This window comes from Dipteris shenzhenensis, chromosome 24 (genome assembly GCF_047967505.1).
Source record: "Dipteris shenzhenensis isolate YYH24624 ecotype China chromosome 24, Dip_SZ_1.0, whole genome shotgun sequence".
Classification (NCBI taxonomy): Eukaryota; Viridiplantae; Streptophyta; class Polypodiopsida; order Gleicheniales; family Dipteridaceae; genus Dipteris; species Dipteris shenzhenensis.
The window spans coordinates 18,324,980-18,607,982 of record NC_141619.1 but is presented as its reverse complement, the minus strand read 5'-3'; the positions used below and the strand labels follow the sequence as shown (position 1 = coordinate 18,607,982).

Here is a 283,003-nt window from a genome sequence, read left to right as displayed (position 1 = left end):
ATATCTCAACTTCAGTTTACTAGGACGATGGCCCAGTTTAGAATCAAACATCAATACCAGATCCCCCTTTCGAAACACCTTAAATTTGATATTCCTATTGACCCATGCTTGTCTCCACTTCTGGATCACATCTGAAATGTATGAGCTAACAACCTGATCCTCTTCCAACTTCAGCAACTGCTGGATCCTATGATGAACCGACTCTTCTGGAGACAATCTGCATTCAGCCAGCATTCAGCCACTATTCGAAGACTCGGTACAATGAACTCCATTGAAACCACAGCATCACACCCATATACCAGATGAAATGGTGTCATTCGAGTAGTCACTTTGTATGTTGTCCGGAATGCCCATAATGCTGAGTGTAACGTCTGGTCCCAATCAATTTGTTCTTTGAAACTGTTCTCCTGAGGATTTTCTTAAATGTCTTATTTGAATTTTCAACCTGACCATTAGCTTATGGTGCATAATAAGTAGTGGACTTCTTATGCACAATCATATGTAAACTTGTTAGCTTTTTCATTACTTTGTTCAGAAAATGAACTCCCTGATCTGAAATTATCTCAATTGGACACCCAAATCTAGTCACTATATTATAATATAGAAACTTAGCGATGCTTACAACTGTATTATCCCTCAATGCAATTGCTTCCACCCACTTTGTATAGTAATCTATAGCCACGAGAATATACTTGTTCTTAGTATACTTGGTAGGTGGTTTGATAGGACCCATAAAGTCAAGCCCCCATTTTTGGAAAGGACCTAGATGTAGCACAAGTTGGTGTGGCATTCTGTCTGCATTAGTTGGTCTTCCATCTCATTGACATGGTAAACAAGTCTTGGCAAATTTGTGAGCATCCGTCAAGACTGTGGGCCACCACAAACTAGCCTGAAGTATCTTTTTGCTAGTGATGTCCCCCGAATAGTGCCCTCCCAAACTTCTAGCATGTGCTTCCATCAACACAGCTTTTCTCTCATAATCGGGGACACACCTTCGGATCACCTGATCAATGCCTCTCCTATACAACACCCCAGCTTTGACCAAAAATGGTTTACTTTGTAGTACAAATTTCTTCCATTGATCTCAAGATATTGACTGAGGTAACACCCCATCTATCAGAAATAGCAACATCCAATCATACCAATCGTGCCCTTCCTCTGTATTGGCAGAAAATAAATGAGCATCAGGTAGATCATCTTGTACCCCCACAAGTTCTTCACCACTCAGCAATCTACTTAAATAATCTGCAACAACATGCTATTTTCCTAGTGTATGCACAATGTCATAATCATATTCTTGAAGCAAAAGTATCCACCTAACTAGTCGGCCAGACAATTGTGGTTTATTCACCATATAAATAAGTGCCTGATGATCCACATGTAGTACCACTTTATTTCCCAACAAATAATGTCAAAATGTTTGGAGAGCATACACCATCCCCAATGCTTCCCTCTGAGTCACACTATAATTTTGTTCTACTTTTGTCATTCTCATGCTTGCATAGTATATAGGTTGAAACCAACCTTCAACAAATTGTTGCATCAACACTGCTCCAATAGCCACATCTGAAGCAACCACAAAAATATGAAATGGCAACTTCTAGTTAGGTGGTTTGACGATGGGTGCTACCACTAACATTTTCTTTAATAGAATGAAAGACTTCTGTTGTGGTTCTTCCCATGTAAACAATTCCCCCTTCTTGGTAAGCTTTGTCAAAGGTACACAAACATGAGATAGATACCGTAAAAATTTGCTATGCCACTTAATTTTCCCAACAAAGCATGATAACTACTTTAAGGTTCTAGGTGTAGGAGCGTTTTGAATGACTTCCACTTTTCGTGGGTCTATGGTCATCCCTTCTTCGAAAATTTTATGTCCTAGCAAGACACCCCTTTTTACAGCAAATGCACATTTCTCTGGGTTTAAACTCAGTCGCACAATTCTACATCTCTCCAAACATAGTCTCAGATGCTGCAAATGCTCATTCTTTTTTCCAAACACCAAAAAATCATCCAGAAAAACTCTGATGAAAGTAGTCAAGTAAGGAGCAAAGACTTCCTAGATCCATTTTTGAAATGTGGGAGGTGCATTCTTTAGACCAAAAGTCATAACATTATTGGCAAAAGATCCCCACTCTGTGATGAAAGCTATCTTCTCTCTACCCTTTGGAGCCATCCTTATCTGATTGTAGCCACTAAAACCATCCAAGAAACTATACATTTCATGACCCGCTACAGCATCAAGCATTGTGTCACAAAAAGGTAATGGAAAAGGGTTGGTTATTGTTGCTGCATTTAATTTTCTGTAATCAATACATACTCTCAGCTTACCATTCTTCTTAGGTACTATGACTATAGGTGAAAGCCAAGTTAGCTTATCAACTGGATAAATGAGCCCCACCTTGAGTAGCTTCTCAATTTCCTACTTCACCCTCTGAGCATAGTTTGGATTCATTCTATATCTTTGTTAAACCACTGGGACAGCATCTTTCTTCAAGTTAATTCTATGTTGGCAAAAAGATGGATCAACTTCTTTTATGTCCGTGTAATGCCAAGCAAACACATCCTTGAATTCCAATAATAATGTATGCAAGGCTTCAAAAAAAGTTGCATCTAACAAAGCACTAACATGTACCAACTTTGGATCTTGTTCTGCTCCAAGGTTCATCTTAGTTAAATTATCCTCCCGGACTCTCGCACACTTCCTTAAGTGATCCTCAAATGTTGTTCTGGCTTCAATGATTGCTTGAATGTCGTTTTTAACATAAGCTTATTCCTTCTCCTCATTAACATCCCATTGTCTACTTAAACTGTCTACTTAAACTCCATCTGACTTCTTTTCTTTGCCTTCTTCTTGGGCGTCCTTCGAACTGAGACTGAGATCGGAACTGCAAACATCTCCATTGTTGGAAAACTGCACCTTGAAAGACTCTTGTACTGATCAAGAATACTCAGCACATCCACTTCAAAAATTGGCACAAGAGATGGATATCTTTTCATAAACCATTCCTCCTCATCATCCTCCACTTCAACCACTATGTTAATGCCTTCAGCTGTCAAGGGTTGAACGCTTTTCTGTACATTTCTTGTTGGAACCATTGCCATCTTGAATTTATTCTTTCCTTTTCTGATAGTCACCCTCAATGCCCCAATCCTACTTGATCTTGGCTACCCAAAACCATGGCCTGCCAAGCAACATCGAATAAGATTTCTCATCTTCTCCAATCTTAGAACCACAAAATTGACCATAAACATCAATCTACAAACTCCAATCTGCTGATTCCACAGAATTCCCAGAGGTTGGACCCTTCTTTGGTCTACCATCTTCACCTAAAAAAGGGCTGGTTCTAATTCAATGAGGCAAAATTTCCTGTAAAAGTCTTCAGACAATATGTTTACCCCCAACCCACCATCTAGCAGGACTTCTGGTATCATCTATGACTTATTTTTCACCTGAATAAGTGGGACACTATAATCCACCTCCTCTATATGAGTTGCATTCACAGCTGGGTCAATGTCAAAATACTCTCCCTCTTCCTTTTTTGCCTTATCCATTAGGCTCCCCATGTCAATTGACAACTTAGCCAACAACTGCGTTTTGAATGCCAGAGAAGCTGATCCAGTGTGATATTAATCTTCACCTTGAGCAGGATGTGAAACAATTCTTCTTGTTCCCCTGTAACCTCCTTTTTTGATTCCTTAAGCACGTCAATCCTCTGCTGAGCCTCTCTGTAAGCCCCTTTCTTTTTCAAAAATATCTATTTTTGGCTGTCGTCTGGCCTATCAAATACCTCAGGTTGTACTATGCTCCTTTTACTGTCAGCCTGATCTTCCTTTGGTTCCACCTCAATCACTGCTGGATTTGGACATTGAGGTTGGACCTTGTTTTCTGCTGGTTATACTGATACACCCATGTTCCCTTGGGCATGTATAGATTGTGTGGTATCCATCAATGCCCACTTAACCTTTTTCTCTGCATTCACCTTATCCAAGGCTTTAAGAACCTCATGTCAAACTTTCTTTTGCTCATCTGCCAATCAATTGAGTGTTTACATTTATCTGCCATTGGTATTTTTTCCTCCTTTGGGATTGGTCCTTTAGACCTTGTTACAGCCAGTGCTGCTGGATCATTTTGTCCTTCTAACATGTCACCTTCCTGCAAACATCTTGAGCAATCACATAAAACAGCCAATACTGGCTCTATACCCTTCTTCTTTTGTGCTTCTGTCTACTTGAATTTTCCCGGTCCTTCCCCTACTCCATTTTGCTCGAGCTATATTATCACAGCATTGGCCTAGGTTGGTGGTGGACGAGGTGCATTTTCATTTGTGATCGTATTTGGTATTGAACAATTAGGATGCCCCTCTCATTGCAATGTTTACACTAGAGTTGACATCTTGTACCTTGTTTGTGTCTAGCTTTTCCACAATATGTGCAATTCTGTGCATCAATACTTGTATTGGGATTGTTTCCCCAATTTTGATATGCCGGTCTTCTTATCTGGTTAGCATTCTCATTTACCCCTACTTGATTGGCTGCAGGTGGTTGTGCCATTGCTATAGCAGCTAGCATGTGAGGAGGTAACCGCCCCCTATAATTCCGATTGTACCAGCAATTGGCACTATCATGATTCCATTTGAGGCAAAACTCACATTGAGCTTTCTCAGATGAACCGGCTTCTGATAGTCCCATCGTTTTCAAATGCTTTTTTATCTTTTTCTCTAGCTTGTCATCCCCTGAGGAAGCTTTTGCTTTTTTCTTTGACTTGGAGCTCCCCTTGGACTTTCCCTCTTGGATTCCTTTTTCCTTTTTCTCTTGGACTTCATGTCCTCATCATCCAAAGCATCTAAATCATCTTCCTCGGACTCGGATTCCATATCATCATCCTCACTCTCGGTGTAAAAATCTTCATCTGAATCTGTGTCTGGAATCTAAATCCTCTGCCTCCTTCTTTTTCCCTTCTTTGATTTGCTTTTGGTCATACCAAATCTCTGTTCTGCACATTGTGCCACTGCGACCATGTTGTCAAAGTCATCAACTCCTTCCAACGTGTCCCTTCCCCACCACAGCATTTCTCAATTTCTTTTTTAACCCTTTGCAAAAGTAATCCCCCAATTGTTCCTTAGTCAATCTCTGCACACAATGGCTAGCCTCTAGTTTAGATTTCGAAACTTTTGGGCATAGTCTTCGACCAACAGATCCTTTTGTTTTAATTGTCGAAGTTTCTTGAGAATCACTTCTAGTGTTTTCTCTTGTCAGAATCTTGACAGAAAAGCTTGTTTCAAAGCATCATAGTCCGAAAAGTGATTCACAAGGTTGATGCCGATTGTTACTTCTTGACCGCATCACCAAGCTAACCTTCGAAACCACTTGCTACCCATCGGGTCTCAAATTTCCCAGTGTGACTATTAGGGTCTTCTTTTGTCTTGCCACTGAATTCAGTAGAGTGCGGACTCTGGGGTTCCACATATTGACTGCTAGAATAATTGGAACTATTGGTTTTGCTCTCCTTGGGCAGGGTTTGCTCGAGATTGGATCAAACAATTGCCTTTGTGCTCCTACATACAACCCAACTACTACATGGTATCCAAGAGTTGCCCGAATGAAGGTTTCTGATGGAGACCATGTGAGATTTTTTACATTAACTGCATCTTGGTATTCTAAACTTCCTCTCAAACTCGTGGAGGGATCCTCACCGGACGTTGTGCCCCCAGGAACCCAGTCTTCATCTTTCGAACTCAAACGGGTGGTTTCCTCCAATTCTGGCTGGATTATGGATGGTTCGCCTACCTCTCCCTGTGTTCCAACCATCTCACTAGATCCTTCCTCATTTGCATCAAGACGACCCCTTGCTCGGGCCCTTATAAAGTAGAGATGTCTGATACACTGGGGAGATGACTCAGTTTCCTTCATGTCTGACATCCGCTACCACTCTCTCCATGAACATTCTACAAGATTTCTTGACTCTTTCTCCCTTCGGTCTTTAGGTTAAATTATCTATGCCCGCCTCAATATTCCCTGATTCCCCAGCCAAGAATTCTCACCTCTTGTGCTACATATCACGGATTAATTCTCGCACATTGTTGATAATCTCTTGAAGTGCTTCACAATTCCGACCATTCACAATTTTTTGTTGGAGTCTCCTTCACAACTGGAGAGCACGATAGATGATATTGATTTCTGCCAGCAAGTGTTGAAGGTTCTCGTTCCACCGACTAGACTCTGCATGTGCTTTTTCTACCACATGCGGTCTGCTTCCATAGCATTTGCATGAAGGAGCCAGATGCTCTCTCCTCTCATGCTTGCAATTGAACAATGGCTAATTTCTTTGTAGCGTCGAATTGCTTGTAGTCGTAGATTGTGTTGACTTAATCTCTTTGATCACCAACTATTTCAAGATTTGATTAAGTCATTCTGATTGTCCATCCCCTTGGGGTAGAACACCTGCAGCTTCAGCATGTTGCCTATCTACTTCATCTTTCAACTCCTTTGCCGCATTCGATCAAAATGTCCAATTTATTTGCAAGATTGCCAGTGTAATAGGTAGAGATTAGATCCCAAAACCTACTTATTAGTAAACATACAGTATCTTCATGAATACATTCAGAGCTTTCAAAAGAGAATATACCAACTCAAGATTGAATACCATAAAGATGATCAATTAAAGTGAACAACTACATATTTCTTATATTGCAAATGCTTCTATAACAACAGCATATAAAGTAAGCATAGAACTAGGCAAAATAGAGTCCGATCAACAACACCATATCTGCATTATACTGCCTGATAGATTAATGAGTCAAAAACTAACTAACTACATATGGTAGTTGCTTGCTAGCTTGCAGACATGCCTCATCAATGGTTGCACAACTAACTCCCATTAAGGTAAATAGTTCTTATATATGTTTAGGCTACACTCGCCCACAATGCTTTAGCTAATAGGGCTCAGAAAATGGCACAGCAGAGAAGGAGAACTATGCTTTGCAAGCTTTGGAGAGAAAGGGGGGGAAATGAGGAAGAAAGTGGAGGGTGGAGAAGAAGGTGATGAGGTGGCATTTTGGAGCTAGAGTGAGCTAGAGGCTCGTGGTGGCTTTGATACCACGTGTTGGGGAGTGGGAGAGAAAAAATACATCATGGAAAGAGGAAGTGAGAATACAAATGAGCAAAAGAGTGTGTGTTCTATTAATTTGAGAGGGAAGCCCTCTTTTATAGAATGAGAGAGAGGGTGGCCTAAATCATAAGCACCTCTCCTACATCAAAGAAGACAAATCCTACATCATAGGGACTCCTACATCATAGGCACCTCCCCAAGTGAAGGCCTTGCATTACATCATCACATGTGTCATGGTCCATCTCACCAAGTGTGGTTCTCCACAGGCACACACACACATATGACTGTTATACTAGAGCAAGCCCTTGATCACACATATCCCAAGAGTCAGCATGATCTTAAAATGTCTTAAATTTCAAAAATAAGTCTCTCTCTCTTTGGCATCTCTGCATTGCTTCGCATAATGCAGTCTCTGGCCTACGTCGCCTCATCACTTATCATCGTGTAGCCTTTTTTCACAGCTTTACCACATGTCACTAGGCACACACCCATGTAGATCATTCAAATTGAAGGTTGGATTGGAGAGACCATTGCACTGGTTCTTGGCATAATAATAAGTCGCAATCTATCATTCTGAACACCATCGCAATGTAGTCTTTGGCCTGACCACCTGTCATCATACGGCCTTTTACTGCCTGTCATTGCCCAGAATTTAAGGTTTTTGGAGAGACCATCATGCTAGTTCTTGGAGTTATAGCTCCGTTACCTATTTTTACATATTACAGGAGGAGGTCTATGATGACCAACACGTTGGCAAACAGAAGGAGATCTATGAAAGCCATCACGTTGCTTCTTGGAGTTATATTTTTGTGTACCAAGGAAAATGTATTCCATTGTGCAAATCTCTCTCTCTCTCTCTCTTCACTTGCTCAACCACACGTTGATCACACCACAAAGGACAGTTAGGGAATGAAAGAAAAAAAGAAGCATTTTTTCTTGTAAGAGCAAAGGGTAGCACAAGAAGCACATGTCATGCTTCAACTCCGTGGGCAAGTAGTCACTCTTGTAGCTTAATAGGGTTGATAATAACACGCTCGATCATCAACATGTTGGGAAAGGTATTCAAGGAAATCGAGAGGATGTTGAAGGTGGATTGAGAGCTTGGACAGCCATGGGAGGAAAGGTTTGACAATGGTGATGGGCGAAAGATGCAAGCTTCTACTGTGCTAGGCAAGATGCCCTCAAAGAAGAGTCCAAAAGTCATCATGTATTTTGTAGTCTTCATCCTTAAATGTCAACAACATTAGGCGATTTGCATGAAGGAATGAAGGCGAGATGCCTCGATGCCTTGTGGACTTTGGCATTGTAGAGCAAGCTCAGGCTACCTTTAATAATCTCCTTATCCTTGAGATCTATATCAAACCATGCATTCCTTTCATGTTTTTCTACTGTCATTGCATGGTGGGCTCTTAACCTCGTTTCAATATGCTTCTTAAGCTAGAGTAGTCATGCTTTCATGGATTCTTTATCACCGAGGTGCTCATGTACTACCACTCATATACTGGGGATAATGAATTCTAATGGGGCTGCTGCATCCAATCGTATGTAGAACTTGCATGTTGGACTCCTAAGAGAGATTATTCCTCGCCTTATGCAAGTACAAGCAAAGCTTTGCTGCTACTCCATGCACACATTCTGTGCTACTTGATTCCATGTTGACACAGACTTAACATACCCTCGAATCCATTTTAATACCCGTTCTCGGGTTATGGCTCAAAATACAAAGGAGGATTCTAGATCAATAACTACCTTCCAAGATTTTTCCATTAATATGTAAATGAGTAGGGACTACACATGAAAACAAAGTCTAGAATATCATGCACTCCAACTAATTACAATTCCAAGGCCAATCGAGAAAATCCATAAGCCATCTAGTGTCAATCAAACAACAACATGCACAAAATCGGAACAAAACCATAAATAGAAAATAAACAGATGAAGTACAAACAACAAAAACCATTCAGTGAAATGAGATATCAAGGAATAAAAATTCCCATTCATTTAGAGCTGATGCACATCAAATACATTTAAACTAGAATATCATTAAGCATGGAACTCTCTCTCTCTCTCTCTCTCTCTCTCTCTCTCTCACACACACACACACACACACACACACACACACAAACACACAAACACACAAACTTGCCAGCTAAAAATCTTCAACTTCTAGAGCTAAAAATTTGGGATTTGTACTAAATTCAAAGTTAGAACTAGAATTGAAACATTGAGCTCGTCCCCTAGTGCCAAAGCTTGACTAGATGGTCAAATTTGTGGAGCTTCTATGTAAGGACTAGGCTTGGGTGTTATTGAAGAACCTAATCAAGCTGTTAAGAGATAAAATACTTGAAAGATTGTAGTTGCCCAAAACTTGTATTGGTGTTGGGGCAAAAGCATTGAGGAAGAGAGACTACAACCTTTAAATTAGCTAAGAAACCAAAAAACTCATCAATTGTGGGCCTCAATGTCATTTCTAATATGGCAATGATAGTGAGTGCAAATTCCACTAATGAGATAGACACAATGAAGATATTATAGCTCCCATTTGTGGAAATTCGTGCTTGATGTGTTATGGTGATATCTTGTACATGAATGCCCTTTATGACTATGAATCACCAATATGTAACTCACATGAACTTTTTAGTAATTTGCTAGCAAAGTGACCTCCATAGCTCAACTCATGGAACTCCTCAAGGGTAAGAGGAATCTTATTAAATGTGACACATCTTTCAAAGATTCCCTCCTATTTTTGTTAAATGATTCCACTTATGATGTTATTATTGTAGGGCTGTAGGACTAATTTCATTCTTTGATTTCATCAAATTCATCTGGAAGATTGTCAATTTGGATACAAGTCCCCATGATTATGTATCACTTATGTATTATATTAATCCAGCATATATCTCATCCATTATTGGGGTCTCTTCACTGACTACAATCATCATTTTGGTTCCACTTAACTTAGCTCTCTAGGCCATCATCTTCAATTGTTACCCATAGTACCGACTGCAATTGAGGAGGCCTTAGTTCTCAATTCATAATTAAAATCCCAAAGGATTGAATGATTCGTTTCATTGGTCGATAGAGTGATTTCAACTTGTTTAAAAATGAAGTGAAGTGTTGACCTCTCTATAAAAAATAAACCTTGTACCTTTGGATGTAATGTCGTTGTTTTTAGGTAGTACAACTATGGAGAGGACTAGATTCTCCACTTGACCATACAATATTTCATATAGAAGGATTTTTTAACTATGAACAAAGCTATTGGTGATGGAAATTGGCTTCTTATGTGATTAAATATGGTCGATAATACATAAAAGGTCCTCCCCATAATATGGGGGAACAAGGATGTGATCCTAATCATAATTCAAGGTGAAAAGGAGGGGATCCTTCTTTAACATACATGGCATCTCCTCATTAGTACACACATTTAAAGAAGTACACACATATAACTTGTAATGTAAAGAGCGTTCTATCTCATTCATTTGTTTGTAGAGCAATCATCTTTAGTTTCTACTTTACTTGCATTCATTTGCAACCATCCATTAGTACACACATTTAATAAATTAACCACTTTATTTGGTAGTCTATAAATGGCACCCTGCCTTGGAAGGCCCAAAACAAAGATAAAGATTGAATGCAAGATGACCTAACATACAAATCAACATGTCAAGTTGATCTTTTTAGTGATCCTCTTGGGGAATGGTATGGTATATGTTGGGTGAGCCAATGAGCTAGAATAGGCTCAAATAGTGTGAACTAGCTTACAATGAATCTCAGGACCAAAAATTTTTAACTTATTAATGAAAAATATATTGATAGAGGATAGAAAAATGGATAGTAGGATTCAGTGCTCTAATTAGTAGCTCTACATGTTGAATGAAGAGGAGACTCAAAGATGATGATAAAGACCAAAGAGAGGAAGGAGTGGAAGAAGACCTAAAAATTCAAGACTCCACCTCTAAATCAAGTGTAGATCCCCATCATACTCACCATTTGCAGATTTCTTTTCTCAAGGGTGCCACTATTTATAATCCCTCTATATCATGTGCATTCACAGCCTATTTGCAAAACCCCTTATCTGTAAATTTATCATGAATAAAATACACCCTTTTTCTATTCAATCAGTGAATACCCCCTTTATATGATACCCTTCTGTATGTAAAAAATCTGTAAAAAGGAGGTTTTAAAATCTCCTTTTGTTGAACCTGTGTGCTAGACTTACATATTTATGATTGAACCCCCCAAGTTTCTTTTTGAACAATGACATTGAATAATGACAATATTACAATGCATTATGGAGGAAGAGTACTTGTTTTACTTCCCTACCATATTCATTAGATAAGTTCATTGAATGATTCGGCTAGTATCTAGATGATAATTTCCCCAGATGGACAAGATAGATGAAGCATTCTTTTAACGATTTTGATATTATTTCATTAAGGAATGGATGTATGAGTTTGCAACATGAATGAGGGTGCTGTGACTAATTAATTGGACAATGATCAAGATCAAGTGATGTTGCATTTGTGTTGTTGCAACAATGGTATAGAGTTTCATAACATGGAGCCCACAAATCTAACAAGAATCTATGATGAAACACTTCACAAGGCAATTTCAATCGAGTAGGGGGTCACCACTTGACCCAAGGTAAGAAGAATAGATTGTGGTTGTTTTTAAAAAATCAAGGTGGATAAAGAGGAGCTGAAAAAGTTTCTTAAAAATGTGTCAATACGAGGCATTCCAACAAAAGGAGAAGTATGGTGCCACAATTGAAAAGTGGATGGCCATACAAAAAATGAGTTTTTGTTAGGAAAGTATTTCCATTATTTGGGCCATATGACCATAGAATTTTTGTTCAACAAACACAAGAGGACCACACAAGTCCACCAAGTGAAAAGGGAGGACAAAAGCCCCTATGGAGGAGATAGTCCAAGCACCAACTTTTCAAGTTTCTTTTTGAGAAGAAGGTTCATGACAAGATCAAATGTGATATATGGGAACAAACATTAGACGTGTTGCAAAGAGCATGTGAACAAGATCACTGTGCACCAATTGTAGGAGTGTTGTTGGTCAAAGTAGAAGGAAAGGTGATCACAAGGTCACAAGAGACACAAGGACTAGATGATTAAAAAGATTCCAAATGAGCCACGATTTCATAGGACCAGTTAAATCAAAGAAAGGATTTTCACTATAAAGAAGAAAAGAAGATGGCAAAGAAAATTAGCCATGCACTTAAGCAAAAATATCCCCTTGTTAAGATAAGGGAACCACCATGGAATTCAAGGTAGCCAGAGTGTAGCCAAGAAACTAACCAAAATGATAATGAGTCAAGGAGCAAAGATGAAAATGGTAGGCATTCTAGTGGAGAAAAATCAAAAGAAGGCAAATAAGCTAGGGTTTCACAGGAAGAAGAAAAGAAAATGGGGGGGATTCTATTTGGTGAGTTTTTTTCTAGCGAGTTTGTGAGTTTTTTTCTCCTAAAATCATAAAATCCAATAGTAAACTCACAAACTTGCTAGCAAAAGACTCATCAAAGCCTCTCTACCGGGAAGAGTTCTACTGATAGAAAACTAAGAGAAAAATCGCCAAATAGAGTCCCCCCTAAACGGTAAACATAATCCTCTTGTATCGCCACGCCCCTTCACCCCCCCTTCACCTACTTTCAACCAAGATCCTCCAACCCCCTCGTCCGCATTTGGTGCATCACCCCCATATGTGCACTTCTCTCTACTAGGCCTCACTTCACCTTCCCCCCCAAGATACTCTCTCTCTCTAGCCCCCCACCATCCCCCTAACCTCCACATTCTCACCCACTTCCACCCACCTCATCATCCATAACTCCTCCACTCCATGTTTTCCACATCCCACCCTAGCCCCTCACCCTTACCCTCCTCCCTATTTTGGCAACCTCACATTAATCTCTCCCTCATAACCTGTCGCATACACATTTTCCTACTTTGTTAGGGGCTTTCTGTCACCCCCTCATGGCCTCTCCTCCCGCGAGGTTGTAATAGTCTACCCCCTTTGCAACAACAACACCTAAGCTACCAGCCCCCATCAAGCCCACATCATTTGCTCAAGGTTGGTGTGTGCGATTGGACAGGTAGAGGGCTCTCTGCCCTTCTCTCCAACTTTCAATCTATTGCCCGCCTCACCCATATTGTTGATTGTGCCCCCCTATGTTGTTAACCTCACTCCTCCTTCTTCAAGCACCACTTGGCCCCATCTCCTCCTCCACAATCCTCCTCCAAAACAGCATCACCCGATAGGTTATTCAATTCCGTTCTCATTTGTATATCTTACAAAGGTATTGATTGGTTTGCAAATCCCTACCTCTTTCTTCATGTGATGAACCTTTCCACCCTCACTCACCTTAGATAGCCTCCAACTTCCCCTATGAAACCATCCCCCCACTTAGCCCACCACAAGATACCACTTCCATCTAACTCCACACCCCCACGACCTCCGTGACATGAACTCCCCACCCCCATGACCTTCACATCACAAAGGCCACCCCCTCTTCAATAGCTCTTCTCGATGCGATGACTCTGTACCACTTCTTTCCAACTAATCCCAAGACCCTACAACATTCCAATCCTCTTCTACAAATAATGTTTGTACTAAGAACATCCAGATTCTATGTATTCATAGGTTCCATGCAAACAGAAAACAAAAGGAACAAAAGACAAAAAAGGGCAAGCAAAAAAACACACCACATTTGTTGCATCCATTGCATAAACACATATAATAAATATAATAGCTAAATGAAAACTAACCCACCCAAAGTAACATGGCCAGTGATGTACATACGTTCAAGCCCTTCGACGAGCTACACTTCGACATCAACATGCTAGTGACCACAAAAGTGAAGAGTAGAATCGAAGAGCAAGATAGACACTCTTCAGGAGAAGTATATACATGACCTGGACACAACATCCTCTGAAAAATGATATAGAAACCTTCAAGGGAAACCCAAAAGAGGTATTTAATATAAGTTTTTCATTTATGTGCTCAATAATCATCATTAAATGAATAAACACATAGCAATGAGCCTATGGCTCTTTGTATTTCACATTCATTATTGAATAAATCAATGCAAAATTTATCTACTACTCTCAATGCTTGTTACTTAGTAGAAATCTTTAGCTCCTTTATTGAAGATTGTTTCATAATGCACTATAGCCCTGCTTATTCCATATTCATGATTGAAGATATGGATTTTTAACTTTTGTTTTTTAAAAAGGAACTCCTCTATCTTTTGTAAAATAAATAGCATGAACTAACCCTACCTCTAGTTTGGCCGTAGCTTATAATCCCTTGGCAATGTAGGGGTAAAGACCTATCTAACAAATTTATGAAAAGGAAACCCATTTAACCCAATACTAACACATGTTTATTTGCCTTATGTTAAGGGCATTCCACCCTACTCTCATGGCACAACATGAATAAAAAGAGTGACCATATTTCAAACATAGATTTTGGACAATAAGCACTGATATTTTATTTTCCATTCCCTCATCCCTAAGAGAGTATGCATATTTGACATATCAAGATTACATGTCTCTTGATGATTTTCCACACATATAGAGCATGAGTGGTTAAAAAAAGAATCTTAATGAAAATCTCCTCCGTCATTTGGTTGTGAAAAAAATTAGTTGAAATGCCCTTGGAATGCACGCTCAACAATGCACCATGCTATAGACAAGAAACATGGAGCAGTCCCCCGTGAAGACCATGTACGATAAGGCCTCCCAACCCTCTCAGCCTTGAAGAAGTTAATGAATTAGGATTGACCACATCACTGATTATCATGAGCTCTGACATGGGCAAGAACGAGGGTTCACCCTTCAGGGCAATGAGAGGTGTAGGGGGGATAAGCATGTTGAGAGTTGATGCTCAACATCATGTGATCATGTGTGCATAGCACCATCACGTGATCATATGTGCATAGCACTAACCTTATAGAGTGCTATAAAGGAAAGGGTTAGATCCCCTAACCCTAATCCTAAATGGGTTTGTATATATTCTATTTTTTCAACTAAATCTAGTGTACAGTTAGTCATTTGTGGTGTGCTCTCTAGCTGTGCCCTCTCTCCTCATCTCCACTTTTCTCCTCTCCCCTCTTCATATTTTGTCATGGTATCAGAGCTCTCTTGACTTCCGCTGAGGCATTGTCATTCTTGAGAGTGTGAGAGAGTGATCAAGAGATTGAGTGTTCTCTTCCACTGAGAGAACCTTCGCTTTCTTTGATAGAGAAAATTCCGTCCATTGAAAGAAATTTCCATCTTTGTTCTTGAGAGATCTGCTTTGTGAAATTTCCGTTTATTTCTTAAGTTCTTTGTGAGGATTTCCATTCATCCTTCTTGAGAGTTTTCTGAGAGAAAGAGAGGGAGAGTTTTCTGAGTTGAGTGCTTTGCAAAGAGATTCTCCTTACTTTGATTGTGTGAGAAGAGAGTTCTTTGGATGATTCTCTCTCTGAGTGGCAAGAGATAGAGAAGCCTCTTATGAGATAGAAACACCAAATGGTAGTAGCCTATCTACAACTCTCGGGAGACCTAGCTCAAACGCCCTATTATAACAACTGAAGGTGTCTAGGAGTCACTGCCTCCTACGGCCATAGCAGCTTCAAACAAGGTCCACAACCTCGCCAATGACTATGCAGCAATCAAGGCTCCAACAACATGTCTAAGGCTCATGGCCTTCTACAGCGTCTCCTAGTTGGTACCCGCGAGTAGACCTCGATAGCCTTCTACAACAACTGCTCTAGTCAACATTGCTTAGGCCTCCCTGCCTACCACTACCCAACGCAAAAAACTTCTTGGGGGAGTCACTATTTGTATACCACATCTATCACTATTCAAGGCCTACATTTTAAATCCTTAGTTGTGAGTTTTGTATGATTAAAAGACAAACTTTTCCAATATAAATTTGTAACCTTTTCCACACACAAAAAATGATACCCTTGTAAAAGCATGATTCAAAAATACCTATCTGTCGAACACACACAATAGTCATAGTACCCCCTACACAGCATAAAGTTTTCTAGGACTATTACTAGGGAATTGCAAGATGCCTTGATTTTGGGTATCTAGTAAGAACTTCACAAGAACCCTGTTAGTATCTTAATAATTCCCTCTTCTTACAAATCATCTAATAAGAGTATTCTAAGAGTCAAGGAGAAAATTATCAAAAGGACCAAACCAATAAACTTATCATGTTCCCCAATCTCCTTACTATGAATCTACTAAAGCCTTGGGATTCTCATAGTTCTTGATCATTCATATGATCAAAAGGACCAAGCCAGTATTGTGTTAATCAAATCTCCTTATTATGAATCTGCGCCTAAGCGATGGGATTCTTAGAGTTCTTGAGTACTCATATTCGGTAGATCTACAATCCGGTAGAGCATCTGATTCATAATCTGGTAGATCTACAATCTCCCCAACTACTTGGTCACCAATGGGAGGTTGAGGCTCTCCAAAAGCATAAAAAAACGTTGGATCTAATTCTCTAGTCCTCATTCCCACTTCTTGGTACTCATCTAGGAACTCTCTTATTGATGTCACTATCTGTTCAATAAATTGTATTTGCAAGGAGTCACACTCAACAACAACATTTCTCCCCTTCTTTAGAGCACTGACAATTGTGGTGCCTATTGTGACAAACAGTTTTATCATCCACTCTCCCTTAATTGAAAGAAGATCACTTAAATCCATCATCAAAAGTTGAGGCTTTTGATAAGGATTAATTATGCATATTAATTCACCACTTGTATGCCTAAACTTTTTGTTGGTCTCTCAAACACAAATTATTTGTACAAGTTGGTTTCATGGAAAACTTATATGTCCCTTGAGCTCTTAATCCAAATTGAGAGTGAAAACCAATCATTGCAAACTCAAATGCCCAAGAAAGTAGATCAAGTTTGTACCCATGGATGTTGGATTTAGCCCTACAAATAAGATTCTATTCAAAATTGCCACATAAATGTAACTAACAAAAAAAAAGGCTAAAGAAGAACAAAAATAGAAATAGTACCTTATGATCATCTGATTCACTATGTTAAGATCTATGAATGCTTTTAGAGCGATCGTGATTTGATCATGAGCATGAAAATATGTGCCCATGATTGACAAGTTGTCACTTTCTAAAAAAGTTGAATGACTCTTTTATAAGCACTTACTCCATACTACACATCATCATTGACTGATTTTGGAGGCTCATCCACATCATATGAAGTACATTTGTGTACACCAGGAACATTTTGAATTGTTTGTCCTTGCTCTCTTCTTTTCATCTCTATTCAACAACAAGACAAAATCTATTCAAAGGGTTGAGGAAATTCGCTCAACTTAGCACGAGAGTCTTGATTCTACATTCCATAGATATTAAGTAAGACCCAAGATACTTGAACCTTAAAATAAAATCAAAGTCTTCACATTTCAAATGTAGATCATAACATTTGACAAGAAATAAGGTTGTAAGCCTTCAAATGCAAACATAGATCTTAGAATCTCACATACAACCTTAAACTAGAACCTACAATGCAAAGTTAATCTTGATAAGACTAGAAAGTAGATTCCAGAATCAAAAGAGTATTCATGTGACCTTAAGATGAAAACTAGGAAAAGAAACTTACAAACATTGATCTAGGATTCTAGAATCCACTTACACATTTTTCAAAAAGAAACAAGAATCTCTCAATCTTCTTTGGGTTACTTGAGTCAGGATGGTGTTTCCGAAGTTCATCCCAATCACTACAGTTCAACTTTTATATCACAATTCTTTGCATGTGCAAATAAGATGTTTGCCTGCAAAGACAAAACTATGTTTATTAAAAAGCTCAAAGCAAGTTCTTGAGTGAAAAGGATTAAAATTTTTTAGTGAAAATGTGCAAAGTAAGAAAATATACCTTTCAAATTTTGCTCCCATCTCTTCTAAAGAGATGTTTATGGCATTCACAGGTGCTAAGACTCTTAATAGTAGAGATGTGTCACAAATTCCTTGCAAATATCTCCAAGGATTTATCTTCATGTCTTTAAGAAGAGGCTTTATGGCTTCATCTACCTTGGTTTTCTCACAAGAGATTAAGGAGCCTTCAACATCTTTTGACCTTTTAGCTTTCCTTGCTCCCATTAATCGAGAATATGTTCTTGTAGCTTCCAGACATCCCATCACAAAATGCCAAGTGAAAATAATCATCATAATTCTTGATGTCATGCTTTTGGTTAGCACCACATGCATTATTCTTGTGTACTTGTAGACCACATCTATTAGAAAGTGCAACTTGAATTTATCATCTCAACAATCCGGCCTTCACTTTGTTGCTTGACAAACTCATCATGAAAGAACCTAATTTTTTGAAATGAAAGTCATTTGTAAGCGATAATTTGTGTCAAAATTGTGATCTCTCTATGCATGCAACTACTGCTCATAGGCATTTCTCCATGAAGTACAACCTCAAACTGAGCTGCCATGTAGAAAAGGATAATACAGATGCCATTGGAGCTTAATGAACTCTCAAATCATGCTACATGTTACAAAATTCCACTTCAAAAGATGGTAATACAAGGTTTCATTTGAGATACAAAATGGCAAATTTGCCGAACTACAAAATTACAAAATCCTAAATACATGCTAAAGTACTACGACTCCTGCTCCTACAAACTCTCCTAATCCTTTGAACCCTCCTCCTTAGACTCCTTTTCCTCTTGCACGTCTGCAAGTGCTCTGTGTAGGGTCAAAATAGCCACCCTAAGAATGAAACAACTTAGAAAATGAGACAAGATCATCAATGGTAAGATCAATGGAAGGTATGTTTGTCAATGATGAGGACTAGAGTAGAATTAAGATTGCGGTTAGGGTTTATCCCATAACCCTTATGGTGCAAATTACACACCATTCTCAACACCCCCTCTTAAATTGCACTGGCATAAGAAGAGGGTGCTTTACAAAATACAATTTTTGGATTTTCTGAATGCTGCATAATGGCAACAAAAATAAAGATCAGAAAAGATGCATGAGTGCAAAAAGAGCACACCAAAAAAAGTATGTACAAAGATGTACAACTTAACCTTCACTTCCCCCTCTTAAGTTGCAATTGGCGAAGACCAAGCTGATGTTGAAAGTGTGCAAACTTATCAAGGGAAAGTGGCTTGGTGAAGATATTTGTGACCTGTTCTTGTGTCACACAATGTATTAAGTCGATTTCTTCACTAAGGACTTTCTCACGAATGAAGTGATAATGCACTTTATCTTATATAGTATTTCTGATGTAAAGAGATGGATTTGAATTTGATGGCTGAAAACTAGATGTCAAAAAGTGATGATGAATCCTTGCATTCCATGCACTAGTGATTTATGCAACTATTAGACCTTTTGTTCCATCTCAGTAATAGCATATCCTATAGGTTGTATCATGTAGATTTCCTCATCTAGAAAACCATTGAGGAAGGCATTCTTCACATCCATCTGGTGGTTGGCCAATCAAAGTGAGCTACAAGAGCTATGGTTGTCCTGACGATAGTCATTTTTGCAACTGGTGCAAAGGTCTCCTCATAATCTGTACCATACTCTTGGGCATATCCCTTGGCTACCAACCCGGCCTTGTATCTAACAACCTCTCTCTATGAGTTGAGTTTGAATTTGTAAACCCATTTACATCCTATGGGCTTCTTCTTTGTAGGAAGATCTATCAAGGTCTAAGTATAGATCTTGAGAAGAGCATTGTACTCTCCATCCATTGCATGTTACCTCTCAAGGACTTGCACTACATCTTGTTGGCTCATCAAATTCCATCACTTTAGGCATGAATGCATAGTTGCTCTTGTAGGTCCATCTCTCAGGTGTCTTTCAATCACGATCATATCTTTTCAGATTGGAAGTGGAACTTTCAAGAATCTTCATGATGACCGTGGTAGTTTCTATATCCACTATGTCAAGGACCTTCTCTTTGCCTTTACTCTGAGTGGTCACTGTGGACTACATATTATCTGACTCTATAGGTAAAGAAATTTGATGTATCACTAGCACTGCTAGCTGAGGTAGAGTAGAAACTCTAGCTGGATTGTCAAAGTATGATGAATCCTCATCACTGATAACATCCCTAGATTTAATCAACTTCTGCCTGTCTGGATCATAGATTTGGTCTCCCTTCGACTCTGCAACAATTCTCACTTGACCGTACCCGAGTTAAATTTGGTCCAAACCCCTTATCTTCAGGACTGCCATGTGTTGCAAGGGAGGACCACACTTGGCCTTGGTGGAATACTATAGAATCTCTTGAGATTTTGACGAAATCTCAAGATTCCATCGACGGGATTTCAAGAGGCATTGACGAGTTGCGGCATGGGAAGTTTTCTATGCTAAGCATGGAATCGATCCAACTGGATCTTACCAAGGTGACTTGAATACGCAACTGGAGCTTATCAATGTATATTACAACAAAGCAAGCGGTGGAACATATGTGCCTCGAGCAGTTCTTATGGATCTAGAACGAGGAACTATGGATAGTGTCCAATATGGTCCCTATGGTCTGATTTTCAGACCTGACAACTTCGCCTTCGGCCAGATCAGAGCTGGTAAAGGGCACTACATGGAAGGCATTGACCTATATCCAAGAAAAACACACCTGATTGATTTGACATTAAGTTTAGTCCCAAGTGTGTCGGGAACATGAGCATAAGAGAGAGAGCCAAATACTCTCAAGTGACCAATAAAGGGCTTAGTTTTTGTGAATGCCTCTTTTGGTGTCATGTTTTGTAATGAAGTAGTGGGACTCATGTTCATCAAGTACACAGTTGTGTCACATGCCTTGGCCCAATACTTGTCTTGGAACATTCTTCTCATCAAGCATGCATCTCGATGACTCTACAATCACCTTGTTCTTTTGTCGCCATAATGTCTGCAAAAGGCACTATACTCTATGGACTTGTATTCACCTCCATTTTCACAACGAAGAATCTTTAGGTACTTGCCAATAGAAATTAGCAACGTCTGTGTGCAAAAATAAGTAAAACTACTTATTTGTGAACATTGCTTGCCGATTCTAAATGAGGGTATTTTGCGAGTGGCTAGAGAAGTTAATCCAGAAAGTTAATATTGGGAATTTGAGACGTGAGTTCAATCTTTGTGAAGTGCAAGCACGACATGGATCAAGGAGACACAAGGGCAAGTACTCATAACTACGTCCGCTAGTTTAGAAAGTGCAACAAAGGCATGGAAGAGTAACTTATCCACCTCAAAACATCATTGCCGGATCTCAAAGAGAGAAATTCAATGATTGCATTAAATTCTTGAGAGTTTAGTACCGAATGAAGAATGACTTGTTACAATGTCCATGCTTAGATTACATTAGATTCCTTGATGAAGAAAAGAACTTCTTTAATGGAGATTGGGCTTCTTCACAGTAGATTCTTCACAATAGAGCTTTAGCTTCTTTACAAGGGCAACTAGGCAAATCATTTGAAAAGGCAATAGTAGATTAAAAGATTAAAAGCAATGACAATTGACAGCTATGAGCAGTGAGAGCAAAATGTGAGCATCAATTGGACAACTATGAGCAACAAGTTTCCTCAACCATTTAAATTACTTGCTTGAAATCTGATTCTTGACTAAATGCTATCTTCTCACATCATATTAAGAATTCCATCGCCCCAACCCCACCATTTGGTTTTGCTTTCCCCATAATTTTGTCTTGAGATCAGTTGCTTGTCCCTCATGCTACCGCCACAGTGCATCCCACCTCTTTTGGAGCAAGCATTCATTCTAGCAGCACTAATCTGATGTCTCACTACTAGAACAAATCTGTAAATCAAAGATTTGACTTGCAATTAGGTGAGAGATGGGGTTGGTGGATGGTGAGAGCGAGAGGGAGACGGAGGCCCAACTCCTTTCTTTTGAGACCCTCCCAAAAGATGATGGGGCCAAACAACACCTATGTTGTGGGTGTATTGTGTGATGGTTCCTATGTGTTATCTATGTGGTGTGTCTTGCATGCGCTATGTTGGGAGTCGGTGGGGCAGTAACCTAATTTCTAGCAAGCTCAAAATCTCCTCCATGGAGCTACAACGTGGAGAGGCTTCAAATCTGCCACCTCTGACAACCATCTCACCATCCTTTTGCGCTGCTTCTGGTTGCCCTCATTGCTTGTGCACTCGTTCCACATTGAAAGCACTCGTTGGAGAAAATAATTGGGACAACTCATGAAGGATGAGTAGAGGTGATGGACACATTTGTGACAATTCATCCTTATACTCTAGAAATTTTTGATGCTCCATATGGTTCAACGCTGAAGGCAGTGTCATCTTTCTTTGAATTTGTTTTGAGACCGTGTCTCAATTGCTATTGCATGAGCGTTTTTGACATGAGTTGAAATGTTGGTGGTGCATCTCGAGTGACTAATGCAGTCACAAGCTGCCCATAATAATCTGGTCGAAGTCCATTGATGGCAAGTTGGACTAGTCTCTCTTCTTTGACCTTGTGCCCAAGTGATGTGAGTTAATCGCCAAGATCCTTCAATTTGAGTAAGAAGTCAGGGCCCGATTCATTTGGAAGCATTGGATTGTTGTTCAACTAAGTCTCCAACAAGAGAATATGTGACGTTGTTGGCATTGTACCTTCTTGCCAAACTCTTCCAAGCAAGTACAGTTGAGGTCTGCCCACAAAGAAGAGGGATCATCTTATCCTTCACATTGAAGTTGATGATATTCAAGGCAAGTGAAGCCTTGGTATCCCCTATTTCTATTCCTTTGTGAGCTCTAACTGCTGATCTACAGTAAGAGGAGTTGTCAAGATAGGTTCGGGTCTCTTTTCATCTTCCATGTGACTATGTCCCACAAGTTCTTCAGCTGAAAAATGTTCACCATTTTGAGCTTTCAATTGCCATAGTTGTTATCCTCGAGCTTGCTCCTCTGATAAAGAAATATGACATCATCATGTGATTTTGCCATGGTGCACCAAGAATCAAAACCCTGTATACAAATAGCAACCAACTGTCGGTAATAGCCAGAGGCTCTATAAGGCTTAAAAAAGTAGTGCATGATGCCAAATAGTCAACTAATGACTTTACATGGCGGCATGTGAGTGTAAAGGTGCAACTATCATAAATCGATAACTCAAAGTGCGAAGTGACTCAACAAGACTGAAGCTTCCCTCTGTCAAAGAATGGAATAGGTATCGATATGTGTGAGATGAATACCAATGATAGGTTGCATAGGGACTGTGGGAACTAATCAGGAATTTTTGAGCAGGGCTTCAATTGGCTAGTTTTGGAGTTCTCTGCTCTATGGTAGTAGTCCTATAACTAGTCTACATGTCGATCGAGATAAAAAAGTAGCAAAATAAAATTTATCTTAATTTGGTTTGTGCTAGGTTCAGAGACGATGTGATATGATAAGGAGGGGTGTCAATGAAAAGGTTTCTACAAATGCTACAAAGTGGAAATCTCAAATGTGAAATATGATGTGACAGGTGCCTAGAGCGGGAGCTAACAAGCAATTTTTCTTTTTTGAGCGCCTCCAAATTCCACTTGGCCTAGAAGAATGGCCAAATTTTGAGCACAAGAGGGCCCAAAATGATGATGTGGATGCATTGATGATGTGGCACTGGGTGGTCACATGCAGTGTATGCTTGGCAAGGGGTGTGTCTCTGAAGCAAATGCTAAGGTGGCACTGTGAGCTGGCACTACGCCACATGTCAAGTGTGAGGGGTTGACTAAACCTGAGATCTAACCATGGTTAGATGTAACCGAGGTGATGTCAGAATCACCATGGTTGGGTGACTAGTGGTGATGTGGCACCACCATGTGGATAGATGATGTGGCAAGCGGATGAGTGCCGATGTGGCAGTATAGCCTGGTATGATGATGCAACAGGCGAGGCCACATGTCACAGATGACGTGGCATAATCATGGTGATGTGGCCAGATAAGGGTGACGTGGCACTAGATAGGCTACCGTGATGACATGGAATAAGGGGTGAGGTGCTAGGTGTTGGATTTACAACTGTGGTTTAGGGATTGCCACATGGTGATTCACCCAAACATGGATGAGGTGGTTTAGGGATTGCCACGTGGCAATTCACCCAAACATGGATGAGGCTAAAGTAGCTAAAATCGTGTGAGACTCTAGTGGAATAGAAGGAGATTCCGTCAAAGGGGGAGTCCGTCGATGAAGCGGCCATTTGGTTGTTTGAGCTCGTCCACATGGTCTTTGGATCTGCCAATCGTTCATCAGTAGGTCATGGAGATGGAGCGTCATTCTGGTCATTCGTCTTGTTGGTCTACCTTACAAGTCAATTGTGCGATGATGGCGTTGTGGACGTCACTCATTGCTTCTTGGGCTGGGTATTCGCTGGTTGTTAGTCGAAGAAGCCTGTGTGAGTTGTTTGTTGGAGCACTTGATTAGTCGTCCAAGCGTTGTGGATTCCAGTCATCAAGAAGGTCGTCTACTGTACCATGGCTGATCTTCCATTGTGAGGTTCGTGAGTTGTTTGGAGCTGTTGCCCGTTGAAGGCCCATGAGCGCACATTGTGCATCGTTGGCTTTTTGTGTAGCTGAGGTTGGCCATTTTGGTGTTTATCCCATCTAAGATGGCTTCCTTGGCATGGTCGTCTTATTGCGCCAAGGTTTCAGAATATCCTTGGGAAAGTGTGTGCTCATCAATCACCTCATGTAATTGATGTCACACGACCCTTTCTCACCCTCTATAATTTCTCTAAGGTCATTGACAGTGTAGAATAGGTCCTCGGGCAAAGCATAGTCCAAAGCATGTGCACTAGAAGGAGTAGTAGAGATAGAGCATGGGGTGGGAGCAGTGGAGCTAGAGCAAGGGTGGAGTGAGGGGTGCCAGAGCGCAGAGGGGTGGTGCGGGGGGGGTTGCAAGGGGTGGGAGGGGTGGCCAAGGGGCTAGACTTGTCTATATCTCTTGTCCCACCACAGTCGTAGCCATGAATTTACCTACTCTTCCTGGACTTATGTTGTCAACCCCTAGGTGATGATCCCTCAAAACCTACAACATGGGATGGTCGATGGGCCCGATGCACCCCTAAACGTTGCAGGAGAGGGACGAGTGGAGGTCCTTTGAGAGGAGATGAAAGAGAAGTATCGATCTAGCTCATCGGGGCTCATTGATGTGACAAAATCCTCTAGACTCACAAATCCATGGGCTCCTCGCAAATGGGGAGTCTATTGAGGAGTTTGTTGAGGGGCAGTAAACTCCTCTAGGTTGTAGAGTCCATGGTGTCTCCTTGCATGGGGAATCTACTCATGGGGAGTTTGGTCACTAAGAATTTGTTGTCCAGACTTGAAGATAGTATAAGATAAGAAGAGGAGAAATAAAAGAGCAGAAACAATGAGGTAGAAGAGCAGAGAAAGAGGCTAGAAAAGTAGAAGGGGAAGAGCGAGCAGAGATAAGAGAGTAGAAGAGAGGATAAGAAAGTAGAAGAGAGTAGCAAAGAGGATAAAGAGAGTATAAGAGGAGGAGGAGAAGAGGAGAAGAAAAGGGAGAAGAGGAGGAGGAGAAGAGAGTGAATAGGAGATAATGGTTTCTTACGCCCATTTGTATAGCTAGCACTTAAAGTGCTAGCTATAGCCCAATGTATAACATGAAAAGGGGGAAAATATAGAAACAAAGCGATGTTTCTTACCTAGATCTCAAGAAACAGACGACATGATCTCGGAGTCTCCTATGTAGAGTTTAGGGTTTTTGCCTACAAAAGGGAGCAAATATAGCCATTTTAAGAAAACTAGTGAGTTAAACCAAGAGTTGAAGGAGCAACAAAGTAAAGGAACAGAGAGGAGACCAAAGAAAAGCTTCCATACTAAAGAAAACAAGAGGTAAAGCATATCTTTCATTTCTTTCATGGTTCCCTTCTTTCATCGTTTTGAGAAAATTAGAGAAAAGGGAGAGGGAAACGTAAGCAAAAGGGGGAGGGAAGCATGAGAGAAGACCTAGTAAAGGTATAGAAACAACAAGAAAAGAAAGAAAACTCGAAATAGACAAAGGGAGATGAAAGAATGACTTACCTTGAGGGAAAAGGGAGAGAAGTTGCTGCAACTCTTGGAGGGATGTACACAAGCCCTCCAAACTATCCAAGTTACCAGACAAAAATTGACTGGCAGATCCTTGGTGTGTCACCATGGGCCACCCCACCATAGACCATGCCTCCAACTGAGTCCCCTAAGGAGCATGCTGAAGGACAAGCCATCCTTGCCACAACAGAAGAACTCATGCAACATGGATGGTTCCAAGCAACCACTTTGAAGAGGAAGTCTCCTCCTCATAAGCCACAATTTAAACACAGAGCCCCTCCTAGAAAAAGATGATGGCATACCTCTATTTGGCGATGTACTATTAGCGGCACACTCTCTTTCAAGATTCGGCTAGAGCATATCGCTTAGGATGAGCTATGATGACACGGCTCAAGATGAATTGAGGCAAGTGTTAACCTTTGGTTAACAAGAGGCTCAAGAATGGCTAACTCGATGGCATCGAATGCAGCTCGGTAAGCTTGTGTGGAAGCCAACAAGGAAGAAGCATGGATTTGAACGACGCTGATAGAGGAGAGAGTGAAGTCTCCATAGATTGAAGAGGAAAGAAGAAATCTAGCAGTACAAAACCAATGGTGAAATGTGTTCCACCATGTTAACTAGGAATAAATTTAGAAGTCGATGTGCTTGCCTTTGTGTGGTTGGCAAAGCTCCTACTTAGTGGTAAGCAAAACAGAGTTGAGGGTAGTTATGGTCAACGAAGCTCTATGTTAAGTACTTCGACGTCTATTTTTGTTTTTTTTTGTATTGATTGACAATCTTTGTTTATGAGTTAACACGCATTAAGCTCAACTAAGGGTGGTTAGTCAGTCACTAGGAAATGCTAACTGTCTAAACAACGCAAGGGAGGAAGGATAAAATGCAATGTAATGACAAGGAAAAAATGATGCATATAAGCAATATACATGATGATGAGGTGTGTGATTGAGCATGCTTTCAGGAGTTAATTTAGGAGCTAATTTAGGAGCAGTTCAAGAAGGCAAACTTTCGCTTGCATCATGGCCATGCAATAAGCACTAATCTATTTAAAACAAAGACGAATTTGAAAATAGATTAACAATGATTATAAGACAGTCTACTTCGTAAACAATCTATATAACAGATTGCAACGTGATTCAATATGTCTAGAACACCCACCATGTTTGGAGGGTTTTGTGCCTACACAGAAAGCCAGCTCTCAAAAACATATTTGTACCCCACTATGACTCAAACTCAATCGAGTCAAGCAACCAACCTGTCCACACTCGAGTATGAATAGTGACACTGGACTTCATCTCACTTATGCTAGCAGCTATAAATGAAGGCAAGTTTCTAATCACCTCACAAAGACATAATCATAATAAAAATGACTCCACTCTTGGAATCAGCAAACAGCACAAGATTAATCTGAAAAGGGAGCAAGTTGTAACTGAAAGACCAAGGCATCCCATCACAACCACATATACAAAACCAAGGTAATCAGCATCACAGTGCAAACACCTGAATCCCTTTATAAAGAAGTCTGTAAATAAAATATTCAATGAGGTCCAATAGTATTTCAATTTGGGATGATGAACTTACTGAAAGTGTAAACGAATTCCACCCTTCCAATAAACCATGCCCAGTGTAACTCTGACTCGTAAGTACCTTGTAAGACCACTCCCCATCTTCCTCATTATCCTTGAATCAAAATCCCCATCCTCCTAGCCATTTGGGCACTCTCACAATTTACATTATATACAAGGTAGGCTCTGCTCTCTATCCAACATGATTGCCTAGAACCTTCCTTCAAAACCTTGGCACAATTTGATGATAGGCAATCATCCCAAACTCAGGAATCAGCTTGTACAACTTCCAATGCCACTTCATTACGACGCAAAAACGGAGGAGTGAATGGTGGGTTGTACTGCATCCAATGTGCATATTCATCACATTATTTGACTACCCAAATTGTAGCAAGAACTTAGCTTGAACACTAATCTCCATTTATGACAGTAACTACAGATTTCCACAACCAAAAAATATACATGAGATGCCCAAGGAGTCTAAATCTTGCCTCAAAAGCATGACATCCAGTTTAGGGCTTAGGGCAGACACCAAAATAAAATCAAGGCCAGAAACTACTTAAGGAGAAAAAAATGTCTTACAATCTCATCAATGACCATCGAAACATAAGCGAGGAAATTGCAATTAGGAATGCATGAGTGGTCTAATGTAGTGTGTGCATGCCCATGATGCACGTGCATGTGGGCCTACATGCGTATGTGCATGCGAGAGAGAGAGAGAGAGAGAGAGAGAGAGAGAGATGGGAAGCAAAGGGGAGGGGATGTTTGTAACACTGAACACTACCTCAGACCAGAAATACATAGGCTTTAAAGCTCCCTAATTTGTTTTATCAATCGTGCGTTGATAATCCTAAGCACATCAAGATCTGATGCTTTAAGAGTATAACCAAGGTAAAACAAAGTGAATTGCTTCACCAGATGTAAAGAGTAACTGGCAGCTTATCATTGACAATGCTAATTTCTGAAGAAAAGTAAAGTTGCATTCTGGTTTGATGTAACTAGTAAGAGGTATATAGATGTAGATCTGGAATAGCCTTCATGCGTTGAAACCTTTGTTGGCTTTGGTTCAATAGGTTACAATGTTAAAAGAAATGGTCAAAGATTGTTTCTCGTTACGATTGGGATGCACGACTCCTCAGTATCCATAAGGTCAAATAACCTGCCTTGGAATACCCAAGGGCCTAAAATTGGAAAGTGCTATGGTGACCTAAAAAGAGCTGTGGATGCCAACTGGCATACAGTTCAAGGTTGATAAGGCATAATGCATCTGAAAGTGATGCCAAATGTATCACATCAGCAGTGGAGATTGCAGGAGGGCCAATGAATGTGTAAGAAGTCTCATCGCATGCAATGGGGTTCCAAAGGGGCTGCTTTCGTGCCATGAGTGCTACACGCTTACTGTCGTTCCCACCCTTGATCCTTCCAAAAGGCCCTAGGGACGGCCAGGTCAGGTCAGAGAACCACAGACCTGGTCGGGCAGGGCAGATCTATCCTGGTCAGCCAGGACAGCCGGCTGGCAGGACAAACACTTAGAGCAGTTTGCCAGATCAGGTCCTCCTGGCCTTTAATTGGAGGCCTTGGGCCTCATTCTTCGCATCAGCTTCCAGTGCCAAGTCCTCGGCAGTGCAGTCAACCATCTGCAGACTTGAAGGTCAGACCAACAGCAGCATTTGTCAGTTCCCAGCAGATCTACAGCAGATCAGTCATCCTAGTGGAAGCAGTTTGGGCTCACAAGGCGGGACACCATCTGACTCTTCCACAGCAGCCAATACAGAAGCAAATATATATCTAGATGAATCCAGGAACATGCCCAAACTCATAGTGCAGTTTCAATCTCATGATAGAAACTCATAACGTTGAAAACCATAAACTCCATCACGCATAGCAGGGACTAGCTACTATGACATCCTCACTAACTTCATTGGCGCCCAATAGTGGGTTTAGACCATAGTATAAACATACGCTCTCACACATACAAATCCACACACCCACACATACTTGAGCATCCATTTATACTAAGTCTTCATACTGAGTTTCTATCGGCACTGCGGAGGTGAAGGGCAGACTCAGCCATGACGAAGGCTAGCACTAAAGGAGAAGGCTAGCCAATACAGAAGCAACAGAGCTCAGTTTAAGAGATGTTTCAGATAAGAGCAATTTTCATAGGTCTTATACTTAATGCCTTAAAATTGAAGCTTTGGTGATGACTATCATGCAATGTGCATCATCCCAAAAGAACCGTGCATTATACTGCACATTCAAATTGATGTAATGGGATCTAGAGTCCTAAGGTCTAAGGTTGTGAGTGTGTGAACACATGGTGTGCCTTGGATAGGTGTCGGTAGGTGTGAATGAGTGAATCTAGGTGTGTGGTGTGCGATTGAGAGAATCATGGAACTGATTGAGAGATTTGTGGATCTAGATGCTCTACTAAGCTCACATGCGATGTCACTATTGGATGTAACTGGAGCCTATATATTGGGCCTGTCTCTCTTGAATAAACTCTCTTTTGCTTCACTTGCTCAATCCTTCTTGCAACTCCAACATGTGGTATCAGAGCCTTGGTTCACTCTCCTTGAGACCTCCTTGAGTGCCATGTCATCATCTTCTTCCTCACACTCTCTCCTTCTCCATTTTCTCCTCTTTTGAGCAGAATTTCCAAGCGCTTGTTCTCCCAATGTAGGCGACCATTGTCCAAACCCTTTCAGCCATAGATTCCCCTCATATAGGCGCACTTCCACTCCAGAGGGTTTCTGGAAATTGTCTTTCTACAGCCTGTGCTTACACTCGTCCTATCCCGTGCCATTTCCGATGATACAACTTGTTGGAGCCACCATTATGAGGTGCACTTAGGCGACCCTATGGGCTACCTGTTGGTGAATTTTGAGAGAAAATGGTCAAGGGAATGAGGAGAAACTAAGGAAAAACCAGTCGGGTTTTGAAAAAGACATGTTTTTGAGAAGATGATGCTGACCTTGGAGGTGTGAAGCTTCATTTGGTCTGAGACTTGCACTGAGTCCTCTACTTCCAAGTACCTTTGATTGCACAGCAAATGCCCTCTACTTGATACTTGCCTAAAAACATTTTTGGGGTTCTTGGTCTTTTGTAATGACAATGAATGACAGGAACTAGTGTGTCCAGAGGAGTATCGTTTTAAGAATCAAGACAAATTGGAAAGTTGTTTAACATAGCCTCATGTTGAGACCTTCATTTTAATTAGGAACTGGAAATAGGAAGGGAGCACACCTGTGACACCTCTACCTCTGCAGACTCCTTTATCCTAACTTTTGTGTCTCTTTCAAGTGCACTACGCAACTTAAGTTCGCGCTGTTTCACTTCTTCGTCTGTCACATACCCTGGTAGAAGAAAATATACATTGAGGTTAGATACCAACCAAAATAGGTGATACAATGGCACATTCCCCCTGTTCATAAGCTTCCTGTTGCTGTTGGTTTTCCAATATGTCTGCCGACGTAATGCCTCATTCGCATTCAATATCCTGATACTTTCAAGCTTTCAACATGTGATGAAGTTGGAACATAAATTTTTTGCATGCTCTGTGTAAAAGTATCACTAGAAAGCGACAACCCAGAGAACCGCAGCTAATAATGTCTTATTCCTGAAGGTCAGTTAAAGCTACCTGAGAACGCTGTCACTGCAATCAGTTTCGGTGGAACTCGTCTAATCTTGACCGAATTATCTACTGGTAGAGGCAAGTCATCCCCATATTTCGATGGCATTACAAAGGACATCTGCCATTGTCCACCGTTTTTCATCTACACGGAAGAACGTCATTGATTACATTACAAGACAACTCTAGAGTTACGTCGCGTTAACCCCTTATTGATTGCAACGTAAGGGACTTGGCAGCTGCTGGATTTACAAATTCTGTTGGTTAATAAGACGAAGAAACGCGCACCTGTCTTGAAATAACGGGGGTCGTCATATCCATTTTTTCCCCTTCAGGTTGGCTTCTTGACACTACTACAGGTGTAGTCATCTCCATCTCTTCTCTCTTCTTGTTCTGATGTCAGATAAGAGTGGAGGATATAACATTCTAAAGAAGTTAAAAAGCAATTCAACTATGACGAAATCTTCACTTGATCATACTTTGCCGAACAGGTATGCGGCCAGAGTGTTAAATCCCTGAGAGGATCCGTAGAAATCAAAACCCGACGTTCCAGGCATCACAGTCTCTGCCACAACGTAAGACTAGGTCGACAATTAAAAAGACCATCACGGTCGTTAGTGTGTGGCCAACCAATATCTTCACAATAGCCTACGAGAAAATCTGACCCCCAACAAAGCTTACATCAACTTCCCGAATTTCATAGTCGTCCTCTCTTCTCACGACTTTGTAGGGAATAGTTTCAAGGTCTGGAACTGGAAGACAACGTCAGATAATCGTCGTCAACAACACGAGGTGTACACAGAGACGAAGTAAAGTGTATCGGGACAGGAGTCAAAATTGCGATGTTACTGGGGATCACAGCGTAATGAAAGGCTCACCACTCATCAACGCCTCTTCTAAATTTCTCGCTTCTCCTCTTCTTGGATTTGCATACTTGATAGCTTCCGAAGCGAAACTCTGCAAATCTGAAGGAAAGTTTATGATGGTCCAAATTATGCAAGATCATAGACCTTCACGTGTTTTTCGGAAAGAAAAACGGACGCTTGAGCAAGAAAACTTGAATCTTTTACAGATTTGAAACACGTACTGCGCTGGGCCTGAAGGGCAGCTTGAGAGGAGAGAGCAAAGAGCAAGGAGAAGCGCGAGTTAGTCCCGGAGAATGAGCCGGACCTAGTGGTGCTGTTTCGGATGAGGAGTGGACGCCATGGAAGAGGACTGGTGCTGCAAACGAACATGGCGATGGCGATGAAGACGAAGAAGAAGAAGAAGAAGAAGATGAAGATGAATGAATGAAAACAAGAACCGATGACAATCTTTGGCCTCTCCCTCTGCCAAGTGGCATGCCCGCTCACCTGGCAACGCATGCCACGTGGCTCACCCTGCTGACGTGCCGAAGCATCACACAGGCTAATGGTGCTGACCCAACACCTTTGGCAAATAGTCTTGTGCAGGGCTAGGATTGCGTGAGGATTCAGGGCTCGCATTCCAGTAGCTCCAACCCAGCATCCAGAAATTGGATGATTCTAGCCCATCCTCGCAATGCCCCAGCATTGTCATTGGCCTAGACATTTTGACATTGGGTGCAACAGTCTGCAATCCCTGCATTCAGCTTGCAAAACCTGTAGTTGCAAGCCTTCATGGGCTTGCATTTTGCCAATGCTAGTTGGGTAGTGGACTGCTACACTTTCAGTGCGCAAGGAAGTGCTCCAAGGGTTTTTACAGACTATCCTACAGTAAGCATGCCCATGAATCATGGGTATGGAAGTTTGCCCATCCATATCTATCCATGGCCCAGATTTATTACATGCAGCATGGGCGAGCAACATGGGTGGGTGTCGTCTCTAAACACACTCATGGCCTAACCTGTTACCAATACCTCATGATGCTTCTAGCATGCATGCACTTCATGCTCTAAGTGCCGATCGATCATCGCCTTGAGAGGCTACTCCATCCAACACATGCTCTTAAAAGACTGCTCTACTCAACACGTGCTCTCACATTTATGCTACAACTAGCGACTACCCTTTTCGTGACTTAAGTAGTTATTTACAGTGTGTTCCATCGATGCTCCTTAGGCATTTTGCACATTGCAACTACACTTATGCATCTCGTGACACAAGTAGCTAGCTACACTTTGTTCCACTGATGCTTTACGGGCATTTTGCAAGCCTTTATATGGATCGCCAAGCTAGCCAAAAATGGATGGCCAAATCATGGCAGGATGGGTTTGCACCTTATAGAAAGCTATAGCACGAACTTGTAGGCTATACTTGTGCTACAAACCCACCTTCATGACCTCATCTGCTTTGGTGAAATGAACAAGCTTGGAAAAGGAAAGGTTGGATGCCTCACACTTTACATGCTCTCATGTGCAAAGCCTTTCCAATATTGTCACACATGCAGATAACATTCATGTTACCAGGAAAAGGGAAGGTTGGTTGTCTCAGACGTCATGTGCTTGGAAAGTTGGAGAAATGAACAAGCTTGGAAAAGGGAAGGTTGGATGCCTCACACTTCACATGCTCTCATGTGTGAAGCCTTTCCAATATTGTCACTCCTATAGATCGCACTCGTGTAACCAAGGTCAAGTCAAGTAAGACCAAGGTTAGCATCTGGCAAGGTAAGGCCATGTTTCAAGCCCAAGAACTTACTATTGACTATTTAGTCAACATGACATCAATAGGATTGAGCATGATGGTTGGTACTAACAACAGGTCAGGTCTTTTGTTAACAACTCGATTGACAACCATAAGGGACAGTTTCTTATATTAAACCCCAATTGATAGTGGATTAGTTAGTGGGTAAAAGAACTCTCCTTAAGTTTGTGAATGGCACTTCTTGATTCCAAGTTCTAGACTTAGATTCAGTGGCTCTTTCATTGCGCGTAATGTGTGTTGTTAGAGAGAGAGCCATGTCAGGTAGTTTTTGGTTATCAATTCTTTCTCTGACATTGCATTGTCAAAAAAATTCTAGCAACCTTCTGCAAGCATCACATCAAATCATTCACTATGCATTGTAACAATGTCACCTCTAGTCAATATGAGTTCACACATCACTTTGTTGACAAGACTTGTTTCCTTCAACGTGTACTCCCAAGCCTTAGGTGAGTAATCGATGAGCACATTGGTAGGTCGCAAAGGTGGGATTGAAGTAAGGAAACTCTAAGGGAAAGAACCATTGTCGGCATTTGAAGATCACAATGGGATATTAAGGAGGGTTGAAAGTGTATATGTGGTACTTCAATGCAAGAATTTTGCATGCTTAGCTAGACGCATAGCACTCTAGGTACTTAGCTAGATGCATAGCACTCTAGGGAATGGCTAAGCTAAGATAGAAGGTGACCACGAAAGTATTACCCAAGATGCATAGGATCATAGAGCAATTGATTTGGCAAGGAAAAGCTATGGCAGTGTGGAGTCCCAATAAGCCCCTATTGATCCTATTTATGATACATGACAAGGGAAACAAGCTCATGAAAGTTATATGCACCCTTGGAAGAGGGATTGAGAGGAATTGCTATAGAAATAACACCTGGAAGACAGTTTTGTAGAAGAAGTGAACAACCTAGTTATGAGAAGACCATGAGAAGGCTAAGGAATCATCCATGGTTTGATGAGATACCAATTTAACAAGGTGGCAAAACCACTATGGCCTTGCCTTTAATGAAAGTAGTAGTACTCAAGCTATGACTTAAATGCTTAAAGTTGATTAACACTTAACGTATCATTATTCATTAACCACTTTTTTAATTGAGTAAAATCAAAGGAAAAGAAGGCATCTGCCTAGATGAGTGAAAAAATCACGCACTTTCCATAGACCTTACCTGGGCCAAAAAGAAAAAACATACATAAAATCTAGCACTCACATTATATTTCATGAGATGTTAGAAAGTGTTAGAACATATGATAGATTTTGAGATACCCATTCAAAAAGAAAAACATGCAGGCAATCTAGCACTTACCTTAGGAGTTGATGAGATGTCAAAACATATGATAGATTTTGAACAATTCACACTAGTTGGCCAGTTCTAGCCATGTTATCTTTAGAAGAAATCAAAAGTCAGAGAAAAAACTTCAAGGATTTTTGAAGAATATTTGGATGAAAAATATGCATTAGAAAGCTACAGCTCAAGTACTGACAATATGGAGCAAAAAACAAACCCTAGAATGGATGTACTTCAAATCCAACAAAAGTTTTATAGGCATCCACACACTTTTTTTTGGGCAAAGAGAAGAACTTTCTATTAATGCTTGAAAAACCCCATACAAATGAGCTACTACCAAACCGTATTAGGGGAGGTTTGAGGTCTCAAAAGGGCCTCATAAGGAATAGATTAAAGAAGAGATTAAGTTAATCAAAAGTGACCTACTATGGTAACCCAAGGGTATGAGGGACCCTGGCATTTACTAAGCTGACATGGGTCATCTTGGCCCTTGGATGGAGGATGGATCAAGGGCCTGGGATGCCTTGGATGGGGCCAAGGTTGACTTTAGAGGCCTCCAAATCTGACAAGGGGAAGGCCTAATAAAGAGGGATAATGCGCTTCATTGTAGGCCATTAGATCTATTCAAGATCTATGGTGGAGATGGAGATCCTTCATGAAGGGCTGGGATTGAGAGGCTCTCCATGGAGGGTGGAGATCACAAGATCAAGATGGATGGACCGGATTGAAGCGCCATAATGGGTGGCCCGGATTGAAGCGCCTCTTTCTCTCACCTCCTCCCTTGGATCCATGCTTGATCTATGGCCCATATTGAAGCACATTTTGCATCCATCCCCTCCCTTGGATCCATCCCTTCATCTATGGCTTAGATTGAAGCGCTTTTTTCTCTCATCCCCTCCCTTGGATCCACCCCTTGATCTATGGCCTAGATTGAAGCACACTTTCCTCTCATCTATGGCTTAGATTGAAGCGCTTTTTTCTCTCATCCCCTCCCTTGGATCTACCCCTTGATCTTATGGCTGGGAGTGATCTACCATAAATTTGAATGTGACCCTTGGATTGGAGACTAGATCAATGGCTAGGAGTGAGGACCATGGGTGTATACCATGGGTGAGAGGTCTCCCCACCCATAATTGCACAACATGTCCTTTTGTACACCTCAATGTACCATTGTCCCACACAAAGGAGCACTCTCATTGGTACACCTCAAATCCCACTCTAATCCCTTGAAATTAGGAAACACTAATTGGAGGCCCTTTTGAGACCCCAAATCTCCCCTAATTAGTAGGGATGATGATGGTAAATACAAAGAGAAGACATGGCTATCCAATACCGGTCGATCGACAATCCTAGTCATTGCCTAGGGAGTGTCTGGAACAGGGGCTGACAGCTAAGCTGGTGGCCTATACATCCAGTGGATATCGCCCACCATGAAGATTATGTAGAATACGCCTGCAGGCCAAGCCTTACAGAAGCGTTCATGCCTCTCAGCGGTTCCTCATGAGTCTTAATTACCATGCTCCCAGCTGGCTCGCAGAGTGAAGATAATGTCCTACCAGATGGCTACCAATGTAGCTGCAGGTGGAACCTGCTACCCTCCCATCACTTGACTACAACGGGCGACCCAGATATTCCAGGTCGTGATGCTAGCCATTGTCTCCCAAACACTATCCCCCCTGCAAATGCTATGGGCAGGTGCAAAATGGCAATTCTGCCTCAAGAAACTCCATCTCAAAGACCTCACCATGAATCATGTACGCCAGTGAGATTGGATCAATAGACAAAGCATGGCGACCCTCTGTGAGCCACGCTACCATCCCCCATGTAAAGTCTCTCTGCATCCTTTGCATCCTAGACACAATCCGAAGAGCTGCTGTCTAAATGCTGTCTAAATGCTCTGTGCCACCGGACAACTCCATAAGCAATGTGGGATTGTCTCCAATGCTCCCTCGGTACAACAAGCGCAGATGTCGTCCACTCGCAAGCAGCCAAGGACCAATCAGAAGACCCCCATGAGCCACCATCCAGAAGAAGTACGATATCTTCCGTAGTCTCAGGCTAGTCCAAAGTCATGGCCAGATGCGGCTGACCACCTCCCTAGGAACCTTCCCTCAAGGGGGTCCAAGCTGTTGCCTCTAAGTGGATGCACTTGCCAATGTGTGTTGTGTAAGAAAACAAGGGCATCTCCTCTATCCTATCTGAGTGACCCTATCGTATTGGCCCCCTAGGTCCCACTGTATATCTCCAAGCAACTTGCCCTCCTAAAGCCAGAGACACCAAACCGCTCCCTCTAGGCTAGATAGGACCGTGCTCATATCAATATGCCACTCTTTGCCCAAGCGACCAACAACCCTGATCCTCTACCACTCTAAATCCTCCAAAGTTGCCAGCTCCTCCAAGTCCCTCTCTAACTTGCCATGTAGGAGCGACACCCTATAAACCTATGATGGATAAATCCTAGATGCTCTCTAAAGAACTGGACCTTGAGAGGCACCCCCGTCTGCAAGAATTGATCGTCCCAACAGTGGGGTGTCCACCCACGAGCTGCACCCCCTCCCACCATGACTCGGGGATCATTGAATCAATCTTTGCCACTAGTATACTTTCTCCTCACAAGTGAGAGAGTGCCATCATCCTGGCCTCTGGATCCTTGGGGAGCTCTCTCTAGGCCCAGAAAGATCTAACGGGAGCATTGTCCCACTGTGCCTATCCAATGCACATCCTCTGCCCTAGCATCCATCCATCTGTATCTCTGACCTCAGGGTGCCAAAGAATCAGCTCTCTCGAAATACTCCCTGTAAGAAGGACTGGCCCGAATGAGTCCTTGTGAGACCCTATGCCATACCCTGATCAAGCTCTTCATGAATGGGGAGCCCCTCCTTGTGAGCGCTGCCTCCGAGAATATCCACCTGTAAGACTCCTACCATTGGCCCCCGGTCCAAGGGCTATTCCTAAGAAGTCCCGTCTGAAGGAGGAGCTTCCAAGGATCTGTGCCTGATGTGATGACTTGAACCACCAGCTTGCTTAGGAGGGCCAGGACTTTGGGCCAGGACTTTGCATCTCTGGGTCTATGATGCCCATCCCATCCCTCGATTGTGGGAGGATCATTGTTTGCCACGCCACTCTAGCCCTGGTGTTCCGCGTGCCATCCAAGCCCTCCCAAAGAAAATTCCATAGCAATATTCTAAGTTGGCCCATGCATCCCCTATGAAAACACCAACATGATGCAATATACCAGGACGTTGTGAGTAAGACCTAGCTCTACCTGCAAGAGAGAGCTTGGCTGATCTCCAATAGAGAAGCTTGCACCTAATGCTCTCAAGAACTGGGGCGATCTACTGCTCTGCCAAGATACCCACCCCACCTGACATCCCAGGTATCTGGTTGTCCACCCACGTGGGATCCACGTGAAGTTAAGGGCTTCCTTCTAGTTGCTTGTCTCCTGGACCTCCTCCATGCCCGTGAAGAAGCCAATCGATTTGGTCTAGTTGTTCCATGCTCTAGAGGCCTCACAATAAATGGTCAAGGCCCCCCTGACCATCTTAAGGCTCTGCACTGAACCACCCTCCATAAATAGAGTTGTAGCATCCACAAACTCTAAGTTTAGCAACTCATCCTCCTAACAGATTGGGAGTCTAATGCTGAAGAGGCCAGCGACTTGAGAGGAGTGAAGAAAATAACCCATTGCCTCTGTCACAAAGAGGAAAAGGAAAGGGGCAAGAGGGAAACCCTGTCGAACTAAGCGGGACAAAAGAGAGGTCTCTCTCACATGGCCACCGATGGTCACCTGACAGGAGCTCCCTGCATAAAGGGCTGAAACCCCTCTTATCCATTTCTCTAAAAAATGTAATCTTTGGATCGTGCCCTCTAGGAAGGACCTCTCCACCCTATTGTATGCCTTCTCGAAATCCAAGAGGGATAGCAAGAGGCTGCAGCTCCTCCTTTGCCCAATCCACTGCCTCTCAGAATGTAAAGATGTTGTCCAGGATGCAGCATTCCCAAACAAAGCTAGTGTGTGTGTCGTGAATGATGTCTCGAAGGTGGGGCCTCAACCGTAAAATCAAGACCTTGGCTAGGATCTTATATGGGATGTCCAGGGTAATTGGCCTCCACTACCAAATGTCTGCTCTGTTCCCCCCTTTCGATAGTAAACAAATCTAGCCATGGCTCAGGGAGGGTGGGAGAGAACCTATATCAAAAATCTCCTGGTAGGCCCATTTGAGCGGAGTGTGAATCCTCTCCCAACAGAAGTGAAAGAAAGTCAGAGTTAGTCCATCCTCACTTGGGAACTTCTAAGGAGGAAGGTCCTTAAGAGCCTTCCAAAGCTCCTCCTCTGTGAAGAGGGCCTCTAAGCGTCTGCTCAGGCCCGGAGATACCACTGCTAAGACCTACTCCCACATTGCCTCCCTGGCCACAAGGCATGTGGGGGTCTCCTCCTCTGACTGAAATAGCTTCCTGTAAAAGTTCTGGTCATCTCCAAAATATCTTGGGGGGTCCATGTGCATCTAACCCTATGCATCTCTAAGATGTTATAGCTGTGTCCCTGCTAAACATGGCCCAGTGGCCAGGAAAAACTGTCGAGTCATCCTATCCCCTTGCTGCACCCATTTGGCATGGGATCAATGATAAGAGAACTCCGCCCTCTGCACCTCCATATCCTATAGGTTTAGCCTCGTAGCCTCATATCTCTCACTGAGCCACATGGAGCCTGGCTCCTACTCCCTTTGTTGCTCTATAGAAGCTAGATCCCTTCTCAAGTCTCTCTCCTTCTCCTGCAAAGCAAGTCTCCTCCTGAGTGCCTAGGACTAGAGCTCAATGCTGCTCCTCAGGATGGCCTCTGCTACCCAAGTTGCCCATCCCATTGATAGTACTCCCTCTAGCTGCTGCCAAATCTCCACTGTGGAGTGTTGGACCTCTACCTCCTGAAGCAAATTCTCTAGAACACGGATCTCTTTCTAGGGAAGATCTAGGCGAGACTACTCAAGGTGGAGTATACTCAGACATATACTCAAACATCATAGTACTTGCTAAGATGCATGTGGCTCTCCCTCTGTGCATAGCCCAGGTCCTCAACATAGAACTGGTCCAGATGCTCAAGTAATAAATCATGTCTCCTCTGCCCAAAAGAGAAGTGAAGACTTCCTAGGATCCTAGTAAACTCTTCCTCCCTCCATGTATCCCTACTACCGCTGTTGATTACAAAAACAAACTACTCCCAGGTGCTTCACTATGCTGCCAACATCTTTGAGAACGAAGTCCCCCCGTGCTTATCCTGTGCGAACTCTAGATTATTGAAGTCGGCTCCAAACAACAACCCATGAATCCACATTGGGGAAGCACGGGGGAGGAACTCTACCAAATGTCTCCAAAAGGTCGGCCGATGCTATTTGCAACCTTGTGCATATATGTTCAGGACCCCTATCCTAAGGCCCCCTACGTGAAGCCCCATCCATACTACCCTGCCTGCTATAAGCTTGCCCTAGTCGAAAACCTCGGAGGTCACTGTCTACGAGGCTAAGATACAAACCTCTCCGCTCCTGCCAACTGCGGGGGACCAAATCTTGGGCCTCCTACCTAGAAGGAGGTGATGGCTACATCCAATATTAGCCACAATGAACATATGCTCTTGGATCAGGAGGAGGTACACAAAACACCCAAAATTAACCCTTAATTCCCCCACATCCTAGAAAAGCAACACACCACCCCCCCTCTCACCTCTTTCCCCACACTTTTCCAAGCCACTTCCATCTCCAAATTCCACCAAGCCTCCATATTTTCCATCTGCCTCCATTTTCGGCCCTCCAACTTCCATCCACCATTTGCACCACCACCAACCCCACTTTTTTCATCCATCCCCCACCTCCACCACTCAAGGTAACTATCTCTCTACCCCCCTCCACCCTCCTTTTTCCCCCTCCACCCCACAATCTCTTAACCTCTCTCCACTCCCTTCCTCTCCTTACCCACCACCTCATCTTCTCCCCCACCCCTAATCTCTCTCCACCACCACCCCTCCTTTCCCTCCCCCACAAACCCCCTTCCCCTTTTCCAACCCCACCCCCTGTATCTCCCCTTCCCCCTCCCCCTCCCACCACCACCACCACCGTCTCCTACCATCTCCCCACCTCCCTCCTCCTTTCTCTCTCCACCTCCCACCTCCATCCACCCCTCCTCTCCCCCTCCCCCCACTTCTCTCCACCCCCTCTCTCCACCCTCTTTCCTCCACCCCCCACCTCTCTCCACCCCCTCTCTCCACCCTCTTCCCTCTACCCCCTCCACCCCTCTCCACCCCCCTCTTCACCCCACCACCCCTTCTCTCTCACACCCCCGTCCCATCCCTCTCCCACTTCGTATACACCCTTTGCACACAACCCCCTTGGTGGATGCACCACCTCGGGTGAGCAGTCCCTCGGCAATCATACCGCCTCGAGAGCACAAACTTGTCGACGACCATAGCACCCCTCAGCGACCATGCCATCACACCTTGTCATCGCGCCTTAGCGCTAGTGCTCGCCTTGCCCTCCACGCTTTGATGTGCCTTTGTTGCTTGCTACCCACCGTGCCGTGCATGCCTCATGTATTGTGTCCCCCCTCATGCACCGTGCCATAGCATTGCACCCCCCCTCATGCACCACACTGTGTGCCATGTGCCACCCTCCCTCGTGCCTTGCACTGTGCATTGTGTGCCGTGCCTCTGCCTCGTGTCGTGCACCGAACGCCTCCACCTCCACCTCGTATCATGTCATGCACCGCCATCGCCTTTGCCTCCCCTCGCATGTCGTGCCGATCTCGCCTCTATGCATGCGTGCCTCACACACCATGCCTCCACATGCACATCGTGCCCACCTCACGCCTAGTGCACCTTCTCGACTCCCTCAACTACACCCTCCGTCTGTTTGTCATGCCAAAACCACTTGTCGTCGCCACATTCCATGTCACTGTCACCGCCACCACATAGAGAGAGAGTGAGAGAATACAGAGAGAGTGAGAGGAGAGAGAGATTAAGGGTAAAACTAACCAGCCCTTGGGTTAGTCAAGCTAACCATAGGACTTTAGGTTAGGGTAGGCAAAAAGAAAAGAGAGGAAAAAAAGGGGGAGGAACAAACTCATATTTAGTTAGGGACAATAGATTAGGTTAAGTTATCCCTCCCTCTTAAACATACACCCCCACCTCCAAAAAAAAAAGGGTCTCTTTCTTAAAAGTGTGCATTTTTGCCCCTTCTTCAAGGACTCGTATCTTGAAGAATTTTGAAGGCCAAATTGCACCTGGTCTGAACCAAAATTTCACGCATGCAAAGTCCTATATTAAACCAAAAAAATTTAAGTCTTTTTACTATCGTTTTGAATTCTCGGTAGCGCCACTATGTAGGCACTGAATTCAACCTGTTAATTGCATATTTTTTGCCATTTTTGGGCTGGAAAAATAGAATCAATTGCGGATTTCAAAGTGAAGTGCACTCACTTGAAAGATACAATTAAGCATTATGTATGAACCTCAGATCTGGACAAAGATCTGGACAAAGACTAGTACCTGCATACTTTCGCAAACTTTCTTCTACCCTCGATGCTCTCCAAGAATTCAACCTCTCACCATCGACAAGCAGCATGGAGGACCTAAGGGTTGAAGAAGAAATAGATAATGATGATGATCTGCATCCCATAGATTACTTTGGTCCACAATGCAACCACAACAACAATAACAATGGTAGAAGACACTTTGGCAAATTGGAAATGGCAAAGTACAATGGACGTTGGGATCCCGTCAGATTCCTTCAAGTCTTCGATGCATCATGCTGTGGTGGGGGCGATCAATCAAATGAAACCAAAGCCATGTGGTTTTTCAATGGTCGTAACTGATGAGGCCATGGAATGGTACCTTGACCTTCTCGTAGACAGAAGAGCCACATCTGAGCAATTCAGAAGAAGGTTTCAAACAGAAAGGCTACAAGATGATCCCGCTTTGCAACTAGGAAATATAGAAATGTGCAAGAAAGAATAGGTCAGAACATACTTAGGAAGAATGAAAATATTAATAGCAAAGTGTGTTCCCCATCCGGATGACAAGTACCTCATAGCATGGTTTATCTTTGGACTGAAAAATCCATTTGCAAGGACATAAAAAAAGTTAGCAGCTATGCACATTTCAGCGACACTGATGAAGCTATAATTGACATTGAGGATGGCAGCCTGACTGATCTTGACAGCGACGACAGTGATGACTATAAATCAAGTCATTGCAATAAGAAATATTAAGATAAGAGAAGCACTTCCAACAAGGATCACACCACAAGCCATGGCCCTAAGAGTAAAAGATGAAATGATGCAGACCATAAAGCAAAAGTTGTGTGTCCCTTAGCCATCACAAAACAGACTCTCCTCATATACCATTCTCTTCTCCTCCTCCCTCCACCTCCTCCTTCCTCCCTTGATCCTCCTTCTCAACCCTTTACCCCTTGAAGTCGCGAAGGAGACTAGCTCTTTGCTCCTCCCCCCTAGGCTCCTCCTGAACCCTTCAACCCTTTGTGAACACTGGAACTTGTAGTAGTTAGCTGTCTCAACCTTATCCCCCTTCTAAACCCTATAACCCCCTTCCATGAAGGTGAGATTCTCCACCCATTGTTGTGATCTAGCCCTCTTTCTCACCTACGTGAGTACAAGAGCTACTTTCCATGCTTCAGCCTACACCTCTCATCGGAATACGACCCAATGACCTATGCTACACCTGTGAACACCTATGCTACAAAGAGAAATGGAAAAACTGTAGGTGGCCAACACCCTCTATACTTGGACTTGGGAGAAACAGAGACACCATTTTGGCACTATTGCTAGGGACAACAAGGTTTAGAAGTGCAGTCTAGAGCACTGAAGATGAGATCATTGTGTGTATAGAGTAATGGCAAAGCTCCGCTTATGTAATATATTGAGCTTGGAAGATGGTATGATGAATCTAAAAGGATGAGGATAACCAAAATCATCTCTAGAAAATCTCTAATCATACTTGCAAAATCAAGATCTAGAGAGAGAAATACTAAAGCTAGAGAGAGAAAGATTAAAATCCTACACTTTTTGAGGTCCCCCCACTTTGTGGAGGGACTCAAAAGGTCCTCCCACTTTGGGACTCATCAGGGTCCCCACTTTGTGGGGGGACTCATGAGGTTCCTCCACTTTGTGTAGGGACTCAAAAGGTCCCCCAACTTTGTGGAAGGACTCATGAGGTAGCCCCACTTTGTGTAGAGACCCAAGAGGTCCCCCCAAAAAAGTTGAGGGACTCTTGTCCAAGAGGTCCCCTAAGAAAAATGTTGCACCCTGGAGGTACCTATGAATTGTGTAGAGACCAACATGTATAAATCTCTCTCAATGGAATGAATCTCTCACTCTTTGGGGTTTAGTGTTCAAGTTCACTATAATTGTGTTCATGTGATTGATCTCCCTCCCTCAAGACTATCGTGTGATAGCTTGATCTAACCTTGCAATCTCCAATCCTCCCCCTTCTTCTCCTCTTCCTCCCTCCTCCTCCTCCTCCACCCTTCTCCTCCTCCCTCCACCTCCTCCTTCCTCCCTTGATCCTCCACGACACAACTGTAGGTAACCACCAACACCCTCGATACCTGGACTTGGGAGAAATAGAGACAACAACTATATGTGGAACTTTCATCCTCAGTACTAAGCTACGCTACAAGGTTTCTTGCATTTGCATCTTGTTAAAAGATGTCATTATGATACTATGGCAAAAAATTTCCATTGTCAAATATAGTAAATTCATATTGGTATTTTCCTCCCCAAATATGTATCATTAAAAAAAAAGGAGAGTAACATGATCATCTTGTTATATAGGATTTGCATATTGAAAAACATTTTTCATAAGGATTTAAACATAGGATTTGGAAAGCATTTTGTACATACTTCTTTTTGGATTTCCATGTTCGTAGATCATGGCGACTTTTTCTCGTCGCACCAATGTGTTGGTTTTGGTTTCTAAACTATCTTTTTGTATGTTGTCAACATACATGTTTGCATTCTTTGAACTATCATCGTGTACATGTTTGTATTCCTTGAAGTGAATTTTGAACTGTCTTCTTCTAGCTTGTTAATACGGTTGATGGAATTTCATATTATTCTCTTGTATAATCCAACATGCCTTTTCTAGGCTTCCATAACTACTCTTGCATTGTTCTTTCCATTTTTTCATGATCTTCTTTACATATTCTTCTAGTTCTTCTTCATTACAAGGTTTATCACACCAAACTTTAGAATGGACTAGGGAAAACTCATATGTTGTATATTCAATTGTTTCAAAACTTCAAGGAAAGGTGGGCTATTACATTAAACTATTCAAAGTTCTTTCCTTGTTGTTGGATTTCTTGAAATAGACCTATGATATTATGTTGCCGTCTAATGGAGCGATTTAAGTGTTAGAGATACGTTCATTACTCTCAAAAAAATGTTCATTATGTGTTGAACTTTCATCAATAATTAGACTTACATTTCTCATAGTTGCAGGTTCTTCTTCTTTTATAGACTTTTGCATAAATTGTGTTGTGTGCCCTATGCATTTCATTACCAGTAATATGCTTGCATTCGACTATGCTTTGGCAAAATTTTCACCTTGCATATTTCCCTTATATGCTTGCAAATTTTTATTCTTGCATATTTTGCTTATATGATGCTTGTATAGTATATATGCCTTCTCCTTCTGTCTAAAGGTTTGCATCATTGGATATTCATATCAATTGCATTGATAAGTCCATTATCTGCTTCCATAATCAGTATCATACTTGCATTTTATTAAGATTTTGTAATTTTTATGTTCTTGCATGTTTTCTTATATGTTAGTAGATTGTATGTGCCTTCCCTTTTTGTCTAAATGTTTGCATCACTGACATTCATATTAATTGCAATGCTAAGTACATTGTTTACTTCCATATTGATCTTGATGTCATTGTTGAATCTCATTTGAATTGTGCAATGCTTTTGGTGCTCACAAAATCCATGTTGATTGCATATCACACTTCATATCCAAGTATTTGAAAGAAAGTGAGCTTTTTTCTTAGTGCCATATCGTAGACTTAAGTGTGTGGATGTTTGCATCACTGACATTCATATTAATTGCAATGCTAAGTACATTGTTTACTTCCATATTGATCTTGATGTCATTGTTGAATCTCATTTGAATTGTGCAATGCTTTTGGTGCTCACAAAATCCATGTTGATTGCATATCACACTTCATATCCAAGTATTTGAAAGAAAGTGAGCTTTTTTCTTAGTGCCATATCGTAGACTTAAGTGTGTGGATGCCACTGTGTTGCTCCTGCTCGCTCCCTTAGCCCGCCTTCACTTTTGCTCCTCTCTCCCGCTACTCATCACCTTCCCCCTACCATTGCCATTGCCTCCCTTCATCATTGTTTCCCCTCTCTAGCATTCTCTTCACCCTACTCACTCCCCCTCTACTGCTTCCCACCTTGGCATCCCCCCTCCGTTGGCCTGGTGATTTCCCATCGGGGAACATTTGGCACCCGCTCATGAGTTGGATGGTGGTGAATGTGATTATGTAAATCAAAATTATCCTTTTGCATCACTTGGAAGCATTTTTTCACTCCTTTTCCTTGAGGGATGTGTCTTGAACGGTCTTTCAAAGGGGGTCCTTTTTCACACATGCAAACACGTGCTCTATTTTCACTTTAGGTGTTAACCTCCCAGGCAGCAACGATGCCAAAATGTTGTCACTATTTCTCCCAAGTGCAGGTTCTGAGGGTGTTGGTCACCTATAGTCGTGTCATTGCTCATTGTAGCATAAGTGTTCAGAAGTGTAGCATAGGTCCTCAGGTCATATTCCGAAGAGAGGCATAGGCTAAAGCATGGAAAGTAGATCTCATGCGTGCATGGATGAGAAAGAGTGCTGGGTCACAATGATTGATGGAGGCTCTCACGTCCACGTGAGTTCAAGGATTTAAAAGGGGATTGCAAGGTTCTAAAAGGAGACAAGGTTGAGAGAGCTATCTAGAAGTTCTAGGGTTCAGAGGGGGTTGCAGGGTTTAGTTGACAAAATATGAAGAGGGGAGAGGAGAAGAGTGGAGATGAGGAGAGAGGGCACAGCTAGAGAGCACACCCAAAATGACTAATTGTACACTAGATTTAGTTGAAAATGTAGAATATATACAGGACCCCTTTAGGGTTAGGGTTAGGGCATCTAACCCTTTCCTTTATAGCACTCTATTGCATTAGTGCTATGCACATATGATCACATGATGGTGCTATGCAAACGTGATCACATGATGTTGAGCGTGAACTCTCAACACCTTTTCTCAAGATCAACATCATGAAGTAGTCCTTCCCTCAAGATGATGATTCTGGGGAATCAAAGAAGAACTGAGCATTATATTCCATCACACCCCTTTAATGGGAATGTCCTTCCTCTACATCAACCAAGAGCTAGTCGGTGTTTCTCGGATAGCTCTTTACCGAGTGGTTTGGTAATGTTTGCAACATTCTCTTTGCTATCACAATGTTGTAGTGTGATGTCACCAAGTAACACTCTTTCTTTGATGAAGTGCTCTCTGACATCAATGTGCTTTGTTCTGGAGTGATATACTGGATTCTTGGCCAATGATTGAGCATTATCATAGTATATTGTTGTTGGCTTTGACTTATGAAAGCAATATGTTTCTGACAATAGTCTTTTGAGCCACATAGCCTCACATGCACCTGTAGTGAGTGCTCTATATTCTACTTCAGTCGAAGACAAAGAAACAGTTGGTTGTTTGTTTTTGACAACCATGATATAGCAGCTTGACCAAGGAAAAATGCATATCCCTGTGTCGATCTCCTGGTCTCATGATCTCCAGCATAGTCACTATCACAGTATCCATGCAACCATGGATAACTTCCTCTGTATTCTATCCCAAACTGTCTTGTACCTCTGATGTATCTCAAGACTCTTTTGGCTGCATTCTAGTGAGACTATTTTGGATTTGCCATAAACTGTGCTAGTGAGCTTACTACTTAACAAATATCTGGCTGTGTGATAGTTAGATATATAAGAGATCCGATGAGTTGCCTGTAGTACCTGCCATTGACTGTAGGCTTTTCTGAATCTTTTGTAAGTTTCAAACTCTGTTCCATGGGACTGGCTACAATCTTGCAATTTGCCATATGAAACTTCTTTAGGAGACTGTCAACATACTTGAGTTGACTCATGAATGTGCTATTTGAATCTCTCCAGAACTCAATACCAAGACAATTTTTTTTGCGCAAAAAGTACTGCTAGTTATATTACTTGAAAGCGAGAATACAAGAAGGCCTAAAGGCCAGCGGGCTGCAATCACAAAACGGATACAGCCCGAGGAGCCAAAATGCTAATTACAAGCCTCTTAGGGTATAATCATCGGAGAGTGGACAAACAGCCATGGTGGGGGGGCGTAATGCCACTGAAGACTCTGAGTAGAGTGCTGGAAGAACAACTCTCGATGGTCCCAGTCATGAAGGAAGCACCGTCTCTTGTCCTTTCCTGCCCGGGACTCCCCCTGAATCTGATCCCACTGACCCTCGAGCGTATGAATGATCGTGCTCCAAATGTCTGCTAGGGTCTGGGTAGTAGAAGAAGTCTGATCTCCTACGGTCTGCGTGCATCTGGAAGTCCATATATGCCAGCCTGCAATGCTCCCTATGATCTCCCAAACTGGGTGCCAAGTCATCGCTCCTGCATCTGTCTCTATTAGATGCCAAGGGAAGCTGTCCATGTATGCCCAGGTGGCCTATGTGATGAAGAAGATGGGATCCTGTCTAGAGAACTCATAAGCCACCTATGCTTGCACCTGCTACTTATTGCATGTACACCTCTCATATTTTTAGAGAGAATAAGCATAAGGATGGTCATATATTGCTTAGGGAGTGGGAAAGGAAGCACTGCCCTTGGTGGATCGAGATGAAGGCTGGAACATGTATCGAGGAAGAGAAGGAAGCTTATGATCGCCATTCAAAAGGTGAGTGCAAGTCAAACTCGGGTTCATCGGGCAACATGGATGAGGCACAAACGAAGAGGCTTGAAGAGGAGCAAAAAGCAATAGTAGAAAAGCAAAAGGCAAGTCATGTGACTCCAAATAACAAACGAGGTGGAAGACCTAAACCAAAGGGCACTTCTAACATAGGTCTATTTTCTTATAACTCTTTCTTTCATGTTTCAAAGTGATTAGAAGCTTCCTACAAATTTAATTTAGGGTTCTTTGTTATTGTAGACAATGATCCACGAAAGGAGGAGTCTCTTCTTAGCAAGAAAGTGTGTAATACGGATATGGTTTATGTTCCTTTGTCCACTTTCTCATCATTTGCAACTCGTATCTCACAAGAAAACTACAAAGTTTGGGAGTATGATTATGTATCACTTGGAAAAGAAGTTAAGCAATACAAGTACGATGGGGCTTTTCAAATCATAAGAAATTTTTACCATGAACTTGGTGGCATGAAGAAGTCACGCAATGGAAAAAATGCTACATGGAGTGTGGATTTTTGCTTGATTGACCTTCCTACAGGATCTATAGTGAGTGGAATCAAGGGTGGAATCCCTGGATGGAACATTCTAAATGAGGAGCATATCTCATGCTCACTTGCTATTGCTTCATCTATGATGGATGATTATGGATGGACATTGGTGATGTGTTCACCTGTATCCACTTCATTCGTTGAGCATTTGGCAAGACAAATGAGACTAGAGGTTTCTTGTAGGTGAGCAATATATCACAGTTGATAATGTCTGTTTATGTGAATTGCATTCAGCTATTGGTATCTTATAGTTAGTACATGTAGATGGATCGTGGAGACGGGAGATTGCATTGATGTTACGGATAAAGGTGCAGACGCAAGGCAAAAAATCTCTAGGGACAGTCTCACTCGCTCCAATGACTCGACATCATCCTACACATATAGGGCTGTGTCGTCTGCATACTCGGAGTCCAGAAGTTCTGCATCATCTCGAATAGGGAGACGCATCCCGCGAAGACTAATGGTACGGGCTCGAAGGAAGTGGGTCATGGCCTCCGTAAAAAATAGGAAGAGGTAGGGCGCTAGCAGGCAGCCCTGACGCACCGAGCACTCGAGTGTGAATCTCTCCCCCATCCTGCTGCTCATGATAACCCGACTGGAGGCCGCCGACCTGTAGAGGCTAGCAATACCTCTCATCCACTCGTCCAGGAAACCGAACCGAGAGAGTGTACCTTCCAAGAAGGACCAGTCTACCCTGTGGTATGCCTTCTCAAAGTCGAGAAGGAGTATGGCAAGGTGCTGGCCACTGTGCTGGGCCCATTCTGTCGCCTCTGAGAAAGTGAAAATGTTGTCCAAAATGCTGCAATTTTGGACAAAACCAGTCTGGGTGTCATGAATCAAGTCGTGTAGCAGGGGGCGGATGCGGCTACTGATCATCTTGGCGAGGATTTTGTAGGCGGTCAGGAGGAGGGTGATAGGGTGCCATTGTTTGATCTCCTGACGGTCCTCCCCTTTGGGGATGAGGCGAATCAAGCCTGTCGCAAGGCTCTCTGGCATCTGCCCACTGGAGAAGATATGCTGGAAGGCTGCGAGCAAGGGTCGGTGGATCTGCTCCCAAAAGGTGGTGAAGAAAGCTCTGGAGAGGCCATCCTCACCTAGGCATTTCTGCCCATCGATAGTGCTCACCGCATCCTGCATCTCCGCCACGGTAAAAGGGGCGAGAAGGGAGTCACTCATGCTAGGCTACACGAGCCGCGGTGTAGACCTCCACACCTCCTCCTTGCATAGGCGGCCACGAGGGTCAGGGGGCTCCTGCTGGAACAATGATCTATAGAAATCTGTCGCCAAGTCTCGGACCTCGTCTGGATCTATCCTGACACTACCATCCTATGCCCTAAGAGAACGGAACTATTCCCCTGCTGACCTCTATCCATGAGTCCTGAAGAACTCTCTGCACATCATGTCGCCTTTCCTAGCCTAGAAGGACTTGGAAGCATGAAATGAGAACTCTGAGCAACGCTGGGTGATCTCCTCTAGCATGGCTCGAGCCCGAAGCTCCTACTGTCTGAGCTCCTCAGAGCCTAGAGAAGACTGCTGCATCCGCTGAATCGAAGCGAGATCTCGTCTGAGACCCCTCTCCTTCGCCCAACACTACTGCCTGACCTGAATCGCCTCCTGCTGACAGATGAGGCTAGACTCAGCAAGCGCCTGAGCTACCTATACTGCCATATCCCCGGTGGGGTCCCAATCGTGCTCCCACAGGTCCACTATTCTGCTGTGAACCGCTGCTCTGGAGTAGATGGAGTCTAGGATCCGGCATGAGCGTGGAGGTGAGGAGTGAGATGCTGAGTCCAGGACTAGGATGACTAGGGCATGGTCTGAGAGTGTCATCCCTGGAACCACCACTCCTGACTCTCCACCTCTGCCAAGCGCCCAATCATTGACATAGAAACGGTCCAGCCGCTCCAAAAGTCTGCCTCCCTCTCTCCTGTAACCCCAAAAGAAGTCCAGACTCCCTGTCCATCTACGAAAGGTAGGCTCCCTCCAACTGTCCCGACCTCCCACTGCGAATAGGAAGGAGTCCCAGTCTGCCTGCTCTGCCTGAGCTATACCGAGGAGCTCTGGGCCCCGTCCCTGCTAATCCTCTAGGGTCTCAAGGTTGTTGAAGTCCCCTCCTACAATCCAAGAGTCCATCTCTAGCAACAAGTCTGTCAAGGATCTCTAAAAAGCGGCTCTCCATCTAAGATCGGTCCAGGCATAGATATTGAGGATGCCAATATGGGATCCCTCAATATTCAAGCCCACCCAAAGCGCACGTCCTGGGATCAAAGTGCCAAAACCACACACATGCTGAACGAGAGAAGCGTCGATGGAGGTATAGACACCCCCGCTCCTCCCCTGCTCGCCAATTGTTGGCTCTTTCCTACTACTTTCGTAGGAAGAGATGGGTATTCTATGTTTGCAGGGTTCCAAGGCTTTTTGTCACCTACAGATATATTGGGATTGTCGGTTGTAGTATATGTGTAGCTTAGGACCTCGAGTCGTGTTCCAGTGAGAGATGTAGGCTTAAGTGTGGTAAGCAAACAAAGTGCATGCATGTGTAAAAGGAACATAAATCATCTTTGTTGAGGTAATGAAGGCTTTTACCTTCATTGGGGGTTGTAGGGTTTAGGAGGAGTTTAAGGGTTAGAAGGAGGTTCCAAGGTTCAGAAGGAGGTTCCAGGGTTTAGAAGGAGGTTCGAGGGTTTAGAAGGAGTCTAGGGTTAGAAGGAGGTTCCAGGGTTCAAAAGGAGGTTCCAGGGTTTAGAAGGAGTCCAAGGTTAGAAGGAGGATCCAAGGTTCAGAGTAGAGTACATGGTGGAGAACTCGTCTCCCTCGTAGATCATGGAGTTTAAGGGTTGAGGAACAAAGGGTTTAGGGGAGCATAGGAGTGGGAGAGGAAGAAGATATAAGAGCATGGGGGAAAGAAGGGAGAGGAGGAAGGAGGGGGAGGGAGGAGGAGAAGAGAGGAGGAGAAGGAGGAGGGAGGAGGAGGGAGGAGGAGGAGAGAGGAGGAGGAGGAGGAGGGAGGAGGAAGAGGGAGGAGGAAGAGGGAGGAGGAGAGGGAGAGGATGGGTTGCAAGGTTGGAGGAGAGGGGAGGAGGAGTTGCAAGGTTAGGACATGCTTTTGGACATGCAGTGCAAGGAAGCATGGACACTTGAGACAAATGCTTGGAATACCAAAGTAGACTCAACACAATGCCCCAAAGAGTGTGGGCTTCATTCCATTATGGGGTATTTATACAAGTTGGAGAGCTTCTCTCTCTGCATGTAACACAAAGTCGTATCACAAAGTTGTAACACAAAGTTGTATCACAAAGTTGTAACACATTCTCTCTCTACATGTAGAAATTGTAACACAAAGTTGTTACACAAAGTTGTGTCACAAAGTCGTAACACATCCTCTCTCTACATGTAGTTGTAACACAAAGTTGTTACACAAAGTTGTAACACAAAGTTGTATCTAGAAGTTGTAACACAAAGTTGTATCACAAAGTTGTATCACCTTCCCTTTCTACATAAGTTCATGTTGGCGCAGAGTCAACATACTCCCAGATCCATTTTATTACCTGTCCTTGGGTTATGGCTTATTGCGATCACGTACCTGGGTTGCCATGTTTTTAGTCCAGTGGCTGTGGAACTTGTGTCGTGCCAGTCGATCCTACTGTAGAGCCTTAGCACCATACAATTTTTGCGCAGTTTCCAGGTAGCCTGTATCCACCATTTGCTCGAACAGAGATATGTGGCATGCCTTCAAGAAGATCACTCTTTGATAGAGTCGGCTTGTAATCTGAGCATCAATCCTTTCATTGGGATTAAAGCTGAGTGGAGGCAAATGGGAATCAAGGTAACATGGGACCTCCAGAATGAATTCTAATGTTTTATAGAATATGGCACTTTGGCGAAGGAAGCTATCAATGTTGCCGCGCATTATTTGTTCATGCTGCTGAAGTGCTCGGATCATGGTGCCTTGGATATTCCATTCTACACCAGAGTAGGGTTCGATCATTGGCCAATTAATGACTCGATCTTCAGCCAAAGTGTGTATGTTGGCTTCCCATTTTTTACACTGTGGAACTGCATAGAACTTGGGATGGGTTCTGAGACCTGTCCCTTGAACTGGATTCGGTGTATTATCTACTGTGTAGATGACATTTTTCTGACCTTCTAATGGTTTCATCTCTGTGAACCATTCCTAATGATTCATCATGTGAGATGATGCACCGATGTCTATATACCAAGGATCTTGTTTCGCTTGGTCGACTTGATACTGAAATCCTCTTTGGGATTAGTGTCTCGGTACACTGTATTAGGTTGCTGCATTTCCTCGTTTGCAAGAAACATATTCCCATGTTCATTTGCAAAATGATTGTTACTAGAATGTCCACCATGATGATTTCCTTTGCCACGAAAATTTCCTTGATTTCTATTGGATTGACCGCCTTGGTCGTACTGCTTCTTGTGGCAATCTCTTTCATAGTGTCCAAACTTGTGATAGTAGTTGCAGTGGATGTTTGACATGTTGGTGGATGCATTCCCTCGTCCTTGGAATCTTCCTCGATTAGAATGATTTCCTCTTTGATGATGTTGATGTTGCTGAGGATGATGCTGATGCTGATTCTGACTTTGCTGATGATGACCTTGTTGTTGTTTATGATTACAACTTTGTTGGAATGATCTACCTCTGCCTCTGCCTCTGCTTCTGCTTCTGTCTGAAGCTGTAAATGCTTGATCATTAGAATGACCTTTTTGTGCTTGAATGGCTTGTGTCTTGAGTTCTTCACCAAGTAGGACTAACTGAAGTTCCTCTAGTGTTCGAATTTGCCGTTGAATGGCAATACTCTAGACTGGATTCTCGTATCCCTCTCCTAGTCCATTCAGGATTACTTAAATCATATAAGTGGGGTTCATAGTCTCTCCTGCTGCTGCAAGTTTATTGTTGTAGTCTTTTATCCAGAGTACATAAGCATGACCGGTTTGGCTGTTGTTGCGAAAACTCTGGTTGATTTGGTTTCTCAGTGTGAGAATCCTAGAAGTGTTCTTTGACTCGTAGAGAGTTGCAAACATATCCCATGCTTCTTTCAATGTCTTGACTGTGTTGAGCTGTCCTAGCATGACATCTTGCACATTCTGCTTGATCAGATGGTATGCGTACTTGTCTTTCTTATGCCATTCTACCTATGAGCTTGGGCAATGGTAGGATCTGCTACAGGTGTGAAAACTATTTGTGTAGCTATAGATCCCATTGCTGGTGCTGTGACATTAGGTGGAGTAGAGCTATCGGTGGCTGGATCGTCCAATGGTCTAGGTGTAGATCCATCGACATACTAACATTTGTCCTAAAGTACAAGAATGATCTCCATTTGGTATTTCCATGTGCCATAATTGGAGTTGTCTAGCTTAGCAGATGCCTCCAGATTGAGGTTGCTAGTCGTAGACATGGTGAAAGAAATGTACTCAAAGCATCATGAAAATCTCTGTATGAATCAACTACAAAACACTAACTGTGCCAAGTGAAATCTAAAATGTCCATAAAGATAGAACTGCAATATATAAAATCCAATCTGTGCTACAAGGTTTGTGGCAAATGATGCCAAGAATAGCCAAGAGGCTTTACAAGGCTGAAATGATGTGCACAATGCTGTGAAAATAGCCGAATAGGATTTACAATGATGGCATGTGTGTGTGAAATCAAATCATGTGCTATCTACCCACTGAACAATTGACAATGCCTCTAAACAGTCTGAAGTCTGCTCACTGAACTGATGAACGTCAAGTTTCAAGTAATGTGATGATGTGAAACCGTATGTGAGCATATGGACTATAGGTACTGGTTAGGAATCTTGGGCATGGCGGCTTAGATTGCAACTTGGGGAGATTCAAAGCATAGTCTCACGGGGCTGTTGATGTGGCAGTTAGTTGAGGAGATGATGTGGCAGATAAGATATGCCATGTGGCAGATAGGTATGGATGGCCACGTGTGACTAGGATGTGGTGACCCTAGGGTAGGTGCCATGTGTCAATAAGAGAGCCCTTGGGTTGAGACAAGGTCTAATCTGCCACGTGTTGAGCTGTGGACTGCCGAAATCTTTAAAGATTTGGACAGAATCTTGAGGGATTCCATCTTCTCCGTTGAGTTTCGTTGAGCTCATTGGAGGCCTGGAGTTGCTATCATCCATCATTTGTCGTAAGCGAAGCCTTCTGGAGTGTAGATTGTGTTGGAAAACTGAAAGGAAAGCATGGAGTGAACACAAACTGAGAATTCTTGCTTATGGAATGAAGAAAGGTGAGGTCCTTAAGTAGGCGCCTCTTACATGATCATTGACATCACTGATGACCTTTGAGCTCCACAATCATCTCCTCAATCTGCTCCTAGATTCTCTCAATCATCCTATGTGGCTTCTACCACCACCTAATAGTGCTCATGCGCACCTAACTGTGCCTCTAGCACACACATAGAAACCAAGGTGTGCCTGGGGCATACACCTTGAGATATCCCATCATACCCCCCCTCAAGGGAATGTCTCAAGCTATGTCAAGGATACATCTAGTCTCATAGTTTCTCATGCCATCTCATGGTGGTCAAGGATAAATCTATGGCTAGGTTCTCATGCTAGCAAGGGGTTCCCAAGGGTGTGAAGTAAACAAAAGGATACAAAAGACCTTCCAATGGTTATCTCCCCTACATGTACATGCACACAATGTCTACAGGAGGTACCGTGGAGCAAAAACACATACACATGGCCTACATCATATGGTGACCAGAGGTGTTTACAAAACACACAATAGTTTATTTCATTCATTTTGGAGGACTATCCAGGTTGAGTACCTTGACTCAAAAAAGAGAGATCTGGAGCCTACATGGAGATGATTCAAAAAGCATAATCTTCATAGGATGCCTCATCTTGTGGACGCACATCAATTGAAAGTAGATTGCCAGTTTCTGACTTTGAAGTTGCTTCCTTGTTGGCTCTACAAAACTTTTCATGATGATTGTTTTTGCCACAGTGTTTGCATGGATAGTCTCTTGAGAGGTGATTAGTCTTCCCACAATGATTGCAAGGTGAAAACTTGCCCTTCTGGATTTTTATGGCATAGGCTGTGTCATTGCCTTTCCGGAGTTCCATGTGCCTTTCTTCTTCTTGAAGAGCAGAGATAAGACCTTCAAGATTAGGATTAGGAAGATTTTTCAAAGTGGTAACAACATGATCATAATCTTCAGGCATACTCTTGAGCAACACTACCATTGCATCATCTGTAGTGATAGGAGAGTTGATAGAAGCAAGTTGAGTCATGAGACTCCACATGTAATTGACATGGGTAGCCAAAGGAGTGCCACTAACCATCTTCAATTCAAAGAAAGAAATCTTAAGTGACAATTTTGAGATGTGAGAGCTAGCACCAAAAATAATGTCAAGCTTTTGCCAAGCTTCTGAAGGAGACTCCAAATCAGAGATGTGATGAATATAGTCATCTCCTAAGGCAAGAGCAATGATGCCATAGGCTTTCTCCTCTCTAGCAGGATCTCTTACTGGGCATGTCAGAGCTAAGGATTCTCCAGCATTGGAGGCTGTTGAAGAAGAAGTTGAAGCTGGTTTGACAAGCCCCCAGAGGTTTTCCCTCATCAATGTAAACTTAACCTTCATCTGCCATGTGTGAAAGCCCTTACCATTGAACTTATCCATATTCAAGATGGTAGCCATGAGAGGGTCTAACCCAAGAATTGGGCAGTGTCTTCTCTCTTACAAGGCTAGAAAAACAACTGAAAAGCTTCAAAGTATAAGCATTTAATGTAGTAAAGGCTTGTGACCAAATTTCATACTACAAATCAATGATGCTTTCACTTACATGCTTCACAGAGGTGGCTAAATGAAAGCTTTCCAAGCAAATCCAGGTATAGCAACTTAAAAGAAAGTTGTAGCCACAGTTGTACTGATGCTTTTCAAAACTTTAAAACTCAGAAATGCTAAAGTAGCATCTAATGTAGCATCACACTCACAACCTTGTCAAAACTATCCAAAACAGAGGCTTGAACTTGGAGGGCTTGTATCTCACTCTTCAAAGCAAAGAAAAGAGGGCTTTTTGAAGCAAAAGAAAGCTCATATACTTCGACCATCAATTACTTCAATGACATACATCTATTGATTTCCTTAATGGCTTATATCAATGGGGTAATAGGCAAATCTAGGTTAATTGCTTAAGGATTCTAATATATATGCGATATCAAAAATGTGTGCGCAAGGATGACACATCTTTATCATGGAAAAATTTAAGAATAAACTTTATTTGTGTTGGTTTTAAGAACAAAAGTGCGCAAAACTAATATATAAAAGGACAAAATAGAGACTGGTTCCTTTTATGCAATATATCAACTTGTGGAGAATAATATGTGCATATTTATTGAGGCCCCATGAATGCAAAGTAAAAGAGATTCACATGGATATCTATAAATCATGAGTAAAAATAAGATGTTAGCATAAAGAAATTGAAAAGCATGGATTAAAATTTGATAATTGAAACTAAATGGACTGGCAGTGAACATAGCAAAGAATACATTCCATACCTTACTAGGGTTTAGAAGGTGTTCTCATATGTGCTACACATGCATATAATGTAGCTTGATGTTTCAATTACCATGTATATGTACCACCTAAATAGACATATCATTTAAATATAATATTTAAACATATCTATAATATGTGTAACATATATAATAGATATGGCTGATGTTAAGACTTCGATAATATAAGTTATCAAACGTTTAAAGGATTTTAAATACGAGCTAAATACCCAATTATCATTTCTTACGTACCCTTCTCACTCCCATCACAATGGCATAAGAACTTAGTGTGCTTACTAGCACATACCACCCTTTTCCTTTTTTTTTTTCCTTTTTGGCCTATTGTTGTCTTCCATAGGTTCCAACTACACACCACAATAGTAGGTTGACCAATCTTGGATGTTTCCTACATTGTTGCAATGGGAGTGAGAAGATCCCAATTCTGGTAAAATTATATGAAATTTTGATTTTTTAAATTTGATACTTAATGGGCTTCACAAATTCTACACCATGTAGATAATATAAATACTTTCACAAAACCTTATTTCAAACAACTCAAACTATAGAGGATTGCATACTCATTGAAGAAAATATGACAAACAATAACATTGTTGAATATATTATCGAAAAGTTTATCAAGTGCCACTTATTAAACTTTTTCCAGGTACTTGCAAATTTTTTTGATTAATTCTTTATTTTTAAAATTTGAAGAGAGAGGAACTAGAGAGAGAAAGGTTGAGGGGAGGAGAAGAAGAGGATGGAGGGGCTGGAGGGAAGGGAGGAGGAAAGGAGGGAGAGGCGGGGGTGGAGTAGAGGGGGGAAAGAAGGAGGGAAGGGGGGCGGGGGGGACTGGGACAATCTCCCCTGGAGGGGGGGAAGGGGGGCGGTGGGGAAGGGGGGAGGGGGGGGGTTGGCGGAAGGGGGGGAGGGGGGGGGACTGGCGAGGGGGAAGGGGGGAGGGGGGGCTGGCGGCGGGGAGGGGGGGGAAGGGGGGAGTGGGGAAGGGGGGGCGGGGGTAAGGGGGGGAGGGGGAAGGGGGTGGGAGGGGCTGGCAGCCGTGGCCACCAGCCCGGGGGAAGGGGGGGAAGGGCGGGGGGGGAAGAGGGGGGGGGGAAGGGCTAAGAGGGGGGGGGGCTGGGGGGCTGGTGGCCGCGGCCGCTAGCTCGGGGGAAGGGGGGAGGGAGGGGGGAGAGGGGGCGGGGAGGGGGGGGTGGGCGTGAAGGGGGGGGAGGGGGAAGGGGGTGGGAGGGGCTAGCGGCCGCCAGCCCAGGGGAAGGGGGGGGAAGGGGGGTGGGGAAGAGGGGGGGAGGGCTGAGAGGGGGGGGCTGGGGGGCTGGCGGCCGGCCGCCAGCTCGAGGGAAGGGGGGAGGGGGGGGAGAGGGGGCGGGGAAGGGGGGGCAGGGGTGAGGGGGGGAGGGGGAAGGGGGTGGGAGGAAGGGGGGTTGCGAGAGGGTGCGAGAGGGGGGGGAAGGGGGTGGGAGGGAGGGGGGCGGGGGAAGGGGGTGGGAAAGGGGGGGTGCGAGAGGGGGGGTGTGAGGGGGTGCGAGAGGGGGGGGAAGGGTTGGCAGCCGCGGTCGCCAGCCCGTGGAGGGGGGGCAGGGGTGAAGGGGCGGGAGGGGGAAGGGGTGCGAGGGGGGTGGGGGAAGGGGGGGTGGAGGGGGAAGGGGGTCGGACGGGGGCGGGGAGTGGGTCAAACGGGGGCGGGGGGGAAAGGGGCGAGGGTGGAGGGGGAAGGGGGTCGGACGGGGGCGAGGAGTGGGTCGGACGGGGGCGGGGGGGAAGGGGAGGAGGAGGAGGAGGAGGAGGAGGGAGGAGGAAGGAGGAAGGAGGAGGAGGAGGAGGAGGAGGGAGTACAAGGGTAGGGAGTGCAAGGGTAAGGGCATGCTAGAACATGATAGTGTAAGAGAGCATGGATGCAATGGAGATCAATCACATGAACACAATAGTGAGCTTAAACACTGAATCCCAAAGAGTGGGAGCTTCATTCCATTGAAAGATATATATACATGTTGGTCTCTACTCTTAGTGGGGGGACCTCAAAAAATGTATGCTTTTAGTCTTTCTCTCTCTAGATTTAGTATTTCTCTCTTTAGATCCTGATTTTGCAAGTATGATTGGATCTTTTCTAGAGAGGATTTTTGGCTCTCCTCATCCTTTAAGATTTATCATACCATCTTTTAGGCTCAAGATATTACAAGTAGAGCTTTGACACTACTCTACACACACAATGCTCTCATCGTTGTTGCCCTAGACTACACTTCTGGCCCTTGTTGCCACAGGGTTTAACAACCAACGTGGAGACAAAGGAAGAGTATGTATAACAATGCTCTCCTACTACCAGGTTCAAAGGAGATTTTATTGCCTCTTCTGTGATGAATTAGGCCCTCTATGACATATGAAGATGAGAAATTCCTCGCTCTTTTCCACCTAAGAACAACCCACAAGGATTGCATGCTGCTCTATATAGGAATACATTATGTGGCTTAAGCCACATACACATATGAAGTAGACAATAAGATGAGGAAACCTTAGGAGAACTAAAAACTGATGCATCAAAGTGTGTACAAAGTCCACATCTAGATCATCCCTATTCAATAATTATTGATAGGCACAACCATGGGATTTGTGTAGACATTGGTAGGTGCATGGCTAAGAATAGGTGCTTTAGCCTACAGAGTATAGAGCCCCAAACACCAGACAAAGAAGGATGAGTGACATATGGTCAACATGACATGTTGTGTCTACATCCTACATGGAAGTAATGAGAGATATAAGGGGAGCGGCCCTTTCAACACAAAGAGTCATGTTGTATCTGATATTCAGCTCATATTGGGTTGGTTTATTTATATTTATTGTACTTGGAGAGGCCACAATGGCCACATTTTCTCATAATGCGTATCTATAACTTCCATGTGCCCATCCATCAAGCCCCCTTCACCTTAGCTCCTCAGTCTCCCTTTATATCGAGGGAAGCATGTGGCTCCTACATCCTATTCTTTTGTACATGCAAGGATCTTAGGCACTCCAGCACAATCCTTGGCTTGGAGATGCTCTTCTCTCCATTGGTTAACCTTAGAGAGACTGCTTCTATACCCTCTACTTTTTGAGATGTTGTTCTTGGTATTCCTATTAATATGGCATCTCCTTTCATAGGTGTGGGAGCTCTTTCCCCTGCGGATTTCCATCTTCTTCATTACTCCAAGAGATTCTCTACTCAGGAGGGAGTAGTTTCTGCCACTAGGTCAAGTAAGGTACCCCACCAGAGCCCCACCCTAGCTCCTTCGTCAATGAGGATTGTTAGCTAAAACATACAGAGCCTTGGTGGTGTACCTCATTGCTACCGTAGGTAGCTAATTTGGAATCAACTTCATCCAAGTGTTACTTGGAAGATCAATTGATATTCATTTTATTCAAGAACACAAAGTACATGCTAGAGCCTGCTCGAAGTTAGGTAAACTACTTTCAAGTCATACTCTTTTGTCTTCTACTTTGGGCACGAGGAGGGGAACATGTATTTCAATGTCAAATTTTTCTTTTCTTTCTCTTGTGATCAAACATGGTATCATTATACCCTCCGCACAACAATGCACTATTGTTTTGATAGGGGAGCTTACGGTTGATCTTCTCAACCTTCATGCCCCCAATAACAGAGGAGACCAGGTCGTTTTTTGGAAAAAGAACTTCTACCTTGGGACGCTATTGTAAACTTTTGGATTATTTGAGGTGATTGCAATATGGTGAAGTTGTCTTTAGACGAAAAGGGGGGAGAGAAGGTGGTACTCACTACAGAGAGCAGAGTGGAATGCCTTTTTTTTTTAGTACAATGGCAAAGATTCTTGGATAGATGATGCCTTTTACACTTTGTCACATTCACCTCCGATCCTCTTGGTCAAATAGGAGGTCACAGACATCCATTTATGTATGGATGCATAGATTCTATGTTGATGTTTGGGCAATGGACAGAGATGGTTGCACCAAGGGTCTCTATTTCAAATTACTTTTCAGTGGTGGTGATAATGATCTCTAAGACTCACTTGATATGCTGATTTTCTAGTTTGGGGTTTCATTTACAGGGTGAAGTGGATTTCCTTCACATGTGTCGATAGCCCTCTTTGGTATTAGAGACTTCCAAAGAGTTGAGATTCTCATATGGGAGATTGGTTTTAGACATTAGCCAGAAGCCCTATAAAGCAAATAGCAAAAATGGCCAACAGATGCTTGGATTTAGGAACGCCTTGCTACAGCAAGGGCTCATCATCATCAAATTTTGCTAAATCAGAGAGTAAAGTATGCCTTTCATGCTCATGAGTACCTTTGGACACCAATGGGGGGAAGATTCAATAAATGGGGGGAAGAGTCAATAAGCATTTTTTCTCAATGCATGGCTTGAGGCATGGTGGAGAGTGTTTCTCACCTTATTGACTTACACCATGCTACAATCAGATCATTCTGGTGCCATCATATGCATAGCTACAAATTTTTATGCATCCTTCCTTTCAACAAATCCTGACACAGTGCAAGAGATGATGCCTACAATAGTGTGGAAGTGTTTTTCATCATTGGTGAAAGCAGAGATGAGAGTTTCACTTGATGCACCCTTTACTCTACTTGCTCTCCCCACGGGCAAGTGCCCAAGCTTGATGGGTTGACATGCCTATTTTTTATTGCTTTTTGGGACATGATCAGGGACCAATTCTACCTCAGTCTTGCAGGGCCTTTGGGACTCTAGTTTTATGTTTTGACTCACTCATAGAGGGTCTTATTCCAAAAGGGGGTTGCAAAAATTTAATCTCTCAATGGAGGCCAATTAGTCTTTTGGGCACTTTTTATAAAATTTGGCCAAAGCTATCAATATGTGTTTGTGTCGCCTATCCTTCTTGACCTCATCCATCATACATAGACAAAATTGGTTTGGATAATATATTCTCATTTTGGGAGGCTTCACATTAGGCTATGCAAAGTGGCCAAAGGCTTGCCATTCTACTCTTGGATTTCAAGAAAGCTTACGACAGACTAGATACGTTGGGTTATGCAAAGTCACCAAATGCTTGCCATTCTACTCTTGGATTTTGAGAAAGCTTATGACATAGTAGATTGGGGTTTTTTGGAGTGTACTCTTCTATGATTTGTATTCTCACATGATTGGATTAGAGGGCTTTCCTCCTTATGCATTGTTCATTTTTGTAAGATGGTGCATACAACCCTCCATCTCCTTGTAGGTGATTAATTTCATACTGTTCCTAATTAATAGCCCTCCCAATCTTGCACTTCCACAATGATCACTTGGTTGATTGAAGTATTATGTAGTGATGGCGATTGTCGGTAATGGGATTTCATGGGTCTTGTATATGTAGGATTCATTGCTTGAGCACCCTACTCATTAAAAGCATCACGGGATGTTGGAAATGCTAGAATTTGCCTTGATAAGGACATTTATATCATTGGTATGGACATGTGGGCTAGTCTAGATTCATTTTAGTTATTTTATACTTGTCATGTTATGTGATACTATGGGTAATACATAAACCCAGTGGTCACTTGGTGTACTATCACTCATTCTATTCATTCCTCTTATCCACTCAATACACATTCTTGGTTCTCTCATGCTTTGCAGAAAAATCAGTCTTAGATGGGCAAAATCCACCCTCTAGGAAGCTAGTGGATCAGCCCCCACTCTTGGCAAGACACGCGATGCCACAAAGCAACTTAATGAAGTCAATTCAGCCTTGATGACTACAATGATGCAAACTCTAAGCCTACTAATTTTCAAGAGGCACAAGCCAATCCTCTATGGATGGAGGCCATGAAATCGGAAGTGTATTTAATTCAAAATAATTCTACATGGGACTAGTAGATCTACTAATGCGAACATCAGTTATTGGCATCACAAAATTTATATACAAAGTTAAGTATCATGCAAATGGTGAAGTGGAAAAATATAAGGCACACTTGGTTGCCCAGGGATATTTATAGGCACAAGGCATTAGCTATATGAGGAGACATTTGCTCACTTGTCACCTTCAATGTGACCCTTTCTAGACATCAGAGATCTTATCGCCTTCAGTGCGATCTGTCACCTTCAACGTGACCAGTCACCTTCAGCATGGCTCTCACTTTTGGTGTAATCTACCATCTTGAGTACAGTCTTAGTTCACCATCTCTAGCATGGCCTATGTTTACCATCTTTAGTATGCTCTTTTGTTATCATCTTTAGCAAAGTCTCTTGCTTTGCCATCTTTATCATGGCCATGGATCATTCCAGTGGACAGGATGTCGAAAGCTAGTGCATGGGGTGGACTTCACACCAATGAAGTTACGAGTCGAATGACTATCTTATCGGATCACCACCTGGTATTAAATTACCAAACAAGCCATACAAGATTGATGACGCTTCACACATCCACAAGGGTTCTCCATACCCCATTGTTAACATAAGCTGGAATTAAGAATACGAGAAGGTTTGTCGAAGGAGAATTCGAGATAATTCATCGCACCACCCTGAGCAAGTATATGAGGGGGAGGGAGGGGGAGAGTGGAGCAAGAATGGCACGGAGGGGAGGGATAGGGTAAGGGGGAGAGAGGGAAGAGAGAGTTTGGAGGAGGGGAGACTGAGGAAAGGGGAGGGGCTGAGCTGAGCAAGAGGAGAGGGGAGGGGGTTGAGTCAAGGAAGGGAAGGGGGGGGAGGGGGGGGAGGAGAGAAGAGAGAGATGCGGAGTTGGAAGTGATCTCAAACAACCCAGTCCATGAGTATCTAGTTTCCAGGGCTTTCCAAAAGCTAAAAGATGGTTCCAGTTTGGTAGAATTTTGAGTTGTTTAGAGCTAGATACAAGCCGTTTAAGTTCTAGGACTAGGCCCCAAATTAATAAATTGTGTGCATGGGTAGAGGGGTCATGTGGAAAAAAATTAAGAGACCTAATTAAAGTTTTCAAATAACTCCCAAAAACTATTCTAACATAAAATGACAAATAATTACGAAATAAAATATTAGAAATCATATTTTCAGCATTTTAGAGCTTTTTCAACCTATTTTTTGTGCTTTCTCAGCTTTTTTAGCTTTCTGCTTTCACCCAAGAACTGTATAAAGTTTGGGCTCAGTTATAAGCAGTCACAATTGCTCTCTTTGCAAATTTGCACCCTCTTTCTGCCGCTCTCTTTTGCAAATTTGCCCTCTTCCTAGCCATCCTCTTGCCGTCCCACTTGATGAATTGCTGAAATTTCTGCTTTAGCCTATTTTTCTTCCTTTCCAGCACCCAAGAGTAGTCATGGGGCAAGTATTCTTTGTGTATTTCACTTTTATCAACCACTACAGTTTCTTTTATGTGCTACTTTTCTCGCATTTAGTTCCATTTTTTGTCTTTCAGGCTACATAGGTTCTACCCTCATTTAGGTTGAAAACGCTAACCGCTTTTGTTGTGGGCTATGTGTTCCAGAGTCTATTAACACTATATTAGGGAATTTGGGAATTTTCAAATAGCTTGGGAATTCCAAATATGGCTAAGATTTGGCCACATGGTCAAATCTAAACCCATTTCTTGAAAGTGGAATCCATCCTAAACACCATATTAGGTAATCCTACCAAGTCCCACTTTCAAATTAGGGTCCAAGGTTTTACCACATGGTCAAATCTTAACCCCTTACTTGACAATGGGACTTGGGAGATTCCCAAATTCTCCGATATAGTGTTCTATGGTTTCTACACTAATGTTAACGAGTGAAATATGAGTTTCTTGTGTTTCAGGGATAAGTGGGACCAAGACCATTTATGCGTCTTTCTTCGCCTGGGCCAGGCACTTCCAATGGTTACTTTCTTGGATTATTCTCACTCATATATACATCTAAGTCTTAGTTTGAAAGGGAAGATCATTGTAATAGTCCTATATTTCAGTCTTGGTCTAAAACTTTGGATTTGCCAGAGGAGGTTTTGCCACCATTGTAGTGAGGCTAAGCATCATTGAATATAAAAAAATACAACTGAGTTTACCTAGTTGGGGGGAGCGGCCTCATTCTTACCCAATTGAGTGCCAGTGTACTTGTCTCTATCTTTTTTATTTTCTTGTTATCATGTGGTGTGAATGCATTTAAAGTTGTGTTACTTTTATATGCATTCTTTAAAAGTTCTATAATTCTAAGTTTATTAAGTTATTCGACTAAAAAATCACGCTTTTGTGTAAGCACGACTCTGACACAAAGAGCCTTGGTTGTGGGTCTTCCCATCCATGTGAGGAAGTGCTAGGGTCTTTGTTGTGGTTTTTCCACCCAAGAGAGGCAAAGAGGGTTCACCACAGTGGTCAGAGTGTACACGGACCTGATCAAAGATGTTCTCCCATGTTTTAGGATCTTGTAGGGGTGGTTATAGCCAAAAGGGTGTGTGGGTCTGCAATGCTTGTCTTGGACTATCTCGAGCCTATTTAGAGGCACCACCAGCCTGCTTTGGGATTGCCACCAAGCCACATGTGTGCACCTAGTGGTGACTAGGAGAGCGGGCCATTTGGCCCTCTACCAACCCTGTTATACTCAACCCACCTGGTCGGTTGTCTCCAAACTAGGGTTATAGTCAACAGCTACCGCTCCTAGTCAGTTGGCTTGGTGTGGGTGTGACCCTATAAATAGGGCCCCCTCCCTCCCATTTGAGGCATCTTAGCAGTAAGCAGTTCCACACTTGAGTAGAGGTTTTCTCCAATAGTTGAGTTCTCCCTGAGATCCTTGTGCAAGTCTCTTGGCTTCTCTTTTTCTTAGTTCTGCTCTGTGAGTGTTTGTTGTCTTCTCCACAGTTTCTTAGCACTGCTGCACTTGTCACATGGTATTAGAGCCAAAGGTTGGCTAAGAAGACCTGTGTGTGGAGAGGACCTAGAACTAGCAAGCTCCAAAGGCTTTTTGGGAGCTGTTCAAAGAGGAGATTGAGAACTTTTGAGATGGGATGTCTTTTGGAGTACAAAGAAGGGCATTTGCTTTAAAGGGTGTTTTCAGATCGAAGTAGTGGATTGTGTGATGGCCAATGTCTTGGAGGTCGAAGGAAGAATCCTTTTCAATCCTCTAAGCCTAGTAGGTGCCAAAAGGCCAAATCCCCTTGAAGAAAGTTTAGGTATTCTAGATCAGAAGGAAGCTGAGAATTCGACTAATCTGAGACTACTTCAACACAAGGGTACGCTCTTTCATCTTCTTGAATTGTACTCCTCCAATTATAGACTATGTAAAGCACATGACGGTAGCCAAGAGTATTTGGGAGCATTTGGCCTCCCTATATAACATGACTTTTCCTATGATAAGGGTTTCTCTTGAGGTTCAGATGAGGATATCAGATCCTAATAAGTCTTTCTCTATGCGAGACCATATCAATAAGCTTTAGGAATTCCAATAGGAGATCTTAAAGTCAAGAAGGAAATATTGTCTGAAGATATGGCCATTACTTTGCTTTGTCATCTCACTTCCTAGTACTCTTTCTTTTATTCTTTGTTGATCATTAGTGGTAAGATGAGCACTCTCAGTTGGGAAGAATTGGTGCCTACGATGCTGGATCAAGAGGAGTGGTTTCAGAGTTCCTCCCATAGTGGTGGCTCCGATGCTTTGGCAGCTCCGTAGTTAGGAAATGATCATCCAACCCCTGATACAAGGACCAAAGAAGAGAAGGAGGCACTTAAGGTAGAGCGATCTTGTAATCCTTGTGGTGAGAAAGGCCATTATTGGGTGAAAGTGCCCTCATCGGGTTAACACCAAGAGTATAGGTAAGAGTATAGGTTCTTCCTCTATTTCTATGACTCCTACTTTTGTTCCCATTTAAATTATTGACTCTCTCGCTTCCTCTATTGGAGAGGGGGTTATGTCTCTTCAAGCTAAAGATTTTCAGACCTGGATCATTGACAGTGGGGCATCCCGTAATATGAGTCCTTCTTTAGCTAGGGTCAAGGATTTTGTGGTTTCCCAAGGGATGTCTATATTGATGATAGCTCTGTCATCAAAGTTTGGGGTGAAGGCGATCCCGACATCATTCCAAATGGCAAAGGAGGGATGCACACTTCCTGAATACTATTTTTTCCCTCTCTTGAAATCAATTTGTTGTTTGTTTATGAGACTTGCCGTCTTGGTACCATAGTATTGCTTAATGAACACTTTGTGGAGGTCTAAGATAAAACTACCAGTCAGGTGGTTTAGATTGGTATAGTAAGTCATGGCATTTACACTCTGTCTGCGCTTTCCTTGATCACATATTCTATTCAAGGTGACCTGTGGCACTTTTATTGAAACCAAAAGGGGGACTCTTTCACAAAAATTAACCACTTAATTCAATTGGAGATGAGGAAGACAATCACAAATGATAGCGACAAGCAAACTGGGTACAATCTTCCCCCCCTAGATGAGTGGCTCACGCTTCCTCATCTAGAGTATTTATAATATTTCATTAAAACACAAGGAGCCAAAATGATCCCTTTCTTCCAAAAGAAGGGATTTGCTTTACATAGCCTCTTTGGGTCCAAAATTGATTGATGTCCTATCCAAAATATATTACTCAAACTTTGCAATATTAAAGAAATACAAAACTGGCCCATGGCCATAAAAGTTGCGCCATGTGACACCTCGATCGGTGCCCTCACACTAACTCCAATCCTCGCCATTAGTCCCATCACCTGTACTTAAGCCGCCAATTACATTAGTTATTATCAATCGATTGAACAAATCATCGAATCAACCGATTCCAACATAACCGCGCTTAAAGGACAATAATCAAGCACAACACCAATAACACTAGTGACATTAGTATTAACATGGAATCACCCACAATACCGACATTCTAGCATGGCAAAACATAGGCTAGTTAGGTGTCCCCAACAAAACCACACAAAGTATCCACTAGGACCCTTGCTGCATTCGATGCGCTTCTATGGAATACTTTGCCATATTCACACTTGACTTAAATAAAATAATTTCTGTAGCAAGAAATATCGAAAATAAATGTAGAAGAAAGGCATGGTTTGACAAAAACCTTAAAGCTAAAGACATCAAGGAAGGCAACTTAGTCCTATTATACAATGCCAAAGTACACAAGGGGAAACTAAAGTATCTAGGTCAAGGACCATACCGAGTATGAAAGATGAATCTTATTGGAGCTATGCTGCTAGAAACATTGGATGGAGTCTAATTCAACACAACAATAAATGGGAGCCGACTGAAGTGCTACTACCTCAACACACAAGCCATCCCCGACAAAAATGAAGATTTGGGAAACCAAGTCTTAGTTAGTATTAGATTTTATCATGAGCACTCACTTGCATATGTACGTCTTTGCACATATAGGTAGCATCAATCGATTTGTTCTAGGGCTCAGAAGTGATGAATGAGTTCTAGCTCCCCTATGAAAATCCCAGCAAAAAAAGCATATAGTTAGTCCCTACCTAGCTACTAGGTCACGTGCACTCACACGCTTTCGCTTAGACACATAAATGATTACATGAATAATTGTACCACACACTTTCATTCCACACTCTCAAAGCATGTATAAAAATAAGATCTCTCTCTCTCTCACACTCACAGAAAGGTCATACTGGCATGCCAATCAATTTAATGATCAATGGTACACTACATACACATGGATGCAGGTTCAGAAAATATGCCACCACTAAAGAGGATGTGCAAAAAGAGCCCACCGCCTCAACCACAAGACCCCCTCCAGAGTTCATAGCCATCTACATCCTCTCAATCACAGAGACCACAGGCATTCGTGGTCCAAAGCGATAGCTCTGAAGAAGATTCAATGCATGACCAAGAAAAACAAATGCCACCCTATCACAACCGGCCTACACAGCCATTGTCGACTCAAGGAAGCAGCACAATTCATATCCATAATCTTGGGTTTAAGTACGGCAAAGATCGCTCCCTTCCACTCCGCACATTTGTTTTGCTAAGTAGGAAGCTAAAACAAGAGTAGGTCCAGCACTTCGTCATCTTCTTTACCAAGAAACTCGATGGTTCTTCAGGCCAAAAATGTAAAATTCCACACTTATTGGCTATAATCATCAAAAAAGAACTACAAGAAAAAGAAATGACTCTGCCCTAGTCACAAACCCAATTGAGGAGTTGGACATACCCTTCTCACCAGTATGGGAGCTGTCACCAACTTCTCCAACTATCACATTGATAAGTGCAGATGCCTTAGTAGAAATACCTATTCTGGAGGTCGGGATTGCGGAATTGCCCAACGAGATGCTACAGCTCGGTGCACAACTGCAACCAATAAGTCTCCACCAACAGCAACAGCCAGAGCTCGAGACAAGATCGACACCCGAATCTGAGGAAAGATCAGCACCAAAGCCTGCGACTACATTAGCACTCGAACCGCCCATCGACGCCATGCCAGTCGATGAGCCACAAGGGGAGCTAGTGCTAGATCAATAGTATGACTATTGTACACAAGGGACTGAAATGCCATTGGAACAACCTCCCCCAAGTACTACAGAATCATCGGGATGGCTACATGGGCACCACTTGTATCAGCAATATTGCCAGACCTCATCACCATTTGTCATTCTCCAACATCAACCTAGCCAAATGATCCAAATGTCAGAACTATTCACTAGCTTGGCCAAGGAAGAATATGCAAGAGAATTGGAAAGCCAGACTGCATCAAAAATCGAAGACCAATTCCAGGCAATCGCCGTAGAGGTCAAGGCACTTCGGGCACAGATAGATGAGAAGGAGGTAGAAGAAGTGCGCATGAACCAAGCTCTCCAAGCTCAAGAGAAGGCAGTAAGGGATGTGACCTCCAACCTCCACCAAAATCAAACACAGCTGACTGTGACAGTAGAAGCAATGGCAATCCTACAGAGCTACTATAACTCCTTGACATCTGCACATGCGCAACAGATGGAGGTAATGGCACAAGCTCGACTCTCACTCTAATTCACAAAGAAGAAGAGCTCCAAGGTTGCAAAGACAAGCTTGAAGACATGAAACAATCTTTGGCAGTACGTCCCTTCAGCATTGACGAGCTTACAAGGGAATGCAAAATCTTAAAAGACCAAGTTGCTATAGTTCAAGAGGCCAGCACTTCACAAGCCCAAGTCTTGGACCAATGGTCCAATACCACTGAAGACATTCCTCAACAGGCAAAGGTCACCTTGCAAATGAGAAAGCTTAAGAAGGCATACACAACCATCTACCATCAATACAAAGAAAAAATGAATGAGGCACTCCCAAAAAATAATCATCTCCAAGCTTGAACTTCCAATTGCTAGTGCACAACAATCAGGCATTGGAAGACAACACCAATGATGCCCCACTACAATGCACAATAGTGGTGTACCAAGAGCTTATGGCTGCTCTACAAGTGGAAGATCACCTCAACGCACGCGTGCTTATCCAATGGAAGCAACTCAAAATCAGGATCATATCTGCTCATCCAACAATCAACTGGGAACGTTCCATCAGGACTAAAACCCTACGCATAATTTACAAAGGCCATCCCTATTATTTGCAAGGCATGACATAACCAACATCCCACCCATGCAGCTGATCATCCCATCGCACCAACAAAAAGAAGTGTCGGAAGATGACAAGGCCTATCTCACTGGCGAGGCGGGCGCCACTGGCGCGCCGCCGCGGTCAAAGCAAGGGCTTAGGCCCTTGCTTTAGGTAGGTAGGGTAGGAACGGCCGGCGAGGGGGGGGGACACACAGAGAGAGAGAGAGAGAGAGAGAGAGAGAGAGAGTACGGGGGGGAAGAGAGAGAGCGAGAGAGAGGAGATGGAGGAGGGTGGGGGAGTGGAGAAAGAGAAAGAGAGAGGGGGAGGGAAAGAAAGAGAGAGAGAGGGGGGGACAGGGGGAGGGGATGGTGGTGGGATGGGGGGGTGGAGAAAGAGGTGGTGGAAATGGGAGGGGGGGAGGGGGGAGGGGGAGGGGGAAAAAGAAAGAAGAAAAAAAAACTTGACGGAGGGAAAACTTTGATGGAAATCCAAAAGGGAGGAAGAGGTGGTCACCTAAATGCTCTCCAAGTCTTTCTCGATGTAACGGGATTGTCGAGGACCAATGGACGGTGGGTGAATGGCTAGGTTATCGTTGCCAGATGGGCTCAAAGTCACTTACCATGTGAGGATGGGAGTAGGGTGGTGGTCGATGGAGAGGGAGGAGTGTCTTGCATAGGGCTCGAAATGAGGAAGAGGATGGAGGCAAGATGTTAAAGATGAAGAATGAGGAAATGGAGTGGGTTTTTATAGGAAATGGTTTTAGGTTTAGGGTTAAACCCTAAACTCTTCTCGAGCCATAACTTTTTTGTTGGGGTAAAGGCACATTGCCACCCCTTTATTAAAGATATGACACCTATGACTGTCTTAAGACAGTCATAGGGTGAAAAACCTAATCCTAATAAAACCTATGAGTTTGTGGTGTGGCTCATCACTTCACACCCGCATGTTTGGAGTCTTCTCTCTCTCTCTCTCTCCCCCGTTGTTCTTCTTCTCCTTACCTTCCCCTTCAACTGGTATCAGAGCCTCTTCCCCTTCTACCCTTGCCTACCCACCCCCTCTACCTATCTTCAGCTCCAGCGGGATAGCAAGGGCAGCAGCCAGGGCATAGCGCGGGCAGCTGCAGCGGCAGCGTAGCGTGGGCCAGCGAGACAGCGCGGGCAGGAGCGCAGGGCGAGCTGCAGTAGGGCGGCGCCGAGCCGCGCCAGCAGCTGCACAACAACTGCTAGCTGCTACAGCCTTCAGGCTTCGAACAGGGCGGCGCACAGGCGCACACGTGTACGGCCGTCCGTACTGTCGTACGGACTCCGTACAGGCGTCCGTACTGTATGGACGTCGCCGTACTGTTCCTTGGAAACTGCGACAGGGATGTGTTTTTTTTTTTTCGGGGAGCAGCGTCAGGCATCTAGGCACGCAAGCCTAGGAAGCATTCGAAAAGGAAGAAGAAGAAAATCTCGAATTTCGAGAAAAGTACAGCAGGTCCAGCGAGGAGATTTGGACTTTTCCCGAGGTGCATTGTATTGCGTGAAGTACAGCAAGTACTTTTCTTTTATTTCCCTCCTGCTTGGAGGAGGACTTGTGCACAGATATCGGGATTTATGCATCTGACAGAGGATATATGCTTTTACTGGGTTTGAATCTCAGTTTACGGGTGAGCAGATCATAGGGCTTTTGCCCGGCAGTTGATGCTTTGTATGCCTTGAGGTAGTGTGGTGCCAGAGTGCACACATTTGTCTCGATTTCCGCAGTGTGGAGGTGACATTTTCTTGCAGGTCACATTTCTTGTGCAACACTCAGAGAACCTCAGTTCAGCCACGCTTGGCCAGGGCGCATCAAGTTTACTCGGTCCCTAACTGTCCATCGTTGACAGTGCTCAAAAGGTTCCTCATTGAGTGTTTGTACGTTGGGATCTGTGTATGTCATTTCTACACAGGGCAGTATTTGCATTACACTGTTAGTTGATTTTGTCAGAGAGATTTGCACATTGTATGCCTTATCCCTCATTGTTGAGGTTGTTTTCACTTGGTACAAGTGTCAGATCAAGGGGCTTTTGCCCAGATTTTGCTTCAGAGCACTTGGGTTACTGTCAGAGATCTTCAGATGCATTTTATTCCCTTGGCAGAAGGGTAATTGCTTGGGATTTATCCCATTTTCTGTTGCAGGTTTTGTGACAGGCTGAAGTGTCTGGAGCCCTTTTTTTTTTTTCGGTGAACAAAACAGTGTATGCCAAGTGGTTTATGCATATTAAATCAGTGCAATACCTCATCTGAGGTGGGAGAAGTGATCAGGACAGCAGTGCAGCAGTGTTTACAGCAGTGTTTTGTGCTTTGTCAGCTGTTGATGCACTGTTAAAGCGCTTGTGGAACAGCTACAGCATTCTGGAGTTACTGTTTTATGCCTATTTGAGCACGGTACAGTGTGTCAAAAGGTACAGTGACTGGAGGGACATTTACTGTTTTGCTGCAGATCCTTTTGACAGTTTTAAAAAAAAACAGCACTATTGTGAGTGCTCCTGGCTCTTGATAGAGCGGGTTTTTTCTGAGAAATCAGAATTTTATTCAGTCTTTCTTGACTTACAGGGAGTCAGGTACTTTCCTTATCTGATATGGCATCAGGGGGAAGTGAATCATCAATTCTGAACATAAAGAAGTTGGAAGGGGCACACAATTATGCATTATGGGCAGAACAGTGTTTGAATGTACTTCTGCTTAAGAAGATTTCTAAGCCCATAAGGGTGAAGGGTGTCAAACCATCTGGGATGTCAGATGATGAATGGGAGGAGCTAGATCTGTCCGCGAGGGCTGCTATCATGCTTACTCTCAGTGATTCTCTTGTGTACAATGTTCAGGCTGAAAAGACCTCTTATGGTGTATGGCAGAGGCTAGCAGAGTTGTATGCCCAAAAGAGTTCAGCCAGTAAGGTGTATTGGTTGAAGAAGCTGGTTGATCTTCGCATGAAGGAAGGTACAGCTATGACCTCACACTTGAGTGAGTTCAATGCCATCTTTACACAACTGATTGCACAGGGGTTGAACCTTGATGAGGAGTTCAAGGCTACTTTCTTGTTGTGTACCCTTCCTGAGAGTTGGGACACTTTCAAGACCACCTTGTCTAATTCGAATGTCACTCTTATATATGCTGATGTAGAGAGCTCTCTCCTCATGGAGGAGATGAGCAGGAAAAATAATGCGGGCAGCAAGTCTTCAAATGCTTTGCAGGTACAGGAAAGAGGCAGGACTCAGCAGAAGGGGAGATCTGCTAGTAAGTCCAAATCCCGCAGTCAGTCCCGTGGCAAAAAGGATATTGAATGCTTTTATTGTGGCAAGAAGGGACATGTGAAGTCTAAGTGCTTCAAGTTCATACGGGATCAGAAAGCCAAGAAGGCTGAAACAAAGGATGCAGGCAGTGGAAGCAAAGGCAAAGGCAAGGCCAAGGCAGATGACTTGGATGCAGTGAATGTTGCAGTAGAGGATAGTGACAGTGACATACATGATGTTTTATGCTCTTCTGCTGTAATTGCACATACTTTGGTTATTGATGGCCATGACATGCACACCTGGCTCTTGGATTCAGGTGCTTCTTTTCATGTTACTCCTCATGGGGAGTGGTTTACTTCCTACACAAGTACTCATGGAGTTGTTCGTCTTGGGAACAACTATGCATGTCAGATTGCAGGGATTGGCAGTATACAGATAGTATTCCCTGATGGACGGTCACTTATGCTTGATGGTGTTCGCCATGTGCCGCAAATCAAGAAAAATCTGATTAGCATTGGCTTGTTGGATGACAGTGGTTACCACACCACATTTGGGGATTCCAAATGGGTGATTACTGATGGCCAGGTTGTAGTAGCTGAGGGTTATAAGAGTGATACCTTGTACCTTCTTTATGTTTCCAGTGTGGGTAATCATGTTGTTGCCATAACCGAGCTGCCAAAGGTTTCATTGTGGCATAGCCGGTTAGGACACATGTCTGTTAAAGGAATGCAAGAACTGTCATGTTTGGGTTATCTGCCGTCTCTTTCTTTTTCAGATTTGCCTACTTGTGATCATTGCATATTTGGCAAGCATTCTGTGACTCCTCATAAGAGGAGAACTCCCCAGAATAGAGCACCGCTTGATCTAGTGCACACTGATTTGTGTGAGATGCCACAGTTATCACTAGGGGGTGCAAAGTATTTCATTACTTTTATTAATGATGCCACACGCAGAGTGTGGGTCTATTTCTTGAAGCATAAAAGCGATGCCTTAGATGCTTTCAAGAAGTTTGTCGCTCAGGTTGAGAATCGGACAGGTCGTAGGCTGAAATGCCTCAGATCCGATAATGGGGGTGAGTATGTGTCACATGCTTTTGTACAGTTTTGTGAAGCTAAGGGCATTAAACAGGAACTCACAGCCCCTCATAATGCATCTCAAAATGGTGTAAGTGAGCGGATGAATCGAACTATTCAGGAGAAGGTTCGATGTATGTTGTCTTATGCTGCATTACCCCATGGCTTTTGGGAAGAAGCCGTGCAAACAGCAATTCACATTATTAACAGGTCGCCAAACAAGGCTTTGGAGCTGAAAGTGCCAGAGGAGGTGTGGTCTAGCAAGCCACCTTCATATAAGCACTTACGTGTGTTTGGCTGCGAGTGCTTTGCTCATATACGCAAAAAACTGCGCACCAAACTGGAGCCAAAGTCTTCAGATGCATCTTTATGGGTTATGGTGACGAAGGTGAAATGGGGTACAGGTTATGGGATCCCGTTAAACGGAAGATTATACGTAGCAATGATGTCATCTTTAAAGAGGATAGTGTACACAAGGAACCCGTGCAAGCTGTGGAATACAGGAGGGTTGTTTATGATGATGTTGGACAGCAAAGAATGCCCATTTATATGCAGCAGCAGGCTGCTGCAGATAACCCTGTTCAAGAGGGTATACAGGCTGAAAATCAGCCAGATAATTTTGCCAATGATGCACCACTGGATATGCCAGCAGATGGGGCTGTAGAACAGCCAGATATGGTGGTACAGCCACCCATCATGCATGACAAACAGGCTAGACAGCAGCCTAATCCGGAACATTTTGTTAGGAGGAGCACCCGTGTACAACGGCCTCCTGCCAGGTTTGTTCCAGGAGCCAATAATGTGGTTGATTTTATCATGCTGACAGATTGTGGTGAGCCTTCCAGCTTCAAGGAAGCTATGGGAAGAACAGAGAAAAGGAAGTGGGAGAAAGCCATGCAGTCAGAAATGGACTCCCTACTTCAAAATGATACATGGGACTTGGTGCAGTTACCTGCAGGCATAAAAGTTTTACCATGCAAGTGGGTTTACAAAGTCAAAGTGGATTCAAATGCTTTACCGAGGTATAAGGCCAGATTGGTTGCCAAGGGATTTAAGCAGGAGAAGGGCATTGACTTTGATGAGATCTTTTCCCCTGTAGTCAAGATGACTACTTTGAGAGCAGTGTTAGCTCTTGTTGCTCATGAGGACATGGATTTATGTCAGATGGATGTGAAGACTGCTTTTCTTCACGGAGATCTCCATGATGAGATCTACATGAGTCAGCCAGAGGGATATGGTGTTAAAGGAAAAGAGAAGCTTGTGTGTAAGCTCAAGAGGAGCTTGTATGGACTCAAGCAGGCACCAAGGGAATGGTACAAGAAGTTTGATGCCTTCATGCAGTCCCAAGGGTATCATAGGTGTGAGACCGATCATTGCTTGTACACCAAACAGGCAAAGGATGGCAGTTTGATGCTACTCATTCTATATGTGGATGACATGCTGATTGCCAGTAAATCTCAGCATGAGATTAGTGCTTTGAAGAAACAACTGCATAAGTCTTTTGACATGAAAGACTTGGGTGATGCAAACCATATTCTTGGCATGAGGATTACTCGTGACAGGTCCAAGGGACTTTTGTTTCTGTCACAAAAGGAGTACATTGACAAGGTACTACAGAGGTTTAAAATGGAAGGGGGGAAGTCTATTAGTACCCCGTTGCCTCCACATTTAAAACTCAGCAGTAAGGACAGCCCCAGATCAGATGATGATAAGGCTGAGATGGCCAAGGTTCCGTATGCATCTGCAGTTGGTTCTTTGATGTATGCCATGGTTGCCACTCGTCCGGATATTGCTTTTGCGGTGGGAGTCATCAGCAGGTATATGGCAAATCCAGGCAAGCGGCACTGGGAAGCAGTGAAAGGTGTCTTGAGGTATCTCAAAGGTACCAAAGACTTGTGCATATGCTATGGTAGGCAAAATGCATTGGTGCATGGTTTTACAGATTCAGACTATGCAGGGAATGCAGATAACCGGAAGTCTACTACCGGTTATATTTTCACTTTTGCAGGAGGTGCTATATCATGGGTGTCTCGGTCGCAGAAATGCGTTGCATTGTCAACTACTAAAGCTGAATATGTTGCAGCCACTGAGGCTTGCAAGGAAGCAATATGGCTTACTCGGCTGGTGGGAGATTTGGGCATTACAGGAGATATGACAGTTTTGCATTGTGATAGTCAGAGTGCTATTATGTTGGCAAAGAATCCGGTCTTTCATCAAAAGACCAAGCACATAGATGTAAAATATCATTTCATCAGGGAGGTACTGGAAGACAAGTGACTTGAGCTTGTGAAAGTGCATACTGATGATAATCCTGCAGATTTGCTCACTAAGAGCTTGCCTACAGAGCGGTTTGCCCATTGCCGCCACATCATGGGATTAGGATGAGACCATTCTTATTTTATGGTCTTGTATACAGTAACTGTATATTGCTGTAATTTTTTATTCTTTTCTCCCCTTTAGGCACATTAGCCTTTAGGTGGGAGGTTGTTGGGGTAAAGGCACATTGCCACCCCTTTATTAAAGATATGACACCTATGACTATCTTAAGACAGTCATAGGGTGAAAAACCTAATCCTAATAAAACCTATGAGTTTGTGGTGTGGCTCATCACTTCACACCCGCATGTTTGGAGTCTTCTCTCTCTCTCTCTCTCTCCCCCGTTGTTCTTCTTCTCCTTACCTTCCCCTTCATTTTTATGGTTAGCTTGGTTTGCTCTTCTGCAAAAAGGTGAAATGATTGAAATTGCAAGCTCTACGCATTTGTGTCCACTACCTAGCCTGATTGTTTATCAAGTGGCTTCTTTTTAAGAAATAAAGAAAATTTATTAAGGTAGTAACCCAAGGTTGATGCTTGGGATTGATATGTTTGGCTAGAAATGGGAAAAAAAAATTTTACTCTCCTTACCCTTGAGTGCTATGTTTGTGAAAGTTTGAAGTAGTTTGTTTTTTACACATACCTGTGTATGTTTACTCGTTACTTGAGACGCTAGTCTCCCTGGCAGCGTCGCCAAATGTTGGCTCTTTCCTACAGCTTCCGTAGGAAGAGCAGGGTATTCTTAGTATATGCAGGTTTCCGAGGCTTTCTGTCACCTACAGATATATCGAGGTTCTCGTTTGTAGTATACGTGTAGCTTAGGATCTCGAGTCGTGTTCCGGTGAGAGACATAGGCTTAAGTGTGGTAAGCAAACATAGTGCATGCATGTGTAAAAGGAATGTGTATCATCATGGTTGAGGTAATGAAGGCTTTCGCCTTCATTGGGGGTTGCAGGGTTTAGGAAGGGTTTAAGGGTTAAAAGTAGGTTCCAGGGTTAGAAGGAGGTTCCAAGGTTTAAAAGGAGTTCCAGGGTTAGAAGTAGTTCCAGGGTTAGAAGGAGTTCCAAGGTTTAGAAGGAGGTTCCAAGGTTTAGAAAGAGGTTCCAGAGTTTATAATAGGTTCCAAGATTTAGAGTAGAGTACATGGTGGAGAACTCGTCTCCTTGTAGATCATGGAGATTAAGGGTTGAGGAACTAAGGGTTTAGGGGGAACATAGGAGTGGGAGAGGAAGAAGGTGTAAGAGCATGGGGGAAAGAAGAGAGAGGAGGGAGGAGGAGAAGAGAGGAGGAGAGAGGAGGAGGAGGAGGAAGAAGGAAGAGGGAGGAGGAGGAGAGAGGAGGAGAGGGAGAGGATGGGTTGCAAGGTTGGAGGAGAGGGGAGCAGGACTTGCAAGGTTAGGACATGCTTTTGGACGTGGAGTGCAAGAAAGCATGAACACTTGAGACAATTTCTTGGAATACCAAAGTAGAACTCAACACAATGCTCCAAAGAGTGTGGGCTTCATTCCATTATGGGGTATTTATACAAGTTGGAGAGCTTCTCTCTCTACATGTAGGAATTGTAACACATTCTCTCTCTACATGTAGAACTTGCATATAGAAGTTGCATGTAGGAGTTGCATGTAGAACTCGTATGTAGGAGTTGCATGTAGGAGTTGTATGTAGAACTCGCATGTAGAACTCGCATGTAGGAGTTGCATGTAAAACTCGCATGTAGAACTTGCATGTAGGAGTCGCATATAGAACTCGCATGTAGAACTCGCATGTAGAACTCGCATGTAGGAGTTGCATGTAGAACTCGCATGTAGAACTCGCATGTAGGAGTGGCATGTAGGAATCGTATGTAGAACTTGCATGTAGAACATGCAAGTTGGATTTCTAAGAGAGATTATTTCTAGCCTTATGCAAGTACAAGCGGAGCTTTGCCGCTACTCTACACACACATTCTGCTCTACCTAAGTCCATGTTGGCACAGAGACAACATTCACCCCAAAAAAAAAGTGTGTCGGGTTTATAAGCTATGTGTGCATGTTGTGTGCTTGAAAATTATGTGTTTTGTGTTGTTGATCGTGTGTGATGTGCGCTTGACAATGTCTACATGTATATGATGTGTGCTTGAGAGGGTGTGTGTTGAGAGTGCATTCTAAGATGCCTTCTCACTAAGTCACTCTTACATCTCATTAGAGGTGGCCATTTAAGCCCACTCAATTTACCTTGTTAATCCATATTCAACCTTTACTGTTTTCTTTTATTGAAAAAGTGATTGATACATGGTTTTTGTTACTTTCACATATGGGCTTTGACAATTTATGCTTACTCTATCTGTCTTACTCTTAGTGTGTTTTACTCTCTCATAAGGATTCTGACAATTTATGCTTACTATGTACGTTTTACCACAAGAAAAAAGTACAATATATTTTTTGGAAAAAAGTTTGCTTTACTGATGCAAGGAAATTTTTTACATGTAGTTATAGTTCGAAGGTACTTTAAACACTTTATATGAATACTGGTTTATAGCAATTCCTTGGTATTGGAACATTTGCATTTTATGTCTAGCTAGCATATATTAGACTACTAATTTTCAAAAGCCTTACTTGGATGCCTTGGATAGGGTTAAAGTTTCATAAATATATTCTTTGAATATGTTTGGTTCTTTTAATACACATAGTCTATTTTACATATGCTTCAATGGCCTTTAAAGGTTCCTTTGTAAAGTGGGATAGCTATCTTGCTCAAATCTAGCTTTAATTTATTAACTATTTGCTATCTCAAGAATTTTTAAAAGTTTGTTGATTTGTTAATGATAAAATAATTTGAGATGACATCTAAGTCTATATGGACTTAATGCTAATGTCTTTACTTGATGGACTATTAACCTAACTAGTATCAATTAACTTGTTCGGCTTGTTTGTGTAATTGAATATTGACTGAAATTTAACTAGAACTTTAACGAATGGTGAAATAGGCATGCTTGGTCATACTATTCTCTTCATTTTTAAGAGCAAGAGTTTAATTTAATCTATTGCACAGTGGACTTTTTCATTGACTTGTATTGGATCGACTTGATTAAATTTCACTTAATAATTAAAATATGGGTGATTTCAATAGTGTAGCTTGAGTGGATAGGATCATGGGCATCGAGAGAGGGGGATTCCCTTCTTTCATTTCACGGTTGGTAATGCCAGGAGATTTCAACTGAGTAGTAGGGGTTGGATTCCCTCCAAAGCCCCCCATTGGGACAGCCTCTTCATCACCGCAGATTTGCGTAGGAATTTCTGGAGGAGGCTCTGGAAATCCCTCAAAAATAGAAAGATCACTATTTTCTTTTGGCTTTCTATTCATGGAGGGATTGCAATGAACATGTGGAGATCACGATTTGGGGCTGATCCTACTTGCCCTCGCTGTCATTCTGCAAAGGAGTCAGTGCGACATTGCCTTTGGGACTGTAGTCAGGCGAGGACTGTTTGGAAAGTGATTGCTCGGATACTCAGCATTTTTCATACTTCCCCTTTCTTCATGACTTGGGGCTCGGTCGCATGGTTATCCCTTACTAGGCCCCAGGTGTTTTATGAGGGTGAGCCTTCTTCTTGGGCACTCTCGGTCTGCCGACAGGTGATAGAACCCTGCTCTCTTCCGGATGTACCACTTACTCCCTTCAGAGCTTCTCATGCTTCAGTGGATACCTCTTGGGAGATTTTGGCTAGCATTTCCTCTTGGCACATTTGGAGAGCCAGATGTACAGAGGCCTTGGATGGCACCCACATACACCATCACAAGTGTTCACGGGTATTTGGACCGACACAATTCACACTTTGATAGCCATACGGGCTAGCATGCAGGGCCCGTCACGGGCAGCCTCTTCTAGGAGGACTGTATTTCTTCGAGTTTGGAGGGGTTCTCCCTTTTTCTCGGAGGTTTCTACTGGATTGAGATGGCACTATCAGCCCCAATCCTTTCTTTTTGGCTCTTGAGATTTTCATGCATTGCATGGTGTATCCCGTATGGAGCTTGCTCTAACGGTTTTCTTTAATACTTAATAGAAGTCTCTTTTTGCAAAGAAAAAAATTGTAGCTTGCTTCTAGATTCTGGTGATCAGTATAACCACCACAGGTTAAAGGTCGTATTCCCCATTCAAGTATTGGAAGTTCTAACTTTTGTCTTGGCGTTATGGTGGCAAGTGCGTTGACCTACTTCTAGAATAGTAGACACATGCAAGAACCATGCAGAGCTTGCCACATATACAATTCGAGGGAATCTACCTTTTTGAATAAATTTAGTAAATTTAGTTAATTTGAGTATCTTACATGATGGATCTTATGAATGATGCCTTACCCCCTTACTCTTGGTTATAATAGCAACCTGTGGTAATCATTTGAATAAATATCTTTATGAAAGGACGTGTTTTATGATGTCTTGTATATGCTTGTAATTTATTATGGATTAACCTTGGTGAAGCTTTGAGCTTATTTGGATTAGCTTGTTTTAATCTTGCTATTTTCAGTACATTTTCAATCTTCAAAAGAAAATAGATAATTCAACAATATCCTAAGCTCTCTTTCGAGTTGAATGATCATATAGGACAACTTGTTGATATTCATTAGTTTCTATCTGCAATCAAATTAGAAAATATTAATTTGATGCAATGTATAGACATCTCTCTCTCTCTCTCTCTCACACACACACACACACAACACACACATTTTATTTTATTTTAGTGAAAACTTTTGATTGATTATATTACAAGAGTAGCAACCTCAAAACGAGGCAACCAAAAATACATCAACTGAAAATCTCAGTGTATGCTAGATATAAATCATGATCTATGCAATGTGTCCTGCAAACAATCAAAGAAGGATTACTGCAGAGAACGCTTAAAAAACACAACCAAGGAAAATATGGGATCACCTTTACAGTTCCTGTCTGTCCATAAAGTCTAGAGTGCCAAATAGCAAATCCAAACAAAGAAAAGATGAAACTCTGGTCTGGGTGGATAAAAACCAAAGAGCCAAAAAGACTTCCCAAAAAGACTAGTCGGGAATCTCACTTGCAGGCGCTGCCAAAGAAGATCGATGAACTCACAAGAACATGGACAAAACCAAAATAAATGAGGCACAGTCTCCTGAGGACTCAAGCTTCTGTGGCAACGAGCAGGAGCAATGTGCCTACGGGCCAACATCTGTCCAGATGGAAAAATGCCCAAAAGCACTCGCTAGAAGAAAACCTATTGTCAAAGAGGAGTTTTGTAAGCCCAAAGCTGCTTTAATCACTTTCTCCACCACTTGGCTGGGCGATGCATTCACCAAATAGAATTGCCTTTCTCTGAAACCCAAGGTTGAGGCAGAAGGATTTTATACAATGCAGGCACCGTAATCTGAGATAGCCTCAAAGGGCGAGAAGAGGACCCTGGTGAAGTCAAAGTCCAATCCTCCAACCTGTCCTGAAGTTCCAAAGGAGGAATCGGAACAAAAGGCGAAAGATTATAAGCAATTTGTTGCCACACACACACACACACACAATAGCCACATATCACGAGAAGACCCTTGCGTGCATTTAGAAGAGGATATAGCCAAGTTCTCTAAAGACCATGCAATTAGTTTGGTAGGGTAATTCAATGCACAAATGGGCTCAAAGTGAGGTATCATCACAATGGAGGAAAGAGACCCCATATGGATGGAAGAAATGGAAGAGGAGCTCAAAATTTTGAGATGTTTGCTCCTGAGAAATCTTCTTTTCTTGCTTCTTGCCACCCGTCTGTATGTTCTAGCTTTCCAAAATTTCCCGGCTGTGTCTACTGTTTTTCCAAGCATTATTTGTTGTTCTGCATTCCTGGTCGTACAGTTGTTGTAGCACATGCCTATCCTCCTCCCCTTGCTTTTTGTGAAGCATGAATGGGTTGTTTCTTACAGTATTGCTACCACACATTTATTCATTTGCTAGGCATGTAGAAGGCATCCAACAATATGATATTGTTGTTTCTAGGGGGTGCCATAGGTTTCTATTTTTCTGTAGCAAACCTTATTCCTTTAAGGCATAGTGACATTGCTTTGTGGTCAAATTCCAGGGTCTCCTTATCAATCTTGAGTTGTTCCATTGTGTGTTTTGCAGCCGGGGGCTTATGATCACATAATCAATCACGCTTGACCCTTAGGATCCCTAAGGGGTTTTTGCATGTACATTCTTCTGTGTCTTTGAAATAGGGGTGCCATTACATATCTGCAGCCCGTGTGAGGAGTTGTCTCCCCATGTTGGTGATTTTACATGTGTCCTTTGATGCCCTTCTTGCAGAAGATATTTTACAGATTTGGGTTTCTCACATACAGGGTGGAGCTGTCCGCCCATCTCAGGTAGCTGCAGCCTTATTCGGAATTAGTGACTATTATCATACAGTTGCTAATTCTAGGAGACGTGAGATTCTCAGACGTGAGATTGGTATACGCCAGCAGTTAGCGTCCCTTTAGAGGGAAGAGCAGAAGAGGCCCACAGATGCTTGGATTCAGAAGCGCCTTGCTGCAGCAAGGGCTCATTTGCAGACATTGTTGGATTAGAGAGCAGAATATACCTTTCATGCACGGGAATCCTTTTGGATACAGATGGGTGGTAGGGTCAACAAACACTTTTTCTCTACTCATGGGCCCAAACATAGTAGAGATAGTGTCTCGCAGCTTGTTGACTCAGACCGGGGTGTTACAGTCAGATCTTGATGCTGTCATGCATGTAGCTTCAGATTATTTTGCCTCCCTTCTTACTGCAGATCCGGGCACACAGGCTATATATGATGCTAGAGAGGTTATTTGGCAGTGTATCCCTGTACTGGTGAAGGATGAGATGTATGTTTCTCTGGATGCACCTTTCACCAATGCAGAATTCAAGACTGCACTACTTGCCCTTCACAAGGGCAAGTGCCCAGGTTCGGATGGACTTACCCCTTCATTTTTTATTACTTTTTGGGAGCAGATTGGTGATCACATTACATCAGCCCTGCAAGGCGTGTGGGACTCTTGTGAGATGCCGGACTCACTTACAGATGGTCTCATTCATCTCATCCCAAAGGGGGATAATAGGAATCTATTGTCTCAATGGAGACCCATCACTCTAATGGGCACTTTTTACAAGATTCTGGCGAAAGCCATCAGTCTGTGGCTACAAGTTTTTCTTCTAGATTTGATTCATGACACGCAAACAGGGTTTGTGCATGGCAGAAGTATATTTGATAATATTTTCTTATTTTGGGAGGCCTCAGAATGGGCCATGCAGAGCCGCTTGGCCATTCTACTCTTGGACTTTGAGAAAGCTTACGACAGAGTGGACTGGGACTTTTTAGAGGGTACTCTATCTCGCTTTGGTTTTTCAGTTGCATGGATTAGAGGAGTATCCTCTCTCTACAGATCAGCCCATAGCCAGGTGCTCATTGGGGGGGTAAGAGGGGACAGATTTCAGAGTTTCAGATCAGTCCGCCAGGGATGTCCTCTTGCCTCTTTTCTTTTTCTGTTTGTGGCGGAAGCTATGAGTATCTACCTTAGATCTCAAGCTGATATTTATGGGCTGAGGCTTCCTATCCATCGGGAAGAAGAGCTCCTGGATAGTGAGCTGGCAGATGACACAACTGTTTTTTTGGATGCCACCCCCAGGACACTCACTTCCTTCCGGACAGCCTTGGAGTTATTTTGCACGGCTGCAGGTGCACACATTAATTGGCATAAATCCAATGGTTTTTGGATTTGTGATGATGACACCCTAGATTGGGGTAATGATATTGCCGTCACTTGGGTACAAAGGGGCATCTTCGTCAGATATTTGTGCTGCTAAGTTGGGTGGGCATCTCTCCCTCACAACAGTTTGCTCCGGTGTTGGAGAGCATCTGAAGAAAGCTCCTTTTCTGGAGCTCCATCCAAACTTGACTTGGCTTCCAAGGTGGTGGTGGTTAACCAGGTTCTTCTAGCCACAGCATGGTTTGTATGCTCTTGTTGGCGCCACTCTAGGGATTGTATCACTCCCAAAATGATTCCCGTGCATGAAAGGCATACTCTGCTCTCTGATCCAACAATGTTTGCATATGAGCCCTTGCTACAGCAAGGCGCTCCTCAATCCAAGCATCAGTGGGTCTCTTCTGCTCTTCCCTCTAAAGGGACGCTAACTGCTGGCGTATACCAATCTCACATCTCCTAGAATCAGCGACTGTATGATAATAGTCACTAATTCCGTGAGATGGGCGGACAACTCTGCCCTGTATGTGAGAAACCCAAATCTGTAAAATATCCTCCGTGAGGCTCTCCTCTGCATAAAAAGCATCTGGAATCCTGACACTAGCAGAGCGTCCTCTTCGATGAGGCTCAAAAATCTGCAATACCACTGGAAAATGATCTGAGGTGGAAACCCTAGTAGAAATGCATACAGATCCGCCTCTGTCAAGTGCCCAATTGTCTACATAAAATCTATCAATACGTGCATGGATGGGCATAAGTAATCTCCTCTTCGACCAAGAGTACAGGAGTGACTGTGGCATAACATGAAAGGCATCATCAAACCAAGTGTCCCTGCCACTGTACTGAAAGAGAAAGGCATCCCAGGCTGCCCTCTCCAAAGAGTGAATTCCACCCTGTCTGCCTCCCTTTTTGTCTAATGGCAATTCAACCATGTTGAAATCACCACCAATGATCCAGGAATCTGCAATGGGGGCCCAAGAGAGTAGTTCCTTCCAAAAGGAGATCCTCTCCCCTCTATTGTTGGGGGCATAAAGATTGAGAAGACCAATCTTACGCCCTCCAACCAAAATAATGATCCATTGAGCTCTAGAGGGGGAGATAATACCACGACCAGCAACCAAGGGGAGAATAGAAGGAGAGACCGAAATGCAAGTACCTCCCCTTGTGCCCATAGCAGGTGACTAGAAGGTATGTCCTGAGAGCAGTTTGCCAAACTTAGCGCAATTGCTGGCATCCAACTTCTGTTCCTAGATAAAAAGAATATCAATATCACCTCCAGTGACACCTGGATGAAGCTGATTCCGGATCAGCTGCCTATGGCGACGGTGTAGAACTCCGCCTAGGCCCTGTATGTTCCGTTGACTATCCTCATCAATGGGAGGATGCTGGATGGAAAGGCTTACCCGACCTAGTAGAGGAGACCAGCTTCCCCTGGGTCGAAACACTCTTGCTGAGGGCAGGAAACTCAACAGGTGAAAGGATCCTCACACCTGCTAAGGGGGAGGCCCTATAAAAAGGAATCCCAATGACCGGGATGCCTAAGGTGGAGGGCACAAACTCCTCATCATCCATGAATGTCGCCGAATCTGCTAGTGTCGAAAAAGAATCCCTGAGAAGCAAGTCTGGCTGAGGAGTGCGAAGAAGACCTGCACTCGTGGAAGATGGATGAGAAGGACCTGCCAGGCCTCTATCAGCAGAATTGGTGGAGTTGGGGGCTAAGGAGGCCTATGGCGGGGCTGAAGAGGGATATGGAGTCCTCATCTGTGCATACACTCCCTTGATCGTCCTGACTGTGGCAGGAATAGTCTGTGGAGAAGAAGTATCGGAAGCCCCCTCATGATCCGAAACCAAAGTGACTGGGGCTGGTGCATCTGAAGGCCCTTCCTGATGTGGAGCTGTAGTGTCTGGGGCTGCAGCAACATCCATCTCTGGAGTCTGGATGGCATCTATCTGAACCTGATCAAAGGTCTCCTCCTGAGGTAAACAAGCCGCTCTGATTGCTATCCATCGTGGTACTGGGTGTGCTGCGAGCTTTGGGCACCCTGCTGCCCCTTGTGGTCCTGGGCTGCATGAAGCAGGGTGCCCTGCTACTGCTGGTGGTCCTGAAGTGCGTGGTATAGGGCACTGGGGAGGTGCAGTCGGGGTAGTACATGAAGGAGCCGCACCAGAAGACCTCTTGGGTTTTTTTCTCTTCCTTGGGCAGTCTCTAGCAAAGTGCCCAAGTGTCCTGCAGATCTTGCACTGGTCCTGTCTACCTGCGATCTCGACTCTCCGTCGAAAGAGAGAGCCATCTGAACACTGAAGCATAATGTGGTCATCTAAAATGGTAGGGTCAGAGACAATGACCCTAACTCAAGGCACCCCGTCCGCTCTGACTGTCTCTGCCGAAGAAGAAGGCATGTCAGGAAGGAGAGGGATCTCAATGACCACTCCGAAAGTGGCTCTGATAGTACCAAGAAGTCGATAGTAGACCTAAGAAAGACCAGGGAACCTGATGAACAGAGATGGGATCGAAGCCCAAGGTGTAGGGCAAAAGAAAAATCCTCCTCGAACCCAAGGCCAAAGGATTAGCTTTGAGAACAAGGGCTGTGGACTCATGGGAGTCAACCTGGAAAAATCCTCGTCCCAAAAGTCGAATATCCCTAAGGTGTGGGGCGAGATCTCCTGGTAACGCCGCCAGCATGCAGTCTCTAGCCTGTGATCTAGAAGGGTGTGACCCAAAGATGCGTGCGAAGAGCGATGTGGAGCCCTCGAGCTCTACATCTTTTTTGAGCTGCTGCAACTCGTCTTCTAAAAATATGACAGTTCTCGCGGCCGGTGGGGGTGGACGAAGATTGGCTAAATGGGGATCCGTTCGCCGATCGAAGTGAAAAGGCCGATTCAAACACTGTAATTACTCCGTCCGTGGAAATGCTGCCCAGGATGCCCTGGAACAAGGGCGCAAGAAAGTGGAGAGGGAAAAATAGAAGAGGGAGGTGGGTAGGCGTAGGAAGGGGGCGGACGAGAGGGAGGGAGGGGCACGGGGGAGGAAGGGGTGAAGGAGGGGGCGGGGGGCGAAGGGGGGGGCCGGGAGGGGAGGAAAAAGGCAAGGGCAAAAGGCCGGGGGGGAGGGGGGAGCGATCGGGGGCAAAGGAGGGGGCGGGGGAGAGGGAGGGAGGGGGCGGGGGGGGGGAGGAGAGGGGCAGGGGAAAGCAAGGGAAGCAGACGAGAGGGGAGGAGGGTGGTGCGAAGGGCAGGGGCAGGCGGGGGTGAAGGAGGGGGCGGGGGAGAGAGAGGGAGGAGCGAGGGGGGGCAGCAAGAGCGAGGGGGAGGAGGGGTAGAGGGCGGGTGGGTGAGGGGCAGCAAGAGAGGGCAGCAAGGGGAGAGGGAGAGGGCAGCGAGGGGGGGAAGGGAGGGGCAGCAAAGGAGGGCTGCGAGGGAGGGGAGAGGGAAGCGAGGGGGGGAAGGGAGAGGAGCTGTGAGGGAGGGGAGAGGGCAGCGAGGGGAGAGGGAGAGGGCAGCGAGGGGGGGGAAGGGAGGGGCAGCAAAGGAGGGCTGCGAGGGAGGGGAGAGGGCAGGGAGGGGGGGAGGGAGAGGGCAGCAAGGGGGGGAAGGGAGAGGGAGGGCTAGCGAGGAGGAGGGTGAGGGAGGGGCAGCAGCTTCACAGGGAGGAGCAGCAGCTCTCAAGTTCTTGCGCGTTTTTTTGACAATCCTCTCTGCTGGAAGTAGTCCTCAATATCTAGAAGACTTTTGAGTAAAGCTTGTGCACAAATACCTTTTCAAGTTGCACCCAAACTTCATGTGAAGTCTCACACCCATCAATGTGATGAATGTATGAGTCGCTAAGTCCCAATGCTATGATAGCAAGGGCCTCTTCAAATTGGACTATCCATTGTACTTCCCTTGGCTTCTTTTATTTACCATTTGCTACATTCCATATCCCTTTTTTCATGATGGTGAACTTCTTGTTCTCCATAATCTTCTTGAAGTGTCCAAACTTTATCTTGGTACCACTGTAGGAACAAGAATGGAGAAGAGTTGTGAACACAAGAAAACAAGAAGTTAACACAAGTGAACTCCAACTGAAATGTTCAAATGAAACAATACAAGTACTTGGTATATATAGTACCAAAGTACTGGTCAACCATATAGTTGACTTATGGCCTACAACACCATATCATTGTAGATATCTCTACAAATCCCCCCTCAATGATATGGCTGAAGTACTCTGGAATCTAGTCTCAGTAGTACCCGAAGTACCTAAAGTACCATGGTTGCACAAATCCATCCACATGGGGATATAGCAACCTATGGGAGTACAAAAGAAAACAATGTCATTTTACAACCCCCTTTGACATTGTTTGTATGTCTCCTATCCCCAAGCCATGTCGATGTCATGTGAAAAGAGGCGCTGACAGGCTTTTAGTGAAGATATTGGCCACACTGTTCTCAGTGGAACAATATGTGAGGTCGATGAAGCCATCTATAATACAATCCCACACATAATGATGTGTTTCATGCGAGCATGAAATACAGAATTGTTTCCAATAGCAATGCAACTCTGGCTGTCATAGAAGATCTGAGTTATGTCACCATCCTGAGCATGATGCAAGTGATGCAAAAGCTTCCTCAACCACATACATTCCATAGTGGCTGTGAACTCGCACCTTTGTACTCTACTTCACTACTGGAGAGAGACACTCAGTTTTGCTTCTTACTGAGCCATGAGATACATGTTGAGACCAATGAGAAGCAATAACCGGAAGTGGACTTGTGATCATATATGTCCCCTGACCAATTTGGGTCTGTAAAGCCACTCAGAGATATGTCACCATCTGGAGCATAATGCAGCCCATAGGTATCTTTGTTGCATTCCAATGCGTGACCGTGGGACAATGCATGAACAATAATAGAAGCCCTGTGGCATAGCAATGTCTGGCCACATAAAGTATTAGTAAATCAAACTACCAACCAACTTCCTATACAAAGTGCCATCAAACTTTTCAGCCTTAGCATGCTTACTCAACTTGAGTCCTTTTTTCAATGGAGTGGCCACAGGCTTACTATTCTCCATCTTAAATTTCTGCAACAACCCCTTGGCATATTTGGTCTGTGACATAGAAATACCCCCTTGGGTTTGCCAAAATTCAATGCCAAGACAGTAGTGTAAGAGTCCCTGATCTGTCATGTCAAATGTCTGACAAAGAACGGACTGCACTGCTGCAATTTGCTAAGAATTATTTCCAATGAGTATGATGTCATCAACATAAAGAACCAGCAAGACCAGATATGATTTCTGTTGCAGAACATATAAATTTGGCTCTGTGTGAGTGGTCACAAAGCCCTGGGACAGCAAGAAACGATGTATCTTATGATACCATGCATGAGGCGCTTGCTTTAGCCCATACAAGGCTTTCCTGAGCTTGCATACCTTGTGCACTTGTCCTTGAACAACAAAACCCTGGGGCTGATGCACATAGACCTCCTCCTTGAGATCCCCGTTGAGGAAGGCAGTCTTGACATCCATCTGGTACACAGACCAACCATAAAACGCAGCAAGAGAGATGACAGAGCCAATGGTTGTCATCTTGGCCATCGGAGCAAAAGTCTGCTCATAATCTATTCCCTCTTCTTGTGCATACCCCTTGGCAACTAAACGGGCTTTGTACTTCTCAACTGTACCATCTGCATGATACTTTATTTTGTAGATCCATTTTGTGCCAACCACATTCTTGCTAATGGGCGCATCAACCAAGTCCCATGTAGCATTCTTTTGAATGGATCGAAATCTCAGCTTCCATGGCTTTCTGCCATGCCGGATTGCCCTGAGCATCCTCAAAGCCTTGAGGCTCAATTTCAGCTTCCATTACTTGGGTCATGAGAGAAAAATTCACCTGTTGTTAGCATTCTGAGCGTGGCCCTTGTTCTCCCCAATATAGGCTGATCTTTAGCATCAACAATTGTTAACCTAGCCCATCTAGGAACTAAATTCTCAGCTATTCCACTGGGAATAAAATCTGGAAGTGCATCTGGAGTAACATCCTTTGCCCGATCCTATGGTTATGGTAAAGTGGCTGTCGGGCAATTTCCTCTCTGGAGGAGGGAACTGCTCTGATGAGGTGCTGTCAAAAATGATCCCATATCTGAATAAGCCTTTTCACAAGTGGTGAGGAAGGCTGAGAATGATGGTCCGTCAGGAAGATCCAACTGACTCTACCTGCCCACTGACCTGCTGCTCTGGGGGTGCACTGGTGAATCCCATGCAATAGGAACTGCTTCCATGGCTGATCTCTTGGAGTCAAACCTCTAACAAGAAGTTTGACTAAAAGGGCTCTGCTCTGCATCTCCGGATCAAGAACCCCAAGTCCTCCCTGCGAGAAAGGTAAAGTGATAGTATCCCATGAAACTCTGGCCCTAGTGTCCTCAGAACCATCACCACCGCTCCATAGAAAGTTCCGAAGCAATCTCCTCACCTGACGAATCGAGTCAGCATGAAAACACCACCATGACGCAACGTACCACATAGTCGCTAGTAGAACCTGGTTGAGTGTACCAATGCTCTTCCGGCCAAAGAGAGTCTAGCCATACTCCAGTAGGCTAGCTTTCTCCGGATACTCTCAAGAACTGGGGCAAACTGTTGCGTCGGGGACACCTCAATGCCAACCTGGAAGCCTAGATATCTCGGGGAGGTGCCTCTAGGTATCCATACAAAGCCTCTGTCTCCTCCCCATGCTGGGGTATCCTGCTGAGCTCCAGTCCAGATGCCTTTTGATTTGTTCCAATCGACATGTCCCCCTGAGGCTAGGCAGAACTTGTCAATTGAATCCACATCAGTAGCAAGACTATATGCATCTCCTCTGACTATCAGTGCCATATCATCAGCAAACTTAGTGTCAAGAAGCTCCTGCTCCTGCCGGATAGGTAGATGAAGGCCCAAAGTGCCATGACTGGTAGCCTGCATAAAGTATCCCATAGCCTCCGCTACGAAAAGGGAAAGGTAAGGTGCAAGCAGGCATCCCTGTCGTACCGATCTGGATAGCTGAAAAGCCAGTCCTCTTCCTCCATAGACCACCATCCTGCTAGAAGAGTGAGAGTAAAGTGAGGAGACCCATAAAATCCATCTATCACTGAAGCCTAGCCTCCTCATAGTGCCTTCCAAGAAACCCCAGTCCACCCTGTCATAAGCCTTCTCCAAATCGAGAAGGAGAACTGCAATCTCCTGCTGACTCTCCTTCGCCCAGTGAGTGGCCTCCCAAAAAGTGAAAATATTATCCAAGATACTTCGATCTTGGACAAATCCTGTCTGAGTAGCTGTGATGATATTTGGAAGCATAGGCTTTAAACGACGGGCCAAGGTCTTCGCTAGGATCTCCCTAGAAGTGTAATGGGTCTCCAATTACGTAGGACTGTCTTGTCTCCCCCTTTCAGGATGAGACAAATCATACATGTGCATAATGTCTCGCCCAAAGATCCTGCATCGAGAGCCTCTGAAAAGGCAAAAAGTAGATGTGGCCCAATCGTATCCCAGAGAGCTCTAAAAAGAAATGGCGACAAACCATCCTCCCCTGGGCATCTGTCTTTGGGCAGTTCATGTAACGCATCCGTGATCTCCCCAGGAGTGATAGTGGGCTATCCAAAACATGACTCATCCTGTCTGAGACCATTTGGGGGACATGACTCCAAATCTCCTCTTTGGCTCTGATCATCTCCTCGGTGACTGGATCTGCGGTGTAAAGAGTGGAATAGAAATCAGAAGTGATCTCAACAAGACGATGAGGATCCGTCTGAAGAGACCCAGCCTCATCCACAAGTCTACGAAGACTGTCCGAAGAGTATCTCTAACCCAGTGCCCTGAAGAACTCTCTAGAGCATCTATCCCCCTTCTAGATCCAGAAGGTCTGCTGGGAGTAAAACCTGAACTGGGCCCTTCTGCCCTAAATCTCCTCTAGTCTCTCCTGAGCCTCTAAAAGCTGCCCTCTGATGAAAAGAGAATGAGGAAAGCTCTGAATCAATCTCTGAAGTATGGATACCTCCGCTCTTGCGTTCCGATCTCTGATTCTGAGCTTTTCCTTCTCCTCTTTTGCCCTCAACTGGCAGGCCATGCTGACTCTAGCCAAAGCCCCCTCTACCCACATCAACCAGCCCTGATCCACAGGAGTGTCTTCTGACAACCAAGCCTCTCTCAACCGTTCCACGAACTCTGTGTCCTGAAAAACAAAGTCCGGAACTCTCACAAAGCCTGTGCTCTCCAATCGAGAGGTAGGGAGAATCTGTAATAGGACTGGAGCATGGTCAGATAAAACATAACCCGGGCGGATCCCAATCTGTCCTCTCTGGCCCCATTGGCCAATATAGAACCCATCAAGTCTGACCAAAGAGAGAGAGCCATGGAAAACCCCGGACCAAGAGAACTGAAGACTGTCAGCCAAGTGACGAAAGTCATCCAATCGAGCTGCATCATGAAGTCCAGCATGCAAAACAAAACTATCCCACTCCACTCTCTCCCTATCAGAAAGGCCACCCTCTGTCTGGCCCGACTTGTCTTCAGAGAATTCAACCATGTTGAAATCTCCTCCAACAATCCAGGTGTCTACCTGAGGATGGGACTCTCTGAGCTATCTCCAAAAAGCACGTCTGCGGGCTGGATCCGTGGGAGCATACACATTGAGAACAGCAACTGTTGTGCTCTCAATCTGAAGAATAACATAGCATGCCCTGCTCTCCACTAGAGTACCCTCTTGGGTGATCTCTGGGGCCCACCTGGCTGAAATTGAAATGCAAACCCCTCCCCTCGTACCATCCGTTGGGCTCCAATATGTCCGGCTTTGTCCTCTGAGTAAGGATCTGCATCTGTCAATCATGTCCTGGGAGAGCTTATGCTCCTGGATAAGCACAATGTCTGGAGGGGACCCTGAGGAAACAAACCGAAGGGAGTCCCTGAGCAACTGCAATCTAGGAACTCCCGATCTACGACCATCTGCATCTGAGATAAATCTACGGCCGTTCAGTCCTCTCACATTCCAAGAAATGATGGACAGCCTAGACATCGGATGGAAGTGAGGGGATGCCAGTGGCAGCGGCACAAATGACTCTCTCTGACGGCGCAATCCAAAGTCGGTCTCTGATCAAGCTCCAAATCTGCCCCAACTCATGTAAAATGGCTCCATCCAAGGGAATAATACTTTGGCGTGAACTAAGGAGCTGAAAGTCAAACCAACCAGCACTCCTGGGCAAATCAAAGTCTCCCTGAACCTCAAAGAACAGAAACAGAAAGGCCCTGCCACCAAAGCTAGGTCGAAGAGTCCTAGGGCAAGAATGAATCCGCGAGCCGACAATGCGGTGAACCGATGAAAATTGAGTCATGCTCAAAAGCTGTCTAGCAATCTCGCTGTCAAGTAGCTCAGCTGACCAGCTTTCGCTCCCTCGAGAACGAAAGCTGCCTGCAGAGAAACAAAGAATGTGCCCCTCTCTGGATAGAGTAACAGATCCCAAGTACTCCTCTACCGCCTCTGACCGTTCGACAAAATACCGGGAGAAGTTTCAATCTAGTGAGGGAGTCTGTGGAAACCCCTCAAGCCAAAAAGGACCAAAACTCAATAGGCAGATCTCTGTCAACCATCCTGAGGTCAGGTCTAGGAGTCAGAAGAGCTGAAAAGGGCTGAGCCATCCTAACTCTGCACCTGGAATAGGTGAGAGGGAGAGGAAGAATCTGCGAGGAGGTGCCTGTAAGCATGGGTGACTGAAAATCTCGCTCAATCTCATCTGCTAGGATCTCCCAACCCTCACGCCTGTCTGGGTACTGAGCAAAATCTGTGACCGCACTTGCAAAAGATCTGGATAAACCAGGAGTGAAAAGCTGCGAGGACGAGGCTGTACTGGGAGTGGTGTCTAAGAGGACGCTCCGCATAGCAACAAAAGAAGGTACTGTGCGACGGGGAAGAAAAAGAGGTCTCGAGGGAACCTCATACAGGCGCATGAGATCCTGGGACGGGCTCTGACTCTGACCTGTGTCGTGAAATACCTCTCTCTCAATGGACTGCTTGGAAGATGCATCCATCACCGTAATTGCAGCCTGAGCAATCTCCTGCTGGATAATTGTCTCAGAAACCAATATCTGAACCTCCGGGGTAGAAGTGTCAAGAATCATCAAATCCTGAGCTACTGTCTCCTGCACAGTGTGAGGACCTGCTTGCGGATGGTCCTCTGCATCTCCCCTTTCCGGGGTCTCCTGCACGTGTGTCTCAACTCCCTGAGCTACCAGCTCCTGCACAGTGTCAAGACCTGCCTACGGATGGTCCTCTGTATCTCCCCTTTCTGGGGTCTCCTGCACATGTGTCTCAACTCTCTTCCATCTGTGAGCTCGTACCTGGGGCTGCTCGTACTGCTGACTCTCCCTCTGTCTCCGTCTCCTCCGAGCTCTCCGTGAAAGCTGTTCCACTGGAGGCACCTCCAAATCCTCTGAGTTCACTGGAGGCTCCCCCAGAGGAGTCTCCTCTCACTCTGCTGAATGAGTCAAAGCAGGCTCAGAGACCCTTGGAGGCTGAGCTGTAGGTTTTGGGTCACTCGTAGGATGAGATGTATCCGGAGTCTCTGCGACGACTGGGGCAATCCCTAATAAAGTGACCTCTCTTCCGACAGAAAAGACACTGATCAGGAAGACCCTCGTACAAAACCCTCTGCTGCATCTGGACCCCATCTCCGGGAGTACGAAATCAAATAGGCAAAGGTCGAGGAGGGGGGAACTCTGAAGTGAGTCTAACCCTCGTAACACTTGTACCAGTAAGTGACTGAGCATAGGAAAGTCTAGCACCTGAAGGGATGACTGTACCTGCCACACTAGCCATATGCTCCACAGCTCTGCGACAAGAGCTGACCTCATCAGGAAGTCCAAGGAAAAGCATCCAAAAGGAGACTTGTCGCAGTCCCGGGGAAGTAGAACTGAAGTGCTTCCACCAAGGCCACAAATGGATGACTCTGCTCTGAAACTGAATCGGTGAGCTCATAAGTACTCTTTGAGCCTGCTTTGCAGACTGAAGGCCAAAAGAAAAGTACCCTCTGCCAAGCAATCGAAAAATCGTAACTGAGACACCCAATGAGGCCATGTTGGTGTACACCCAATCACATAACTGTTGGCCTCTACCAGGTAGAAAGCCAATGATGTGTGTCGAATGAAAACCCTCCTCTGCTACCTCAATCATCTGCACAATGTCGGGAGGAAAAGAAACTGTGACTTCAATCTCCTCAGGTTCGGCGACGGGAGTGGCATTAGTGTCCTCCATTGTCTCAGCTTACGTTGTCCTGAGGGGAGGAGCTACCTCTGCTGAAAATACCCACCAAGAACTCGCAACCAACCACAAGTAAATCACCAAAAAACCTGTATAATGAAGCTCCGATCTTCAGCCTGCGTGGGATGCAAACAGGTCGCTCAAAGCTGAAGCAGACAGCTCCGCCAATGCCTGGAAACAGCCCAGGATCTCAACTCCCTGGAACACGAGTCGAACAGTCCCGGAGAGGGCCCTGAAACAGCCCAACTTGAAGCAAGGGAGGGGCGGGCAATCAGCAAGGGAGGGGGCTGCAAGGTGGCCTGGTGCGGCCAGACAGCAAGCTGAAGGGGGGGCGCGATGCGCGGGCAGACAGGCTGAAGTGGGGGGGCGACCTGAGCAGGACGCTGCCAAGGGGGCCTGCGTGGCCAAGGCAGCAGGGCGACCTGAGCAGGGCGCTGCCAAGGGGCGTGCGCGGCCAAGGGAGCGAAGCGCTGCCAAGGGGGCTGGGTGATGGCGATGGGCGGTGGCGGGCAGCTGCAGACGGGAGCTCCTCCAATGTTGCCTGGCATTGAATTTTGGCAAACCCTCTCTAAGGAATTTTTGACAAAAGCTTCATCATACTCTAGGAAGTTTATGCTCTCCTGTGTTTGCAATGACATATGATGCTACAAATCAGCTCGAGGTGCACCTGCTAGCATGTGCATGATCTGTGCCAGGTATAAGGATTTTGGTTTACTAAGATTTCCACATATCTCTAAGAGAAGAATGTAAACAGGGCTCAATGAGCATGTTTGTTAACAAAAGGTGTTTGAATTTCTGAGTTACGTTTACGCAGAATCATGCCACTTTACCTAATGACCTAGAAAATATAGGACTAACTGAGAAAATGTATCCAATTGTGTTCTTTGTATCTGATACCACACTTCATATAACTTTTGAGTAAAAACACAATAACATCATGCAACATCTGATTATGATAATTTATTTCATCCAAAAAATAAGGTTGATGTAGGTCAGAAGAGTGGTTAAGAAACAATCTCACCATACCATAGTACGTGTAGAGTTATCACCAGGTTCTCTGTTTGGATCCACCTGTTGCAACGGACATAGCGATGATCAATGCATACACCAACCAAAAGTATGATACATAAAAACCTATGACTAATGCATGTATTTGATGCTTTAAAATCACAAAAATATAAATCGCCAAGATTATCAAATCATAGGGCTTGCTTTACGATGTGAAAGCAAAATATTTAGCAAAACTCCCTAATTTTCTTCCTTCAACCAATAGGATGATTGACACCTTTAGATCAAGCACTCTCAAGCCAAAGCAATGCAATATTTTACAAGAAGATACGAAGTGTTTTACATTTAATGTTTTCCTGTCCTTCTTGTTTTTGAACAATAACCCTTCAGCACTATCTGCTACAACCTACGAGAAGTTTGGAATAAAAGCAAATAATACAATAAGAATAACAAAAGAAGTCAGAGAGATGATGTTTATTCCTTCAAGAAATATTGTAGTTTGTAACAGAAAATAGCAAACACGTTACTAGGGCTATGACTGGGGCTACTTACAAGAATAAGGGAAATGATTAAAGCAGCATACACTTTAATGACAACGTACTACCAAAAATCGAAAGAGTTTAAGTGTCATTTGTTTTCAAAACAAGGTACAATTCTCAAAGTGACCTGATAGTTAGACGAAGAATTTGAATATGAGTTCAATGTCACCCTGTCAGCAAAGTTATAGAGCAATTAATTTCATAGATCCTAGATTTTTTGGCTAAGTAATGAGATGATGGTAACATCATTGACAATACTCTCTCTCTCTCTCTCTCTCTCTCTCACTTTGACATTATGTACTTTCACTTGCATCTAGTTTACTTTGTATTTAGGCTCAGATTTGACATTATGTACTTTCACTTGCATTGTATTGCGTAGCACTTAGATGATATTCGACGATGCCTCTTCTTTGTGGCACGTTGATTTTGTGCTATCTTGTATGCAGAGTTCTTGATGTCCCATGGGCCCATTTTGGCCTTTAGTGGACAATAATACACTTTCTTTCTTTCTTCTTTCTCTCTCTCTCTCTCTCTAATGGAGCACAAATATCATAGATTGAACCAATCATGGAGTTTTTTCAAAAGGGGCAAAAAAAGAAATAAAATCATCATTGAATGGACTCAGTGGCTATTTGTTCACCCTTCAGTGCCCAGCCAGCGGGATATCCTTGTATTTTTATATTGTACCCTTCATGGGAGAGTTGTTTTTTACGTGGTATCCATATCATTAAGGAGTTTATTAATAGAATCTTCTTCTCTTTGGAAAAAATAAAATGAAACATTCCAATACATCACTGCATGGGCTGAGGAAAATGAGAAAAGAGAAAAAGGACACAGGTTTGGCAATGCACACAATACCTCGAATCACTTAGAGAGAACCAAATGGTTCTAAGGGAAGATTCTTCTATAGATGCCATCTGATATTTTTTTCTTCATACTGGAAAATTATCAACGATGAATTCAAAGGATATCAGGAGAGAAATTCATTGCAAAACATTGCAAAAGTGATTCGTTTATGACTGTTTTTTTGCTCAGACAGACAGTCCTTTATGGGGTGTAGTGGAAAGTATTGTATAGGGGGTGTAATGTTACTAGGATAGTGGAGACGCCTTTATGAGGAATTGAGGATAAGGAAATCGAGGAGAAGAATGCCACATGGCATAGGAGGAGCTATCCCACGTTGTGACTTGGGAGAGTGGCCATGCATTGTCTTTAAGAAGATCTTGCATTTTGGAATGGACATCTTCCTTTAGTGTTCTTTTCAATTTAGTCTTCTTCCCCATTTGGTGTTCCATATTTGTAGGCGAATTTACCCTTGCCCCAGGATACCTTTGGCAATCCTGTTGGGACAAGTAACCCCCCCTCCCCTGGATGTATCTAGTCCCCCTAATTCCTTGTCTTTGGACATTCCTCGTACATGTTAGAATATGAACCCAAATTGAGTCAGTTTGGTGTGTTCTAGTGTGAGTTCTAGTCTAGTGTGTCCTATGGATGCCACATGTCACATTGGGAGCTATCCCATATGCATAGGTGTTCATATGTGTGTGTGTGCTCTTATATAAGAGCTGTACTTTTCTAGTGTCAAATCAATCATCATTTCCAGTTCATTATGTCTCTCTTTGAGTATCACTATGTCTCTCCCTAGCCTACCCTTTCTCTCTCCCTTCTCCACCATGTGCCTTCATGTGGTATCAGAGCTTTGTTTCCACTTTCCCCTTCTTCTCACTCTACCTAGAGGATGAGAGAATCCCACAAATGGAAGCTCCCCTCTCCTCAAAGGTAGAGCTCCCTTCCAAATGACTTGCCAAAAGCAGTGCCATTAGCCCGTACAACAAGCCGTACTGCCTCGGGACTGCTGCATGCTCCTGCTGCGCCATACCAGACCGCCATACAAGCTGTACGTACAGCCAGCTCAACTACCTGTACAGTCCTGCCCAACTATCCATACCAGACAGCCTTGAAGTGCGTGCCCAAACTTGCCTGCTCATGAATCCACCATAACTTGCATTCTCTGCTACCTTTGCCCTCTTTGTCGCATCATTTGCAACTTCCCTTTTGCCCTCAAAACCATTTGCAGCTGCCTACGTGCCATTGCTCCTACTCATTGCCTTTCCAATTACGTGAGCTATTGCAATTTGGTTATCCTTTTTAGCCTGCTTAATTAGCTACTTCAAGGTTGATACCATGGAGCCTCGTCCTCCTGCAAAAGTCACATTATCCAGGGAGAAAGCACTTGCCCGTATCGGTGTGAGGTTGGCCAATAGATTGCTCCATCACTTTGACCTCACTGCTTCCACCACGGAGATCAAAGCCAAGTTCGAGAAGCTTCACGATACATCTACTGGACCTGACCGACGAGCTTTATCTATTGTTTTGCATGATCTATCTGAAGTGATAGATAATGGTTAGGAATATTTGGGTACTCTGCCCGGGGATGTTTCCCAAAAATGAATGCAATAAATAATGTGTGTTGAGTCAATAAAGGTCCTCTGCCTTGGATTGTCCTCCTAAATGATGTATTTCCTTTATGGTGTGTGACTCCATGTTTCTAGTTAGTCCCTGGAGTCAAGAGGGGGATGTACTGTGGGAGCCATGTATTGGCATTGATAGGGTCTAGTTATCAGGCCTGCATATGAGTTCCAGGATGTTGGTGCATTGGTCTTCTAGACCTCTGAGTTGTTCATGCATCCATGCTGAGACATGAACCTCTGAGTCATGTTTGGGACGTAAATCTATGTGAGTGCTCAATCTAACCTCTGAACCATGCTCAGAATTCAGCCTCTGAGTTGGCACGGGAGCCATGTCTATTTCAAACATTGCACAGTTTAGTATTCCTGTCACTGTCATGTTCTGTCCTTGGTTTCCAATAGTGTCTCACCTTGCCTTCATGGAAGGGTGTTAGAATATGAAGCCAAGTTGAGTCAGTTTGGTGTGTTCTAGTGTGATTTCTAGTTTAGTGTGTCCTATGGATGCCGTGTCACATTGGGAGTTATCCCATATGCATAGGTGTTCATATGTGTGTGTGTGCTCTTATATAAGAACTGTACTTTTATAGTGTCAAATCAATCAAGTATCGAGATACAAGCTCTTTGGTCTACATGTGAGTACTCTTATTTTGTTCATTGCTTAGTCATTTCATTTCTAGTTCATTATGTATCTCTTTGAGTATCACTATCTCTCTCCCTAGCCTACCCTTTCTCTCTCCTTTCTCCACCATGTGCCTTCACTACATTAGTAGGTTAGATTGGCTTCTATCGGTAGGGTAGTATTACCATACTATCCTCCTCTTGCCTCATCCTTCTCTCTCATGCACCTCGTCCATGGGGGTGATTGCTTCTCTTTCATAGCTTAGATTGCCTTCTATTGGTAGGACAACATGGCCATCTTATCCTCATCTTACCTTATCTCTCATGCTCCTTATTCATGAGGGCAAGTGCCTCGATACCTAATCCTCTTGTTTCATCATGATATTTATTATCATCTGCATTGGTTCCTTATCATAGCTTCAGATTATCTTATTGAGCAGCCTGTGCTTGAAAGAGTAGTCCATCAACATGAATTGATCCACTGAGGGGTATGGCTGGTTGCTATATCTCGCTGCCCTCTCAATTATGAGCTCATATTGTAGTAACAAAGTCTCAAAATCTTGACCATCTTGGGTCACTGCCCTTGCAAACCTTGAAGGCCACATATATACTTAGAGATAGAGGCTGTTCTTTTCTTCCTTGAAGATAGCGCTCGACTTTATGGATGGTTTGAAGGTATTCATATTTTGTAATGGTTACTGCATAGATATGTTTTTTTGTTTGAGACATGTACTTCTCATGATGCTAGATAAATTGCATGTCCCAGGATTTTTATGTGTCTATGCTATATGGAGGCAAGCATGTTTCCTCAACTTCCTATTTTGCATTCACTAGACCTTGAAAAGTTTAGTGGCCGGGAAATAGTAAACGTGTCTAGTTTTTAAGAATAGACGAGGAGCCTTTAAGTGGAATTGAGTGTCATAGGAGGAATTGTCCCATGTATGATGGGTTGCAAAGAGGCCTTGCAAGGGTGGCCATGTTGGAACAAAGTGGAGACACGTTGTGAACACAAGTGAGAAAGAGCGCACACACAAGAAAGCTCCAATAGAACTGTTCAAATGAAACAATACAAGTACTTGGTATATATAGTACCCAAGTTCTATTGGTCAACCATAGGGTTGACTTTATGCCTACAACACCATATCTTTGTAATGTCTTACAAATCCCCCCTCAAAGATATGGCCGAAAGTACCCTAGAAATGTCTCAGGTGTACCCTGCAGTACCTAAAGTATCATGGTTGCACAAATTCATCCAGATGGATATGCAACCTATGGGAGTACATGAAAACAATGTCATCCTGAATCACTTCACAACCCCCCTTGACATTGTGAGAATGTCTCTGATCCCCAAGCCATGTTGATGTCGTAAGAAAAGATCTATTGACAGGGCTTTGGTGAAGATATTCACCACATTGTCCTCAGATGGACAATAGATGAGATCAATGAAGCCATCAGAAATACGATTCCGTACATAATGATAATGATTTTCAATGTGTTTCATGCGAGCATGAAAGACAGGATTGTTGGCTATGGCAATGCAACTCTGGCTGTCACAGAAGATAGAGTTTGCTTTGCCATCTTGTGCATGATGCACGTCATGCAAAAGCTTCCTTAACCACATTAACTCCGTAGTGGCTGAATTTGCAGCTTTGTACTCTGCTTCACTGGAGGAAAGAGAGACTCGCTCTTGCTTCTTACTGAGCCATGAGATACAAGCTGAACCCAATGAGAAGCAATAGCCAGTAGTGGACCGTCTATCGTCAATGTCCCCTGACCCCAATCTGAGTCGGTGAAACCACGCAGCTCTAGATCACAATCTGAAGCATAATGCAAGCCAAGAGAGATAGTGCCATGGACATATCTGAGAACCCTCTTTGTTGCATTCCAATGTGTGATCGTGGGACAATGCATGAACTAGCTCAAAAGCCTTGTGGCGTAGGCAATATCAGGCCGTGTCGAGCATAGATATATCAAACTGCCAACCAACTGCCTGTACAAAGTGCCATCAAACTTTTCAGCAGCATCATGCTTACTCAGCTTGAGTCCCTTTTCCAATGAAGTAGCCACAGGCTTATAGTTCTCCATCTTAAATTTCTGCAACAACCCCTTCAAATACTTTGTCTGTGACATAGAAATCCCATCATGGGTCTGCCAAAACTCAATGCCAAGACAATAATGCAATAGGCCCAAATCTGTCATCTCAAACTTGTGACATAAAGTGGACTGCACTGCTGTAATTTGCTGCAAATCACTGCCAATGAATATGGTGTCATCCACATATAGTACCAACATGACCAATTCTGATTTTTGCTGCAGAACATACAGATTTGGTTTTGTATGAGTGTTTACAAAGCCCTGGGACATCAAAAACTGATATATCTTCTGATACCATGCACCAACCAAGTACCATGTGGCATTCTTCTCAATGGATTTAATCTCAGCTTCCATATCTTTCTGCCATGCTGGATTATGCTCAGCATCCTTGAAGCTCTGAGGCTCATTTTCAGCTTCCATCACTGAGGTCATCAAAGCAAAATTGACCTTTTTCTGATTATTCTAAGTGTTGGACCTGGTTTTCCCCAAAGTAGGCTGATCCTTAGCATCTTGAATGGTCAACCTTGCCCAACGTGGAATAGATTTCTCTGTTGTACCACTCGGAGCTGCATCAACATCTTTAGTGGCCTCATGACCTTGATAATGCCTTCAAACATAATCTATCCCCTCCTCTTGTGCATACCCCTTGGCAACCAAACGGGCTTTGTATTTCTCAACTGTGCCATCTGAATGGTATTTCACCTTATAAATCAATTTCGTGCCAATCACATTTTCCCCAATGGGTGCATCAACCAAGTCCCATGTGGCATTCTTCTCAATGGATTTAATCTCAGCTTCCATAGCTCTCTGCAATGCTGGATTATGCTGAGCATCCTTGAAGCTCTGAGGCTCATTTTCAGCTTCCATCACTGAGGTCATCAAAGCAAAATTGACCTTTTTCTGATTATTCTAAGTGCTGGACCTGGTTTACCCCAAAGTAGGCTGATCCTTAGCATCTTGAATGGTCAACCTTGCCCAACGTGGAATAGATTTCTCTGATGTATCACTCGGAGCTGCATCAACATCTTTAGTGGCCTCACGACCTGATAATGCCTTCAAACATGAGGCTGTCTATTCTCATTAATTGGCTGCAAATCTGAAACATTTAAGGGAGAGCCATCCTCAACATGTGGCAAGCCATCTATGAGAAGTAGAAGGGAAACCATCAAGAGACTCCGTCTCATCATCCTCAAACTGGATGATGTCCAGAGGGGTGTCATCGTATGGTGGCAAGTATGCACTAGCAGGTTGCCTGCACTCATTCTCAGCAAAGAGAACATCTTTCTTGATTATTACCTTCCTGGTAGGGGGATTATAAAGCCCAAATCCCCTGCTTTCAATGCTATACCCCACAAAAATGCATTTGACACTCTTGTCATCAAGCTTTGTCCGATGTGCATCTGGAACCAAAGCATATGCCATTGAGCCAAAAACTCTGAAATGACTAACCTTTGGCTTAAAGCCATACAAAGCCTCAAATGGAGTCACATTAACCAAAGCTTTGGTAGGGCATCTATTCTGAATATAAGTGGCTGTCACAACTGCTTCTCCCCAAAAATCCTTTGAGACTCTCTTGAATTTCAGCATGCATCTCGTCATCTCCATGAGAGTACAATTCTTCCTCTCAGGGAGTGGATTATGCTGTGGTGTGTAAGGGCATGTCAAGTGATGTTTAATCCCATGCTGCTTCAAAAATCCTTGGAATGCATGTGACATGTACTCTCCCCCTCTATCTGAGTTGAGTGTTTCAATTCTAGAATTGATTTGGTTCTCAGCCATAGCTTTGAACTTCTGAAACCAAGAGAACACCTCAGATTTTTCCTTCATGAGAAAAAGCCATGTGAACCTGGAGAAGTCCTCTATAAAGGTCACAAAGTACCTTGCTCCTCTATGCGTGGGAATAGTCATGGGGCCACATACATCATTGTGCACTATCTGCAACACTCTGGTTGCCTTGATCCAATTCTTGCCCTGTTTACTGAATGGCAAGTGATGCAATTTGCCAAGTGCACACCCCTCAGACACTTCATTTGCTGGTTGCTGCAATTTTGGCATTCCCTGAGTCATATTATTGTTGTACAAGTAGGACAATGCCCTGTGATGGACATGTCCAAACTTGGCATGCCATAAATCAGCCTGGGAAGTGTTTGCTACAGCCAATACCTTCTGATCATAAGGTTGAGCATCAAGCTTGTATAAGCCTCTGTCATATGTGCTTGTTGCTACAACCTCATACCCTTTCTTTCGATCCTTGATCTTGCATTGGTTATCCTGAAATTCGACCAACATATGTTGATCATGGGCAGTGTTTGAAACTGAAATCAGATTTTGCCTCAAATCTGGAACATTCCAAACATCTCGGATATACTTAACTTTCCCATTATCAAGCTGAATGGGAATGTACTAAACTCCGATGATGTCTTGAGAAGCATCATTGGCACATGTAACCTATCTGCCATGAACAGGTGTGATACTCTTAGACCACTCCTGGCGAGGAGTCATGTGTTTATAGTAGCACCATTTTCGATATACCATGTATAACTTGCAACAAGGGAAGCATCCGTTGATTGATTTTCAGCATTCAAATCCCCCCTGGCATCCATCTTTTCACTAAATGCAGCAAACACAAAATCTCTATCACCTTAGGCAAGATGAGCTTCACCATGTGCATCTGAAGCACGAGTTTCAGTGGGGGCAACAAAATTACTGCTAGAGCTGTCTCTTTGCCTTTTCTTTTCATTGGCAATCCTTTTCTGACACTCTGCGATGTAATGTTCTGGCTTCTTGCAATAGTTGTATTTGTCCTTTTTCTGATTTTTGCTTGAATTGCTTGCATTCCCCTCCTTGGGCTGAGTTGTATGGCTGTGTTTTGGCTCAAACTTTTCTTGAAATTTGGCCTTTCCACCCATGGCACGCGCTTGCTCACCCTGACGAGAGACTTTGGCAAAATTTGAGCATCTCCCCTCTTCGTGCAACAAAAGCCCAACTAACTCATCGAACGAGAGTGGGACTGCCCTGAGAACAATGGTCAATGAAGTGACGAATGTGCCATATGAGGACGCTAAGCTATTGAGAGTAATAGAGACGATCTTCTTGTCTTCTATTTCCTCATCAATACTTGTGAGTTGATCACGTAGATCAGTGACCCTGGCAATATGATCAGTGATAGCCTGGCCTTCTTGCATCTCGAGATCCTTGAGCTGATTTGTCAAGGCAATGGTCCTTGCCTCATTCTTAACATGATACATGTTTGCCAATCTTTCCCATGCTGCCTTTGCATCCTTGCACGACTTGATAGTCGTCATAATGTGCCTCTTCACATTTGTGGCAATCAAAAACATTGCTTGGGCACTACGACGGTCAAACTTCTTCTGCTCCTCCGCCGATGCTATGGGAGTAGCAGGAGGGGCTGTAGTAGTCTGCTGTCTGCCTCTGACCCGAAGAAGTTGTGCTGGATGTAGATGGAACCTGCTGTCCTCACCTCATCCCTACTAACAATATCCAACAAGCCCTTACCAACCAAGATGTTCTTAAGCATGAATGACCACAAGACATAGTTTGGTCCATCCAGCTTGTCACCCTCGGACAAATTGCCAAAACTATCGAAAAGAGTCGACATGATGCAAAATGGAATACCCACAAGCTGCAAATGTACCTGCAAAAAGAACTGCAAGTCCCAAAAGTGCAATTGGCTGGAAATGTGCCTGCAAATCCAAAACAAATGCTTGCTGCAAATGCAAAGTACGACTGGCTGCTCTAAAATGCCATTGACTGGACAATTCAATCATTGCAAAAATGGCATAAACCAATCACCGCACTCTGCTGCAATCTCAAGTGCAATCCCAAACTGAAAATGCACAACCCAAATCTGAAATAGCGCACCCACGAGTGCTTAAATGCATCCAACAGAGCTCAAAGGCATCCACAACTGTAAAGTAACTGCAAATGCAGCCAACAACGTAGAGTATCTGCAAATTCACCTGAGAGTGCAGAGTATGGGCTGCAAAAACAGTCTTGAAGCGAAATACAGAGCTCAAAACACTTACTGAAAGTGCACCTTGGCCGAAACCACCTGCAAAACAATCCATTGACAGTGTGGGCAAGCTGGAGATGACAAAGGACCTGAAGTGAGTTGTTTGGAGCTGAATGAAGCTGTCGGGAGGACTTCTGAATACAATACACTTGTAGGGAAGAGGCTGGAGAAGTATGGATACACTTGGAGCTGCTGGAACACACTTGGGAGAGGCTAGATCTGAAAAGAGTCCAGATCCAAGCAACAAACGTCAAAAAACAGCTGGAAACTACTCGAAATCACCTTCCGACAAGTCGTACGGACTCCTAGCACTGTCGCGCAAATGTACTAAGGATATGTACGGACACCCGTACAATTGTACGGACAATAAAGCAAAAAAAAAACGTTTTGCCTGAAATTGTATGGGACATGATTGTTTGTATGCGGACAGCTCAAAAATTTTGAAAAACGTCGAAATCGGACCTCAAAAGGTCAAAAAACAGCCGCTGGACTGTGGAGCTACGTCAAACGAAAGTTGGAGAGCTGAATGTGAGATTCAAGAACGCGCATTGGAGCACCAAGCTTGCGGGTGTCTGGAAGCAAGCGCGGGAATGGGCTCTAGAGACGGAAGCGCTCTGATACCAAATGTTGGAACAAAGTGGAGATAGGTTGTGAACACTAGTGAGCAAGAGTGCACACACAAGAAAGCTCCAATAGAAATGTTCAAATGAAACAATACAAGTACTTGGTATATGTAGTATCCAAGTACTACTGGTCAACCATAGGGTTGACTTTATGCCTACAACACCATATCTTTGTAATGTCTTATAGGCCATGCATCGTATTTAAGGGGATCTTACAGTTTTGAATGGATGTGTTCTTGCTTTATTCTTCTTTCTGATTAGTCATCTTTCCCTCTTTTTTTTTGTGCAAAAAAGTACTTCTATTCAGTATGAAAGAAAACTGCAAGAGCAAGCTCAATGCGGGAGTACATCTGGCATGCATGAGAAAAATCGAAACTCAAAAAGAGCTAGTAAATAACTAGGGTTGAGATCGAAAATGCCGCCTGAACCCTGAAGCAGAATCAGAGAAGAAATGTGATCTTCTCAAAACTCTGAAAAATATATCCCTCCTAGCAAGAGGGTGCTCTCAACAATGATCCCTGCATGCTCACCCAAATGGCCATCAAAATATGTATAGTATCAATCCATATATGTATGAGAAGGGTGAACCTAGATTCCATCCAATTCCTCTGTACATCTAGCTCTCTAAATATGCCATGCTACAATACTAGCCAGAATCTCCCATGAGGTGTCTACGGAAGCATGTGCAGCTTTGAAAGAAGTGAATAAAACATCTTGGAGAAAACATGACTCTACTACGTGTCATCAAACACAAAAATCCCCATCTGAGTCATGTCCCTCAAAGAAGACCTGAGCCCCGTAAGAGATACCCAAGCAATTGAGCCCCAGGTCATGCAGAAGGGTGATCTATGAGAAGTGCATAAGATCTTGGCAACACCCTTCCTCTGATCGTCCTCGCCTATCTGCACTCCCAAAGGCAATATTGAACTGACTCAACTACAAAATGGCATCGAGGACATGTAGGATCAGCCCCAAACCTGGATCTCCACAGATTCATTGCAATCCCTCCATGAATAGAAAGCCAAAAGAATATAGTGAATTTTATATTCCTGAGGGATTTCTTGCCAAAATTGTTGCGATTAAAGAAATTGTTCCCCTCTGCATCGAGGTCAATATCCCCATCATTGCGACAACACCTGGCCATGTGTGTTGTGGAGGAGTCAAAGGGATTTCTTAAATTTCAGGAGGGGAATCGGGATAGAGGATTGTCAGAGACGTTGGCCACAGTGGAGGTGTATGCGGATTTGGCAAGCGTTGGTGTCGGAGGCATTAGACAGAGCGTAGCTGCATGCAGATTTGGTGAGAGTTGCAAAGGGTGTCTCTGCCACAAGTGCGGGTGTTAATGTAGTTGTGTTAGGGGGGTTAGAGATGTCTTAGTGTTATAGGTACCGTCGTGTTAATAATGTGCCTAGGATTGTCCCATGTGTGTAGGGAAATGTGCCGGTGCAGACGGATTGTCAATCGGAGGTCACAGCAAAAATATACAAGCAAATTAGTGCCAAAAAAGGCCCACACTGGGGCGCGAATTAATGAGTGCTAGGGATGCCGACATGGTGTACAATGGGCTGGAAAAATGCCTCGTAGCGTGGTGTTTTTGTGTGTGAAACCGTGGTTTAAACGGGGTCCAGTTTGGGTCCCAGACGGGCGAGATACGAAGTATTGAAGTAGGGGTAAGATGGGGTCTTTTTGGCTTGGGGAGGGGGGGGGGGGTTCCCTTGGTCCAAAGTGTGGTGTGAATGGTCTTTAGACTTTAAGTCTATGTGTGAAGGTGCCTTAGGTGGACTAACCCCAACTGAGTTGGGGTAACTGCTAGTTAGTGCAACTGAGTCAGTTTGATGGATCAATAACTACAATTAATTCACTAACTACAATTAGTTACCCTAACTAATTTGAGGGGGAGGGGGTTCCCTTGGTCCAAAGTGTGGTGTGAATGGAGAGGGGGGGGGGGGTTCCCTTGGTCCAAAGTGTGGTGTGAATGGTCTTTAGACTTTAAGTCTATGTGTGAAGGTGCCTTAGGTGGACTAACCCCAACTGAGTTGGGGTAACTGCTGCTAGTTAGTGCAACTGAGTCAGTTTGATGGATCAATAACTACAATTAATTCACTAACTACAATTAGTTACCCTAACTAATTTGAGTCTAAACTAAACAAATAGGGGGTCAACTAGCTTAAAGTTAGCTGACTTAAGTTAAGACTAACCTAACCTAACTAGTTAGTTTAACTGTTAGTTAAAGAAACCTAACTATAACTAATAACCCTAGGTTAACCTAACCTAAAGTAATAATAACCTAGGTTAGAACTAACCTAACGTGGGTTAAAGTAACCTAACTAAGATTAGTTTACTTTAGTGTTAGATTTTATTTTATTTTTGGTTAAGGAAAAAAAGGAAGCAAGGGGGGGGGGGGGGCGCGACGGGCGACATCCACCGGGAGGGGGGTCTGTGAGGGAGTCGAAAAGGGGGGGGGGGGGGGAGATGGGAGGTGTGGTGGAGTAGGGAGGGTGGAGGGGGGGTTGCAGTAGATGGAGGATGGAGGGAGGAGATGGAGCGACGGGAGGAGAGGCGCAGTTGACGAAGGTAGTCCGAGCAGCGTCGCGGGCGCGTAGTAGAGGAGGGAGAGTAGGGGCGGCGGGGCGAGGCGGGCACCGCTACGTGGCGGGTGCCGCCGCTTGGTTGTGGACGGAGGGTGGGTTGCATCGCCCAAATAGGCGTGCCTCGTCGGCACGCTGTCGTTGGCGAGCGCTACGTGGGCCGTTGGGCCGCTGGACTGCCTTGCAAGGGCTTAAGCCCTTTTACTTATAGTAAGGGCTATAGGCCCTTAAGTTAGAGTAGGGAGAGGAGCAATCGGCGAGGGGGAGGGGGGGAGGAGAGAAGAGAGAGAGAGAGAGAGAGAGAGAGAGAGAGAGAGAGAGAGAGAGGGGAGGGGGGACGAGAAGAGAGAGAGAGAGAGAGAGAAAGAGAGGGGGGGGGGGGGGGGAAGGGCATGGAGGGGATGGAGGGGTTGGTGGAGAAGGGTAGGGGGGGGGTGGGAGGAGTTGGGGGGGGGGGGGGGGATGGCCCTGGGTGGTGGGAAAACGGGGGGGGGGGGAGGGGGGGGGTGGGAGAGGGGTGGTGGAGAAAGGGGGGGGGGAGTTGGGGGGGGGGGGGGAATGGAGGGGATGGTGGAGAAAGGGGGGTGGGGTGGAGAAGGGGAGGGTGGGGTGGGGTGGAGGGGGGCGGAGGGGGAGGGCGAGGAAACTTGACGGACCGAAAACTCTGACAGAAATCCAAAGGGAGGAAGAGATGGTCACCTTAACACTGTCCAGGTCTTTCTCGATGTAACAGGATTGTTGATGGCGAATGGACGGTGGGTGGATGGCTAGGTTATCGCTGCAAGAAGGGCTCGAAATAACTCACTGTGTGAGGATGGGAGTAGGGTGGTGGTCGATGGAGAGGGAGGAGTGTCTTACGTAGGGCTTGAAATCGGGGAGAGGATGGAGACTAGATGTGGAAGAAGAAGAATGAGGGGGTGGAGTGGGTTTTTATAGGAATGGGTGTAGGGTTAGGGTGAAACCCTAAACTCTTTCCGGACCATAACTTTTCATGGTTAGCTCGGATCACTTTTCTGTAAAAAGGTGAAATGATAAAAAATGCAAGCTCTACACATTCATGTCCATTACCTAGCCTGACTTGTTTTTCAAGTGGCTTATTTATAAGAAATAAGAAAAATTTCTTAAGGTAGTAACCCAAGGTTGATGCTTGGGGTTGATATGTTTGGCTAGAGTTGGAAAAAAATTTACTCTCCTTGTCCTTGAGTGTTATGTTCGTGAAAGTTCGTAGTAGTCCATTTTTTACACATACTTGCGTATGTTTACTTGTTACTTGAGAGGCTAGTCTCTCTGGCAATGGCGCCAAATGTTGGCTCTTTCCCACGGCTTCCGCAAGAAGAACAGGGTATTCTCAGTATGCAGGGTTCCGAGGCTTTTTGTCACCTATAGATATATCGGTGTTGTTGTTTGTAGTACAACTATAGCTTAGGACCTCGAGTCGTATTCTGGTGAGAGACGTAGGCTTAAGTGGGGTAAGCAAACATAGTGCATGCATGTCTAAAAGGAACGTGCATCATCATGGTTGGGGTAATGAAGGCTTTCTGTTGGAGCAAGCATGGAAGCATGATGGAGGTAGACAAGAGGTAGAGACAATGGCACAAGTATGAAGGCAATGAGCAATTGATTCATTCATAGAATGGAGTACATATAAGCAACTACCCATGAGTAGGTGGAATCTAGATCCACAATTATCTCAATCAGGAAGACCACCAATGTCTCCTAGAATCTCTCAATCACACACCACACTCCCATCTTCACTCAATCACACCTACTGACTGACACATCATCAGTCACACCTACACACACACATGTGTTCACACAATCACTCACATGATCACTCACAACCATAGACCTTGTAACCCTTGGTATGATCCATTACATCAATTTGCCCTTCTCTACCCTAGCAGTAGTCCATGGGAAACTTCATGGCTTGCCCACCAACACACATGACCCACAACCTGGAATCACTCTAGTTGCATCAACAGTAGACTCATTTGGGCATCCTCACCCCAACATGATCTCACTCTGACTTTGGTCTTTGGTTTACAATTGGGAGATAGACAATGACTATGCATGGGAATACCCTTAGATCCAACAAGGTAAAACATAATACTAACAATCATTTGAGGGCGACATCCCAAGGCAGAGAACCCTTATTGACCACACACAAACCCTAAACCTAATGTGAAATGTCTTCATTAATTTATTGAAGTTGAAAAGTATCCTTTGGGGATGCCTCTCTTATCCTTTTGAAGAGAACCTGGAGTATCAAACTTAATCATCATCATGTCTTCAACATGTCCTTTGATCACCAGACCTTCTGATGTATTGTCCTTCATAATCTTCTTGTCATGCATCCAAGAACATATCTCCATAAAAGAATCACTAGCTAGTATAGCTAGTATATCACCATTGAGGCACATAATGTCTTCCTTGATCTTTAGATCTGATCTTCAGATCTATGCTCATCAAATCACTACTCAAGTGAAGCACATAACCTTCCACCATTACATGCATTTTAGGCAAGAACCTATGAAGAGTATCCATCATAAGATATATTGAATAGACCATTAAGTCATCTCCATGATGCAAAGTACAATGACACCCATGAGTTCCATAACTAAGTTCTATTTCTCAAGAAGAGTCAATATACTGAAAACTTCTAGTCAAGGTCAAAAGCCCCAATTTTGTGTTGACTTGGTTAACCTTTTCAAAGCTAAAACTGTCCAAAATAGCAACCAGAGATAGTAGCAACTTGGAGGATGAAATTCGCCCAGCAGCAAGCAGCTTTGAGAGGGCTTTCTAGGTAGAAAGAAAGGTCTTGTACCAGAGATAATCCACTAGCAAGGAAATGCGCAATGCCACGTCCGTTTGTCTGTGAGAAGTGCGCCATTCTTGGCTGGGTTTTCCCCGATTTCTCCTCGAATACTAAAGCATTTGGGCTCAAATTTGAACTGCATCTAGCTCATAGGGTCTCCAAGCTGTTGCTAGGAGGAATTGACAAAATATGACTCCAGCACGTAGAATTATGCAAAAGTTCTTTGATTGAAGAAGTTGTCGGCACGGGCGACTGGAGCAATATTTCACTAATTTCTTGGATGTGGAGGTTTGCCCTACTGAGAGTATTCTAAAGCATTCTGGAAATGGTCGCCTACAGAGGGAGAACAAGCGCTTGGAGATTTTGCTCAAAAGAGAAAAAAATGGAGAAGAAATGTGTGAGGAAGAAGATGATGACGTGGCTAGAAATGGCTCAAGGAGGCTCATGGAGGCTGAGTGGCTCTGATACCACATGTTGGAGCAAGCATGGAAGCATGATGGAGGTAGACAAGAGGTAGAGACAATGGCACAAGTATGAAGGCAATGAGCAATCGATTCATTCATAGAATGGAGTACATATCAGCAACTACCCATGAGTAGGTGGAATCTAGATCCACAATTATCTCAATCAAGAAGACCACCAATGTCTCCTAGAATCTCTCAATCACACACTACACTCCTATATTCACTCAATCACACCTTCTGACTGACACATCATCAGTCACACCTAACTCAGCACACCTATACACACACATGTTCACACACTCACTCACAACCAAAGACCTTGTAACCCTTGGTATGATCCATTACATCAATTTGTCCTTCACTTTTGCCTTCATTGGGGGTTAAAGGGTTTAGAAGGAGATTCCAAGGTTCAGAGAGAGGTTCCAGAGTTTAGAAGAGGTTCCAGAGTTTAGAAGAGGTGGTTCAAGGGTTAGAAGCAGGATCCAAGGTTCAGGATAGAGTACATGGTGGAGAACTCGTCTCCCTCGTAGTTCATGGAGGTTGAGGGTTGAGGAACTAAGGGTTTAGGGGGAGCATAGAAGTGGGAGAGGAAGAAGATGTAAGAGCATGGAGGGAAAGGAGAGAGAGAAGAGGGAGGAGGAGGAGGAGGAGAGGGAGAGGATGGGTTGCAAGGTTGGAGGAGAGGGGAGGAGTTGCAAGGTTAGGAGATGCTTTTGGACGTGGAGTGCAAGGAAGCATGGACACTTGAGACAATTTCTTGGAATACCAAAGTAAAACTCAACACAATGCTCCAAAGAGTGTGGGCTTCATTCCATTATGGGGTATTTATACAAGTTGGAGAGCTTCTTTCTCTGCATGTAGGAATTGTAAGACATTCTCTCTCTACATGTAGAACTTGCATATAGAAGTTGCATGTAGGAGTTGCATGTAGAACTCACATGTTGCATGTAGGAGTTGCATGTAGAACTCGAACATGCATGTAGGAGTTGCATGTAGAACTCGCATGTAGAACATGCATGTAGGAGTTGCATGTTGCATGTAGGAGGTGGATGTAGAACTCACATGTTGCATGTAGGAGTTGCATGTAGAACTCGCATGTTGCATGTAGGAATCGTATGTAGAACTTGCATGTAGAACATGCAAGTTGGATTCCTAAGAGGGATTATTGCTAGCCTTATACAAGTACAAGCGGAGCTTTGCCACTACTCTACACACACATTCTGTGCTACCTAAGTCCATGTTGGCACAGAGACAACAACATCCCCTTCTTTCGCTACACAATTAGAAATTCCAAGAGATTTCAGTTTAGTGGTAGAGGTTGGAGGCCCTCCAGAGCTCCTCATTGGGATAGTTTTCATATTTCTGCAGAGGTGCAGAAAAACTTTTGGAGGAGGCTCTGGAAATCCCTTAGAAATAGAAAGATCACTCTCTTCTTTTGGCTTTCTATTCATGGAGGGATTGCAATGAACCTGTGGAGATCTAGGTTCAGGGTTGACCCTACTTGTCCTCGATGCCACGCAGCAGTCGAGTCAGTTCAGCATTGCCTTTGGGAGTGCAGACAGGCGAGGATGATCTAGAAGGGCCAAGATTCTTTGCATATTTCATAGAGCACCCTTCATGACTTGTGGATCAGTAGCATGGTTATCTCTTACTGGACCTCAGGTGTTTTTTAAGGGACAATACTCAGAGTCATCCTTCTTTATACGATGACACTCTGTGGAGTCATGCTCTCTCTAGGATGTTCCTTTCACTCCTTTCAGAGTTGCTCATGCCTCGGTAGACACATCTTGGGAGATTCTGGCTAGCATTGCATCTTGGCATATTTGGAGGGCTAGATGTACAGAGGCAATGGAGGGTTCACAAGTTCATACATCCCAGTCGATGGTGGCCAGCTGATACTATACACACACTGATGGCCATCTGGGCAAGCATGCGGGGATTCTCCAAAGAAGCTACAGCCATGAGAGAGAACTTTTTTTGAGTTTGGGGAGGATCTCCATTCTTCTCACATACTATTTCAGGGTTGAGGGCATTTTCAGCCTCCACCTTGGATTTTTGTTAGCTCTTTTTGAGCTGTTTTTTCTTTCATGCATGTCATGATGTACTCCTGTAGGAACAAAGTGGAGACAGGTTGTGAACACAAGTGAGCAAGAGTGCACACACAAGAAAGCTCCAATAGAAATGTTCAAATGAAATAATACAAGTACTTGGTATATATAGTACCCAAGTACTACTGGTCAACCATAGGGTTGACTTTATGCCTACAACAACATATCTTTGTAATCTCTTACAAACCCCCCCTCAAAGATATGGCTGAAAGTACCCTGGAAACATCTCAGGTGTACCCTGCAGTACCTAAAGTACCATGGTTGCACAAATTCATCCAGATGGATATGCAACCTATTGAAAACACAATATGAATTGCTTCTATGTTGTATGTTTCTCTCTTGTGTGTGTGGATGTATTTCAGTGTTGCAAAGTTATACTCCAATGGTTAATTAGAGCAGCATAAACAACTCCCCCATGAAAAACTACTAAAAATCTATATGATATGATACACAATGTGAGTAGGAGAACAAAAAAATCTGCACAAAGATGAGAACATAATTTATGACAATTGGAAGCTAGTAGTTAAATGACTTGTAGCTATTGGATTACATAGTCACCAGAGGGATGTATTAAAAAGTCATTGCAAAAAGTATCAACAAAATATAACATGAAAACAATGTCATTGTGAATCACTTCACAACCCCCCTTGACATTGTGAGAATGTCTCTGATCCCCAAGCCATGTCGATGTCGTAAGAAAAGATCTGTTGACAGGGCTTTGGTGAAGATATCCACCACATTGTCCTCAATAGATGAGATCAATGAAGCCATCAAAAATACAACCCCGTACATAATGATAATGGTTTTCAATGTGTTTTATGCGAGCATGAAAGACAAGATTGTTGACTATGGCAATGCAACTCTGGTTGTCACAGAAGATAGAGTTTGCTTCGCCATCTTGTGCATGATGCAAGTCATGCAAAAGCTTCCTTAACCACATTAACTTTGTAGTGGCTGAATTTGCAGCTTTGTACTCTGCATCACTAGAGGAAAGAGAGACTCGCTCTTGCTTCTTACTGAGCCATGAGATACAAGCTGAACCCAATGAGAAGCAATAGCCAGTAGTGGACCGTCTGTCGTCAATGTCCACGACCAATCTGAGTCAGTGAAACCACTCAGCTTTAGATCACAATCTAAAGCATAATGCAAGCCAAGAGAGAGAGTGCCATGGACATATCTGAGAACCCTCTTTGCTGCATTCCAATGTGTGATCGTGGGACAATGCATGAACTAGCTCAAAAGCCTTGTGGCGTAGGCAATATCAGGCCGTGTGGAGCATAGATATACCAAACTGCCAACCAACTGCCTGTACAAAGTGCCATCAAACTTTTCAGCAGTATCATGCTTACTCAGCTTGAGTCCCTTTTCCAATGGAGTAGCCACAAGCTTACAGTTCTCCATTTTAAATTTCTGCAACAACCCCTTTGAATACTTCGCCTGTGACATAGAAATCCCATCATGGGTCTGCCAAAATTCGATGCCAAGACAATGGTGCAACAGGCCCAAATCTGTCATGTCAAAGTTGTGACATAAAGCGGACTGCACTGCTGTAATTTGCTGCAAATCACTGCCAGTGAGTATGATGTCATCCACATATAGTACCAACATGACCAATTCTGATTTTTGCTGCAGAACATACAGATTTGGGTCTGTATGAGTGTTTACAAAGCCCTGGGACATCAAAACTGATGTATCTTCTGATACCATGCATGAGGTGCTTGCTTCAGCCCATATAGAGCCTTCCTGAGCTTCCATACCTTGTGCTCTTGTCCCTTCACCTCAAAACCTTGGGGCTGATGTACATAGACCTCCTCATTAACATCTCCATTGAGGAAAGCGGTCTTGACATCCATCTGGTACACTGACCAACCATAAAACGCAGCAAGAGAGATGATAGAACGAATGGTGGTTATCTTGGCCACTGGAGCAAATGTCTCCTCATAATCTATCCCCTCCTCTTGTGCATATCCCTTGGCAACCAAATGGGCTTTGTATTTCTCAATTGTGCCATTTGAATGGTATTTCACCTTAGAAATCAATTTCGTGCCAATCACATTTTCCCCAATGGGCGCATCAACCAAGTCCCATGTGGCATTCTTCTCAATGGATTTAATCTCAGCTTCCATAGCTTTCTGCCATGCCGGATTATGCTCAGCATCCTTGAAGCTCTGAGGCTCATTTTCAGCTTCCATCACTGAGGTCATCAAAGCAAAATTGACCTTTTTCTGATTATTCTAAGTGCTGGACCTGGTTTACCCCAAAGTAGGCTGATCCTTAGCATCTTGAATGGTCAACCTTGCCCAACGTGGAATAGATTTCTCTGCTGTACCACTCGGAGCTGCATCAACATCTTTAGTGGCCTCACCACCTTGATAATGCCTTCAAACATGAGGCTGTCTATTCTCATTAATTGGCTGCAAATCTGAAACATTTAAGGGAGAGCCATCCTCAACATGTGGCAAGCCATCTCAACTATGAGAAGTAGAAGGGGAAGCATCAAGAGACTCCGTCTCATCATCCTCAAACTGGATGAGGTCCAGAGGGGTGTCATCGTATGGTGGCAAGTATGCACTAGCAGGTTGCATGCACTCATTCTCAGCAAAGAGAACATCTTTCTTGATTATTACCTTCCTGGTAGGGGGATTATAAAGCCCAAATCCCCTGCTTTCAATGCTATACCCCACAAAAATGCATTTGACACTCTTGTCATCAAGCTTTGTCCGCTGGAACCAAAGCATATGCCATTGAGCCAAAAACTCTGAAATGACTAACCTTTGGCTTAAAGCCATACAAAGCCTCAAATGGAGTCACATTAACCAAAGCTTTAGTAGGGCATCTGTTCTGAATATAAGTGACTGTGACAACTGCTTCTCCCCAAAAATCCTTTGAGACTCTCTTGAATTTCAGCATGCATCTTGTCATCTCCATGAGAGTACAATTCTTCCTCTCAGGGAGTGGATTATGCTGTGGTGTGTAAGGGCATGTCAAGTGATGTTTAATCCCATGCTGCTTCAAAAATCCTTGGAATGCATGTGACATGTACTATCCCCCTCTATCTGAGTTGAGTGTTCCAATTCTAGAATTGGTTTGGTTCTCAGCCATAGCTTTGAACTTCTGAAACCAAGAGAACACCTCAGATTTTTCCTTCATGAGAAAAAGCCATGTGAACCTGGAGAAGTCCTCTATAAAGGTCACAAAGTACCTTGCTCCTCTATGCGTGGGAATAGTCATGGGGCCACATACATCATTGTGCACTATCTGCAACACTCTGGTTGCTTGATCCAATTCTTGCCTTGTTTACTGAATGGCAAGCGATGCAATTTGCCAAGTGCACACCCCTCACACACTTCATTTGCTGGTTGCTGCAATTTTGGCATTCCCTGAGTCATATTATTGTTGTACAAGTAGGACAATGCCCTGTGATGGACATGTCCAAACTTGGCATGCCATAAATCAGCCTGGGAAGTGTTTGCTACAGCCAGTACCTTCTGATCATAAGGCTGAGCATCAAGCTTGTATAAGCCTCTGTCATATGTGCCTGTTGCTGCAACCTCATACCCTTTCTTTGGATCCTTGATCCTGCATTGGTTATCCTGAAATTCGACCAACATATGTGGATCATGGGCAATGTTTGAAACTGAAATCAGATTTTGCCTCAAATCCGGAACATACCAAACATCTCAGATATACTTAACTTCCCATTATCAAGCTGAATAGGAATGTGCCCAACTCCGATGATGCCTTGAGAAGCATCATTGGCACACGTAACCTGTCTGCCATGAACAAGTGTGATGCTCTCAAACCACTCCTGGCGAGGAGTAATGTGCTTAGTAGCACCACTGTCGATATACCATGTATCACTTGCAACAAGGGAAGCATCCGTTGATTGATTTTCAGCATTCAAATCCCCCTTGGCATCCATATTCTCATTAAATGCAGCAAACACAAAATCTCTATCGCCTTGGGCAAGATGAGCTTCACCATGTGCATCTGAAGCACGAGTTTCAGTGGAGGCAACAAAATTACTGCTAGAGCTGTCCCTTTGCCTTTTCTTTTCATTGGCAATCCTTTTCTGACACTCTGCGATGTAATGCCCTGGCTTCTTGCAATAATTGCATTTGCCTTTTTTCTGATTTTTGCTTGAACTGCTTGCATTGCCCTTCTTGGGCTGAGTTGTATGGCTGTGTTTGGGCTCAAACTTTTTTTGAAATTTGGTCTTTCCACCCATGGCAAGCGCTTGCTCACCTTGACGAGAGGCTTTGGCAAAATTTGAGCATCTCTCCTCTTCCTACAACAAAAACCCAACTAACTCATCGAACGAGTGTGGGCCTACCCTGAGAACAATGGTCAATGAAGTGACGAATGTGCCATATGAGGGCGCTAAGCTACTGAGAGTAATAGAGACGAGCTTCTTGTCTTCTATTTCCTCATCAATACTTGCGAGCTGATCACGTAGACCAGTGACCCTGGCAATATGATCAGTGATAGCCTGGCCTTCCTGCATCTCGAGATCCTTGAGCTGATTTGTCAAGGCAATGGCCCTTGCGTCATTCTTAAGATGATACATGTTTGCCAATCTTTCCCATGCTGCCTTTGCATCCTTGCACGACTTGATAGTCGTCATAATGTGCCTCTTCACATTTGGGGCAATCAAAAACATCGCTTGGGCACTCCGGCGGTCAAACTTCTTCTGCTCCTCCGTCGATGCTATGTGACTAGTAGGAGGGATTGTAGCAGTCTGTTGTCTGCCTGTAGTCTAACATGAAGAAGCTGTGCTAGATGTAGATGAGCCTGCTGGCCTCACCTCATCCCCACTAACAATATCCCACAAGCCCTTACCAACCAAGATGTTCTTAAGCATGAATGACCACAAGGCATAGTTTGGTCCATCCAGCTTGTCACCCTCAGACAAATTGCCAAAACTGTCGGAAAGAGTCGACATGATGCAAAATGGGATACCCACAAGCTGCAAATGTACCTGCAAAAAGAACTGCAAGTCCCAAAAGTGCAACTGGCTGCAAATGTGCCTGCAAATCTCAAACTAATACTGGCTGCAAATGCAATGTACGACTGGCTGCTCTGAAATGCCATTGACTGGACAATGCAATCACTGCAAAAATGGCATCAACCAATCACTACACTCTGCTGCAATCTGAAGTGCAATCCCAAACTGAAAATTCACAACCCAAATCTGAAAGAGCGCACCCACGAGTGCTCAAATGCATCCAACGGAGCTCAAAAGCATCCACAACTGTAAAGTAACTGCAAATGCGTCCAACAATGTAGAGTATCTGCAAATGCACCTGAGAGTGCAAGAGTATGGGCTGCAAAAACAGTCCCGAAGCGACATACACAGCTTAAAACACTTACTGAAAGTGCACCTTGGCCCGAAACACCTGCAAAATAGTCCACTGACTGTGGAGATGACAAAGGAGGTGAAGTGAGCTGTTTGGAGCTGAATGAAGCTGTCAAGAGTACTTCTGGACAATACACATATAGAGAAGAGCTTGGAGAAGTAATGAGATGCCTGGAGCTGCTGGAACACACCCGGGAGAGACTGGAGCTGAAAAAGGTCCATATCTTAGCAGAAACGCCCAAAAACAGCTGAAAACTGCTCAAATCACCTTCTAACAAGTCACACGGGCTCGAAATTAGGTTTCGACAAGTCGTATGGACTCGCGGCACTATCGCGCAACTGTATGGACAGATCCATACGGACGAAAAAAAAAAACAATTTTTATTTTTATTTTTTTGGAGCTTGAAATGCTGCAGGACAGATTTGTTTGTATGCGGGCAGCTCCAAAATTTCAAAAAACGTCGAAATAGGACCTTAAAAGGTCAAAAAACAGCCGCTAGACTATTGGAGCTACCTCAAGCAAAAGTTGGAGAGCTAAATGTGAGAACTAGAAACGTGCACTGGAGCACCCAGCTTGCGGGAGTCTGGATGCAAGCGCGGGAATGGGCTCTAGAGACGGAAGCGCTCTGATACCAAATATAGGAACAAAGTGGAGACAGGTTGTGAACACAAGTGAGCAAGAGTGCACACACAAGAAAGCTCCAATAGAAATGTTCAAATGAAACAATACTTGGTATATATAGTACCCAAGTACTACTGGTCAATCATAGGGTTGACTTTATGCCTACAACACCATATCTTTGTAATCTCTTACAAAATATAGTACCCAAGTACTACTGGTCAGCCATAGGGTTGACTTTATGCTTACAACACCATATCTTTGTAATCTCTTACAACTCCTGCATTTGCTTGCGGCTTTCATTCATACTTAATGAAGTAATATTTTTTGAAAAAAAAAAAGAACTAGACATCACTCCCATGAAGACTCAGAGGATGTATGGTTCAGAGGTCGGACTGAGTAATACATGGCTTTACGTCCCAAACATGACTCAGAGGCTCATGCCTTAGCATGGATGGATGACCAACTCAGAGTCCTAGTAAAACCATGCACCCACATCTGGAACTCACATGCCAGATCTGATAATAAGACCCTATCAAAGCCAGGGGTCACGAAATGGAAGAGGCAGCACAAATCCTCCCTTCCGCTCCTCTGTTTTGGTGAAGAGTTAGATGCAAATAGAAAAAGAAGAAAGGGGTCACGAAATGGAAGAGGAAGAACAAACCATCCCTTCCGCTCCTCCGTTTTGGTGAAAGGGAGGCATTTCCAGTGCTTGATCACCATCGCCAAGAGAGAGGGGAGGCAACTCCTGCCCCCACAGCCCTGCTACGAGCACAACACCAAGGGAAGGGATGCCCCTACCAACCCCTCCACTCCAACACCATCACCACAAAAGGAAGGGGGGCTCCTTTATTAGAATATGAAGCCAAGTTGAGTCAATTTGGTGTGTTCTAGTGTGTTCTAGTGTGAGTTCTGGTCTAGTGTGTCCTATGGATGCCACGTGTCACATTGGGAGTTATCCCATGTCCATAGGTGTTCATATGTGTGTGTGTGCTCTCATATAAGAGCTGTACTTGTCCAGTGTCAAATCAATCAAGTATCAAGCTACAAGCTCTTTGGTCTACATGTGAGTACTTTCGTTTGTTCATTGCTTAGTCATTTCATTTCCATTTCATTATGTCTTTCTTTGAGTATCATTATCTCTCTCCCTAGCCTATTCTATCTCTCTCCTTCTCCACCATGTGTCTTCATGTGGTATCAAAGCCTCCTTTCCACTTTCCCCTTCTTCTTGCTCCACCTAGAGGATGAGAGAAGCCCGCAAATGGAAGCTCTGCTCTCCTCCAAGGTAGAGCCTCCCTTCCCTTAGCCTCACCTTCGAGAGATGTTGGAGCTACATCAGCCGTTCCATTAAGCCTCGCCATCAACTACACCTTCAGCTCCAAATGCCTTGCCAAGAGCTGCTTCCTTAGCCTCGCTGTCAGCTGCAAATCAGGCCATACACAGTCCGTACAATTTGTACAGACTGTTTCAGCCCGTACTATCTGCCCGCCAAGCCTCCGTACTGCTCTCGGGACTGTTGCCCTTACTTGCTGTGCGCCACTCCAGCTCGTATACCTGCCATTGCTGCTCATTGCCTTCAAGCTGTGTGCCATTGCTGCTCTTTGCCTCTTCTCCTTCAAATGAGCTGAACTATCCTCACTTTTTGCTGCTCCATCTCTCTCACGATGACGTCTCTTCCCTCCACCTCTTTGCTCGTGGAGAAGTTCAAGGGCCAAGACTTTCCTAGTTGGCAGACGAAGCTGCAGTTGCTTCTCATGAAGGAAAGAATATGGGACGTCATTGCAAATTATGTCATTCCAACGGATGATCAACAACTCAAACTTTGGAAGCAACAGAATGATAAAGCTATTGCTCTCATTGGGCTATGCTTGGCAGATTCTCTCATTCATCACATCAACTTCAAATCCAAAGCTAAGGAGATCTGGCACCAATTGGAGAGCCTATTTGGTAACAAGGTTACTAAATCCAAAGTTTTTTTGGAATTAAAGTTTTATAATGCAAGAAAATGAAGAGCTAGGTGATCATCTCTCCAACTTTCACTCTCTTGCTCAACAATTGTCAAGTTTGAAGTGCTCTCTAGATGATAAGGACAAGATGGTTGTCCTAATCAAAAGTATGCAACGTATTTCTTGCTTTGAGAAAACCATTGAGGTTCTACAACTTGCAGCTACCACATTTGAGGATCTGGTTGCTCTTCTTATTGAGAAAGACCGCTGGAACAAGGAAAATGAATCTACTCCTACATTCGGCGCTGAAGACGCTGTTATTTCTACAAGCAAATGGCAAGCCAATAAGAATATCATATGCAGGTATTGCAAACGGAAGGGTCATATTGAAGCATACTGCTTCAAGAAGAAGGAGAAAGAACAAGAATGAAACAATGCTAATCTTGTTTCTGCTGATACACCAGAGGAGATTCCAGATCTTTACCACGCACTCATTGCCCATGTCATCCTCGTTGAGGATGGTGTTCCATATGTATTCTGATTTCTCTTATGTAATAAAGGTTCTCTGCCTTGAGTAGCCTAAAATGAATGTTTGAAGAGTCGATAAAGGTCCTCTGCCTTGGATAGTCCTCCTAAAATGATGTATTTATTTTATATTTATGGTGTGTGGCTCCATGTTTGTAGTTAGTCCCTGATGTCAAGAGGGGGATGAACTGTGGGAGCCATGTATTGGCATTGAAAGGGTTTGGATATTAGGCCTGGCATATGAGTTCTAGGATGTTGGTACAATTGATTTCTAGACCAATGAGTTGGCATCCATGCTGAGACATGAGCCTCTGAATCACGTTTTGGATATAAAGCCATGTGAGTGCTCAGTCCGACCTCTGAACCATGCTCAGACTTCAGCCTCTCAGCTAACATGAGAGCCATGTCTAGTTCAGACATTGCACAGAGTAGTAGATACCATCATTCACATGTTTTGTCCTTGGCTCCATTCCAGTAGTCTATCACCTTGCCTTCATGGGGGGGTGTTAGAATATGAAGCCAAGTTGAGTCAGTTTGGTGTATTCTAGTGTGTTCTAGTGTAAGTTCTAGTCTAGTGTGTCCTATGGATGCCACGTGTCACGTTGGGAGTTATCCCATATGCATAGGTGTTCATATGTGTGTGTGTGCTCTTATATAAGAGCTGTACTTGTCTACTGTCAAATCAATCAAGTATCAAGCTACAAGCTCTTTGGTCTACATGTGAGTAATTTCGTTTGTTCATTGCTTAGTCATTTCGTTTTCATTTCATTATGTATTTCATTGAGTATCATTATCTCTCTCCCTAGCCTATTATCCCTCTCTCTCCTTCTCCACCGTGTGCCTCCATCCTTCTCCCATAGCACCTCTGCATCAACCAAACCAAGGGGGCTGCTCCATTCCACCCCTCTGTAGCATCCCGACAAGGCTAGCCGCCATTGCTAGCCTTCAAGAAGTAGGAAGAAAGAGCAAGAAGGAAGAGAGGGGAAGGGATAGGAGAGGAAGGAGGATAAGCACCAAGCGGTGGGAATAGAGAGATCTGGTAAAGAGGGAGGGGAGGAGGATAAGGTCAACAAATTGGGAAAGAATATTATAAGATAGAGATGCATGAAGAGGCCTACTGAGATCTGGGGAGAAGGAGTAAAAACTCAACCCCACCTTAGCAGGATTGCCAAATATCCTAGGCCCTAGGGTAAGGCATCCTGAAATCATGAATGACTTAAAGAAAAGAATGACAACTAATGAAACGAGATAAGGCTCAAATGAAGATCTCCTTATCCAAGACACGTCTCCTTCAAATACAAGTATGGCCAATTCCCCCAAACTCTTCACAACCCATAATATGTGGGATATTCTTTCTATGCCACATGACACTCTTCTACTTAGTCTGCATTTAGGCCTCTCCTACTCCATTCTACACAAGGCCTAAAACACATATGAACAGATGTACCTTTTCTCTCGAGTACACTGCCATATCCTTAACTGTTTTCACCTCCTATGCTACATGGATTGCTTCCAGAGACTCATGAACAGAAGTATCTTTTCTCTCGAATACACTGCTATACTATTTCACCTCCTATGATATCGAATTGATAGATTGGCTTCTCTATCCTGGCATATCACACTCATCTCATGCATGTATATATCAGACAAGAGAAGCAATCAAGATCTCCATGACTCATGATTCTTGATAACTTGTATTCATTAAAAAATCACTTCTGAATGTAGCAAGCATTCTAGTAAAAGAGATTGTGTAAGGCACACCAATTATAGTAAGAAAGATCATAGGGCATTGGCAGCAAGCGTTTCTTGTGTTCAAACACAGGCTCAAGGTCTTCAAGCTTCAATCGATCTCCATAGTCAATGTATCCAGAAATCTGTTTTCATTAAAATGATTCAAAGAATTTAAATATTAGTGTTTGAATATTGATCTGTGTAATGATCAATTTTATTGCACGTTAGTGCAAGAATTACACATAATTTCAAGGGTCACATAGAAATGTGAAATACAATCAGCCTTCGTCCCCACCTTTACTAAATAACATTAACATTTAGTATCAGACAATGTTTCTCCCACCATTCATTCCCAATTATAAAAAGCTAGCCAAAAGTTTTAAATGTGCAAAGACTTTTATGAACTTACTTCTTACCATTATCAACGACCTTCACCTTTTCCAACCTAGGGAAGTTGAGGGTAGTGTTGAAACATGTTGTGATTGGAGACTTTCCAGTGGATTGCATTATGTAGACTAACTCCGATGATGATCTTAGTATAGTCATCCAAAGAGACAGTCGACATGCTTCCTCCTACCTTCTCCACTACTCAATCTGCCTTCGATTGCTGGTTGTGCTCTGTCACACTGAAACTACACGGATCAGTTGAGAAGTGCCAACAGGTTCATGGCTGCAAGCGAGCTCAAGGTCTCACATTCTAATGACAGCTTTCTTTTGTCTCAAACAAGCAAATAGGGAGATTGAAGATGCTTGCTGGCTAACTTTTAGGGCTGCAAGGCATCCAAAGCTTTAGCATGCTTTCAATGTGTGTCGTCCGGCTGGCCATAAGGTCTACCTCTCCAACAAGGGTAGTCAACCCTCTAAGCTTCTAAGGTGGGCTGGCTTCAAATCTTGAAGTCACCTTTCACGAGCTCTCCTCCAAGCCTATTGTGAGTCCTCTGCGAGCTTCTCTCAAGCTTGGCCTACAATAGCCATCCTAGTAAGTAACTTGGCCACTCCTCACCTTAGATCCACTACAATCATTGGCAACTTCTCAATAGGATTGTGTGCCCCTATGTTTTGGCCTCTTCAAAGTTGTGAGCCACCACCACGATTTCTCTATGACAACGGTGCACATTAACGATAGTGACCAAGGAACACCGTTCCATTCACCAAAGTGGCGTAGCCTCACGTGGAACGCCTACCTGCAGAACGTCTACAAAATGGCTATGAAATGTTATATGGAATGCCTATGAAACTTTCCATAGGCCAATCCACATAACATCTTCCCGTTGAACGTCTATTGCATAGGAACACAAGGCAGCCAGTTTTTTTTTTCATGAAAGAGACTTCTATTTAGTATGAAAAAAGCCTGCGAGAGCAAGCTCAATGCAAAAATACATCATGCTCGACATGAGAAAAAACACTCTAGAAGAGTAAGCAAAAACTCAAAAAGAGCTGGAGAGAAGCCAAGGTTGAGGCTGAAAATGCCACCTCAACCCTGATGTAGTCTCTGAACAAGGCAGCTAGTTTAGAACTCCCTTTTAGAGAAAAGCTGCATTCTTTTTAGGTAAACCACTCTCTTGCACACCCCCCCTCCCCTCCTCCAAACTAGTCCTTTATATAATACAGACACTAACATGCCCCTCTCATCCATCCAAAAATTGAAGCCCTTACGAGCATATATAAGGATCATGAGCATGATTTGTAGTAGATCTTGTGTAGGAACAAGAATGGAGATGGATTGTGAACACAAGAGAACAAGAAGTGAACACAAGTGAACTCCAACTAAAATGTTCAAACTGAATGAAGTACAAGTACTTGGTATATATAGTCCAAGTACTAACACACAAAATAGACTAAGTCCTAGTCTATCCTACACCACCATATAATTGTATATCTCTACAAATTCCTTAACCACATATATTCAATAGCGGGGCTGCATTTTTTGCTTCATATTCAGCTTCACTGGAGGAGAAAGACACACGGGTTTGCTTCTTACTGAGCCATGATATGCATGCGGAGCCTAATGAGAAGCAATAACCTGAAGTGGACTTGTGGTCATCAATGTCCCCTGACCAATCTGAGTCTGAAAAACAACTCAGCAATAAGTCACCATCTGGAGCATAATGCAGCCCATAAGAGAGTGTACCATATACATATCTGAGAAACCCTTTTTGTTGTGTTCCAATGTGTGACTGTGGGACAATGCATGAACTGACTGAGTAACCCTGTGGCATAGGCAATGTCTGGTCTAGTGAAACATAAGTAGATAAGACTACCCACCATCTGCTTGTAGAGTGTGGCATCAAACTTTTCAGCCTCATCATGCTTAATCAGCTTGATTCCCTTTTCCAATGGAGCAACCACAGGTTTAGAATTCTCCATTTTAAATTTATGCAAGAGGCCCTTGGAATACTTTGTATGTGACATGCTGATCCCTTCTTGGGTCTGCCAAAACTCTATCCCAAGACAATAGTGAAGTAACCCCGGATCTGTCATGTCAAATGTCTGACATAAGACGGCCTTCATTGCTGCAATTTTCTGCAAATTAGTGCCAGTGAGTATAATGCCATCCACATATAGCACAAGAATGACCAAATCTGAGTTTTCTTGCAGAGCATGGAGATTGGGATCCGTATGTGTATTCACAAAGCCCTGGGACAACAGAAACTGATGTATCTTGTGATGCGATGCACGAGGTGCTTGCTTGAACCCATATAATGCCTTATTCAACTTGCATACGTTGTGCTTTTGTCCCTGACAAAATATGAAGAGGGGAGAGGAGAAGAGTGGAGATGAGGAGAGAGGGCACAGCTAGAGAGCACACCACAAATGACTAACTGTACACTAGAATTAGTTAAAAAAATAGAATATATACAAACCCTTTTAGGGTTAGGGTTAGGGGATCTAACCCTTTCCTTTATAGCACTCTATAAGGTTAGTGCTATGCATGACAATAGTCTTCTGAGCCATATAGCCTCACATGCACCTGTAGTGAGTGCTCTATATTCTGCTTCAGTTGAAGACAAAGAAACAGTTGGCTGTTTGTTTGACAACCATGATATAGCACCTTGACCAAGGAAAAATGCATATCCCTGTGTCGATCTCCTGGTCTCATGATCTCCAGCATAGTCACTGTCACAGTATCCATGCAACCGTGGATGACTTCCTCTGTATTCTATCCCAAACTGTCTTGTACCTCTGATGTATCTCAAGACTCTTTTGGCTGCATTCCAGTGAGACTGTTTTGGATTTGCCATAAACTGTGCTAGTGAGCTTACTGCATAACAAATATCTGGCCGTGTGATTGTCAGATATATAAGAGATCCAATGAGTTGCCTGTAGTATCTGTCATTGACTGTAGGCTTTTCTGAATCTTTAGTAAGTTTCAAACTCTGTTCCATGGGAGTGGCTGCAATCTTGCAATCTGCCATATGAAACTTCTTCAGGAGACTGTCAACATACTTGAGCTGACTCATGAATGTGCTATCTGAATCTCTCCAGAACTCAATTCCAAGACAATAGTGCATAAGTCCAAGATCTTTCATGTCGAACTCTACAGATAAGTCTTGTTTTAATTTTCTGATGAAGCTATCCTTGCTTCCTGTCACAATCAGATCATCTACGTACAAAAGTGCAATAGTGATGTCGTCCCCTTGAACTTTGTAGTAGAGAGTATGATCTGCATTGGACTTCATGTATCCCAGATCAGCAAAATACTTATCAATTCTGCTGTACCAACTTCTGGGTGCTTGCTTTAAGCCATAGAGACTTTTCTTGAGATGGCAAACCTTGTTCTCCTTTCCTGGTTCAACATAACCAGCTGGTTGTTGCATGTAGACTTCCTCGTCTAGATAACCATTGAGAAATGCATTCTTCACATCGAGCTGATACACATTCCATTTACTGAGTGTCGCTTGTGATATCAAGAACCGTATGGAATCCATCTTTGCTACTGGAGCATAAGTCTCATCATAATCTTGGCCATATTGTTGTGCAAATCCTTTTGCAACTAATCTGGCTTTGTATCTCTGAATACTGCCATCTGGATTGTACTTCACTTTGTATACCCATTTGTTGGCTATGGCCTTCTTTCCTGGTGGAAGGTCGCATAATTCCCAAGTGTTATTTTTATACAAAGCATCCATTTCTTCATTCATAGCAGTTTGCCATTCGGGCTTGTCTACTGCGTCTTCGAAGTACACTGGCTCTTCTGTAGCCATGATGGTAGTCATAAGAGCATAGTTGGTGGTTTCCACCTGAATTGCTTTGCCTATCTGAGCATATGTTAATCTAGCTGGTGGTCTGCTTTCCCTAGTAGACCGTCTGAGCTGCTGTGGCGCTACTTGGGGTGTTGCTGGCAATTCTTGCTCTTCTTCATCAACCTGTTCTGTAGATGACTGTGAAGTCGATGCTTCTATCTCCTGTGTAGGTGAGGTTTTCCATTCTGATTCCTCATCGAAGATTACATCTCTGGAGATAATGACTTTGCGGTTGATGGGATCATACAATTTGTATGCTTTGCTGTCTTCACTGTAGCCAACCATGATGCATTTGCGTGACTTCGCATCCAATTTCCTGCGATGATCATCATGTATGTGGGCATATGCTATGCAACCAAATATGCGGAGATGCCCAATGCGTGGCTTGTGTCCAGTGAATGCTTCATAAGGAGTCATACCTTGTATCGGTTCGGTAGGAAGCCGATTAAGCAAGTAGTTAGCTGTAGCTATTGCTTCTGCCCAATACTGATTCGGAATATGCTTTTCACTAAGCATTGCTCTAGCACTGTCTGCTAAAGTCCCATTCTTCCTTTCAGCTCTTGCATTTTGCTGAGGAGTATCTGCACATGTGAATTGTCTTCGAATGCCATGATTTTTGCAAAAGTTCATGAATGCTGAAGACATGTATTCACCTCCTCTGTCGGATCTCATGACCTTGATCTTTCTGCCTGTCTGGTTTTCTACCATGGCTTTGAATTCTTGAAATCTGGCAAACACTTCAGATTTCTCTTTCAGAAAGTAGACCCAACAATATCTGCTGTAGTCGTCGATGAAGGTCAAGTAATAAAGTGAACCATTGATGCTGCGGGTCTGGGCATAACCCCATACATCTGTATGAATCAAATCAAGAATACCTCGTGCACGAGAGGTACTTCTGACAAAGTTGGTTCGCTTTTGTTTGCCGAAGCAGCATGCTTCACAAACTTTTCCAAGAAACTGTAGCTTCGGAATCCCAATTGCCATATTCTGATTCCTGAGATCTAACAAGTACTTGAAGTTGACATGACCATATCTCTTGTGCCATTTTGCAGATAGTGGCATCTGTTGCATTTGAGCTGACATGGCATGCTTATCTGGTACTGTAGCTAGCATCCTGTATAAGCATCCTTCCTTGACACCTTTTGCTACTAGGTGACCTCTTTTGGATTTGTCTCTGATAGTGCATTCATCACCGTCGAAGATGACTTTGTAGTTGTGTTCCGTCATTTGACCTACTGACAAAAGGTTCTTGCTGAGCTTCGGAACATAGAGCACATCTTTGACTAATCCTTTTGTACCAGTGAAATTGTTCATAGGGATAACACCTGTCCCTTGAACCGGATTCGGTGTATTGTCTGCTGTGTAGATGACATTCTTTTGACCTTCTAATGGCTTCATTTCTGTGAACCATTCCTGGTGATTTGTCATATGAGATGATGCACCGCTGTCGATGTACCAAGGATCCTGCTCCACTTGGTCGACTTGATAGCTGAAATCCTCTTTGGGATTGAAATCAGTGTCTAGGTGCATTTTGTCTAGGTGCATTGTATCAGTCTGATGCAATTCCTCACTTGCAAGAAACATATTTCCATGTTCATTTGCAAAATGACTGTGACTAGAATGTCCACCACGATGATTTCCTCTTCCTCGGGAATTCCCTCGATTACTGCTGGATTGACCACCTTGGTCATACTGCTTCTTGCGGCAATCTCTTTCATAGTGTCCAAACTTGTGACAATAGTTGCACTGGATGTTTGACACATTGGTGGATGCATTCCCTCGTCCTTGGAATCTTCCTCGGTTGGAATGATTTCCTCTTTGCTGATTTTGATGTTGCTGAGGATGATGCTGATGCCGATGCTGATTCTGACTTTGATTTTGTTGATGATGACCACTTTTCTGATATGATCTTCCTCTGTTTCTGCCTTTGCCTCTGCTTCTGTCTGAAGCTGTGAATGCTTGATCATTAGAATGATCTTTACGTGCTTGAATGGCCTGAGTCCTGAGTTCTTCACCAAGTAGAGCTGACTGAAGTTCTTCCAATGTTGGAATTTGCCGTTGGATGGCAATACTCTGAACTAGATTCTCATATCCTTCTCCTAGTCCATTCAGGATTACTTGAACCATTTCTGCGGGATTCATAGTCTCTCCTGCTGCTACAAGTTGATTGTTATAGTCTTTGATGCGGAGTACATAAGCATGACCGGTTTCATTGCTATTGCGGAAACTCTGGTTGATCTAGTTTCTCAGGGTGAGAATCCTGGATGTGTTCTTGGACTCGTAGACAGCTGCGAACATATCCCATGCTTCTTTTGATGTCTTAACTGTGTTGAGCTGTCCTAGCATGACATCTTGCACATTCTGCTTGATCAGGTGATAGGCATACTTGTCTTTCTTATCCCATTCTGCTTGAGCTCGGGCAATGGCAGGATCTGCTACTGGTACGGAAACTGTTTGTGTAGATGTAGATCCCGTTGCTGGTACTGTGACAACAGATGGAGTAGAGCTACTGGTGGCTGGATCGGCCAATGGTCTAGGTATAGATCCATCGACATACTCCCCTTTGTCCTGAAGCACAAGAATGGTCTCCATTCGGTATTTCCATGTACCGTAATTGGAGTTGTCTAACTTAGCAGATGCCTCCAGATTGAGGTTGCTAGTCGACATGGTGCAAACAATGTACTCAAAAGTGTCCTGAAAAACTCTGTATGAATCAACTGCAAATACACTGAAGATGCCAAGTGAAATCTATGTACCGTCGGTGAAGATAGAACTGCAGTATATAAGATCTGATCTGTGTTACAAGGCTTGTGGCAATGATGCCGGGAATAGCCAAGAGGCTTTACAAGGCTAAAAAATGATGTGCACGATGCCGTGAGATAGCCAAATAGGCTTTACAATGGTGGCATGTGTGTGTGAAATCAAGTGCTATCTGCCCACTGAATCAATCTGCAATGCCTCTGAACTCTGAAGTCTGCTCACTGAACTGATGAACGTAAGGTTTCAGGTAATGTAATGATGTGAAATCGGATGTGAGCGTATGGACTGACTCCGAGTAGGTACTAGTCGGGAATTTCGAGCATGGCTTAGATTGGCAACTTGGGGAATTCAAAGCGTCCCCTCTATGGCGATCTAGTCTACTCTGATCTAGATCTAAACCAACCGTCGATCGATGAAAGAGCAGCAAATAATTCCTTTTCTTTTGTTCTTTTTAAGTGCTGGGTCAGATGCGTTGATGTAGAGGCAAATGTGCGTGAAGGAAGTGGTTTTGTCGGCGAGGCTTAAATGTGAGTGTAACTTGCACCAAAATGTGCGCGTGATGTGACGAGCGCGTAGAGCATGAAAAAACGAGCGACTTTCCATTTTGGAGCACCCTCAAATTCTTCCTGGATCAAGAGATACGACTTGATCTAGGTGGAGGGGCAAAAGGAGTGCAAATGGTGCTCAATGATGATGTGTCACTGTGAGTCACATGCAGTGATGATGTGGCACTGTGCTTAGCAAGAGGTGTGCCAGTGAAGCTCTGTGCTGAGGTGGCAGGAGTGTGCACAGTGTGCCTGGCAAGGGATTGTGCCTTCAGGGGTCAGTGCTGAGGTGGCACTGCTGATGTGGCAGAGGTGACGTGGCCTAGTGACGTGGCACTGATGATGTGGCCTGGTGGCGTGGCTGATGACGTGGTTGGTGACATGGCTGGTGACGTGTCACTGATGACGTGGCTGATGACGTGTCACTGATGACATGGCAGGTGACGTGGCTGATGACGTGTCACTGATGATGTGGCAAGTGACGTGGCTGATGACGTGTCACTGATGACGCGTCTGCTGACGTGGCAGATAAGATGAGGTTGCCACGTGGCACAATTGTGATCAAACCACCTAACTATGGTTGACTGAACCTAACCCTGGGTAGATCAAATCTGCCATGTGTCAAGTGACTGACCACTGGTGGGTAACCAAACCTAGGGTTGCTGACCAACCCTATCTGCCACGTGTTGGAACGCGAGGCACCGGAATCGATCAAAGATTCTGACGAAGATTCCGATTCCGTCGCGGAGGCACACGTTGGAGTCTATGTGCGTAGCTTTTATGGCTTGCGAGGGCTATGGAGCCGCAGATGGAGCAGCCTAGCACGTTGCTATGTAGCTGCAGATGTAGCCGGAGAAGAGGAACCGCGTCGATGGAGCCGTTTGGACCTTCACTACCATGTGCCGTCGCTGGAGGAGCGGATGTCGAAGCTAGTCGAGATGCAGCCCGTGGCTGCTGGAGGAGCTGTGCTAGCTAGGAAATGGACCGCGACGCTGGTTGCTTGCATCTCATCCCGGTGGAGCTAGCATTGAAGATCGCGAGCAAAAAATCGAGGCCGGGGAGCGCTTCTGCGTGTACGTTGTGGTGCCAATGTGGCCGTCTGTCGATGCTTTGGCTCGTAGGCGAGCAGTCGTGGAGGCTTGCTTTATCCTTCGGTTTGTAGGCCTATGGAGTGGAGTCACAGGGTTGAAGTAGTCACAATACATCGAAGACTAAGAGCTGCTGTAGGTCACGTGAGCTCTAGGTTGATGAAGGAGCATCGGTCTACAGAAGGTCGTTGGCGTGGCTCACTGGCTCATTAATTGAGGAGCTTCGTAGTTGTTGTTGCCGTGGGCGTTGGGAGCTAGGAAGGAGTAGCGTAGGTCGATGCTCGTGAAGGTCGAGCAATTGGCAGCAATCAGTAGCAGCGCTGGAGATAGAAGCAAGTCGAGGCCTTGGCTAACTCAGACTCTCTGTCATAAGCATATCTCTCTCACGAAGAGCTCTCACAAAATCTCAATAGTCTCTGAAAACTCTCTTTTCTCTCAAATGAACTCTCCCTATATCCGAGCTTTGTAAGCTCTCTCACTCTTCTCTCAATAATGAAGAACATAAGCTCTCAATCAGAATTCTCTCAAGAACAATGACGGAAATTTCTTTCAATGGACGGAAATTCTCTCAACGGAAGTAAAGGGAAAAAATCTCACAATCACTCAAGAGAACTCTCAATCTCACAATCTCTCTCACACTCTCAAGAATCTCAATGTCTCAGCGGAAGATAAGGAAGCTCTGATACCATGACAAAATATGAAGAGGGGAGAGGAGAAGAGTGGAGATGAGGAGAGAGGGCACAGCTAGAGAGCACACCAGAAATGACTAACTGTACACTAGAATTAGTTGAAAAAATAGAATATATACAAACCCTTTTAGGGTTAGGGTTAGGGGATCCAACCCTTTCCTTTATAGCACTCTATAAAGTTAGTGCTATGCACATATGATCACGTGATGGTGCTATGCACACATGATCACATGATGTTGAGCGTGAACTCTCAACAGTCCCTTCAACACAAAACCTTGGGGCTGCTGAACATAGACCTCCTCTTTGAGATCCCCATTCAGAAAGGCAGTCTTAACATCCACCTGAAAGACTAGCCAATCATAATTTGCAGCTAAGGAAATGACACAATGAATGGTAGTAATTTTGTCTACCGGAGCAAAGGTCTTCTCATAGTCAATTCCCTCTTCCTAAGCATACTCCTTGGCAACAAGACGGGCCTTGTGTTTCTAACAGTACCATCTGCATGATACTTGACCTTGTAGACCCCAAAGATGTCCATAAGGAGTAGGCATAATATTCAGAGGGTTAAAAGCTGTTCAAACCTTCCAAATGTATGTACTGTAAGAAGCTTGGCCATACAGAGGACCATTGTTTTTAGAAGCTTGCCAAACAACAATCCAAGGAGCATGCTAACTTGGTTGGAAGAAGAAGAAGATGACACTCCGACACACTCCGACACCAACTTTTTCTCTTGTATGAGGGGAGGGGTTCCTATCCTTCCGGAGGTGTTACCGGAGGCCAAGGCCAAAGGCCGCTGGCGTGAGAAGCATGAGTGTTGCAATTCTCTAATGCAATGGATCGCACAGAGTGCACTGTGCAGTGGTGTGCGAGTGTCGTATGCTATACTGCAGTGAACAACGATGTACACGAGTGCACTATGCTAAATGCCAATCATCTGAGAACTCCACAACATAAGCAGAATAAGAAATCTCGTCATACACTAGTGAACGATCCCCATATCGGGAAGAGACAAGAAAAATGAGAAAGTGACCAAGATGGCCAAAGTACATATCACTGGACCAGTGTCTCCAGGTCACAAGTCGCAAGTCACAAGAACACACAGGTCTATCCCCATAGTAGACAGAGGGTACACACAAGTCTCTCCACACTCTCTCCTTGGCGAGCTCGTAGCTCCAACCTCTATCTCTCCTCACACTCTCCTTTCTCCCGCTCCAGTGCCGTATGCTGAATGCCCCCTACTGAATGTCCCTCTCCCCCTTCGCCTTCATCCTCATCCCCACCTTGGAGGGCCCCTTCTTCACTGAGAATCCTCCCCTTTCTTCCCATTGGTCATCCTCTTATCTCCTTAGCTGTTGAGGATAGCCGTTGTGCCGTTGGCTCTCTTGATAGCTATGGCGACTTCCTGACTCCCTGACTCGCCAGCCTCTTCTAGTCAGGATGGTGTAAATTCTCCATGTGCAGGTGAGGTGGATCACTGCACCAGTGAACCACTAAACCACTGTGTAACTGTAAATACTCCTGACTGCTCCATGTGCTAAGCTCATTCTCCCATGTGCGCAGCTCTCGATGAGATCACCTTGGGCATGATACTCCTCGTTGACCTGTGGTTGACATGTGTCGACGCATGGTTCCCTCGGATAGTACTCCTGGATGATCCTGTGTGATCCACTCCTCGTGTCGTGTGGTTGACCTTTGTTGACACATGGTCAACATGTGGTCAACCCATGTCGTCATGTGGTCAACGCCTATCGTCGTGTGGTCAAGGGTGTTTCTATTGTAACAGTTTCCCCCGCCACTATCATTCACCATCCCGGTGAATAGAAATGGAGGAGGAACCCATCAAAGAAAAAAGAACTTACAAACCATTGAGATGGTGATGGAGTAGGTAAAGAAAATGGTACAGACCATGTGGTTGGCTATGCGAGTAATTCCAAAATTTGTATTAAATTGAAACTAGGAAAATAAACAACTGCTAGATAAGGGACAGCATGGAAAATTGCAAAAAAAACTGAGTACATCCTGAGATAAAACACCCTGATATTTACATTGAGAGCCAAGCAGCTTGGCAAAAATCTAACAGTGCAAAAAAAAAAAAAAAAAGGAACCCCAAAATTCCATGTATTAAATTACTGAGGGAGGTCATCAGTAGCCTTCTCCTCTGCCTTCTCCTCTTCTGCCTTCATATGTGGCTCTGTGGCCTTTTGCTCATCCCTTTGCTCTGCCCCAGTCATATGTAGCTGTGGATGGGATGTTTCCTCCTCACCCTCAAGCGTGTCCATCACATTTCTCAGATTTTCATACTTGGCTTTATACCGGTGGTATCGTCGGTAGTAGTGATCCTTTTGCCCTTGCAAGGTGGACTGGGAAGTCTGGAGGGTGGCCAACTGTGTCTGAAGATTTGTGAATTCTTCTTCCATGGATGAACGCTTCTTTTCCAATTCAACCACTCTAGATTCTGATTTTCCTTGGCAATCTCTGAGGAAGACAACGACTCCTTTAATTGTGTGATCTCCTTGTGAAATCTGGTCACCTCTGTGACATGCTGGCTTTGCAAAGTTGCCAGATCTACTGCATACTGGCTTCGTAGTGTTGTCATTTCAGCTTTCCATTCTTGCTTGTGATTGTGGAGGCGATCCTCAAGGGCAGCCCGCTGAATGTTCCAAGCGATGTCACGCTCGTGAATAGCTGAGTCCTTCTCTTTCTGCCACCTTTCCTCCTGTTGCCAAAGTGTCACCTCTGTGGCGCGCTGCTGGGCTGCCTGAGCTCTCTCGAATTCTAACTTCAAATGTTGCTGTTGGGAGAGGAGCTTATGAGCATAACCTGTGGAATTGAAGATCGCTGTCCCTAGCTGCGTGAAAGTGTCATCCATGATACGCTGAGCAAGATGCAAGGACCTCTTCATCCAAGCGTACCTATTGCTGTAATTCATCCTGTCTGCCAAATTAATCACGTCCCTCAATTCCTCGAACATGTCAGGGAGAGCTCCCTCTTCCTCCGTTGACAGGTTTTTTGTAGGTGCCAATTTATTTAAGTGCACAAAACATGTCGGGGCCCTGAAGGTCTTTCTGTTCTGTGCGAGGCATTCCTGCAAGGGAATGGTGAAGATTTGATTTAGATCCTCCTCTTCCCCATAGACTGGTGAGCGTTTCCTGTGAAGAACAGATAGTAGTTGGCTGTAATCTTCATTCTATTTTTCCACCAGGGAAACATTTGAAAGCGGTGGGCTTGATGAAGCAGCTATGTAAGCTGTGAACATATCATTCTCATGAAGGGGTGGGCAATCCACAGATTGGGGCAAACTCCCTCCCTCAAATACCTCCTCTGATGGTGAAGTGGCTGATGGAGGATCTCCTGGGGAGGGGTTCCCACTCCGGGTCTCTGCTCCTGTCTCAGCCATGTGGTGCTCATGGTGGGGAGGCTGAAATGTGAAGTACTCCTTGAGATGATAGCCCTTGAGAAAGCCCATGGGAGTCAAGGCCCAGGGTAAGATTCAGGACCAACACATGGTCAGTGTGGTCGCCTGAACTGTGGTGATGACTGCATCGGTGAAAGTGGTGGGGAGGGAAGATGAACAGCTGCAATCCTTCGCAAAAATACACTTTTCGAGGAAGTCACTGGTACAACAATTGTCCCTGGTACAACAGGCATCGTCACTGGTACAACAGGGGGTGTACCTGGTGCAATCCGTCCCACTGAAAGTCTGGAGATCCTTGGAGAAGCCTGGACAAGTGTCGAAGTGACTGATGGAGATACGAGACCTGTCACTGATGGGGAACCTGTAACACTTGTAGCAAAATATACTGAAGAAGCTTCGAGGCAGACTGCATCAGGTTGCACTCGCCGAGGTGCCCTTTTGGTCGAAAGAGGAGAGGAGGCAGTTCCTGGGGAAGTGACAGAGGAAGTGAAAGTGAAAGAGATGGAAGAGGGGGTGACAGGAGGGGAGAGGGATGATGAAGGGAGGTGACCTGTGACAATGGAAGGAGGTTTGGCCTTCCATTGGTGAAGTAAGAAGGTGAGGTGGGGCCCATAAGTACATGTTCCCCGACGCTTGCGGACTGTGTTACGGAAGGCACAGTAGAAGAGTGAGGCGAAATCGTAGGGAGTGACGGAGAGAATGGAGTCTAGGGCAGAATGGATCACCTTGGTGATGAAGAAGTGGCCCGCGGGGCAGAGACTAGAAGTGCATGAACAAATACCTCACTAAAAGCGCCTCTCTGCTGTTTCCCTCGAGAACCTTCTTGCACTCATGTCCCCGGCGATGAGGTTTACACGTAGACAAGAAGGATAGGAATGTGAGTGAGTCGGTGTGAGGTGGCAAAAAGGGAAGTGTGGGAAGACGGAGATATGTGGATACAAGACTAGGAGTGAACATATGACGGGAATTCAAGAATCCAAATGTGTCCGTTGCAAAGTCATATGACTGAATAAACGCAATACACATTTGGACGTCCACCTGGGGAAGTGTGATAGCATCAAACTCCATGAGAGACATGCGGGTTATCTCATTAGGTGACAAGATGCTGGATAGCTTGAGTGTGGGATCAAAGAAAGGTTTGAAAACCACCCGAATTATCAAGGAAGATGAAGCAGGGGGTGGAAGATTGCAAGCTGTACTTTGTGGGTACAAATCACCGCCACCGGTACTGTGCCCACTAGATGCCTTGGATTGTGTTTTGATGTGTGGGGGGCAGATAGTCAAAGCCTCCATGATTTGAATCAGAGGAACTCGAAAAAGGGGATAGCTCCTCATCTGTAATGATAGTGATCCTATTGGAGGAAGGTGAATCTGCAGCTGCTCGAGGTCGTTTGGAAGTAATCTCTGGTGTAGACCCGGCAGCCAGGTCATCTGTGGTGCATTTGCCAGGTGATGCCATGGAGGGTGGTCCTGATCCTGTTGTGTGGCCTCCTTGAGCCCTATGGAAGTCAACGAATAGAGTATCGCAGGGTAATCTGGGTTTGTACTTGTGGCAAGGGGCACGGGTAGGCATGAACGATGACATCGTATGGAGAGGAAACGAGTGAGGAGGGGTGTCGATGTCAAGGTCTGGAGAGGCAAAGAGGGAGGAGGAGGTGTTGATGTCGAGGTTAACAAGATAAGAGCCCGGAATCTACTACAAGAGAATTCCTTAGCAGAGCCACCAGCAAGTTCAATTGCATCATATGGAGAGGGAAACAGTGAGGAGGGGGTGTCGATGTCAAGGTCTGGAGAGGGAAAGAGGGAGGAGGGGGTGTTGATGTCGAGGTTAACAAGATAGGAGCCCAGAATCTGCTACGAGAGAATTCTTTAGCAGAGCCACCAATGCAGGCCCAGTTGCGTCGTATGGAGAGGAAAAGAGTGAGGAGGGGGTGTTGATGTTGAGGTCTGGAGAGGCAAAGAGGGAGGAGGAGGTGTTGATGTCGAGGTTAACAAGATAGGAGCCCGGAATCTGCTACAAGAGAATTCTTTAGCAGAGCCACCAATGCAGGCCCAGTTGCGCCGTATGGAGAGGAAAAGAGTGAGGAGGGGGTGGCGATGTTGAGGTCTGGAGATGCAAAGAGGGAGCAGGAGGTGTTGATGTCGGTTAACAAGATAGGAGCCCAGAATCTGCTACGAGAGAATTCTTTAGCAGAGCCACCAATGCAGGCCTAGTTGCCAGAAGGACATGTTGAGACGTGAGAGAGGATGTTGATAGGATGGCCGTAGAGCTGAGCCGTGTAGAGAGAGAGAGAGGGTGGAGTCGGTAACTAGGAGGGGGGCTGGTGGAGAGGTAGAGGGAGAGGGCGGATGTAGAGGTTAGGGAGGGAAGGGGGGGGGGGGTTGTGTAGGAGAGGGGGTAGAGGGAGAGGGAGGGGGGGGGGGTTTGCACAGGAGAGGGGGGAAGGGGGGGGGGGGGGAGAGGGGGAAGGGGGGGAGAGAGGGGGGGGGGGGGGGGGGGCATAGAGGGTGGGGAGGGTGGCGGGGGTAGAGGGAGAGGGAGGGGGGGGGGGGGGGGGGTTGGGGGTTGTGCAAAAGAGGGGGAGAAGGGGGGAGGGGTCGCGCAGGAGAGGGGGGAGGGAGGGGGGAGAGGGGGGGGGGGGGGACGTAGAGGGTGGGGAGGGTGGCAAGTAGAGGGAGAGGGGGGGGGGTTGCGCAGGAGAGGGGGGGAGGGTGTTGCGCAGGAGAGGGGGGAGGGGGTTGCGCAAGAGAGGGGGGGCGTAGAGGGTGGGGAGGGTGGCGGGTAGAGGGAGAGGGAGGGGGGGAGGTTGCACAAGAGAGGGGCGAAGGGGCGGGGAGGGGGGGGGCGTAGAGGGTAGGGAGGGTGGCAGGTAGAGGGAGAAGGGGGGGTTGCGCTGAGGAGAGGGAGTTGCGTGGAGAGGGAGAGAGCTGGCCGCCAAGGAGGGGAGAGCTGATGAGGGAGGGAGGGAGCTGACAGGGAGGAGGATAGTTGGCCGCCAAGGCGCTTAAAATAGCGCTTTTGAGTGTGATGTGTAAGGGGGTGGAGAGAACTGATGGAGGGGAGAGAGAGCCAAAAAGCGAATCCACCAAACTTAACCTAATCCACCAAAAATAGCATATCCACCAAATCTAGCATATTCGTCAAATTTAGCATATTCGCCAAATTTAGCAAAGTGCTAAAAATAGGTTGGAAGTGCATCGCCAAGATGATGGAAGATGGAAAGAGTAGGTTTTGGTAAGAGAAAGAGATGAGTGTGACAAAGGGTGGAGAGAGAAAGTATTAGTAGGAGAGAGGTGGGAGAGTGACATAGGATGGAGAGAGAAGGTGTTTCTAAGAGGGAGGTAGAGGTGGTCAAGAGGGTGGAAAGGGAATGAGTTTGGAAGAGAGAGGTAGCGGTGGACATACAGTGGAAAGAGAAGGATTTTGTAAGAGAGAGGTAGGGGATGGACATAGGGTGGAAAAGAAAGGATTTTGTAAGAGAGAGGTAGGGGGTTGACAGAGGGTGGAAAGAGAAGGTGTTTGTAAGAGAGAGGTGGGCGTTAGACAGAGGGTGGAAAGAAAAGGTGTTTGTAAGAGAGAGGGGGGAGGTTGGACAGAGGGTGGAAAGAGAAGGTGTTTGTAACAGAGAGGTGGGAGGTGGACATAGGGTGGAAAGAGAAGGAATTTGTAAAAGAGAGGTAGGCGGTTGGATAGAGGGTGGAAAGAGAAGGTGTTTGTAAGAGAGAGGTGGGAGGTGGACATAGGGTGGAAAGAGAAGGAATTTGTAAGAGAGAGGTAGGGGGTTGGACAGAGGGTGGAAAGAGAAGGTGTTTGTAACAGAGAGTTGGGGGTTCGACATAGGGTGGAAAGAGAAGGAATTTATAAGAGAGAGGCCCGGGGTTGGACAGAGGATGGAGAGAGAAGTTGTTTGGAAGAGAGAGGTAGGGGGCTGGACAGAGGGTGGAAAGAGAAGGTGTTTGTAAGAGAGAGGTGGGGATTGGACAGAGGGTAGAAAGAGAAGGTGTTTGTAAGAGAGCGGTGGGGCTTGGACAGAGGGTAGAAAGAGAAGGAATTTGTAAGAGAGAGGTAGGGGACTGGACAGAGGGTGGAAAGAGAAGGTGTTTGTAAGAGAGAGGTGGGGGTTGGACAGAGGGTGGAAAGAGAAGGTGTTTGTAAGAGAGAGGTGGAGGGTTGGACAGAGGATGGAAAGAGAAGGTGTTTGTAAGAGAGAGGTGGGGGTTGGACAGAGGGTGGAAAGAGAAGGTAATTGTAAGAGAGAGGTGGGGGTTGGACAGAGGGTGGAAAGAGAAGGAATTTGTAAGAGATAGGTAGGGGAGGATTGGACACAGGGTGGAAAGAGAAAGTGTTTGTAAGAGAGAGGTGGGGGTTGGACATAGGGTAGAAAGAGAAGGTGTTTGTAAGAGAGACATGGGGGTTGGACAGAGGGTGGAAAGAGAAGGTTTTTGTAAGAGAGAGGTGGGGGGTGGACAGAGGGTGGAAAGAGAAGGTGTTTGTAAGAGAGAGGTGGGGGGTTGGACAGAGGGTGGAAAGAGAAGGTGTTTGTAAGAGAGAGGTGGGGGTTGGACAGAGGGTGGAAAGAGAAGGTGTTTGTAAGAGAGAGGTGGGGGTTGGACAGAGGGTGGAAAGAGAAGGTGTTTGTAACAGAGAGATGGCGGTTGGACAGAGGGTGGAAAGAGAAGGTGTTTGTAAGAGAGAGGTGGGGGTTGGAAAGAGGGTGGAAAGAGAAGGTGTTTGTAAGAGAGACGTGGGGGTTGGACAGAGGGTGGAAAGAGGTGTTTGTAAGAGAGAGGTGGGGGTTGGACAGAGGCTAGAAAGAGAAGGTATTTGTAAGAGAGTGGTGGGGGTTGAACATAGGGTGGAAAGAGAAGGTGTTTGTAAGAGAGAGGTGGGGGTTGGAAAGAGGGTGGACAGAGAAGGTGTTTGTAAGAGAGACGTGGGGGTTGGACAGAGGGTGGAAAGAGGTGTTTGTAAGAGAGAGGTGGGGCTTGGACAGAGGGTGGAAAGAGAAGGTATTTGTAAGAGAGTGGTGGGGGTTGAACATAGGGTGGAAAGAGAAGGAATTTGTAAGAGAGACGTAGGGGGTTGGAAAGAGGGTGGAAAGAGAAGGTGTTTGTAAAAGAGAGGTGGGGGTTGGACATAGGGTGGAAAGAGAAGCAATTTGTAAGAGAGAGGTAGGGGGTTAGACAGAGGGTGGAAAGAGAAGGTGTTTGTAAGAGAGAGCTGGGGGTTGGACAGAGAGTGGAAAGACAAGGTGTTTCTAAGAGAGAGGTCGGGGTTGGGACGCAGGGTGGAAAGAGAAGGTGTTTGTAACGGAGAGGTGGAGGGTTGGACAGAGGGTGGAAAGAGAAGGTGTTTGTAAGAGAGAGGTGGGGGTTGGACTTAGGGTGGGAAGAGAAGGAATTTATAAGAGAGAGATAGGGGGTTGGATAGAGGGTAGAAAGAGAAGGTGTTTGTAAGAGAGAGGTGGGGGTTGGAGAGAGGGTGGAAAGAGAAGGTGTTTGTAAGAGAGAGGTGGGGGCCGGTGGAAAGAGAAGGTGTTTGTAAGAGAGAGGTGGGGGTGGGACAGAGGGTGGAAAGAGAAGGTGTTTGTAAGAGAGAGGTGGGGGTCGGACAGAGGGTGGAAAGAGAAGGTGTTTGTAAGAGAGAGGTGGGGGTCGGATAGAGGGTGGAAAGAGAAGGTGTTTGTAAGAGAGAGATGGGGGTTGGAGAGAGGGTGGAAAGAGAAGGTGGAAAGAGAAGGTGTTTGTAAGAGAGAGGTGGGGGTTGGACATAGCGTGGAAAGAGAAGGACTTTGTAAGAGAGAGGTAGGGGGTTGGTGGAAAGAGAAGGTGTTTGTAAGAGAGAGGTGGGGGTTGGACAGAGGGTGGAAAGAGAAGGTGTTTGTAAGAGAGAGGTGGGGGTTGGACAAAGGGTGGACAGAGAAGGTGTTTGTAAGAGAGAGGTAGGGGTTGGACATAGGGTGGAAAGAGAAGGTGTTTGTAAGAGAGAGGTGGGGGTTGGACAGAGGGTGGGAAGAGAAGGTGTTTGTAAGAGAGAGGTGGGGGTTGGACAGAGGGTGGAAAGAGAAGGTGTTTGTAAGAGAGAGGTGGGGGTTGGACATAGGGTGGAAACAGAAGGTGTTTATAAGAGAGACGTGGGGGTTGGATAGAGGGTGGAAAGAGAAGGTGTTTGTAAGATAGAGGTGGGGAGTGGACAGAGGGTGGAAAGAGAAGGTGTTTGTAAGAGAGAGGTGGGGGTTGGACAGAAGGTGGAAAGAGAAGGAATTTGTAAGAGAGAGGTAGGGGGTTGGATAGAGGGTGGAAAGAGAAGGTGTTTGTAAGAGAGAGGTAGGGGGTTGGACAGACGGTGGAAAGAGAAGGTGTTTGTAAGAGAGAGGTGGGCGTTGGACAGAGGGTGGAAAGAGAAGGTGTTTGTAAGAGAGAGGTGGGGGTTGGACATAGGGTGGAAAGAGAAGGAATTTGTAAGAGAGAGGTAGGGGGTTGGACAGAGGGTGGAAAGAGAAGGTGTTTGTAAGAGAGAGGTGGGGGTTGGACAGAGGGTGGAAAGAGAAGGTGTTTGTAAGAGAGAGGTGGGGGTTGGACAGAGGGTGGAAAGAGAAGGTGTTTCTAAGAGAGAGGTGGGGGGTTGGACAGAGGGTGGAAAGATAAGGTGTTTGTAAGAGAGAGGTGGGGGGTTGGACAGAGGGTGGAAAGATAAGGTGTTTGTAAGAGAGAGGTGGGGGTTGGACAGAGGGATGAAAGAGAAGGTGTTTGTAAGAGAGAGGTGGGGGTTGGACAAAGGGTGGAAAGAGAAGGAATTTGTAAGAGAGAGGTGGGGGGTTGGACAAAGGGTGGAAAGAGAAGGTGTTTGTAAGAGAGAGGTGGGAGTTGGATATAGGGTGGAAAGAGAAGGAATTTGTAAGAGAGAGGTAGGGGGTTGGACAGAGGGTGGAAAGAGAAGGTGTTTGTAAGAGAGAGGTGGGAGTTGGAGAGAGGGTGGAAAGAGAAGGTTTTTGTAAGAGAGAGGGGGGGGTTGGACAGAGGGTGGAAAGAGAAGGTGTTTGGAAGAGAGAGGTGGGGGGTTGGAAAGAGGGTGGAAAGAGAAGGTGTTTGTAAGAGAGAGGTGGGGGTTGGACAAAGGGTGGAAAGAGAAGGTGTTTGTAAGAGAGAGGTGGGGGTTGGACAAAGGGTGGAAAGAGAAGGTGTTTGTAAGAGAGTGGTGGGGGTTGGACATAAGGTGGAAAGAGAAGGAATTTGTAAGAGAGACGTAGGGGGTTGGTGGAAAGAGAAGGTGTTTATAAGAGAGAGGTGGGGGTTGGACAGAGGGTGGAAAGAGAACGTGTTTGTAAGAGAGAGGTGGGGGTTGGATAGAGGGTGGAAAGAGAACATGTTTGTAAGAGAGAGGTGGGGGGTTGGACAAAGGGTAGAAAGAGAAGGTGTTTGTAAGAGAGAGGTGGGGGTTGGAGAGAGGGTGGAAAGAGAAGGTGTTTGTAAGAGAGAGGTGGGGGGTTGGACAGACGGTGGAAAGAGAAGTTGTTTGTAAGAGAGAGGTGGGGGTTGGACATAGGGTGGAAAGAGAAGGAATTTGTAAGAGAGAGGTGGGGGTTGGGCAGAGGGTGGAAAGAGAAGGTTTGTGACACAGGATGCAAAGGGGAGGTCGTAGTTAGAGAGAGAAAGTGACACAGAGTGAAAAAAAAGGGGGTCGCATTTAGAGGGTGGCCTCACTTAGAGAGAAAAAGTGGCACGGGATGAAAAGGGGAGGTCGCACTTAGAGAGAGAAAGTGGCACGGGGTGAAAAGGGAGGCCTTGCTTAGAGAGAGAGAGTGGCAAGGGGTGAAAAAGGGAGGCCTCACTTAGAGAGAGAGAGAGAGAGAGAGAGAGAGAGAGAGAGAGTGGCACAGGGTGAAAAAGGAAGCCCTCACTTAGAGAGAGAAAGTGGCATGGGGTGAAAAAGGGAGGCCTCACTTAGAGAGAGAAAGTGGTAAGTGGTGAAAAAGGGAGGCCTCACTTAGAGAGAGAAAGTGGCATGGGGTGAAAAAGGGAGGCCTCACTTAGAGAGAGAAAGTGACACTCGGGTGGAAAGAGAAGGACCCATGTAGAGAGAGAAAGTGACACTCAGAGGGAGAAGATGTCAACAGGGAAGGAGAAGGCAAGAGTGTATATAGAAGGACTAGGAGGGTGTTTCGTCATTGATCATGGTACCTCTTGATGCGTGACGCATTCACTGGTGTAGGTAGGGCTCTGCCTTCCAAAGTGGCCAAGTAGACTCCGCCACTTGGGATAAGCTTGGCAATGAAAAATGGGCCTGTCCAACCACTTACAAACTTAGGTTTGTGTTTGAGAAACTTACTCGGATACAAGAGTACTAAATCACCAACTTTGAAATTTCTTTTTCTGAGGTTTTGGTCATGCCAAGCTGTATGTCATTTCTGCCACACTTCTTGAGCGAAAACTGCTTCACGTCGATGCTCTGTTAGTGCCTCCAAATCCCACAAACGTTCCATTGTGCAAGCTTCAAAGTTGTCATTTTTGTCTGAAAGAACCCTATGGGTGTCAAGACGAAATTCATAATGCATGACGGCCTCCAGTCCATAAACCAGCTCGAAGGGTGAATACCTAGTACTCGCCTTGTAAGTAGTTCGACAAGCAAATAAAGCAGTTGGAAGTATGTCATCCCAATCGGCTAAAGAACTTAGGCAAAGACGATGCATGATCCTGCACATTGTGCGATTTGAGCTCTCAGCTAGACCATTGGCACGTGAGTAATAGGGAGATGAAAATTTGTGAACTATTTGTAGCAGGTGAACCAGTGCAACAATGGTGTCATTTAGGAAGTGAGACCCTCTATCACTCATCAGCTCAACAGGACAGCCAAACTGAGAGATGATCTGGTCATATAGAAATGTGGCTACTACCTGGGCTGTATAGTTCTTGACTACCTTGGCTTCGACCCATTTGGTTCCATAGTCGGTGGCAAAAAATAGAGCATACTTGTTCCCTTGGCGTGTGGCAAGAGAGATGGGTCCAATGAAATCCAATCCCCAGCGATAGAAGGGGGGCACCGGAGTGAATGGTTTGAGAGGGAGGTACTCACACCTTGTAGGCTTGGGGCCTGCTTGTTGACATGAATCACATTTGGTCACATGAGCATGGTAGTCGCGAAAGATCTTGGGCCACCAGAACCCCGCACGCATGATCTTCCAAGCAGTAGCATCTGAGGCCCTATGCCCTCCACTTATGCCAGCATGTGCCTCTTCAAGAATGGATTGTGTCTCGTGGGGAAGCACACACCGTCTCAAGATATGGTCCTTCTCGAGCTTGTACAATTGACCTGCAGTCAACTTAAAAGGAGCAGCTTGAAGGATCCGCTTGCCTTTCTCTGTTGGAGTCAGACCAGGAGGAAAGCCACCTATAGACAAGAGGTGTACTATGTTGGCATACCATGGTGGGAAGCAGTCCACCACAAACAGGCATTCATCAGGTAGTGCGTCACCCCGAACAAGCCCGCATCGGGTAATTCATCCGTGATACCACTGGCTGGTTCTCCAGAATGTAACCTGGACAAGTGGTCTGCAGGTTGATGCAGTCTCCCAGCCCTCACCACAATGTCGAATTTAAATTATTGAAAAAGAAGAATCCATCTACTTAACCGGCCACCAAGAGTAGGCTTATTCAATAAATACTTAAGAGCTTGATGATCAGTGATGATCACAAACTTGTTGCCCAAGAGGTAGTGACGATACTTGGTCATGGCATAAACCATGCCGAGGCCCTCCCTTTCTGTGGTACTGTAATTGCGTTCTGCTCCATTGAGTTGTCGACTGGCAAAGTAGATAGGCAAATCAATCTTGGTATCCTGGTTAGGTTGAGCCAGTATAGCACCTACTGCCCACGCACTAGCATCCACATGGACATGAAAAATTACATCCCAATCGGGCTGCCTGAGGATGGGGGCCTTCACGAGGTGATGCTTCAGATCATCAAAGGCTAGTTGGTGCGGGGTGGCCCAAACAAAAGATCAGTCTTGATGTAGGAGTTCTGTCAGTGCAACAGCAATGTCCGCATAGAAACATATGAACCTTCGGTAATATCCTACATGCCCTAAGAAGGACTTCACCTCTTTGGGTGTACGAGGGATAGGCAATGAGATGATCACCTCTACCTTTGCGGGGTCCATAGTCATGCCCTCACAGCAGAAACAATATGACCAAGGAGAACACCTCGGAGTGCGAGAAAGAAACATTTGTCAGGGTTCAAACACAAGTGCACTTCTCTGCACTTATCAAAGACCCATCTCAACTTAGGTAGATGATCATTTTGTATGGCCGGATCAAGATGGGAGGCCGATTTACCATTAAAAACAGAGAAGTCATCTGGAAATACCTCAAGAAACTTGCTGATATTCTCCTGAAAGAGTTTGGTTACAAGTTGTTGAAATGTTGCCAGGGCATTACATAATCCAAAGGGCATCATTCGATAGGCGTATGTTCCCCATTGAGTGACAAAGGTAGTCTTGGGTTGAATCCTGTTCTTTCACTCGGACTTGGTTGTACCTGCTATATCCATCCATGAATGAGTATAAAGCATGTCCTGCCACTGTCTCCAACACTCTATCTGTGAAGGGAAGGGGGAACCTATCACGTTGTGTTGCAGCATTCAAACTCCAATAGTCAACACATATTCTAAGTTTGCCGGTCTCTCTTTTGGGTACAATGACAATTCCGCTAACCCAATCAGAGTAATCCACTGGGTAGATTAATCCTGGTTGCTCCATTTTTTGTATATCTATTTGGACTGCCTTGCCATAGTTGGGATTCATGCGGTATAGACCTTTAATCACAGGGTCTGCATCCGGATATAAGTCAATGCGATGTTCCATGAAATCGGCGGGGGGACCCCCTTCAAATCCTTGTAGGACCAGGCAAAGACATCCATTTTTTCTTTAAAGAGGTCAGTGACTGCAACTAGAAGATAGTCATGTTCCCAGACCCAAGTGGCTAACTTCAAATGCTGGGGTTGGTCCTCAGTCCCAATGTTGAGATACCGCCAGTTCCGTGCCTCATCAACAGGGGCGATGCATTGGGATGTTGAGGTACTTGGTTCACCCATTCTCAGTCCTGTATGTGCTGGAGTATCTTCAAGGGGAAAGTCCCCCTCCACTTCTCTCAACCAAGATGGGGGTAAGTAACTGGGGGGTTCTCGGGCACTGACTGAGATGTAGAATCATTAGATGTTGCAGATGTTGCATGCCTTTGACGCCTCGGTGGTTGTTTCAGCATGCCCCGATAAGGTAATCCTTCCACCTCATAAGTGGTTTTCGAAAGATCTTGAACTGAGGGGTCATTGGCTTCTGATAAGAAAAGGTCGAGCAAGGTGAGATCATCCATGTCCTCATCTCCGTATCCTGCATACACCCTGGGTCCCCCCAAGACCTCAAGCTGTTGGTGGTGATTCTCCTCAAGTTCAGCAATGTCTATGTCACTTTCTTCTAAATCACTATCACCATCAGTTTCTTCTTCATTAGTGTTACTGTCTTCTATATGACCATCATTGCACTCAGCAGTACCATGGTTGTACACCGGAGTACCATCATTGTACTTTGGAGTACCATTGGTGGGTTGGGCAATGCTGGCCTCGTATACAGTAGATCCATCATTGTATCCTAGAGTACTATCAACATCATTTTGACCAATGTCCTCCATGTTGGCCACTGCCATTGGACAATCCTCAATGTTCACTGCAATACCATCATTGTCCTTAGTACGATCAATGGTGTCCATTGTAGTACCCCTAGTGACCATTCTCTTATACATGTGTGGACTATTGCAAAGTCCAAAGGGCATCCTTTCGTAAACTAGTTCAGCTAGACCCTGTGCATGTGGTTTTGGGTGGATTTATGATACTGCAAGTAGGTCTTCTTCCGGATCTTCTTGCTGGCATAGTTCCACCATGTTGATGGCTAAGGAGCCCAGGGCTCCCATCCAATCCAAAATGACAACTTCCTCGTCTTCTTGATCAGCCCGATCCAACAAGTAGGTCAAACTTTCGAATCCTTCTAGGGTTGTCTCCTCATTGATATCTTGGTCACCACCCATGGGCCAGTCCCCACAAGCCCAATGCTCCTCTTCGGCTCCGGCTTGTTCTTCAAAATCCTCCTCTCCCAGTTCTATTGGTATGTGCCTTGCCTATCTTGTGACCATATCTATTTTGAGGGATGTGGATCCCAGGGGCAATCGAACTTCATGAGTTGATCAATCTTGAATGGACTTTGTGGACCGCAACCATGGCCTACCAAGAAGTAGAGGGTAAGTCTGTTCATTTTCGGTCATATCAAGGACAACAAAATTGGAGAGAAAAGTTACTCCCCCAATCTTCATGTGAACACCTTTGACTGCAGCCATTGGTTTTACTCTGCGTTGATCAGCTATGCATACTTGAAAGTGAACATCACCTGTCAAGTTCTCAACCCCAGTTTTTGGAGTGTACCTTTCGGCATAATGTTCACAGCCGCCCCACCATCAAGGAAGACGTCCTTCAGCTCCACTCCATGGATCTCCACAGTGAGCTTGGGACATTGTTCACAAGTGAGGGAGCGTAGGCAGAGAAGTGGTCCGGTGTAGACCCATGCTGAGCTGGTAATGTCTCTGGTGTTGGCTCACTCGGAGTAGATCCCTTCTGTCGACCTCCTGGGAGGCAGTTAAGAAATGTGATGGTCTGATGCTTATTTGGGGGGACAATAGACAAAGTTGTCATAGAGTGAGGTTGGGCTTGAAACTCATAAGATCTTCAAACAGGGAGTAGTGGTGGACACTAGCATTAGCCTTCTGCAACCTCATCCTCCTAGCCTCTGGCCGAGGGTCGTGCCGAGGGTCGAAGCTTACACAAGGATGCGGATGTACGTCTGAACTGTGAGTCATTCTCTCCCATGGTTTCTCTTCCATCACTCCTTTCCCTTTTGCCTGGGCAAGACTAGTTCTTGTCCCCATAGCCCCTTCTCTGTTGAGTGATGTTGGGGACAAAGTGGAAGGACCTACTTGTGCCTCATTATCCCGGTGCTGTCCAAGGGTTGTCACTTCTGTTGCAAACCTCACACTAGACTTGCGGGATGGAAACTGTGGTGTGCTACCTTCATCTTCAAAACTTGTTTGAAGATCTCTCATGACACTCTTTACCACCTCTTGATACCTCAAAGGCATAGAGTGATCACCTGAGGATGAGGCACTTCCAGAGTTAGTGGTTGACCTTAATGGCTGTGTGCCCTTCGAGTTTGTTTCTGAATCACTATGAGAAGCAAGCATGGGTGGTCTATTCCTAGGCTTACTGTGTACCTTGGAGGGGGAGAATGACCTTGGTGGGGGAACACTTGTGGAACTGATTGGTGCTGAGGTCTCCGGTGCTGCTGACTCTGAGTTGTCCTTACATTTGTCACCTTTTGTTTGTGACAGTGTCACAGTGCCCAACACAGCGCCAATCAAATGGGGGTTGTTGCCTTACCCCGCCACTACTACATCAACCATATTCACTTGGGATGCGGGTTCCACTCTTCCATTGGGACAATCTGTGGTGTAGTGGTCGTTTGTGTTGCACTGTGTACAAGAGGGTCCCCCGAACGGCTATGTACAATCATCTTGGTAGTGGCCATACTCGCCACATATGTAACACATAATGGGTCTTCTAAAGTTTGTACCTCTACCTGCACCTCCACGTCCACCTCAGAAACCACCCCTTCGACCACGTTGATAAGGGGTTCCATAGCCACCTCCTGACATAGGTGGTTGATACGGTGCATAGTAAGGCTGAGGATAGAAATAAGGGGAACCAATTGAATTGGGCGCAAGAGCTTGGAGCAAAGGGGGAGTCAGAAGCAATGGAGGCGGCATGACAGGAGGAGGAGGTGGCTCAGATGCTCGTGCAAGAGGGGGAGCAGGAGTACCTCCTGCTAGGCCAGAAGTTATGGGTACCGTTCTGTTGACTGCAGCAACTAGAGGTTCCCCTGATGTATACTCCAGAAGAAGCTTCCTTAATCCTTTAAGGTACCTACACTCAGAGGCATCATGTCCATGGATCTCATAAAATGTACAAAATGAGGTAGAAGTAGGTACCTTACGCTTGGAGGGGCACTCCCAGTAACCATGGTTAGAACCCTTGTATTCTGTGCACCAAAGACCACTTCGAATCTGGGCCTTCTTTGATTTCTTCTAACTCCTTCTTGAGTTGCTGCCATGCGGATGATCCCTCCTCTCTTGGGAGTTTGGTGGTTGTAGTCATTGGTGAGGCAAAACTTAGCTGGCGACCGTTCCATCTTGACAGCTTCTTTTAGGAAGTCTTGAAGTGAGGCATGTTCAGGGAGTTTATCAACCAACCTTATAGTAATGGTAGGGGGTAATGCTTTCAAAAACCATCCCTTCATGACAACATCATTAGGTGGCACATACATCTTTGCCGCCAAGACCCTCATCCTTGAGTACATCTCAAAGATGCTTTCTCCAAGCTTCATGGTGTCAGTGGATAACTCTTGGACAATCATGTGTTCGAATTTTTCCAACTTGAAAGTGCTTAAGAATTCCTCCCTTAGGTTTGCTGTCCACGTCTCAAAGTGGTCAGGGGGAAATTGATTGTACCATATATCCGCAGCATCCTCCAATGACGGGGGAAGATGTGAAGGAACGCATGCTCATTCTGCACACCTTTAGCTCTACATGCTGTGAGGAATTTCCTCACATGAGCCTCCGCATCCTCATGGAGGTGGACTTTGAACTTTTGAGTCTTCACATGGACCTTGTTGAGAGTAGCTCGAGAAGTCTAGCTCTGTCTGCAGGACTGAGAATGGCCATCCCCACCCAAAAGGCTAGAGAAGATGCAAGAGTTGGAGGGAGTCTCGATGGGGCTGTAATGAGTGTTGGTGCTCCAGAGGAGGAGACCACACCGACGACACCTCCTGTGGAGGACCACAATGGGGAAGTCACTACTGATGTAGCCATAGAGGAAGTGTACCAAGGTAGCGCATACCCAGAGGGTCTCGGTGTTGCAGAGGGAAAGGGTGAGAACATAGAAGATGTGGGGGTTAAAGAGGATGGGAGATCATTTGGGAAGGAGAGGGACGAAGTTGAAGTCATGGATGAGTAGGCAGTATATAAGGAAGGAGGTGGTGGAAAAGGCAGCATCGGTGTGGATGGAAAGGGAGATGAAACCATCATGGCAGGTAAAGGCATGGCCGGAGCAAAAGTACCCCCCAATGGGATAGATGTAGAAGAAAGACTAGCTAGCAGCCCGAAGCTATGCATAATAGATGAGGTAGCAGCTTGTCTAGCAGAGGTCGAGGCGGAAGCAGATGGAGTTACCACTCCGACAGAAGAGGTGGTTGATGAAGACATCATTGCAAGAGGAGGAGAGGGGCTGCCTTGACCTTGATGAGTCCCTGATGAGCCCTCATCCTTAGTACCCTCTTCTTTCACCTGTTCTCCGTTTTGCACTTCTTCTCGAGAGGCTGGATTTGACTACCAGAGTTCCTGTTGATCCAAGTCAATGAGAGTGTCGATGAAGTTACTTGCTCTGGCTACTGCTCCAATGGGCTCACTTTGTGCTCGGGTTGAGGACTTCGCAAACTTACGTCGCACGTAATGCTTCTTGTACCGAGTTTGGTCTGCTGGAAGTCTTTTCTCCACTCTCCTCAAGTACCTCCTAGTTCTCTCACTAGCTCTTTCAAATGTTTCAGAACTACTCGGCATAAGACCTCTCTCTAGGACCCTAGATCACCACTTCACTTGTGCTACTCAACACCAGCAGTGTCCCATTGTGATTGCCATAAACTGTCTGAGGGGAGGGGTTCCTATCCTTCCGGAGGTGTTACCAGAGGCCAAAGGCTGCTGGCGTGAGAAGCATGAGTGTTGCAATGCTCTAATGCAATGGATCGCGCAGAGTGCACCGCGCAATAGTGTGCGAGTGTCGTATGCTATACTGCAATGAACAACGACGTACACGAGTGCACTATGCTAAATGACAATCACTTGAGAACTCAACATAAGCAGAATAAGAAAATCTCGTCATACACTAGTGAACGATACCCATATCGGGAAGAGACAAGAAAAATGAGAAAGTGACCAAGATGGCCAAAGTACAATCACTGGACCAGTGTCTCCAAGTCACAAGTCGCAAGTCACAAGAACACACAGGTCTATCCCCATAGTAGACAGAGGGTACACACAAGTCTCTCCACACTCTCTCCTTGGCGATCTCGTAGCTCCAGCCTCTATCTCTCCTCACACTCTCCTTTCTCCCACTTCAGTGCCGTACGCTAAATGCCCCCTGCTGAATATCCCTCTCCCCTCTCCCCCTTCGTCGCCTTCATCCTCATCCCCGCCTTGGAGGGCCCCTTCTTCGCTAAGAATTCCCCCCTTTCTTCCCATTGGTCATCCTCTTATCTCCTTAGCTGTTGAGGATAGCTGTTGTGCCGCTGGCTCTCTTGATGGCTACAACGACTTCCTGACTCCCTCACTCGCCAGCCTCTTTTTTTTTTTAAATACAAAAAAGAGACTTCTATTAAGTAAGAAAGAAACTTGCTAGAGCAAGCTCTGAGCGGAAATACAACATCATGAAATCATGAGGATAAATAAAACCCCCTCAAAGTGAGGTGGAGAACAACCAAGGCTCGCTAGCCTCTTCTAGTCAGGATGGTGTAAATTCTCCATGGATCACCGCACCCCACTGAACCAATGAACCACTGTGTAACTGTAAATACTCCTGACTGCTCCATGTGCTAAGCTCACTCTCCATGTGCGCAGCTCTCGATGAAATCACCTTGGGCATGATACTCCTGGTTGACTTGTGGTTGACATGTGTCGATGCATGGTTGCCTCGGATAGTACTCCTGAATGAACCCGTGTGATCCACTCCTCGTGTCGTGTGGTTGACCTTTGTTGACACATGGTCAACATGTGATCAACCCATGTCATCATATGGTCAACGCCTGTCGTCGTGTGGTTAGGGGTGTTTCTATTGTAACATCTCTCACTACTCATGCCCGAAATCTATCCTTCCCTCACGATGATGAATATGTCTTCTAAAATATATTCATGAGCTTGATGTATATGGATACTCTGCCCTGGGGTAGTCCCCTAAGAATAGAATGTAATAATCTCTTTGAGTCAATAAATGTTCTCAACCTTGGATAGTCCTCCTAAAATGATGTTTTTCTATCTATGGTGTGTGGCTCCATGTCACCTTGTTTTGGAGCCAGGAGGGGGATGTATTGTGGGAGCCATATATTGGCTTTGATAGGGTCTCTTTGTCAGGCCTGGCTGAGTTCTAGGATGTTGGTGTATTCCTAGACCTATGAGCTGGTCATGTAGCCATGCTAAGACATGAGTCTCTGAGTCATGTTGAGTCTTAGGCCATGAGAGTGCTTGGATCAACCTTTGAGCATGCTCAGAGCCTCTGAGTTACTTGGGGTGCATAGATTAGTAGTCATTGTAATGTTTTGTCCTTGGTTGCATTCCAGTAGTCCCTCACCTTTCCTTCATGGTTGGGTGTTAAAAAATGAAGTCAAGTTGAGTGTGTTTTAGTGTGTTCTACTAGGAGTTCTAGTAGAGTCTTATGTGTGAGTGCCACGTGTCATATTGGGAGATATCCCATATACACTTTGGTATTCTAGTGTGTGTCTATCCTATATATGATTGTACTTGTGTGTCACATCAACACACATCAAGGACTCTACATCAAGCTTTATCAATGTGAGTCTTTCTTTTTGCAAAAAAGAGACTTCTATTAACTATTAAAGAAAACCGTTAGAGCAAGCTCCATATGGGAATACGGGATACACCATGCAATGCATGAAAAGCTCAAGAGCCAAAAAGAAAGGATTGGGGCTGGGGGAACGGGGGGGGAGGCGGGGGAGAGGGAGCAAAAGGGGATGGAGGAGGGTGCGGGGGAGAGGGCTGAGAGGGGCGGGAAAGACAATTGAGGGGGGTGGAGGAGGGGGCTTCCACTGTTACTACTTCTTCTTCGTCTTCATGGGGGAAAGAGCTGAGGGGGGTGGGGGAGGGGCGGTGGAAGAGGGATGGGGGAGGCAGGAGAAACGAGTGGGGGAGGGGTTGTGGAGGAGAGCCGGGAGGGGAGAGGGAGATGGCGGGGGAACAGAGCCGAGAGGAGAGAGGGAGATGCCGCGGGAGGGGGGCAACAAGAGAGGTCGATGAAGGGGCTCTAGCTGAGAGGGGAGGAGCAGGCTGAGAGGGTAGAGGGAGGCTGAAGGTAGCTAGCTAGAGTGGGGAGGAGCAGCAGCTCCACATACTCCCATGTGTTAATTCTTTGGCCGATTGGAATATTTAAATCCCCACAGCTCTTTTTGCTTACATAACAACATACAAGGCCAGTATTGGGTATTCACCATTTCAATTGGTTACGGTCTGGAGGCAGTTATGCCTTATGAATTTCATATGGAGACTACTAGGGTCATCGCTACAATGGATGATAACTTGGAGGCCTGCACCCTTGAACGAATTTGGGATCTTGAAGCCTTAGACCAGCATCAACGGGAGGCCAAGGAAGTGTGGTAAAATAGGCAACGGGCGTGGCATGATAGGAACCTCCGCCGTCATGTGAGTTTAAAGTTAGTGATTTGGTTCTCTTGTATGCAAACAAGTTTTTAAAGCATAAACCTAAATTTGTTAGCGGATGGACTAGACCTTACTTCATCTCCAAGCTTCTTCCTAGTGGTGGTGCGTATTTGGCCACTTTGAATGGTATGGTGCTTCCAGGCCCATTGAATGGTTCTAGAGTGAAGAGATATTAGATTGAGTAAACAAAAGTGTGTCTTTTCAAGTAGTTGGCTTCCATTGGGTTTCACTGTCTCCTAATACATTCTTCGGGAATTTATCCCCTTAATGGTATCAGTTTCATGTGGTGTGAGTGGATCACCCTCAAGGCTTCACATCACCAGTCTTTCTTGGTCTGCGACACACAAGAGGAAGCATGACCTACTTATTCCATACTTCCATGGCTTGGGACATATGTCATATCATTACTCAATCACTCTGGGTGACACAAGACATAACGTGACGCAATCACCCAACCAACTTGGGACATAAGTCATATCATGACTCATTCACTACTTGGGACATATGTCATATCATGTGACTAAATCACTTTGGGACACGGGATACAAAAGGACGCAGTCACCCCCTAACTAGTACAATGTGTTATATCCTGACTTAGTCCATTGGTGCAATTTTGTTTTTAGATTACTAACATGAAAAACTGGATGTACTCTACATCCCTCAGGTAAGGCTAATTTGTAAGCGAGTTCTCCAATCCTCTTAAGTATTGTGAATGGTCCACAATATCTAGGAGACAACTTTGGACATTTTCCTATCTTTAGAGATTCTGAAGATTCAGGTGAAATGAACCTTTGCTAATTCTCTACCTCGATTTCATCAATCACGGGCCTATCGTTCGCTATCTAGTGAACTCTCGTCGAAGACCTCCCTCACAACGAACTCAGCCACCACGCTATCATCAGGCTTTGTTGTTTGTCATCACGGGCAACCAAATTATCACGCTCTCCCTTTTCATCCCGTTCATCCAGCTCTTGATCTCTACCATAGGCTCTGATACCAAAATGAAACGAACCTTTGCTAATTCTCTACCTCGATTTCGTCAATCACGGGCGATGGCATCTCGTATGTCCACCCAGCCAACTTCGTGGATCGCATGTTTCATCTGATACGTAATTTTTTTGTCTCTCATGCCTATCCATGAAACCCACAACTCCCTAGATGGTTCCCTCTGCCACATGTCATCATTTTAGCCCTTTTTACTTGGTACACCATTTACCCCTCTTGGGGCACAATTAAACCATTTTCCCCTTGGCATTATTACACATTTAGGTGCACCTAGGCCTTAGCACTCAGAACCACCTAGTCAATGCCATTACACCCTCACCTAGGACCTTGGTAGTTACTTCTCTTGACCATTTTATTTACGCACATTAAATATTACAGAAGTCAGTCATCTAAGAGAAAATGCCCACCGATCTTTCCGAGGTCATGCTATCTCGGCTAGAGCATAACATTCCTTCCCTCTTCAAGCATCAGCGTCCTCGATGATGAAATCTGGGAACACTCTCCGCAACTGGTATACGGATTCCCAGGTAGCTTCGAATAGAGGCTGACCATGCCATGCAACCAACACCGTGGGTATCTTCCGATTTCGTATTTGCATTGTTCCTCGGTCCAGGATTCTTGTTGGTTTGCGCCTTATCCTCTATCTCCTGAAACAAAACCACACCTTCGATTAGTGAGTCACCAGTATGCAAAAATTTATTTAAACGAGAAACATGAAACACTGGGTGCACCTTACACCCCGGTGGTAATTCTAATTTATAGGCTACCTTGCCTATTCTTTTTAGAATTAACCATGGCCCACAGTATCGAGGTGATAACTTAGCACACTCTCCTGAAGTCAACGACTTCGAGTGCGAAGAAACTATGAGAAAAACTTTTTCTCCTTTCTTAAATACTCTTATAGACCGGTTTTCATCCGCATACACCTTGGCTCTATCCATAGCGTGGCGGATATTAGCTCTCGCAAGTGCTAGCATCTCTCGCATCTGAACCACAAAGTTTGCGGCACTAGGCACTTTCTAAGGTACTCCAACTATAGTTGGATTTGCTGGTCTATAACCATAGTTCAGCTCAAACGGACTGAACCCCGTAGAGGAATGTTTTCTATCATTGTAGGCAAACTCTAACAATGGCAACCACTTGTCCCATGTATGTTGCCTCAATGACACATATGCCCTCAACATATCCTCTAAAGTCTGGTTGACTCTCTCCGTCTGACCATCCGTCTCAGGATGATCCCCACTTGCGGGGCACTAACAGACTCTCTAGTCAGAATGAAGTGAGCCATCTTGGTTAGACGATCAACCACCACAAGGATAGAATCATACCCTCCTTGTGTCGTAGGCAGCCCTACAATAAAGTCCATGGAAATGCTCTCCCACTTACTTAGTGGTATTTCCAAGGGCTGTAAAAGTCCGGGTGGCTTCACCCACTCGGCCTTGCTTACCTGACACGAAAAACACCGTGTCACATATTCATGAATATGGTTTTTCATCTTTGGCCAAAAGAAATCTCGCTTCACGAGATCATAGGTCTTCTCGACCCCTGGATGTCCCGCACATGGGCTATCATGGCACTGTCGAATGACTCTCTGCCGGAGATCATTCTGACCAGGTACTACAACCTTGCCATTTCTTTTCAGCATACCACCCCTTATGGTATATCTTGCATAAGTTTGGCCTTTTCTGGATGCTAGGCCATCCTTTTCATTTTCCCCGGGTTTAAACTCATGAGCTTTAGGCCATAGGCTCTGGACAAACTCGTCCACCTTTTGAGTTTCTCTAATCTCAGTCATTAGAGCACTCTCTAATACCGTGAAACTCATATGGTGCATAATGTAAGACAACGCATCAGCAACCTTATTATCTTTTCCTCTTCGGTACCGAATCATCAAATTAAACTCCTGCATGAGCTCTGCCCACCTAGCTTGGCGGCCCCTCAAGTCAGGCTGTTTACAAAAATGTTTCAGAGTATCATGATCCACATCCACATAAAACTCTGAACCATACAAATAATGTCTCCATGTTTTCAAAGCATGGATAACAACATACAACTCCAGTTCATGAGTTGGCCAATTCCTTTGAGAGGGAGAAAGCTTCTTGCTTTCAAAGACTACCAGCCTTCCCTCTTGAAGGAGAACTGCTCCTACCGCAATGCCACTTGCATCGGTTTCCAGGAACAACGGTTTCTGGGGATCACAACTATTTTTAACACCGGTCCTGTGACCACAGCTTGTTTTATGGTGTTAAAACTTTCTTGTTGATTCTGTCCCCATATAAAAGGTACTTTATCTGAGGTCAGATCAGTCAATGGCGATACTATTTCGGAATATCCTTTGATATACCTTCTATAAAACTGGACAAATCCCAACAATGAGTGCAACGCGGTCAGACTCTGAGGGATTGGCCAAGTTAGTATCGCAGCCACTTTCTTCGGATCCATTTCTACCCCCTGTGGAGTAATTATGAATCCTAAATATTCTAGCCTAACCATACACAGTATAGTTTTCTTTTTATTTACATAAAGACTGGCTTTCCTCAAAGTACTGAACACTATTCTTAAGTGTTCACGATGCTCAGTAATACTTTTACTGAACACTAGAATATCGTCAATAAAATGTACTACAAACTTTTCGATATACGGACGTAGTAAATCGTTCATAAGCATGACGAATGTCGCTAGAGCATTGGTAAGTCCAAAGGGCATTACCAAAAACTCGTAATGACCAAACCTGCTCTGAAAGCGGTTTTATGCACATCCTTGGCTCTAGTCCGGATCTGATGGTAGCGACACTTAAGATCTATCTTGCTGAAAATCATGGCTCCATGTAATGCATCTAGCAAATCATCAATCCGAGCCATTGGATACCTGTGCTTAACAGTTATATTATTCAATGCTCTGTAATCTATACAGAGGCGAAACGTATCATCCTTCTTCTTCTTTAATATCACTGGCGAAGCAAAAGGTGAGAAACTTGGTTGAATCTGCCCCAACTTGAGGTATTCTTCCAGTTGTCTACGCACCTCTGCCTCTTCAGTAAAGCTCATTCTATAGGGAGGTCTATTTACAAGTTATGCCCCCGGGATCAGTTCAATCTTATGCTGAACCTTCCGCTCTAGAGGTAACCCATAAGGTAGTTCATCCCTAAAACATTCAGAGAACTTCTCTGATATTTCTTTAGCCAAATCGGCCATTTTTCCATCTTGGGTAGCTTCAGTGCTAGTCGATGCATCATCAATCGACTCTACCAATGCTATACACAGACACAAAAACTCTTTCAGAGTCTTCCGAATTTCCATGGCTGAAATCAATGGTCCTCGAGGTAAATCTTTTTCACCTCGCAAGACATATTCTACCCCGTTCATCTTGAATTGATAAATATGCTTTTTCCAATCAATGGCTGGATTTTTCCAAAAATGCCAAGCCATGCCTAGGGCTATATCTGCGTGAGCAAGTCTGGTCACAGCTTCTCAACATAGTCTTGAATTTGGAGTTCCAACTGGGTAACCCTTTGGTCCCATACTTCAGTTGAACTTCCGTCCGCCATCCTGACCGTATAAGCATAGTCAGACGGACTAGTTTTCAACTTGAGCCTCTTAATAAGCTTCGAGTTGATTACATTATGTGTTGACGCTGAGTCAAACAGCACAATCACATCATGACTGGCTACTTGCCCTTTCATTTTAATCAACTCAGGCTCATCGAAAACTGTATACCCCGTTGCTGCGGGCTTTGAAAGGATGTTATCAGGTGCACCGCTTACTAACTTAGTAACAGACACACTTAACAACATAGGTACTAACCTCTGAGAAGGTCTCGCCAATTGCATCTGCATATGTTCCGCATTGGGACTCTCCTGCATTTCCGTGTCGCATTCAGATATTATCATATTGGCCGTGCGATGGTCTTTATTCAGTGGACAATCTTTCCACTGATGTCGCTGAAGGCAGCCAAAGCACAATCCTTCTTTTCTAGCTTTCTCTTTTTGTTCAGGGGTCAATGAGGACTTTGACCAGCTGCCATTGGAGTTATTTTTCTTTTCACGCCAACGGTGGTACTTGTTTTTGCTGGTCCCTCAACCGGCTTCACCTACTTGGTTTGGCCACTTGGCTGGGAGACACTTGTCTTTGAAATCCATTTCCTCTGAAATCCCCCTTTCCTCGGGTACTCATACTGAGTCCCTGCCTGCATAAATCCACTAGATCTGCCTCTGGCATCCTCATAGTTCAGGGCTACTGCAATAGATTCATCTAATGTAGTCACATATTTAGCCCGAACTTCCATTTTAATTTTGTCGTTTAGTCCATAGATATAGTCTTTTAACTGAACCGACATAGGGAGAGGGTCTGTTATCTTCATAACACATTCCCTGAACTTGTCAGTGTACTCTGCCATCGACAGATTCCTCTGACGAAGGTTTCTATAAGCATCCCAAGCTCGGGACTCTTCGTCGGGTGGAAGAAAGTGTTTCTTAAATTCAGCTTTAAACCCTTCCCAGGTGGTAGGGGCAACCTGATCTTTCTGTTGCTTTATCCACCATCTATCCGCTGCCTCAATAAACAGGTGAGTGGCCTCACGGATTTTCTTTAGATCAGATCTGATTTCACAAATGGCGAAGGCTTCTTCCCACTTGTGTAACCAAACCTCGATCACATCAGAACTGCGCTGTCATCCAACCAGCATACTTCTCCGGTCTATAGTTGGCAATAATAGGCACCTTGACCTTCGCACGCTCTGATGAGTGTATACTGGGCTCTGGCTCTGCTGGAGCTTTGCCCTTATCAATTCTAGATGGCCTAGCCGACAAGGTTTGCACCATCTCCCTAATCTCATTCTGACCAGTGTTCACTTGAAGCTGCTGGTTCATGATTTGCTGTAAAGCATCTTCTAATACTGAAATCCTACCCACCAGAGTAGGTGTTGTGTGATGGGACATTTGTTGTGTAGACCGTGCTCTAGATTCACTAGGATTCACCCTGGAATCTTGTCCTTCTGCCTCCATAGTTTCAAAAGGGAAAATAGTTTTTTTTTTTTCAGATTCCCCTTTTGTTATACAGGAATAATAAACGGCAACCTCTGCTGTACAGAATGAATTGACTGCAAACTCAGAATTTGTATAAAAGAGAAAAGAACTGCTCCCTGGAAGCTCCACGCAGGCTTTAAAAGGAATCCGGGACAAGGTTCCGCTCGCCACTGTTCGGGGTCTGATTTGAGGAAAGCAGCCTGAAATTGGCTGGCCAGCGTCGCGCTTCCCAGAGACCTTTCTACGTGTGCCTCTCGCTTTTACGCGGTTCTGGCTCTGCCAAGCCCAAGTTTCTGTGTTGTTGCATCGCCATGGCTGCCACATCAACCACTACCACGCAAAGCTCGTCCGTGAAAGGTACGCCATGCCATCACAACACAATGCCAATGTGCTCTGCTACTTTCCCCCTCGTCAAACTTGCACTCTACGCCTATCGTTCGCTATCTAGTGAACTCTCGTTGAAGACCTCCCTCACAACGAACTCAGCCACCACGCTATCATCAAGCTTTGCTATTCGTCGTCATGGGCAACCGAATTATCATGCTCTCCCTTTTCATCCCGTTCTTGATCTCTACCATAGGCTCTGATACCAAAGTGAAATGAACCTTTGCTAATTCTCTACCTCGATTTCGTCAATCACGGACGATGGCATCTCGTATGTCCACCCAGCCAACTTCGTGGATCGCATGTTTCATCTGATACGTAATTTTTTTGTCTCTCATGCCTATCCACAAAACCCACAACTCCCTAGATGGTTCCCTCTGCCACATGTCATCATTTTAGCCCTTTTTACTTGGTACACCATTTACCCCTCTCTTGGGGCACAATTAAACCATTTGCCCCTTGGCATTATTACACATTTAGGTGCACCTAGGCCTTAGCACTCAGAACCACCTAGTCAATGCCATTACACCCTCACCTAGGACCTTGGCAGTTACTTCTCTTGACCATTTTATTTACACACATTAAATATTACAGAAGTCGGTCATCTAAGAGAAAATGCCTACCGATCTTTCCGAGGTCATGCTATCTCGGCTAGAGCATAACATCAGGTACCTTGAGGTAGACTTTCTCATTTACTTCAAATTCCAACCTTCTACGATGGGGGTTTGCATAACTTCGTGCCCTATCCTGAGCTCTTCTTATGCTATCTTTAGCTAACTTAAGCCTTTGATTCATATATTCAAGAAAGTATTTGGCCGCCTGAACCTTCTCTTTTTCGAGTCCCACTGCCATTGGGGCTCTTGGTTGAAATTCATACATCATCATGAATGGACTAAAACCTATAGCTGAATGTTTGGCACTATTATATGCAATTTCTAATATGGGAAGATACTGTTCCCAATTAGTTTTCCGTTTACTTACATATGCTTGAAGCATATCCTCAATGATATGATTGACCCCTTCAGTTTGACCATCACTCTGTGGATGATCCGCGGTGCTCATATTCAATGCAGTTTCTAACCTCTTAAACACAGCCCTCCAAAAATGGCTGTTTTTTTTTTCCCCCAAGAAAATTACTTCATTAAGTATGAATGAAAACCGCGAGAGCAAACTCAAATGCAAAAGTACATCATGCAATGCATGAAAAAAAAAACAGCTCAAAGTGAGCTAATACAAAACCAAGGTGGAGGCTGAAGATGCCATCTCAACCCTGAAGGCAACTCAGAGAAGAAAGGTGATCCCCTCCAAACTCTGAAAAAAGTAACTCTCCTAGCAATGGCTACTCTGGAGGATCCTTGCATGCTCGCCTAAATGGCCATCAGAGTGTAATGTGTCAGTCCAAATACTGGCCATAGTCTAGGAAGGGTGAACTTGGATAACCTCCATCGCCTCTGTACACCTGGCTCTCCAAATATGGCAAGCTGCAATGCTAGCCAAAATCTCCCAAGACGTGTCTATTGAGGCATGAGCAGCTCTGAAAGGAGTGTGGGGAACATCCTGGAGGGAACAAGACTCCACTAAATGTCGTCTAACAATACCGGTTGGTAGCCCATACAGTCTATAGATATGCTATCCCGGTCACTAACAATACCGGCTGGTAGCCCATACAGTCTCCACAAATAGCCTGGCTAATTCTGGAGTTTTAACATCTTCATTAACATGAATAAAATGAGCCATCTTGGTCAACGGATCCACAATTACCCACACAGAGTTGTGCCCCCTCTGTGTCCTAGGTAATCCCACAATGAAATCCATGGAGATGCTTTCTCATTTGCCAGATGGAATCTCCAATGGGTGTAGGAGACCCCCTACCTTAAGGCGTTCAGCCTTATTGACCTGGCATTTTTGGCACTTCAATACATAATCTTGGACATCCTTACCTATTCCAGGCCAAAAGAATTGTCTTTTCAGAAGCACGTCTTTTGAATTCCCGGGTGTCCAGCACTCAGACTTGTTACCTTATCACACGACCACCTGTCGACAGGCGTTGACCACATGACGACATCTGTTGACCACATGTTGACCATGTGTCAACACAAGTTAGCCACGCGATCACACGGGCTCATCCAGGAGTACTGTCCGAGGCTGTCAACCACAGGTCGACACATGTCAACCACAGGTCGACACAGGTCAACCAGGAGTACCGTGTCCAAAGTGATCTCATCAAGAGCTGCGCACATGGAGAGTGAGCTTAGCACATGGAGCAGTCAGGAGTATTTATATTCCACAGTGGTTCAGTGATACAGTGGTGCAGTGGTGTGGTGAACCAGCTCACCTGCACATGGAGAATTTACACCATCGAGCTGGCGACTCAGGGAGTCAGAAAGTCGCCGAAGCCATCAAGAGGTGCGGTGAACCAGCTCACCTGCACATGGAGAATTTATACCATCAGGCTGGCGAGTCAGGGGGTCAGGAAGTCGCCGAAGCCATCAAGAGAGCCAGCGGCGCAACGGCTATCCTCAACAGCTAAGGCGATAAGAGGATGACCAATGGGAAGAAAGGGGGGGATTCTCAGCGAAGAAGGGACCCTCCAAGGCGGGGGATGAGGATGAAGAGAAGGGAGAGAGAAAAGGAGGCATTCGGCATTCGACAGGGGAGCGAAAGAGAGGAGAGTGAGGAGAGATAGAGGCTAGAGCTACGAGCTCGCCAAGGAGAGAATGTGGAGAGACTTGTGTGCACCTTTTGTCTACTATGGGGATAGACCTGTGTATTCTGGTGATTTGCGACTTGTGTATTCTTGTGACTTGCGACTTGTGACCTGGGGACACGTCCAGTGATATGTACATTGGCCAACTCGGTCACTTTCGCATCTCTCTTGTCTCTTTCGGATATGGGGATTGTTCACCAGTGTAGGATTTTCTTACTTTGCTTATGTTGTGGAGTTCATTGGTGATTGTCATTTAGCATAGTGCACTCGTACACGTCGTCGTTCACTGCAGTATAGCATACGACACTCGCACACTACTGCACGGTGCACTCTGCACGATCCATTGCATTAGAGCATTGCAAAACTTATGCTTCTCACGCCAGTGGCCTTTGGCCTCCGGTAACACCTCCGGAAGGATAGGAACCCCTCCCCTCAAACAGTTTATGGCGATCACGGTGGGACACTGCTGGTATTGAGTAGCACGAGTGAAGTGGTGATCTAGGTTCCTAGAGAGAGGTCTTATGCCGAGTAGTTCTGAAACCTTTGAAGGAGCTAGTGAGAGAACTAGGAGGTACTTGAGGAGAGTGGAGAAAAGACTTCCGGCAGACCAAACTAGGTACAAGAAGTATTACGTGCGACGTAAGTTTGCAAAGCCCTCAACTCGAGCACAAAGTGAGCCCACTGGAGCAGTAGCCCGAGCAAGTAACTTAATCGACACTCTCATTGACTTGGATCAACAGGAACCCTGGTGGTCTGATCCAGACTCCGGAGAAGAAGAAGTGCAAAGCGGAGAACAGGTGAAAGAAGAGGGTACTAAGGACGAGGGCTCCTCAAGGACTCATCAAGGTCAAGGCAGCTCCTCTCCTCCTCCTGCAACGATGTCTTCATCAACCACCTCTTCTACCGGAGTGGTGACTCCATCTGCTCCCGCCTCAACCTCTTGTGGACAAGCTGCTACCTCATCTGGTATGCATAGCTCCGGGCTCCTAGCTAATCCTTCTTCTACATCTATTCCATTGGGGGATACTTTTGCTCCGGCCATGCCTTTACCTGCTACGATGGTTTCATCTCCCTTTCCATCCACACCGGTGTTGCCTTTTCCACCACCTCCTTCCTTCCCTTCTGCCTACTCATCCATGACTTCAGCTCCGTCCCTCTCTTTCCCAAATGCTCTCCCATCCTCTTTCACCCCCACATCTTCCATGTTCTCACCCTTTCTCTCTGCAACACCGAGACCCCCCACTTACGCGCTACCATCTGGGTACACTCCCTCTATGACTACATCAGTAGTGACTTCCCCATTGTGGTCCTCCACAGGAGGAGTTGTCGGGGTGGTCTCCTCCTTGGGAACACCAACACTCATTACAGCCCCATCGGGACTCCCTCCAACTCTTGCATCTTCTCCAACCTCTCAGGTGGGGATGGACGTTCTCAGTCCCCCAGACAGAGCTAGACTTCTTGAGCTACTCAACAAGGTCCACGTGAAGACTCAAAAGTTCAAAGGCCACCTCCATGAGGATGCGGAAGCTCATGTGAGGAAGTTCCTCACAGCATGTAAAGCTAAAGGTGTGGAGAATGAGCATGCGTTCCTTCACATCTTTCCTTCGTCGTTGGAGGATGCAACGGATGTATGGTACAGTCAATTTCCTCTGGACCACTTCCAGACGTGGACAGACCTAAGGGAGGAATTCTTACGTACTTTCAAGTTGGAAAAATTCGAACACATGATTGTCCAAGAGTTATCCACTGACACCATGAAGCCTGGAGAAAGCATCTCTGAGATGTACACAAGGATGAGGGTCTTGGCGGCAAAGATGTCTATGCCACCTAATGATGCTGTCATGAGGGGATGGTTTTTGAAAGCATTACCCCCTTCCATTGCTATAAGGTTGGTGGATAAACTCCCTGAACATGCCTCACTTCAAGACTTCCTAAAAGAAGCTGTCAAGATGGAACGGTCACAATTAAGCTTTGCCTCATCAACGAATACGACCACCCAACTCCCAAGAGAGGAGGGATCATCCGCATGGCAGCAACTCAAGAAGGAGTTAGAAGAAATCAAAGAAGGCCTGAAAGATAGAATAAAGGTGGATGGCCAATCGTCCTTTGAGGCCCAAATTCGAAGTGGCCTTTGGTGCACCGAATGCAAGGGTTCTAACCATGGTTACTGGGAGTGCCCCTCCAAGCGAAAGGTACCTACTTGTACCTCATTTTGTACATTTTGTGAGATCCATGGACATGATGCCTCTGAGTGTAGGTACCTCAAAGGATTAAGGAAGCTTCTTCCAGAGTATACCTCGGGGGAACCTCTAGTTGCTGCAGTCAACAGAACGGTACCCATAACGTCTGATCTAGCAGAAGTATCTTCTGCTCCCCCTCTTGCACGAGCATCTGAGCCACCTCCTCCTCCTGTCATGCCACCTCCATTGCTTCCGACTCCCCCTTTGCTCCAAGCTCCTTCCCCCAATTCAATTGGTTCCCCTTATTTCTATCCTCAGCCATACTATGCCCCATACCAACCACCTATGTCAGGAGGTGGCTATGGACCCTCTTATCAACGCGGTCGAAGGGGTGGTTTCAGAGGTGGACGCGGAGGTGCAGGCAGAGGTACAAACTTTAGAAGACCCATCATGTGTTACAGATGTGGCGAGTACGGCCACTACCAAGATGATTGTACACAGTCATTCGGGGGACCCTCTTGTACACAGTGCAACACAAACGACCACTACACCAGAGATTGTCCCAATAGAAGAGTGGAACCCGCATCCCAAGTGAATATGGTTGATGTAGTAGTGGCGGGGGAGGGCAACAATCCCCATTTGATTGGCGCAGTGTTGGGCGCTGTGACACGGTCACATACAAAAGGTGACAAATGTAAGGGTGACTCAGAGTCAGCACCGGAGACCTCAGCACCAATGAGTTCGACAAGTGTTCCCCCACGGAGGTCATTCTCCTCCTCCAAGGTACACAGTATGCCCAGGAATAGACCACCCATGCTGGCTTCTGATAGTGATTCAGAAACAAACTCGAAGGGCCCACAGCCATTAAGGTCAACCACTAACTCTAGGAGTGCCTCATCCTCGGGGGATCACTCTATGCCTTCGAGGTATCAAGAGGTAGTAAAGGGTGTCACGAGAGATCTTCAAACAAGTTCTGAAGATGAAGGTAGCACACCTCAGCTTCCATCCCGCAAGTCCAGAACTGTGAGGTTTGCAACAAAAGTGACAACCCTCGGACAGTACCGGGATAAGGAGGCACGAGTAGGTCCTCCCACTTTGTCCCCAACAGCACTCAACAGAGAAGAGGCTATGGGGACAAGACCTAGTTCTGCCCAGGAAAAAGGGAAAGGAGTAATGGAAGAGAAACCACTGGAGACAATGACTCACAGTTCAGACCTACATCCACATCCTCGTGTAAGCTTCGACCCTCGGCCAGAGGCTAGGAGGATGAAGTTGCAAAAGGCTAATGCTAGTGTCCACCACTACTCCTTGTTTGAAGATCTTATGAGTTTCAAACCCAACCTCACTCTACGACAACTTTGTCTATTGTCCCCCCAAATCAAGCTTCAGACTATTACATTTCTGAATCGCCTCCCAGGAGGTCGACACAAGGGATCTACTCCGAGTGGGCCACCACCAGAGACATTACCGGCTCGGCATGGGTCTACACCGGCGGACCACTTCTCTGCCTACGCTGCCCTCACTTGTGAACAAAGTCCCAAGCTCACCGTGGAGATCCATGGAGTGGAGCTGAAGGACGTCTTCCTCGATGGTGGGGCGGCTGTGAACATTATACCAAAAGGTACACTCCAAAAACTAGGGTTGAAGTTGACAAGTGATGTTCACTTTCAGGTACGCATGGCTGATCAACGCAGAGTAAAACCAATGGGTGCAGTCAAAGGTGTTCACATGAAGATTGGCAGAGTAACTTTTCTCTCCAATTTTGTTGTCCTTAATATGACCGAAAATGAACAAACTTACCCTCTACTTCTTGGTCGGCCATGGTTGCGGTCTTCAAAAGCCATTCAGGATTGGTCAACTGATGAAGTTCGATTGCCCCTGGGATCGACATCCCTCGAAATAGATATGGTCACAGGGCAGGCAAGGCACATACCAATAGAACTAGGAGAGGAGGATTTTGAAGAACAAGCCGGAGTCGAAGAGGAGCATTGGGCCTGTGGGGACTGGCCCAGGGGTGGTGACCAAGGTATCAATGAGGAGACAACCCTAGAAGGATTTGAAAGTTTGACCTACTTGTTGGATCGGGCTGATCAAGAAGACGAGGAGGCTGTCATTTTGGATTGGATGGGAGCCCTGGGCTCATTAGCGGTCAACATGGTGGAACTATGCCAACAAGAAGATCAAGAAGAACACCTACTTGCAGTATCAGAAATCCACCCAGAACAACAGGGTCTAGCTGAACTAGTTTACAAAAGGATGCCCTTTGGACTTTGCAATAGTCCACACATGTATAAGAGAATGGTCACTAGGGGTACTACAGTGGACACCACAGATCGTACTGAGGACAATGATGGTACTGCAGTAAACATTGAGGATCGTCCAGTGGCCGACATGGAGGACATTGGTCAAAATGATGCTGACAATACTATAGGATACAATGAAGGATCTACTAGGGACGAGGCTAGTAGGGCACAACCCACCAATGGTACTTCAGAGTACAATCATGGTATTACGGTGCACAACCATGGTACTACGGTGTACAACCATGGTACTGCTAAGTGCAATGATGGTGATAGAGAAAACAGGAACACTAATGAAGACGAGACTAATGATGATAGTGATTTAGAAGAAAGTGACATAGACATTGCTGAACTTGAGGAGAATCACCACCAACAGCTTGAGGTCTTGGGCGGACCCAAGGTGCATACTGGGGATACAAAGATGAGGACATGGCCGATCTCACATTGCTTGACCTTTTCTTATCAGAAGCCGACCACCCCTCAATTCAAGACCTTCCGGAAACCACTTATGAGGTGGAAGGCTTACCTTACCGGGGCATGCTGAAACAGTCACCGAGGCATCGAAGGCACACAACATCTGCGACATCTACTGATTCTACATCTCAGTCAATGCCTGAGAACCCCCCAGTTACTTACCCCTCATCTTGGTTGAGAGAAGTGGAGGGGGACTTTCGCCTTGAAGATACTCCAGCACATACAGGACCGAGAATGGGTGAACCAAGTACCTCAACATCCCAATGCATTGCCCCTGTTGATGAGGCACGGAACTGGCGGTATCTCAACATTGGAAGTGAGGACCAACCCAGGCATTTGAAGTTAGCCACTTGGGTCTGGGAACATGACTATCTTCTAGCTGCAGTCACCGACCTTTTTAAAGAATTTGTGGATGTCTTTACTTGGTCCTACAAGGATCTGAAGGGGGTGCCCGCTGATTTCATGGAGCATAGCATCGACTTATATCCCAATGCAGACCCTGTGATTAAAGGTCCATACTGCATGAATCCCAACTACGGCAAGGCAGTCCAAACAGATATACAGAAAATGGAGCAAGTAGGATGAATCTACCCAGTGGATTACTCCGATTGGGTCAGTGGAATTGTCATTGTACCCAAAAGAGAGACCGGCAAACTTAGAATATGTGTTGACTATCGGAGTTTGAATGCTGCAACACAACGTGATAGGTTCCCCCTTCCCTTCACAGATAGAGTGTTGGAGACAGTGGCAGGACATGCTTTATACTCATTCATGGATGGATATAGCGGGTACAACCAAGTTCGAGTGAAAGAACAGGATCAGCCCAAGACTACCTTTGTCACTCAATGGGGAACATACGCCTACCGAATGATGCCCTTTGGACTATGTAATGCCCCGGAAACCTTTCAACGACTTGTAACCAAACTCTTTCAAGAGAATATCGGCAAGTTTCTTGAGGTATTTCTAGATGACTTCCCTGTTTTTAATGGCAAATCGGCCTCCCATCTTGATCCGGCCATACAAAATGATCATCTACATAAGTTGAGATGGGTCTTTGATAAGTGTAGAGAAGTGCGCTTGTGTTTGAACCCTGACAAATGTTTCTTTCTCGCACTCTGAGGTGTTCTCCTTGGTCATATTGTTTCTGCTGAGGGCATGACCACGGATCCCGCAAAGGTAGAGGTGATCATCTCATAGCCCATTCCTCGTACACCCAAAGAGAAGAAGTCCTTCTTAGGGCATGTAGGATATTATCGAAGGTTCATACGTTTCTATGCCGACATTGCTATTGCACTGACAGAACTCCTACATCAAGACCGATCGTCTGGGCCACCCCACAACAACTAGCCTTTGATGATCTGAAGCATCGCCTCGTGAAGGCCCCCATCCTCAGGCAGCCCGATTGGGATGTAATTTTTCATGTCCATGTGGATGCTAGTGGGTGGGCAGTAGGTGCTATACTGGCTCAACCTAACCAGGATACTAAGATTGATTTGCCCATCTACTTTGCGAGTCGACAACTCAATGGAGCAGAACGCAATTACAATACCACAGAAAGGGAGGGCCTCGGCATGGTTTATGCCATGACCAAGTATCGTCACTACCTCTTGGGCAACAAGTTTGTGATCATCACTGATCATCAAGCTCTTAAGTATTTATTGAATAAGCCTACTCTTGGTGGCCGGATAAGCAAATGGATTCTTCTTTTTCAAGAATTTGAATTCGGCATTGTGGTGAGGGCTGGGAGACTGCATCAACCTGCAGACCACTTGTCCAGGTTACATTCCGGGGAACCAGCCAGTGGTATCACCGATGACTTACCCGATGCGGGCTTGTTCGGAATTACAGCACTACCTGATGAATGCCTATTTGCGGTGGACTGCTTCCCACCATGGTATGCCAACATAGTACACCTCTTGTCTACAGGTGGCTTTCCTCCAGGATTAACTCCAACAGAGAAACGCAAACGGATCCTTCAAGCTGCTCCTTTTAAGTTGATTGCAGGTCAATTGTACAAGCTTGGGAAGGATCAGATCTTGAGACAGTGTGTGCTTCCGCACGAGACACAATCCATTCTTAAAGAGGCACATGCTGGTATAGGTGGAGGGCATATGGCCTCAGATGCTACTGCTCGTAAGATCATGCGAGCAGGGTTCTGGTGGCCCAAGCTCTTCCGCGACTGCCATGTTCATGTGACCACATGTGATTCATGTCAACGAGCGGGCCCCAAGCCTACGAGGCGTGAGTACCTCCCTCTCAAACCATTCACTCCGGTGCCTCCCTTCTATCGCTGGGGATTGGATTTCATTGGACCCATCTCTTCTGCCACACGCCGAGGGAACAAGTATGCTCTGCTTGCCACCGACTATGGAACCAAATGGGTCGAAGCCAAGGCAGTCAAGAACCGTACAGCCCAGGTAGTAGCCACATTTCTATATGACCAGATCATCTCTCGGTTTGGTTGTCCTGTTGAGTTGATAAGTGATAGAGGGTCTCACTTCCTAAATGACACCATTACTGCACTAGTTCACCTGCTTCAAATAGTTCACAAATTTTCACCTCCCTATTACCCACGTGCCAATGGTCTAGCTGAGAGCTCAAATCGCACAATGTGCGGGATCGTGCATCGACTTTGCTAAATTCTCTAGCCGATTGGGACGACGTACTTCCAGCTGCTTTATTCGCCTATCGAACGGCTTATAAGGCGAGTACTGGGTATTCACCCTTCGAGCTGGTATGGATTGGAGGCCGTTATGCCTTATGAATTTCATCTTGACACTCACAGGATTCTTCCAGACAAAAATGACAACCTTGAAGCCTGCACAATGGAACGCTTGTGGGATTTGGAAGCACTGGCAGAGCATCGACGTGAAGCAGTTTTCGCTCAAGAAGTTTGGCAGAAGCGACAAAAAGCTTGGCATGACCGGAACCTCAGAAAAAGGAATTTCAAAGTCGGAGATTTAGTACTCTTGTATTCCAGTAAGTTTCTCAAACACAAACCTAAGTTTGTGAGTGGTTGGACAGGTCCATTTCTCATTGCCAAGCTTATCCCAAGTGGCGGAGTCTATTTGGCCACTTTAGAAGGCAGACTTCTACCTGCCCCAGTGAATGGGTCACGCATCAAGAGGTACCATGATCAATGAGAAAACACCCTCCTATTCCTTCTCCTTCCTGGTGACATCTTCTCCCTCTGAGTGAGGGCCACTTTCTCTTTCTACAAGGGTCCTCCTCTCTGCCCCTAGTGCCACTTTCTCTCTCTACATGGCTCCTCCTCTCTCCCCTTGGTGCCAATTTTTCTCTCTAAATGGGTCCTTCTCTTTCCACCCGAGTGTCACTTTCTCTCTCTAAGTGAGCCCTCCATTTTTCACCCCGAGCCACTTTCTCTCTCTAAGTGTGACCACCTTTTTTCATCCCGTGCCACTATCTCTCTCTAAATGACCACCCTTAAAATGCGGCCTCCCTTTTTCACTCTGTGTCACTTTCTCTCTCTAACTACGGCCTCCCCTTTTCATCCTGTTTTACAAACTCCTTCTCCTTCTACCTTCTCTCCAACTTCCACCTCTTTCTTACAAAAATCTTCTCTTTCCACCCTCTGTCCAACTCCCTACCTCTCTCTTACCAAAACCTTCTCTTTCCACCCTCTGTCCAACTCCTACCTCTCTCTTACAAAAACCTTCTCTTTCCACCCTATGTCCAACTCCTACCTCTCTCTTACAAAAACCTTCTCTTTCCACCCTATGTCCAACTTCTACCTCTCTCTTACAAAAACCTTCTCTTTCCACCCTCTGTCCAACTTCTACCTCTCTCTTACAAAAACCTTCTCTTTCCACCCTATGTCCAACTCCTACCTCTCTCTTACAAAAACCTTCTCTTTCCACCCTCTGTCCAACTTCTACCTCTCTCTTACAAAAACCTTCTCTTTCCACCCTCTGTCCAACTCCCTACCTCTCTCTTACAAACACCTTCTCTTTCCACCCTCTGTCCAACTTCCACCTCTTTCCACCCTCTGTCCAACTCCCTACCTCTCTCTTACAAACACCTTCTCTTTCCACCCTCTGTCCAACTTCCACCTCCCTCTTACAGACATCTTCTCTTTCCACCCTCTGTCCAACTCCTACCTCTCTCTTACAAACACCTCTCTTTCCACCCTTTGAACAGCCCCCCTCTCCCCCTTTACCACCACCCTTCCCCCCTTCTCCTCTCCTGCACAACAGCCCCCCCCTCTCCCCCTTTACCACCACCCTTCCCCCCTCCTCCTCTCCTACACAACAGCCCCCCCCCTCTCCCCCTTTACCACCACCCTTCCCCCCTCCTCCTCTCCTGCACACCAGCCCCCCCCCTCTCCCCCTGTACCACCACCCTCCCCCCCTGCTCCTCTCCTGCACAACAGCCCCCCCCTCTCCCCCTTTACCACCACCCTTCCCCCCTCCTCCTCTCCTGCACACCAGCCCCCCCCTCTCCCCCTTTACCCACCACTCTCCCCCCTCCTCCTCTCCTGCACAACAGCCCCCCTCTCCTCCTTTACCACCACTCTCCCCCCCTCCTCCTCTCCTACACAACAGCCCCCCTCTCCCCCTTTACCACCACCCTCCCCCCCTCCTCCTCTCCTGCACACCAGCCCCCCCCTTCTCCCCCTTTACCCCCCTCCCTTCCCCCCCTCCTCTCTCCTACGCCACAGCCCCCCCCTCTCCCCCTTTACCCACCACCTGTCCCCCCCTCTCCTCTTCTACGCCACAGCCCCCCCCCCTCTCCCCCTTTACTCCCCTCCCTTCCCCTCTCCTCTCACCTATGCCACAGCCCCCCCCCCTCTCCCCCTTTACCCACCACCTGTCCCCCCCTCTCCTCTTCTACGCCACAGCCCCCCCCCCTCCCCCTTTACCCCCCTCCCTTCCCCTCTCCTCTCTCCTATGCCACAGCCCCCCCCCCTCTCCCCCTTTACCCCCCTCCCTTCCCCTCTCCTCTCTCCTACGCCACAGCCCCCCCCCCCTCTCCCCCTTTACCCACCACCTGTCCCCCCCTCTCCTCTTCTACGCCACAGCCCCCCCCCCTCTCCCCCTTTACCCCCCTCCCTTCCCCTCTCCTCTCGCCTACGCCACAGCCCCCCCCCCTCTCCCCCTTTACCCACCACCTGTCCCCCCCTCTCCTCTTCTACGCCACAGCCCCCCCCCTCTCCCCCTTTACCCCCCTCCCTTCCCCTCTCCTCTCTCCTACGCCACAGCCCCCCCCCCCTCTCCCCCTTTACCCCCCTCCCTTCCCCTCTCCTCTCTCCTACGCCACAGCCCCCCCCCCCTCTCCCCCTTTACCCACCACCTGTCCCCCCCTCTCCTCTTCTACGCCACAGCCCCCCCCCCTCTCCCCCTTTACCCCCCTCCCTTCCCCTCTCCTCTTCTACGCCACAGCCCCCCCCCTCTCCCCCTTTACCCCCCTCCCTTCCCCTCTCCTCTCTCCTACGCCACAGCCCCCCCCCTCTCCCCCTTTACCCCCCTCCCTTCCCCTCTCCTCTCTCCTACGCCACAGCCCCCCCCCTCTCCCCCTTTACCCCCCTCCCTTCCCCTCTCCTCTCTCCTACGCCACAGTCCCCCCCTCTCCCCCTTTACCCCCCTCCCTTCCCCTCTCCTCTCTCCTACGCCACAGCCCCCCCCTCTCCCCCTTTACCCCCCCTCCCTTCCCCTCTCCTCTCTCCTACGCCACAGCCCTCTCCCCCTCTCCTGCGCTACAGTCCCCTCCCCCTCTCCTGCGCAACAGCCCCCTCCCCCTCTCCTGCGCAACAGTCCCCTCCCCCTCTCCTGCGCAACAGGCCCCCCCCCCCCCCCCCTCTCCCCCTTTACCCACCACCCTTCCCCTCTCCCCCTCTCCTGCGCAACAGTCCCCTCCCCCTCTCCTGCACAACAGGCCCCCCCCCCCCCCCCTCTTCCCCTTTCCCCACCACCTTTCCCCTCTCCCCCTCTCCTGCACAACAGTCCCCTCCCCCTCTCTTGCGCAACAGCCCCTCCCCGCTCTCCCTTTACCCACCACCCTGCCCCTCCCCCTCTCTCCTGCACAGCCCCCCTCTATCTGCCTATGTCCCCCTCTCTGGAGCAACTCTCCCCCCTTCTCCTCCCTACACCCTCTGCATCACCTCCCCTCCTAGCTCCAGCCCCCCGCTCCTCCCCCCTTGTCTACATCCGTCCTTTTACTCTCCCTCTCCACCGACACCCCTTCCTCACTCTTTTCCTCTCCATCGAAGCAATGCATCCCAAGCTACCCTCTCTAAGGAGTGGAGGACACCCTCTCTACCTACTTTTTTGTCTGAAGGCAAATCCACCATGTTGAAGTCTCCCCCAACGACCCACGAATCAGCAATGGGGGCCAAGGAGAGCAACTCCTTCCAGAACAAGACACGATCCCCTCTATTATTAGGGACATAGAGGTTAAGGAATTCAACCTTATGTCCCCCAATCAAAAAAAGAATCCACTGGGATCTAGAGGGGAAGATAACTCCATGTCCAATAACCAAGGGGAGAAAAGGGTTCAACACCGAAACGCATGTGCCTCCACTGGTGCCCAAAGCAGGTGACCAAAAAGTGTGGCCTGAAAGCAATTTACCTGATTTTGAGCAATCTCTGTCATCCAGATTGTGTTCTTGAATGAATAAGACATCAATGGAGCTACTAGAAACACTTGGATGAAGCTCATTCCTGATCAGCTTTCTACGGCGGCGATGAGGGATGCCACCAAGTCCCTGTATGTTTCAACTAATAATCTTCATCGACGGGAGGAAGTAGCACGGAACATCTTACCCGACCTAGTGGCGGAAACAAACCCCTCAAGGGGGGAAGACCTCCTGCTCAATGAGCGAGGGAGGGAGCCAAGTGGAGGAAATCCACAGGGGACAAGACTCGTCCATCTGACACTGTGTCAACGGGAACCCCAACCACTGTCTCACCAAAAGTATAAGGCACAAAATCCTCCTCCTGGAAGTCCGTGAGATCTGCCAAGGCTGCGAAAGAGTTCCTATGAACCAAACTTGTCACAAAAGTGCGAAGAATCCCTTCAAAGGGAAAAGGATCAATAGTGTAAATAACCCCTTTCCCTCTGTCCAAGAGGGAAGCTGAGGGAAGGGACTGCTATGAAATGCCAAGATCTTGGAAAGCTGTGGGGGCCTCTCTAGCCGAAGAGATACCATCAAGAGGAGGGGCTAAGCTAACACTGAGTCAATGGGAGAAGCTACTACCAAGGTTGCATCTGGAGCACTAGCGCCCTGAACCACGTGATGTGCAACATCAATAGGAGCAACCAGAACGGGAATATCCAAGGCTCTAGACAGGATGTCGTCCTAGACGGCGACATCCTGATCTAGAGGGTGTGAGGGCCGCACACAAATCGGAACCCATCAGGGGATAGTAGGGGCCATGAAAGCAGGCGAAGATATCGAGGGAGCACTCTGTCAAGGAAGAGCACTCTGACGTGGAGGAGCTGTACCAACACCCGGTTGGGGTCGAGGAGGAGGTGTTGGAATTGCTATAAAACCCCACTGCTGAGGTGTAGGGAGAGATGTTGTACCTGAATTTTTGGGCCTCTTCCTTCTTTTTTTGGGCATTCCCTGTGGAAATGCCCAGCGGTCCTGCAGATCTTGCATTGGTCCTCTTTGCCCGTGATCTCCACTCTCTGCCGAAAGAAAGAACCATCCAACGCTGAAGCATGATATGATCATCTGATAAATTAGGTCCAATGTAAGGACCCTAACTCTAGAAACCCCATCAGACCTGATCGCCTCTACAGCTGTCGAGGGCAAACCAGAGAGGGGGAGATCTTAGTGACAATACCAAAGTACTCTCAAAACCGAGAGTAAGAAATGGTGGTAAACTTGTGGGAGATCGAGAAAATGGACGAAAAAGGAAAACCTTGCTTGGCCTTCTCCATAGGGTCAATGCCCAGCATGAAAGGGTCCAAATATATATTTCTATGTCCCAAGTGCAAATACTCGACTTTGTGCACAGCGCTCGTAGCCTCCGATGAATTCAAAAACAACTTGGAAGAAACCTCGCCCTAATAAGCGAACATCTTTGAGTCGAGGGGTGAGGTCTTAAGGTAGCGCCGCAAGCATCCAGTCTCTGGCTTGTGATCTGGAAGGGTGAGACCCGTAGATGCGTGCGATCAACATGGTAGAACTTTCAAGCTCTACATCTTTCTTGAGCTGCTACAACTCGTCTTCCTAAAATGTAATTGCTTTCGTGGCCAGTGAAAGTGGAGTAGGATTGGCTGAATGGAAATCCTTCACCAATCAAGGTGAATAGGCTGACTCGAACAAAAAATATGTTCCGTCCGACCCCAAAGTACTGCAGGAAGAAGAGGCCAGGCGGAGAAGACCCAGGAGGAAGGGAAAGGAGGAGAGAGTAGGTGTTGAGAGAGGGAGGCGGAAAGGGGGAGAGATAGAGAGGGAGGGGCTGAGAGAGAGGCTGAAGAGAGAGGCGGAAAGGGGGAGAGATAAAGAGGGAGGGGCTGAGAGAGAGGCTGAGAGAGAGGCGGAAGGAGGGGCTGAGGGGCGAAGGAGGGGCTGGGAAGGGAGGCGGAGTAGGGAGGGGCATAGGAGGGGTGGAGGGAGGAGGGGCGAAGGAGGGGTGTAGGGAGCGGGAGAGGGGGGCAAAGGGAAGAGCGTAGGGAGGGGGAGGGGCGTAGGGAGCAGGGGAGAGTGTGGGGAGGAGGGGCGGGCTGACAGGGCGAAAGAGGGGGAGTGGTCTGAGAGGGACAAGCATCGGGAGAGGGCAGGTGGGGAAGAGGGGGGACAGCAAGAGAGGGCGAGTGGAGGAGGAGGGGGGGCAGCGGGAGAGGGAGGGTGAGGAGGAGGGGGGGCAGCGGGAGAGGGCGGGTGAGGAGGAGGGGTGGGAGTGGGTGGGAGAAGAGAGGCGGGGCTGAGAGGGAAGGGGGAGAGGGAGGGGTTGAGGGACAGGGAGAGGGAGGGGAGGCGCTGGGGGGAGAGGGAGGGGCTGAGGGAGGGAGGGAATGAGGAAGAGGGGGGGCAGCAAGGGTCAGGGAGGAGAAGAAGCTATACCTAGCCATGTACTTGCTAGCTCTATCACTAGACTTTGTCAAGAAAAAGACTTCTATGAAAGACCCACCTTGAAAAAACTCAAGGGAGAAAAAACATCAAGGCAGTACATGAAATACACCCTAAATGGGCCAAAAAACGCCTAAACAGAGCCATGAAGAAACCAAGGTTGAGACTGAAATTCCATCTCAGCCCTTTAGGTGACTCTGAGACAAAGGGGAGCCACTCCATTCCTTGAGAAGTATAGCCCTCCTAGTAGAGGCAGCTTGCAAAGACCCTTGCATCCTCACCCATATGGCCATTAAAGTATGTACTATATCTATCCATGTATTGGCCAAGGTGTGAGCGGGATGAACCTAGGAGCCATCCAAGGTCTCTTTTCATCTAGAACTTCAAATATGCCAAGCTGATGTGCTTGCTAGAATCTCCCAAGATGTATCAATTTGATGTGTGCGTAGGTATGTGTGGAAGTATTGGAACATCATCCAAGGAACATGACTCACCTACATGTCGTTGAATAAATAGAGCCCAAGAGAAGTCATGTCTCTTGTATAGAACTTGAGGCCTGGAAAGGGAAAGCCAAGCTACCAATCCCCAAGTCACATAGAAAGGAGGGTGTGTAAAGGTGCTCAATAGCTTAGCAATCCCTTTCCAAATAATTCACGGCAGTCTGTAGTCCCAAAAACAATGCTGGATGATGTTCATGCCTCACCTTTTAAAGATCTGTATGCCTCTATGGACTCTTCTTGGGAGATACTTGCGAGTATTGCAGCATGGCATATGCACAGAGGCATTGGATCGATCCCAAGTTCACCCTTCTCACACTTCGGCTAGTGTATGAATCCTCTCCGACAGGAGGGCTACATTTTTTAGAGAATGGAGGGGATCCCCCTTCTTCTCTGAGTCTACTGCAGGGTTGAGATGACCCTTTCAGCCTCAACTTGGGTTGTTTTCCACCTCTTTTTAGGAGTTTTTTTTCTCATACATTGCATGATATATTTCTTCTTTGAGCTTGCTCTCGCGGGTTTTGTTCATACTTAATGAAAGTCATTTTTTTGCAAAGACAATGCTAGATGGACTCCTCAGCAGAAAGGTGGCAAAAGTATTCTCTCCTGTTGTTAAAATAACTTTAATCAAAAGTCTTTTTTTTTTCCGAGAAAAAACCCGCGAGAGCAAGCTCAAAGCGGAATACATCATGAAATCATGAGGATAAATAAAACCCCCTCAAAGTGAGGTGGAAAACAACCAAAGTTGAGGCTGAAAGTATTTTGAGTCTTGTGGCTATAGAAGACTTGCATTTTTACAACTATATGTGAAGACAACTTTCCTTCATAGGAATCTAGAGGAAGAGATTCATATGCAGTAGCAACCGGGATATGAGGTTAAGGAAAAAGAGGAATTGGTATGCAGTTTGAAGAAAAGTCTAGACAGTTTAAAGCAACCTGCAGGGCAATGGTATTTGAAGATAGATAGCTTTATGGCAGAACAAGGTTTTGGTGGATGTCATTCATACCACTGTGTTCAAGGGCAGAGAACCCATGAGCCCGAAGTAGCTACCGCACAAGAGTGTGCACATACTGATGCAAAGAGGTATGTCGGTGAAGAACCAGGCGAGGATTCCCTCGAATGATGTGTCAATGAAGGCCATAGGAGCAGCTACCAAGGATCACGTCATGACTCTCATGTGCCGATCGGAGAGTCACCAAATGATACCGAGATCAAAGAAATGATATTTGACTGTTCGGGACAGTCAAACATCGCAATATCGCAATGTCAAAGATGACGAGGTGTGAAAAGAGTATTCCTCGCTGTGAAAAGAGCATGGCACATTTGGAGAGCCAGATGCACTGAGGCTTTGGAGGGTTCTCAAGTTCACCCTTCTCAGACCTTGGCTAGTACTTGGACAGATACAGTACACACTCTGATGGCCATTTGGGCAACCATGCAGGGATCATCTCGAGCAGCCTCCTCTAGGAGAGTTACTTTTCTCAGAGATTGTAGAGACTCTCCCTTCTTTGCTGAAACTTCTACAGGGTTGAGTTGGCATTTTCAGCCTCAGCCTTGGTTTCTTTCTACCTCATTCCTCTGAGGTGTTTTTTATTACATGCTTAGCATGTTGTATTTCCGCATAGAGCTTGCTCTAGCGAGTTTCTTTCTTACTTAATAGAAATCTCTTTTTTGCCCAAAAAAAAAAAAAAGGGTATTCCCCACTGTCGGAAGCCTCAAGTCAATGTACCGGAGTGTCGGTACAGTCAAAATGACTTGTGGGTAAGCTCGAGAAGCCAAACCACTGGTGAAGGTCACGGGAGTCCTAATCTGAGCAAAAAATGCCAAAAAGTAGCCTAAAACAGCTCGGAATCGCCTTCTGACAAATTGTGTGGACTCCTGGCACTGTCGCGCATCGGCCTGCAAAGGTCCTTACGGAAGTTTGTACAGCTGTACGGACAAAAAAAAACGATTTTTTCTTCTCGAAATGGTGCAAGATAGGGTCATTTATGTTTGAGCAGTGCCAAAATGTCAAAAAACGTCAAAATCGGACCTCAAAAGATCAAAAAACAGCCCGTTGGACTGCTCCAAAACAAGTTTTTGGCGACCAACTGATGAGGAATGTCCGCCAATGCTGAGGGAGAACCACGAGCTGATGCGGGAGTGAGCTGAACTCACAAACGAGGACTAGGAGCAATCACTAGGACACCAAGTACTTGATGGCGAGGAACCATGGCGAGGCTAAGGGAAGGGAGGCTCTACCTTAGAGGAGAGGGGAGCTTCCATTTGCGGTCTTCTCTCATCCTCTAGATAGAGCAAGAAGAAGGGGAAGGTATGAAGGGAGGCTCTTCTACCACATGAAGGAACATGGTGGAAAGAGGGAGAGAGAGAGGGTAGGCTAGGGAGAGAGGAAGTGATACTCAAAAGGAGACATAATGAAATGGAAATGAAATGACTAGAGCAATGAACAAAAATGAGAGTACTCACATGTAGACCAAAGAGCTTGTAGCTTGATACTTGATTGATTTGACACTAGACAAGTACAGCTCTTATATAAGAGCGCACACACACATATGAACACCTATGCATATGGGATAACTCCTAATATGACACGTGGCATCCATAGGACACACTAGACTAGAACTCACACTAGAACACACATTTTTGACTCACTTTGGCTTCATATTCCAACGGGTTGAGCCATCGTCAATCGAGGTGGAAGGCCGACTCGAACACTGTTGAGCTCTGTCCGATTGAAAATGCTGTTGGTAGAGAGAGAAGGGAGAGAGGGGGATGAAGAAGGCTAAAGGAGGGGGTGAGAGGATAGGACTAGGGGTAGGAGTAGAGAGGTGGAGGGGGGAGACCTAGGATAGAGGGAAGGAGTAGAGAGAGGATGAGTAGAGGGGTAGGAGTAGAGAGGAGGAGGGGGGGAGGGCTAGGCAAGGAGGTAGGAGTAGAGAGGAGGAGGGGGGGAGGGGCTAGGAGAGGAGGGAGAGGAGGAGACAGCCCGAGGGGGGTGGAGAGAAGTCCCACGAGGGGGGCAGAAGTGATGCACAGGGGAGGAGGAGACCCGGGGGGGGGGGGGGGCAGAAGTGCCGCGGGGGGGTAAGGAGGTGCCGCAAGAGAGGGGAGGCCTGCGAGGGAGGGAGGTGCTGGCCGGTGGGAAGGAGAAGGCTAGCGGGGGAGGGAGGAGCAGGACGACGAGGGGGAGGCCGGCGGGGAGGAGAAGGGCAGCAGGAGAAGGAGGGGCATGCTAGCGGAGAGAGAGGCTGATGGAGGGGGAAGGTAGCGGAGAGGGAAGGTCTGAGGGCGGAGGCTAGAGGAAGGGGAGGGCTAGGGGGAGCAGCATGGAGTAGCCGGGGAGGAGCAGCAGCTCCCTGGGGATTGATGATTTGATTGCTCTAGTCATTTCATTTCCATTTCATTATGTCTCTCTTTGAGTGTCACTTCCTCTCTCCCTAGTCTACCCTCTCTCTCTCTCCCTCTCCAAGGACAGTGAAGGGAGTTTTGGGGCAATCAGAATTGGAACTTAGATGAAGCTATTGTGCTCATTGGTGAAGGAGTAAAGTGATTGTGCAGGCTACATTTTCCAAAATTAAAGAAGGGAGGGGCCATTGGCCTTGCCAGACGGTGGCCATGAGCACACAATCACCCACACTATGAGCTTGCCATCTTCTTGGGCACAACAACTATGTCATGATTTATCCTGTATAGCCAGCCATTGGGATGAATTAGCTTGCCTAATTTGGATGAGGTTGGCCGAGACAACACTTGCATAATTGGAATTCATCATGTAAGACACTTCAATCACTGTTTTGCAGTTTGGAATGACACCATTGTTGGAATATGAAGCCAAAGTGAGTCTAAAATGAGTGTTCTAGGTGTGTTTTATAGTCTAGTAAGGTCCTAGACATGCCACGTGTCATATTGGGAGTTATCCCATATACACTATGGCTTCTAGAGTCTAGTGTCACACTATATAGTGTTGTACTTGTCTATTGTCTAAGATATCAGTCAACATCAAGCTTTATATCATGTGAGTATTTTGGTTATCATTGCCTAGCACTTGTTCTTTCATTTTCCTTTCCATTTTGCTTTTCATTATGCTTTCCACATTTCCATTCCGTTCCTAGCTAGCTACTAGATCTCTTCAACCATTGCCATGTTTGGCCAATTCCTTCCACACTCCTGGAGGTCTTTGATGTGGGACCAATTACAGACTCTCATCCGAGCAGGACATTCTAGGTATTATCACCCTCATATGGCCACATGGAAACATCTGGGATCATCTTGAGTGCACAAACTATAGATCTTATCATCTTCTTCAAGAGGGCGAAGGTAGAGGCACCAAAGGACGCTGGAGACACTTGGGAATCATATTATAAGGTGGTGGAGGGGCAGTTTGGGTATAGATAGGACTTTGGAGAAGGTGGCAAACCAAGAGTTGAGGTTAGAGGTCCTCCTAGAGCCCGAGGTAGGATCAATAAAATGGTGGCATGAGGAGGAAGAGCCAAAGAGGTGGGATTTTCAAGGTTAAATGGCTCGTGGGGTTCGGAGCTAGATGGAGAGGAAGGGCATTTAAGAGACAGAGGAAGAGTAGGATGCCAAGAAAGTGTGGGAACTAGAAGAAGTATATGCATAGTAGGGGCCAAGGAAGTATGAGCCCAAAGAAGCTAAAGGAGACTTGGATGGGACTTAGCAAATCATCTATAGTGCACAAATTGTAGTAATAAAAATTGTAGGGAATCATAGTGTAAGGTGGAAAACAAGTTTGGGTATAGGAGGGACTCCCAAGGAGGCCATGAACCAAGCTCACCCATCAACAAATGCAGCTTTTAAGAAAACCGAGAAATAGAAAACCCATGCAAAAATTCATGAATAGATGCAAGCATAAAGTTGCTTGAAAGAGCTTTAAGAATCATATTTTGAATTGCAACAAGCAAGGATAGATGAATAATTTACCATTAGAATTCTCTTTTCTTATATTTCTTTAAGGTTTGAAGAGTTTACTCTTTCACATTATCAAATGTATATTTTTTTATTTGACATTTTTAACATGTATAGCCAACTCAAACAAAGTTCACTACAAACAACCAAAATGAGCTCATCTAGTTATGAATGTACATAGGAATTTATGGGGATGCAAAAACAATAAGTAAGGAATTATCTTACCTCATGGCCCTTCCGGTTGAAATCTCGTATGAATATTATTGTCTACTTCCTTATGTCAAGGGGAAAACATTCACCACAATAGTGAAAGAGTTAGTTGATACCAGTGTTTAGAGAAGCATACATGATAGAATATCCCATACATTGAAAAAGCAACGCCACTCTTAATAGAAATGAGCACACATTCAAGCCATCACATTCATTTTGCACCTTGAACTTGAATTAAAAAAGAAAAATATTAAAAGATCGAGATTCAAAGAAGTTATATCTACATTTTGACAGGCATTAGAATTTTAAATTCTCAATAAGGTTAACATTCATTAAAATTTAAAAGGATACAGCCAAGTTCCCATGTCGTACTCCATGTTCCCTGTCTGCAAGAGCCTACACAAATAATCTCTAAAGCTAATAGTCAAAAAGTAGAGCTAGAGAAGTCCATTTGCATCTCTCTCTCTCTCTCTCTCTCTCTCTCTCAAATTTACTGCAAAAAGCAAGAAGATAGGTTTAGATCCAATGGTGCAAATTTACTACTTGCAGAAAGAAGGAAGAGAGATTATGATTCAGCATGAAGCCCTTGGAAGAAAAGTGAAGGATATGAGAGTAATGGAAAGCAGGAAATCACTGCAGAGGTCATACACAAATCCAACATCTCCACCCGCACCAATGCTTTTCTCCATGGTCAAAGAGATGATACCCATCAAGTACATTCAGTCAAGCAAGAAATGGCTATTGACATGAAAAGTGTTAGGACATGGAGTCAATTTGAGTGACTTTTAGTGTGTTTCTATTGAGTTCTAGAGTGGTACTATACTACTTTATATCCTAGAGTGCCATGTGTCACTATGGGACTTATCCCATATACACTTAGAGTGTGTGTGCCTATCCTATAAAGGCATTGTACTTTCTCATGTCAAATCAATCAAGCCTCAAGCCTTTCTTGATCATGTAAGGACTTTGCTTGGTTGTACATTTCTTTCTAGCATTATTTCATTTCCATTATGTTTGCCTAGTCTTGCTTTTCTACTTTCCTTTCCATTCCATGTCTTGCATCTTCATATGGCATTAGAGCTAGGCTATCTTCCAAGATGTTGAGGTAAGAGATTGAGGACATTGAAGCCTCTCTCGCTCATTCCCTTTGGAGGAATGCCTTCTCCAAATCCATCTTGAGCTCAATCTTCTCTTCCACCCTGAGTCTCACCATTGGATAGCTTCACCAACAAGAGATCGTCACGTCAGCTCGTGCTTCAGCTCATGCCATTCAGCTCGGGATCTCGCCATTCAGCTTGTGGCAAGCAGCAAACAGTCCGCCACTTCTGCTTGCCTCTTTGCCCGCAAACAGCCCGCCATTTCTGCCCCGTCAACACAAGTTAGCCACGCGATCACACGGGTTCATCCCGGAGTACTATCCGAGGCAACCATGTATCACACGGGAACATCCAAGAGTACTATCCGAGGCAACCATGTATCGACACATGTCAACCACAGGTCAACCAGGAGTATCATGTCCAAAGTGATCTCATCAAGAGCTGCGCACATGGAGAGTGAGCTTAGCACATGGAGCAGTCAGGAGTATTTACATTTACACAGTGGTTCAGTGATACAGTGGTGCAGTGGTGCGGTGATCCAGCTCACCTGCACATGGAGAATTTACACCATCCTAACTAGAAGAGGCTGGCGAGTCAGGGAGTCAGGAAGTCGCCGTAGCCATCAAGAGAGCCAGCAGCGCAACGGCTATCCTCAACAGCTAAGGAGATAAGAGGATGACCAATGGGAAGAAAGGGGGGGGATTCTCAGCGAAGAAGGGACCCTCCAAGGCGGGGGATGAGGATGAAGGAGAAGGTGGAGAGAGGGAAAGGCATTCAGCATTCGGCACTGCAGCGGAAGAGAGGAGAGTGAGGAGAGATAGAGGCTAGAGCTACGAGCTTGCCAAGGAGAGAGTGTGGAGAGACTTGTGTGTACCCTCTGTCTACTATGGGGATAGACCTGTGTATTCTTGTGACTTGCGACTTGTGACCTGGAGACTCTAGTCCAGTGATATGTACTTTGGCCAACTTGGTCACTTTCTCACCTCTCTTGTCTCTTCCCGATATGGGGATTGTTCACCAGTGTAGGACGAGATTTTCTTATTCTGCTTATGTTGTGGAGTTCGCCGGTGATTGTCATTTAGCATAGTGCACTCGTACGTTGTCATTCACTGCAGTATAGCATAACGACACTCGCACACCACTGCACGGTGCACTCACAAGTGCCCAATAGAGTGATGGGTCTCCACTGAGACACTAGATTCCTATTACCCCCTTTTGGGATGAGATGAATGAGACCATCTGTAAGTGAATCAGGCATCTCACCAGAGTCCCACATGCCCTGCAGGGCTGATGTAATGTGATCACCAATCTACTCCCAAAAAGTAATAAAAAAGGAAGGGGTAAGTCCATCCGAACTTGGGCACTTGCCCTTGTGAAGGGCAAGCAATGCCGTCTTAAATTCTGCATTGGTGAAAGGTGCATCCAGAGAACCATACATCTCATCCTTCACCAATACATGGATACACTGCCAAATAACCTCTCTGGCATCATCTTTGGCCTGTGTGCCCGGATCTGCAGTAAGAAGGGATGCAAAAACTTCTGAGGCTATACGCATGACGGCATCCGGATCTGACTGTAAAACCCCGTCTGAGTCAACAAGCTGCAAGACACTACCTCTATTATGTCTGGGCCCATGAGTAGAGAAGAAGTGTTTGTTGACCCTGCCACCCATCTGAATCCAAAATGATTTCCGTGCATGAAAGGCATACTCTGCTCTCTGATCCAACAATGTCTGCATATGCTGCAGCATGGCGCTCCTGAATCCAAGCATCAGTGGGCCTCTTCTGCTCTTCCCTCTGAAGGGACGCTAACTGCTGGCGTATACCAATCTCACATCTGAGAATCTCACGTCTCCTGGACTCAGCGACTGTATGGTAATAGTCACTTATTCCGGATATGGCTGCAGCTACCTGAGATGGGCGGACAACTCCACCCTGTATGTGAGAAACCCAAGTCTTTAAAATATCCTCCGTGAGGCTCTCCTTTGCATAAAAAGCATCTGGAATCCTAACACTGGCAGAGCGTCCTCTCCGATGAGGCTCAAAAATCTGCAATACCACTGGAAAATGATATGAGGTGGAAACCCTAGTAGAAATGCATACAGATCCGCCTCTGTCAAGTGCCCAATCGTCTACATAAAATCTATCAATACCTGCATGGATGGGCATATGTAATCTCCTGTTCGACCAAGAGTACAGAAGTGACTATGGCATAACATGAAAGGCATCATCAAACCAAGTGTCCCTGCCACTGTACTGAAAGAGAAAGGCATCCCAGGCTGCCCTTTCCAAAGAGTGAATTCCACCCTGTCTGCCTCCCTTTTTGTCTGATGGCAATTCAACCATGTTGAAATCACCACCAATGATCTAGGAATCTGCAATGGGGGCCCAAGAGAGTAGTTCCTTCCAAAAGGAGATCCTCTCCCCTCTGTTGTTGGCGGCATAAAGATTGAGCAGACCAATCTTACGCCCTCCAACCAAAATAATGATCCATTGAGCTCTAGAAGGGGAGATAATACCATGACCAGCAACCAAGGGGAGAATAGAAGGAGAGACCGAAATGCAAGTACCTCCCCTTGTGCCCATAGCAGGTGACCAGAAGGTATGTCCTGAGAGCAGTTTGCCAGACTTAGCATAATCACTGGCATCCAACTTGTGTTCCTGGATAAAAAGGATATCAATAGCACCTCCAGTGACACCACCTGGATGAAGCTGACAGCTGCCTACGGCGACGGTGTGGAACTCCGCCTAGGCCATGTATGCTCCAGCTGACTATCCTCATCGATGAGAGGATGCTGGATGGAAAGGCTTACCCAACCTAGTAGAGGAGACCAGCTTCCCCTGGGCCGAAACACTCTTGCTGAGGCAGGAAACTCAACAGGTGAAAGGATCCCCACACCTGCTGAGGGGGAGGCCAGAACCCCTAAGGTGGAGGGCACAAACTCCTCATCATCCATGAAAGTCGCCGAATTTGCCAGTGTCGAAAAAGAATTCCTGAGAAGCAAGTCTGGCCGAGGAGTGCGAAGAAGACCTGCACTCGCGAAAGATGGATGAGAAGGACCTGCCAAGCCTCTATCAGCAGAACTGGAGCTGGGGGTTGAGGAGGCCTGTGGCGGGGCTGAAGAGGGATTTGGAATCCTCATCTGTGCATGCACTCCCTCGATCGTACTGACTGTGGTAGGAACAGTTTGTGGGGAAGAAGTATCGGAAGCCCCCTCGTGATCTGAAACCAAAGTGACTGGGGCATCTGAAGGCCCCTCTTCATGTGGAACTGTAGTGTCTAGGGCTGCAGCAACTTCCATCTCTGGAGTGTGGATGGCGTCTGTCTGAACTTGATCAAAGGTCTCCTCCTGAGGTAAAGAAGCTGCTCTGATCGCTCTCCATCTTGGTACTAGGTATGCTGCGGGCTTTAGGCGCCCTGCTGCCCCTTGTGGTCCTGGGGTGCATGAAGCAGGGCACCCTGTTGCTCCTGGTGGTCCTGAAGTGCGAGGTATAGGACACTACGGAGGTGCAGTCGGGGTAGTATGTGAAGGAGCCGCACCAGAAGACCTCTTGGGTCTTTTTCTCTTCCTTGGGCAGTCTCTAGCAAAGTGCCCAAGTGTCCTGCAGATCCTGCACTGGTCCTGTCTACCTGCGATCTCGACTCTCTGTCAAAAGAGAGAGCCATCTGGACGCTGAAGCATAATGTGGTCATTTGAAATGTTAGGGTTAGAGACAATGACCTTAACTCGAGGCACCCCGTCCGCTCTGATTGCCTCTGCCAAGGAGGAAGGCATGTCGGGAAGGGGAGGGATCTCAGTGACCACTCCGAAAGTGGCTTCGATAGTACCAAGAAGTCGATAGTAGACCTGAGGAAGACCAGGGAACCTGATGAACAGAGATGTGACCTGACTGTCCTCCTCTACTGGATCAAAGTCCAAGGTGTAGGGCAAAAGAAAAATCCTCCTCGAACCCAAGGCCAAAGGATTAGCTTTGAGAACAAGGGCTGTGGACTCATGGGAGTCAAAAATAAGTTGGAAAAATCCTTGTCCCAAAAATCGAATATCCTTGAGGTGTGGGGCGAGATCTCCTAGTAACGCCACCAACATCCAGTCTCTAGCCTGTGATCTGCAAGGGTGTGACCCAAAGATGCGTGCGAAAAGCGATGTGGAGCCCTCGAGCTCTACATCTTTTTTGAGCTGCTGCAACTCATCTTCTGAAAATATGACGGTTCTCGCAGCCGGTGGGGGTGGACGAAGATTGGCTGAATGGGGATCCATTCGCCGATCGAAGTGAAAAGGCCGATTCAAACATTGTAATTAATCCATCTGTGGAAATGCTACCTAGGACGCCTTGGAACAAGGGCGCAAGAAGGGGAGGAAAAGTGGAGAGGAGAAAATAGAAGAGAGAGGCGAGTTGTTGCGAGTAGGCAAGAGAGGGTTAGGAAGGGGGCGGAGGAGAGGGAGGGAGGGGCGCGGGATAGGAAGGGGTGAAGGAGGGGGCGGGGGGCGAAGGGGGGGGCCGGAAGGGGAGGAAAAAGGCAAGGGCAGAAGGCGGGGGGAGCGATCAGGGGCAAAGAAGGAGGCGGGGGAGCTTTAGTTCAACAACTCTCCAAATTGAAGTGTTGCCCGGATGATGAGGACAAAATGGCTGTCCTCATGACAAGTATGGAAGGGATTTCTCGCTTTGAGAATGCCCTTGAAGTACTTCGCATTGCGTCGACTACATTCGAAGATATGGTGTCTCTTCTGCTTGAAAAGGATCGCCGCAACAATGAATCTCCATCCTACTCAGATATTACACATGCTCTTTCCTCCACCAGCAAATGGAGACCTAGGCCATTGACTCCACCAGCACGAGGAAAGACATTCAAGCCGTTCAAGTGCACTTATTGCAACAAGCTCGGTCATACTGAGGACAGGTGCTACCAGAAGCTTGCTCAATAACAATCGAAGGATCATGCTAGTTGGGTGGCATCCACCACTAGTGATGATGCAGACAAAGATGACCATCTGACACATGATCATGCTCTCACTGTCTGTCTCCAACATCTAGAGGATGATGGAGATCATGATTTTGCTTTCTGAGCATGATATATTTGGGTACTTTGCCCTAGGGGTATTTCCAAAAAATGAATGCAATAAATCATATGTGTGTAGTTAATAAAGGTACTTTGCCTTGGATAGTCCTCCAAAAATGATGTATTTCTTTTCTATTTTTTGGTATGTGGCTCCATGTTCCTTATTAGTCTTTGGAGCCAGGAGGGGATGTATTGTGGGAGCCATGTGTTTTTGGCTTTGATAGGTCTATTTGTTGGTGCATTGGTCTCCTAGACCTCTGAGTTGATCATGCATCCATGCATAATGAGCCTCTAAGCCATGCTAGATGAGATTTCTATGTTATGCTCACTAGCCTCTGAGCCATGCTCACTTGCCTCTGAGATTGTGTGGGAGCCATGTCTAGTTCTAGACCGGCATGCACAGTTTTGATGACCATCATTGTCATGTTCTGTTCTTGGTTCCGTTCCAGTTGTCCCTCACCTTTCCTCCATAGGGGGGTGTTAGGAAATGGAGTCAATTTGAGTGACTTTTAGTGTCTTTCTATTAAGTTCTAGAGGAGTACTATACTACTTTATATCCTAGAGTGCCACGTGTCACTATGGGACTTATCCCATATACATTTGACACTTAGAGTTTGTGTGACTATCCTATAAAGGCATTGTACTTTCTCATGTCAAATCAATGAAGCCTCAAGCCTTTCTTGATCATGTAAGTACTTTGCTTGGTTGTACATTTCTTTCTAGCATTATTTCATTTCCATTATGTTTGCCTAGTCTTGCTTTTCTACTTTTCTTTCCATTGCATGTCTTGCATCTTCAAAAAGTAAAGTCAATAGAGCAGATCTGTATGTGGAAGTAAAAGAGCAGGAAGCCATAGAGCAAATTAAGAGAATCCTATGCATTGGGGGACTGCCAGATAGCTACCTTGGTGACGAGGAAGGATATACAAAAGATGAAAAAATTACATGCCTCAAGAAGGAAGTAACCACAAGTCGAGTGGGATGAGAATGATGTAAGTTGTATCACTCAAAAAGGAAAACAAGTGCAGGTTTATTTCAGAGAAAGGGTAGCAAAAGTTAAGATTCTTAGACCAAACAAATAAGTGGAAGGGTATGATGCCAGACATAGGACCCGTGAGAATATGATTTACTCGAGGCAACGTCAGCTCTGTTCGTGATGTCCTAGAGTGAGGCCCACAGAGCGGGCTAGGGTGCAATAGATATAGATTTCAGACATGCTCTAGAGACATTAGGACCATGGCAGAGACCCCGGTTAGGATGGTTCATAGCCTTAGGTACCCATTGTTAGAGCATGAAGCCAAGTTGAGTTAGTTTGGTGTGTTCTAGTAAGTTCTAGTCTAGTGTGTCCTATGGATGCCACGTGTCACATCGAGAGTTATCCCATATGAATTGTTGTTTATATGTGTGTGTGTGCTCTATATAAGAGTTGTACTTGTTTAGTGTCACATCAATCAAATATCAGGCTACAAGCTGTTTGGTCTACATGTGAGTACTTTCATTTGTTCATTGCTTAGTCATTTCTTTTCCACTCTCTCTCTCTCTCTCTCTCTCTCTCTGTCTCTCTCCTTCTCGACCATGTGCCTTCATGTGGTATCAGAGCCTCCCTTCCTATTTTTCCCTTCTCCTTGCTTTAGCTAGAGGATGAGAGAAGCCGGAAAATGGAAGCTCTCCTCTCCTCCAAGATAGAGCTCCCTTCCACTCCTTTCTTCCCATCTTGCTTCCCTTAGCCTCACCTTCGGAGCCGTTGGAGCTGATCTACCTCGCCATTAACTACCCCTTCTTCAGCCCGAAATGCCTCGTCAACAGTGCTTCTTTTGCCTCGCCATCAGCCGCCTTATCAGCCTCACCACCAGCTGCTTCATCGACCTTGCAAACATGCCGTACAGCCCGCTGCAAGCAGGCCATACAGGCCATGCAATCCGTACGGACAGAACGGACAGTTCCAATTGTTGCAGGTACTATGAGGGGCTAAAGAGTATTTCGGAGGCCACCCACGTGACCAAGTGCTACGAAGACCCCAGAAATTGCCCTTAGAGGCATGTAATAGGATTTAGTCTAGATTTTTGACAAGTGGCATGTTGCCATTTTGAAATGAGCTTGAAACTCTTGTAAAATGAATTCACGTTTGAAATTCAGAACAGACAGCTCTACGCTGAACTATATACTCAAATTCTCTCTTCATGAATAAAAACCTTCGGGGGAGTCCAGCCCGACGTTTGTCCTAGGCCCTAGTGTGTTTGTAGAGAGAGGGAGAGAGGGAGAGAGAGAGAGAGAGAGCAAAGGACTCCAGCCTGTCAGTACTGTCGGCCCACTGCTGCTGCACCTGCTGCGACTGCTATTGTCCGCACCAGCCCTCTTGTGCCCTCGGGATGCATGCCATTGCTGATATTCAATGCCTTTCCCATTCTGCATGAGCTAGTGAGCTGAGCTGTCCTCATTTTGCTCACAAATTGCTGCTCCATCTCTCTCATGATGACATCTCGATCCTCACCTCTCTGCTCGTGGAGAAGTTCAAGGGCCAAGGCTTTCCTACTTGGCAGACGAAGCTGTAGTTGCTTCTCATGAAGGAAAGAGTATGGGACATCATTGCAACTGATGCCACTTCAACGGATCAACAACAACTCAAACTTTGGAAGCAACAGAATGACAAAGCTATTGATCTTATTGGGCTATGCTTGGCAGATTCTCTCATTCATCATGTCGACTTCAAATCCAAGGCTAAGGAGATCTGGCACCGATTGGAGAGCTTATTTGGTAACAAGGTTACTAACTCCAAAGTTTTTCTGAAATTAAAGTTTTATGAGCTGAAAATGCAAGAAAATGAAGAGCTAGGTGATCATTCCACACTTGACCATGTCTTCACTCTAGGGGGCCGTCATCGAGGAGGTGAAGTCTACGCTTGCTTTGTAGACTTTCGGAAATCTTTTGACATAGTCCCACGATCCTTTATGATTAGGCGACTTAAGGAGATGCAGATTCCAGGAGATATGAACAGGGGGTTTGACGAGTCTGTATGAGTCAGCCAGAGGAAGAGTATGTGCCCCGAGAGGCCTATTAGATTGGATTGAGAGCATAATCGGAGTGAATTAAGGATGTCCCCTCTCATTGTTGACACTCTTTGGGCTCTACATAGATGAGATCACAATCTTCATTGATCGCTTGGGAGGTGAGGGATCATACCTGGCTGAGTTGATGATACAGATACTGCTGTATGCAGATGACATGGTCCTCCTATTCTCCTCAATAGCAGGTCTACAGAAGCATTTAGAGGTGTTTTGCAAGAAGAGAGACTTGATAGTCAAACTTGGCAAGACCAAGGTTGTGATTTTCACCACCTCATGGGGAGTGGTTTACTTACCGAGGAGAGCTAGTGGAGATCATGTAGTCATACATGTGTCTTGGGAAAGTCTTCACTGGACTAGTTTTCACGATGGTTCATGCAGCTAGAGCCCCGCTTATATCAGAATGGAGATCCTGCTGTATTATAAAAAAGATATTTTTCCAGCAGAGGGAGATTTCATAAAGGAATCCTAAGTTTTCGTGTATTCTACATGGTAATAAAGTGCAGTATTGATTTTTATCAAAAGATCAATATTAGAGGAGGTTAACACTACCTTCAAAAATGGAAAACCTTGAAAATCCTTCCCCGCACTAAATATTTTTTTGGGAATTTTCTGCAAAGCCTGAAACAATTGAGATAAAGGAAAGAAATGTCAAATCGATGAAAGTCATTTACATAAACAGTAAGAGTAGTAAACTGCACAAATCTGTTACATTATACAAGAGAACTCGCTATTGATAAGGGTAGTTCTAATAGGGAAAACCTAAAGACCAAAGTTTGTCTGTAAGACAGATCGATCAATCATATATACTTCAGAGGTATACGTAATTTACAAGCAGGCATGACTGCACATGCCCACATGCTTGCATTTAACTGCAGTTATGGTAAATCAACCGTTAACGTTATAGAGGTGAGCCACCATGCATCATTTTGATAGTCACCACCAAGTAGACGACAAGCGGTGGAAGGATCAACAAAAATAAAAGCTTTCCAAAACCACTATTTATTTGAGTCTACAAGCCTATAATGGCACCTGTAGACGAGCTTGTTCTGCTGCTTCTTTTTGAGATGTGAATTGCTCTCTTGTCATTATTTCTGCATTGCTCCGATAGCTGTTCTAGTTAAAAGTACCAAATAAGTTGTCACAGTACAACTAGAAAGTTGATCCCCCCTTAGGAAAGCACAATGAAAAACAAAACACGTACTGCTACTGTTTCCTTTGATGCATGATCTGCCCTTAGGCGTTTAGCTGAGTAGGAAACGAAAAAACATAATTCATTCTTTAAACCATGTGTACACAGATTCAAGGTGAGGTGTGAGTGTATTCAGCAGACAGTGCACCCATGTTTCGTTTTACACTGCCATTTCCCCATTCCTTACTTCCTCCATTCTTTCTTTTCCATTAACCCTTATATCTAGATGAATCCAGAAATATGCCAAAACTATACGCTGCAGTTTTATTAACTTCATGACAGTCACCCGCTCTCTCTCTTCCATTAAACCCTGTCTCTTTTATTTTTCTCGGCGTTTCTTCCTCCAGCACATGGTTTCATGCTTCAGCAGATTTGGTTGAGCACACTTGCAGAAAGTAAATATAAAACAGTGATACCATGAAGGATACAAGAGAGAAGTAGTAAGACAAAAAGAAGAACGTGATAACATAGTGGGATTAAGACGGTTGAGGATGGGTGGGCACACTAGCTAGTCGTAGCATTCCTACTGGAACTGTCATACATATTGTGAAAAAGCTCTTTGAACAACATACAAAGCAAGAACTACCTTGGGAACAGAAACGTGCTCTAGTGGGCATAAAAATCATTTGCGATGCCTAAGCAAGGAAAAGGGGCCAGGGCTGGATCATTCAAAAGAGAAAGAAAATAGATGCTGTGAGTTGCGCTGGGGAGCAAAACAAATGTCGTCCGTCATCTCATATTGTACAATTGATTTGTATTATCCTCCGATCTTTCAAGAAGCATGTCTTCATTTTTCCAGATCAGTATAACGAATGCGTTTGAACACATTTATAAGGCATGCGATTTTATCCAATCACGTATGTCCAAAGTTTGCAATGAAAATAAACCTATGAGCAATATACTCATCTCGTTCATATTGTGTTAACGAAAAAATCGTCAGAAGTTCAAGGAAAAAAAAGATCGTCAGAAGTCCAGAAGACAAATTCACACCCGAGTTCTACCAACTGCCTCGCAAGGTCAATATCTTCGAGATAGAAAAGATCCGTGGAAGTGATCTGGCTATCTAGATAGTCCTCGTACCTGCCAGTGCAAGCACATAGTATAAACAACAACGTTGTGCGGGCACTAAGCTTTGACAAGAACGATCCATATGGAAGAAATGTGGGCGAATTTTGTACGTTTCGAATGAATGGATGATGGTCTCGCCGAAGGAGCCGGCGAACACGGGGAGAGAGACAGTTGCTCGTCGTCTGATGCTGGTGGCCATACTCGATGTGAGAACGAAACCACAAAAACGTCGAACTGGATGTTATTAAGCAAATTCATGTGCTTGGGCGAATTCTCGTCGCCACGAGGCCGCGTGAAGAAACTTTCATCGCCATGTGTGTGCTTGAGTCACGGTCACTTGAGTCACGGTCACAGGAAACTTTGGTAGGTAAGTTAGTTGATGTGCATTGAGCCAATGACTTTGGCCCATAGGCTTGCATGTATTTGCTGTCATTGCTTGCACAAATTCGGAGAGCCAGGCGGCATCTCCGTGGATGCCATCACACATGGATGAAGACCTCTCAGTTGGATTTCGGGATCACACGAAACTTTGGTAGGTAAGTTGGTTGATGTGCACTGAACCAATTACTTGGCCTAGAGGCTTGCATGTTTGTGCTTGAGCAAATGTTATCATTGCTTGGACAAATTCGCATAGCCAACCATGGATACCCATCACACATGAATTAAGGTCTCTCAATTGGATTTCAGATCATAGGAAACTTGGTAGGGTAAGTTAGTTGATGTGCGTAGTGAAATAATGACTTGGCCCAGAAAGCAAGTAAAAGCCAAGCTTAGACTAGCTCATCCAGGTATGATTCATCTACACGATTAATTGTAGCGATTGGTGATCTCTGATTGTAAGAGAAATGGCAAGCTCTGCATTTGCGGGGATTACAGGAAGCTGAATGCTCAAATAGATAGTGTCAAATTCTTTTTAGATTCCTTTTATAGATGGAATACTTGACCAGGTTGCAGGCCACGAGATGTACTCGTTTAAGACGGCTACAGTAGATATAATCAGATCTCTATAGCACTTGAGGATCAATCCAAAACTGCTTTCATAACAGAGTCGGGTGTGTATGCTACTAAAGTCATGCCATTTGGTTTCATAATGCACCATCTACTTTTTAGAGATTCATGGTTGAGGACTTTCGGGATTATCTCACAGAGCTCATTGCCATTTATTTGGATGATTTTTGTAGCTTGCATTATCTGCTAGAGGCCTATCAAGGACCTTTTCTTTGAGCAAAGTGAGGGACTCTATCACTATCGATGGTGGATAGGTCCCTCTCACATGCCATTTAAGGGCCTTTCCTTATTAGAGGAAGAGTCAAATTCAGTGAAAGGGCTTAAGGGGTGCTCCTAGGATCTTAGCGTAAAAGTATTCGTATGAGATTTCAATGCCAATGCTAATGCCTTCAAGTGTTGAGAGCACAACTAGGGCCTAGTACGAACCCATGGGCGTTCTTAAGGGTCAATATGAGCAGATGGGCGGGAATCTCCACCACATGCCTAGATTACCCTCTCAAGAGGATCTTGGACTCGCAATCTATGTGTGTGCGAGGATGGTGGTAAAGCTTCTGGATATATTTACAGGTAAGATAATAAAACATCATGTGCATTCATGCATATGTTTGTAAAACATGGAATCTTACACATGAAGTTTGAGTTTGGAGGTGGGTTAGTGATTGGAGACCTTTCAATACATAATGAAGCTACATCTTGTGTAGGATTGAGTTTTTGTTTTTTTAAAATCCAAAAGGTGTTAATGCCCTTGCCCATTATGTTCATGAAATTTTGGAGAGAGAGAGAGAGAGAGAGAGAGAGAGAGAGAGAGATCACCACCCTTGAGCATAGATTCATATGGAGAGGGGAGCTCATGAAAATTGAGGACTCCAAGGTTTGCAAGATGTAACAAGTGTTAATCACACTCACACATAAGTGATTGTAAGATGCGTTGGTGTGTGCATGGATAGATGTAACTTTCGTTAAATTTGAGACTGCCATCTAGAGGGCCTCTCATCTAATAAAGAATTTACGATGGGGCTAAGGAATTACATTGCATGCAAGCTATAGTAAGAACTTGTGTGTGCAAACATTTTAAAAACATATGTAGTTCCAACGAAATGTGTGCATGTATGTTATATGCATATCTTCTTGCAATGTAATTTAGGGAGGAATCCATTCTAGCATAGTTTCATTTTCTCATGAAAGGCACACATTCATCAAAGGAGAGGGAGTGTAAGATCTAGCAATGATTGGGGTCTATAGGCTTTTGATCAATTCAAGGATTATTTGCTCGAAAGATAAAATCAATGCCATTAAAAGCAAAACGCAACTATCAAAACATAATTGCTAGCTTTAACCCTATATATTGGAAGGGTACTCCATGTCATAAAATGTATAATGGGTCAAGGCATAGGTAGACTCAATAAATATAGACTTAGCATTTCATTAGAAGAACATATTTTGGGCAATTTCTAGTCTTTAAGATTGATATCGATATAAAGAAAACTTCAAGTTCACGAGGTTCTCAGAAACAAGGACACGAAGATGTGTGACAAATTGAAATACCTAATAGAAACAATCCTTCCTTTTGTTATTGAAAACATGATGCTTTGTAGCTATTGATAAGATCAATCTCATAAGCAAGGCAATCCATATGTGGTACATCCTTTAGGATGAAAGAGAACTTCTCCCATTGTTTTTGCTAGATAATCTATGTTATAATTTACCAAGCCAATTTTTAGTGTATGAGACTCTACTTTTGCATCGGTGTATGACTTTGTAATATTTTGACAGTGCCTTTTAAAAACTTTGAAAACAATACAAGAGTTCAACAATTTGTAAAGTGTTGAAAATGATGTGATGGTTCCCCTCTTGGGGTCCAAGTTCATTGCCCGAGGTGCCTCAGAAGGTAGCATCTATAACCTAGTCTAGAGGATTGTATAACCAAGGGATACCTTGATCTATGAAAATATAGAATACTTGTAGGCAAAGGTGCTCACACCTTTCGACAATCTTCCTAGTCCCCCCCTCTATATGCTCTCCCAGGTGTCTTGTAGGGTGTAGATGATATTGTGCCATATATTGTGATAAGGTTAGTCACAAGTCTCGTTTGTTGCCCACTCATCATGATATTACCTAGAGATTCCACTATATGAAGCTTGCAATTGTGTTTGATACGTTGTCCTTCAAGGATGGCTTATAGGTATATATGATATTCCATATATTGTAAGGATAGTCTCACAGTCACATTTATTTCTTGTCCATCAAGAGACTGCATCATGCTACCTAGATATTCCAAGCTAGGAAGGTGGTATCCATCACATTGTCCTCCAAGGAAATATTTGGGTGCTAACATATCGAAGGTGAAGGAGTCTTGAAGATGCTATGACAAGGAGATAGTATTTATGAAGAAATGCATGTTTCGCCTCTCCTCCTCAATCCATCAAAAATCTTAAAATAGCATACAAGAGTCCTCTATGCCAAATTATAACTCCTTTAAAAATGGAAGATCATCTTCAAGTCTTTAGCCTTGCAACAATGGTAGGTCTCATCTCTCTCATCTACTACAAACACGGATCAATTAGTAGGCCTCCATGGGCCACCAACTAAAAGAAATATGAAATTGTGAGACCAAAATTTGGTAACAACCTCAACGGGCACATATTGCTCCTACCAATGCCACTCTCATGAGGGGATCTAGGATGAGGCGTGCACCTATCGACGTCTACCAATATATGTAGTGTAAAGAAGAAGGCATCCAATTGTAGACACCTACCAATGTGCATAGTGTATACATCTCTTGATCTATACATTGTAGACATCCCCCAACTATAGACATCTTCTAATGTGTGTAGTATAAGAGAAGAAGGCATCCAATTGTAGACATTTGCCAATGTGCATAGTGTAGACATCTCCCAATGTGTATAGTGTAGACATCTCCCAACTATAGACATCTTCCAATGTGTGTAGTGTAAGAGATGAAGGCATCCAATTGTAGAAATCTACTAATGTATATAGTGTAGACATCTCTCACTATGTGTGGTGTAAGAGAAGAAGGCCACCTCCTTTTGCTCTTTGACAAGTCATCTCCTTTACCCTCTCTGACTAGCCTATCCTACATGGCCAAAACTATTTTACACGGTCCCAGTGCATGGCCAAAAAATGACACTGTCCCCTATGAAAGGGGTGCTCTCTAGGAGCCAAAAAATTCCAAGGCTCTATGCCTAAAGTGAGTTCTTTGACTATGAGCTTACTCAAGAGGGCTCTACCTTGCATCTTTGGGTTAATCATTCTTAAGCCACGCTCTACCCATGGCATGATAATCATCTGCCATCAAGCTCGAGCATCTCACACACAATCTAACCCTACCCAAATAAAATTTATGCAATAATCAAAGTTGCCCCATAAATGCCTTATGAAAGCACTAGCATGATGTGATGTATCAAGCCATCACTAAAAGGAATTTGTTTAATCCTAAATCTGAAATAAAGAACTTGCAATGGGTACTCTTTTGAATGGGGGAATATCTTACTCTATGGGAATATCCAATCCCACACAGTAGCACATATATCTCACCATTTGACCTCGAGGTATCCATGTGAAGCCAAGATTCCCCTAGCTTAGCACTTCCTCTAACACTGTGAGGAAGCCAACTAATGATTGATCTTGGATCTTGTTGAAAAGGTTTTTTTCAAATGAAGCGCAATTTCAACTGGGAGAAGGGTGCACAAACACTTTTAAAATCAATAGTGCACAATACTATTAAAATCATAGATTACCATGTGTTTGCTTTTGAAAAGCATGAAGAAATACATCCACGGGTCAAATGAAATCTAATGAGGGATATTTGCTAGTTGGGATTTGTGGTATCTTTGATCCGAGGATTGCAATAGTGGTAAAACCTTGGATGCTCCTAACTTCATTAATCGACTTTGATCAAAGTAAAGGTTAAATGTTGGTCTTGCATTGTTACTTTGATCAAAGTAAAAGTTAAATGTTGGTCTTGCATGAGTGGAAGGAGTGCATTGGCATGAAAAGATGTCACTAGTTGTGATACTCTCGACTATCCTAATAGTTCACTTTGAGTGGGAACTATAAGAAGAGATAAGGACAAACATTTGATCTTCCAAGATATCAAAAACTCTACCAAAATTCCCTCATTATCCTAAAGCTTTGCACAATCTTGTTGACTTGAAAGCATGCGTCTTAATCATAGAATCAAAGATGGTGAAGACTTAGTACGTTTCTCCTTTAATGGGGAATCATTTGAATCGTTTCCTCATTCGACCACTAAAGTTAAGGGATGACTGAGTGGTTTGAACCTCGACTACTTCCTTAACTTTGATTGTCTTGAATGAGATCCTATGCAAAGAAGCAAGCTTGCCTCACATTACACGTGGAGAGAGAGTTGTTGAGAGAGTCATAATAGCTTGTCTCTTGCATCCTCATTGCCTACATGGTAGGAATCAAATTATAGGGTGTTGTTATGTCCCTTCTTAATAGGTCTTTAGCAAAGATGGCAACAATGTTCTCATCAAGACTATTTGTAGCCCATTGTGATATTGATAACTAAGGAGTATTATAGTAACCATATAAGATGATGGAAGCTGAATTTAGACACTATTCTAGATACCTTTTGATCACAAGATCTTATAGGATTCATCAACCATAAGGTGTTTTTGGTACAGATAGAGATGAGTAAAGGTGCCTTTCTTGTCGAGCATCAAGGATGTTCCAATCAAAGTACACATAGCAATTACAAAAGAGTGCTATGTGAAACTTCATGCAATCACAAAAGAGTACACATAGCAATTACAAAAGAGGGCTATGTGAAACTTCATGCAATCAAATCAAGAAATTTGATTTTGGTATAGATAGAGATGAGTAAAGGTGCCTTTCTTATTGAGCATTAGGGATGTTCCAATCAAAGTCCACACATCAATTACAAAAGAGTGCTATGTGAAACTTCATGCAATCAAATCAAGAAATTTGGCCTCAATATACAAGCTCCTTCAAATGATATACGCCATCAAGGTATCTCAAAACACATGGTTTGAACACTCAAAGAGATTGGAACCTTTCTATTGAAAAGAAGTGGCTCCAAGGTCTCAACAATAAGGGACCAAAGTAAGTTGATAGAAGAGGATGAGGATGAACACCCAAAACCAAAGAAGAAGAGGCTTGAGTGAAGAAAGTCCTCTTGAGGAAGCACATCTTGATAGTTGGAATAGGGAAAATGGAGACTAATATAAATATCTCCTTCATTATTTCAAAAGAATAAGAGCGGCCCCCAATATCCTCCTCCACATAAACAAAATTACCTTCTTGCCAAAAGCCAAAATCATCTCCACAACAATTAAAGTTGCTTCTCTTGGTCCCTTGCAATAGTATTCTTCTTACAATCACGAGTTTGGCTTGGTCCTTACCCCTCTCTTGATGCCTTAGCCTAAGTGCCATACGATGTCATAACACCAATCTTTTATTGAGAAGCCAATAGCTTGGGCCCTCATTCAAGCAGCCATTTTTTGAAGCTTGTGTAGGAGCTTACACTAAATCAAAAAAATCTTAATAACAAGAAACATATGCAATCAAACATTTGGAAGCTAAGAGACATTAGTGTTTAAATGCTTGTCCAAAAAAGGGAAAGTTTCTAGGAAACAAGTGAGCAATATTTGAGCCAAGCATAGTAAGTAGCCACAACAATGAGCCAAAAGGCTGGATTTTTCAAAGAGGATACCTTTTTCTCAAAATATTTGACAACCCATCCCAATTACTAGCTTTTAAGGAAAATGGGGGTAATAGAGGATAGTCACAACTTGACTATTTTTCCCTATTTTTCATTTTCATCACACGTATTCTCAATGTTTGGTCCCCATCTCTCTCTCTCTCTCTCTCTATATATATATATATATGTATATGTATGTATGTATGTATGTATGTATGTATGCATGTATGTATGTATGTATGTGCGTGTGTATGTACGTGCGTATGTATGTATGTATGTATATACGTACATACGGACATCTGTGTGTGTGTGTGTGTGTGTGGTGTGTGTGACACACTGAGAGCTATAGAGTTTTCGACCTTTGCCAACCCCATTTAGGGGTTCTAGGACTCTTGGGAACCCTTCAAGATCTTCTTCTCTACATCCTCTTCACCCTTCATCTTTTTTGCATCATCTTGCAGGCTATTCAGTTCTTTCATAGGCCGTAAAGCTTTGTTGTTAGTCCAAACACCATCCCCCCCCCACACACACACATACACATACATATACATATACATATACGTATACATATACATACACGTATATGTATACATACATGTATATGTATACATACACGTATACGTATACGTACACACACATACACACGCACACACACACACACATCCCCTTGGAGATCATGTTGTCCTCCAGCTCGTGGTTGGGTGATGATGTGTATGCTTGAACACTAGAAGCATTTATACTTAATGGGAGAATTTTGCATTTATTAGACATTTATTGTAGACTAGCCCACATATGCTATTTGTAATGTAAGTTTTTTACCCCTTAGCATTTATTAATATGGGAACTTGATATATCCCTTGGGGCCCTTGCAACCTTTAGGAGGGCATAAGGGAGGTACTCCTATAAACATTGGACTGACCAATGGATTGCAAATTTTTGCAATTACTATTGCTAGACAACATTGGCATATAGACACTCTATACATTAGTAGTTATATATAAAGATATAAAGGATTACTAATAGCTTTTCCCTATAGAATCCCAAGGAAGGGGACTTGTTCTCTAAATATATAGGGAGGTATGGATATATGTATATTCATATGCGATTGGAGGAGATTTGACTATAATAGACCTTGAACCCCACACCATAGGAATCATCATGAATTTGGCCTCCTTTACGACTAAATACATGTACTATGGTTGGATTTACTGGCCTGAAAAATGTTATCATGGTTTGGTACTAGAAGTGGGAAGTAGATTGTATTACGTAACAAGTACAAGAAATCTTTGAAAAGAGATCTCATGGGCGACGGTTATAGAGGAAGTGCCTGTCACGCTGAGTCCACTCAAGCAAGAAGACACAAGGCTTTGGAATCGACAATAGGATCAGTCTCTACAGATTGAGTGCTTATTGTTCCTTGCGATCGAAGCTATACTCATTACAAGGGCTCCTAATCTCAACACTACAGTAAGCTCTATCCCCTTAAGGATAGAGCTTTGTTGGTAATAACTATTGGAATATGAAGCCAAAGTGAGTCTAAAATGAGTGTTATAGGTGTATTTTATAGTCTAGTGAGTCCTAAACATGCCACGTGTCATATTGGAGCTATCCCATATACACTATGGCTTTCTAGAGCCTAGAGTCACACTATATAGTGTTGTACTTGTCTATTGTCTAATATATCAGTCAACATCAAGCTCTTTGGTATCATGTGAGTACTTGTCCATTGCTTTCATTTTCTTTCCATTTCATTTCCATTACGCTTGTTATCTTTCCTTCCCATTCCTAGTGTTAGCTTGCTTCTCTCCCTACCACTATGATCTTTCATGTGGTATCAGAGCCATGTTCCTAGCCCTGCTCTCTCTTACCCTTTCCCTTCTAAGAGGTTGAGGTGAGGGAGGCCAATGAAGCTACTCTCCCTCCTCCTCCTTGGAAGGCTGCCCTCTTCTCTCCTTCCTTGAGCTCTCTTCTCCATGCCATGATTTGCCACCTCTCTTCTCCTTCCTTCAACTACATCTTTCTGTGACCTACAGATGATGTGATGCTTCTATCTGGATCTAGAAGAAAAATTATGGCTTTGTGTCTCAAAAAAGTTGAAGAGGACCTTAAGTACTACAAATTTTGTTTTTACATCATTGCAATCCGAGTTTTCTGTGAAAAGTTACAGCCCTTGCAAGAAGTGACGAAATTTGTTTCTGTGCACGAATTTTGTTCTGGAGCTCAATGATTTGATAGCCCAAGCATGATGCAACCAGCTCAACGTGGACTGTCCATCCTCATCATTGTTGACCTCTGCTCCAGCCCGCCATTTGCTCCTTCTGCCTGACATTCTCTTAGAGCTGCTGCCCACAAGTTGGTGCCCGTATTCTACCCATCATTCTCTTGGAGCTGCTGTCCTTCTACTTCTGTCTGCCATGAAGAAGTTTCAAACTTGCTCCAGCTCATGAAGAACTTATCAAGGTGAATCTCCACTTTATACTATTGCATTGGAAGTGAAGATGCTTCCAGTGTGATGTAAGCACTCCGACACTACTTCGACACACTACACTATAGTGCCTTCTCTGATTGGTGCATTGCTTCAAGCTTGATGTGAGTCCCGCGGTTACACCTTGACTTCTTCGATCACTTCTCCGAGTGCTCGTGGTGCCCGTGGTACACATTGGTTGGCTCCTCGAAGTGCTCGTGACACCTCCAGCCTCTACTTTGACACATTGGTGATGCTCCCTTAGCCATTTTGAGAGTCACTATGTGAGTGCTCCATTTAGCTAACCCATGGACTTCAACGACACATATCTTGGGGAATTCCTACTAGCGCTTCATCGACATCGTCATTGTCTCATAGGGATGTGCACACATGTGCATTAGCTACTTGGAGGACATCTCTTACTCCTAAGAGATCTATTTTCATTATTCCTACAGCTTGATGTATTTTGGGGTCCTCTGCCCTACCCCTAAAATGATATGTAATGAGTGTTTGGTTTTCATTGAGTCTAAAGGTCCTCTGCCTTGGATAGTCCTCCTAAAAAGATGTTTTGGTTTTCCTATTTTGGTGCGTGGCTTCCTAACATGTCCTATTATGAAGCCAAGGGGGGATGTACTATGGGAGCCATGTATTGGCTTTGATAGATTTAGAGGGGGGTGTATTGTGGGAGCCATGTATTGGCTTTGATAGGTCTATTTGTTTATTAGGCCTAGCAGAGTTCTAGGATGTTGGTGTTTTCCTAGACCTATGAGCTGGTCATGTAGCCATGCTATAATATGAGCCTCTGAGCATGTTGAGTCTCAAGCCATGAGAGTGCTTGGATCAACCTCTGAACATGCTTAGACTTTAGCCTCTGAGTTACATAGGGTGCACAGTTTGATGACCGTCATCATCATGTTTTGTTCTTGGTTTCATTCCAATAGTCCCTCACCTTAGACCATCATTGTCATGTTCTATTCTTGGTTCCATTCCACTAGTCTCTCACCTTGACTTCATGGGGGGGTGTTGGAATATGAAGCCAAAGTGAGTCTAAAATGAGTGTTCTAGGTGTATTTAATAGTCTAGTGAGTCCTAGACATGCCACGTGTCATATTGGGAGTTATCCCATATACACTATGGCTTTCTAGAGTCTAATGTTGCACTATATAGTGTTGTACTTGTCTATTGTCTAATATATCAGTCAACGTCAAGCTCTTTGGTATCATGTGAGTACTTGTCCATTGCTTTCATTTTCTTTCCATTTCATTTCCATTATGCTTGTTATCTTTCCTTTCCATTCCTAGTGTTAGCTTGCTTCTCTCCCTACCGCTATGATCTTTCAATAACACACACACACACACACACACACACACACACACACACGTGTGTGTATACTCTTTTAGAAGTAGTAAATCCTGGACTTACCATAAAAGCTAGACCATGACCTTTTTTGTTCAAACATGTGCTAATCCGTGAGGAATTGCTATTAAGGGATATTGTTTTTTAATTACCCATGGGACTTTGCATGGAAATGCACATATAAGGTGAAACGTTGCATGAATATAGACCGACTAGGTTGGCCTGAATACGTTGATGGCTATATAAGGCCTCCCACTCAAACCATTGCGATTCAAAATGCAGCTTCGATTCCCAGGGTTAATGCATGGTGCTTTGTCGTTTCTCTTTCTCTTTCTTTTCCTCTCGCTCATACGATAGCTTCTGAACTATGCTACCGCTGATACTCTTGTCCATCCCTTTGCAAGATTGATAGCGGGAGAGGCAAGCTGTGTGGACTCCTTGTAAAGGAAAGAAGCTGCTGGTATAGACGTCCACAAGACATCGTAGCTCTTATGACCATAAGGAGACTCTAATCAATGCTCAGTCCAGGGATGAAACACGGCTCTTATACACTCGTTGATATCAGTCAGTAGTTATATTGCCTGTAGACTTATTTGGTATTGAGCGTAACTTGCCTTGAACCATGCATGTAGAAATCGTGCTATTCTCCTTTGCATGGAGATAGGATAACAAAGTGGCTGAACGATCGAATTTTGCACCAGTTTATTTCAAAGGCAAGGAAGGACCTCGTGGCATAGCTAAAGGCCTGAAGACCACTCACTATTGACAGAAAGTTTCTACAACGGAAGCAAGCCAGGTATGCATTGATTGACACCCAAATAAAGCCATACCACGAACAAGTATTAGTAGTGGTGGTCTAACTTGTAAAGCTATGCATGATCGCTTAATCTTGATAGCTACACAGATACTTCATGTATTGGCCAACGGAGTCTTCTACGTGAAAGGTGGGTGCGCAAAGATACTCCAAACATCTACATAGTTATGCTTTAGAGTCACGGGGAGTACGCAATCACAACCAACTACTTTGTGCCCAATCAATGCTCCAGCATATGACGATCTGCGCTACCAAGGCCAGTCATCACGATCTGGGATCCAGGATATGACGATCTACGCATGCTTATCAACACAACTGTTGACTATAAGAGGTAATCTAGAGACCGGTAGGATCTCCTTTTCAAATCTATATGTTACTCTTTTATGGTTGTATATGATCCCATAATCTAATAACCCACCATCGATTATCATTACTATTTGGGCCCTTGTGAAGCTTTATAAGGGTTAGATGGTGGTCAAAATTTTTGAACTTTAGTTGGAGCACTCGAGCCAGTAAGAGGTAACTACTATCTCAAATAACATTAATTTTAACACTAATGATAGGGTGGAGCACTCAGTACTTTACACCATTTATAGCATGGTAATAGTGAGTATAATGCCAATATACCTCTTAAACATATACCATTTTTTCGTGGGTATATACATAAATGAAATTTTCTTATTCTGAAAATCGAAAATAATTACGGATTCACTTGGATCTTAGACGTGATTTGGTGGAGACTCAGGAAAATCATACTCTACTTCCTTGTTGTCTCTTATTCTAAAGGTATGATGATTTTTTCACTAAGCATATTATTGTCATATTCCTATAGACATGAATCGGGACCACTGGATGTCTATTTCTAAATTTCAGTAAATGGTAATCTATATGATTAAATCCTTGGTCTCTATAGGAATCTTGTTTATAGCTTCAATGGAGATAAAACTTTCTCCATATTAGACTAGACTAAAGTCTCTTTTGTCCTCCGTCCTGGGGTAATTTGTAAAAATATGTTTTAGAAAGTGTGAAGAGCTTACACCGTAAACATGGAGCATCTGGATGCTTGTGACTCAAATATTGAGGTGCCACACAGTGTACCACCATCTAAGGTCGATTCAATTTTGCTATATTAGAATAACCTATGATATTGTGACATCGATAACAAGTGGAGCTACACATTGAAGCCTGTAGTCCCACAAATAAGGGGTCTTGTTCTAACTTGTCCTTGTTGTGGATGGATACAGGTGAGTGGAGCTCCTTCAATATCATCCAGTATTTTTTTGAGCAAAATTATTTGATCTTTTCGTAAGCTTTCTTGGTAGAGAATATCCTAGCACAAATTGTCTTGATTGATAAGTCTAAGATGGATAATGTTTGTCTTGTAATTGCACACACACACACACACACACATGGCTCTACCCATAGCAACTATTATCCCAACAAGCTAACACAATGGCTTTAGGAGCCTTAGTACCATGTAACTTGATAGTTTGTCCCATGGCTAGACCAACACTATAGAGGTTTTTGGTTTTCCCATTCAATATTTTTCATGGCATAAGTACAGAACATCCTCAACATAACTTAAACTATTTTGAATACATACATGTGCTATTGGGTATTGTTGAGGACGTGCATAAAATGGTGTATCTAGCACATACATTCAAAGGCAAGGCTTGAATATGGTACATACAATGCCAACTAACTTGATTTCCAATTGGTAGGCATTTGAATTCAGTGCTCTTATCGTTTTCAAGGGTTCATTTTTGCATTGGCACTCTTTGGAACAAGGACCAATGGAAACTATGTGGAAAATTACTCACCCAAGGTCAAAGAATTGGTTTGTCAAGGTAACAAAAAGATAACCTTTGAAGTAGCGATGATCACATAGCTATTCATTAGAGGGTATGCTTGTTAGAAGATAGGACCCTATTGTGAGTGCCACTGTGGACTAAAGACATTATATCTCAAAATTGGAGTGGGTTTACAATCAAATTTGAATGGACCATAGGCTCCAACTCTCACTCCCATGCCTTAGGTATGCCTCTCACAATTGTTAATCCTCCCACATAGCATATTCACCTTTATAACCTTTGGAGACCTTGGCAACTCTCTTAATGAAGTTGAGCACATGATCACAAATTTTCATTTGACAATGGATGAAAAATTTAAGCTCCTTATTGTACATGTAAATATCCTAAAAGAAGAACACAATATACTATTGAAAGAAAAAAACATAAAAAAGTACACAACATATTATTGAAGATGAGTACCGAACATCCCAAATGTAGGCATAGATTTTAGAGGGTATAAAGGAACAAACCATATGGTCTTCAAGTGCCCTAATGTCAATTATGGATATTATATGAGGAAGGGCCATAAGGAATAAAATATACTATCAAAAGAAAAAAACTAACCCCAAATGTAGGCATAGTTTTTAGAGGCTATAAGGAACAAACCATATGTCCTTCAATTGCGCGAATGTCAATTGTGGATATTGTATGAGGAAAGGGCATAAGGAAGAGACTTGTAGGAGAAAGCTCTACAATGCCAAAAAAGTAGAAGCAAGCCTAAGAAATCGTTGAAGGAAGCTCAAAAAGTCTAAAATGAGTAACCAAGTCAGATTCAAAGGGTAAAGTGGTTGAGAGCCCTTTGTTTAATTTTGAGACCTAGCCAACCCCTGGATGTATCACATAAATTCAACACCAAGGGCCTTGATCTTTATAGGACTTCTTGACCTTTATTCAACATTAAGGTCCTTGATCTTTATAGGACTTCTTTCTAGTCTACCACTTGGTTGGTGTCACAACTAGATTCTCAAACATTATGCACACACATTAATAAACAAATGCAAGATCCAAACTCTAGCACATGAAACCATTCCTTAATTACACAAAGTTGTGAGTGCTTCACACAATTTCAACCTAGTTGTAAACAATCCTTGGACTAAAGTAGGAAGAGATGGTTTTAGGGAAGCCATGTGCCTCCTTATAGGTTTTTAGTAGAATCCCATGTGTGCTAATTCATGCTCACTTGTGTTGCTTTAGTAGTGCAACAAATAGCATGTTGCTCCTCCTCAACTCCTTGGGCTCATTGATCCTAGGAGATGGACTTGAAACTTCTCCATGATGGGTCCACATTATTAACTCATGACATCTCCAAGAAAATTCAATGATGCCTTATTAAGTCAACCACCCTTCATAATTGAGCTAGCTCTCTTGCCCACAATCATGAAGATGATAGTAGTAGTAATTCCTCATTGACCCTTGGAACATGTCTATCATTGCCGTTTAGCACCTACCACAATGCTTACAAAGATTACCTCTAGATCTCTAGCATGCCCTTGAATCAATACTCTGACTCATCTCAGGGCTATGAGCCAAATTTTATATCATTTTTTGGGTCCCACCCAAGAACCTACTATCTTCAAACCCATTTCAAGAGAGGATTACCTATCACCCAGTTTGAACTTGTGACTCTTGCCTTTTGAATTCCATTGTAGAGTCACTTATCAGAACCTAGTTTGGGTTTTATATCCAAAATCCAATCTGGACATCTTGATCCTTGCCTAGGATACATATGTCGGATCCTTGTTTAGTCAACCTCTAGTATGTTTCCTTCACCATGAAGCCCAAATCTAGATTGTTTCATCACTTGCCACCTTGTCCTCCTCCTATGGTGGCTCACATGTGCCAACATGCCCTATCACTTTTCAATGCGCTCCTATGCCCAATGATAGCATAAGGTGCTCCATCTATTCTCTTAATAGAGCCTTTATTAAAATACTGCAATTGTCTCCTCCATCAAGAAGTAGAAAAGTCCAATTAACCCATCCTCAATCATCTCTCAAACAAAGTGGAGTGATTCTTGATGTGGTTAATCCTTGCATAGAATGCCAAGTTCTCGGTGATTTCGATGTAGCTTTGGTGTCCCAGTAGTTCTTCACTACTAGAACAACTTCATGTCTTCCAAGATCCCACTCATTCGTAATGACTTGTAGCATACTAGTATTACACCTTCATTGGAGTACTACACCTTCATTGAGGATAGAGCCACTATGAGCTACTTCTTGCTAAGCCACAAGAGGCCCTTGAATAGGGTTGAACATTATAGGTTTCTATGGTGTTCTCTCTTCCTCCCTCTCTCCCTCTCGCTTCACTCTCACATTGTATTAAAGCCTTCGATTTCATATCTATGTCCTATACTCTTGATGAATGTTGGGAGGTGTAGCGGAGAATGTTGAGTTTGTGTATGTATATTATCTTTTGGATTATATCTGAGGCTAGTTTGCACTCCATTATGGATATGTTTACCTTCTAGATTATATTTGAGGCTATTTTGCAATCCATATTTTTATGTAAAGCTCTCAATCTTCATATGAGGGATTGCATTTATATGATTCCCCATTGTTGTATGTCTTTGCCTACATGATCCATGTTGGATTTATTTCTAGTCACATGATATTTTCAAATTTGACCCAATGTAGGGGGGGATTTGGCCTAGGACTCTTGACAATTTAAATAGGCTAAGCTCCGTAGACTTGAATTGACTCTATACAAAGGACTGGATTGAGGCCTCATTCAAGGGAGCCTCAGCTTGAAAATTGCCTTCCAAAACTTTGTTTAATGCTTGTAATAGATAGAAAGGATTTTGGGTTACTCCATCAAGGCATCTTGGATACATGAAAAGGGGCAGTACTTCTTGTATACAAATTTGGTTTTTCTTCAAGATACTACATTTGGATGTGAGGTCTACAATCAACTCTCAATAGAGTGAATGGGAATTTTTTTGAAGGAAACATTAGTGCCAACTTATGAATGGTCACTACACCAGTGGTGCCCTTTCTCCCCTCCCCTTGCCCTTCTCCCCTCCCCCCTTGCCTCCCACCCTCTCTCACCTACCTCATCCTTATCCCTTTCCCCCTCACCCTCACCCTCCCTTCTCCTCATCCCTCTCCCTCCCTTAGCGCCGCTCAACCATTCTCTTCCCCTCGCCCTCCCCTTCACAGTGCTATGTTGGGTTATGTCATACATTAGGATGTGCTAGTTTAGATTACATTGGGCTTGTTTATGTGAAGTTATGTTAGGTGGTTGGGATAGCTAGATTGGTTAGTTCAGTTGGGTTAGATTAGGTTGCTCTAGGTTAGGCTAGTTTAGGCTAATCAATTATAACCCTTACCTTATATAAGGAAGGTCTACTCAATTAATGTAAAATTATGAAATGCAATGTGAATCAATTTGTTGGCATGGGAATCTTAAACAAAAAGTTTACAAAACCTTGGCTTTGGTATCATGTTCATTGACTTTCTAAATTGAAAGCTATACATTTTACAAGATCAAAAATCCATTATGTGAATACAATTGATATCATAGTAGCTTGCCTTTGGATGAGTTAATGAAGGAAATCACAAATGAGTCTGCAATGAAATGCATGAAACCCAATGAAGACTAGATATGAAAACATAACATAGAGCCATGCAGTTAAATACATAAAGCACAACGAGGCAATCAAATGGAAAGGGGAACTATGGGATGAAACAAAGGTAGTTTGAATGCTAGACCTATTAGTCTGTGCAAAGTACTAGCAAATATGGATCAACATGCATACACTACTCTCTCTTGACTGAATATAGTAAAATTGACAAGGTAAATTGAATAGACATGATGAATCACCAAAATTCAAGGTGAAAGGAGAGACTAAAATTGATAGAATCACCAATCAATCAAAATTCAAGGTCAAATGAGAAACTAAAGGTGCTAGAATCCCATTTCGGTAAGCCATAATGAGTGTGATTAAAGTAGGGGTGTTTTACTTGAGTGCAGAAGCTTTGGTTCTCTTGGTTGAGGCAGAAAAGATGTGGATTTGCCACCTCCACCCTTGTTGTTTTTTTATTGGGGTGCAGACATAGAGGATGCCCTAGATTGTCTTAGGCCTAGGACACCTGGCTCTAAGAGGGATGGGTGGCTATGTGACTCACGCATGATAGGGCTAAAAGAAGGGGTGTTGATGAAGAGGCTATGTGAGTCAATTAGAAGCTCTCACTTTGAAATGGATGGAGACTACCATCATGTAAGGGTGTCAATGGGTGATGCTATTGTTAAAGAACTTGGGCAGTAGGCACCATTGATGTGACACAATTATCAAAGTACTTGGACCGTAGGTGCCATTGACATGTTGTGGTTGAAAGAACTACTACAATTGTTGGAGAAAGATCTTGCTTATACCTCTTGGCATTGGAAATTTTCTTGAGTGTTAAGAGGATCAAGTTCAATGGTGTTAACCCTGTGGCAACAAGGGCCAGAAGTGCAGTCTAGGACAACAACTATGAGAGCATTGTGTGTGTAGAGTAGCAGCAAAGCTCCGCCTGTAATATCTTGATCCTGAAAGATGGTATGATAAATCTTAAAGGATGAGGATAGCCAAAATCCTCTATAGAAAAGATCCAATCATACTTGCAAAATCAGGATCTAGAGAGAGAAAGACTAAATCTAGAGAGAGAAAGACTAAAAGCCTACACTTTCGGAGGTCCCTTCACGTTGTGTAGAGACCCAAAAGGTCCCCCCACTTTGTGTAGAGACCCAAAAAGTCCCTCCACTTTGTGTAGAGACCCAAAAGATCCCCCGCAAAAGTGGAGGGACTCCTGTCCAAAAGATCTCCTACAAAAGAGGTCCCACCACGGAGGTACCTACGGATTGTGTAGAGACCAACATGTATAAATATCTCTCAATGGAATGAAGCTCCCACACTTTGGGGTTAAGTGTTCACGCTCACTATTGTGTTCATGCGATTGATCTCCATTGCATCCATGCTCTCTTACACTATCGTGTTCTAGCATGCCCTTACCCTTGCACTCTCTATCCTTGTACTCCCTCCTCCTCCTCCTTCCTCCCTCTTCCCCCCTTCTCCTCCTCCTCCTCCCTCATCCTTCTCCCCCATCTCCTCCTCTCCCCTCCCATCTCCTTCTCCTTCGTCCTCCTTCCTCCCTGTTCCTCCTCCTCCTCCCTTCTCCTCCTCCTCCCTTCTCCTCCACCTCCTTCCTCCCTCCTTCTCCTCCCTCCTCCTCCTCCTCCCTTCTCCTCCTCCTCCCTCCTACCTCCTTCTCCTCCCTCCTCCTCCTCCTCCCTTCTCCTCCTCCTCCCTCCTCCTCCTCCTCAACCCTTACCCCTCAAATCCGCAAAGAAGACTAGCTCTCCACTCCTCAACATTGGACTCCTCCTAAACCCTACAACCCCCTCGGAACCCTGGAACTCCTAGTTAGCTCTCTCAACCCTGTCCCCCTTTCGAACCTTGAAATCCCCTTCTAAACCCTTGAACTCCCGTGGAGGCGAGAGCCTCCATCAATCGTTATAATCAAGCCCTCTTTCTCATTCACGCGTGCATGAGATCTACTTTCCATACTTTAGCCTACACCTCTCACCGAGACATGACCCGAGGACCTATGCTACGCTTGTGAACACCTATGCTACAATGAGCAATGACATGACTGTAGGTGACCAACACCCTTGAAACTTGCACTTGGGTAAAATAGAGACAACATTTAGCACCATTGTCAGGGAGGTTAGCGCCTAAAGTGAAAGCAGAGCACGTGCTTGCATGTGTGAAAAAGAACCCCCTTTGGACATCCCTCAAAGCAAAGGAGTGAAAAAATGCTTCCAAATAATGCAAAAGGATAATGTTGACTTACAAAATCACATTAATACACTAAACACCCAAAATTAACCCTTAATCCCCCCACATCCTATAAAAGCAACACCAACCCCCCTCATTTCTTTCCCCACACTTTTACTAGCCACTCCCTTCTCCAAATTCCGTTAAGCCTCCATAATTTCTGTCTATCTCTATTTTCCGTCCTCCAACTTTCGTCCACCATTTCCACCACCACCACCACCACTTTTTCCGTCAACCCCCCTCCACCACCACTTTTTCCATCACCCCCTCTTCTATCTCCATCTCCACCTCCCATCATCTTCCTCCCCACCACCTCCACCTCCCATCTCCCCCACTCAAGGTAACCATCCTTTTCCCCTCCACCATCTCTCTACCTCTCTCTACACCTCCGCCTCCACCTCCCATCTCCTCCACCACCCCCCATCTCCTCCACCCCCCATCTCCATCACCCTCCACTCCACCATATCTCTACCTCTCCTATCATCCCCCACCCCCTCCAGTCCACCATCTCTCTACCTCTCTCTATCCCCCACCTCCTCCACCCCCCATTTCCTCCTCCCCCTCCACCTCCACCTCTACCCCCCATCTCCACCATCTCTCTACCTCTCTCTACCCCCATCTCCACTCTACTATCTCTCTACCTCTCTCTACCCCCCATCTCCACCATCTCTCTACCTCTCTCTACACCTCTGTTGAGATATCAAGCTCTATCCCCGACATATCTCCTGGATGACTATCATTTATGTCACCGCCTATGTTAGTTGTACTCGTGGTGTAGTTAGACTACCACGTATGTTTTTGGTTTGGGTTCACATATGAACCACGTATTCTAGGTTTTGACATATAGGGTATTTCCCTCTTCTATTGTATTGTTGTTGTGTGCAAAAGTGAAGAAAGGCTTCACCCTCCAACCTTGTGTCCTCTCTCTTTTGTGTGTTGTGAAGAAAGCTGAGCTTGAGTCTCCTATCTCTCTCCCTTATTCTTTACATGGTATCAGAGCCTTGTTCGTGGTAAGGAGCTCAAGAAAGCTAGCCAAGTTTGTGGTGTCCTGGTAAGAGGACCAGTGTAGCTTTCCTATTTCGAGTTTGGGAGCAAATCTCTGCAGCTAGCACAGCCAGAAGTGCAGGAGTGCACTGCTTCAGATTGAGAGGCCCTTCGCGGTGCGGCGAGAGTGCAGTATATGCTGCGGGAGTGGGCAAAGCCCTTAGTAACTTTGTTTTTCTGATTTGAGGCCGTTTCGGGGCCCGTTTTGAAGGCGGAAGTTCTTCGCAGGCACTCAGAAAAAGGCCCTGTTTTTGCTGTACGACCACCGCGCGGCTAGTCGGTGGAAAGGTGCCACAGAAATTGCATCGTATGCCTATGTGCAGAGATATTGGGAGTTGCAGATTCATGCCTGTTGCCTGTTGATGCAAAATCGTCACGAGGAAGTGACTGTGTGGTGAAATACCACTTTCGTCAGTGTTGCAGATCTGCCCCTGTGAGGCTTTTCGCAGAAGCTTTGCTATTTGCCCTTGTGAGGCATTTGCTGTGTTTACAGGTTGCTGTTGCAATTCGTGATTTGTAAAATGTCTGAGAATCTGTCTACCATTGTCAGTGAGAAGCTTGACAAGAACAACTTCCAAGCATGGAAGTTCAGGATGACAAACTTCCTTATGGGAAAGGGAGTTTGGGATTACATCAGTGGTGAAACTGCAGAACCAGTTTTGGGTACTGCTCCCACTCCTGCTGAATTGAAGGCCTTTAAAGAATGGCATGAAAAAGCCAGAAAATGCTTGTATTGGCTGTCCGTTAGCATTTCAGATTCTATGATTGTGCATATACAGGATCTAGAGACGCCTAAGGAGGCATGGGATACATTGGTGAAGCTGTATAGCACAAATACCAAAGCACGAAAGATGCAGCTAAAGCAGGAGTTGCACAATGTGCAAAGGAAAAATCTGAATATAAATGAGTATTCCTTGAAGGTGAAAGGCCTTGCAGATTCTCTTGCCTCCATTGGAGCACCTGTTGATGATGAGGACTTAGTGTCCGTGACCTTGAATGGTCTTGGGAAAGATTATGCACAATTTCGGACATCCATTGGAGTCCGTGAAACATTTCCTGATTTTCAGGAACTTATTGCTCTCTTGCTGAGTGAAGAGCAAAGGAATGGTGGTTCAGCCACCTCAACTTCTCAAGAGACTGCTTTCTACTCGAATACAGGTAGAGGCAGGGGTAGAGGAAGAGGCCGTTCTGGTGGCCGTGCAGGAAATCAGAACCAACAGCAACAACAGGAAAACCAGTCCTATGGAGGAGGACGTGGTAGTTCTAGAGGCAGGGGGAGCCAAAGAGGCCGTGGTTCATGGCAAAGGAACCAGCAAGTAAATAGCAGCACAGAATGCTATTATTGTGGAAAGCCTGGACACAAGGAGAATACATGCTATAAAAAGCAGAATGACATCAAAAGTGGAAAGTTGCAGCAAAGCAACTATGCATCATCAAGTGGGCATGGTGACGACAGAAATGAGCACCTTTTTGTGATGCAGCATATGGTTAACTCCATGTCAGGAGATGCTGCAGCTTGCAATGATGTTTGGTATGTTGATTCAGGTGCCTCTAACCACATGACCAGTCATGGTGAGTGGTTTCATGATGTCAGAAATTTGGATAAGCCAGGTTATGTTGAAACAGGTGATGATACTGCGCACCCAATTACGCAGGTTGGTAAAGTGCCATTGGCTATGCAGGATGGCAAAACAAAGTACTTGGCAGATGTACTTCATGTTCCAAAAATCACTAAGAACCTGGTTTCAGTTGGCCAGATGGTTGAGCAAGGTCTGCAGGTTAGATTTAACCCTGATGGATGCTTCGTTGAGGACTTGAAAAATAAGTGCCGCTTGGTTGCGAAAGGCCACAAAAATGGCAGAATGTTCACCTTGGATGTTGATATGCCTGAGGTGAAAGCTGCTATGTTTGCGCATGGGAGAGGTGTCATTGCAGATATTGAGATATGGCACAAGCGCATTGGGCACGTGAATATACAAAGGCTGAAATCTATGCAAACGAAAAACATTGTTGCAGGTTTGCCTAAATTCAGAGTTGAGGGAATGCAAAAGGTATGTGAAGCATGCCAAATGGGTAAGCAGGCCAGACATGCATTTCCTAAAAATGCTAAGGTGAGCAGAAGACCTTTGGAAGTGATCCATTCAGATGTTTGGACAACCAAAGCTGCTTCTATTGGTGGATGCCATTATTATGTGACGTTTATTGATGACTACACAAGGAAGGTGTGGATTTATTTTATGAAGCACAAAAGTGAAGTGTTCAGCCATTTCAAGGCTTTTAAGGCCCTGGTTGAAAAAGAGAAAGGTGTGCATATTAAAGTGCTAAGATCTGATGGTGGGGGAGAGTACTTTTTAGAAGAATTTTGTGAATATCTGAAAGAACAGGGAATTCAAAGGAAGTACTCATGCAGGTCTACCCCTCAGCAGAATGGGGTTGCAGAAAGGAAGAACAGGCATATTGCAGAAGTAGGACGGGCGATCCTAAATGAGAAAAACATGCCTGATTATTTTTGGGCTGAAGCAGTAGCAACTACTGTTTATATTATGAACAGAACCCCCACTGCAGCTATCCATGGCATGACGCCTGAAGAAATGTATACAGGCCAAAAACCAGATATTTCTCAATTTGGTTGCATAGCTTATGTTCATGTTCCTGATGAGAAGAGAACAAAGCTGGATCCAAAGGCAGAAAAATGCATCTTTATTGGATATGCTCAGCACCAGAAAGGGTATCGCTGTTATAACCCTTCCACTCGCAAAATGCAAGTGAGCAGAGATGTTGTTTTTGATGAAATGAGCAGCTGGTATGCACCAACTGTTATGGTAGAAGATGCAGATGCAGGAAATGGGAGTGCTGCAATAAATGCAGAGCAGCAATCTCAAGCCTTGAGTGGACCCAGAGAGTCCTCTACTAGTGGATCTAATGCATGGACAGGGAGATTGAGATCTAGTGAATCGTCACATGGCAGTCCTGATAGTGTTGTGCAGGTATCACATAAGGGAAAAGAAAAAGTGGACCATACTCCAGTGTTTGATGTGTCTGCTGGTAGCTCTCATGTTGATGGAGAGTCAAGCGGCTCTGAAATGAGCCTTGATGAGGAACTTGGGATTCCTTCTGTTGTTACACCTGGTGCAAGGAAAAGCAGGCATGATTTAAAAACTCCTGCAACTGATCCAGTTGTACGGAGGTCCACTCGTATTAAGTATCCAGTTGACAGGCTGAGATATGATGGGTATACAGCACATCACTATGCTTATATGGTCAAGGTTCTAGAGGAGCCAGAGCCCACATGTTTTGAGGATGCAGCAGGGCATAAAAATTGGGAAGCAGCTATGGATGAAGAGATGGCTGCCTTGGATGCAAACCACACTTGGGATTTGATGCCTTTGCCTCATGATAAGAAGGCTATTGGCTGTAAGTGGGTTTACAAAGTAAAGCACAATGCTGATGGGTCTGTTAGCAGGTACAAGGCAAGATTGGTTGCCAAAGGTTTTGCACAGACATATGGAATTGACTATGAGGAAACTTTCAGCCCAGTTGCAAGGATGGCAACCGTGAGAGCAGTAATTGCTATGGCTGCTGCAAAGGGATGGTCTTTGCATCAGATGGATGTGAAAAATGCCTTCCTGCATGGTGATTTGCAGGAAGAGGTTTATATGATGCAGCCAGAAGGTTATGAGGATAAGTCACACCCCAATTTTGTATGCAGGTTGCGCAAAGCCTTGTATGGCTTAAAACAGGCGCCGAGGGCATGGTCAGACAAGATAGGGCAATATCTTGTCACTATTGGATTTCAGATTTCCAATTCAGATTTTTCACTTTATGTGAAAAGGACAAACAGAGGGATTGTGCTTATAGTCATCTATGTTGATGACTTGATTATTACAGGTGATAGTGATGCAGACATTAATGAAGTGAAGCTGCTGTTGAAGCAGAAATTTGAGATGAAGGATTTGGGAGAGCTGCGTTACTTCTTGGGCATTGAGGTTATTAGATCCCCGAGTGGATATGGCTGTTGCAAAGGCAATACGGTTTGGACATGCTGTCCAAATATGGGATGACAGGCTGTAAGCCTATCTCTGTTCCATTGGAGCAGAATGTGAAGCTCAATGCAGAGTCAGGTGAGCTTCTTGAAGAAATTACTATGTACAGGCGCATAGTAGGTAGCTTGATTTACATGACTATAACCCGACCAGATTTGAGCTATGCTGTGGGGCTGGTGAGTCAGTTTATGCAGGCACCGAGGAAGCCACATTTGGATGCGGCTAGGCACATACTGCGGTATGTGAAGTCCACATTGCATTATGGACTGTTTTATGAAGCTGGGTGTGCATTACAGGTACATGGATACACAGATGCTGACTGGGCTGGTAGTGTCTCAGACAGGAGATCTACTAGTGGTTTTATGTTTTCCCTTGGGAGTGGTGCCATCAGTTGGAGCAGCAAGAAGCAGCCAACAGTTGCCTTGTCGAGCACAGAGGCTGAGTACAGGGGTGCAGCAATGGCTGCATGTGAGGTAGCTTGGTTACGGAAGCTACTTGCAGATATGGGACAGTCAGTTCATGCAGCAGTTGTCATTCATTGTGACAACATTAGCAGCATCATGCTTGCTAATAACCCAGTTTATCATGCTAGAACGAAGCACATTGAGGTGCATTATCACTTTGTGAGAGAGAAGGTTCTAGCTGGTGAGATTGATCTTGTCTATGTCAGCACTGAGGAGCAGGTGGCTGATATCTTTACGAAGGCATTGGGTACCGAGAAGCTTCGCAGATTTAGGAGCTTGCTTGGTGTACGTGAGATGGATTTGAGCTTGAGGGGGAGTGTTGAGATATCAAGCTCTATCCCCGACATATCTCCTGGATGACTATCATTTATGTCACCGCCTATGTTAGTTGTACTCGTGGTGTAGTTAGACTACCACGTATGTTTTTGGTTTGGGTTCACATATGAACCACGTATTCTAGGTTTTGACATATAGGGTATTTCCCTCTTCTATTGTATTGTTGTTGTGTGCAAAAGTGAAGAAAGGCTTCACCCTCCAACCTTGTGTCCTCTCTCTTTTGTGTGTTGTGAAGAAAGCTGAACTTGAGTCTCCTATCTCTCTCCCTTATTCTTTACAACCTCCACCTCCACCTCCCATCTCCTCCACCACCCCCCATCTCCTCCACCACCCATCTCCATCAACCTCCACTCTACTATCTCTCTACCTCTCTCTACACCCCATCCCCCTCCACCTCCACAACCACCCCCTTTTTCCTTTGCATCCCCATCCCCATCTCCACCTCTACCTCCCACTCATCCCCACCTCCACCCCTTCTCTGTCACCCCCATTCCCTCTTCCCCCCCCATCTCCACCTCCACCACCCCCCCCCTTTTTCTTGTCACCCCCCCATGTTCCTAAGGGGCTTTAGCCCCCGTCCCTAATAACTAAGGGCTTTAGCCCTTAGTAAGGGCCTAATAAGCCCTTGCTTATTGCAAGGCAAGGCCCGGGCTCCACATGTAGCGCTCGCCTCTCATGGCAACGCAGTCGCCAGCCCAGCAGTAGAGCTACCAATGGCACCACGCACCACCCCACCTCCTCTCGCCTACGACCCTCCTCTCACCTCTGCGACAACGGTGCCCGTCCGATGCCCGCCAACTTGGCCACCCTCTGCTACCACCAGGCCTCTAAGGCCTTAGCCCTCTCTCCCTCCCTCCAAAACCTCCTATCCTCCAACCCCCCTCTCCGTTCGCAACCCCCCTCTCTGTTTGCATCCTCCTCTCCCTTCGGCATCTCCAAATCCACCGATGCCGATGTCGACGCCGCTGCCCCCCCAATAAAAGGGGGTTAAACTAACCCTAAAAAATAATCGTAGTTAGGTTAGTTAGGCTAATTGACCACCAGTTAGGTTAGTTGCCCATAGGTTAGGTTAACTGATCATAAGGGTTAGATTAAGTTAACTATGTATCAGTTAGTAACTAACTTTAGTTAGTTGGGTTAACTACGGTCACACTAACTGATATAGTTAGATAACTAGGTGAGATAGAAACATCGACTTCACAGTCATCTACAGAACAGGTTGATGAAGAAGAGCAAGAATTGCCAGCAACACCCTAAGCAGAGCCACAGCAGCTCAGACGGTCTACTAGGGAAAGCAAACCACCAGCCCGATTGACATATGCTCAGAAAGGCAAAGCAATTCAGGTGGAAACCACCAACTATGCTCTTATGACTACCATCATGGCTACAGAAGAGCCAGTGTACTTCGAAAACGCAGTAGACAAGCCAGAATGGCAAACTGCTATGAATGAAGAAATGGATGCTTTGTATAAAAATAACACTTGGGAATTATGCGACCTTCCACCAGGAAAGAAGGCCATAGCAAACAAATGGGTATACAAAGTGAAGTACAATCTAGATGGCAGTATTCAGAGATACAAAGCCAGATTAGTTGCAAAAGGATTTGCACAACAATATGGTCAAGATTATGATGAGACTTATGCTCCAGTAGCAAAGATGGATTCCATACGGTTCTTGATATCACTAGCGACACTCAGCAAATGGAATGTGTATCAGCTCAATGTCAAGAATGCATTTCTCAATGGTTATCTAGATGAGGAAGTCTACATGCAACAACCAGCAGGTTATGTTGAACCAGGAAAGGAGAAAAAGGTTTGCCATCCCAAGAAAAGTCTTTACGGCTTAAAGCAAGCACCCAGAAGTTGGTACAGCAGAATTGACTAGTATTTTGCTGATCTGGGATACATCAAGTCCAATGCAAATCATACTCTCTACTACAAAGCTCAAGGGGAAGACATTACTATTGCACTCTTGTACGTAGATGATCTGATTGTGACAGGAAGCAAGGATAGCTTCATCAGAAAATTAAAACAAGACTTATCTATAGAGTTCGACATGAAAGATCTTGGACTTATGCACTATTGTCTTGGAATTGAGTTCTGGAGAGATTCAGATAGCACATTCATGAGTCAGCTCAAATATTTTGATAGTCTCCTGAAGAAGTTTCATATGGCAGATTGCAAGATTGCAGCCACTCCCATGGAATAGAGTTTGAAACTTACTAAAGATTCAGAAAAGCCTACAGTCAATGACAGATACTACAGGCAACTCATTGGATCTCTTATATATCTGACAATCACACGGCCAGATATTTGTTATGCAGTAAGCTCACTAGCACAGTTTATGGCAAATCCAAAACAGTCTCACTGGAATGCAGCCAAAAGAGTCTTGAGATACATCAGAGGTACAAGACAGTTTGGGATAGAATGCAAAGGAAGTCATCCACGGTTGCATGGATACTGTGACAGTGACTATGCCGGAGATCATGAGACCAGGAGATTGACACAGGGATATGCATTTTTCCTTGGTCAAGGTGCTATATCATGGTTGTCAAACAAACAGCCAACTGTTTCTTTGTCTTCGACTGAAGCAGAATATAGGGCACTCACTACAGGTGCATGTGAGGCTATATGGCTCAGAAGACTATTGTCAGAAACATATTACTTTGATGAGTCAAAGCCAACAACAATATACTATGATAATCAATCGGCTCAAGCATTGGCCAAAAATCCAGTATATCACTCCAGGACAAAGCACATTGATGTCAGAGTGCACTTCATCAGAGAAAGAGTGTTACCTGGTGACATCACACTGCAGCATTGTGAAAGCAAAGAGAATGTTGCAGACATCTTTACCAAACCACTCGGTAAAGAGCTATTCGAGAAACACCGACTAGCTCTTGGTTTGACGCAAAGGAAGGACATTCCCATTAAAGGGGTGTGATGGAATGTAATGCTCAGTCCTTCGATTCCCCAGAATCATCATCTTGAGGGAAGGCCTACTTCATGATGTTGATCTTGAGGGAAGGTGTTGAGAGTTCACGCTCAACATCATGTGATCATTTGTGCATAGCACCATCACGTGATCATATGTGCATAGCACTAACCTTATAGAGTGCTATAAAGGAAAGGGTTAGATTCCTAACCCTAACCCTAAAAGGGTTTGTATATATTCTATTCTTTCAACTAAATCTAGTGTACAGTTAGTCATTTGTGGTGTGCTCTCTAGCTGTGCCCTCTCTCCTCATCTCCACCCTTCTCCTCTCCCCTCTTCATATTTTGCCACAGTTGTGACTTCGACCATCTAAAGCATATCCGATGGGCAAGATACTTGCCATGCATTACAACATAGGTGACAACTTTTACCTTCCAAAGCATATTCTATGGGGATGATACTTTGCATGCACCTCAACATAGGTGGGATTGATGTACATATAAGTACCATTCCCATCGAGAGTGTGTGCATTCAAATAACACACCTCAATGCATGTTTTTTTATGATTGTGCATAACACGATGAAAAACAAGGTTTATGGCGACTTCAACCATCCAAACCATATTTTATGGGCACAATACTTGGCACATGCCTCAACATAGGTGTGATCGATGCATGTGCAATGTATCTTTTCCATTGGGTATGTGTGTGTTCGAATAACATATCTCATAGCGCATTTTATTACGTGTGCATAAGACTTATCATTCCCATCGAGTATGTGCGCATATGAATAACACACCTCAGAGCGTCTTTTTGTATGGGCATGCATAATACTTGGTGAGAAACAAGGTTTGTGGTGACTTTAACCATCGAAAGCATACCTGATGGACATGATACGTTTCCCACATCTCAAAACAGGTGGTATTCATGCATGTGCAAAGTATCTTTCCCATTGGGTATGTTCGTGTTCGAATAAACCATCATAGAGCATCCCTCAGAGCATGTTTTTGGGATGGCTATGCATAAGACCTGGTGAAAAATGGTGATATCTGACCATCCAAAGCATATCTAATGGGCAAGATACTTAGCACGTGCCTCAACACAGGTGGGATTAATGAGGATGCATAGGATTGCTCCCATCGGGTATGTGTGTGTTTGAATAACACATATTTGAGCGTGTTTTTTGTGGTGACTTTAACCATTCAAACCATATCCGATGGGCACAAAACCTTGGATGTGCCTCAAACTGGTGGGATTGGAAATATTTACAGAGTATTGTGCCCATTGATTATGTGTGCATTTGAACAACACACCGCAGAGCTTGTTTTTTGATGGGTGTGCATATCACTTGATGAAAGACGTGGTTTGTGGCGACTTTGACCATCCAAAGCATATCAGATGGGAGCTATATTTGGCACACATTAACCATGGATAGGATTTATGCATGTGGAAAGTATCATGCCCATTGGGTGACAAAATATGAAGAGGGGAGAGGAGAAGAGTGGAGATGAGGAGAGAGGGTGCAACTAGAGAGCACACCACAAATGACTAACTGTACACTAGATTTAGTTGAAAATATAGAATATATAAAAACCCATTTCGGATTAGGGTTAGGTCATCTAACCCTTTCCTTTATAGCACTCTATATGTATTAGTGCTATGCACATGTAATCACATGATGTTGAGCATGGTCTCTCAACATCTTCCCTCATCATGAAGTAGGCCTTCCCTCAAGATGATGATTTTGGGGAATCAAAGAAGGACTGAGCATTACATTCCATCACACCCCTTTAATGGGAATGTCCTTCCTCTACGTCAAACCAAGAGCTTGTCGGTATTTCTCAAAAAGCTCTTTAGCGAGTGGTTTGGTAAAGATGTCTGCAACATTCTCTTTGCTATCACAATGCTGCAGTGTGATGTCACCAAGTAACACTCTTTCTCTGATGAAGTGCACTTTGACATCAATGTGCTTTGTCCTAGAGTGATACACTGGATTCTTGGCCAATGCTTGAGCCAATTGATTATCACAATATATTGTTGTTGGCTTTGATTCATCAATGTAATCTATTTTTGACAATACTCTTTTGAGCCATATAGCCTCACATGCACCTGTAGTGAGTGCTCTATATTTTGCTTCAGTAGATACAAAGAAACAGTTGGCTATTTGTTTGACAACCATGATATAGCACCTTGACCAAGGAAAAATGCATGTCCCTGTGTGGATCTCCTGGTCTCATGATCTCCGCCATAGTCACTGTCACAGTATCCATGCAACTGTGGATGACTTCCTTTGTATTCTATTCCAAACTATCTTGTACCTCTGATGTATCTCAAGACTCTTTTGGATGCATTCCAGTGAGACTATTATGGATTTGCCATAAACTGTACTAGTGAACTTACTTCATAACAAATATCTAGCCGTGTGATAGTCAGGTATATAAGAGATCCGATGAGCTACATGTAGTACTCGTCATTGACTGTAGGCTTTTCTAAATCTTTTGTAAGTTTCAAACAATGTTCCATGGGAGTGGTTGCAATCTACCATATAAAGCTTCTTTAGGAGACTGTCAACATATTTTAGCTGACTCATAAAGGTGCTATCTAAATATCTCCAGAACTCAATTTCAAAACAATAGTGCATAAGTCCAAGATCTTTCATGCCGAACTCTGCAAATAAGTCTTGTTTCAATTTCTTAATGAAGCTATCCTTGCTTTTGGTAACAATTAGATCACCTACATACAAAAGTGCAATAGTAATGTCTTCCCCTTGAACTTTGTAGTAGAGAGTATGATCTGCATTGGACTTCATGTATCCCAGATCAGTAAAATACTTGTTGATTATGTTGTACTAACTTCTGGGTGCTTGCTTTAAGCTATAGAGACTCTTCTTGAGATGGCAAACTTGATTCTCCTTTCCTAGTTCAACATAAGCTACTGTTTGTTTCATGTAGACTTCCTCGTCTGGGTAACCACCATTGAGAAATGCATTCTTGACATCGAGCTGGTACACATTCCATCTACTGAGTGTCACTAGTGATATCAAGAACCATATGGAATCCATCTTTGCTACTGGAGCATAAGTCTCATCATAATCCTAACCATATTGCTATGCAAAATCCTGGTGGAAGGTCGTATAATTCCCAAGTATTATTCTTGTACAAAGCATCCATTTCTTCATTCATAATAGTTTGCCATTCTGGCTTGTCTACTACATCTACGAAGTACACTGGCTTTTGTAGCCATGATGGTAGTCATAAGAGCATAGTTGTTGGTTTCAACCTGAATTGCTTTGCCTTTCTGAGCATATGACAATCTGCCTGGAGGTCTGCTTTCCCTAGTAGACCATCGGAGTTGCTATGGTTCTTCTCAGGGTGTTTCTAGCATTTCTTTCTCTTCTTCATCAATCTTTTCTGTAGATGACTGAGTAATTGGTGCATGTATCTCCTCTGTATGTGAGGTTTTCCATTCTGATTCCTCATCAAAGACTACATCTCTGGAGATAATTACCTTGCAGTTAATGGGATCATACAACTTGTATGATTTGTTTTCTTCACTGTAGCCAACCATAATGCATTTGCATGACTTTGCATCCAATTTCCTGTGATGGTCATTATGTATGTGTGCATATGCTATGCAACCGAATATGCAGAGATGCCCAATGTGTGGCTTGTGTCCAGTGAATGCTTCATAAGGTGTCATACCCTGAATCGGTTCGATAGGAAGCCGATTAAGCAAGTAGTTTGTAGTGGCTATTGCTTCTACCCAATACTAATTTAGAAGATGCTTTTCACTAAGCATTGCTCTAGCAATGTCTACTAAAGTACCATTCTTACTTTCAGCTCTTGCATTCTGCTAAGGAGTATCTACACAAGTGAATGGTCTTTGAATGTCGTGAGTTCTGCAAAAGTTCATGAATGCTGAAGACATGTATTCACCTCCTTTATCTGATCTCATGCCTTTGATCTTTCTGCCTGTCTAGTTTTCTACCATGGCTATCACCACTTACAGAGTAAACCAAGGGAGGGCACTTATTAACAACGGACACTGGGCAACCACCTTCTCGCCCAGGAGGAAGAAAAACAGAGGAGGTCGATGGGGAGTTTCAATGGAAATTGGAGCAGCGACGTTGGGGAGAGTAGAAAGGGTCAAAATGTGAGCAACAACCTTCATCCTGTCACCACTTACAGAGTAAACCAAGGGAGGGCACTTATTAATAACAGACACTGGGCAACCACCTTCTCACTCAGGAGGAAGAAAAACGGAGGAGGTCAATGAAGAGTTTCAATGGAAATTGAAGCAGCGATGTTGGGGAGAGCAGAAAAGGTCGGAATGTGAGCAACGATCGAAGAGGCGAGGAGCAAATTTCTGGTTCCATTCGAACTCCTTTCTATCCTCCTCCTAGTGGCTTCAGTAGGGGCGATTACAATGGCTCGTGGTGAAGGAATAACCAGACCCGATGAAGAACCTGCTTCGTCGTCTGGAGATGACTCCCCATCTTTCTAATTAATTACAACTTCTCGTAAACTCATCTCGTAGGTTAAGACGAATGGATCTGAAGAATGAGGAGAGGGTGGCGATCACAAGGGAGCTAAGAAATGGAGAAGAAAGGGTGGGGAAAACGTGTGGCACGGCTATGGCAGAGATGGCATCAGCTAGAAAACACTTCAAATTTCTCTTTTAGAAAGTAGACCCAACAATATCTACTGTAGTCGTAGATGAAATTCAAGTAGTAAAGTGAACCATTGATGGTGTGGGTCTAGGCATAACCCCATACATCTGTATGTATCAAATTAAGAATACCTCGTTCTCAAGAGGTGCTTCTACCAAAGTTGGTTTGCTTTTGTGCCGAATCATCATGCTTCGCAAACTTTTCCAAGAAACTATAGCTTAGGAATCCCAATTGCCATATTCTGATTCTTGAGATCTAGCAAGCTCTTGAAATTGACATGACCATATCTCTTGTTCCATTTTGCAGATAGTGGCATCTGTTGTGGTTGAGCTGACATGGCATGCAACTCTGGTATTGTAGCTAGCATTCTATACAAGTGCCCTTCCTTGACTCCTTTTCCTACTAGCTAAAATCCTTTGGATTTGTCTCCGATAGTGCATTCATCTCCATTGTAGATGACTCGATAGTTGTGTTCCATCATTTAACCTACTGATAAGAGGTTCTTGTTGAGCTTTGGAACATAGAGTACATCTTTCACCAATCCTTTCGTATGAGTGAAATTGTTCATAGGGATAATGCATGTCCCTTGGACTAGATTCGGTGTATTATATATCTGCTATGTAGATGACATTCTTTTGACCTTCTAATGGTTTCATCTCTATGAACCACTCCTGATGATTTGTCATATGAGATGATGCACTGCTGCCGATGTACCAAGGATCCTGATCTGCTTGGTCGACTTGATTAGCTGAAATCCTCTTTTGAATTGCAATCAATGTTTGAATACATTGTATCAATCTTTTGCATTTCCTCGTTTGCAAGAAATATAAACCCATGTTCATTTGCATAATGACTGTGACTAGAATGTCCACCATGATAGATTTCCCCTTTAGCGGAAATTCCCTCGATTGCTACTGGATTGACTGCCTTGGTTGTACTGCTTCTTGTGGCAATCTCTTTCATAGTGTCCAAACTTATGACAGTAGCTGCACTGGATGTTTGACATGTTGGTGGATGCATTCCCTCGTCCTTGGAATCTTCCTCGATTCGAATGATTTCTTCTTTGCTGATTTTGATGTTGCTGAGGATGATGCTGATGCTGATGCTGATGCTGATTCTGACTTTGTTGATGATTTTGTTGCTGATGATGACCACTTCATTGGAATGATCTACCTCTGCCTCTACCTCTACTTCTATTTAAAGCTGTGAATGCTTGATCATTGGAATGACCTTTGCATGCATGAATGGCTTGCATCTTGATTTCTTCACCAAGTAAAACTGACTGAAGTTCTTCCAATGTCAAAATTTGCCATTGGATAGCAATACTCTTGACTAGATTCTTGTATCCCTCTCCTAGTCTATTCAAGATGACTTGAACCATTTCTGCAGGGTTCATAGTCTCTCCTATTGCTGTTGCAAGTTGATTGTTGTACTCTTTAATTATGAGTACGTAAGCATGATCGGCTTCGCTGTTGTTGCCGAACCTCTGGTTGATTTGGTTTCTCAGTGTGAGAATCCTGGAAGTGTTCTTGGACTCATAAAGAGGTGTGAATATATCCCATGCTTCTTTTGATGTCTAAACTGTGTTGAGTTGTCCTAGCATGACATCTTGCATATTCTTCTTGATTAGATGATATGCATACTTATCTTTCTTATCCCATTCTGCCTGTGCTCGGAATGGCAGGATTTGCTACTACAGGTGCAGAAATTGTTGATGTAGCTGGAGATCCTACTATGGATCATGTTGCTGATGCTGTGACAACAGGTGGAGTAGAGCTACTACCGGTTGGATCATCCAATGGCCTAGGTGTAGTTCCTTCAACATACTCCCATTTGTCCTGAAGTACAAGAATGGTCTCCATTCGGTATTTCCATGTGTTGTAATTACAGTTGTCTAACTTAGCAGATGCCTCCATATTGAGGTTGCTAGACGTAGACATGGTGCAAGAAATGTACTCAAAGTGTCATGAAAAATCATTGTCTGAATCAACTACAAAACACTGACTGTATCACATGAAATCTAAACTGTCGGTGAAGGTAGAACTGTAATATATAATTCGATCTGTTACAAGGCTTGTGGCAAATGATGACAGGAATAGCCAAGAGAACATAGACTTGACAATGATGGCATGTGTGTGAAACCAAATCATGTGCTATCTGCCCACCACTGTTCAATCGGTCAATGCCTTTGAACATTCTGAAGTATGTTCCTCTCACTAAACTGATGAACGTCAGGTTTCAGGTAATGTGATGATGTGAAACCGTATGTGAGCATAGGGAGTGACTCCAAGTATGAACTAGTCGGAAATTTTGGGCATGGTTTAGATTGGCAACTTGGAGAAATTCAAATCGTCTACTCTATGGCGATCTAGTCTACTCTGATCTAGATATATACCAACCATCGATTGAAGAAAAGAACAGCAAAATAATTTGTTTTTCTTTGGTTCTTTTTATGTGTTGGGTCAGATGCATCGATGTAGAGGCTGATGTGCACGTAGGAAGTGGATTTGTTGGCAAGGCTCAAAAGTGAGTGATAATTGCACCAAAATGTGCACATGATATGATGACATGTAGAGCATAAAAAATCGAGCAATTTACCTTTTTGGAGCACCCTCACATTCTTCTTGGATCAAGAGATAAGGCTTGATCTAGGAGGAGGGGGAAAAAGGAGTGCAAATGTGCTCAATGATGATGTGGCAGTCAGGGGGTCACATGCAGTGACTGTGCCTGTAAAGAGGTGTGCCTTTGGGACACTGTGTGATGAGATGTGGTAGGCAGGTGCACATGCGGTGTGCTTGGCAGGGGTACAGTGTGCCTATAGGGGGCAATGCTGACTGGACAGCTTGACTGACCTAACCCAGGGTCAGGTTAACCTAACCATGGTCAAGTTTACTAACCCAAGGTAAGGTTGACCAGGGTTATAGTAATTATGATGACATGGCAATGACAAGTGGCAGATGATGTGGCATAGCCTGCGTGGCTACAATTGATGGCTGGTCAACGCTGATGTAGCCTAACCCAAGGTGATGATGTGGTCAAATGCTAACGTGGTGGTAGTCAAACCTTATCTAATGACATGGCACGTGGGGTGCCAACTGATGTGGCACTTGCGGGTCCTTGATGACATGGCAGTGGATAAGGCTAATGTGGTAATCCTACTGCCACATGGCACTCTCTTGACACCTATGTGTGGTGACCCTATCTCCAAGGGTTGGATAAGACATGGGCTAACAGAATCTTTCCACATGTAAAGGGAATCTTTGAAAGATTCCATTAACAAGAAAAATCCATCGTTGTAGGATGGCTGTTGGAGGAGTCATCCGTGGAGCTGCCTTGCCCATTGAGCTTGGAGATTTGTAAGTTACACATCAACCAGTGTGCCACTTAGGTGCTATGGTGGAGCTTAGGCACTAGGGGCATTTGCAATTGGACGTGCTGGGAGACAAAGATTATTGTGGTCTATTGGAGGAAGCCAGCACTGCCTTGAGTCGTGAGCTTTACGTGCAGGTCCTTAGACGTAGGTGAGTGCTGTAAGTAGCATGCGAGGCTAAAGTTGTTGGGCTAGAGTTTGAAGCACTGGCATGGAGATAGAGTCCAGGCCTTTGTAGGAGCTTTGGTATGTCGGCTGGAGCCCTCTGTTGATGGGCTGGTCATTGGAGTCGCTATGTCATTGAGATGCAGTCTGAGTTTGATGGAGAAGGAGCTCTTGAGCATATGTGGAGTTACCGTCAGGTGCAGCGCTGTTGGTAGGCGTTGTTGTGGAGCAGAGACAAGTGAAAGCCATAGGTCTTTAATGAAGCTGAGCAGTTGTGGTTGATGGACTGTGTGACTCTTGCTCAAGGTCATCCGTGGAGCTGCCTTGCCCATTGAGCTTGGAGATTTGTAAGTTACACATCAACCAGTGTGCCACTTAGGTGCTATGGTGGAGCTTAGGCACTAGGGGCATTTGCAATTGGACGTGCTGGGAGACAAAGATTATTGTGGTGTGTTGGAGGAAGCCGGCGCTGCCTTGAGTCGTGAGCTTTACGTGCAGGTCCTTAGACGTAGGTGAGTGCTATGAGCAGCATGCGAGGCTAAAGTTGTTGGGCTAGAGTTTGAAGCATTGGCATGGAGATAGAGTCCAGGCCTTTGTAGGAGCTTTGGTATGTCGGCTGGAGCCCTCTATTGATGGGCTGGTCATTGGAGTCGCTATGTCATTGAGATGCAGTCTGAGTTTGATGGAGAAGGAGCTCTTGAGCATATGTGGAGTTACCGTCAGGTGCAGCGCTATTGGTAGGCATTGTTGTGGAGCAGAGACAAGTGAAAGCCATAGGTCTTTAATGAAGCTGAGCAGTTGTGGTTGATGGACTGTGTGACTCTTGCTCAAGGTCGTGGAGCCTTGGGAGCCAGTAGGTCTAATTTTTGCTTGAAGCTAGCAGTTTCAAATCCTCTCTCCCTATCTTTTTCTCACAAAGCTCTCACAAATCTCTCTCTCTCTCACAATGAAATCTCACAAGGCAAAGAAGTGAAGAGTTGCTCCCTATCTCTCACACTCAATATCTGACATCACAATGAGCAAAATTCTTCCACAAGAAGAATGAACTCAACCTCTCAAAGAACTCTCGCAATGGAGTTGAATGGACGAAAATCTCTCTAATGTATGGACGGAATTGTCGTTCAATGAATGGAATTTTTCTCTCATAGAAGAGAAAACTCGATCTCTCAATCTCTCAAACTATCACACTCTCTCATACTCTCGCATACGGATTGCAATGCCTCGGGCGGGTGGAAGACAAGGATGCTCTGATACCATGACAAAATATGAAGAGGGGAGAGGAGAAGAATGGAGATGAGGAGAGTGGGCACAGCTAGAGAGCACACCAAAAATGACTAACTGTACACTAGATTTAGTTGAAAATGTAGAATATATACAAACCCATTTAGGGTTAGGGTTAGGGCATCTAACCCTTTCCTTTATAGCACTCTATATGTGTTAGTGCTATGCACATGTGATCACATGATGTTGAGCATGGTCTCTCAACATTGGGTATGTGCACGTTTGAATAACACACCTCAGATAGTATTTTTAGACAAGCGTGTATAACAGTTGGTGAAAAACAAGGTTTCTGGCGACTTCGACCATCCAAAGAGGTTTATAGGACATGGAGCGTGTTTTTGACGGATGTGCATATAACTCTTGGTGAAAAATGGGGTTTGTGGTGACTTCAACCATCCAAAGCATATCTGATGTACATGATATTTTTCAAGTACCTCAACTTCTATGGTTTTAATATGCATGAAAAGTATCATTTCCATCGGGTATGTGTATGCTCGAATAACACACTTTAGAGCATGCTCTGACATGTGGTCATATCACTTGGTGAAAAACGGGGTTTGTGGTGAGTTCAACCATCCAAAGCATATCCAATAGGCATGATACTTGGAAAGCATCTGAAAATAGGTGGGATTCATGCGGGTGCAAAGTATTGTTTATGTGCGCATTCGAATAACACACCTCAAAGCATGTTTTTTGATGGTCATCTGCATAAAACTTGGTGAGAAATGGGTTTTGTGGGGTGACTTCAACCATCCAAAGCATATCCAATGGGGATGATACTTTGAATTCACCTCAAAGTAGGTGGGATTGACACACATGTAAAGTATCATTCCCATTGGGTATGTGCACATTCGAATAACACACCTTAGAGCATGTCTTTTGGCAGTTGTGCATAACACTTGGTGAAAAATGGGCTTTGTGGCGAATTCAACCATCCAAAGCATATTTGATGGGTACAATACTTGGCACATGCCTCAAAATAGTTGGGATTGACATGTGTGCAAAGTATTGTGCCCATCAGGTATGTATGCATACGAATAAGACACCTCAAAGAATGTTTTTTGATGGGCGTGCATAACACTTGGTGAAAAATGAGGTTTGTGGAACCTTAGACCATCCAAAGCATATCCAATGGGCATGATAATTTTCTTAGATCTCAACATAGGTTGGATGCATGCATGTGAAAACTCTCTTTCCCATTGGGTTTGTGCATGTTCAAATAAACCACCTCAGAGCATGTTTTTTGACATGGGTATGCATAACACTTAGTGAAAATCGGGGTTTGTTGTGACTTTGACAATCCAAAGGCTATCTGATGGGCACAATACCTGGAACACGTCTCAACATATATGGGATTAACATGTGTGCAAAGTATCATGCAGATTGGGTATGTGCGCATTCCAATAACACACCTCAGAATGTGTTCTTTGATGAATAATACTTGGTGAAAAATGGGGTTTATGGCCACATTAACCATCAAAAGCATATCGAGGTTCAAATAACACACCTCAGAGCATGTTTTTTGATGGTTGTGCATAGGACTTGGTGAAAAAAAGATTTTTAGCAACTTCAACCATCAAAAGCATATTTGATGGGGATGACACTTTGCAGGCACCTCAGCGTAGGTTGGATTGCCACACATGCAAAGTATCATTGCCATCGGGTATGTGCGCATTCAAATAACACACCTCAGACCGTGTTTTTTAATGGTTGTGCATAACACTCGGTGAAAAATGAGGTTTTGGCAACTTCGAGCATCCAAATCGTATCCGATGGGTAAGATACTTGCCACACATTGCAACATCAGTGGGATTCATGCACATGCAAAGTGTTGTTCCCATCGCACATCACGTGTTCAAATAACACACTTCAAAGCATGTTTTTTAACGGTTGTGCATAATACTTGGTGAGAAAGGGTTTTAGGCAACTTTGACCATCCAAAGCATATACGATGGGAATGATACTTTGCATGCACATCAACGTAGTTGGGATTGATGCACAAGTCAAGTATTTTCCCATCGTATTCAAATAACACACCTCATAGCATGTTTTTTTATTGTTGTGCATAAAAATTGGTGAAAACAGGGTTTGTGGTGACTTTGACCATCCAAAGCATATTCGATGGGCGCAATACTACACGCCTCAACATAGGTGGGATTGATGCATGTGCAATGTATCATGTCCATCGGGGATGTGTGCATTCGAATCACATACCTCAAAGTGGGTTCTTTTATGATTGTGCATAAGATTTATCGTTCCCATCGAGTGTGTGTGTATACAAAGTACACCTCAGAGCGTGTTTTTTTTTGGGTGTGCATAACACTTGGTGAAAAACGGGGTTTGTGGCAACTTCACCCATCCAAAGCATATCTGATAGGCACAATAATTCTCCCCCATCTCAACATAGATGGGATTCATGCACATGCAAACTTTCTTGCCCATTGTGTATGTGCGTTCGAATAAACCACTTCAAAGCATGTTTTTTGATGTGGGTGTGCATAACACTTAGTGAAAATTGGGGTTTGTGGTGGCGACTTTGATCATCATCCAAAGCTACCTAGTGAAAAATGGGGTTTGTGGTGGTGACTTCGATCATCCAAAGTTATCCGATGGGCATGACCCTTGGAACATGACTCAACTAGGTGGGATTTACATGTGTAAAGTATCATGCACATCGGGTATGTGCATGTTTCAATAACACAACTCAGAGCATGTTTTTTGATGGTTGTGCCTAACATGGTGAAAAATGAGGTTTATGGAAACTTCGACCATCCAAATCATATCCAATGGGTACAAGATTTGGCACACGCATCAATATAGATGGTATTGATGCGCTTGCAAAGTATCATTCCCATCGGGTATGTGCATGTTCGAATAACACACCTTAGAGTGCGTCTTCGATGGTTGTGAATAAGACGGTGAAAAACGAGGTTTGTGGTGACTTCCACAATCCAAATCATATTTGATGGGATTTAGGTATGAATTTGTTAAAAAATTATGAGTCAGGATGCTTACAGCAACAGTGTATGTGCTTGGTTGTCACAAAAATTTAAATGAATATGGAATTAAAATTGAAAATATTCACAAGCAAAAATCATTTATATGGTGGGATAAGCGCATTTCCTCAATTATTATTTTGGAGGAAGCATGATTTCTTTAAAAATGTGCATTGATATGCTACAAGGCTTGTGGCAAATAATGTCGGGAATAGCCAAGAGGCTTTACAAGGCTAAAATGATGTGCACAATGCCGTGAAATAGCCAAATAGGCTTTACAATGATGGCATGTGTGTGTGAAATCAAATCATGTGCTATCTTCCCACTGAACAATCGGCAATGCCTCTAAACACTTTGAAGTCTACTCTCATTGAACTGATGAATGTCAGGTTTTAGTTAATGTGATGATGTGAAATCGTATGTGAGCGTAGGGACTGACTCTGAGTAGGTACTAGTCGGGAATTTCGGGCATGGCTTAGATTGGCAACTTGGGGAGATTCAAAGCGTCCCCTCTATGGCGATCTAGTCTACTTTGATCTAGATCTATACCAACCATCGATCAATGAAAGAACAACAAATAATTTCTTTTCTTTTGTTCTTTTTAAGTGATGGGTCAGATACCTCAATGTAGAGGCGAATGTGCATGTAGGAAGTGGATTTATCATCAACGAGGCTAAAATGTGAGTGATACTTGTGTCAAAATGTGCGCATGATATGACGAGTGCGTAGAGCATAAAAAATTGAGCAAGTTTCTTTTTTGGAGCGCCCTTAAATTCTTCCTAGATCAAGAGATACAACTTGATCTAGGTGGAGGGGCAAAAGGAGTACAATGGTGCTCAATGATGATGTGTCACTGTGGGTCACATGGGGGACGAGTATTTTTCAAGCAAAAACGTACGAGCGATCTGAGCAGTGGACCTTTAGTTAAGTCTAATTTGATACCTTCAATATATATATTTTTTCAATAAACATCATGTGCAAAAAAATAAAGTAAAAATAATATTTCTTCCAAACAATTTATAGTCAAATGGTCTAGAATCTCAGGAAGATTGAATTGAGAGACATGGATAGATTTCTATAAAAGGACCATTCAAACACACCAAAAGGTCACCGAAAACTATAGTGTGGTGAGTAATACATTGTTCATACACAACTCTTAAAGAAGCTGTGGGCAACAAAATACTGTTTACATACATATAGCTATATTGTGTCAAGCAAATGACTATCAAAATGCACCCAAAAAGTCAACACAAGCTACAATGGTCATACAATATTTGTATGCACCTATGCAAGTTCCTTTGATATAACCACAAGTAGAGATAAACGCCCTTCTTAGCAAGCAGGTAGAGCTTGGTAATACAGATGTTTGCATGGGATATATCTGTTTTGCCCTTGAGAATGGCCCATAAAGTCCAGACATGTGCATGATGGAAACACTGAAACCACAACATTGTACTTGCTCCCTTTTCTACATGATCCTGGAGTGGAAACTAGGTACTCCACATGCTCTCTAGGGACAACTATATTAACATTGTGAACAACAGAAATAGACTTAGCTATCCTTGTTCTCATTTCACATGTCACCTCAGTTACCCATTCCACAACCATGCCATCCCTTGTGCTCGGTCTACTTGTTAAATCAGCAGATTTGGCCCTAGTGCATTGCTTTTTTAATCTAAATCCTCCAGCTACTAATAACCTCATTTCTTCCTCATCCAGGCTTGTCCCCTTCTCAATAGGCCACTCCCTCGGCACCTCAGGTGGTTTTCCTTCAATGCAATTTGATGGTGTCCATGTGTGGTCCATGGTATCCCCACAAAACCAAATCAATTGCCTTCGAATGCCTGCTTTGGTGTTGATTCTCACAAAAAAGCTAGGTGCAAGAACACCTCTCTTTCCCGTCCTACCCTTGTGATCTATCAATTTGTGGCATTTGATTCAGTATCCTTGACACCTCACCTCACTACCTGCATTAGTTCTTCTTATAGCCCACATAGTCTTGTGTACTACCTCTTCTTGAACATATTGATTTGTTTTCAAGATTGGTGTGGTATTTTGTTTTCTCTTTCTTGGCTGATTTATGTACTCGTATTCTGGATGATGTGAATCATTTGCATACACTGCTTCTGAGAAAGATTTTGACCACTTCCTTCTCACAGTCTTCAAATCACCCATACAATCTTGACCTCCAATAGTTGCATCCACCTTGCTAGCCACCTCATTACTGAGATCAATGAACTTGCATGAGTTGCTCCCTATGTCCCCATAAGAGTGCCTTCGAGATAGCTTTTCCAAACTAGGTCCACAACCTAAGTGTAGTCCCTTTAGATATTCTATGTATCTTGCAGTTTGCAACAAAGCACCCGTCATATCTGTCTCACAAGCATTTTTTAGTGTGACATATTTCACTCCGTCATTCGATGCCAACCAACTTCCATGGACTGACTCTGCAAGGTTGGCTCTAGGAACTAAAAACTGGTCAGATCTCTCCATGCCCTATGTCACAACATAGATTAGTTTCCAATAATCAAAAAACAATAAAGTTGTGAATGAAATAACAATAGACCTACGTTGAGAATGTATTCTCCCAAATGAGCCACTCTTGCATGCCACCACACAATCCATGTTTCTAAAATGGAGATGTCCTTCTTATGTGCATGATGCTTGAACCACGAACGGAGATTTTTCAACTCGATGTCTGCAGCTTCTTGAGATGGAGCATTCTTCCACTGTCTACACCTTAGCTTGAACTCCTCACGATCAAATGATGGAAGGAACTTAGCATGGTTTTCCAAGCTTTGCTCCCAATGGAATAAGTAAGATCTCTCTTTTTCTTTGAGCACCTTATTGGCATCACCATTGAATACCATTCTAATTGCATGCCAATTTGCTTGTGCCTCATCAGCCATAAATCCTTTAAATTGAGGCTTTGGGAATCCCTCCTTCTCCGTGACTCTATTTAACATTTCCCAAAAAAGGATCTGGGCTTCTGTATCCTCAACCTTGAAATCCCCAATAGCAATAGTTTGTAGCTCTTGAACAAAAGGGTTGTAAACATGGCATGCCATTGTATTCCAATCATGCATACGTTTGACAAAATCAAAGCAAACCCAGCACGATCCTAACTCTCCACCTGGCCTCATCTTGTTCACTAGATCAACACCACTACCATGTCCCTTGGTAGACATCTTGAAAACATGACATCTTTCAAATGAAGAAAATTCAAGTTGTCCAGGGAACACCATGCTCTGAAAATAATCATATACACACTTTCTTTTCAGTTGTAAAAGAGCATCATAACCATCTGCAAAGGATCCACTTTCAATTTGGGCCTCCCTTTTCCAACGTGCGAGCCTACAGTTAAGAACATGTAGCATCAAAATCCTATTACTTATTTTTCATAAAAACTTGAGTACTTTTAATCACATTAAAAGGACAAGTATGCACATACCTTCTCTTGTCCAAAGTTGGAGTAATCTTCTCTAGTAATGATGTCAATTCAGCATCACTCATGGCTTTCGGATCATCTTGAATGACGGCATCCAATATTATTTTTTTTGCTTAAGTTTTTTGCAAGGCTTTAGGTCTTCCCATCCCATCTCTTTGTATGAGCTTAGTCAACCTAGCCTTAACTTCCTTCACAGCAGCTCTAGAACTTCCTTCACCAACGGGATGCAAATGATACCCTGAGTGTATAACACACCTCTTAAATTGTGTATCACCCTTGGGGTGTGGGTAACATAAGAATAGCCTACATGGGCACTCTTGCTCGCAGAAAGGACAAGCACCACAATGCAAACATTTAAGAGTACTATTTTCGCCAACATATGATCTTTGAGGACACACTCGTGAAAGTCTCCCTTGCCAATGCTTCTCATTGGCCTCTTTGGTTCTCTCTAAGTGAGGACAAAATATGTTTTTGCATTGCAGATGCCCACCACATCTTCGAATTCTAACTAAACCATCAAATCCTGTCATATTACTTGTTATATCATCCGTCCAAACATGGCTGTCGTATTTGGTTTCTAGTTAGGGAGGTCCGAAGCGGGAAGCTCAAACAAAATATTGCCATCATACTTTACTGGAAGTGCATCAACTTCTTGTATTGTTGTTACAATGTCCATAGCTTTTTTAAGTGCACTTCTTGCAGGAAGGTTTTTCAAGAGAGGAACCAAACTCATGGTCTTATCGGATTGTTCATCTACTTATTTTTTATCCGACACTTCCTTACTGATTTCTGTCAAAAGCTTTACACCTCTAACAATGAAGGTGGTTCCAAACTGAGTGTCAAGATGAAACAAGGACTCCTCACCTACAAAGGGAACCTCAAAGGACAAGTCGTCACACTTGCTATCAAGTAGTTGATGCAAAGAGATTGAGCTCGATGAAAGTCCAAATGCTAAGTGAAGGTATTCCCTACTAATGCATGCAACACCATTAGTTGTTGCAACTTGCAGTGTCTTCGACCTATTGTCATTGGACATAATTGCAAAATCCATGGAGCTTGTGGAACACAATCTCCCTTCCTTCAAGTGAAAGGAAAATTAGTCATTACCAGTGTTGAGATCTATTGCTAGCAAACGAGGCACAAGTGAGTAAGCATGTGAGCAACAATAGTTCATGCACTTGTCTCCTTTCGAACTCTATACTGACCACCAACTCTGCACTTGTAGTGCAAAAGCATAGAAAGAGGCCATCATTGTTCTTTGATACTAAATTAGCTAGATGATCAAACTCATAATATAACCACATTCATTGCCCACCGCCACGTCCCAAGCACACAAGTCCTTGTAACCGCTAATTCAGAAGAATCTACTCATATAATCAATTCACAACATTCAGTCTGACCGCCCACGTTCCAAGCACTCAAGTTGGCACCCCATTTATCATTCATTGAAACTTTCTCTAGGATGGAGAGGATGGGGAGTCATAAAAGAGTCATGTTACTCAAGGTTGAGCTTTCCAAGGCTAATGCACACGAAAAAGAACCACTACAAATTAGTTTCACTGGTGAAACTATATTAGCAGATGCAACTAGCTCAAAGAATGGATGGGAGGTGCTGACGGAAGCTTGGATGGAGGGTTTGTCAATTTCACTACACTAGCAAGTTTCAAGTTTATGGGAGCTGTTGCTTATATCTCTTACAGTTTCGGCGACAAAATTTAAATAGTATGCTATGGGCATTTTTTAAACCATTTTGAATAGCACTAAAGGGATGTATGCTATGTGTGTTCTAATCAATTATGTTAATAGATTGTGTAGGCTAAGGCTAATGACTCTTTGCGATTAACAAGTACTAGATGCACCGAGTAGTATCCAATGCCCAAAGGAATAAGGGCCAAATTAGGGCTCTCAATCATATAATATTTTGAAATCTCATGAAAAATATCACAATGTCAGTACTTTACTTTAAACAATGGAAAACATCATCTTTAGGATACCTTTGCCGAAGAGGCCTTAAATGGGTGTGTATCCCTAGTATAATTTTTACTCTAAAAACAATCATACCAAAGGATGGAATAGTTGTGAGAGAAAAATCATGGACATGATGCCATCATTAGATGATCTAATGAAATAATAGAGCTCAAGAAGGTTAATGGATTGAAGGTGGTAGGAAAAAGTAAAGACATCATAGTTTCGCTGGCGAAACACTATTGGAGGCCATTTCATTTGGAGTTCACAACTATAGTTTTGCTGGCGAAACTGTGGGAGGTAACAAGAAGTAGAAAAACTATAGTTTCGCTGGCGAAACTATGTGGGAGGTAACAAAAAACATCTCATGTTGAGTTTGCTAGAAGTAGTAAAACTATAATTTCGCTGGCGAAACTACACTGGAGGCCATTTAAAACTGGAGTTTCCAAGTTCACCAGAAGTAGCGAAACTATAGTTTCATTGGTGAAACTATATGAGGCGGCCATTTCACATGCAAGGTAACAAGAAGCATTGGAACTATAGTTTTGCTGGGAGGCCATTTCACATGCAGTTTGCAAGATAGCAAATTAGAGCAAAACTCTAGTTTCGCTGGTGAAACTATATCAACAAGAAATTGTTGTGGGTCTCAATAGAATAACTCTTGCACGATCTTGTCTTGGAAAATGGGAGATGCGTGAATCCCACTCAAGTATTTCTTCCTTCTTGTTGATCCCATCTCCTCCAGAATCGTGGAACTTTGGGCAACATTTTGCAGCTTTAGAGTTGCAGCTCGTGGAGCTTCGGGCAACGTTTTTGCAGCTTCATAGAGCCAGGAGTTCTTGTGGGGACTTTGCAGCTTTGTGGGGCTCCATCTCAGAGGTAAGGGAGACATTAGAAGCTTAAAAGAGCAATATTTGAATGTTTTGTGTGTGTGTGTGTTTTTGAGAGAGAGAGAGAGAGAGAGAGTTTTGCAGTGGATGATGGAAGAGAGAGTTTTGCAGTGGATATTAGCGTGTTTGAATGTGAGACTCTATGAGAGGAAAAGTAGGAATGTGAGGAAATGTGAGCTTAAAGGAGGAGGATATTGCATGTCTGCCTGCAAATGCTATATATAGCAAGACAAGTGAAAGAAAATGTTGGATTTGTTGGATATAAAATTGTTCTTGGGGAATGGGGAATGAGTTTGAAGAAGTGTAATAAAACTATTGTTGGATATAAAACTGTGGGTGGAATGTTGCAGGAAATGTAGAGATCCGAGAACTTCGAACAGGAAATTTCTTTTGAAGACATGGCTGACACTATAATCTTTTACTCTTTTACGATTGTTGCTTTGTCTATTTTCTTCAGCGTTTGTTGGCTACGTGTTGGTTCTCTGCTTGTTGGTTCTCTGCCTGTGTGTTGGTTCACTTCTGGCCTCTTGCCGAGTGTCAAAAATCTTAGTCCACACCACCCACTAAGGCCATCAAGAATTGCTTGTAATTGCCAGAAGTGTCTCAGAAAATGGTTCGATCTAACGAGACCTTGTATTTCCTGATGAATTCGCTCATGATGTCTTTCATCTCGGTCTCAGCATGACTCTTCGTAATTTTTTGCATATTCAGGAAGAATGGATTAGTTGAGGAGTTTGTGGGTGTTTTTACCTACCGACGTTGTGCACCCAAAACGGGATCCCAGCGTATTCCCTTTGCCTTAGCCAATTAGCTACTGGATAGAGAGATTGTCTCCATCACGGTACAAAGAAGTGTGAAAGAGGGACGGATAGTTTCACTGGCGAAACTATCCTTCTGCATAGTTTCGCTGGCGAAACTAGTCTCACTGGAACAAAAGTCCTTCTGCATAGTTTCGCTGGCGAAACTAGTCTCGCTGCCAAGGTGTGAATGTCTTCATGCTTGCGAAAGTTCTTCTGCCAAGATTTTTGGGACGGCGCCATGGATTGAGGGGTTCCAGCAGGTCGAAGAGTGCAAATTCTTAAAACTGTAGCATGATCCAGGGAGGAGGAAAGAGGTGTGGCAGTCGCTCTTCAATGACTTTTGAGCCACCAAGCACTCAGGCAAGGCGACTTCTCTCGCCAGAACAAGGTCCCCTAAAAGCTTCGATGCGTTCAGCTGCAATGCAGTAGCAGATGAAGAAGAAGAGCACAACCCGTTGCGGGTCTACAATCACCAATCACAGCGTACTCTGCAGAGAGCGCGCTCTCCTCAAACGGAGGTTCTCGGCCAACGATGAAAGAGTGGTGCTCACGATCCCGTGCAATGCAAGAATGCATCTACAGAAGGAAAACCATGCGAAACGGGGCGGAAAAAAGGGCTTAGCGAAGGAGGAAGGTCGAAGGGAAACAGAAGGGGAAGAAAGGAGGGTGGAGAGGGAGAGGGAGAGGGAGAGGGAGAAGGGGAGGCAGAGGCAGAGAAAGAGGCTAGTGAAGACTAGTTTCGCTGGCGAAACTAGTTGTGTGTTTGTGTTTGTTTGTTTGTGAAGACTAGTTTCGCTGGCGAAACTAGTTGTGTGTTTGTGTTTGTTTGTTTGTGAAGACTAGTTTCGCTGGCGAAACTAGTTGAGAGTGCCTCGAATTGGAAACCATCGGAACCTTGCGCATGCTCCAATTAGTTGTGTCCTAAACTTCTAGCTTCTAAACTTCTAGCAACTCATTTTGACCTCTTCCAAGACTACCCCCCTTTCAGAATGGCCTGCAGGAAAAGCAAGGAGCTCGCAAACTCTGTGGTGTCTGGATAGTCGACCTTCACAAACTGGTATATTTCATACGGGCTGGCCTGGGACATGGCTATGGACGAACTACTTTCAAGGTTCTTTTCTGATTTTCATAATGCTAATGAAATCTACTCTTTGTTCTGAACTATTCCAGCTCGTACAGCTCTGGGATGCCCACGCAAGCGACTAGAGGGACTGCCTCTTAGTAAGGAGTAGAGGTTAAAATTTCTTTTTGCTTGGTCCAAAGTATGTCTAGCTCAAACGTTAGAGATATTACGATCCTAAACAAACAAGTCGGGCAAGCCCCAAGTTCCGTTCTTCCATAGAGATGCCGAGAACAAACGGATCTGATAATTAGCGAACTTACGATGGCTATGCCTTAAAATCCGCAAGCTCCATTCGGAATCCAGAAAATTGGGAATGCTAAGCAGACTAAAGCGATTGCACGTAGCTGGAAGATCAACCAAACCAAAACTTAATGTCACGCTAAAAGAACCGAAACATGTCACACTCAAGTAGGCAATGATAGTACGAATCGGACCTAATGGGAGCCCTATATTCTGATCCCTAGTAAATCTTCTACAACGAAAAATCCATATCAAGAGGCTTCAATTAAATTTGAAGCGGATCTACTTGGTTCATATGAGGATCGTAACCCTTCCATCTCTTCAAATTAAGCCAGAAGCTCAAACGTTGTCCCGCTCTTTTGGTCGTAATATCTTTAGGCAGGAGCATAGTGGATGTATAGAAACGTGCATGGAGGCTCATGATATGCTGCACTAGCTTCCCCATGCCTTGCGCTCTGGAATTACGTTAAAAAGTGCAGGGTTTCATTATACTTTGCTGCCTCTACGACGGCCCAGTGTATCATTATACTTTGCAATAGCTCGCTTTTGTCATCTCAAAAATGGACCCATCCCGTAGAGGAATACTGGTTTTTTGACTCTCAACTAGTTTGGCGACTTTCCCAACTATTTGGAGCTCTCAACTAATTCGAGGCGCTCTCAACTAATTCGACGGTTTCCAATTCGAGGTGCTCTCAACTAACTCGTTTGTGGGTTGCCCGTGAGCGATCCGCTTTCATATCCGCAACCATTCGCTTTCATATCCGCTTTCATATCTCGCCCGACGCCTCCCGTGAGCGATCCCTATCCCGCTTTCATATCTCGCCCGACGCCTCCCATGAGCGATCCCCGTCCCATGAGCAACCTTTCGCCCGATGACTCGGCAGGCCCCATCATCGTTTTCGAGGCTTATGAGCATGGCACTATCATTCTCGGTGCTGGCTGCGTAGGTTGGTCTTCTTTTCAACTCTCTCTCAATCACAACACCGTGCTGGACACCGTGCTGGACAACAAGAATTCTCTGCCCAAATTGTTTTTGGTGTGAAGAGCTTTGGGGCGTATGGCAGTTTAGGGGCAGTGCACCCGGTGCAGTTTGTGCCCAGGCTTGGCGCCCACTCTGTCTCCTCTCTACACCAATGACTTGAGCTGCTTGACCTTCAGTTGCCTATAAACATTGTTGGTGCATGAGTGCAGCTTGCAACTTAAGAGAGCACCCGAGACCATATCCATTCAACGAAAATCTTGCATAAGCATTCGCGAAAAGCATCCACATCCTACAGAATCCTTCTTAGAACCCCAATTTCTGCATGGTCTTTAAAACATGTTTGTGAAGACTAGTTTCGCTGGCGAGACTAGTTTCTGCATGGTCTCGCTACCAAGGCATAGGAAATGTAGAGATCGAGCATGCTAATTCAATTTGAGTAAAACTGTGGGTGTAGGTTGCAGGAAATGTAACGTAGAATCTTATGTTTGATGATTTCGGGAATTTATCGAATCGCGAAACATTTGCTCTTTGTTTAGGCGAATGCGAAATCCGATTCCCTTCAACTTTGACAATAGTCCTGTTCCAAATTTTTGAATTTCAGGAAGCTATTTGCCCGACGACATAAGCTATTTGCCCGACGACATAAGGAAGCTATTTGCCCGACGACGATTGCTTGGCTGTCTTTTTGCCCACTTTACAGTCGTTGAAGGGTGAGTACTTGCAACACAACCGCATCATCCACAGCTAATCCACAGTTATTATGTAGTGCAAACTTCTTCAAAATCTTGTGGATCACACATGTAATAGCTATCGGTTCATACCTCTGGATATGGTTTCGCCAGCGAAACTATGATCTTGCCTTCTTCACACAGTGCTAGTTATAGTTGAAGGGAGCCTTACCCATAACACGAAATGTTTATTCTTAACTTGCATTTTGTTATCAGAATAATGTATTGAGGAACTCCATTTTTTTCAATCATTTAAAAGATGTTTCCATTGGCAAAACTATGAATGGCATTTTTATTTAATCATTTGAAAGATGGTTTCACTCTGTCACTTTTCATTTATTCATTTCAAAGGTGGTTTCACTATGTCATTTATTTGTTTTTCTTCTTGTGCAGGTGAGCTTATTGAAAGTTGTGCAACAAATGCCTCCAGTAAGTTTGGTTTCTTTTTCTTTTTCTAGTTGCATTTCACCTTTACATTTTTGCAAATCTTGTAATTGAGTTCTTCAAACGTGTAGAGAAAGAAACGTGATGTGTCTAGTCCTATCACAAGGAAAGGTGGTAAAAGGAAGAAGCAAGAGTCAGAGGTCAAGAATGAATTGAAGGAGCTTGAGCAAGTTGACATTGAAAATGATATTGAGGATCCTGGGGACAACAAGGATAAAACTATAGATGATCCATCCAACAAACTAAGAGTGATGATGTGGAGGATATCATTCCAGAGTGTGTTGAGAGACCTTCAGGTGCAGATATTTTAGAGCTTCTTACAGTAACTAAAGAAATTCCACCTCCTCGAATTCCCTTGTGTCGTTGTCTCATAAACCCAGTTGTGCGTCAAATTAGGAATGATTTGACCATTTTGAAAAGAGCATTTGAAATAGAGGGATACATTCCAACAAAAGGATCTTTTATTCTATCTATCAAAATGCCTGATGGGTCTTCCAAGGATGTTGATGATGTCACAAGAGAACGTTGGGACAAGAATTGGAGCTTAGTTAATGATGAGTTTGAATCAGAGATAATTGGCACACCATGGAGCTTTCTATCAAACAAAATGTTCTTCGTGTGGGAAGGAAATCATCGTATGGCATCTTGGATGGAAAGCATAGAAGAGCTTTACACAAATATCAAGTCTAGACACATTAGAGTGCAAGCTCAAATTATTGAACCGGAAGCAAAGGATGAGCTTAAGCTTGTTGCTGCTCTACAAAGATTTAACTTGTAAGCCTTGTTGTTTATGTTTACTATATTGAGCAAGAGGGTTGGATTATTTGTATAATCCTTGAGATGGTAAGTGCTTGTAAATGAAACCAATTTTGATCCATTTAAGTCAATGGTTGCAGGCTTAATGAAGATGCAATTGTTGTTACTAATCTCAAGGATTATTTGTACCACACAAGCACACTTGTATCCTGTGATGCTCAATATTTTACTCAGGATTTTAGTGAGGAGGAGAAAAAAGCTATTGAGTTGGCAAGACAGAAAGAGGTTGGAAGTGGACGAAGGGTGTGGTATCCCCTCACCCAAACTATTCTTGGGAGGATGGTATTTGCTATAAGTATTAGTTCTTTAGTTTATATATTTTCTTTTTTTGTGACTTTGCTTTGTGTTCCAATAACATTATGATGAGATTATCTGTTTATGTTGAAAGGGGAAATGGAAATCAGATTTTGAGGCTCAATGCAAGAAATTGCATTCTTCCATGCCAAAGGATGAGAGAGAGTCCAAGATTCATGAGATTAAAAAGACTGTGGGAGCAACATATCGAAGAAAAGTTACACGGGTAAGTTTTCAATTTACCAAATTTTGTATTTATAGATCACAAATTTCAATGGAAAGATATCTTTGTAATACCTTGCATTCTCTTATATTATCCTAAAAATTTGATGCACCTCTTGATTAGTGAGTAATTTATTTGATCTATGTGTATAATTTAAGCATGGTTAGATACTGACTAATTGAGCTTAGTGTTCTGCTTTGCTATGCAGAAAATGTGGCTACCCAAATGGCAGGAGATAGCACATTCGATTATGAGTTGGTGGAGAGGCATCATGGACATCTAGACTACATAGATGACTTGGCTAATGAGGTCTAGAGAGCATGTCCTGGCTTTTTATGGATTGATGAAAAACTTAATTTCTCATGTTTTCATTATCATCTCATGTAGACCTGGTTTCTTATGGATGGATAGCCATTACCTTCTTATGCAAACCTTAACTTCTTATGGATTGATAGATTATGGCTTTTGAATCATGTGATTTTAATGTTCTTTGACCTAATAATATGAACATGTCATAGTTGTTTTGGAAATGTATGGCAAGTTGTAATTTTTAGGTTTGAATTTTTAGGTGAATTCATAGTTTACATCTTTGATTGTTAAAATATATATCCGTCCCTCTATTGAGTTTCGAAAGACTAAAAACAAATAATTGTTAGCAATCTCACAAGCTTGAGGGGAGGTATTAATAAGCATATCTACTTAAAAGTGAACAATGCCACTAGTCCTAATTTTGTTGGCATGTTGAGGCTTATAGAAAGTATAATGAATGTGCAAATATAATACACACAATTGCATCATGAGAGCATTCAAACCAAGGGTATATGTCTTTGGCTCTTTGTACCTTGGTACATGCATGCAGCTAATATGAGCGATGTCGATTGAGGTTTTTAAAAAAAGATATTCCATAAAAAAACATTCATTCAAGTATAACTCCATTGAGTGTTGCTTGGATAATCCGCTCAAGGGTTTCCGCTCATAATATACGCACCCGGTCACATGCAATGATGATGTGGGGTGTGCCTGTGAAGCAGTGTGCTGAGGTGGCAACTATGTGCACATGCAAGCTGCACAGTGTGCCTGTAGAGTAATAATTGTGCCTGCAAGGGTCAAAGTGCCACATGGTAGTTTGACTGGTCAAAGGATGACTAAGCACTTTGACTTTGACTTGCTGAGGTGGTAGTGATGACTCAACTTTGACTAGTCAACTATTGACTGATGAGGTGGCTGAAATGATTAGGCAGGTGAGGATAAGAGTGCCACATGTCAAATTCTTAACCACACTTCTCTGTGGTGACCCAACCGTGGGTTAACAAGACCCAAGGTTCAACTAACCAGCCTTATCCACTTTGTAACTAGGGTTACGATACTTGGGTTAACTTGACCCAACCCAATCCCTTAGTTGAGTAATGAACCTAGGATAAGGTTCACAGGGCTAGAGATTTGCCACGTGGCCTAAGGTGAAGCTTGGATGTGAGGCAACGGAGCCATGGAGAGGATCATTTTGCGGCGATGGAGCGGCTAAGGCAGCTTGCAGATGAAGCCAAGGCATTACATGTGGACGTTGTTGGACTGCAACCAAGCTCTTGGCAGAAGGTCATTGTGTGCAAAAAGTCGCTATGGCAGATCTTGCTCTAAAGGCGCTACTAGCCATCGAGAGTCCGTGGCTGTGTATGGAGAGCAGGAGCCACCATATGGCGTTGGAGCGGTGGCCTCAAAGAGGTGGCCTGCTGGGCTTGCATGCTGTTGGAGGTGCTTAGCAAATGGGCTTGCATGCTTGGGGCGTAGCGGCGTTGCTCTGTGGAGCTACAATCTGCGAAGGAAGAGCGTTGTAGAAGGCTAGGAGGCATCATTTGGTAGGAGCTAGGAGCTTGTTGGATGGCCGGTGAAGCTTCGACATTCCAAATACACGACATTCTTTCACATTCTTCTAAACATTCTTTCCATTCTTGTAAACAGTCCCGTCACTTTCCTCTTTTTGTATCCCTCCGTTTCTCTCTCTCCCTTCAAAGTTCTCTTAACGTACTCTCCTCCCCTCCCTTGAAGTTTGCTTCACTTCGTAATGTAAGTTTTCATTCTTTCCTTTTGCAATCCTTTATTTCGATTCTCTTTATCCCACTCTTTCCTTTCACAATCCTCTCTGACTCTCTTGGTCATTTCTTTTGTCTTTCTATCCTTATGTTTCGTTCCTTTCAATCTCTCCCTTTCTCAATCCTCTGTAACTCTCTTTGTCCTTTATTTTGTTTTCATTTCCTTCCTTTCAATCTCTCCTTTTCTAATTTCCCATTTCATTCCATTTATTTCTGCCTCTTTGTTTATTTAAGAAAATTTAAAAAAACAAAAGATAGCTCCCCTTCTCCTCTCATCGTTTCCCCTCTCCACTCCCATCAATTATAGGGTTTGTCATATGTTGAGCTTTATAAAAGTGTTTACCTGACAGGAGAGGTTGATTGCGATGTTTCACTCTCCATAGCTTAAAGTTTATCTTTAAGGAAGGAGTGGCTTTCCATACCTTGCTAATCCGATATGACCAAATGATTAAATTGTTGTTAGCTATAGTGAGATCAAGTACCCTCTCAAGATGCCTATGGGGACAAGAGTCACCCCATGGAGGTGCATAGATCCAAGTCTCTAGTTAAGGTGCCAACTAAAGAAAACCCATAATTCTCTCAAGATGCCTATGGGGACAAGAGTCACCCCATGGAGGTGCAGAGTTCCAAGTCTCTAGTTGAGGTGGCAGCTAAAGAAAACCCACAAACCTTAATTTATTGAAACTCGTGGAAAGATTGACGCAAAGTTTTCATACTTAAATATAAACACGAATGTGCAATATGGACCTACTAACATGTCTAAGTGCATTTCATTAGGTTAAATCTCTCACTAACTACTTAATTAAATATGAGTGATAGATGATATGAAAATGTTAACATGCCTTGTATCAAGAACGATGATTGTGTTCTATACAAAAAGGGTCCATATCTTTTTCCTAAATATTTCATTCTCATTTTTCTAAAGATTTCCTTCTCATTTTTCTTTTTAAAAGAGTTTATGCTTGAAAATGGTGATGAATGATGCATGTCTAGACTGGTTAGGCATTTGAACCTTGAGACAAAGTAGAATCTACAGGCTGATTTAAATTGAGAGACAGCACCATCTGACCACACCCAATGTTTTTTTATGTTTTTTGCATGGGTTTTTAACCATTCCCAATGCAATAGAAACGCATGATGTACAAATAAGGTGTCATGTTCCCTATCATCTGAAATGTAGAAATGGTATGTGCGTTGCATTGACCTGGACTCCTGTAAGTTAGCAAGCAAATTGGTCTCAGTCATAAAAGAATCAAGCAAATGGTTGTACGTGATATGCATAAGAATTGTTATCTGCTTGTTGTACCAGTGAGCACTATGTATCCCATCTTGTTCTTGAAAGTGTATGATTGACAAAAAGAAAGCCCACTGCCAATTCTTTAAATATTTTCAAACCAATCAACATAGAGCACGAACCAAAAATCTATCTGTTCTTATTTTTTCTCTAGCAACTATGAGCCTATATATGCAAGATGCAAAGTAAACATCCAAGTGCATCCTCACCTTTTGTATTCATTTCATGGTGGATGTTGCCACTTGGTTATTATCATGTTCTTGCAAGCTATCAATCCATACATTAAAAAAGTGTTCATATCTATGTACTAATTATCCACATAAGTGAGTTTTAGCTCCATGTTTACCCTCCAATGGAGGTGGGGTGCTTTTGTACCTCCATCAATGGTGATCCACATAGACTTATTGATACTTGAAATAGCTTCCTCCCTATAATAACCAGACAACATTCTAGCACCTTGCCCATGGTGGAGATGGATTGCCCTCCATCTTATATATCTTCCTCAAAGTTGCTCGCATTTACTATGCTCAATGGCATTTTTCAATGTATAAGTTGAGCAATGCCCACATTTGCTTAGAGCCAATGAAGGAAACGTGTTTCCTTACTTGAGAAAGTGTGTTGTTGTTCTCATCTTCCCTCACAAAGAATTGTCTTGATCATGCTTTTCATCTTCAAAGAGAACAAGGCACTGTGTTGTATCCGTTCTCATCTTGTTTCACAATTGGATGCTCTTGATCATGCATTTCATCTTCAAAGAGAGTCCCTAGACTTTCACCAAGAGCCATGGGATTGAAGCAAAATGAATAGAAACCTCCTTCCCCTCTAAGCTTCTATAGGTTCACAACCTCATGAATCACCTTCTAAGCACACCTTTGCATCCTGATGGAAACTACACTATCTTTATCCCCTTGCCAAATATGAATTTTCCCTTGGAACACTCTGTGTATATCTTATAGATCAAAGTCCATGCCCTTATTCAGCAGCTCGTAGCCTTTTGCTAAGCCAAAACCCTTGTATCTTTCGAGTGATTCCTCGTGATCCCTGCATCATATATCGTGAATCAGCACCATCATGTCTTTGTTTAGATTTTTTTCGTTCTATACATCCTTGTCAAAACCGGTCCTTTTCTGGTATACCCTGGTATGAAGAAAAGCACTTAGAGTACAATTCTCGATAGAAAACAAGGCAAAGACTGAGTTGAGCTATACACATTTCCACTCCCTACCTTCCACCAAAAAGCCAACAAGGGCCACCATGGAAACTCCTATAAGTCGATCTTGGATGTACCTCTCAACTCCCTAGCAATAGGCTCCACCCATGGAAAACCCAAGAAGCTAGATCTTGTCTTCAAGATGGAGCTCATCCATTATGTGTTTGATGTCCTAGCGAGTTGATTTGAACGTTTAGGTAGGATGGGGGTCATTCTATCCATATCCTAGTTTATCAATGGCAATCATGTGTAGTCCATACTTTTCTACAAGAGCTTCTAAGGTGTCTAAGGGTAGGAAGAAGAAAAATCACAAACCCAAACAAATAGCGTGAAATTGCAAATGCAATTTCTCTCTCTCTCTCTCTCTCTCTCTCTCTCTCTCTCTCTCTCTCTCTCTCTCTCTCTCTCTCTCTCTCTCTCGCCCCCCGCTCCCCTCCCTCCTATCTCCCTACTTTCGGCTCTCTTTCCATGCTCTCCTGTAGATGTTCGCTTGGGATCGCAATGGAGTGAGAGGAAGTTAACCCATGAAGCACAAGCAAGGATCTGTGAACCTGTGAAGCACAAGCAAGGATCTTTGGGAGATGTCATTCGGGCAGTGCAGCTTGTGGTAAGCCACTCATCGGCCATCAGGTAGGCCTATGAATTTGAGTTGTTGAGCAGTCATGATGTGATTACAGAGTTGACTACACAAACTGAGCTGATTGTTGCAATTGCTAGCAAATAAAGATCGAAATGCAACGATGAAGATGGTGTGTGCAACTTCAATCGTTGCATGGACAGAAGCTGGTTTATATAGACTAATAACTTTTGACTTTGGCCATTCGCTAGTTTGACCCTCCACAAGAGGGACATCTTCACGTGCCCTTCACGACATGGCCAAGACTAACACTAGAGTATACACAGCCAACACTACCTCGAGAGTCGAGAGACTCGCATTGACCAAACAGGTGGAACTTTGCTCTGCTAGTTGCACAAGTTTTGTGGGACACAACGCTGTTGTCTAGCATGACCGAAACTAATAGAGCACAAAAAACTAGGGTGAAGGTGCCCCTTTTGGTTAAGTTTTATGTGATTAGGAGATGGGCCACCAGTCTGATTGGTTGATCGAACTAGTCGCCATCAACAATGGTTTCCGTCCCTCCTACAATTTGGTACCAAATTCCATCAGCGCAGTGGGTGCTCAATCGGTGGGAAAATATTTGTTATCAATCTATTGAGTTATGAAATTGGTGCCAAACTCCAAATTATATTCGCTACCTTAGTTACGACCTGACTTAGGGGCCAATTTGGGCAGTCGACGTAGGCCTCAACAATAAGGGCTAATTTCCATGAGGGTCACATGCGCACACTTGTGTGCATTATGAGCCCCCTCATAAATTCGCACGATCAATTACCTATAGATGGTGGTGGCAATGTGAGCAATGAGGTGGCACATTGACATTTTCATTTTCCACAACAATCCAAGAGTGCATCCAATTCTACATTCCAATCCATGTGGATTTGAATGCAGGGCTATCCCACTCCCACTGCGTCTCAAATTGATGTCGAACCTAGTCGTGGAAACAGGCCCTCATAAGGACCAGAGTTTTTCACACAAGACTCCCAAGTGCACCTCGGAGAAGCTCCCTAGGCAATAGGAGTGCATTCCCATGTTATGTAGAAGCTTTCCCCTAGTAATGTTTAATTGTTTCCCTTGTATGTTGCTAATATATAGGCAAATGTTTCAAGACACCTATTAATTTCCTAAAATTAGTAGAGATTAGGCACAATAGTTGGCGCTGCATTTTTCTCAATAAACCATATTTTGTTCAAGCCATACTGCTTGCAACAAGAAATGGCTATCTTGTCTTAGAATGATCTTGCATTAAATCCATAGATCCAAAACAAAGCAATGTTTCCACAAGAAGTGTATGAACACGAGAATGCACTCTAAGTCTAGTGATCTAGAGTTAGTAACAGGTTGGGGACCATGTATAGTCTCAAACACTCCTAGTGGCTCAAACTTGTTGCCCAAGTTCTTCACAAGTGTTTGATGTGCTATGCAAATATTTTTGCAACCAACTCTCCCTTCTAGCACCCAAACATTGGGCTAGCAAAGCCAAATTTTCAATCGCTAGGCTGGCCATGAGATGTTCTAGTAACGGGAGCTGTGCAGCACTCTAAACCACCATGGGGCATTGTATCCATGTTGCTAGTGGTGCTCGCTTAGTGCTATTAGTAAGCATGGGGAAGTGCTATAAGTTTCTCAACTAGACCTCCATAGATCACGACAAGTTAAGGGTTGATTTGTTGCATAATAGAGTTTCCATGAAGGGGCAAAAATGCAATGTGACTTGCAGTAATCATCTCAACAGATTTGGCTCTTATGGGGTGCCCCAACCCACCCATTAGAATGCTTAGAATCACCTTGCATCTCAGAAAGGAATAGGCCAAAAGACCACAGGATGGGGCCTAGAGAAGTTAGCTCAAAATCATTGAACTTCATGTGGATCAATGCATCCTAGGTCTTAACACATGGAAGGAAATAAGATGGGAATGGGACAAGGTGGTCCCATCCACATTCACCATGTGCTAGCAATGAAAAGAACTAGGATGTGTTGTATCAAGAGGTGGGGACAAGGACATATGTCATCATCCCATCCTTTTTTATCCATTAAAAAGGGGACCCCATCTAGTTCCCAGGGTCTTGAAGCCATGGTCCAAGAGGGGAGAAAAGTGGCTATTCCCATGTTAAACCCATCCAAGGCAACTTGGTCCAAGATGGGAATAATGATTAGATTCCCATCCAAAACCCATCTTACCGCCATCCACATGCTAAGGCTCAAGGCTTGCTAAACCTTAGAGGCTAATTTAGCCTCACAATGGCCAAATAATTCAATGCTCATGACTATTTGGCTCTAATTGCTTGGTTAGGACTCAGCTGTGGTGAAATTAGGGGCTATGTTAACCTTGTGAGCATGCTATTTGGCTCTGATTGCTTGGTTAGATGTGGTAACAAGTTTGACCCCTTTTCAAGCTAGAATATCCCTCAAGCTAAGCAACACATGCACGTGCCGTGCCCTAAAGTTGATTTCCCTCAACCTGATTCGTATTTTTAAACGGTAGGAAATTGCATACCATCAACCCATATAGCTAGAGGCGCATGGGTACATAATACAATCCATAAAGCATCTTAAAGGGTCCTAATTCATCAAGTTTGGGATAGTTTTACATGGGGTAATTTCTTTTTGATGTATCCTTAGTATCTGCATAAAATCTATCTCATCCATGATCTTGAAGTGTTATACATCTTTCTTGATACCTTAAGCACTCAAAAGTCTACTGAGAACCATGGATGATTTTTTCAAGTTATTTTTGTCAAGAACCTAAAAATTAATATTGGTGTCAAAAGTTTGTATGCCCTAATAAAAATAAGTGTTTGAAAGATTCGCCAAGATTTAAAACTTTTATGCAAAATAACTTAAAGTTTTGCTAAGATTTATAGTTTTTACTTCAAAAATGAAAAGAAAATATATATCCTATCAACATTATGAAACTAAAAAATGAGCTCGATAGACTTTTGCTAAGAATTTATATTGATATATAAGCATAGATTCAATAAAAACATCAATGACTATAACATTGATTGTTTTTTGGGATGCTTGGTCAAAATTGGGGCTTTTTAGTGACCCATCTTTTTGTAATTTAGTATGTGTGCAAGACAATGTGTCAGTAACTCTCTTGAAACTCCCTTGGGACCATTTCTCATGCACTTGCAAAGGCATTGGCACAAAGAATCCATATTTTACTACCATATTTATTTATGAGTAACAATTGTGGAAAAATGGCATTTTTTTTATAATTCTAGTTATAGATCATACTTTGCAAAAGAGGGGGAATGGTTCCCATTTTAATATTATATTTGAACTAGGCTTATGATAAGAGGTATGTTGAGACTTACTCTTTAAATAGATGATCAGTCTAGGTTTTCATGAAGAATTTTAAATGGTTTCAACTCTTTTGGAAATGCTAGGTTATATTTTTTAATTAAATAGTTTGATTTGATGTAACCAATCAGATAAGCTTTTCCCATGGTGCATTTCTTTGGTCACAAAGCCTTAAAGAATTCTATAAGCTAGCCTAAAAGAATGTAGATAATGGGCATAATCTTCCCTTTTGGCAAGGAGATGAGGATGTAGCTATTCAAAGATGACTTTTCAATTCACTAAGTGAATCATAGTTGGATAGATTTACATTAACGATCGAAGTGTTTTGTAGTGATTTGGCTATGTCTAAAATGCTGACAAGATGTTTTGATTTGCGGGTTGGTTGGGATTAGAAGCCTAATTGGGCTTTCAAGTATAGTTTAAAGTGGATTTAGATTGGCTAGGTCTAGAGACATCTCAAATGCTCAATGTATCTTCTAAGTAGAGATTCAATAGGATAGTTTGATTAAAAGTGGGTGCCTGGATCTCTAACTTCTAGGGTGGAATATGAGGGTTACAATTCAATATTATATCATTTTCTTTTACCCACTTTGGTGCTTCTAAAAGTCCCATAGTGATCAAATTTTGTGGATTTCTTAGGAATTTTATTGAGGAAATCACATCAGAAGTAGAGACTCCTTGTAATTCCATTGAAGCAATGATAACTTTGGTAGGGATTTTGGGAAGTCCCAAATTTAAGAAAGCAATGTGAGGCCTTATTCGATTTGGTGCTTCTCAAGCCCTATTGGGAGTGTATTTGTGAGTAGCTTTCTAGGAAATTTTCATGTGAAGGAAATGGCAACGAGCATATATTTCTTATAATTTCAAGGCATGGAGTTACAATTGTAAGACCAGGTGGGGTATTTGGGAATCCTGACTTTAATACAATAAGTTTAGGACTTATGCTATAGGTGATTTGATAGTCTTGTGAAGTCTATGGATCGTTATGCTAAATGTATCAAATTTTATTGCACCTAGTAGGAACGTGGGGTGCTAGAAGTTCACATGATTCTTCTTTCCCATTCTTTGTTAAGGGTTCATAACTGGCTAAGGCCTTGGTGGCATGAAGAGACAAGTAATTGGTTCTTTATCATAGGATCTCGTGTGCATGTCATTTTGAAAAAACATTATCTAATATTATATCCCTTTTTTAAGTAATCATGATAGCTATTAAATCTACTAAGAGATATAAGATTTCATAACATCATATTGAGAAAATGAGAACACTTATGGGTGTTAAGCCAATCTTCATGGGCATCTTTTGAAGAATTAAGCTTAAAGCATTAACATGCTCCCACCTGTGAAGCACATTCCATCCTTGGAATGTGATATGGACTTCAATAGTCTTCTTCAAAAATATCTTAACAAGACCATAGAAATCTAAAAAGTCTTTGCAAGACTATATAAATCGAAAAGCTTTCCCAATGAGGAGATCTAGTAGGCTTTTAGCCCTTACAAGTGAGCTAGAACTTCACTGGCATTTTTAACCATGTAGGGCAAGAAAGGGAGGCTCTTCTTATGATTCCCTGCATTAATCCATTCCCACCACCTAGAGCCTTGTTGCAAATACTTTTCGGAGACACCTCCATGAAGGAAAATCCGAAGGGTCTTGGGTTTGGTCTTTGGTCTTGGTACCAACCTAAAGTTAAGAAACAGAAAAACAATACTTCACATAACCCAAAACTATAAGTAATAGGCTCAACAACCACATCCACAAGGATATCCTTATCCCTAGACAAATAACATGCCCCCAAAGTGAATGTAAACATCAAGGCATCCCCATCTAAACCTCATCAAAGAACTATCATCTAAAGTGGGATACCTACCTCATAAAAGACCCAAGCCATATAGAGGGATGGTAGGGCTTGCCATCTATGAGAACCTAATTCAAGAGTAGGGCTCCTTCAATCTGCTCGATTCTTCTTTCAATTACTATGAGGTGACTAACCAACTAAATCTTACAAACAGTTGTAATGTTTTTCAAATCCTTTCATTAGCCCACTTAAGAAATGGGTCCTCTCTCCCATTTTGACCACAGTATGTAACCACCAAAAGCAGCAAGAGGTCTACCTTGCTCATCATGCAAGGTTGTTCTTGCTTCCAAATGCCAGGCTACCCATCAAAGATGAGGAAGGGATTCTCCAAAGATTAATCCTAAAACTACCCCAAGACTTCAACATGGCATCCATAGTAAGGGTGGAAGGAATCTTAAGATGTGTTGAGATAAAGATCCACCCGGTAATGTCTATCCATTCACCACCTACAAAGGGAGAGAAGGACTATATGCAAAGAATGACAAAATATTTCCAAGGGTTTCGAGATCTCGAAAAGATCCCGTTGACCATAACCTTGCAAAGCAAGGCCCTGCACACTATTCAGATCAATGCATCAAGTCCATTTCACAGGAAATTTGTTCTCAATCTTTGATCTATGTAATGCATTCCCTACATTGGCACCAAAAAGAGCAATAACCAAGCTATGGATAGCAATACCTAGTTAACAACTACCTCTATGGATGCAAAGTCAAGTCTAGTTGAACTACAAAAAAGGAGTTTCCTCCTGATACTGTCCAACATACGAGCATTTTTTTGAGAATGAAAGATACACATACCAACTTGGATGCCCACATATTTGACCAAGACACTCTCTAAATCCAAGTGAAACCAAAATGAGTCCTGGGAAATTAGGGGTATCCCACTAATCCAAAAGCCATTGGGTTTATTCCAATTGATGTGTGCACAAGTCGCAAAACAAAATAAATCCAAGGCTATCCTAAAAGATGAAGAGTTTGGGGAGGGTCATTCCGATAAAAAATAGCATCATCAACAAGCTCACTGTCCAAGATCACCTCATCCTACCTTAGGGTAAGCCCAATAATGTCAACCTCAAATCTCAAAAAGCTAGTCATGGATTTCGCTTATGACTAAATACAAGAAAGGGGCAAGAGGGAATCCCTTTTAGACTGATCTAGAAATCTAAAATATTTCTCCTTTGACCCCTTTATAAGAATCTGGCATTGGGCTGATTTGTATGATGAAAGATGCCTCTAATCCAAGTATCCAAAAGACCCAATCATAGAAGGGTACCCTCCATGAAACCATAATCCACTCTCATTGGCTTTCTCAAAATCCAAGAATAGAATGGATAAATCCTTGGCCACTCTACATAGCCCACTTTAAAGCATCCCAAGAGGAACAAATGTAATAAAAATGCTTTGCCCATGCAGAAAGCCCATTTGCATATCATGAATAATATCTAGAGAAAGGGGAGAAAGGGCCCAATCATCCACATACATTAATGGATGGCATTTTCAAAAGAATGGACTTTCTTTTTTCTAGCATTTTCTTTGTAAATATTTTGTTTAATATTGAGAAATCGTTTAATGGTAAATCTATTTGATTTCATGTTCCTTTCATGCCTTTGTTATGATTAATGCTTTCCCTTGTTTGAAGTTTTACTATCTAGAACATTTTTCCAATCGAGTTTGCTTTGGCCTATGCCCCTAGGAACTACATTGATTAAGAGCTACCCCTAAGAGGTGCTTGGATTGAGATTGGTAAGGCCTAATTGTATAAAGATTTGTTCAAGTTGGGAAAATATCATCATCAAGCTACATCAACCAGTCTATATCGTTTCAACAGCACATCAGCTACTTGCATTGAGCCTTGGTAAAGGCATTGGCACTTGTAATGATAGTCCTTTTATTGCTTTTTAAGGAAAAAGCATTCAAGTACACTGGTTCTCATTGTTCATTTAGAACAAAAACCTATAGAGCTCTCTTTTTGAAGGCCTCTAGTTTATTGGCACCAATGCCCAACCTCAACAATATTTTCTAGGCTACAATTTGGCCCACAAAATGGCCCCCATACCTCCATAGCTTCAGTCATGGAATTCTTCTAAGATGAGAGGTATTTCATTATGCCCCTCTAAAAGTTCCCTCTGGACCCTTCGAATAGAGCATTCCACCAATGATGCTATATGTGTGACTAATTTCATGTTTGATTTCAATCTAATTTCTCTATCACCCTTTTGGTCTAGGAGAGTTCCCTATGACTACATACCATTCTAGTATAGTGTCAATTTGATATAGGTCCTTATCAAGTAGTTGGGCTTCTTTACTACTGTAATTATTCCTTCTAGCTTTACTTGATTCAACTTGAGATTGTAGGCCATCTCCATTTCTAGTGATCTAGGACTAATTGCAATTGTAGGTTTTGGTCCTTAGCTCATAGTATAACTCTTGTAGGATCAAGATGTAGTTTAGCAAGCGATCAAATGGTTTTAGCTTGTTGAGCATGAAGTGAATTGCCTTATTTCCTACAAACATCATGGTTATAAGCACACTATGATGTATGTACTATTAGCAAGGATGTAGTACTATACTAACAATATGCTTCAGCTTAAGTCAAAATAATGCATGCAAAGATTCTCATGACCACACACCCGAGACATCTTTTCAAATACTTTCAAATCCAAATCTTTTTGTTTGAAGGGTAAACCCGAAGAGAGAGAGAGAGAGAGAGAGAGAGAGAGAGAGAGAGAGAGAGAGAGAGAGAGAGTTGACCTATTGGGTGTGATGCGAAACATTTGCACATGACAAGCGAGGAAGATCCAAAATGATTTCCAATGGAACACAAGTAAATGATGTCTAACATGTATACATTACCAACTCTTGCAAAGAATGCAAAATGTAAAGCATGCCATCAAATTATAAGAAGTAGATAGATAGGCAATGCTTCTTGTTTTCAATTAAATTATGGTCATGGTCTATTCAATAAACAATTCAAGATGTATAATGGGGCACTTAAAAATTTGAGTTGATGATGCAAATATCCATATATACCCTATCCTAGCTAGGAACATTTTTGTGCTCTTAAACAATAGGATCAAGAAAGAGATGTAGTCATCCCATGTCCAACAACAGAGTGCGTGCTGAATCAATATGCATTAGGCATATTGGTGAAGTGGGATCCTCGCATGGAGATGTGGAGATTTCAATGAGTCCTTTGGTGACAACCAATACATATATAATATATGAGTGGGTCCAAGGTTCAAAAAAGGCATCCTATAAGTGCCCTTTGTAAAGTGAAATGTATACCTTTGAAAGACTAGAATAAGTCCAATCATACAAATTTAGATTTTTTTGTTCTAAAGATTAAAAATTAAGTTTACTTGTTGGAGCTTCTACACCCGCGTATGATAAAACGATGTAGTTGAACAGCTCATCACCAATTGGACGAAAATTCAGAACAAGTCCAATCATACAAATTTATATTTTTTTGTTCTAAAGATCAAAAATTAAGTTTAACCTGATTGTGGGCAATCACAAGCTTTCAAACCAATGGACTAGCATGAAGTGAGTTGTGATGGGTGCAAAAATCTGTATAGAGGTGTAAATACAAGGAATTTGTCATCGGTGTAAAAATGTGTATGGAGGTATAAGTTGAGCAATGTCCACATCTGCACACACCCACTGAAGGGAATCGGTTTCCTTGCTTGAGAGAACAAAGCAATGTGTAAAAATGTGTATGGAGGTATAAGTTGAGCAATGTCCACATCTCTGCACACACCCACTGAAGGGAATTGGTTTCCTTGCTTAAGAGAACAAAGCAATGTGTTGTGTGTTCTCATCTTGCCTCAAGAAGGATGATCATGCTTTTAAATCTTCAAAGAGAACAAGGCAATGTGTTGTTTCTGTTCTCATCTTGTTTCAGGGTTGGATGCTCTTGATCATGCTTTTCATCTTCAAAGAGAGTCCCTAAAATTTCACCAGGAGCTGCAGGATTGAAGCAAAACCAAGAGAAATGGCCTTCCCCTCTGAGCTCGTGCAGGTCCACAACCTCAGGAATCACCTTCTGAGCACACCTCTGCAGCCTGATGGGAACTACACTATCTTCATCCCCTTGCCAGATATGAATTTTTCCTTGGAACACTCTGCGTATATCCTGTAGATCGAAGTCCCAGCCCTTATTCAGCAGCTCGTAGTCTTTTGCTAAGCCGAAACCCTTGAACCTTCTGAGTGATTCCTCGCGATCCCTGCATCATAAATCGTGAATCAGCACCGTCGCATCTTCGTTTAGATTATTTTTTTTTCCCTGCTTGGGATCGTTGTCAAAACCTGAGGAAGTAGGCGGCGGTTCCTGGTCGTTGAAGACATTCCCGATCTGGCCGAGAGAGGCTACCTGAAACGTCGATTGAAGGATCCAGTAAGCGATCGCTCAGAAACTGCGTGTACAATTGTATAAGTGGGAATGGGGCAGTCTTGCAAAATGCGGAGGTGAGGTGATCGGCGAGGGAGTAGGTTCCAACTATTGCTTGCTGGTCCTTTTCTGGTATACCCTGGCATGAAGGAAAAGCAGTTAGAGCGCAGATCTCGACAGAAAACAAGGCCAAGCCTGAGAAGTTGAGCTATACGCGTTTCCGCGCCCTACCTTCCACCAAAAATTGCCAACGGGGGCCGCCATGGCAACTCCTGCAAGTCGATCTGGGATGTACCTCGCAGCTCCCCAGCAGTAGGCTCCGCCCATGGAAAACCCAAGAAGCCAGATCTTATCTCCAAGACGGAGCTCATCGATTACGTGCTGGATGTCCTGGCTAGTTGATTTGAAGGTTTGGGCAGGATGGGGGTCACTCTGGCCATATCCTGGTCTATCGATGGCGATCACGCGCAGTCCATACTTCTCTACGAGATCTTCCGAGGCGTCTGGGGGGAGGAAGGAGCGAAATCACAAACCCAAACAAACAGAGTGAAGGAAAAAGCAAAATCGCACACGCAATCTCTCTCTCTCTCTCTCTCTCTCTCTCTCCCACGCAACCTGCCCCCCTCTCTCACTCCTTCCAGGCCTCTTTCCATGCTCTTCTTGAGAAGTTCACTTACTTGGGATTGCAACGCGGCGAGAAGACATTAACCCGTGAAGCACAAGCAAGGATCTCTGGGAGCTGTCGCTGGGGCAGCCCAGCTCGCGGTAAGCCACTCGTCGGCCATCGGGGAGGCCTACGAATCGGAGCTGCTGAGAAGCCATGCTGGGATAGCGGACAGACTGCTGCCGATTGTTACAATTAGCAAGCAAATGAAGATCGAAAGGCAACGATGAAATTTGCAAATTGCAAGCAAATGAAGATGGTGTGCATGTGCAGCTTCAATCGTTGTATAAGAAAGCACACGCGACGTTTGACTTTGACCCATTTTCTAGTTTGACCGTCCACTACACGGACATTTTTCCACGTGCCTTTCACTACACGGTCAAAACTTCCACACCTCATAGACTAGAGCCCCCGTCCGATGTTCAAGACACTTGGTTGTATCCGAGGAACCCATGTAAGAAGCTATAAGCTTCCTTCCCACAAGCAACTCTCTCCTGGACATGTTGTGTAAAGGGTAGCGTGTAGTGGTCCTTACACATCACGGCATTGAATTTTTTAGATCTACACATACTCTGACCTTGTCATTCTTTCTTTACGAAAAACCCGGGTTTAGGGCCAGTGCACACACAATTGTAGATGCGTAGCTGTAGGACATTCTCCTCGGCAGCTCCCAAAAGCTTGAAAACATGTCAAGGATACTCAGGAAATGCTCACAGAGGCTCTTTGTGCTGACACAAAGGCTCAATTAATGCTCACAATGACAAACTACAGTTCACTCGAGAAGTTACTTCATTATGTGTTCAAGATAATGTGTTAGTAACTCTCCTGAAACTCTCTTGGGAAAAATTTTCACACATTTACCAAGGCCTCGGCACAAAGAATCAAGACTTTAGTACCATATTTAGTTATGAGGAACAATTGTGCAAAAATAGGATAATTTTTTATAAGTCTAGTTACAGGCTACACTTAGCAAAAGAGGGGAATTGTTCCCATTTTAATCCTAGATTTGAACAAGTTTGATAATAGGGGGTATGTTGAGATTTCCTCTTTAAGGAGATGATGTGTCTAAGTTTTTGTGAAGGATTTTGCCAAATGGTTTTAGCTTTTTTTGGATATATTGAGTTAGATGTTTCAATGAGTTGATTTGATTTGACTCCATCAATTAGGTAAGGTTGCCCCATGGTGCATTGCTTAGGTCACAAAGCCTTAGAGAATTCTATAGGGATGGCCTAAAAGTATGGCATAGATAATGGGCATAATCCTCCCTTTTGGCAAGGAAATGAGGTGTAGCTATTCAAAGATAACTCTTCAATACACTTAGAGCCTAATGAATCATAGTTTAAAACATTAATGGTTGGAGTGTTTTGCAGTGCTTTGGGTTTGTCTAAAATGTTGACACTGTGTTTGATGTGTCGGTCGGTTGGGATGAGACGCCCAATTGGGCTTTCAAGCATTATTTAAAGTGGATTTAGATTGGCTAGGTCCTTCTATTGAAGTAATTATGATTTTAAAATGCATTAATTATATTCAAACAGTGAGAAACTTATGGGTGCTAAGCCAAGCTTGATGGGAATCTTTTGAATAATTAAGCATAAAACCATGTGTGGGATGTTTTCTGACCAAGCTCTATCAACCTATGTGTCATAAGCCTTGTTGGCCTATGAATGTGATTGTATCATCGATTTATAACTTGGACTATTGTTTTCATTAAGTGGTTTTCCAATCTCCAAACTAGAGCTAGTCATGTCTTTGCCTATTAGACAAGGGCTAAGCATCTACTAGCCTTTAGACTCAAAAATGAAGGGTGGGTCACCCAAAGGGAGGAAAAAGGATGGGTCACTATGTAGGATACAAATGAAAGTTGTCCTGATGTATTTGAAAGAAAATGTACATTTTGTACGCTTTAGGTTTTACCTCAAGCGCCTTTACATTAGACCTAAGTTCACTTAGGCTATTCTAGTAATCCAACATAGTATAATTTGCCTTTTCTTAACCCACCTCCTACTTTGTAGTTGATCATATCTTTGATTCATATGGGACCAAAACTTGTAACTGTCTTTGGAGATTGTGATATGCTATCAAGTTACAAAGTTGCAAAGGATGAGTAACTTAATTACCTTCTTAAGTGGCGAATTTGGGAGTACATGTCACTATGGAAAAAAATTATGGTATGAGAAATCAAGGCCTTCTATTCTTTCCCTTTTTTTATGAAACCATTGATGTAGGCCTGGATATAATTTGATGGGTGGCACCTGATTGCTCTTGATTGCCTATTCATAAGTGGTAAAGTTGAAGGTTCGATCCACCCTCTTTGAGTGAACCAAGTAAGTAGCTATGCCACTAAAAGGCACACATAATAAAGCAAATTATCGTGAGGGATCTCGTCCCTATGTCCACTATTCAGATCCATGAGAATGGATTGCTTTTCCCACTAAAGATACATGAGAATGGATTGCTTTTCATATTCAACCCCTTTATTGAAATTGTTATGGTGAATGAACACACCCATGCAGCTTCAAGCTTTCTCACTCATAAAAGATTTAATGACATGCATCTCTTGCATTTAATATGCAAAATTGCTGTGATTTGATGATTGATTCATTGTTAACGTTGCTATATTAACAAAGGTTCATGGGGGAGGGAAATCTAGTGATATGGTCATTCACATAATCACAAGGGTTAGATGGTTCTTGCACTGTGAATGTAAAGTTGACTTGCATGTCACATTATTGATGCTTGGTTCACACATGTCTTACCTGTGTGTATGCATGATGCATACTAAGGTCTTCTCATAAGCATTTATTGAGTTCATAAGAAAAGAGACATCTTATCTGGTGGATTAGCAAATGTGGGTTTATGCACACAATTAAGAAAAGATCCATATTATCAATTTCATTCTAAAAAATACATAAATGCATACATAAGCATGGGTCAAGGCATTGGGACTAGGATCATGTAGGCAACGTAATTGTGTGATGTAACAATATTTACTTCATGATACATTGATAAGTTTGTGCTTATTCTCAATGTCTCTTGATTGGTATGTTTTGCAAACTTCTCCTCTTTTGGTACATGCTTCATCTGCTCAATTTCAGCTTAGGTTTGATAGAATTGGTTTGTACTTTTCAAGCTAGCCATCACTTAAGGGAGAGGTTTTTTCAATGAGATTCTTTTCTCATGTGAAGCATCGTGTTAGTTACTCTTTCACATATGGCCAAAAATGTTTTTTTTGGGAGTTGATCTGAGCACTATCAATTTCCACAAATTGAAAAGAGTAATTCTCATTCTAAATAAACAAATATGCATGCTAGTTTAATTATTGAGACTCTTTTAAGTATCAATGTGCTGAACTAAGTTAATGGAAGCATCATTGTATTGAGCTATGCTAGAAACATTCTGCATATGCATGATTTCTTCTCTAGAAGAAAGCTCTTAATACTAATTCTAGGGTAGAAGATCATTCAAATTTTGTTTTGGGCTATAGCTTTCATCTCATATGGGTTATTTTACTATTGTTGTCGCATATGTACCCCATTTGAAAATAAAATATTTGTGAATATCATCTACATATATATATACATTATGGCTCCAATTAACTTCTTCTTATTCCTTCGACATCCGTGATCAAGGATCAAAGTACTATGGCATGTATTTTAATATTTGTGGGTATCATTTGCATGTGTTTTAACATTGTGGCCCCATTAATTGCTTTTGGCATTCATAATCAAATATCAATGTACTATGGCATAAGCTTTTTATGGCATGTGTATTAAGCTTTTAGAGACGTTTGAACAAAATCTTCTTGATCTGCCTCATGTTAAAGGCTTACTACTCTATTCTCATGCTAAGAATTTGATGTTAAGTGCGGAGTTTGATTGTGTGCAAACATACTTGGTTTTCACATTATTACAAATCGGTTTATCATAATGAGATCATTATAGATGTCAATCTGGCAAAGCTTATGCATATTTGCTTATGATATATTTTGGCCTTTGCAATGGGATGGTACTTAGAATAAATCCAACCACATTGATTTCCAAGTGGTAGTTTCCTTTGAACTAATAAAAGTTTATATTCTTTTGACTAGAGGTTAAGATGTCGAATCATCATTATAGCTAGAATGCTCAAAATCTTTCATTTTTTTGAAGTGACATTAACAAGATGTGGTGACTCAACCCTTTAGGATGTACCTTAAGCACATTTACACCAAAGGTACCACATAATGACTTCCATTCTACTAATCTACAATAACATAGTCGATAATATTGCATATTTCTCAACATATAGTCTACAACAACAATGGCTTCCATTTTGCAAGTCTACAATAGCATAATGAATAGTGCATCTCTCAACATATGGTATATACTAACCCATTCAATCATTTGGTAGACCTTGAGGACTTGAAGGCTCATAATTCCATGATCTTGCATCTCAGGGGGGTCACTTAGTGTAATATGCCTATATCACGTCCATTCAAGGCTTCTTTTCTAAAACGCTATGTAACCTAACTTTAGCATTTCCAAAATTTTGTAAATTTAATAAATCCCATAATGTAAATATATGTTTTTTCTTAGAGGAATTTTAAATTTCCTTATGTGAGAGATACATTACTACTTTTAAAAAGTAAATTTGGAGGCAATATGAGGTATTTAGAACATAAGATACCTACATCATGTGCGTTATTTGAATCTACTCATGAAAGAGAGGTACCAACTACAATAACGGACAATATGAAAGTTCATTCAGGTTCACGGTCCCAAAAGACTAAGAGAAACAAATACTAAACAAGACAGCATGTGTGCTAAAAGACTAAGAGAAATAAACAATAAACATAACAAAGCATATGTGCCATCCAACAAGACTAAAGAAGTGTGTGAACTCACTTCAAATATGCGAAGAGCTCATGATATATATACTTCAAAATTTTACAAAAACCATAAGTATGGGTGGTCCTTCTAGGAGAAGTGATGACAAATTCAAGATTAGTCAAATTTACAAAACGTTTGATGACAGTACATAACACGTATTTCTTGTCAAACACAAACATCTAGAGCTTTGCTATGTAAAGGATTGGGAGATTCTATAAATGATATATATCCTAGAATTATTAGTTGCTTTCACTTCTTCATTGTTACAAGGAGCAAAAAATTCCATGCTGCTTTGCTATGTTCATGGAAGACCTTGCCAATTTTTGCTTACATGAAAACACTTGTTAAGGCATACCAGAACATAGTACTCAAACCCTAGAGGCTACATTTTTGCAAGAACGTATTGTACCCGATGTTAAAACATAATATTCATGCTTTTTTTGTAGAATTCTTGTAAAATCTTACTCTAGAGTCCAGATCATGCCAAAACTATTTTTTCAACTTTCTTTGCCGCATCCATGCAAAACATTGTTATAACACCATCCTACTTAGTTTGCAACATCCATGCCAAACCGTTGTTGTAACCCATAAGACAACCATGTATCCAAACCCACTTTGTTACATTCTCATGAAACCTTGCTATAGCAAATCTCATACAAAGACTTTGTCGCAGGGCATTTTGGGGGGGGACCCTAGAAGAGTTTAAGGCTAAAAGGTTGAGAAAACCATGGAAGTACCTAAACTATTGCAACTCATCCATTTGTGTGACTCAAGATCTTGCAAAATAATTTTACAACCAATGTCTTAGCTAGGCATTAGGTGGGACTTAGGAGAAGAGAGTAAAATTACATGTCAAGTCCAAAGCAATGGAAAATGAACATGCACACTTCTTGTGTAGGAACAAAAATAGTAGTTACCTCTCTCTGCAAAAGAGTCCAGGGCTTGACCTTAGAAGTAGTCCCATCTAGCCCCATCACCTTGTGGCCATAGGGACCAAGAACCATTCCTATAGGCAAGCCCTAAGTGGGGCTTAGGGGAAGATAGAAAAATTATCTCCCAAGTCTAGTGGGTGATATCCTTTATCTATGTGCAAGGAATAAAGATTGATATTCACTACTTTGTGGCACCTTAAAACCTCATGTGGATGCTTTTGGAAAAGCCTATGTCTCTAGCACTCAATTTTAACTTTATTTTAATGCAATGCATGTGAGGTAGTTGGTGTCAATCTCACAAGGTACACTACATAGACTCTAGACCACATTCAAAAGCAACTTGGAAAGATTTACATGAAATTTTATATTATTGCTTAACAATTAATGATATGTACTACATCTATATGATGGAGTTAAACTAAATTTTTATTATGGAGCTTAAATAAATGTTTATCATTGTTTGTGACTCAATGTGAATGTATACAATGGATGTTAAATCAATGTGAATGTATACATTGGATGTTAAATCAAACTCAACTAATTAAAGATGAAGATTTCATCTTGCAAGGCTTACACATGTCATCTTTCACCTCATGGGTGTCATGATTAGAATGAAATTCGATGGTGCAATTGAAGGTTAAAGGGCTTAAATGTGAACCCCTAGAATGTTAAAGGACTTCTAAAACTATTTGAGATTGAATATAACACTTACGATGAAGATATCTTCTCTCTCTCTCTCTCTCTCTCTCTCTCTCTCTCTCTCTCATTCATGCCATGCCTTTTACTCTTCTAGATTACACTTAATGATTAGCTTGCCTCAGCTACAATTCATCAATCTTAGACAATTCATCTAATCTTTTCTATAGGGCCTCTTCTTGGCAATTCTTATGCTAAATATCTACCCTTAGTAGAATTTACTATCTCTTGGTTAATGCAAGTTTAAGATCGTTAAACCTTTCCTCCCTCCTCCTCCTCCTCCTCCCTTCTCCTCTCTCTTCTTTCCCCCATGCTCTTACACCTTCTTCCTCTCCCACTCCTATGCTCCCCCTAAATCCTTAGTCCCTCAACCCTTGACCTCCATGATCTACGAGGGAGACGAGCTCTCCACCATGTACTCTACTCTGAACCTTGGATCCTCCTTCTAACCCTTAAACCCCTTCTAAACCTCGGAACCTCTTGTAAACTCTGGAACCTCTCTCTGAACCTTGGAACCTCGTTCTAAACCCAACCTCCCTCTAACCCTTAAACTCCCAATGAAGGCAAGAGCCTTCATTACCCCAACCATGATGATCCATGTTCCTTTCACACATGCATACACTATGTTTCCTTACCACACTTAAGCCTACGTCTCTCACCAGAATACAACCCAAGGTCCTAAGCTACACTTATACTATAAACGACAACACCAATATATATGTAGCTGACAAAAAGCCTTGGAACCCTGCATACTGAGAATACCCTGCTCTTCCTGTGGAAGCCGTGGGAAAGAGCCAACATTTGGCACCGTTGCCAAGGAGACTAGCGTCTCAAGTAACGAGTAAACATACGCAAATATGTGTAAAACATGAACTACTACAAACTTTCACAAAGATAATACTCAAGGGAAAGGAGAGTAATTTTTTTTTCCCAACTCTAGCCAAACATATCAACCCCAAGCATCAACCTTGGATTACTACCTTAAGGAATTTTCTTTATTTATTGAAAAGAAGCCACTTTAAGGACAAATCAGGCTAGGTAATGGGCATGAATACATAGAGCCCGCAATTTCAAACATTTCACCTTTTTACAGAAGAGCGATCCGAGCTAACCATGAAAAGTTATGGCTCGGGAAGAGTTTAGGTTTGACCCTAACCCTACACCCATTCCTATGAAAACCCACTCCACCCCTCATTCTTCTTCTTTCACATTTAGCCTCCATCCTCTTCCCCATTCCGAGCCCTATGCAAGACCCTCCTCCCTCTCCATCGACCACCAACCTACTCCCATCCTCACACGATGAGTTATTTCAAGCCCTTCTCGCAGCGACAATAACCTAGCCATCCACCCACCATCCATTCGCCCTCAACAATCTTGTTACATCGAGAAAGACTTGGAGAGCGTTGCAAGTGACCATCTCCTCCTCCCTTTGAATTTTCTTCAAAGTTTTCATTCGTCAAGTTTCCAACACCACCACCACCCCCCCCCCCTTCCACCCCCCCTCCACCACCCCCCCACCATCCCCACCCCCCCCTCCATCCTCACCCACCCCCTCCTGTCCACCCCCCTCCATCCCCCCCCCCCTTCCACCCCCCAAACCACCCCATCCCCTCCCAACCCCCCCCGCCCCTCCACCCCCCCCTCCAAACCCCCCCCCCTCCATTCCTACCCCCCACCCTTCCCCCCCCCTTTCTCCCTCAACTCCCCCCCCACCACCCGCCCTTCTCTCCCTAACTATCTAACTATCTAAGAGCCTTAAGCCCTTGCTCCTATAAGGTAGCCCACCTGCAGCGGTGCACCCGCGTGGTGCCTCTCCCTCCTGCACATGCCCACCCGCGGTGCCTCCACTCTGCCCACGCCCGCCTCCTGCACCCCCCTCTCCCCCTCCATTCCCCTCACACTCCTCTGCCCTCCCCATTCCCCTCTGCCCCTTACCCTCGGCCGCGACACCCCCCACCCTCTCCTCCCACTCAACCATCGCCAGCCGTGAGCGCCCCCCTCCCTCATTTTTTTCACTCTGAAAAAAAAAACCCTAAACCTAAACTAACCTAAGAACTAACCTAGGTTAGGTTAGTTAATTAGGTTAGGTCAGTGGGTTAGGTTAGTTGACTAGGTTGCTTAGGTTAGTCTTACTCTAGGTTAGCTTAACCTTTGGTTTGTTAGGTTAGTTAGCTATAGTTAGGTATAATTAACTAACAATTAGCCTAACTGACTAGGTTAGGTTAATTACCAAGTTCAATTAGTATTAACTTCGACTAGTCTAACCTTAGTTAGTGTTAACCACAGTTAGAGGTTAGCTTACATTAACTGTTAGTCAGTAACTGGACAGTTAAGCTAGTTAAACTAAGTGGGACTACTCTAGTCCAGTTCCCTCAGTTTGACTTAAAGCCCATTCACACCAAACCTTTGATCAAGGGACCCCCCCCGTCCCCCCACCACACAAAAGGGAACATTTTACCCGCACTTTAATCCCCGCACTTTAATCCTTCGTATCTCGCCTGTTTGGCAGCTAAATTGAACCTCGTTTGAACCATGATTTCTAGCCCATTGCACACCATTTTGGCATCCCTAGCGCTCATTAATTTGTGCCCCCATGTGGGCCTCTTTTCGCACTAATTCGCTCATAAATATTCGTCGTGACCTCCGATTGACAATCCGTCTCCACCGGCACATTTCCCTACACACGTGGGACAATCTTCGGTGCATTATTAACACAAGGGTCCCTAACACATCTCTAACCCTCCTAACACAACTACATCAACACTTGCACTTGCAGTAGAGACAACCGTTCCACCTCTTGCCAAATCTGCATGCAGCTACGCTCCAGCCAATGCCTCTGACAACAACGCTCACCAAATCTGCATACAACTCCACTGTAGCCAATGCCTCTGACAACCCTCTAACCTGATTCCCCCCTTAAAATTTAGGAGATCCCTTTGACTCCTCCACGACACAACATGGTCGAGCGTTGTCTCGCGATGATGGGGATCTTGAACTCGAAGCGACAGAGGGGAATAATTTCTTTAACAATCGCAACAATTTTAGCGACAATAATAACAATCAAGGTAGGTGCCCCCTGGGTAAACTCAAACTTCCCAAATATAATGGTAGGGGCGATCCAACCCGATTCCTCCAGCATTTTGATGCCGCATGCTGAGCGGGTGGAGATCAATCCAATGAAACCAAGGTCGCCTGGTTCCCCATGGCCTTAACCGATGAAGCCTCAGAATGGTACCTAGACCTCCTAGTGGAAGAAAGAGCCACATGGGACCTGCTGTAAACAGAATTCAAGAGGCATTTTCAAATGGAGAGACTACAAGATGATCCCACTCTCCAACTAAGCAAGCTCGAACAAGGTTGCCGAGAAGATGTATGCATTTACCTGGGCAAGATGAAACGATTAATTGCCAAATGTGACCCCCCCCCAATGCTAAGTATCTCACGGCCTGGTTCATTGCAGGCCTAAGGAAGAAAATCCACAAAGACATGAAAAAGATTAGTAGTTACGAAACATTCAGTGCTACTCATGCGGCAGCCATTGACATCGAGGATAGATGACCGACTCTGACACCAGCAGTGATGATGAAAGAGCTAGTGCACGAGATAAGTGCTCTAAAAAGGAAAAATCCAAGTTCACTGCCGAAACATCTAATGAAGATCGCCTAGAGGCCATGACCATGAAGCTAAAAGAAGAAATGATGCAGGCCATGGAACAAAAGCTTCACATGTCTCAGCCACCACCCCAAACTTATCCACAGCGAGAAAATGTATGGTGCCCACACTGCATGGCCAATCATACAGCAAATGAATTCCAGCAAAAACTCGAACAATAAACCTTGCGCATGAAGGGGAGAAAGAAAATTTGGTTTTCATTGGGAAACAGCTTACACAGGAAGATGAAACCAAGCTCAAAGCACTCCTAATGGAATACCAAGGCTGCCTAGCATGGTCATACAAGAAAATGAAAGGAATTTCACTTGAAGTGGCAGTACACACAATACCTATAAGGGAAGGTGCCCACCCTAAGGTATGTGGACCTTATCGAGCAAATCCAAAGTATGGCACCATGGTTTATGAACGAACTGGAAAAACTCTTAGATGCTAGATTCATCTATGAGATCGAGCACATTTATTAGGTTTCACCCATTGTCATTGTGCCTAAACGCAACAAGAAGCTAAGAATATGCGTTAACTTAAGGAATGTGAATGCCACCACAATCGGGGATCACTATCCCCTACCCTTAACAAAAATAGTGTTGGAAAAGGTGGCAGGTTCCAAGATATATAGCTTCTTGGATGGCTTCAGTGGCTATAACCAAGTGTGAATTGCTCTTGCATACCAATTAAAAACAGCATTTGCTATAGAATGGGGTATATTTGCCTATAGAGTCATGTCATTTGGCCTTTGTAATGCCTCAGCCACATTCCAACAAGTCATATTGACAGCTTTCAAGTCCTTTCTGATTAAGTTTCTACAGGTGTTCTTGGATGATTTGTGCATCCACTTGAACAAAAAAGACCACTTCAAATGTCTTGAAGCAATACTAATCAAATGCAGGGAGTATGGCATCTCCCTATATCCAACAAAATGCCAGTTCATGGTCACCCACGGAGTTGTTTTGGGGCACATCATTTCTCAACATGGGATTGCAATTGACATGGTGATTATTGTACCCAAGTGACTGAAATACCATTGGAACAACCCCCAACAAGTACTATAGAATCATCATGATAGCTACATGGGCACCAATTGTATCAGCAATATCGCTAGTCCTCATCACTGTCTGTCATTATCCATGATCAAGCTAGCCAAATGCTCCAAATGTCAGAACTATTCACTAGCTTGGCCAAGGAGGAACATGCACGAGAATTGGAAAGACAGAGTGCAGCAGTAATCGAAGACCAATCCCAAGGAATCGCCATAGAGGTCAGGGCACTTTAGGTGCAAATAGATGAGAAAGAGGTTGAAGAAGTGCGCATGAACCAAGCTCTCCAAGCTCAAGAGAAGGCAGTGAGGGAATCTCCACCAAAGACAAATACAACTGATAGTAGTAGTACAAGCTACGGCAATCCTACAGACCTCCTATGACTACTTGACCTTTGCACATGTTCAGCAGATGGAGGCATTGGTACAAGCTTGACTCACTCTAATCCACAAAGAAGAGCTCCAGGATTGCCAAGAAAAGCTTGAAGACATGCAACAGTCTTTGGCAATATGCACATTCAGCATTGAAGAGCTTACAAGGGACTATCGAATCTTAAAGGACCAACTTGCTACCGCTAAAGAGGCCAGCACTTCTCAAGCACAAGTCTTGGACCAATGGTCCAATACCACTGAAGTCATTCCTCAATAAGCATAGGTCACCTTGCAAATGAAAAAGCTTAAGGAGGCATATGCATCCATCTACCATAAATATAAAGAAAAATGGATGAAATGCAATCCCAAAAGATAGTCATCTCCAAGCTTGAACTCCAATTGCTAGTGCACAACAATGATGCAATGGAAAACAACACCAATGGATTTCCACTACAAGCACAACGGTGGTATACCAAGAGCTTCTGGCCGCTCTACAAGCGGAAGATCACCTCAAAGCACGAGTGCTTATCCAATGGAAGCAACTCCGAATTAGGATCATATCCGCTCATCCAACAGTCAAATGGGAACGTTCCATAGGGACCAAAACTCCGCGCATAATTTTCCAAGACTTGTTCAAAGATGAGAAAAATATCTTCTGCCTGTCTACACATGCCAGGTTTATAGCACTCAAGATGTATGCTTTCATCGCATATGTATGCCTCATGGGTAGTCCTCCCCTTAGGGTTATTGCTAGTTTGTTGGCATTGCTATACAAAGGCCATCACTATTATTTACAAGACATGACATAACCGACATCCCACCCTTGCAGCTGATGATCCCATCGCACCAGCAAAAAGAAGTGTCGAAAGATGATAGGGTATCTCACATCCAACTTCCCATATCTAACCACTCTCTATGCCAACCTCATAACCTCACTTACCCTTGTTGCTACCACCCTCTTAACCTTCCTTGAGCTCCAGCCTAACAGCTAGTCCCTTCATCGTCTCTTTGCTCATGCCTCTCACCACTTTCAACTAACCCAACAATCACAAACTTACGAGCCCCTCACACCTAGCTTCTTTCCTTCCCTTGCTAATCCTACCCTCGAGGATTACCAAGCTGATCAAACCATTTGCCCAGTACTTCCCCCCCTTCCCTGTGATTCCCCTTCCACAACTAACGCTCTTCCATATACCTCCCCAATGTTCCCAGATTCTCTCCCTACCCCATCATCACCTCTGACACTACTTGTGCTGCCATTAGCAAAAAATGACCCAGTATTTGATTTTGAATATCAAGATCCAAATAATCCAATTCGCACTCCCACACCAAATTCCAATGATGGGTATGATTTTGATGTGATACCACTTCCCAGTAACCCCATCAAGGATTTTTGGAGCAAATATCATGATATGAATGTGAAGATAGTGGGAGAGAGGGAAGGAGTCTCACTTGCGGCTTTCTCACATGCACAATGGGGGAGTACACACAAAGGTGGAGGCTGAAAACAGTTTTCCTCTTCTTAGTTGTGAAAGCCAAAAGAACTCAAGTACAAAGAAAATAGAAGAACCCTATATGTGGGTCTCAAACCAAACTCAACTAACTAAGGTGGCATACTAACTGAGCCACAAACTAGAGTAGATAAGGATAGCTGTCATCCAGCTATTATTCGTGGGCAGTGTACCAACCGCATCTCCAGCTAACAAGTCGGTGACATAAATGCACAACAGTCACCCTGGCATATCGCGAGTGGAGCTCGATATCTCAACACTCCCCCTCGAGCTCAATCCCAATTCCTGCACACCAAGCAGGTCTCTAAACTTGCGCAGCTTCTCTGCGCCCAATGCTTTCGTGAATATGTCAGCTACCTGATCTTCTGTGCTGACATAAACTAGATCAATAAGACCTAGTAAAACCTTCTCCCGCACATAGTGATAATGCACCTCAATGTGCTTTGTTCTAGCATGAAAGACTGGGTTCTTTGTCAAATGTATACTACTCATGTTGTCACAATAAATGACAACCGGCCCATCTGTAGACTGATGCATATCATAGAGTAGCTTATGCAACCAAGCTACTTCACATGCAGCCATTGCTGCACCTCTGTACTCAGCCTCCGTGCTCGACAAGGCAACTGTAGGCTGTTTCTTGCTGCTCCAAGTGACTGCAGCACTCCCAAAAGAGAACACATATCCATTGGTAGATCGCCTATCAGAAATACTACCAGCCCAATCAGCATCAGTGTATCCATGCAACTGTATCTGAACCCCAGCCTCATAAAATAGTCCATACTGCAATGTGGACTTCACATACCTGAGTATGCGTCTAGCCACATCCAAATGCGGTTTCCTTGGAGCCTGCATAGACTGACTTACCAACCCAACAGCATAGCTCAAATCTGGCCTGGTAATAGTCATGTAAATCAAACTTCCTACTATGCGTCTGTACATAGTAGGGTCTTCCAGAAGCTCACCTACATCTGCGCTCAACTTCACATTCTGCTCTAAAGGAACTGAAATAGGCTTACAGCCTGTCATCCCATATTTGGATAGCATGTCCAGTCCATACTGCCTCTGCAAGAGCTGTATCCCACTTGGTGATCTAATCACCTCAATGCCCAAGAAATAACGCAGCTCTCCCAAATCCTTCATCTCAAACTTTTGCCTCAATAGCATTTTCACATGAAGGATATCTTCATCACTATCACCTGTGATGATCAAATCATCAACATAAATGACCAACAGCATAATCCCTTTCTCTGTTTTTCTCACATAGAGTGAGAAATCTGCCTTGGAAATCTGAAAGCCAATAGTGACAAGATACTGTCCTATCTTGTCAGACCATGCTCTAGGTGCTTGCTTCAAGCCATACAAGGCTTTCTTCAACCTGCAAACAAACTCAGGATGAGTAGCATGAACATAACCTGCTGGCTGCTCCATAAAGACCTCTTCTTGCAAATCACCATGCAAGAAGGCATTCTTTACATCCATCTGATGTAAAGACCATCCCTTTGATGCAGCCATAGCAATGGCTGCTCTTACGGTTGCCATCCTTGCAACCGGGCTGAAAGTTTCTTCATAATCAATGCCATATGTCTGTGCATACCCCTTGACAACTAATCTTGCCTTGTATCTATTCACAGAACCATCTGCATTGTGCTTGATCTTATAAACCCACTTACAGCCGATTGCATTCTTGTCTTTAGGCAAAGGCACCAATTCCCATGTAGCATTAGCATCCAAGGCATCCATTTCTTCATTCATGGCTTTCTCCCATTTTTCATTTCCCATGGCTTGCTCAAAAGAAGTGGGTTCTAGTTCCTGTATCACTTTGACCATATAGGCATAGTGAATGGCTGTAAATCCATCATATTTCAACCTCTCCACAGGATACCTAACCTTGGTAGACCTGCGCAAAATAGGCTCACTTCGAGGTGCTCTCAAAACATCCCTGGTCTTCCTTACTCCAGGTGTAACAACAGAAGGAATACCCAACTCATCATCAATGCTCTGTTCTGAGCCACTGGATTCACCATCCACATAAGAGTGACCTGTATTCACATCAAACATGGGCTGATCTACCTTCTCTTTTCCTTTTCGTGATACCTACATACCACTCTCTGCATTGCTTTGAGGAGATTCTCCTGATCTCAATCTGCCTGTCCATGGTGAAGTATGTGAACCACTGCTAGAGGACACTCCAGGTCCACTAATATTTTGTGATTGCTGTTGTGAAATCTGTGCAGCATTACCATTTTGTGCATCTACATCAATCATCACATTCACTGGTTTATACCAGCTACTCATCTCATCAAAAACAACATCTCTGCTCACTGTGAACTTACGTGTAGAAGGGTTATAGCATCTATACCCTTTCTGCTATAGAGAATAACCAATAAAGATGCACTTCTCAGCTTTTGGATCCAACTTGGACCTCAACTCATCTGGCACATGGACATAGGCAATGCAACCAAAAATTTTCAAATGAGAAATATCTGGTTTCCTACCAGTATACATCTCCTCTGGCGTCATACCATGTATTGCTGCAGTGGGAGTCCTGTTCATTATATAAACTGTTGTAGCAACTGCTTCAGCCCAATAATAATATGGTAGATCTTTTTCATTTAGCATAGCCCGTGATACCTCTCCAATATGCCTGTTTTTCCTTTCTGCAATTCCATTTTGCTGTGGGGTATGACTGCATGAATATTGCTGCTTTATACCATGCTCCTGCAAGAACCTTGCAAACTCATTTGAGAGGTACTCTCCCCCTCCATCTGACCTTAGGCATTTTATTTGCAGGCCTGTTTCTTTTTCAACCATAGCTTTGAAAGCTTTGAAGTGCCCAAACACTTCACTTTTCTTTTTCAAAAAATACACCCGAAGTTTTCTGCTGAAGTCATCAATGAATGTGACAAAATAGTGACAGCCACCAATAGATGCAGCTTTAGTAGTCCACACGTCAGAGTGGATTAATTCCAATGGCTTTTTACTCTCTTGAACATGCCTAGGAAAAGGTTTCCTTGCCTGTTTCCCAAATTGACAGGCTTCACAAACCTTGTGCATTTCTGCAACCTTGAATTTAGGCAATCCTACAACAATATTTTGGGCTTGCATTGATTTAAGTCGCTGTATATTAACATGACCAATGCGTTTGTGCCAGATATCAATATCTGCAACTACACCGGTCCCATGTGCAAACATTGCTGCACCCAATTTAGGCATGTCCGCATCCAACGTAAACATCCTGCCCTTCTTCTTTCCTTTTGCTATCAAGCGACCATTATTTTTCATATCCTCAACAAAGCATCCATGAGGATTAAATCTGACCTGCAAGCCCTGCTCAACCATCTGACCAACAGAAACCAGGTTCTTGGTGATATTCGGGACATGAAATACATCAAACAAGTATTTCTTTTTCCCATCCTGCATAGACAAAGGAATTTTGCCAATCTGCACAATAGGATGTGCAGTATCATCACCAGTCTCCACAAATCCTGGTTTTTCCATTTTCCTTGCATCTTGCATCCATTCTGCATGACCTGTCATGTGGTTTGACGCACCTGAGTCAACATACCACACATCATTTCGTTCTTCTGCACTTGTCATAGAATTGGTCATATGCTGCACCATAAATAGATGCTCATTTCTGTCATCACCCTGCCTACTAGAAGATGCATAATTGCCTTGCTGCAATTTTCCAGTCATAATGTCATTCTGCTTTTTATAGCAGTCCTTAGCCATATGACCCATT

At 44.0% G+C, this 283,003-nt stretch overlaps 3 protein-coding genes across 4 annotated transcripts; all 3 read right to left on the bottom strand.

Moving 5' to 3' along the window:
• Positions 1-27,593: 27,593 nt before the first annotated feature.
• On the bottom strand, positions 27,594-32,581 carry LOC147886313 (SOUL heme-binding family protein). Of its 2 annotated transcripts, none has more exons than XM_087395678.1 (8): positions 32,418-32,581; positions 32,209-32,295; positions 32,012-32,082; positions 31,810-31,911; positions 31,619-31,723; positions 31,340-31,475; positions 30,946-31,055; positions 27,594-28,040 (listed from the first exon to the last, which is right to left on the bottom strand). In XM_087395678.1, the coding sequence occupies exons 1-8, from the start codon at positions 32,563-32,565 to the stop codon at positions 27,966-27,968; spliced, it is 834 nt and encodes a 277-aa protein (XP_087251804.1). In that variant the 5' UTR covers positions 32,566-32,581; the 3' UTR covers positions 27,594-27,965. The 2 variants fall into 2 exon arrangements, with proteins under 2 accessions (XP_087251804.1, XP_087251805.1); XM_087395679.1 differs by having other exon boundaries at positions 32,209-32,287; positions 32,501-32,573.
• Positions 32,582-98,423: 65,842 nt separating this feature from the next.
• Positions 98,424-198,691, bottom strand: LOC147886312 (uncharacterized). The gene is made up of 10 exons (XM_087395089.1): positions 198,603-198,691; positions 198,415-198,504; positions 197,265-197,343; positions 196,785-196,853; positions 187,368-187,412; positions 187,032-187,073; positions 126,972-127,084; positions 99,081-99,123; positions 98,758-98,820; positions 98,424-98,477 (listed from the first exon to the last, which is right to left on the bottom strand). Exons 1-10 carry the CDS (start codon positions 198,689-198,691, stop codon positions 98,424-98,426), a joined length of 687 nt encoding a protein of 228 aa, XP_087251215.1.
• Positions 198,692-264,730: 66,039 nt separating this feature from the next.
• On the bottom strand, positions 264,731-266,423 carry LOC147886311 (uncharacterized). Its single transcript, XM_087395662.1, has 4 exons — positions 266,191-266,423; positions 265,745-266,016; positions 265,432-265,652; positions 264,731-265,349 (listed from the first exon to the last, which is right to left on the bottom strand). The coding sequence occupies exons 1-4, from the start codon at positions 266,333-266,335 to the stop codon at positions 264,980-264,982; spliced, it is 1,008 nt and encodes a 335-aa protein (XP_087251788.1). The 5' UTR covers positions 266,336-266,423; the 3' UTR covers positions 264,731-264,979.
• Between the last annotated feature and the right edge of the window lie 16,580 nt (positions 266,424-283,003).

Bases quoted from the DNA above. Each gene is read 5' to 3' on its own strand.
- LOC147886312 (XM_087395089.1), bottom strand. From the start codon at position 198,691: ATGGCCACCAGCATCAGACGACGAGCAACTGTCTCTCTCCCCGTGTTC. The intron at 98,821-99,080 runs GTCACTTTGAGA...AACTTCTCGTAG, and splicing joins ATTCTTCGTCTAACTATCAG to GTTGTAGCAGATAGTGCTGA. The intron at 98,478-98,757 runs GTAAAACACTTC...CCGTTGCAACAG, and splicing joins AGGACAGGAAAACATTAAAT to GTGGATCCAAACAGAGAACC.
- LOC147886311 (XM_087395662.1), bottom strand. From the start codon at position 266,335: ATGGCTTCTCAGCAGCTCCGATTCGTAGGCCTCCCCGATGGCCGACGA. The intron at 265,653-265,744 runs GTAGGGCGCGGA...CCTTCATGCCAG, and splicing joins TTGGCAATTTTTGGTGGAAG to GGTATACCAGAAAAGGACCA. The intron at 265,350-265,431 runs GTTTTGACAACG...TTTATGATGCAG, and splicing joins ACCGCCGCCTACTTCCTCAG to GGATCGCGAGGAATCACTCA.
- LOC147886313 (XM_087395678.1), bottom strand. From the start codon at position 32,565: ATGTTCGTTTGCAGCACCAGTCCTCTTCCATGGCGTCCACTCCTCATC. The intron at 31,476-31,618 runs GTGCGCGTTTCT...TCTTCCGTGTAG, and splicing joins CCCCCGTTATTTCAAGACAG to ATGAAAAACGGTGGACAATG. The intron at 28,041-30,945 runs GTGTGCTCCCTT...CATTGGATGCAG, and splicing joins CAGAGGTAGAGGTGTCACAG to TACAACCCACCATTCACTCC.